The 288358-nt window shown below is 43.9% G+C and overlaps 6 protein-coding genes across 7 annotated transcripts; 2 read left to right on the top strand and 4 right to left on the bottom strand.

Annotated features, from left to right (window-relative positions):
- Positions 1-27354: 27354 nt before the first annotated feature.
- On the bottom strand, positions 27355-72284 carry IFT43 (intraflagellar transport 43). The gene is made up of 9 exons (XM_066552728.1): positions 72188-72284; positions 71725-71814; positions 54904-54971; positions 42478-42510; positions 41932-41978; positions 30399-30471; positions 28896-28971; positions 28493-28555; positions 27355-27705 (listed from the first exon to the last, which is right to left on the bottom strand). The coding sequence occupies exons 1-9, from the start codon at positions 72239-72241 to the stop codon at positions 27595-27597; spliced, it is 615 nt and encodes a 204-aa protein (XP_066408825.1). The 5' UTR covers positions 72242-72284; the 3' UTR covers positions 27355-27594.
- Positions 72285-78117: 5833 nt separating this feature from the next.
- Positions 78118-94901, top strand: TGFB3 (transforming growth factor beta 3). The gene is made up of 7 exons (XM_066551495.1): positions 78118-78832; positions 84190-84353; positions 85632-85761; positions 87257-87364; positions 88144-88315; positions 88778-88931; positions 91263-94901. Exons 1-7 carry the CDS (start codon positions 78118-78120, stop codon positions 91419-91421), a joined length of 1602 nt encoding a protein of 533 aa, XP_066407592.1. The 3' UTR covers positions 91422-94901.
- A 6226-nt stretch (positions 94902-101127) lies between these two features.
- Positions 101128-228169, bottom strand: TTLL5 (tubulin tyrosine ligase like 5). The gene is made up of 34 exons (XM_066551927.1): positions 228075-228169; positions 227429-227558; positions 223656-223765; positions 221771-221853; positions 220876-220982; positions 220172-220302; positions 219682-219764; positions 217278-217347; positions 216892-216976; positions 206216-206317; positions 206012-206103; positions 203882-203989; positions 195907-195988; positions 194960-195021; positions 194159-194250; positions 191283-191324; positions 188356-188469; positions 187893-187984; positions 187218-187280; positions 186218-186256; positions 185141-185286; positions 183878-184169; positions 179757-179877; positions 178036-178182; positions 175770-175861; positions 172818-172951; positions 172089-172202; positions 171315-171722; positions 169702-169886; positions 154677-154831; positions 129477-129651; positions 121559-121779; positions 114459-114544; positions 101128-104837 (listed from the first exon to the last, which is right to left on the bottom strand). The coding sequence occupies exons 2-34, from the start codon at positions 227506-227508 to the stop codon at positions 104797-104799; spliced, it is 3954 nt and encodes a 1317-aa protein (XP_066408024.1). The 5' UTR covers positions 227509-227558; positions 228075-228169; the 3' UTR covers positions 101128-104796.
- A 225-nt stretch (positions 228170-228394) lies between these two features.
- On the top strand, positions 228395-230908 carry ERG28 (ergosterol biosynthesis 28 homolog). The gene is made up of 4 exons (XM_066552587.1): positions 228395-228598; positions 228781-228871; positions 230117-230235; positions 230383-230908. Exons 1-4 carry the CDS (start codon positions 228466-228468, stop codon positions 230460-230462), a joined length of 423 nt encoding a protein of 140 aa, XP_066408684.1. The 5' UTR covers positions 228395-228465; the 3' UTR covers positions 230463-230908.
- A 455-nt stretch (positions 230909-231363) lies between these two features.
- Positions 231364-266014, bottom strand: FLVCR2 (FLVCR choline and putative heme transporter 2). Of its 2 annotated transcripts, XM_066552585.1 has the most exons (11): positions 265502-266014; positions 254673-254814; positions 253351-253491; positions 248354-248421; positions 247537-247640; positions 240794-240904; positions 240297-240402; positions 239721-239832; positions 238719-238774; positions 237065-237161; positions 231364-232957 (listed from the first exon to the last, which is right to left on the bottom strand). In XM_066552585.1, the coding sequence occupies exons 1-11, from the start codon at positions 266012-266014 to the stop codon at positions 232932-232934; spliced, it is 1476 nt and encodes a 491-aa protein (XP_066408682.1). In that variant the 3' UTR covers positions 231364-232931. The 2 variants fall into 2 exon arrangements, with proteins under 2 accessions (XP_066408682.1, XP_066408683.1); XM_066552586.1 differs by lacking the exon at positions 237065-237161.
- Positions 266015-275784: 9770 nt separating this feature from the next.
- On the bottom strand, positions 275785-281014 carry BATF (basic leucine zipper ATF-like transcription factor). The gene is made up of 3 exons (XM_066552612.1): positions 280750-281014; positions 278849-278953; positions 275785-276434 (listed from the first exon to the last, which is right to left on the bottom strand). The coding sequence occupies exons 1-3, from the start codon at positions 280813-280815 to the stop codon at positions 276228-276230; spliced, it is 378 nt and encodes a 125-aa protein (XP_066408709.1). The 5' UTR covers positions 280816-281014; the 3' UTR covers positions 275785-276227.
- Between the last annotated feature and the right edge of the window lie 7344 nt (positions 281015-288358).

Raw genomic sequence — 288358 nt, 5'->3', positions numbered from 1 at the left:
AACCCAAGTAACCTTCTACTCTTTCACTTTTGGTATCATATTTCCCAAGCCCATTCATTTTCAGTCCCTGCTACTACTTTAAGTGACAAGATTTCTTTAAGCCACACTAAAAAAAGCATCTGTTCCAGCATCACCAAATAGGAGGTGACTCAGTGGACACCATATTGGTTAGGTTCATCCTTTTTAATTCCCAGTTCCCACCCTTCAAATTTTCAATATCTTCTGAGCTGATTTCCAGTAAAGTATAATATTTTTCTCTAATCCTTATGCGCTCCTTAGTGTTACTAAGGTCTCTGTTGGACTTCTTGGCCCTTCCTTGTTCTTCACTCTTCACTGAAGTTCAAATAGAAAAGCAAACAATCCATAAGGCCACAGGGAAGTTAAGAAATAATGGTTGGAGATCTAGAAAACCTGGCCTGCAGGAAAAAGGCTGTAAACAGGTTTGTTTAGTCTAGAGAAAAAGAGTGGAGGAGGCATGATGGCAATCTTCAAATCCATAGCAGGCTGAAGAGGCTGGGTCTTTGGAAGGTAGGAAAAAATTGTAGCCTTAAACTGCATCAAGGGAGATTCAGAAAGCTCAAATACCTTTTTAGTTGTACATGTAGTAAAGTTTAGAAATAATTTGGTTAGAAAGTGTATAATTTTTCTTAAAGACAAAGGTAAGGAAGAATTTGGAAAGAATCATGTAAGTATACTTTGGCTGGATTAGATTAATTTTTAGCATTTCTTCCTTCTATATTTTCTCTGAATCTGTAAATACATCGACAACATTCTGTTAATGTGACAGAGGCTACCCATAACCATAGTCCCTTCCAGAAATGAACACCTATCTGAAAACCTATAGTGGAGCCACATTAGCACTGAATGATGATGATAATAATATGAGGCATTAACAAAGCCCTGTCTATGCCTCCCAGCATGGCTATGATGAAACAAAGCAGATAGAAGAGACACTATACATGTACCATGATACTGCTGAGAATCTGAGGAAATGTGTCTGAAGGAAATGTTAATTTCTCTGAATGAAAGGCAAAGATGCCTGGCAACTTGGAGACTGAAGATTACCTACTGCAAATATTGCTGAGTTTCTTTCTAAGTTTAGGTCATTTAATGATAAATTAAGTTCTGAGCTTCAATGAGGTGTGACAGGAATTCTGTCCAGAGCTAGTAAGAAAGACAATGTTTAGAATACACTTATCTTTTAATTTAGACTGCATGAATAATATTTACCCTAGCTGACTCAGTGATATTTTTCCTCTAAACATAAATTATTTCTGGCTAATGAATTTCCCCAAAAAGTTCCATCTCTGCCTCTGAGAGACAACTAGAGCAGTGCTGATGTACATACTCACCCCTGAGTATAAAGAGATGTCATTCCCTGTACCATCAAAAACAGTAACCAAAGGCTCAAAATGGCACCAGGTACAGCTGTCCACGTCACCATCATCCAACTACAGATGTTTAGGGGAACACCTTAGTGATGGGGCACATCTGCCTGTCTCATGAATCTTGCTGTGGCTCACAGATGACAGCTCCTGTTAGAAGATGGCTGTGGGCCTACCTGAGCCATACTTGCCTATCCTACGGGGCATTCCTGCCTCTCGCAATTCTGAGGGCATGACAGCACTGTATGTTCTTCACCACCTTCCCAGGCACAGTCCAAGAGCCTAATGCTAAACTTCAGGCTTATAATGAGACATACCTGTGCTAATCTCACCATGACAGTTTGAGTCACTGAAAGCATGGGAAGTGGAGGTGGTCTCATATACACTCTTGGAGGCTAAGAGTATCTAAGTCCTAGCTTAGGAAACACCTTGATGAAGTGGTTCCCCATTACAAGACCAAACTAGAAACTCAAGCTTAAGCAATGGAACCTTCAAAAGCACAAATAGAATCCATAGCAAAATTTTAGTACCCTGGAATTACCTAAGTCAGACTAGAGACAGAAACAGTGAACTCTCTTCTCACTCTTGCCCCAAAGCTCAGCAGTGCTGGAATCTAACCATATTCAAAACTTTGCTCACTGCTAAGACAATCCTCAACACCATTTTAGACTCTCCAGCCCATATCTGCCAGTCAGCGTTCTTAATCTTCCCATTGTCAGAATCTCAATTATTTCTCTCATTTATATGGCTTTATGATCATTTTCTCCTGTTCCATCTAAACTCCTCTTTTCCAGGACAGAGATATTTACCTTTCAGTTTGTATTCAACCACTTTTTCCTCATTATTTGCTCTGCTGAAGATCCCATCTCTACCTTGGGGCTCCAAGGGGACATCCAAAGACTGCATGGTGTATCTGGGAGACGGTTTACCCAAAAAGTCTCATCTTGTCCATAAAAGGCTCCAGACAAGGGAGTTGCAGAAGGAAATGAGCAGTGCCAGCACAAGGCACTGGGTTACTGAGACTGCCAGTTTCTCCATTAAATCATACCAGGAAAAGCACACATCTCTGAAGGCACTTTTGTCTATGGTCTGTTGTCAGGGTTGAGATGCAGCGATGGAGGGAACTTAAAACATTATTAAGTGGTCAAAAGCCTCTCCAAACAGAGGGCTGACACTTTCTGGTTTCTCTGGTTGCACAAAGTCCCTGCCTCCCATAACCCTACTGCCCACTCTTGCCTTGTGTCCATCCACTCCCCCTCCCTTCTCCAGCACCGCCCTCCCCACCTCCAGCCCGGGTGACGATCCATGAAAGCCCTCAGCAGTATGTCACAGGAGTGATAATTACATCCCCCCGCTCGCATCATGCTGCCTGCTGCTGACCTCTCACCCCTCCTCTCTTTTAATCACCCCCTGGCATCAGTCACTGTGACAGGGCAGCAGCACTGGACACGTGACCTGTCAGCCCAGGAACATGACTTATAGGGCCCGGCTGGTGGACAAAGGGAAGGGAGATAGGCAGCATAAATCTCCAGTAGGAATAAAAGAGAGTGATGGGGCATTCTGCCTGGGCCTGCGTTAGCAGATTCTCGGCCTCTTGTTATTCAGCCCAGAGTTATGGTGATGAGGAAGTGGCCGAGAGTGACACGCACTGGTCCCAATCAACCTTGCAAAACCTGCCGAGACCTAGAGGAGCCTTAATGTCACACATGGCTGGAGAGCCTCAATGAGGTGGGTGAGGGCCAGGGGAGCAGCCAGAGCTGTCCCCAGCCACCAGAGGCATCTGACCAGCAAAAGCTTCTGCAGTCAGCAAGGCACTAAGTCACACAGAACAAGGACCCTTCTTCATCTCTACTGAGCACAGTTGCAGCAGGACTTGCACATAAGAGCACACACCATTGGCTCAGGATGCAGGCTTCTCCCTAGCTGGAACATTCCTCCAAGCTTCCCACCAGCCTTCTGCTCACCTGCAGACTGTCCTGCCATATATCTCTTTTCCATCTACTCCCTCACACTCACCATCGTTTGGTGGGATAAAATCATGGGTACACCAGTGGGATAAAATCATGGGTACACATAATGCTTCCATTATGAAGTTACAGGACATCTGGAGTTTCCACCAAGGATTAGTCCCTCATCACACCTTTGCTGGGACAGAATTGCTCCTCTTGGGGCTGCAGAGACCTTTAACTTCTATAGGGAGCACAGGAGGGAGTGCGTTTTTCCACTAACACCTATGACAGGTGCTGCAGCAGAAAAAGGGCACCAGGAAGATCCATACGGATCATCAACTCCATCCTATGACAGTCACTACCGAGGTCATCTTGTCCCCCTCATCCCTCAGGAGGGAAAGTGGCATGGGAGAGCTGATGTCCCCAGTAGTGCTGTAACTCTTCTAGTACTTAACCTAGAAGTCAGGAATTCTAACCCAGAAGGAGTCGAAATGAGAAGGAAGCCCAGAGAGAAGGACTTGGGGGAGTTTTGAATATAGTGGAGAATAAATTAGGGAGAGGTAACATGTGGGAGGAATACAGGGAAATTTTAAGTACATTTTCTTTCTTTTGTTTAAAAACTGAAAGTAGTATCTGAAATTACAGCTCGTCAGCTGAAAGCCAAAAGCTTTGATGACTTTTCTTTGTGCATCATGGAACAGAGTAATGAAGCCCCTTTCCAGCTTTGGGTGAAGTTGTTTCTGACTGAACATAAGAAAGGTGAGTCCCAGTAACTAGGTGGGATTTGGCTCCATAAACATCTGTATCTGAGAACAACCATGTCTTGGGTGCTCAGAAATGTGAAAGCATTGGGGGCAGAGTGGGAACGTAGTGTGTAGATCTTTTTCATTGGTGCCACGTGTCCTGTCCTGCACTGGCAGCGGCTCCTCTAAACTTCAGGTTTCATTTGCATAGTGAAAACATCAACAAAGCCATCTACTAATGTTGGCCGTTCACTCTGTGCGTAAGCACCACCTCTTCACCAACTCCTCCTACTCTTTCCTGAAACCTACAAACTCCAGCATTATGCCAAATATCTCATCTATAAGACAATTGCTAAAATGAAAGGTGTGTCCAGACAGCGATGGGTGAAGGTCTGCTTGTGCCATTCCCTGAGTCAGAGCCTGCTTTTGTACACTGAGACATCCTCACACATGTCACAGGTAAGGGGCCACTGACAGGGCTGTACAAACCATACAGCTCAGTGCTGGTGCCACCACTAAATAAGAGAGCCAAGAAAGGTGCTGAGACTTCTCTCCTGGACCAAGCAGCCACATCAGCATCCTACACCCTCCTCTCCCAGCAAGTACCAGTGCTGCTGCTCTCCTCAGTTTCCCTACCTGCAGCCTCCCAGACCCTGCACAACATGAGGCAGGTAAGGCTCTCTCCCACACAGAACCGACTTTATTTAGCCTGGAACCTGAGGATTAGACTGAACAGGGCCCCACAGCTTCCCTCTCCATCCTCCCTGAAGGCGTCTTCTCCACTGGCAACTTCCTTTTGGGCAGAGGGGAAAGCCCTGAAGCCCTCAGCCTCCTCACCAGCTGGGTCCTACCCTCTGAGACAGGAGCACATCTCTTCCTACCCTCCTCCCCCACATCTGCCTTTTAACGATGATGGAAGCTGCTGTCAGCGTGCTGCGACAGTAATAAACACTCTTCTTAATAACTCAGGGTGTCCCTCTTATTAAAATGAATAGACTTCAGTGGTAAAGCCAGGCTGCCTGCCTTGCAGTCTGGTGTGGACAGCAACCCTCAAGCAGAGCAGTTTATCTGCTGTAATTACTACAGCAGCTTTGGCTCCAGGACATTCCTAGTTACAGCACTGTACTGTACCCCCAGGCAGAGACTTGGGCGCATGGAGATGCCACTAACACATGAGCACACAGTGAAATGCAGGCCGATAATTGCCTGTGTGCCTGCAAACATGTACAGCAATCTCTGAGATGCAAGGACACAGCAGAGTAGGGTTAAACATATCTACAGCCAGGCTTTTAGGCCTCCTAAATCCCACTGAAATCAGCAGCAGCAGCGGGTGTCACTCTTTCTGCTTCTCTCATACACAACAGGTATATTAATACACCTGTGCATAAACCACACTGCACTGAAAGCAGGTAAAGAAAGGCAAGTGCCTGCTCTGTGGGTGACAATCCTCTCCCCATCTCACAATATATCTGGTAATTTTTCCAGTTCCCTGGTGGATGAGAGATCACAGGATAAATATATCCAGGTTTTATGTACCAGTGCACCATGTTAAAAAGGATTGATGTGACACATCCCTTGTGTCCACCCTTTCTGGGTCTTGGATCTCAGTTAATGTACTGGTTTCTCCCTCTTTGGGAAGCTGTCCATTTCCCAAGCCACAAATTCAGATGATCTTTGTATTTCAAGCACTGACTCTTTCACCATGCATACTGTAGGAAAAACCACCAAATTTGGAATCCACAGGACAGTGAAGGATACCATCTGACAATGTTTTGCCAGAGGTTCTTTTTGAGGTATGTTTGGACTGGCTATTACACAGTGGCCTCTCTGAATTCTTGCCCAGGAAACCAAAGCACCCCACTCCTCTGCAGATCTAGTTTATGTTCTTAGCCTTTACTAAGCTGACTGATTCTGCAAATGTGCCCAATGCTGACCTGAGTGAGGCTACATGTATGCAGAAGAAACGCTGCCCTAGGAATCATTTTTCTCCTTTTGAGCTCTCTCAAACAAAGATTATCCAAGAGAAAAATCTATCAGAAAGACAAATGACAGTAGCACATCTCAACATCCACTCTGCTCCTAATTCAGAGCAGTTCTCTGAGCTGCAGAGACCCAGCAAGACCAAATCTGGTCCACTGCATCTCAACCTTCCAGGAACAAGCACAGAGGAGCAGTGCACAGCTATTGCATCATTTCTCTCCTCTTCAGTGCATTAAGGCAGGCTTCTGTGTCACTGTCACCATCAGGCCTCACACACTTACAGGATTCCAGCATTCAGAACACCTCACTCCATCTCACCTTGCAGTGCTCCTCACAGAAGAACCCACAGCAGGATGCAAAGGTAGCAGTGAACAATTTTGCAAATTTGCCAGAGGGATAGTATAAAATAATCAATTCACATGCAGCTAGGAGAAGCAGATGGTAGGACCTCACCATGAGGAACAGGATTCCAGTATGTCTACCTTTATTATCTATGAGAGACAGGCATTTGCTAGCTCCTCTTAGAAAATATTCCTGGCATGGAATATTACATTCTCACTGGTTTTGCTGGCATTTAGCACAGCACGAGAGCAAAGGAGAAGATAGTAAAAAAATGAATCAATTGATGAATGACCAGTCATTTCAACCATTGTCTTGCTGGGCTCTGAAGTTAAATTGCATCACAAGAAAGCTGCAGACATTCTATTTCTTCATGTTTCCCAAGTCTCTCATATGCCATGTCATGAATTGTCCATCTTTCTGCCCAGTGGAAGTTTAGCAAGGATAGATCAGGAGGAGCAGTTGATGAATACAAAACAAGACAAAGATCTAATCTAAAAGACTTCCAAAGGGCCAGTAGTATATCAAAATCAGTATCTTTAGCTACATGCAAGCAGACTGCACCACCTGTGTCTACAGTACTTTCACCTTTCTAGGCCATGGCAGGGATTCTCTAAGTTCACTTCCCACCACCAGGCCTAGATTTCCAGATCCACATGGCTTGTCTTGCTGAATCACTGCCACCAAGGGCTACAGGTCATGTTGGGGGCTGCTAGTCTGGGCTTCCAGAGCAGCAAGCCTCTGTCAGTGAAGAGGGCTAAACCAGCAGTAAAAGAGTCTCAGAAGAGACTGTGGGAGCACTGACAGAGCCCTGAGAAGCAGTCTGGCTTTGCAGTCTACCTCAAGCTTATATGTCTTACTTAAGCCCAAACAGTTCATCCATTTCTCACTTTAAAAAATAAAAAGAAAAATAGAAGGAAGAAAATAAAGGAGAACCTTGCATAACAAGCTGAGCCCAAGAGCTGGGCAGAACTAGGAAAAGTTGCAGCACATCCTTCACCCCTGCTACTAGTGATTTTATTTAGGGGACACATGCTCAACATGCAGCAGGGTAGAGGTGGAAGCCACATGAAGTCTACTTGCACACTCCAAAGGCTGCTTTTGGTATGTCCAGTGCCTGCGAGGCCAGGCTAGCTACTGCCTGCTAGGAGTCTGGTTACTGGCTGGGTAACTCTTGCCCTTGACAAAATCACCCTGCAGAACTGCTGCAGGGGTCCTGATGCTGTGGCATTGCCTGCACCATAGTGATGGCTGCTCCATATCTCTCCATATGGAAAAGAAAACAATATAGAAGCAAACTTCCCTCCTATGTTGAAAAAGCAGTTGATGCTTCATTCATCACAGTGCTGGGCCCAGGCCTTCACATCAAAGGGAAGGGCTTGTGCCTGAAGTCACCATGCTGTGGCTCATTGCCTGCCACTGAACAGTTCATGGAAGACAAGCCACAGTGTTCAGACCAAAGTGCTTCTCATAAAAGTGGATACTCTAGCTCCTTGAGAAGGCCTTGTGCTCCAAGTAGCCTGCAAAGCAAATTTTTGTTTGAGAATGTGGTTCACCAGTGTTGCAATGAAGCGAGACATTGGAAAGCAGACAACAATGATCCAAAAATCTTAGCAGCAGTCACAGAGTTTCCCTCCTTCCACTGCTGTCAACTCCAAACAACATCAATATTTTGCTGCTGGTGCTTTTTGCTGGGATGCTGGAGGACTTTGCAGCACCCATCAAGCACACAGAGGAGTTACAGAGGCATGAGAACAGCAGGGCAAGCTGAGACACTGCTGACAGCTGGTCCAGAGGGTGAGGAGTCAGGAGAGGACCAGCTCTTCACTAGATCCTAGAAAGCTCAGACCATGGTTTTGGCAAATCATTTCTGGAGCCTGGGATGGGCTGACTAAGGGTAAAGGGCTATTGATGCCATCCAGCTGAAGAGCCCTGAAGAGCTGAGAAGGGCTTGGGAGAGAAGAGTGCAGAAGACTGATGACAGACAGAAACACTCTCCACAGAAACTGAGCCAAGGAGAACTCAGCCCTATAACTTCCTGGGCTTGCATGCTCTACAGGGCTGTGACATGTCAAGAAGCAGATAAAGAAATTATTCTGAGCAAGTGTATTTTTCTCCCATTGGCCTGCAGACAAGCACATACAGATAAAGAGAGACCTCTAGTGATGCTGGAGGGATTCTGCCTGTCCTCCCTCTCTGAGCATCCCTCACAGCCAGAAACAAATATCTTGGTTGCTCTGACTAGTGCAGTAATAGCCTTCCTCCAGAGTATGAGAAAAACACAGGCTTATCACAATAATATCTGCTCATCCATGGAGGAGGTGGAGGAGTGGTATTCAGATTCAGGGGAATGATTATGCCAGACTTATGGAGTTCAGGAAAACTGACAAAGGCATGGGCTCAGGTCTGGTCTTGCCCACACCTTGCCTCTCCAGTTGCAGCTATCTGAGCTCCAGCATGGTCCTGGGATCAGAGATATGATTCAGCATGGGGGGAATGGATTATTACCAGGGCTGGGAAATGATGTTCACCTCAGTGGCAATGTGGAACTTGTGCCTGGAAATTCACATTCAGGCAGGAACTTCAGTGGCTGCCAGCTCAGTGTGGACAGAGGCAGGAGCAAGGAACACCAGGTCCCTGTCTGAGCCCAGTCATACCAGGAGATGTCATATCCCCCTTGCACAACCCTGGCAACTGCAGCATCTTGCACTCAGCTGCAGGAAGGAGTGATTTTAGTTTTTGCTGAATTCAGCCTCAAAAACCCCAGTGTCCAGATGTGAACAGAAAAGATGGTGGAGTGTGCATAAGGGCATGCTCATGATGAGCATCCCATGTCCAGCACAGGGAGAAGGCAAGCTATTCAACTTCCCAACTCTTTGCACCAAGGGCTGGACACAGAGCCAAGAAAAGGGTTTGTTTATTCAGATATACAACTAGTGCATAAAAGTTTCCAGGTATGAGAAAGGCTTTAAAGGAAGCATGAGGAAAAGAGGCAAATGCAGGGGCAGACTTGGCTATAGCAGAGGCATAGCAACTGTGCTATGCAATGTCACAAACCAGATACATAGACCTGTCCTGTTGCTCTCAAACCCATGGTAAGAAGAGAAATCAAGGGCTCCTGCCAGGCAGGAGAGAAGGTCCCTCTGGCTGCTCCTGACACCTTCTCCACAGCTCTGAGCTGTGATTACTCAATTAGCAGCTGCTGTAGTACCTTCCTTGCACTCAGCAGTCTCTCCTTTTGCCCAGCCAGCACGTAAATCAAAAAGCAGCAGCTCTTTCCCTGGGCTTTCTTTTTCTTGTGCTAGCCCAAGCCTTGGTGACCTCCCATTGAGAGGGGCAGTCATATTTTGCTGGAATGCTTTATTTTCTGTGCTGCATGAAGAATAATTGTGGAGGGGAGGGAGAGTGCAAGCACAAGAAAGCATGTACACTGCCAGCCAGGCCGGTGTCCTTGTCCCACAAGGTCATGGATCCATTTTAGCTCAAAGAATAATAATAAAGCCTCATAGAAGCAAGGGATTCATAAAACAAAACATGAGCTGGGCATTTGGCAGCAGCTGCCCATAGAGTGGGAAGCACACATTTAAGTTCTGAGGTACAAAAGCACTCAGGATTCCAGGAGCTGGCAGGGTTTGGGATAAGGTGTGCACGTGTGTATGCAGAGAGAGCTGGCACAACCTCACTTTCTCTTTCCCTGCATACTTCATTGGTGGTAATTCAGACAGTGCAGTGGAGTGCAGAGGTACATTCAGACTGAGGAGCACATCTGACCCAAACAAGAACAAGTGGCAGGTGAGAACAGCCTGTGTGGTGAGCCCCTTTTCTGCCCTGCTGCATCCCACCACACTTCCCCACACAGCACAAATGCAGCTTTCTGATGGTTGCATGGGACCCTTGCACTGAACACTTCTCTTCCCTCTTTAGAGGGCAAACATGAGGCACAGAACAACAGAATAACTTACACCTAAGACAGAAGAGCCTCCTCTGCGAGAATTCAGAAATCTTGGGGGATTTGCAAATGTTCTGATGAAATCCCAACAGGCATGTGAATATTTCCAAGTGATAAATAAGGCCCTGAAGACCAAATTCAAGACTTTTTGAGAAAAACAATGGCAGTACATTTCCTTTTGCTTCATATATAGTGAGCTCTAATAACAATTACTATTTCTATCTTGTAACAGGCATGCATGACACTTTCCTGACTGCAAAGGACATCTCTCTTGCTCATTCCCAGTGTATCAGAACAAGACGTCTAGATCAAATGCAAAGGGAGCTGAAGTGAGTTAAGATGACCTGGTACTTCAGTGGAGTCAATTATTTAAGAAACTATGGGTTAAAAAAAGTACTGAATAGGTTAGAAATTCAGGCAGTGTTGAAAGAAAAGATCCATTTCTTCCAGATAGGTGTTCTTACATTAAAAAGCTCTACAGTTAACTGGAGAAGTTGAAGGCAGGATTTGAGCAGTTGGGGAATGTCTGTGTTTACTGCTCAGAGTGCAGAGAATTATACCATTGACCAATGCCCACAACAGTCTAGATTGTTCTAGGGGCATCTGCCCATCAGTATCTCCAGGCTAAACGGAAAAAACCAAACTGGAAGATCAAAAAGGAATGGAAACTGAGGAAAAGTCAGAAATGCTTTTCTAAAAGAAAATCAGCCATCCTTAGCCTGCTAGAAATCTCTGAATATAATTGTGAGAAAAGAGATTACTTACCATTATTTGGACTTCCAAAAAAAACCCGTCACCATAAAGAGGCTGCTGATGAAGCTAAGCCAGGACAAGGTAAAAGTGACAAGGAAATTCTGGCATGAGATCATAGCCAAGGATGATCCCAGCACAGACAGTGTCCTCACCGATCAAGGCATGGTCCTGCAGAACTGGAGCAGGTCTTGGAGGCAAAGCTGAGTGCTGGTTACAGGGCCCACCCATGGCCCTAGCATGGCAAAGTGAGGAACCAGGCCCAGGCTTCATGCAGGGAGTCCCATCAGGAGCAGCAAGAGTTAGGGCTGAAGACACTGCTGCAGCCTAGGGCTGAGGTCAGGAAATGAGGCCAAGCTAGAGAGAGGCAGAACTACAGCACAGCTCAGGAGGGTGATGAGTGGCCCAAGCTGAGCTTAAATGAAGCTCCTGGGTGTGGGTCCCAGGTGAGACCAGGTCAATTAAGGCTTATTGGTGCCATCAGAGCCTAGTCAATTTTGCTTAACATGAAGACCCACTTTACATGGGATGGGATCATACACAGAAGGAGTTTATGTGCAATTTCCCTGCTCTAGCTGGCCTGAGTGACAGACTTCCTTACACATTCCTGTAACATCTGTCTGCTTGGGGAACATGTGTAACATGTGTTTGCATCCCTCAGGAGAGGATTTAGCACCATCTAGGCAACAGCATTAGGGAAAAAAAAGTAAAAGTCAAAGTGCATTAAAAATTACATAAATGCATTGCATTTCCATTTCTCCTAAAGAATTAAAAAAACCCAAAAAACGGGGTATGTAATGGGAATACCTCATAATACAGCACATAACTAGCCTCTAGCAGTTACCAGTGGTACATGGAGGATATAAGCCCAGGATTTTAAAGAGAACAAGTAATTTTTGAACCTTTCTGGTCAAGGACATGTGGCAACTGCTAAACACCTTGGAAGGAGGAAAACAGCAATCCCTGGGCAGCTTAGCCCCTAACTGTCCATTATAGCGTTTCCTGGCCTTTTTATCCTGAAGTATTCAATTGTGGCCACTCTAAGCACTGGGGACAAAAGCCAGTTCTCTCTGCCTGAGTAATTCCCATGCTAAGGGAGCGCTTTTTTCTCCAGTGCTCCAAAAGGTGCTGTGGGATGAAAAAATAAAGTGTATTTTCTGTCCTGAGGAATGGGCTGTGCAGAGGGAAAAGAGCATGAAAGCAGGCAGGCAGCCGGGAACAGTGATCAGCAGAGAGGGCAAAGGCAGCACAGGGGCTCATAAATATGTTTTGCTGTTATTTTGGAATGGCAAAGACATGTCCTTGTAGGAGCAAAACCATACAGATTGCTTTATTATTTTCAGTCCAATGAAATTAGCTGGAGTAGGGAGGGGAAGTGAGGCAAAGAGCAGGCAGGAACAACAGCGATGGGGGGATCTGTACGATGCGGGTACCTTGTGCTTGGGACTGTGTGCAAATGCAAGTCCCAAACCTGCCCAGCTGGGTGATGCTTTGTGAGCTCAGTGTGGCCTGACAAGCTGGGGGTCAGTCCTCACAGTCATGCAGGCCTGCTGGTGCCTGGATGGGGCTTGGGCCCCTTTGGCTCACTGCAGGAGGCTGCATGGAGCCTCCAGCTCCTGCTTCACAGCATTGGGACCCCATAGGGGCCCATGCCTCTCCCTGCCCATTCCCTGCTCCATGGCCCACCCTGTTCCCCTTCCTTGCACAAAGAGCAATGAGAGCCTGTGCTCACCTGATACATCCACCCCATGGGATTGGAAGGAAGCAGCATGGTGACTGCCATGCCCATAGGCAGATTGGTCACTTACACTGCATTTAGTGACTAACATATTTGATGTAGGAGCCTTTGCATGCTGCCCCCACCCCTCATCTCCTTTCACCATCTGTCTGTTTGTTGAGAAATCTGTTCCAGCTGACCTCGAGCTGACCAGCGCTTCCCTCTTCCCTCCATCCTGCCACGGGCTCCTCCAGACATTCCCAGCTCAGCTCATGGGCTTTTAGCTGACTATGCAAATGTCACCCAGCCAGCTGGTGTCTGCCTCCCAGAAACACATGTTCAAAGGCCCCCTGGACAGCCAGGCAGGAGAGGGGGGCAAGTCCCTGTGCCCCAGCCCAGGGGTTGCCCAGAGAAAGTTATTTAGCCAGGAATTATTCAACAAACAGATGGGAAGAGGAAAGGAAGGTCAGGGAACACAGAAAATAAGACTCTGGTGCATTTGTGTCAGTGTGCATAGGTGTGGGTGTATGGGGTCCCCAGGTGAGTGTGTGGGAAGTGCAGATGTAATCCCTGTGTGGGGATGGATAGTGATGGAAGGGGCGTGTGAGAAAGATGTGCAGGAAAGATGTTTTCAACAGTTTTGTGGCCTCCTCCTCCTAACGGCATCTTCTACAAGACACTAAAGGAGCTCTAACAAACAGCATAAAGGAGACACAGCTGTCAGAGGGCCAAACAGCAGGTCCACAAAAACTGCCTCCCAAAAGCATTACTAAAGCAGGTAAGGCCTGAAGGGCCCATTTCTTCTTCAAGATCTGTTTTCTCTCTATCACCCAAGTGTGACCACCTACCTCAGATCCCTAGTTCTCCATTGAGGAAGAGTGTGGAGGTGCCAAAACCTGAGGATTTGAGTCGGAACCAAGGAGAAAAGAGAGTAGTAGGGCAGTATTGCCACAGCACCTCACCATGGCTGATGACACTGTAGGACATACATGCCCAGCCAGAAGGCCATGCATATGCAGCAGTGCAGCTCACCTTTGTATCTTTGCAGGGCTGGGACACTGTCATTTCCTGAAATGCTGGCAAGGAGCAGGATTAATGTGGAGATGCTTGCTAAATCCTTGCCATGCATGAAGTGAGAGGAAGGCTTGGAGAGAAAAGGCCAAAGCATCCACAGTTCCATGTATGGATTGCCTCAGCCAATTAGGGACATCCCCAGCAGTTCCGCTCTGTGCCCAAGGCTAATTCAGCCTTAGTTTCTCAGGCAGAAGGAAAGGTTGGGTGTCTGTATGTAGTTACACAGAGCTTGGACACTCTCTCCACCACTCTTTTCCTTTACCTCTTTCAGATACTCTCCCTCATCTGATTCCAGGTGTCTGGGTATTTACTTCTGAGTACTTACTAACAACATTTGAGCAGGAAGACACCAAGTCTTGTTTAGCCTTCTGCAGGCTAAACAAAAGTCAGGATATTGGCTCAAAATTTAACAAGATTCTTCCTTGCAATTACAACTAGCAGAAGTCAAGGTACCTCTCCCCAACCTAAATTTATCCTGTCACAACTGCTGTTCTGGCCCTCTGGAAAGAACCCCTTGGGCTCCCTGGGAGAAGGCAGGATGGCAGCTCCAGATGTAGCTGACAGATGATGCTCTTCCTGGCCATAGGCAAGAACTGTGAAATGGTGAGCTGCCAGAAGCAGCTTAAGGAAGAAACGCAGAGTTTGTGTACAAAGGAAACCATGAGGTTACAGCACCAATACAGAGCACAGGGGAGTTGCTGGACATTGGAAATGTCTCCTTTGTATCCTCAAAAGTGACAATGAAGCCTGTCCATGAGCCAAGCCTAATGGTAGAGAAAACGTACACCGCATGAAATAAGCCCAGGCAGTAGTTTGTTCCCCATAATGGACTAGAAATCTCTGGTAAAGAGATCAACTATTCAAGGGTGGAATGGACTGTTTCTGCTTGCATCTGTGTTCATCTCATCTGGATTTAGAGTAGCTCCCAGGGTTTGTCACTGGGTTTTAAAATGACCAAAATGGAATATATGTGAATGGAAACTGCCATTTCTTATGTATGCGTTTCCTGTGGTTGGATTTGGCACAAGAAATAAAAGTGTTGCTGGGTTTTTTTACTGAAGAAGAAATATGGGTTATATTTGCACTACAGCAAGGCTCAACAGAGCCAAAGCTAAGGGAAATCACAGGCAGATCAGTAGACTATATGATCATAGAACCAGATCATCTTGGTTCTCATATTCTAGATGACACATCATAGGTCTCGACCACCCCAGAGATTATGGTGGAGGTATCTGACAGGTTTAGCTCCTTCAGGAACAGGGCCTTAGGTTAAGGAGAACCCTGTATTGAATGATGAAGATGCTTCTTCAGAGCAGAAACGTATGAGTGCATACTTTGGGCACTGTCAGAACAGCTGAACATCCCTGATCAGTATGGGGCTAAAAGAGAAGGTCCGTACCATCACCCTGCTACGGCTTCTTTGGGGCCTTCAGCCCAGCCTGCATGGTAAGCACAGCAGAAGCACACCATGACAAGCTGCCAGGAGCATGAGAGAAATAGGCTGTACCTGCTTAGTCCAAAGGGCCATCCAACCCACTATCCTGCTCTAAAAGGCAGACAGGGAACAGCACTGGCCACAGCAGAAACACTGATGTGCACTTTGATATGAAGGAAAGAGAGACTGCATCTGTCTTCTTTTAGGGCAAAACAAGCACTAAGCACTGCATGAAGCCAAAAAGAACAGAAGTTACCTACACTCAGCATGCACCTACATTTTCCTCACAATCTTTGACAGGATCTTTGTGTCTACCACCACAGTCCTCTCCTGAGCACCTCTGCAATATTTTTATTACTACATGGCTTTTCCCTGGTAACTCAAATTTCCTGAGATCAAAAGTCATGCACCAAACAGGTCAAGAAGGAAACCAGAAGGCTGCATCCACACAAATGCATTTTCGAGGGCACAGGATCTAGTACTAGGGCTTTTTCAGCATAGGCAGGCTCCTGGCACAGTGCTGGTGCCCACCAGCCTTGTGCCTTCTCAGGCACAGCCTGGCTGAAATTTGTGGGGAGCACAGGCAATATTCCATTTCTCAGAAGCAGAAGAACAGAGAAGGCCTTGCTGTGCTGTGGTGGGGGAAATTTGTGACATTTCAGCATGAGCCACATCCTACAGCTTGCATTTTCTTGAATATACTTGTTTAGGCATAACTGCAGAAGCCCATCAAAGGATACCAAAAGGATCCCATTGCAATGGGAAACTCAGAAACTGCAAACCAGTGGAGTGCCCTCTGATGCTCAGAGCTGAACCAGACCCACTGGGCTAGAGCCAGCACCTGGGCCCATAAATCCTCAGCCTAACCATAAGACCAGAACTTGAGCGTCCAGTTTAACAGGAACCCAAGGAGCCGTTCTCTCCTTCTGGCTTGGCCTCCGCAAGCGGCCCCGAGCCGCGGTGGGAGGGAGCCGGCAGCCCTCCCACCACCCAGCCCAGACGGGGGGAGCGCGGGGTTCCCACCAGGCTCCTCCATTCCGTGGGAAGGCTGCAAGGCAGAGCGAGGAGGGGGAGTGCGCTGTGTCTTATCTCTCCTCTCCCTTTGTATGTACCTCCTGGTACGATTATTAAACGCAAATTACAAAAGATGTGACCCAAACGATCTTTATTTCTTCTTTCACCGAGCGGTGCCTGCAGGGTCCTGATTCTGAATTCCGTTTCAATTACCGATGCCACTTTAACACAAAGCAGCTTCTGTCTGCAATTACCGGCACTGACGGCGGCGCAGAGGCAGCTCCGGTGGCAGAACACAAAGCCTGGCACCTTCCGCTGTTTAGAAACTTTCATTTGCCATGATTAAAGGCAGCAGACGCGAGAGTTGTCGGTCTGCAGACGCGCACTGAGCGGCACGCTCCTTCCCGGCGCATTCCCCGGGACACCAGCCCTCAGCACTCACCTCCACGAATCACTCAGGAGAACCTGAACTGATATTCCAGCCGGTATTATGTAGACAAACTGACGGAGTTAACTCATCACGCTCTAGCTCAGCAAGGCAACTCTGCTTTTACTGCTGGTAAAACTGAGCAGCCTGAGCTGCAGGGCAGAGACACCAGTACAGGCTGAGGCACAGGGTGATACAAAGATGAGTATTTTCCTTTTACACTGATAAGCTAAAGCACTAGTAAAAAGACTACAAAATACACTCCTCACTCACAGCTGAAATGCAGCCTCCTGCAAGTAGAAGGCTAGATGTCCTACATATATTACTGCCACAAATTAACTCAGGGAGAGATGGTGAGGCATCCCAAAGCCAAATGAAACCAGTAGCAGGAAACATGCACACCTGTCTGAGTTGGCAACTATTTAAGACAAGAGGGGTTGGCACCTGAAATCCATTGGGCGTGGACCCCACTCTGCATCTTGTGAAACAACTTGGCACCACCTGAACAGCATCTTCTGATTCTCAAGTAAAATTCACAGCAACTGTAGTTTCACAGCTAAAGTCAGACACAATGGAATTCAAAGAGTAAATTTCTGTGCAGTAGCTGCACATCACTCTCTGCTGCTGGACCTTAAAGCCCCTGCTTTGCCTCAAGCTGGGCACTGCATGCATGCTGAACCACAGACAGCCGCACACACACTCAGATCACCTGGGTCGTGGAAAGGCAAGCAGACACCACCTCTCCTTTGCCCCATCATGCAGGTTAATTTTTGCTGCTGCTTCAGTATATGCAGCTGTGCCTCTTTGTCCTTCAGCTTTCTTCAGAAGCTCACCTGGCCTGTGTGTGAGGGTCAAGTTTCTTATCTTCTAGATCCTTTCCTTTCTTTCTGTCCAGCCTCTCCCAGTGACATCCTTAGTGTCCTCTCGCTCCCTTTCTCCACACCATCCATAATGTACCAAGCATATGGGGCTTTCAAAGACACAGGAAGAACCAATTGCAGGTGCTGATGGCTTCTGAGAGGTGCTGTTCACATTTATTTTCTTACCCTTTGTTTGCCCTTGCCTGTTCCTTGACAGGTGGTCTCTTTTTCTCAGGTGGTGGTTTACTTCTCTCTCCTGTAAGTTTGTTTGAACACAAGTGCACAGGTCCAAGCTGTGAGCACTGCAGCAGCACAGTGTGCAAGGTGAGTGTGCAGCCAGGGCAGTGCTGTTTCCCAGGGAAGGCCAGGCTAGGGCTCAAAAGTAGGGAGTGGGTGTCTGAGGTACTTAAGCTGGGTTAGTGCAGACACAGGGAATGCCAGCCATGGAGGCCCTGCTCTCAGAGGTGAAAGTGTTCAGTCAGAGCTGCCAGCTCAGGAACAGAGACCCTCAGGAATCATCCTTGCCTTTAAAACCCTCCCAAAGCTTGTATGGATGGAACAAATCTTGAAATTCTTGGCCACAAAATATGACTTAAAGAGGTGGTGTGTAGGCCAGGCAGGTCATTCACACCCCTTAGTGGCACAACCCCCATTTTCCAGCAAGTGCCTGGAGCTGCATGGCCCCATGGGGAGTGAATAAAAGACACTAAATCCCACTAAACCCCAAAAGACAGCACTGGAAAAGTCTCTGCCATGGTGGTGGCAGTGTCTAATTCCCACTGGGCTTCCCAATCCCACGCTGTATCAGGACAGCCCATTTTGCAAGGGCCCAGCCAAGCTGCTGTCCCCAGAAGGCGGCAGAGGATGAAGAGAGGGCAATTTACAGCCCTGGTTATTGAGTGGTGTGTGAGTCGTTTGTCACACTGAGCCCTGGCACCTTGTTCTACCTGTGTTGTGTGTGTTTTATTGGTGTTGAGCAGAGGGAGGCTGGAGCAGAGGGAAGTCTGGGAGGAAAGGCACTCAAGTGAAAAATGAACTGAGCCAAACAGGATTGAGAGAGAGAGAGGGAGAGAGAGAGAGAGAGAGAGATGCAGGGGAAGGGGGTGAAAGGGGCCATATTATAAAACACAAGACAAATGTGCCCACTGGTAGCAGGGTTAGGGAGAGAGGAAGAGGGAAGAAATGAGGGGGAGCAGGGCAGGAAAAAGAGAGAATAAAGACACTGATGTGTAGCCAGTACTGTCCTAGTGGGATCAGGGATGCACATGTAGTCAGAAAAATAATTCTCAGTTTAACAAAGCAAGAAGAGGGGGTGGGAATGGAGGAAAGCTACAGATCCAAACAGAAAGTGCCCCAGGGTATCCAATCTGCTGGGTTAAAAAAAAAAAAAAATTAAAAAATTGCCTCTTCCCCCTCCTTTCTCCACTGGGGAGCTGGCTCCTTCCCTGTTCTCCCAGCCACCACCACCAAAAGGAATGGGACCAGAGAGAGAGCAGAAGGTCTGTTTAGAATTTCACATCTTTTCTATCCTGCTCCCTCAGTGCTAAACTTTCAAGACAAAAATCATAAAACGAGGTGCTTTGTTGGTGAGGGAGATTTAGAGATCTTCCTGTTAGGAACAAGAAAGGGAAGAGAGAGACAGAGAGTGAGACAGAGCGATAGCTAGATGGAGGGCTGGCTTTGTGCTTGCAACAACCCACTAAAGGTGCATTTTAATTAAATTTATACAAAATGTGTCAGTTTTATCTCTATGTTTCAAACCTGACTCTTTTCTATCAAAGTAAAGTATTGATCTTCACTGCCCCGAAGCTACCTGACTGAATTAAACAGAATAAATAGAAGAAGGACTGAAAGGGCTTAGAAACAACTGCAGAGAGGCGAATGTTTAATGGCTCCACAGTCATTTGCTGCAATTAAAAAACAAAACCGTTTAGTGGGGCTGTTAACACCTTGAAGTCTGAAAATCCTCACTTCAAAAAAGCCCCAAAACAGCTTCCAGGCAAAACATTTTAATTGCCATAAATACTTCCAACCCCAGCCATCACTGCTGCATATGCACCTTATACTGATAGACAAACAGATCCCTGGGCCCAACAAAACAGAACCTGCTTAGCTGGTGAGATATAGGTATGCTCTATACAGGCACATGGACACACTCCACCCAAGGAAAGGCCTGTATGCAGTATGACACAGATATAAGTCCACTTTATTAAAAAAAAAACCTGTTTATCTGACAAGTTAAGGATGGATGTTTTAGACCCCCACAACTATTCCAGGTACATTTGAGTAATGTGACATTGCCTTTAGTGAACAAATATCCTCCAAACTCCATACTCAATTGCATGTCATGCATAGACATCTTACAGAGCTCTCTCTTTGCCTTTTTTATGTCACAAGAAGCAGTCACAGACAGTGCCACAACCAGTCTCACTTGATTAAGAACTATGCTGGGGCTGGGATACCCTCTGACAAGAGCATACAGGCCCTGGAACAGGCAGGGCCCATAGTTTTGTTAAAGGCTCTTGACCACCATGTGACTTAAGAAACCAACCAAACAACCAAAGAAAAACCCCACTGCATTTCCTTGGTTAACCTTAAGGCAGTGTGCCACTGTATGACTTACCAAAGCCTTACTGATGGCCTATGCATCTTTCAGCGTGGAGATTTTCCATAGCTACTTTATGGTCATCTTCTGCTGAACTTAGCAGAAGAACTCTCTCTGTAGAGAGAGACATCAGGAGGCTGAAGAGCCCTAATGGCTTCAGACTTCCAGAGTTTGCCCTGGAAAATAGTCGGGCTCATTCACAACTCATCCCTTTCCCTGGCTATTTCTGGGATAAGCAGAGCAGCCTTAAGGTAGAAAGCAGTTTTTGCAGGACATGATTACAGTTTCCTATCTTAGTGGGCATACTACCAGGTGGGCAGTGTTCTGGTGCTGTTCCTGGGGAAGACGTTTTGTACAGAGACTATATTGATTTACTTTGTGTTTATGAACATCTGGAAGGAGATCCGTAGCCTGAAACCAGCTCTTGGCTGAAAATCAAAATAAACAAATATATTGGCCTTGTGCGTAATTTCAGTTAGCAAAGAAATGTGGCTGTGAAACCGGATGGGTGCTCAGAGGTCCTTGATTTGGTTCTTAGCTGTGTCACAGTCTCACTGTGGGACGCTGGAGAACTTGAATTATCAGCCTACAGTTCTGGTCCCTCTGTATGAATTGAAGAGCATCCAATCCCCTATGCACAGGGACACGCAGGATCCTAAGTCTTGGGGACTATGGTTTGAAAGCCATGGAAGTGAGTAAGAGTATCTCTGTGGGGCATAGAGCAATACAGAGGCCAATACTAGAGAGGCTTTAAAGGAACTAGCTCAGGTCCTAGAGAAGAGAACTTACAGCACTCAGCAGGGCAAGTCCAGGCTGTTTCTTGTCCCTCTGGGTTAGATGGGGTTTGCTATGTGGACTAGCTGAGCATGAGCTCAGGTACAGCTTCCATAGCCTGAACTATTATTGCCCATTTATTGCCCATGAGGTTGATTCACCAAGCCTACAGCCATCCTCACATACAACCTCACAGGCCACAGGGAGCCATGGGCTTAGCTCCAATTTGGCTTTGGAATTCCAGGCACTCAGAAGGTTGCTTGAACTGGATCAAATTCTTTGGCAATTTCCCAAGGCATTTTCCTGGCTTTGTGAGTAGTTTTGCTGATCAGGATAATGACCAGAGTAAGACTTCAGTCTATCACATGGACAGCAAGTCCATCTCTTTTGGCTGATTGAAAGTGTTCCACAACACCAAATACAGTGTCCCTCATCATTTCAGGGCCAAAAAACCATCCTGAGAATTTTCCTTACTTGGGTCCAAAATATGAGTGATTTTTGCTGAAGGAGCAGGGTTAGATAATAAAAGCTGATCAATTAACAGTATATCAGTTTAGGCAAGTGAATCCTGTATGTTCTCATCTTCCAAACATTTTGTTCAACATTAAGTAATGATGAAGAGATTTTCTGTAAGCAGCAGGACATTTCACATAGAAGCAACAGCATAAATATCACCATACACAATTCTTGCTTGTGACTGCTAGAGAATCACATATTTTTAAATTATCTGCAAAGCCACGTACATGGGTTTGTACTGGGGCAGCTCCATCACCAACACCTGAACTGCAGGTTAACATTCATCCCAGTCAGCTGCAATACTCACAAGCAACAGAAGCACAAGGACAGAAGCCAGCATGGCTCTGCTTGACAGGATTTCAAAGCTACACTCTCACTTGAGCATCAGGAAGTTCTGCCCTATGCCCTTCCTGGGCCCACAGCCTCTCGGGTGAAACAGCCCCACAAATCTGAGCCAGGTGCCATATTCTGTACAGAGGGTACATACGCATTCAGTCAGCCTGCAACGTGAGCATCTGAAATGAAGCGTTTGAGAGCCAAGGAATTGGCCTGTTTAGCACTAAGGTTGAATACTCCTGCTGCTTATGGCCAAGCTCCTGCTGCTGCACTTCAGAGCGTTTTGCTTTGTTACGGACCCCTGATTAACACTTTCTAAGCATTTCAGCCCACACTCCAGTCACTTTGCAGATTGCAATGAATGCAGATTTGAGTTTATGGGTTCATAAAAGTGTGAATTAGCACAACAATTTTCTCCCAGCCTATTTGCACAGCCCTTCCTTGAGTGACCTGTCTCTACAGACATCACAAATATTTCAACTCAAGCAAACTGCCCAGTGAGGCATTTTTAAGAGACTAGAATGAGATTGGTGGCCCCAGGAAGCAATGCCTGTGGGAGCACAAAGCAGGAGCATCACTGTGAAGACCAGCACTTGCATCTTCTGGCAGCACTATAAAGCACTGAAAAACAAATTCCTCTACCCCTGTAGGAACTGCAGTGATCCCAGCAGCCCTGGCTACTCACACTGGCTCTGAGCCTGGCATTGCTATTGCCACCCACGCTAAAGAGAGAGAGGTGAACAGACCTCCCTTGTTTGTGTTGCACTAGTGCAGTGTAGTCACACAGCTCTGCATCAATACATTGGATCAGACACAGAGACCCCAAAATAAGTACCTCACAATGACCCAGTGCTGTGTTTCTTCTCACAGCACATGTGCCTCAATCTCTTCCAGCCTCTATTCTGACATCCCATATCTTTGGGCTGTGGAAAACACTGTCACCCAGTAATCTGCCCCTTTTCCTGCTCCCTCTGTATCACTGGTGTGATCAGTCCTATCTCTGTATGGAGGAGGGGCTGGCTCACCAAATTTCTTTAATTAAAAGAAAAAGGATCAGGTTTATTTCAGATAAGCAGGCAGGATTAAAATAGACAGAAAGAATAGACAAGGGGCAGCTGTCAGCACTCCAGCTGATCCAGTGTGATTATTAATAATGATAAGCAGGAGAAGAGGGCTAATAAAAGGATAATGAAGTGGTCCTGAAAGTGACAGGAGATGGAGTGTGATAAGAGAGCCCATGGCATGGAGCTGTTGTGGCCCCAGTGAGGTCTGTGCAGAGCAGCCTTCTGGGGCAGATGCAAGTAACAGGGCACTAGGAGGAAATCTCCCCAGGGATCATGGCAGAGGGATTAGTGGGCTCAGGAATTCTGGCCATCCATGCCACACAGCATTCATGACTGAATCAATCAGGGTCCTTCCTTGGCTGCGACTTCCAGGAGTGCAGGTCCCCCCCTGGATAAAGCACAGCCCAGAGAAGACTGGTCTCACCAGGGCACTCAGTTGTGGATCCCCTATGCTGCCCTGCCTTGGCCCTCACTCAGCACAGACCCCATCCCTGCACAGCCCAGGACTGGGGCACCACATTTTAAAAGGGAGCACAAGTGGGGAAACTGCAAGGAGCAGTTGCTGGAAGAGCACGTAGGCAGCATGGGCCATCTCTGCCTTGCCTGGGGATCACCCACCACTCCAGTTCCTCCTGGCTCTGTCAGCTCTCCAGGCCATGAAAGGGTCCCATATCTCAGGCAGCTGTCCAAAAAGGTGGAAGGATGTGGCTGCAGAAAGAGCAGCCTGGAGAGCTGGCTCTGGATGCCCTTTCCTGAGGGAAAGCTCATGGGCAGATCATGAAGCACAGGCAAAGATTACCACAGCACTCTGTACTAGTGGTTTGGGTCAGTCAAGGGGAAATAAGGTGTGAAAAGTTATTTCCCAGAAGCCATTAAACAGAGAATGAAATCCCATCTAACACCAAATATGTCTGCTCTCTCTCTCAAGGAGAGGATGAAATCATCTGTAAAGATATGGTGGAAAAGAAGGAAGAGGAAAACTCATGGCAAGACCGAACAAGTCATATGGCTGGAGAAGGGAGGTCTTGGACAGGGAATGCTGTTGGAGGAATTTAGGCTGTTTCAGACAAACTGGGTTAGCTTTCATTCAAACTGGTCTCTTTTATATCCAAACATCCCCTTCTCCCTCCCCAAGCCTAGAGCATCTCTCCTTCTCCAGAGGCAGAAATACTGTGGCCCGGGCTGTGACAGTCACAGGCCAGCCAGCAGGCTGGCAGCTGGGTGAGCTCCACTGGAGCAGCCACAGGCAGCAGCAGCAGCAGCCCTGCACAAGGCCCAGCAGAGCAGCAGGGGATACAGGCCCTGGCTCGCACTGCCTGGCACTCAGCTCCCGCCACTCCGGGTCACCGCGGCAGATGCTGGGAGCATATGTCATGAATTAATTCCACTTTCCCTGAGATGCTTTGGAGAGAAGAACAGCAGTGCCTTTCCAGCTTATTAACATAGGAGCTCCCCCCACCTCCACTCACTTCATCACACTTAATAAAACAGCCGGCCAGAGTCCCTCTAAGAGGTTCTTTAATGGAAAGTTGCTGGGTCTGCCATTTTTTCAGCTTTTATTTCCTCCATTTTTTCCAGTGTTTCCTAGGCTCTCAGCCCCAATATTCCCCCGTCAAACTGTGTTCTAGTAAGGCATCTCCACCAAGAAAGCCTATAAATATCATATGTATTATTACAAGCAAAACCAGAGATTTCTAAAACCAATAGAACCTAGATTTAATTTTTCATTTATGCACTTCTTTTACTTTATCTGTGATGAGGCTCACCATTTGCCCAGTATTGCTCTATTGAACTCTGAGTCTGCCAGAAGCTATCTGCAGGTAGATATTTACAGCCACCCAGAATCCCAGTGAGTCCCTGGGCAGACACCTCATGCCAGCTCACTGAGCCAAATATGCTGTTGACACACACACCTTGATGCGTTTGCAGCTCATCCTCAGCAATGTAAGTACACAGCAGAACCAAGACTAAGCAAGACTGCTCTACATTGAATTGTCATGTTTGAACTAAAGATGGGAAATGATTGCCAGGTATACGAAAGCCATGTTTGAATTGGGAACTTGAAGTTCTTAATTTCTAACCCTGATTCTGCCAAAGATTTGTTGTGTGGCCCTAAGCAGACCATTGTACCTTGCATTACCCCTCTGCAATACAAGGTCTGTGGAGACCAGCAAGGGAATACTACTCTATGCCTTGGGCAGGCACAGCCCAGAGGGCTGATCTGAGTTCCTAGGAACTGGGGACACTGTTTCAACAATGGCTCCCTCTTCTTACCTCACCTGAGGGTCAACCAGAGCAACTGCTTTGCAGTCTACAAGAAGAAGTTACACCTGCCATTTCCTCTCCTGTATGCTCTTTCCACAGGACTTGTCAGAAATGTGGGTTCCTGAGGCAGCTTTGTCACAGCCAATACACACTGGTGCATGAAACCCTGGGCATGAAAGAGCAGCTCACTGCTCCTCTTCAGTAAGGACAGTAACGTGTGCGACAGCACCAGGACCTGAGAAAGAAGAAGCAACAGGTCTTACTCATCTTCCCATCACTGCAACTAAAACACAACTGTGGAAGGAAGGTGGGTGGGAACAGCTTACTGGAGAAGGGCCAAGAGCCTGACACCCACCTCCCCTCCTCCAGCTGTGCAAGGAATGGAAGAGACATGGAAACAAATCTCAGTCTATTAAGTTTATTTAAGAAAATTAAAGCGACAACTTGATCCCAGTGCGCATAAATACTGAAGCAAGGAGAAAAGACCTGACAGCATGGCTGTGGAAAGGTGAAATCAAGCAGGCTCAAGAAACAAAAGATGAAACTCAAAAACTGAGTCTAGAAATAAAGCAGATTTTAAACCATAAGGGAAATCATCTATTAAAAAGTAACAAGGAAAGAGTTTGAAGTATGTTGTCTGCCTTTCTAAGAGACAGGCAAAGCTCAGCCCCCACTCACAAGGTTCTGCCATGGCCTATATTATAACAGGTCAGACCAAATAATCAAAGATAGCAAAGATACCTCTTCCTGACATAAAACAGATGAGGCTGGCTTTTTTTTTTTCAAGCCCTTCTCTTCAGCTCTACTCAGGTGTTTGCTGGGTTACCAAGGTCCCAGACTGGGCACAAGCCTGGCCCACACACACCTGCTTCCCACTCCAGAGTATCCCTGCCCAGGGTCCCCAGCTGCCCAAAGCACCCCTTTTTTTTTCCTCTCAGACTAGTTTGTTGTCTGATTTACTAACCTATTTTGGTTTCCTGATTAATTTTTTTTTCCTGGATGTACAAAGCATTCTAAATTCTCTGTGGCCAGGAATCATAAATGTCACAGCAAAGTAGATGCTAGTGCAGCTGTGAAGTTTCTGCTCCTACCAAAACAGGTTTTTCTGCTCAGAGAAAGACTTTCAGATTATCTTCTGTACAATGGCCTCCCAAGCTAATGCCTCACTTAGTTTTCTTAGTTACAGGAGAGATGTCTTGGTTGTAAAAAGCTGAGTTTCCTTAAGACAGATAAGCCTCCCATTATTTTTGGGGCCCCAGAGTGGGACCCAACTCCTTCTTTTTTGTTGGTAAAGTTGTTTGGCATGTCAGCTCTCACCTGAAATTCTGCAGAGTAGTGAATTCACAGAGAGCTATTTGATCTGTTCTGCTGTCACAAAAGTGGGAATGCAGTGCTCTGTTAGACCAACCGAACAAGCAAAGAAAAGCAGCACAGCAAGCTTCCTCCCAGCACCTGCACTCCCCAGAAGTATATAGCAAGACTCTCCAACAGGGCAAGGCTTTGAAGGACTTTGGTTTAGAAGTAATGTTACTGTTTCCTGCAAATAATGACCATGGTTCTACAGGGACAAGGAATTAACAGCAAAATGAGTTTTTCTTTAGCTAGATAAGTAACTCACAATAAGAGTGAGTTACTTGGTTCCAAGGAGACACCCACCAGGGAGTTATCTTATTTGAGAGCATCAGGCTCCATTCTTTCACATACATGGAATAATGTATGTGAAAGAATTTTCCTTGCAAAGTACCTATGCCTGAAGCGATCTCCATTCAGGCTGTGGTTTCATGTGATTGCAAAAGCTAAGTGAGGTTAAGCCTGGTCAGAATTTAGCTGGGAAACCTCAAGGTATAAAGAGGGGCTGTAAGAAGTGGCAGTTTAATAGGTGGTGCTGCATCCTGAGTCAATACAGAGGTAATGTTCCAAGAGAGAGGTTAAACTAACAAGGAAAGGCTGAAGGCTGCTGGATGAAATATAAATCAGATATCCTGACAGCTTGAGGTGTCTGTTGTGAGGAAGATGGTAACCTGGATGTCCTATGAAAACAAGTCATATCAGCCCAAGCTTCTCTGATAGCCGTGATTGCAAACCACACTCCATTGTATGATGGTCCACTCCAGAGAGGCAGCGTTTCCAAAGAGAAAAGATCAACCATTGCAGTCATCTGCAGAGGTGCTATTGAGGTGGAATGACTCTTTATAAGTAAATATTTTATTGTGTTAAAATTCTTAATTTCTTTTGAGAACAAAAATTCTTATTAAAAAATAACCCAAGCTTCTCCCAAGACAATTTTTCTATGAAGCAAGGTCCTATTTTTTTCATGTCTGAAATAAATTCTCAAATACAAGTGAATAGAAAATTTAGGTGCTTAACTATTTACAGGAGATGGATGTATGAGACATCTGGTGAGTCAGAGCTCTATGGGAGACTGAGGTGGTCCTCCCTCTCCGACTGTCCCAGGTCCCACTCAGTCACTAGTTCTGATGACACCTCTGTGAAGAGATGGTCCCAATCCCAGCTGACATCATCCTACCAAGAAGAAAAAAGACAAACATGCTGAAATGTTACTGTGCCACCAAAGTTCTCTGAACCAATGCCAGAATAGCAAAGAGAGAAACCAAAAGGTAACTGCCCTGACCAGGGAAGTCTCAGATTCAGCTGTCTAGAGCAGGAATACTAGCCAGAATGAAATGTGAATATCTGCTACAATTTTAAAATGTAGACAAAATTATTCATGTTCTAAAATTCCAAAAAGGACATATTTGATGATAATGTTAATATTAGATACTCCCAGGCAGGGCATAGAAAGAAGCCCTTTCACTACTCTTCTGCACTTCTGCTGAAGCATGTGCAGTTCAAAGCTGCAGAAATCCTTTGCTACAAGTCTTGAGCTCCTGCCCACCCTGTTGTATTGAGGTTGTTCTGTCCTGCTTTAAAAACCCCCTGCCCAAACCCAAGATGCTTTCTGCCTTTGTCCCTCTGTACTTTTCTGTGGAACCACCTGTTGCTCATGGTGGCCACCAAAGGACAAAGCACTGTTTCTGCAGGGATCTCTGACCATACTAGGCCTTGCACATTCTCCTGACCAGCTCCTTCATACTTTATACTGGCCAATCATAGTGATGCCATCAATTCATACCAAGAAAGCACTATCTATCTTAAAAATCACCTGCTGGGGAAATCAAACCTCCAATAACTTGGACAAGCTCCTCCTCACATCTCCTCCCCCCCACTGACAAGACTTCCTTTCCTAGTACAGTCTGAGACACACAAGAAGCTTTTACCTTGTTGGTGTTTCCACAAAACAAAGACTTACCTCTCGTAGCTCATGCTCTGGAGCCAAAACTTTGGTGAGGAGCTTCAGGTCTACCTCCCCATCCTATGAACATACAGAGTCACAGTCTTACAGACACTAGGAAAATGAACACTATCATTTCACCAGATACATTTGTTAGACATTGCCACATTTGCCTCATAAGGGTCACTTTGTCCAGGACAACAGCAAGAACCTCATCTGAGAAACAGATACCATATCCACATCATTCACAGACAGAAGTACAAAAGCCATGTTGCAGAAAGGAACAGACTTACAGGGAGACTGCAAGTTCTCTGGATGATAAGGCTGTATATTTTGTGCAGCTAAGTATCACTGTGAAGGATGACATGAGCCTAGAAGAAGAGGGATTCACATTGGCCAGCCCATAGCAAAATCCACTTACCAGAGTCTGGAAGGCAGCAAATTTCATTAGATCTTTGTCCAGGTCATGGTAGGTCAGCACTCGGTTTACCTGCACGCTGCAGCCAGAAAGGGTCAGAGAACAAGCCTGTATCAGTGTGGAAGCACATGTGAGGAGAAGGGGGGCATGAACAGGTCATCTGGTGACATCTCGAGTGTCCACATCCCCCCTGCAGACTCTTAGCATGGATGTACCCAGACAGAAGCACAGCTCAGTCAGCAAATGAACAGTCATTGACAAATCTATGTACCAGGGTGTGCACATGCATAAAAATAGGATGTGGAACAATCATGGACTCCCTCAGAGAAACCAGCATGCCAAAAGAAGATCCACACACTAGTTGCAAGGGCTAGAAAGAAAAGACCATAGTGAGCATTCAAACAGCCCCAGTGCCTTAGCAAAGAGCCTCTGAGAGCAACACCATACAAGCTAGAGAATAGTAGGGATTTTAGGCTTTTTATGTCTGAGCTGCATCAGAGCTATTAAATATGACTTCCTAAAATGTAGCCTTCCAAGAAAAACATGGTGTAGGGGGGTGATACACTGTTGTACCACCTGCCTTCACAAGTGATCCAACACTGTAGAAAGGCTTCTATTTATTGAATTTTATTGTGTTTGTCCATGAAAGTCCCTTGTCTTTTCTACTGCAAGAAAACTATGAACATAGGAGGATCAGATCATTTTATTAAAAAAAATAAAGAGAGAGAAAAATAAATTCATTCCAGTGAGAGACACAGTAATTTTAAATTTACTACATAAACTGTCAATTATTTTTGTTAACAGCAATATAATTACAATATAATTATAGTAATTACAATAACTACTCCTCACCTGTGAGAGAAGCATCTGTGGCCAGGATTAAGATATCCCACCCCTCCAAATAAGAATCAACAGAAATCCCAGTCTGTGACTTTGGCAATAGGCCCATTAGAGGACAGGAGACTTTCCTGGTACGTTTAAGACAAAACTCCAAAACCTTTCATTTCTTAAAACTTTCTGGTCTCCCTTGAGCTGACTCCAAGGCTACTGCAACAGCCCCTTCAAACAACAGGACTGTACTTTGCAAATTAACTACACACTTGAGTAAGAAGGATAGCACGTGGAGGGCAAAGCAGCCTACAACCATCAAAATTAAAGTGTGTGGAATAATGCATGTGCATTGCAGACATTTGGGATTATGCAGGCAACCTTAAATCAAGAAATTCCCTGCTTTTGAGAGTTTGATTTTGCAACATCAAATATATTATTGTAATGTAGGGATTTTTATATAGAGAGAGAATATGCAGCAATTGCTTTCTCTGTGTAATAGGAAACAAGAATTTTTCACTGTTCAGCTTGCAGCACTACTGTCACAAAAGACCACACCAAATCCTGCTGAACAGCACTGCTGCTGACATCCAAAGAGCATGAGTAAGATGGGTTTAATTTCACTAGCCAGTTTGCACTGCTGATGAGAGCCTCAAGAGCACCTGGCAGTGCTCTTACCTGGGGGGAGCTGCCACTTGCATGGCCAGATCTTCCTCCTGGACTTCCTCCAAGTCAGGGATCACAGGAATGTCTGCAACGAGAGAAAGCAGCAGCAGTAAGTGGGGAGTGTTGTGCTCTCCTCTCACTGAAGACAAAGGTTCCCTTGCTTCACAGATATGAAGCACCTTGTTTCTTATTAGAGGGAAACACAAAATGGTTATTTAGCAATAATTAAAAATATATTGTTTAATATTTAAACAAGGCAATAAAACTTTGAAGTCTGAAGTCACAAGAAATCTTGCAAGAGGAACAGATTAATCCAGGTATGGCTCTAAAGGCCATGGACTATGCATCTGAACACAACCTTAAAGCTGAAAGAAGCCACCTGTACTAAACCTTGCTGCCTATGTTGCCATCATGTACTTACAAGAATTTGCTTGTTATGTGTTATCATTTATTCAGACACCAGTCTCCTAGACTCTGTTAAAAATGAAACATGGGGCAGAAACTAAGAGAATCCACATAAAACTGCATATTGAAGGATCTGCTCTTGGGGTCTCAGGCTGTGCAGAGGCCTGTGACCTTCCTCAGGAAGGAAGTGCTGGTGGTCCAGTAGATACAAACACTAGGGAACACAGGTCTTGTTGTAGTGTCACAAAACTTTTCCATGACTTCCAGTGTCATACTGGAATGGCTGAAGGTCACTGGGTATCCCCAGCACAAGGACAATGGCTACTCCAACTAAAAAGGATGCTAGAAACAAAAGAATTGAGGACAGGAGGAAGAACTGAGTGTGCTTTGCGTCCTACTAAAGAAGCAAGGCCCTGAAAGCTTTGCACAGTCTGTCATTTGATAAAGCACTGCAAAAAGTTAGTGCAAAAAAAAAAGAAGAGAAGGCAAAGTAACTGGAGGCACAAAGCAAGAACAGAGTACACCAATGCAGAGCTCCTTTAAAGACTCAAAACCACAAAGGCTCTCCAGAGACCCCGAGCCCTCACACCATGGAGAAGCTGATTTGGCTCAGGGAAAAGGTTTCACTTGCCCAGTTAGCAGGCAGAGCTGGCCGCTTCCGCACTGGAATGAGCAGCCTGCTCCCAGCTCTGCCGGCAGTACAGTAACACTACTGCTGGATGGCAGCAGGCAGCTGAGCCTGGCTTCGCCCCGTTTTTCAGCCCAGGCTGAGATGAATATTCAGGAGCCGGAGAGACATTCCCACCCATGGTGCCGAGGCTGTGGGCAGGCTCTTCCCGAGAAGCCCCTAGTCCGGCGGCCCGTCAGACTGCAGGGTCCCAGCTGCCCTCCGTGCCGCAGGGCCGCCGTGGGCCCCCGCCCGCTGGCCGGGAGGCGGCCCCGGCCCAGCTGCGGCAGGGCACGGGTCAGCCGGGCCCCGGCGCAGCGGCCCTCCGGAGCTGGCACACAGTGGGATTTCTCGCTAATTGGTTGCCTGGAGGAAGGCTGAGCGGGACAGGGGCTGTCACGAGCATGGCCGCGGCGAGAGGGGTGACAGCTTGGCCGGCCTCAGCAGAGCTGTGCCTTCTAGCTCCTAAGGAGCAGGTGCCTGTGAAGAGGTTCTCCGACTGCAGGAAACTTCCCCAAGACATTTAAAGGGAAACTGCAGCAAGAGCCCCTAGGCTGGCCCTAAGGCAGAGGAGGCAAGTGCAAGGAATGTCTCACCTGTGCATGGCTGGGCATTTGGGGGAGATCTCCCCACCTCTGCTTGTGAGGACAATACCTGGTAGAAGCTGCTATCCTGCTGGCTCTCCCCTGCAGAGGCTCCCAGCTCTTGGTAAAACTTAGGTAAGAAAGTAGCAAAACGCACTTATGGGACAAAAGCATCTCCAGGGACAGAGAGACCAACATGTGGAGGCAGCTGGTAAAATTTGCTCAGGGATAATGAGAGAAAGTCCATGTATATAAGCAACAAGGACCAAGGAGGGAACAGACTGGTCCAAGGTGGGGAATGAAGCTCTGTGCAGAGGTGCCCTGTTAAGTCCAGGAAAATGAGCATGGGAATGAGAAACTGTTTAACTTCTCCTGAATTAATTTATCCTTTTATGACGAGACTGTGAACATTTCTCAGCAAGCACAAGTAAATTAAAAACTACCTGGGAACAGAGCTGTCTTCATCCACAGAGCCGGAGAAGGTCAGATCCTTATCCACTTTTGACAGCAGAAATGTAAAAGGTGTTTGCAGGAAACTGAATTTCTTCACTCAGTGCTCATTTTGGCAGCTATTTCAGGAGTCTACTCTTCCCAGTTCTCTTTTGTTTTTGTTGATCTCTTTTTACACTAGAAAAAGCTGTAAACTTAGGGCCCTGCTCAGTGATGTTCCTTCCATTTTGCAGGTTCACAAAGACTCCTGGTGCTGATTTTATCTCACTGCCAGTGAATTCCATTGAGAGATTTCTAAACCCCTCACAGAGCGCAACCTTCACTCTGTATTAGCAAAATTCAGGCGATTGCTTAGGAATTCTTTCCAAAAGAAATTCAAGGCTCCAAGATTTTATAGATACTTTGAAAATATTTCAGACAGAAGAGCTGGAAAAGCTCTGGAGGCCCCTGCCAGTCCCTCCAACAAGGTCAGTGCACGCTTGTTCCTACTGCAAAGTGCAGATGCCTTGCCCATTTCTAGGCAGAAGCAATGCCCTTTAGGACTGTGAGACTGACAGGAAACAGTACAGAAATGTCTCAGATTTTAAGAAAATATCGGGTCCCTGGGCTAACGGCTATCAGGGACAAATAATTCCTGAAATATTTGGGTCTTTATTTCATTTGTTACTCATAACTGCCTCTTCCCTCTGCCAATTCCCATGGTGCCACTTCAGCACAATCCCTCTCCCTTCTCTCTGTACAGTTTGCAAAGTGTCTCAGCTCTCACTTATCACCAAGAACCCAACCTTACCCCCACTGATTCTCCAGCCTCTTAATTGTTTTTGTTGCTCTTCTTGAGACTCACATCTTTTTCTCCTATAAGCTCTGGTAACACAGCTAAGTTATGGCACAGTGTCAGCTGCAGGGGGAATAGCACAGCACGGGCTGTTGTGCTGCAGGAGAGTAGGCATATGCTCTACTTTTAATACTCCCACTAGCTGCAGGGAGGCTTTACATATAACATTAGTACATGCAGAAATGTTCACAGGACCATGTCCTCCCAATCTCGCACTGCATCTTTTTCCAACAACACAGTTGTATGACAAACCCCCATTCTGTGTGCTTTGCTCTGTGACTCACATTTTTCCTCTCCTGTTCAGTGCGGGGGTTTCAGATAATTTGCCATAAACCTGTGCTTCTGGTGCAGAACTTTGACACATACTTTACTGGCCAGGGTCTCATGCCCATGTAGGCAAACCTCAGAAATTACTACAAAAAAGGACACACCTTCACAGATAGCAGCTCAATGTAGTAAACAATGACGTGAACAAATGGCTTGTGCAAAGATGAGGGAGCACCACATGCTAGATGACAAATGCAAACTCTCCTCCACCTCCCAGATTGTTATGAACAAGTGAACAAAGAATGAAATCAAAATGAGCTTACTCATATGGAAGTTATGGTGGGGCAGGAGATACCAGTACCAAATGTTGGCTGACTGGGGAGTTAAGTCACTGCACAAAACTGATCGTCCCAGAACATCTAAGTCCCAGAATATAATTAAGAATAATATTTTATTTGAACAGCTGAACTTAGCTAGCTCTTACCCAAAAAGAGCTTCATGACTTAAGTTATGGCAAGGCACCAATGGCATAAGACAGAAGTGTGTGAGTGGGAGGAGGAGAAGATGGAGAAGGAGTGAAGGCAACCCATGCTACATGCAGACAGTCAAACAACAAGCAAGGAACAGCGGCTTTTCAAGTAATACAGAAAGGAGGGCTTTATGTGTTCATATTAAAGTACATGTACTAAACATGACCTTTTTTACCTCTTAGCAAATAACTTACTGACAGGCAAAGAAGACAACCACAGAAAGCAACAAGCAGGAGATGGGAGAATCTGTACCAATCCAATACCCAGCTGCTCCTGAAAGTTGGTAAATTGCACCTCCCCTCCCAAGTAGGGCTGATTTTTGGTTTAGTAGCAACACCTGCAGGCTGGGTCTCTTAAAATGCTGTAAACTCCCAGTAAGATCTTGTTCTTGTCCCAAAGAACTAAGTTGTCTGCTAGATACAAGATGGCACATAAATAGGGACAGACAGAACCTCTTCCAGGTCAGGCAATAAATTACTGGCAAAGCTGCATCTAGAAACCATGCTCCAGTTCAGGCTGCAGTTAGTCAGAGTGTGCTGCTTACTCCCTAAGCTGCTCTAAGAGTACCCTCAGCCCCCACCCTGGCACCCAGTAACAAAGACTCCATCTCACACAGTCTGATCCACTTCCCCAGCTGGGTCAGTGTTTCAAAGGCCATTCAGAATGGACACTCTTGTGGTGGGTACTGTGCTGCCCTCCCCACGCACACACCACCATATCCAGAGAACACAAAGAGGGCAGTGGCTTCTGGAGCTGGCAGTCTCCTACCACCAAGCAGGTATAAAAATGAAACTATTTTACGTAGCTTGCTCATAAAATGTAAAACTGAAATAATTACAATATCTCTGCTGCTGCAAAACTTTTACTGAATGCTGTTACCTTCTGCATCACGTTTGGGGAATTTTAAACAGGCAAATGGAAGGTCTGATTGAAGATGAAGTTAAGTGAAAGAAATTGGTCTCATTTAGCACATGACAGGATTCATCTGTGTTCCCAAGTCCACTGAGGTAGCATCATGGGCGTTTCATATTCATGAGCTGCTGCGACACTGTGTCCCCTCATTTACAAAGCACCGTGTTCAGCAAATTCTGTCCCTGTGGACACACTGTGCATTTCATGGTCTTGTCAGAGAGACATCAAACACTTCAGTAACCAAATACCAGAAAATGGCTTTAATTAGTGCATCTCAATGCAATAAATAATTTTTCTAAGTGGAAAATGGAGAATTAAAAAGAAAAAAAAGTAAAAAGTGGAAAGCAACAGGCAAAAAAAATCGTCAAAAAAACATAAAGAACAAGGGACACAGCTTCTGCTGAACACACAAACAAGCTTGAAGCCTCTTGGAAGCTTTCTCAGGAGAGCAGCAAGCAAATGGAGAGAATGAAGAATGCTTCTTTGGATGCTGGGACATTAATTTCATAGGGATGTCTTTCCCTGACTGAAATTGCCCTACTAGTGGGCCAACATGGAGCAGCATACCTGCCTGATCAACCAGCAGGGAGATGAAAACAGTAGAGTGAAAAGCAGATAGTACCACAGCTACCAGGGCACTGTCTCAAAAGCTGAGATAAGCAGAAGATAACCTGAGAGTCCCATGTCCCAAAGCCTCCTTCTGAGAAGAGGATGGTAATAGCACAACGTGGCCAAGCTGATGGGAAAAGTCACCCTGCGTGCAGGTGCCAGAGGAGTCACAGGATGCAGGGAAGGTCATACAGCAGATTCAGTACTGACCCTACAGCCTTGTGTTAAAAGGTTATACATTTGCTTTGCATAATATTGCATCTCAGCTAGATGCATGACTGCCTGGGGGGTGACATTCTACTTGCCTCAACAGTGTGGTGTGTTCATATTGCAGGGGACAGGCATCAGGCATTTCTGCTGCTGACACAAAGGTTCTGCCCAGTTTCAGTCATTTGAAGTGTGAGGAGAAGCACAGAACAGCCCTGTCAGATGAGTCGCTGGGCTCAGTGCAGGGCTTCACAAGCAGTAGAGCATGGCTTGTACTTATGCAAGAAGTAGAAGCAGACCCTGACAGCTTTAAAGGTGAGGAATCTCTTAATGCTTAGGTTTCTTCAGCAGCAGCAGAAGACAGGAGAGACTGGAGGCCAGGCCCAGGACTTGGAGTCCACCATGCTCCTGAGGTTATCAGCATTTAGTGTGGTAACACAGCTCCTAGTCTTACCAGCAGCCCCCTGACAGAGCACTACGCCTGCCCTCCTTCCCAGTAACATGTGTTTTCCTCTTTTCAAAGGCTGTTCCCTGTTCCTTTGCACGATTCCCCTGCTAAAACATACTCAGAAGGTAGTGGGGCATCAGATGAGAAGGTATGAGGTGTCCTGAGAGGGTCTAGTGAACTCAGAAACACAAAACCCTCTTCAACAACGCTGGAGATAAGGGACTTTGCATTAGAGCATTAGTGGGGCAGGGAGAGCAGCTTCTCAGGATGCTCCTGTGGAAGTATGTTCAGGAGCAGGCATGCCTGATTCTATTTCATCCTCTTCATGTTACACTGGAAAAACAAGACAAACTACATTTCTTTTATGCTTAATTCTTAGGTTTTTTATTTTTCTTATATATATTTATTAAAAAATGCCTCTTTGATCGGCAGCACCCATGACACCTCCACATCCAGTGATTCCTCAGAAGCCTCCCTCCCTCCACACAAGGCCACCACTGCTGACAGCCAGCTGGGTTTGATCAGAGCCACTCAGAATCGGATTTTCATAAGACAGATGAGGAATCTTACTGCTGCTTTCTCTCATATCAGATGAGAAACTGAGGAGGAGGGGGGACGGGTCCTGAGGGAACGACACTACAATCAAGGGCTACGCAGTTCTCTCTCTGTCCCTCCACTGCTGCAATTTTCAAAGGAGTTTGCCTCAGGCAGTTTTAAATGATGGTGTCTCAATTCTGTAATCATCTTTCAAGAGCTTTTTCTTAAAGGGTATTTTAGGTAAACCTAGTCCGTCAAATACATTTATGGACTCACCAATCACAGACCCAATATGATTGTGTATCCACCATATCACAGAATTTAGCAACAGAAGATGCTTCCCCAGACTGTCATTTTCAGCCCTCAACAAGCTGTGTGTGCTCCTTGTAATTAAGGAGCCCACTGACCCTTGGCAAGTGGTCTGCTGCTTCAAATAGAACCTCAGACAGTCTCTCAGGACATACTCTCTGCTCTCCTCTGTCCACTGTGGCTCTCAAGAGAAAGCTTTCCTCCAGCACCACAGGCTCTAGATCACTATGCCAGCAATTATTGGAGGAGTTCAAACTGGCCTGGACCAACAGCTCAGTGGAAACCATCAGGCTGGGCCGACTCTGCCCTTCAGTGACCTTGCACGGAGACTCAGAGTAGTGCATTGGGTGGGGGAGCAGCAAAGGGGAGAGCTCTGGTGTGCTGACAGAGCCATACGTGAAGTCAAAATGCAGAGTCACAGAGACCCAATAACCACTGACACCGTCTGCCCCAAAACCTATTCAGCCCATCATTCCACTTCCAAAACAGCATGTCTTTAACTCTGTCTCCATTTCACTGACGCTCAGAACTTTTTATCCATTTAGCTCTCCCCAAATCATTCCAACACTGCCTTCTGAGCCTATGAAGGCTTGCCATATCCCTGACTGTTCCTGCAGATTCTGCCCTCTGTTACCCTCATGCTCAGCCACTGCAGCTGTCCGTGCAGCTCATGGCCTCTGGAATCCACCAGCACTGGGTGTGCTCTGTAGAAACAGCAGCTCACCGGGGAAGCAACTGGCAAAACTGATCAGGAATGACAGAGCCAACAATAACCCTCATTGTGCACTATTCTCAGCTCTTTGAAGCAATATCATCATTGGTGTATATTTGCATGCAGCTCAAGAAGTGTTGGATATTTTATGGCTGTGAATTCCAGATCTCCCACCTGACAGATATCACTACCCAGAAGGATTGGGGACCATGGCATCTGCCCACTTCCCCTCTGTTATTCAAAGCCTGGACTCATCCTGTTCAAATGCAAAGGAGCTGCTGGCACATGCCAGAAAGGTAAGTCCTTCTAGAGGTTTGACATTGCATAGAAAGGTCTAATCATCAGCTCTGCTTCCTTGAGGAGGCTTCTCAGCAGGCAGGAAAGGGTTTTGCCTTGAGGGCACAGATCTAGTGACTGTCTCCTGGCAGCTTTCCTCACCTGCAGGTCAGGTTCCAGTTGTCTGTGTAGCATAGTCAGGCTTTCATTTCAATCAGCTGTCTCATTCACACACACTATCTGCTTTAAAATAACAAGCTGTTGTTCCTGCAGACAGAAAATCACACATCACATCCCAGTCTTCCAAGAAAAGCCATTTTCTAGGAGCTATGCATCCCAAGAGTAACAGAGAGAAAGCAGACAGGGACTTCTGATGGTGGGGCAATAGTCTGTGTGGGAATACCTGGGAGAGGAATAACAACCTTAGCTAATAAGTTCCCATAAAGTGCTGAGGAGAAAAAATCCAAGGGCAAAGTAGTAAGGAGAAAGACATCAGAGGGAATACAACACAGCAGTGCCGAACTGGTGGACAAGAAAGGAAAAACAAAGAAACTTCTAACCAAAGGACAAATCAGATTGCTGAGGTGGGGGAGGAATGTTAGCATTTCTCTCCCTGACAGGAAACAGCCCTATCTAGCTCTGTGCCAGAAAGACACACATGAACAGAGAAAAGCCCTCTATGCCCTGCTGGAGAAAAGGAGCAAAGGGAGGATAAAGCCCTTCAACTTTAGCTTGGTTGTCCCATCTTCCCTCCCACCTCATGACAAAGGATAGTCTGCACGTGGCAGAAGCTCTTAGCTGCTACAGAAAAGGAAGCATTGTGCTGCAGATAGCACCTTTTAAATTCCACAGAGGGTCTCACATCTCCCATCTCAAGCAGTTTCCCTGCCATACAGAGCTCAGTCACTGCTGCTCATTTTCCCTGTTGACATGGACAGAAAATTGAGCAATTACCCTCAAACTCCTCTCTCTCAGATTGCACAGATTGCTACATACAAAGCATTAAGCCCCCAATTGCCCCTGGCCAAAAGTGACTTAACTAGGCCTGTCCTTTAGGAATTAAACACTTTTGTGTTGCTTGTGAAGGTTTATTATTCCTCAAGTGTGATGCATTAAATCCTGCTAAAGCAGGTTTCTCACCATGCAGAGGACCTGGTCCCCCATGACAAGGTCCAGTGGGCACACACCCACAAACAGAGGCATTATCCATTTGCTGTGCCCGAGTTCTCATGAGTACCAGCATGTGCTCAGGAGGGTTGGCACTAAGAGTGCAGTGGCTGCTGTAGGAAATCAACCTAGCTATCAACTAGATAATCCAGAGCTACTTTTGGAGAGACACTGCACTTTTTCACAACTGTCTTCCACCTTCTGGGTTTCCCTGTGCAACCATAATGAATGGCTGAAACTGCAGATCATTTCATGCGTGTCCCCGTCTGGTCCACCCACTTACCACCTCCCATATGCTTTCACTCATTCTACACAGCCTGAGAAGTGTCCATCCTTCTCCCCCTAACTCCCACTCCCTGAGATAAGGAATCAGATGCTATTTCATACACAGGCCAGGAGCAGTGAAAGAATTCTACTTTTATTTCTGAAACTACAAGGCCTGTCAAGCCCAGAAGTCTCCACTTGGCTGTACAAACTTCCCTCCACCTTCCACCTGCCAAAATGGTTCTCTACAGCCCCTGTACTTTTTTAACACATTCTCAAATGGACTCCAAACTCAGAGCCCTTGGCTGTTAGTGATGTATAAACGATCACAACTGAGCACATTTCAAATTCACAAGAACACCTTTTTAAGGGCATATAGTTTTGTCCTTCATTCTTCTAATGAAAAGGTTGGATGGGGGACAAACAATGTTAATGGAATGGTACAGCTCAGCTTTTTAATAGGTTAAAGGAAGGCGATCCAAATGTATTGCTTGACAGCAGCAATCATTACGCAACCGCGCCTGTTCATATTAAGCTGTACAAGCTAAGACATTATGCAGCACAAAATAACCGTGACCCATCCTTGGGGATCCATACACCAATGTCTTGATTTTTGTTTGTTTAGAATCTGAGCTTTACTGTTCCAGTTAAGGACACAAACTCAAGTGCAGTTCTATGCAAAGGGGAGGTTGGAACAGCTTAATTTACTGCACAGCCAGAGCCACTGCATGCTACTCCCTGCCTTCTACACTAGGCAGTTATTTGTATCTCTCTGCTTATTCCAAAAAGTAATTTTATTCATGTTCTGGAGTTTGTTTATATGTCACTTTTCTTCACTCCAATTGCTGAGCCCACATGGAAAATTCCTCTCCCAGAGCAGTTTGCCTAATCTCCCTGTCAAAATAGGAACACAACAATGCAATGCACCATCCATTTAGAGATTTTTCTATGTACAAAGTAGATCCACAACCCAGTGTATTTGTACCAGAAGCTACCTGGGTAGGAACCATACTCTATCTTTCTTGTAATGCATACATTTAATCCAAAGCCAACTGCCAGTTTGCAAACAATCCAAATTCAGCTGCTAACCACAGGTTAGACACAGATAAATAAGTGAAGTCTATTAGGATTCAATATGTCCTCATACCACACTCTGCATCAATTCTATTCTATATTTATTACCCAAGGTCTTGGAGTGCTGAAAGTCACATGCTGCAAACAAACATGTGGCAAGCATTTTTATGCCTGGTTAGCAAAGATAGTCATCCTCCAAGTGCATGACCAAGGTTCAACAAAAAGGACAGCACGTATGCAAACAGAGCTGTTCAGAACAGACTACCAGCCTCAGTGACATACGCTGAAATTTAAGAAGTCCAAGGAACTTCCCAGGGGAAAAATTTAGTCTGTTCTGAAGATGCCAATGCTATAAAGGTGCCACTTCTGGCAGTCACATGTTGCAATGCTTAAACTGACTGGAAGACCCAAATAAGTCTTCCTTTAATCTCATTAACCATACTGATATCTGATCCTTTGTGACTCCAGATAATTTTTCTGACACTTGGTGGTATTTTACAGATGCAGCTTTTTATACACTGTATAAAATTCTTAGCCCTTGAAAACTGAGGTACCTCCTAGAGGCTTTAATGAATTTCTGTGCTCCCCACAGTTGTCTAGTGCTTGTCTTGAAATTAATCCTGTGGATTTTTCCTGAGATTTCTCTTGACTCATCCAGTCCTAGAAGAGCAGGCAATATACACTATAAAGAAAACTAGTGCTAAATTAGGAGTCCAATAGATTTCATAGCAGCCTGTAAAGGGATGAAATGGGATTACCCACCATTGTTTATGCTTAGTTTATGATTTATGATCTTGGATTAGGGCAAGCAGATTTTTGAAATTAAGAATTCCATCATGACAGAAACCCCAGGCAACATGGATATTGCTACAAAAGATAACAGATGCTTCTAGCAGAGCCTACTACCACCTGAACCAGAGGAGAGCAGGGACCTCTTTCTCCATTCTTAGCCCTTTATTGTGCTTTTACCTCTCATTTTGCCCACTCCACTATTCTCCATGGAGGTAATTACAGAGAAAAGTGCATCCTTGCCACTTTCCTGCTTTCCAAGGTCCTCTATAATTGTGTTCATGAAGAGCCAGAGTTAGACTACAAGTTCACTTCCTCATCCTCCCTCTCCATCTCCTTTACCCTTTCTCCCTCATTCATCTGGGGAGACCTAAGCAGCTCTTACATTTGTTTACCCCCAGAGTGGTTAATTTCCTTGCAATTTCTTACAAGACGCCTCTGCTCACTTTACTGGCGAGCCCCTAGACATGCATGAAGGCACTTCTTGTGGTCAAGTACCTTACCTCCTCCATCATCTGATGCCTCCAGGCTCTGCTGTCTGAGACGATAGCTGCAGCAAAGCACAAGAAAGAATTTCAATTGCAAGCCCAGAAAAACATCTTCTTGTGCCCCCTTCCTCCCCACAAACTTCAAAGGAGAAGAGTTTCCTAGTATGCTGTCAAAGAGAGAGTTTCCAAGTATGCTTAGCCTGCATGGAAGACTGATCTTCTATACCCTTCAATGCTGGGCTCAGCAGAAGTCTCAGCTTAAGCAAGACGTACCTAAGACAAACCCCTAGGCTGAAGACAGTAGGGCCTGGGGTGGGTCTGGGAGGAAAGCAGTGGCTTTCTCATTTTCCTTCTTTCTGTTTTATGGGAGTGACAGAGCCATCATCTACTCCATACCCAGGGAACTATAGAATGACCAGCACTGCCCCATTCTAGGACACATGATATCAATTCCTGACAGGCTCTGCATCCTTCCCAACTTTCAGATCTTGGTGTACTGGTTAGATGATCAGATCAGATGTAAAAGTTGTGGAAGAAGTCTCAGCAACAATGGGAACTTACTCTTCTACTTCTTCTGCATGCTTTCTTCCTGACCTGCAAGACAAGGATGGCTTATGTTTAGAAAAGGCTAGAAAAAATGAAAAACTTTACCTTCCCCCATATGACTGTTATTGTGCAAACAGTTCCTGCATCAGGTCTGATACAACACATCACACCTTAAAGAGTTCTGAGTGACTATGAAGCCAGTGTATCAGAAAGTCCCTGAGTGCAACAGACTGAAACAAAACCACTTGGGGCCCAAAAGACACCTATGCCCAGAAATGGCAAGAACCATACTCCCTGGTTCTTTAGTTTCTCAGATACTTTTTTATCCCCTTTGCCATCAGCTGCAGGTAAAGCTGGCCATACCTGGGTAGAGAGGTTGGCACATTAAGGAGTGAAGAAGGTGCTGTACTTTGTCTACCTACTCCTGAGAGATCAACAGTTTCCTCCTCCCCATGGCTGAGCATAGACTTTCTGGTTGCCTTTCAAGTTAGGAGTCCCACTTGAGCTGGCCAAGCTCAGGTCAGACATGCAGTTGTGGCAAAAAAACAGGGTTGATCAGGCTGAGTTAACAGGAGTTCATAACAATAACATGGCGGGGAGGGACTGGCAAATGGCAGCTCCCTTGCTCTCCACCCCAGCGAGCCCAGAAGTAATTCAGTCCCGATTAGGGACGCTTGTTCAATATTCAAAATGTAAAACATGGAGATTGCTGAACCAGCACTTTGAAAAGTTAATTAAATGCCAGGTTTCTTTTTAGCAGATACTCCATCACTCACTGATTGCTTTGGCCATTTTACAGAGTGAAGTTTCATGTCTATGTGTTGGGAATAAATATTCTCCCGTCCCCTAAGTCAGGGTGCCATGACAAAGAACACATGGGGCTCTCCCCTATCATATGCATTGTCCCAGGATGCACCAAGATGTAAGAGAAGTTGCTTCACTGCCTTGCATTGCTCTTTTCAAAGCACTTCATGACATGGCAGAGGCCTCTCCTCCTCTGCTTTCTGTTCTAGCAAGTCACAGTCCTCATCTAGCTCTTCTGTGAATAATCTACTCTTCTAAGAGCAAGGAGTAGGGCAGAGAGGATGTCTAGCTATACAGAGAAAAGGTATAAGGAGAAGAAAGCCCTCGATCTCTACTGCTTTCTCTGGAGCTTGCAGTCTGAATCAGTGATTTGAGCCCAGTAATATCAACTGCTATGATCAGAACTGCAGCTGTGTGGTGACATCTGCACCTGGGCTTTCAGCTATATCTGCACCCTCTGTTCAAAGGCAAAAATGCAACATAATTGGGGAAAGAGCTCTTCCAGTGAGGATGAACTGTCCAGCTCCATCCTTCTCCCAGTGGTAGTACAAAGCACTTTTTGTGAACCTCCTGATACTATGGAGAAAGAAATAGATGGTTTCAGAGAGCCCTCCACCAGCACCCAGTGGCGTTTAGTCTCTGAGAAGATAAAGATGATGTAAGATTTCTTCTATTTTATTCCTCCTTGATGCCTTCACTGAACTGGTTTCCATATAGCCTTGCCTTTTCCATGCTGAAACATGCCAAATGATGGCATTGCACAGCCATGCACAGATGATTTCCTGCGGGTTCAATTTACCATCTTCTTGGCATGATCCCATTACTCTTGATGATTGTCCAACCCCAAGTAACTCTCTCTTCCTCAGTACTCACACTCCTTACATCGTTGCTCCTGTCTCCAGGCAGGAATGAAACACTCCACGTGTTCATACTTCCCAGGAGAAAAGGTCACTAGTACTATCCCTGTAAGCAATTTCTGTTTCTTCTTCCTAAGCTCCCTGTCATGACTGATATGCAGGTGGCCCACAGGGAAGGCAGTCATGTTAATCTTAGAGGCAGAGACTGCTTTGCTTATGTTGCGAGACTTAGGCTTTCTCAACTTTTCTGTGTTGTTAGGAAAGGACTTACTCAGGACAAAAAGCAAATACCTCATTATGAAACAGCTGCATTATATATTGGAAAACAGTAATCTGGGGAACAAACTCATCAGCAGGGAGGGGGGGAATAGTACTGGCCCCTTTGATACCAGAGCCCAGGTGTTAGAACTCTCGCATCAAACAAGACCATTCCTTCCACTTCCCAGGGCAAGTTACAGCCCCATGGTCAGCAGCCCCAGGAGAACACCTTAGTTCCTGTGCCACCAGTGCCAACGGTGGCATTGGGTGAGGCAAGTCTGTCATGCTGACAGTACAGCCATTTATACAGAGCATTTATATACTAACAGCACTGGAGCAGGAGCTAGAAATTACTGCTTTTCTGTTTAGGAGAGATAAATCTGCTTCCAGTCGCCTGTACTGCATATGTTTGGTAATATATGATTTGGGACAGCATTATTTGATGACACTAGCATTTCAAGTCAGCCCATGAACTCACATGTAGAAACTATCCCAAAAATATAGTATGAAGCTTCTGTAGCACAGGAAGGAATTGTATGTTTTACGCTCTCCGTGGCCCTAATGATCGAGCAAAGAAGATATCACGCAACCTGCTATTTCCTCTATTTTTTTAATAAGTCTTCCTTTCATTTTGTTTGGTGCCAAATTACTTTTTGAGTTCTTATTTCAGATTGGGGGAAGAATCACAAAACATTTTTGGTTTAACTAGTCTTTTGCTTTTTTGGCATAACTGCAGTACCTAAATCTACATAACAAAGTGACTCTGAGAGGAAAGACAAACTCTGTCCTATGTCCTAAGGTTAAAAACCTCCAAGGCAGCAAGAGAAATCATTACTAGATCTTCAAAAGGTGCCCCACCTTCAATTCTGTCCATTCCATAAACTTAGCTGAGGGCTGCCTAGAGATAGTATTCCTGCAAAACCAATCAATTGCTTGTCTCTTTGCTCCCCAAGTACTATGGGCAGCGTACAGGATTCCTTAATGATGTTATCACATTGCTTTAAGGATTGTGGAGTACCCTTTCCTAAGAATAGTCTCATCTTACCAATGCTAATTGCTACACCTTGAGACCAACATTTCCTCCTTCAGGAATATCAGGTCTAGGTAAACAGCACCCTCTCCATTCATCTCATGAGCTTTCCAGTGGTGAGTGAAAGCAGACATGGAATGAACCTGACAAGCCAGCATACACAGCTTTCCTACCCTTTTTTCATGTTCTCAGCAACATGAAGTGCACTGCCCTGCTTTGTCTGCTGCAGCAGCAGGCACAGCCCAGGGAGGGCAGCAACAAGGACCTACAAAATGAGCAACTGAATGTGAACTACAGATACAGTCACTCAAGTAAAGATAAACAAAGCAATACCATCCCAGGAGCAGTGCTCAGAAATACATTCAATCTGCTGTATTATACACCAGCCACTTCCCATTTTTGTGAGACAGGGATACATCTGGTTTTTTCACTTATGTTCTCAAATCCGTTACATCTGGAGGGGCAAAGAACATGAACTCACTCCACCCGCTGGACAGTTCCCTTTAAACTCCCTTTCCCTGAGAGGCCATCAGCACTCCTAAACATAATCATAATCCCAGAATATTCCCTCTGGCTTTGGACAGCTGTTTATCCCCTCTCTATTTCAGGGTATTGAATAGCTGTGAATCTGGGTGAAAGACCCTGACAGTCCTTGTGTAACCCCATGTTATGTCACTCCCAGTACAAAATACCTATTTGTCTCCTAGCTCTGCCCTGCGGCAGAGGATGTAGATCTGATCTCTCTCTTGAGTGTTGTCTTTGCTCAGTTCTGCCCAGGAGGAATCCTTCGTCCACATCAATGAGAACGAGTTAAGCCTAAACCCGAGACCTTGCTGCCACACAATGCCCTGATGTACAGCGGAGCTGCCTGCAGTTTCTGTGCTAAAGGGTGAAAGGCAGTTCCAATGTAGACATCATCTCTGTTAAAACTGTTTCTTTCTCATTTAATGGACTACCACGGAGATCTAAATGGAGATAAAGTGGCTGGGCTCAGAGAACAGTCAGGATGCTATCTTTATGCAGCATAACAATGTGCAGTGGTTAATTAGACACCGTTAACCTATTTTAGCAGAGGACATAACTGGGATGAATGGAGAACAACGTCCTTGAAATCTTTTAATGTCCACAGCTCATGAGAGCTCCAGACACACTTGCGTCCTGCACCGCGCCACAGCCAGGCTCCGAGGAGTTCTCCGTGCAGGAGCGGAGGTTCTCTCATGCGGCCCGGGGAGGTGTGAGGGCGGGCAGCACAGCTAAGGAGAAGGGAAGGAATTACCGCAGCATGCTAAAACGCATTCGGAGGCGGCGGGACGGGAACGCCCAGTACGGCGCGGCGGAGGAGGAGAAAGGGCTGGGAGCGCGGGCAGCCTGTCCCGGCCGGCCTGGCCGCTGTGCCCGCCCCGCTCCGCCCGGGGCCGCTCCGGGCCGCGCTGCCCGCGCCGCCGCCACAGCCGCAGCATCGCCGGGCCGCGGCCGCCCCCTGCCGGGCAAGCGCGGCGCTGCGAGCCCGGGCCGGCCTGCAACGCAGCGCGGCTGGCTCGGGCCCCGCCGGCAGCGCGCACCGAGGGCTGCTCCCATCTTACAGGGCAGCGGGGAGAAACTCATCTGCGTGTGTGTGCCGGCCTGTTTCCTGGCATGCCTCAACCGCTGCTACGAATCACGTGGAACCAGAAAGCCGCTCCAAACATCCCTCTTGCTAAAAGAATGAAATGGGGGGGGGGGGGGGGGGGGGGAGGAGAAGGTTGTGATGTTCAGAGATGCATTTTGTTTGGAGACAGTAGGGCAATCAAAGGGTGGGCAGAGACAGGCTTGGTGCCCTGGAAGCAAGGCAGCAGCCGGCGTTCTGCCTTCCGTCCAAAACCATGGCCCACCTCAACACCGAAGGCTGGGCTCAGCCCACAGGGAGGCATGAAGCCATTTGCCTCTCGGGCAAAGACGCTAATTCAGGTCTAGGCCTGAGGGAGGAGGGAAAAATATTTTAAAAAGACGTTATATTTTCTTGCTCAAATGTTCCTTAAGTGTCCATCACCACAGTGAGTGGGTGGTGAGCTACGAGTTGCAGCTTGTTCAATAGCCTAAGGCACAACTAAGTTACACATCCAGCACGACACACAAGTGCTGATAGTTCTCCCTGCTCTCCAAGGGTGGGTCTCAGTCAATGCTTGTTTGCTGTGGTACAGGAAAAGACACGTTCACCAAGGCTGTCTGTAAATTAGAACTGCTACCCGTGCTGGAAAGCACCACAAGGTACCTTCTCAGCTATTCCACTGCACCTTCTCTGGAGCTCTGGTCTGTTGTTTTAAGTTTCCACCCTCTCTTCCTGGCCTGTGGCAGCCTGGAAAAGCCAGGTTTTCCTTTACAAAATTGAGGAGTTTAATCTTCACATCTCCTACAATCGAGGCAAGTTTTGCCATTGATTTCAGCATGCTTATGAGCCTTTATTTTCATCATAGGATGTCACCTCACAGCCCTCCACCTCCTAGCCCTGGAATGCACAGCTATCTGTATCACTATAACGGGGTTTTGGGCGGACACACATGTTTTAAAGCTGTCATGGCCCTACCATCCACCTCCTGGCCCCTCCCAAGCTGCCTGTGCTGGTCAGAGTGCATGCTGAACACGCTGTCCCAGAGCATGGCTCTGGAAGAGCATGGTTGCAGCAATGAGCAGGCATGCTCTGTGAGATGGGATCCAACACTGCTGCTAGTCAGCTCCAGCTGAAATGGACTTGTGAGGCACCTAAACTCCAGCTGAAATGTTTTTGTTTCTCCTCATGTCCTAATATGTGAGCTTACTTAACAGAAACAACCAAGGAGGAAAGCTCTGGCAAGCAGGACTTTAGGAACTGGCACAGAAGAACAAGCTGCCAGAGAGTGCTCCTGAGGATCCCTGAACCTCAGCCCACTGACTGCATCATCCCTGAAGCAGATGTTCCCAGGGTTCCCCCTCTCGCTCTCTGGTAGAGAACTGACCAGCAGAGCTGTTCAGAGCTCCCACTGAGCAACAGAAAAAACAACAACACTCAATACAAATTCCTGCTGTGTGGGAAAACAGAAAGCAGTGCTGCAGTTTCTAGAGGTATTCACCACATATCTTTGGTCCCTGAGAACAGGGGCTCCTATCCAAGTGATCGTGTTCTTGGCCTCCAGTAAGCATAAAGACCAACTCGCACAAAAAATTACTCTTGAGGTTACAGGAGCATTTTAGCTTCCTTTTAAAGGAAAAAAAGCACACTTCTGCATCCTCATGGTTATAGGAAAGAACTGACTGCTAAAGGAGACAGAAAATGTATTTAAGGTTGTTTGGGTTTTTTCCAAATCTCACAATAGAGAACAAACCCATGATTATGAGGTTCAAAGACCTTTCACTTATGACTGGCCTCAGTGAAAACATTTATATGAAAAACAGTAGAAAGAATTAGGTGTTTATTACTTAATGGTATCTTGTTCTGTCATCTGAGAGCAACAGCTTCTGGATGAAGATATTTTAAGAACTTGGATTAAGAACTTGAGAATAGTAGAGGGGTTTTATGGAGAAGGGGGCTGGGAGAGGGGGAAATAGGGCCAAGCAAATACATCAAGTCAATCTCAGGTCCCTTTCAACAGGTAAACTGCATTAAGCTAGACTTCACAGCCAACATACAAGTGACCTAAAATGGCCAGACAAGCTTTTAGCCTTGGCCATGACAGATACAAAAGGGTTGGAAGTTGCATGTGTTCTTCAAGAAGGTTTTGCTATTTTAAAATAGAAATATTTGGAACAGCAATAATAGCATCCCCTAAATTTGCTGGAAAATTTCTCAGATAAGAGAAATAAGGAAGGAAGGTGCTTTGTCCTCAATAATAAAAAAGTCAGAGACACTTCACCCTGAGAATACTCTGCCACTTCAGCAGCTTACATGGACCATTACCAAAAATGTCACACTTTTGTTCTGTTTTTGTCGTGCAAGTTTCATTTCTAGGGGAGCAAGAGTCTGCAATCCTACTAGACCTTCCATTCCCCAGTACCTTTCCAGAAAAAAGAAAACATCACTAATGGGGAAAAATTAAACAGAAATCTAGGTTAAAAATAAGAGAGAGAAAAAAGAAAAAAAGATAAAATGGTAAAAAAAAAAAAAAAACTTGAAAAGAAAAAAAGGGAGAAAAAAAGGAAAAAGAAGATGCAAAACTCTTTTTCCATGCTCCTCTGAGCACTGCAAAGACATAAATGGACATAAGTCTAACACTTTCCCCTTGCAGGAAATTCTTGCAAGTCACACTAAGCAGGTTTAAAAGGAATAAAAATCCCCTGTGACAGCCAGGGCACTGAGAGATTCTCAGGTGACTCTTCTGTCTTTTAGGGACTTTTCTTTTTCTGCCAGTTATCTTTACCGAGTCTAAACAGAAACACCAAGGAGAGCTCACCCCAGCAATGACATGAAGGGACAAGAGGACGGGAGCTTGTTAGCATTCCTGGAACATCCAGCCTATTAAAAAAAAAAAAAAAAAAAAAAAAAAAGAGGAGGGGGCAGGGAGAGAGAGGAAAAAACCCACCCCTGGGCCTGCACAGTGCAGCTTACCGCCATCTTGATGTCCTTGATGCGTGCCGATGGCATGGAGGTGGCTGGCACCAGATCAGCCCAAGAGAAGGAATGAGAGGCCAATGGAGATTTATGTGAGGAGAGTGAGATGGACAAGGTAAAATTGTCAGGAGGAGTTGTTAGAAAGTAAAATATATTGTGACAATTCCACTCCTGCCGTTCATCAATAAACTGACAGATCATTTAGTGTCAATTAGGAGTGATAGATGGACAAGTCCCCATGATCCTGGGCCAAAATTAATGGCTGGGAGGGAGAGGGTGATTGAAAATGACGGCTGACATTGAGAGGAAAGTCCTGAAGGTCCCCAAGGGGCCATTACTTGCCTCATTCCCTTGCAGATCAATGCAGGGACAAACCCAAAAACAGACACTTCAAGACAAAACTTAATCAGACTTCCTTTTCTTTCTTCTCCTTCTAAGTTGTGCCCCCTCACTTGGCAGCCTTGATCCTCTCTGCCTATACTCCTCACTTCACTGAGGACATCCACAGATGGCTGCAAGCTGCAGAGCAAGGCTGACATCTCCCATGCAGCCAGGAGTCTGGCTCTGCTCCTAACGTGGCACTGTCACAGAGAAGTCCAGACTGAGACTCACCACAACACTGCTGGACTGGGAGTAGAGAACAGAAGCAATGACACATCTTTCCCCCACTGTCTCAGACCAAGAAATTCATGAGCACTTTACTACTCCCATCTGCACGACAGGGATTGCTAGAGGTTCTAAAACCAGGCACTCTCAGGGGTCATTTCTTATAGAGAGAATACAGGATAGTTTAAGCCCATATTCTTGAAACAGGAGGTTTTTAACTTTACTTATCTCTAGAGACCTTGAATCATAAAACCCCTTAATCTCTTAAATAACTTTCCTCCAGCTCCAGGGTGCAATCTCACCACTGCCCACCATTCAGAGCCTTAAATGATATCCATGCTATTAGAGGGGCTGGGTTACCCTCCTCTAAAGGTCACCCCAACTGCATCCTCTTCCTTCCTACATGCACTTAAAATTCACCTTCTTGACAAATGCATTGCTGGACACTGTACCACTTCTGTTCCAAAATACTTCAGCACGGTCATTTTCCTAAACAAGCCTTGATTATTCCAACTCTGTGTGGCCTATCAGTCAGAAAGGGGAAATTTCACTTGTAGCTGAAGCACCTGTTGATAAACCACCATCATCCACGTAGAAGAAATGAGGTACATGTGCAGGCACTGGAAGGGACTTCCTACTGAAAGCAGCACTTGTGTTTGCTTGCAGGGCTACCTGAAACAAGCTGTGTTTATTTCTTTAACAGCCCTAGCTGCTGCCCGCAGAGCCGTAGGAATTTTAGGGGGCTCATTGCAAGACCAAAGGGATCAAGCACCCGAGTAAATTGAAAGAGACCAGAGAAACAAAGAAATTACAGTACTGCTAAAGAGAAATTCTATGAGGAAAGTCAGAGAGACAAGATCTTTTCAAAAGAAGTTGGAATTAAATGAATCATGGAAGCGCCCCTCCTTTATCAAATCCTCACCAGCATGCAAAACTGAGTTCCCTTTTCCTTCCCCCACTGGCAGGCACTTTGTGTTTCTTCCTTTTGATGCATGAGATAACCTGACATTAGAGCTTGCTTTGCTTGTCACAAGTGTCAGCACTGATGTCATTAGGGACATCAGCACAGCTTTCAGAATGGCACTTGGGCTCCATCCAGTGGCTGGAGAGCTGTTTCTGTAGGAAAACCCAGCTGTAATTACTGTTATTTATCTCAGCAGTTTACTAGGCCCCAAGTGGCTGCCCAGGTTCTTGGCTGGTCCCCTTTCTGCTAATACTGGGGCTAGAATATTGCTGGGGCAGCAATGAGAGCACCTCTTCTCAGAGAGAATGATTCTTCTCAGTACAGATTTAACTAGATACAGCAGATTCAGGTACAGATGGCCCTGGTAGTATGGAAGAATTAATTTTCTGACACTACTTTGAACCATTTAGTTGCTGTTTGCAAAGGACGTGGGGGTTTGCTCAGACACTTAGCAGTGGTCCTCATCATTACCCAGATTTACAAAATGGGTCTCATAGCAATGACAACTGTTCTATAAGAGTACTGGGAGTGCAAAGTAATCTTCCCACATTTGGCATTTGAAAACATGAGTAAAATAGATCATTTTGATAGTTCTCAGCAATTTAAAAATCTGACACTTGCAAATGCTATGGCAACTCATGATAAAATACTGTATCTCACACACCATCTGTGCCAATTAATTTAAAAAATAATTTAGGTGGGAAAACTTTAAGAATCCTCCTCCTCTTCCTATCTTGCAACAGTCTGGGAGAGCAGCAGTCTGATGGAAATAATCAGCAAGATGGTGAAAATATTTACAAGTCTACATAAGCATGACATAAGCTGGGTAGGTAAGGGACTAAAAAAGAGCACAAAGGTAGAAAAACAGGTTACAAACTAAATTCTACTCTAACATGTGCCAAATGGAAATAAAAAGAACAATTTCAAGTGATTGTTTCATACTGATAAGACTCTGAACTAGAAATATAGCAGAAAAGCATCCCTGCAGGAAAAGCAACACGTATACAGTCATAACTGACTGAATCTGTCAGAAAGAGAGCTAAAAGCTAAGACTTCAAATGGAGAAAAAGAATAACATAAATAGCTACAAGATCATTGCACAAGTGGCCACAGTATTCCATCTGACCCACAATATATTTACACAACACAGAAAATCTAACTGTAGCCACTCTGCTCATCCTTCCTTTCTAAGTGAAAGAAAAAAAAAATCAGATTTTAGCATTGTTAGTTCTGAAAATCAAATTACTTCTAACAGAACGATTCCCAAGTGTGGGTTCAGTTACACTGTCAAAAAAGGGCTTAAACCTAAATCAGATATAACAACAGAAGCATGTTATTCTAACTACATCTACACTAGTGAACTTGGAGCAAGTTAACTTGATGGGCTTCCAAACTGAGTCAAATTGGTAGAAAAGCTGTGGGGAGATAGAGCCTGAGAAAACAGAAACAACAAAGCTACAGCAACATTGGTATGACATCAGCCGATGACTCAGACTTTTCACATGAAGGCTTTACCCTGGGATATGTCAAAAAGCAAGCCCTACAGGCCAGCAGCTCAGACTTTTTTAAGGGAGAGAAGAAGAGAGATCAGCTCGGGGATAATACACAGGATAGGAAAGACAGGGGAATTAGTTGGACAAAACCCTTGTACCTCATATGAATGGAGACAGAACAAACTTCTTCATAAAATTTACTCAATACAAACCCTTTTTACAAATGAACACTGTCAGATATGACATTTCACATGCACAATTGAGTAAGGGACACATCTTGGTCTCACGTCCCAGTGTGCAGATTCTCAGAGAAAGAAAGGTCTGCAACCCTGTGTCCTGTTCTGCTTCTCCAGCTGACCCACATCCAGTGTCACAGAAGCCTTTACTCCAGATACCTACAATGTCTTGTAACCCACACAGCTGGAGATGCTGGGGGAGTACCACCTACAGCTACTGCTGCAAATCTATAGGGTAACGTCAAACAATGGAAAACATGGTAAAATAGCACATGGCACAGTACTGTTACATTAGGAACCTGTTCACTGTCCTTCAGGGCACATTAGGCACAGATATATTGCATATGTATTACCTCCAACCCAGTCCCTCACCTAACCAACAATTACATAACTTATTTAACTAAACAATGAAATTGAACATTTTTGTCTGCTGTCACATTTCCATAAAGCTTCTGCTTGGTCCTACAAAGATCCAGGATCTTTGATGGCACTTTTTTAATACCCTGAGGTGGATACATCTTTGCAATGGCAACTTCTAGGTGCAGCCAGCCTATGAAAATAACCATTATCAGGGTTAAACTGGAGAGCAACAGGAGTTCAGGCTGAGATCTTTATTCCCTTGCTTTATTCTAGTCTCCAGATTTCCAGACTATTTATTTTTCAAAGACAGATGGAGTGATAATTTTCCCAGAAAAGTACTGTTTTTTGGAAAGGCTACCCCAGAATACAGACCACCTTTCTCCCCTCCCAAAAAATACTGACTGTATAACAGGTTTCTGGATGTCCTCATCCATTCTCAGTTTCAGACAAGAAAATACATAACTTTTCATAACTCAGAGTGCCTCCAAAGTATATATTAAGACATAGACTTTTACTATAGGCCTTTAAGTACACAAGCAATCTCACATCACGCCCCAGCTCAGCCCTTCAGCTCTCTGAATATGAAATACAACACCAGCATAACTTCTAAGCTTGGAAAACCACAACTATTTGAAAGCAAATAATCTCCTCCCAGTCTGAACTGTCCTCTAGTTTTCATACCTATTCTAATACCATGTCCAGATACTTTGTCTTATGTGTCCTTCATGTAAGCATTGGGCTTCTCAACACACATTCTACAATTTGTATACTTTTTCCTCCCATCTCTTCTTGCTGACCATCTCCATCCATCTCCATTATACCATAACCCCATACACACATAAACATTGACAAATTTCACCTTTACTGTCGAGGCTGATCACTAAATCCTGATGTATTCATTGCACTCTTGTCAGTGTGGTGCTGTCATGTGTCACTCTCCTGGAAAGGACAGAACCCATCCCAGCTCCTGCATTTAGCATGCTTATTATGCTCTTGACTCCTTCCAGGCACTGTACCAGGTAAGGAATATGCTGCCTCTGGCAAACAGGGACATGTACACTGTTCTAAACCTCGGCAAGTCAATTAGCCAATGGAACCAAGCAAAAGCAATACTTCAAATGGCTTGAACAAGTTACATTGATTTTGGAAAGAAAGACCATCTGAAAGACCCAGGAAAATTGTTCCAATATCTGTGACAGGAAGGTCCAACTAGTGATGTTCCTTTATTCCACATCTAAATCCCTCTTAAAAAGGAAAGAGGTGAGGACTCACTTGGTAGATGCCTGCACAGGATCATCCGCCCAGCCTCCTTGCCGGCGTGGGGGTTTAGGTGGTGGAACCTTTAATAAAGAGAACAGACACGTTACAGACAGCTCTGGTCAAGACAATTGAGACACCAGGTCCACACACACTAATGTAACACTTTACCAAATAATGGAGAGGTAGTGTTTAAAATGCTCTTTAATCATAAAATAAAAGGAAGACATAAACTCCAGGACAGGTTTTTAAGCTTGTCTGTAAACAAAAGATGCATCACCCTAATCAGTATCTTGTCAAGTTTCAGGTTTATGTGCCTTTGACATTTTGAGGGCACACAATACAGTAGCTGACTGATCCACAGAGAGTGTGCTCTCCTGGCAAAATAGGGTTCATTGGGAACTTGTTCATCACTGTTGCCCACATAGCAGTGGGAGGTATCACATTATGCCTTTCCTAGGGTACAAGACAGCATGTTTTAGACATCTTACTTTAGATGAGGAATCATTCCTAAAGAGTCTGCTTTTGTCCACTGCTTAGAATAGGATGATAGATGCCAAGTTCAGACACAGTGATCCATACCCAAACTCTTCCAAAGTTAGTTGGGATGAATCCCACCACTGCCACCACTGAAATCCAAAGGGGAAGATCATCTGGAGCTTAAAGACATTCCCTACTATTTTCTTGCATTGTCTTGTGTGGCACTCTGCCACATGGCAAGAGAAAATGGGAATTCAGCTTGGGGCTTATGATGGAATTGTCAAATGGGGGCCATGAATCCCCACCATCTGGAAGCTGCCCATTGCCATTTACAGATTTGGGCTTGGTTCCCCCAGCCTGAGGCACTTTGTACAGCACTGCCTTCAGTGTTCTGCATGGCAGGCAATGATGAAAGCAGAGGCAAGGTGAGGCAATAGCTCCCAATTGATGGTGCCCAGTGAGGGAAGATGGACTACAGGGACCTGTGAATGGACCACTGTGAGAAAGAGCAATTGCATGAAAGATGTCCCAAAACAGAGAAAAACTGCTAACTGCAAAGGAATGGTGGGGGCACAGGTGGCTCCCACAGCTTTTATTAAGGAAGTGAATGAGTGGGATGACTCCCAAGGAGTTTTGACTGCAGAGAGGACCTTGCATGTGTGGTGGGGTCAACCCTGAGCCAAAGCCAAATCACCTCTTGCCACACATGAGGACAGGGTCGCGCTAACCCCTGATGGTAGGGGTCTCACATGTTTATTTCTTGAAGTAGAAGCATTGTTTGTGAGTGTGGGAAATTAAGAGACCCTGCCAGGGGCAGCCTCTGCCTGCTGCAGGGAGGGGGTATGACCCTGCATAGCTCTCTGATAGGAGCAAAAATAGTCATCCTCCAAAAATAAACAGGGAACAGGAATGAGGCAGGAGCTGCAGTCCCAAAATACCAACTTTCTTCGGCAAAGGGAGCACAGGAGGGCAGAGGGACAGGCAGGGAGCGTGAAACGCAGGAAACAGCCTCCTTATATGGGCTCATCCGTGGGGGACAGAGCTCAGTCGACTGGAATGACCATGTCACAGAATGTGAAGCCTTCAGGGGCCCAAGTGAATGGAGTTTTCTGATCTTTAAATGATTCCCCCAGATTCTTAAGATGCCAAACCAGAGAAGAGGCTACAGTGCCAAAAAAGGAGCATTTTGAATTCAGTTGATCTGGACACACCCAGAGCCCAAGAAAAAGCGGGAACACACACCACATATGGGCGTGCATGCCCACATAAACATTCTTATTCCCATTACATATACCCCTAACCCAAAACCATACTCAATCCCACACAGATGCTTCCCATGCAAATAACCCCCTTTCCCCTTACACTATCCCTCTGATAGCCAGCAAGCCTGTTTCCAACACACAGTTGTGAGGAGCCTCACAACTCCTCACAAAGGTGCATGGGGATACAAAAATGACAACAAAGAACTTGGGCCATAAGGCTGAGGGAAAATGCAGCATGTCCAGGGCATATCAATGTCCCTGCAATTTAACTTACTCATCATCAAAACTAGCCTTCAGATCAAAGATAACTCAAGTGGGGCACACCAGATCAGAGGGTGATGACAATGTCTGGCCCAGTCTTTGCACAAGGCATGACTCCGGGGCATCTAGGGGTTTGATTCCAATGTCTTGCCAATGTTATACTGTGTTCTCATTGATCATACACACCAGGCAACCCTGAATGTCTGTCAGATCCTGAAAAACACCTCACATACACCTACAGGTCTTTTATTCCTCTTGCAAAAAATCAAGTAATTCTTTCTGAATTGCCTACAGGAACACTAGCAACAGGAAAGGCAATGTTAACTGTCAGCTGAGGAGAAATAGCTCTTCTTTGTTAGCTGCCTGGAAAGTGCTGCAATAAGGTCACATGCCACATACACTTTTGTCAAGTAAATAAACTTACCTTCATATACTTTCACAGTTCCAAAATCTTAGCATAATTTACAATTGACAATGCAATGTTGTGCTTTACCATAATATGGTGACAGGTAGGGACTTTGCAGCTGCAAGCAAGAGCTTGAGACAGAAAATGGGACAAATGTCAACCCCAGAGGGATCAGAGCAGAAATAGAGTACACTGTCCTTCTGTAATGCAGCAAATGTGCTTTTTAATGTACCTTTTTGGTGAAAAAGACTGGGGGCTTTAAATGATTAGAACTTGTTGGTACCTACTGTTATACCTTAGGCAAGATTTATATGTATGTTCCCAAATGCAAAGCTATACATCCAAAGAGTCTAGTGCTCAAAACACAGATTCCACCAGCTCCTGACAACTGTGTTGTCTCTCAGCCCTTGCTGCTCAGTCTCTTTCACAGCATCAGCTAATCACTTACTTGCTGGAATTCTCCTTTCCACTTCAGTTTTGTCCATTATTTATCTCCAGAAGATCTCCTCTACTTGAGTTTCTGCAGATTGTCCCTTTCCCAAGGAAAACAGCCATGGTCCAAGTTTTTTGTTTTGTTGTTTGTGGGTTGTTTTTTTTTTCCTCAGAAATTTAGCTCAGGCATTTTTCCAGTACTTCTTAGGCCACCTTCCATACCAACACTTTGATACATCCATAAGCAGTATTTTATCTCTCCCTTGGAAAAAATGACTGGCCTGAATTCCATCTCTCCTGCATCAAAGTAGAAACTCTACCTTCTTCTTTATTGTTTTTCAGGCCCTTTCTTATCAGACAGATGCAGAATTCTAATCTGACTTTCCCATTAAAGCAGAAATTTCCAGGCTACTTGTCAGATCACGTCTACAGTTCTGAAGGCGCCAGTTGGATGCTGCTTCCCTCATGGAAGAAACTATCCTGTGTATCTCTGAATCCTGAAGGTCCAGCAAAGTTTCTTTTAGGACCAACCACAACAGAGGCAGATTATGGGCATGTTAAGTCCCTCAGATTCTCAGGTGGGTCTGGAAATATGGATTAATTTACCTTCATCAACATGACAACTCCTTTGGAACACTGAGCACTCTGTGCAGGGATGCAGGGACTCAAATGACATTGAGAGCACACAACAGAGGACACACAATTCTTCTATTATGTCATATTTCCCCTAAAATATGTAGGATCTATGTTTTTCCAATATACAAACACTGTGAGATTTTACACAGTTAGGTGTCTTGTTTTTATCCAATATTGACCAAGAAGTGGAAAGAAACAAGTACAGGCAGTATCAAGGATTCGCCTCTCCAGCAAGATGCCAGAGGCTCCCTTGACTGAAGAAAAGCAAATCTCCACAACCAGGCCTGATAAATTAGTTTTGATTGCTGCCATTTAAGGAACTGTAAGTCAAATAGCCCCACTGCTCCTAAACAGCCACATAAAATCATCTATACTGATCTCAGAGCATATATGATATCAAAAACACATCAATTCCAAGATCTATGCAAGCCTCGGCTTTTTGCAAAGAACCCATCTCTGCTGGCTCTGTTTATCATGTCCATAGACGGTTCAAATAGTGCCTCTGATTTTAATGAATACCCTCCAAGGACTTCTGCATGTCTTAAATACTGGGCAGAAAATACTGGATTTGTATTTCGTCCACAAACTGCCCCTCTTTTCACAGTCACTGGCTTTCCTTTACTAGGGAAAGTGTTATTGAAACAGAAGCTCTTGAGGGCCTTCAAATATTCTCTGCCATCTATCACAGGTAAAGGAGCAGTTCATATTGTTAACCAGCTACCAGAATTGCTTTCCCAAAACAGTGGCCAGCTATTTGTCAGCTGACATGCACCCATGAGGAAAGCTGTCACCTTTGCAGCATTTGGCACCTTAACCTGTCTGAGGAATTACTGCTCTTCCCTGCAGGAAAATAGTGAATCAGCACACAACAATTTGATTCTCTGAACAAGGGGTCACCAGGTAGAATCCTCTCACAATCCATAGTCATAGGGAAGTGCCTCTCCAGCCCTCCTAAGCATGAACATTTCTCAATTTGCTATCACTTTATGCTACTTAGGGTCAGACATTTTCCCATCCACCTTCCCACCTCCAACAGTTCTTTTGTTGCCTTGATGTAGGTCCAGAAGCACTCAAAGTATGAAATAAATGTGTGGAAAAGGAAAAGCTTTTAATAAAATTATTTTCAATGAGATTGTCCCTAATCCACTTCAAGGTAGACAAGCAGGCAGGATACTACTGGAAAGGCTGGGAAACATGGCTGACCAGAAATGCTATTTCAGAAGATGTCATCAAAAGGCAAGGAGATAAGCTCAGAAAGATGAAAATAACTGCCCTGCCGGTCAGCCAGTCGGGGTGCACGGGACAGAGGCTGCACAAGGCCTTGGGGAGCTCCAGGCCGTGCAGTGCAAGGGCTCACACTGGGGAAGTTGGCCTAATTAGGGAACAAAAGTTCAGCTGCATTTTTGAGATTCCTCCTGGAGAATCTGGCCAACTTCCAGATGAGAGGTCCCCAGGAACAGTCTGGGACTCCAGCACTTCTACACTCAACCAGAAGACCTCTGGGGGAAAAAAAAAAAAAAAAAGATGCAAATCCTGTAAAATGGAAGCAGGTAAAAAACTCAGTGCTTCCTTGGATGCTGGATCCTTTCAGTGGGGAGTATTTACTAGAATAACGCAAGAATCACAACACATGACAGAAACTCTGCAACATGGAGGGACAAATGCAGCTCAGCCCAGGACCACGTAAATGGGAGGGCATTCACAGTGTGCAATAGCTATGGGAAATTCTGCCTCAGAGAACCCTCCCAGGTTCTCAAAAAATGCCAATTGCTTCAAGAGCTATCTACTGCCAGTTCACCCTACTCCCAACTGCATGCCTAAGAAAGCAAAACCCTGGCAACATGCCATATACAAAATGCTGTTACCCCTGCTGAAGGCTCCTCTGCAAGCTGAAGATCACAGGGGAGAACAGGATGCTAGAGAAAAATATTGCAGTAAGACTGTAAGGTCTTTGGGAATAGGAAATTTTTGTTCCAGCCATACACCAACACTCTCTAGATCTTATTGCAGTGCAAATTGTAGATATAGAAATGACTATGACTGCATTACAATTATGACTTCCTAGGTCATGAACTCTCTAAACCAGAGTGGAAGGATAGTGCCCAAACCATTGTGATTATTTTTACACAAATAAGGTCCCCTGATCAACACTCAGCTGAGTACAGCTGGTGCTGGGTTCCTCACTTGGATGTTTTAGTTTCAGGGAACGTAGGGGAGAGCACCTGGGGGGTGGCTGCTGCACAGATCCAGACCAGACAATGGAATGAGAGTTTGGAGCTGGGTGCCAACCACTGTGCAAGGGTAAGAACTGGGTCAGGAAAATACCGCTCTGATTAAAGGCCCTGATCACATCAAGCCCCAGGCCATGTCTACACCACAGGTGCAGACACACCTGCAAGCATCCACAAGGATCCTCATGAGTCAGCCCAAGTCTGGAAATTGTCTTGTTTTAGGTACTTCTGGTAACAAAGCTAGTACCTCCCCAAGTAGAGTGCAGGTTGCTTCTCACCAGGGGATCTCCACATCATTCTGCACTGTATTTTAGAATGCAAATACACTCACTCAACCTCACCCAATTGGGTGACCTAGCAATTTAAGAACATAACTGGCTTTATATTTCAGGTACTTACCTTCTTTTTATAGTTGTTCTCCCAACAAACATTTAATGAAAACAATTGCTCCTGGCACGTTGACTTCATCTAAAAAGCAACAGCCTATTTTTCCACCCAAATGTTTCAGAAGCACTGGCAACTAGAACTACAAAAGGACTTTGATGCCCTCTCTGGAAAGGTCAGATCTTCAAATTCTCTTTCCATTTGTTGCCTTAAAGCATGTTGTCACTCAAACACTGAGTGATATAGAGCCACAGAGGCAGCATTCACCTGTATAAGGGTCAGAAATCAGGTGCTGTCCCTGTTTTTAGTCTGTGAAGGACCTCGAGACTACCTATGGCACATCTACCAAAGCACAACTAGAGGATGAGGTCCCCAAGGGACCCATTGGAACTGATGTCCTCCCACTCAAATGTTGTTGCCTTCAGTTAAAAAGTCCTTCCCTATAGTACCAAAATTCTTTTGGTTCCATTTGCAAAGCAGAGCAGCTTCAGGAGAAAGGACTGAGAGCCTTCTCAGACACAGAGCAGCTCATAGACTTGTCATGATATATAATATTCCCCACGGAGGTGGTAAACATTACTTGCTACATCTTTCTCAGAGACGAAAGAGGACAATAAAATCAGTGTTTTCCAGCTTCGAAAGGAGATGGCCAGTTTAACCTCTACATCTAAAGCATGAGGTTTCAACACTGAAATGAACATCTGCTTATTTAGGAATTGGAGGTCCCTGAAGGCAAGGAAAAGCCCTGCTCTACTTCCAAAGGCTAGAAAACACAGGATGGGGATCAGGGTCGCTCACTGATAGTGCAAGGACATGCACCCCCAGAGCTCACAGAATGGGGCCAGAACTCCACAGAAGGACAGGGTTTCAGACACACTGCCATTCTCAGCTACTCTTTACCATCCAAACAGATCCACCAGCCTATCCTGATATTATCTATGTACTATGAAGGCATCAAGTGCAGGATATGGATTTTGTTATGAGGATAAGGCATCTAAATCCCCCTGTGGGTCTATTCAGGGAATACCCACAGTGCTTTTGCATAAAGATCTAGCTTTGCTTTTAGATAGGGACTAAAGAAAACTAGTGGAAGGACTTCAAGGTCCCAAAGAAAATCTATGGCAAAGCCACAAAAGAACCCAGCAAAATCTTGGCTAACAACCACATTCATACTCCTGCTTATTCTGCCTCTGCAAATTAACTGAAATATTAGGATACACCCTTTATTATACCATTGATTAGCCTCACAGCCTTTGGCTAAATATCCCAGGCAGTCTTGGAAGGTGATGCCAAATGAGTGATTCAACTGGCAAAAATTCAGATGCAAGATGAGTGGTTTAACAAAGGATGCAAAACAAGTTTCAGAGCAGGCAGATGGCTGGAGGGCAGGACTTCAGCAGGTACGTTCACATCGACAACCCTGATGAGGTTGTTTGTTAGTATTCAAGCAGCTACAGAGTTATCTTCAGCACAGCAAGAGGAGAGGGACCAAATCCAGGAAGAGTTCAGATTGTAACACTCAGCAAAGCCCAAAGGGAGTTCAGAAAAAGGCTATATGAGCCATCCGGGGGACAAAGGAGCCAACTTCGGACAAATGATTCAAGAAGCCAAGTATTTCAGATTGGCCAGGCAATGACTAAGGGAGGAATATAGTGAAACAAGATTTGAATCACACTTTATAACATGAAGTTCCACTGACAGTTGATTTGGAAGAGACTTATGATACAATTAACAGAAGTCTGCAAGCATACTGTACTGTAAGTTACAAGCAGCTTACTGATCACTCAGATTTCTGAACACTCAGTTAGCCATTTTATACCATTTACAGACTTTTTCAAATGGAAAAATACTATAAAGTGTGACTGTCATACTTAAGAGCACAAGCTTGAATAAAGGACACAGGAATTAGCCAAACAAAACTGTTTTCAAAGCAGGGACCCCTCATACTAAGTAAAATCTCCTTGCCAGGCACCATTGCATAACATCCCTGAAGCAACAATTGCTCATGTGGAAGAGTCACATCAGTAAAGTTATTTTAATGAAATTTAGCAGCCAGAAGCAAGAAGGCGCCTGTGGCATGTGACCAGTCAGCACTCAACAGCAGACCTTGGGAATCAATCATTTAGGGCACTGTATGGAGGTGGAATTAGTTCCAGTGAAATGACTGTAAGGACTGGTTCCAGCGAGGCGGGGGGCAGGGAAGATTAGATCAATTATCAGTAAAAATTTCTATTAGGCAACCAGTCCCCAAAACTATACCCATCACTGGGAGGTCTCTTTGCCTGATAAATGGAAAAGTGCTCTGGGCATAGTCCTGAACCATCCATCACTGCCAAATAAACCCAGTGGATCTTTTTTACAATATCATCTCTTGCACTACCAAGAGAAAACTGAGCTAATCTGAATAGTCTTGACTCCTTGTGATGAGCATACCCTTCTGAGGCCAGAATTAATGAGATGGGTGATAGGGGTTTCTTTTCTGGGCTTTAAATTTCACAGATTAATCTACTGTCCTACCAGTACTGGAGTGGTCCTTCAGCAGAAGGAATTAAGAGCACAGGAGAGGGTGTTTTAATTATCTAACAGAGCAACTCTAGGCAGGAAAAATTGGGCAACACCAATTCCATGGTTAGGAAGAGTGCAAGGCAATTAGCCCAGAGGCTTCAACAGAAACAGGTAGAACTTCTCAGGTTGTTCTGAATGGCACTATCCTGGCTTCTAATGCTAAATTAATGCTAAGGCACATTTTAGCTTTGGTGCAGGATCAAAAAAGGATATGTGTATTCCTTCTCTGTGTGTTAACAGGAGCCTGGGAAGAAGCACTATGACATTATTATTGATTCTGGCATTCAGTGCTGGTGCAATAAAAAGAAAAGACACATAGAAAATCTAAAGGCACATGTCCTTGTTACTCCTGCCTGGCCTTCTCCTCTGGGGCACTAGCAAGACTTCATCATCCCTAAAGAGAAGTTTTCATGCTATAAGAGCAAACTAACCATACTGGACAGCAATCTAGGTTAAGTCAGGCTTTGTACTCTATTAGCTAATTGCTGTCCTGACTTTTAAATGAAAATAGAGTATCTTTTCAGTGGCCACATATACATCTGTAACCTCAAAACAAGATGCAGCAGCTGATAAGAGCAGCTATTTCAAAGATAATTAAAAATCTGTCAGCAACAGAAACAGAGGATGCAGGAAAGGCACTGCATCCAAAGCAAACTTTATATTATTCTCCAGTACTAGAGTACCCTCTTAAGGTAGTCTCCAGACACATAATAGATTAATCCTACTAGTCCCCTTCAGAGGAGCCAGCATCTACCTAGAAAGCCTCTAGTCTTACATGGTCAACCTTTTCCTGATGGTCTTCATCCTTGAAGGGTCAGGAGGGAAAAAGAGAGAAAGAAGTTAAAAGGAAGTACTATGGAAGCCTGCACAAAACAGCTTGAAGACTGACATTTATGACTGTCCTGCAGCATGTGCTTTGCAACTTTATTCACTTGAGCAAACCACAAAGTTGATCCTACATTATAACATTTTATATCCAGCCATTTATGCAGATGCCAACTGTGATACTTAAAAAAAAAAAAAACCAAAACCCAAACATGAGCAAGAAGAGAACAGACTTAGTTCATTCTCCCTATAGCATGATAAAACTCAAATTATTCAGTTGTGTAGGATCCTAGAAAGATTCATGTGGAGAGTCACTACAGCCATGCCAGGGACCAGAATTGAAGGTGGACCAGTCATACTAAGGGTTATACACTGTAGCAGGCTACAGCCCTTTTTTCAGAAGCTACTGTTTCTCAAGGCAACCTCAGATTCTCCCCTGAGAGCACAGGCTGTAGCAGTTAGTGTAAAATAGGCATAGCTGCCATCCATGTTTGTTGTCATTACAAGTGTTCCATATTGTTGTCTCCTTATTGCAAGAGTTTCATACCTCCTTGATTTTTCTCATGGGCATCTCCTCTAAGCACTGACTCTTCCTTTTTTTCACAGTAGCCAACTGACTCCAGTTCCCCTTTCAATCAACCCATTCTTTTATAGCACTCTTCCTCTCATTGGCTACAGCTGTGGCCTGTTCCTAATCTCTAATAATTGGCTCAGCTGCAACTCCTTAGGGGTAAGATTACCTTCTATACTACCTTTATTTTCTTATATTCTATTCCCCTACAATTCCCCCTTTTTCTTTTAATTACAGAGTTACAGCATTTCGAGAAGGACATGTTCAAATAAATTAACATTATGACACATTCATATATTTCATTCAGAACTAATAGTTATACAAATGTTCAGACAACATATTATAGTACAAATATATATATATTTCTGAGTGTTGGTTCAGTTTTGCAGCTTTTCTCAGTTTACAAAGTACTTATCTTCAAAATCTCTTTACTCCTGTTTAACAAACATTAACAGCTGCAATTGATATATTTCACCAATCAATAGACACATTGTACTGAATAATAGAACTACTCTTTTTCCAGTTCTTACAGTTGCTTTAGTAAATTCTCCCCTTCCTCTTTCAGTTTTGTTGCTTTTCCTCATACAGTTTTCTACCCGGATCACCATGGGATCACGCTGCGTAATGTTTAAATCTTCTTTCCTAAATCACCACGGGATCATGTTGGTTGATACTTAATTCCTTTTTCCCAAATCACGTCGGGGTCACCATTACATTATCATTATATTGCAAAGGTTCCATATTGTTGTCTCCTTATTGCAAGAGTTCCGTACCTCCTTGATGCTTCCCATAGGCATCTCCTCTAAGCACTGACTCTTCCTTCTTCTCATAGTAGCCAACTGACTCCAGTTTCCCTCTTAATCAACCAACCCACTCTTTTATAGTACTCTTTTTCTCACTGGTTACAGCTGTGGCCTGTCAAAGTCAGGCCTGTTCCTAATTGCTAATAATTGGCTCAGCTGCAACTCCTTAGGGGTAAGATTACCTTCTATACTGTCTCTGTCCCTTTGCAAGCCTCTCAGGAGCCCTGGGCCAGTCCTGAGTTCGCAGACACCAGGGGGCAGCCCCGACACGGCCGACAGCGGGGAGACACTCTCTGTGCCCCGAGGGTGCTGAGGGCACCTGGGCTGGCGCCTTTGCAGCAGAAGAGACACCAGAGACATCGGTAGAAGAGAAGGGCCTGGCTCTTAGCAGGGGTTAATCCAAGGTTTTATTCTAGGAGTCCCAAAGGAGCTCCTGCACCTCAGGGGCCTCCTGCCGAGAGCCCCGGGAGATGTGCCAAGGTTACATTTAAAGGGAGGTGGAAACCGAAAGTAGATAACATTTTACCAACCAATGAGTGACCCTAAGGGATGGATGCTGAGGGATAGACATTTAGGACAGCGTATGGGGCAAGGCTTGGGGGGCTGACCCCTGGCCTCTGGCTAATCACTCGACGACCTGGACCAAAACTTCTAGATGGAGGGGATGGGATGCTGAGTGATTGACAGAGAGCCAGGGTGGGGGTTTCGGGATGATCTCATCCCGGGAGAGGGATAACACAGGTAAAGGGAGGGGGGTACAGTCTGGGATAAACCATTTGGGAAAAAAAAGGGGATACAAAACAAAACTACGTCAAAGTATTACAACGTATAAAAATGCACTACAACACTATACTACCTTTATTTTCTTATATTCTATCCCCCTACACGTGTTAGCTTCACCAGATGATCTAAAGCTAAAACTATAAGGGAGCAGCTTGGTTATATAGATAAGGAACTCAAAAAACCAGCCTGTTAATCACTCTGAAAGTTGCAAACTGGTTGAGAACCTTTTAGATGAGCAGACTCAGCACCAGCAGTTGCAGCAACCAGAGCTATTAAGCACCAAATGCAAAGAGGTAATCAAGAATCCAATAATCTCTGTGCTATTCTAGAAATCACAGTGTTCAGAAGCACTCAGGAGGAGAATTTAGAATATCCTAGATTGATCTATGACCCTACACCAGGAGTATGCATTGGATGGCTGGAAACACTCCACTAACACACCTGACTTTTGTTCTGGATTAAATCATCTCTCCTGTGGAACATGGAATCCATGTGATTAATAAATTGCACATATCTCTCGTGGAAGTGGTTTGGTATCTGAGTTCATTTTGTGTCTTTGCTGTCATCTGGTCTTATCATCTTACTACAGTAAGAGCAGAGGGGGGCTACATGCAGGTTAGAGCAGCTGGGGTACAAAGGTGTCCTTACCAATGAGCAGCACAAATGAAATCAGGTTTGCCCAACTGGTAAAAATCTGTTGGAAGCATGTATCTGTCAGCCTGCTTCTTCCCACAACCAAAAGCAGAAAGGCTTCTGTGGGGTCCAACATGACCTAAGCTTCTCTGGATGTACAGAGCCCAAGTGGTACAAGACTTGCACTAGCATGGAAGAAAATCCAGCTGGGCAACACATGTTGGAAAAGTATTTAAATAATCACTTCTTGGAGCAATTTTTCACGTGTGTTTCACCCTCAGCAATTCTTACTTGCTTTCTAACTACCACCCAAGGACCACAATTAAATAAGCAAGCTTACAAATACCAGCTAGGACAACAAGAGAACATATTTTCAGAAGAGAAACCACAGAGCCTTTCCCCAGGCTGTGGTGAAATGTGACAGAGACAACCAGCAGAGAACTTGATTTTTGGGCAAACCCTGATATAAAGTAATTTTGTCCTACCTGTGTGGAAATATTTTGAAAATAGGGAAAACCTTCATCCTTTAGGCTGACCATTGCCTAGTAAAGCAGTCTCCATTCAAAGGATCTACAGAGTGCTGCCAGAGACATGCTGGCAAAATCATACTGAGACTGCAAGAGGCAGAAACCAGGGAACTCTTGAGCAAGGTCCCATGGGAATCACATCACTGTAGGATAAAGAGAAAATAGACCGTGGAAGTAGGATAACATTAAAATTGTTTTGCGTACAGATTTCTTACAGGACAGCAAATAGCTCACTCTTGTTGAGAGAAGAAACAGGAAAGGAAAAATCTGCTGATACATTTTTTAAAAAGGCTTTTCCACTCAGCTTTCCAAATCAATCTCATCAAGAGCTCCAAACCTGGCCAAACAACTTCTTCTGATGGATGTCATCAAGCCAGCATTCAGAAGGCTGTTGGATGCAGTGATGTTAGAGCCAGGAAAAAGGTTTGATTTTAATTCTGTAAAAGTGTCCAGAAGTCCTGTTAGGATGGGATAGAAAAGATCTTCAACAGATCTCATTGCATGATCTGTCCATCTCATTATACAAATAAAATAACTAGCTTGACTTTCTCCCATACTGTCAGAAACCTGATAGCATCAAGATGAGTAAATGTACCACATCAAGCCAGGGGATGGGAAAGGCCTCTCAATGGAAAAAGATACATTACCCCTCTGAAATGAATGTTTGAAATGTGTTGTTCTGGCGTGCAGCAAGCAGATTTATCTCTAGGAATTCCCACTTACAGCATATTCCCCTGGGTGCCCAAGAAGTGCCTGCTGAATTGCCAAGGAGTTCTGAGGGCAGGAACGCACACAGCCTTTGCTGCAGGAGGCTGCCAACTGCACCAATTACAGCAAATAATCATGTTCCATCTTGCCTGGTGAAATAACACGTAGCTGCAGTGTTGTTTGTTAGTACTTGTACTTCTGAAAAGGCAGGAATGCTCTACATGTCACATGGGCAGAGTCTGAGCTTTGTGACCTTTCATGAGCCCCTTGAGGAGGTCTACATTTGATGATAATGCAGGTACTTCCACACAGAATGGGAATTATGAAGTAGAGATTTGGGCAGAGGAATTAGAGATTTGCTGCTGAAGTTAAGAATATTCTTGTGGGAGAGATATACACACAACAGGTACTGAAAAAATACTAAGATATCATAGTGTTTTCATAGAGCTTGGGGGAAGTAGATTAGGCTACAAGGCATAAGACATTGCAACTATGCCCTGGGGAAGGAGGTTTTAACACACATTTGTTGTATACAGCAACACACAATTTGCACTGTCTTTTGGGAGAGAGAGCCCAGGCCAAGCAGAGATCAGCAGTAATCTGATAAGATCTATGCTCCAAGTCAAATGATTTGCCTGTTGACTTCAAAACAAAGATCTTTTTAATTACAATAATTGTCCACCCTCTAAGTGAATTTCCTTGTAATAAGCCCAGATGTTGAAACATGGATAGACAGGTACCTTTTGCTTCCTTCAAGCTTCCTTCAAGCTGCTCTGACTGGAAAACACTTCCTGGATGCTTCTCAGTGTCATGAAAAGACCCTAACAATAGCACAAATGGTATGTTCATACCAGAAATTTGAGATGGGTGGAAACTGGTTGGATTGGCATGGAATTTAAAAAAAATTAAAATGAGTCAAGGTGAATTAAACCAGTTTTAAAACTCTGAGGAAGCTCTGAAGGCAAAATCACTAATCTGAATGTGAAATGCATATGAGGGTGTGAATATGGCAAAGGTTTAAGACAAACCCCTTTGCCTTCAAAATCAGTAATAAGAATAAAACCTTCTATGCTAAAATTAATTACATAGTGCCTAATGAACTACTGCCAGTTCCAGAAAAAAAAAGAAAAGGACTGGGTATGTTTTTTTTTTAATCTTGCATTTCATTTAGGAATATTTCTTATAAAGGTTTCAAAATGGGCTGAATGAGACATCCATTGTAACCCCACCACTTAAAAGCAAGCCAAGGCCAAGCTTTCAGAAAAGTAAAAGTGGATTGCCAATCTAGGGTGAAGGAAAAAACAATATTAGTTCTGTTAAATACTCACTTTGGTAACAAATGTGGTCACGTATAAAAAGCCTCCAATTTCGGAGCAAAGGAAAAGGCTGAGGATTATTTACAGTGGATTTTGTCTTTCTTCCAGTACCTCCAATGTTCTTGATTAACACAAATATTTAGCAACAAAGACCTGTCTGAAGGGAGACTATTGACACAAACTATTCTTCCTGGTGGTTAAGATCCAGTGCTAACATATTTGAATGTTGTAAGACATGTAAGTCCTCCCCCTTCTGCTGCTGAAAAGCTCACTGCTCTCAAACAGAACACTGTAAATATTTCTTAGTCTTCCTCAGGACTGGCCCAAATCCTGGAGCCCCTATGATCTCTTCCCAGCTATTGAAATGGTTGTGATGTGAGCAGTAAGCCCAAGCAAACTGCAGTAAGTTACAGTCCATCAGTTGTACCTCTACATAGTGCCCTGGTCTCTTTAAAACCAGAGAATCAGACCATGAACTAGGATGGCCAGTTCCAGCAAGAGAACCACAAGAGAACAATCTGACAGTGAGCCACCCTAATGTGGAGGCCAGCTAATGATTACACCCCCTTAAACCATCAGCTGGTTCCCCTAAGACTTTCTTTATCTATGAGGTCGATGGTTACTTCTATTTCTTAAATTGCATCTTCTGCACATTCCCTCACAGAATCCATCTTGAATGCCTACAGCATATCCAAGGGGAGATTCCCTAGGTGGAAGATGATTCTCCATTATGCCTACCAAAAGAAAAGAGCATACTTTCTCCAGAAAAAAAGTCTGCTCTATGAGGTGTTATTGTAAGCTAAGCTGTAATAGTGCTATTTTCAACAGCATCACAGGGTCTCAAAGGAAAAATCCCCCCACAATCATTTTGGCACAGTTGTCTGGGACACAGCTACTCAGTGTAATAGGAAAGTTTTGTCACTGCACAGGGAATCAGGGAGTAGTCACTCCAAGACAGAAGGTCCTAAGGCTCTGAGCAGAGTAGCCTGAAGCAGAGTTGGTGCCAGGGTGGCCAGTAGAGCAAAATGATTTCCAGTTTAAAGAAGCCAGGAATATGGTATGTTGGAGACCATTGACTGGCATTGCAAAACAGTAAGCATCACCTCATTTAAACAAATATCACTGTCGACAAGGTGGAAGTCAGATGACATTTTTTCCATCTGATATGTGTCAGGGAGCAAAACTGGTATGTCATTTCTTGAGAGCTGCTCCTTCTAGCAGGAGGTGTCTGTGGAGGAGCTGTGCTAACATCCAACAGCAAGCTTCCAGGAAGAATTTCAGCATTCTGCAACACTAAGCAAAAAAATCCATTGAAACAGTTCAGATCTATTTCCGAATATTTGAGGATGTTGCCTCACTCTCCTGAGAAAGAGGGGTTCCTGACCCCCTTCTACCATTTGAAGATGTACTAATGGAACAGCCTCTGAACCAAAGTTTTCCTCCAAAGACAAGTGGGAGCTGAGTTTGCACATTATTACCCACAAGGAAAAGTCTCAGATGCTGCAAAGCTGGCTCCTAGCACGACCTTTGTAGCCGTGCACAGAGAAAATGAAAAAGAGCATTACTACACAAACTTGATAGAGACCATGTCACATGTACTCTGGCTCTAGCAAAGCAAAGCACAAAAGTAAGGCATCTATTTATCTGCCTTCTTGCTACCGTAGATGGTGGCAAAACTGGTCACAAAAGTATGTGCCTGTCCACATTTTAAATCTAGAGATTAAAATATCAGGAAGATATGTATGCACAGAATGGAGAGGCTCCAAGTCCTGTATGATACTACTCTCCATACCTGACATGTAAGAAACCATAGTCCAATAGTTTCCTGTGTGGAAACTCTTATACAAAGGGCAACACCAGGAAAGGGACAGGGCAGTGACATGAGTCCCAAATTAAGGACAAAATTCAAAGGGCAAAGCACGCCATGCAGGAAGGAATTTCAGAAGAAATTAATAATTCTCCACTGGAAACAACAGCAGGACAACAGATAAGCCCTTCTGGCAGGACACCCACCTCTCCAAGAGAAGCAGACGGGGAATTCTTCGTGCTGAGTTTTTCACCTGCAAAGAGGTCCTGGCGGGCTCGACGGCCCATCTTTAGTACCTGTAGTGCAGGGGGAAACACGAAGGAGTAGAGGACACACAGTTACTGACAAGAGCCGATTCGTGGCAGGGAGCGGAACGCCAGGCACGGCCCTGCCGCCACGCCCCGCCCCGCAGCGAGGCGCGGTGCCCTCGCAGCGCAGAGGCTTCGCCCGCCGCAGGTGTGAGCCCCGCCGCCGCTCCCGGCCCGCCCAGCCGCGCTGCTCGGCCCCACCGCCGGCCGCTCGGCCCGGCCCGGCCCGGCCCGGCCCTTCCGCTGCACGGTGCCCCACGGCAGCCGTGCCGCCGGCCCCGCGCCCCCTCCGGGCCGCGGTCCAAGGCTCCGGGGCCCCGCTCGGAGAGGCTGGGCCCGCCCCGGCCCCGGGCCCGCTCACCCCGGCGACGCCGCCCCTCCGCGGCGCCTCCGCTCGCTCCGGCTCAGCCTCCATCCGCCGCCGCGGCCGCCGGTGCTTCCGGCGGACAGCCCGCCCCGCCGCCCCGGCAACCGCGGGCACGGCCCCGCCGGCAGCCCCGCACCGCCCGGCCACCCGGCCCCGCGGGCTGGGCCGAGCACCCGGCGCCTGGCAGCCACAGAGACATCCACCCCCGCAGCACTGTTAAACCTTGGCCTGACTGAGGGGGACACCTGTGCTGCAGCATCTCATGCGGGTACTCTGTTAGCCCTTTCTAGTTCCACTTGCGGTGCGGCAGGCCAGGAACAGTCTGACGCTCTGCCTTCTCCAGCTTTTTGCCGAAGACACTTTTTAAGTTCCCACTAAGGCAAATAAATCCTAGCCTTACACATCTGTCTCATGATAGAGGCTTTAGCCAAAGTCTCCTGATGGCTCCTGATGCTCTTCCCAATTCTCCCTGGCTCTCTAACACAGCTTTCCAGATGGGGCAGCCGGTCCCCAGAGCCCACGGTGGAGGCGGTGCCAAGGATCAAATGTAAGCACAACGACCATAGCACACATGGTTCTCACAAGTGAGTTGTGCAGAGATTTCCACTGAGCTGTATAAAACGACCCCAGTCTGTTTCTTGGCTGGACAGATGTACAGATTAATTGTAAATAAATCTGGTTTTAGCTCCACATGTTTAACAAACATTCTGTTTTCCAGTACTTTGTTCCTTTGCCTATATTTTTTTTCTCCTATCTCACAATTTTCACCTATCCTCATTAGCCTAAATAATTTCTTCTGCTGCTACAATAGAGAACTGTACCACACCACAAACTACACTGCTAACACTTTGCCATGATGAAAATTGACTCTCTAAGTAAACCTTTAAGCCTCCTAGGAATACCTTTTACTAATGGCACTAGATTTCACTCTATACCTGCTTGGCTTTTGTAGAAGCTCATGTTTTGGCTGAGGAACTTTAAGTCATCTAAATAAATAGTATCAAATAATTCTCCTTTTTTCCATTCCTACTGACATGTTGAAGTACTTGTGCTGTGATGATCTAAGGATTAAGTGAAATAAGATTTGTGGGCAGAGGTTATAACTTTTTATTAGACCAACTGATATAGCTGGAAAAGAAAACATAAAATAAGGGTTTCTGTGCCTGAAAGCTTGTGTGTTTTTTCCAGCTGTATCAATTGGCCTAATAAAAGATATTATCTCCCTTTACAAATCTTGACATGTTCAAGGAATTCAGTAAGTGAGACATGATTTTCCTTTTTTGAAGCCAGGCTCACTGGGCTTTATGAAATGATGATCTTCCATATACTTCGTTCTTCTCTTTTAATTCCAGATTCAAGCATTCATGAGGTAGAGAAGGAGTTTGCACCTAGCTCCATGCTTCACCACCAAGCCCATGGGAATATGGCCCTGCATTTCTCAATTCTCCCCAGCTCCTCCAAACAGCTGCTGCAGCAGCACAGCTACACAGATGCCAGGAGACAGATGGGACTGTAGCTCTGGGGTTACAATACACTTACAGCTGACCTTCTGATCAGAAATAGAGCATCCCAAGAGGAGCATGATAGCATCCAGAGCAATGCCTGCTAAAACAGGAAGGCATCCCTGGGGCAGGAATCCTTAAATAGGAATACATTGCCAGCTGTGCTCCCACACAGGTAGCTGGCAGGTTGATCCTCCCAGAGCCAGGGTAGAGCCATACAAGGTGCCACCCTGGACAGACAGATCAGGAAGCAGCAGTGCATTTACTTGTGTAGAACTGCCCTCCCCCTCCAAGCTTCTCCTCACAATTTCCCTGGGTCCCCATCCCAGCCAGTATACCTGTACTTCCCATTTTCCCCCAAGCTACTCTGTGCTGCTTGCTGCCTACCCCAGGGAGAGAACTCTCAGGCCAGTTGAGGGAGGGTGAAGTTCATGTGCAGGAAAGAAAACATGTAAAGACTTGGGGAACTGAGCCTTGCCTCAGAATTTTGACTCCTGACTTCAGAGATTCTCAATGAGAGAGAGGAGCAGATGTGCAGAAAGAACAAAACCTAAAATCTGTCCTACCTCTAGTCCCTCTGAATTCCACTTATTGGAATGGGGTTTGTCACCTACCCCTAAAAGATTTGCCTGCTTGGGGAGGGCAACAGGAGCAAAAGAGTTTTCATCCACCATTTCATGTTGTGGCCAAAGTGGATTTTGCTTGCTTTAAGTGTTGGGGTTACATTTTCTGAACAGTTTAATTCTCCTCTGTCTTACTGGTGACTCCACAGGCAGTATTTGACCTTTGCCCTACATTGGCTCCACTTAACCAACTGAGCCAGGTACCAGGACAAATGTTTGGTGCTGCTGTGGTTGTCCAAAGCTGTTTTCAGTGCTTGCTTTCTGTCCAGTTCAGGTCTGCAGTGCCAGGGTTTCTCTTTCCCAGTGTACAGTTTCAGGTGTATTCTCAGCTCTCACTCTGCCTTACTTGTTTGGTTCTGCCCTCACTGTAAATCACACTGCTGCCACCCCCTCTAAGCTGAACAGCAAGTGAGAACCACACAAGCATTCCTTTCACGGACAAGTTCTCACATCTAAGCACAGACTCCCTCCATCTGGTTCCAACACAAACCTGATCACACAGAATAGGACTAACAGAGTCCCCTACTAGTGCTGTTTACTGTTGATTTCTTCTTGACTGGCAGACATATGAATAGAGCTTGTGTCTGGTCCTCCTATCCATGAGAAAGTCTGGGAAAGCAATCACACTTGAGCCCTCCCATATGCTTCTGGTCCTAGACCCCCTTTAAAGCAAGGGCACACACATGTAGTTAAAGCTACAGCTATGGTGGAAAGCCCACATGGCTGCACAATGTCCACCTTATTCAGAGTGGCCAAAGGTTTTCTAAAGCAGGTCTTTGACAGCAGTAGGATTTATGGGATGCAGGGCAATTCCAGTAGCAACAAGTGACACAGCACAGTGCTTTCTTCCTCACCCAATCTTCCCATCAGGCAGGCAGCCAGACTCACAATTTTGATATGGGCCAATTCATTAAAACATTAAGCTTCCACTGGGAAGTGAAGCACTCAGCAAAGACTGCTGCTGTATCCTGCTCCACACTAGCCCCATGCTGGCAGCTCCAAGCATCTCAGTTTAATTTTTCTGCAGGTTTTTTTTCCTCCACGCACCTCCCAATCTCTAAGGGGTTTTGGAGGAGGGAAACAACTGCAAATATTTTTATTTCTGTAAGCTCCAGAACAAAATCCCCTAACAATTGAAAAGCTTCAAGCAAGACATCCCTCCCTCTGGAAGGTGGAAACGGCTTTGACAGGCAGCAAAGGCCCACACATTTGCCTGTCTTGATCGCCATGAGAACAGATGCTATTCGTGTTACATCAGCTCCAGCTCAGACTGTCAAACCCCAGCCAGAGTTGCCAAGTGTGAAATATTTCCTATGATACATGTTCAGTAGCCCTGTCAGGCTCTCCCTCAGCCTAGCTGGATTACAGCATGTACAAGATGTGCAACCTGTTAATGACTGCTGCTCACAGCCACCAGCATTGCTTCCAGTGCATGTCAGACCATGGGGCTTCCTCACCTCTTTTCAACTCACAGACCAACACTTGGAGCAGAAAGTGAGTGGCCCAGTACTGGAACCAGCAGGACACCTACATCCTTCTCCTATTTTACTTCCGACAGCAAGCTCCCGCTGTCAGCTTGTAACAAAAATGTCTGATCTCAGCCATTAGCAATATAACCTTGTATTTTGTACTATTGTATTTCATCCCATTTCTCCTGTATTAGCCTTCAAAATTGCTACCCCCTTCAAAATATCCTACCCCTTGTATAGGATATCCCAGTCCTCCCCTATATTGACTATGTCTCCAGTTTTGGATAAGCAGCCAATTTGATTAGCACATCCATTTTGGCATGCCAAGATAATTAATAAAACCTGGGCCCAGGACCAGCCTCTGGGAAACTCTCGTAATTTCTTATAATTTCTCTACTTATCTCCATCTTAACTAATAACTCACCATGTGGCACTGTAGCAAATGGATTAGTGGAGTCCAAAGCAATCAATTTGACTGCATTTAGTGGGACCTCCAACCTGGCAGCAGGGTAGAGGAGATCCCAGTGTGGAAAAGCATCCAAAATACATTTCAGAAGTGTCTGGGGAGCTCTAGAAACATCCATCCCAACCTACATAATATTCCATGGATACTTAATGTCAACAGTCAGAATTTGCATCTTACTTCATGTCAAAATTTGCCTGACATCATCCTGAAGCTACTAGATCTTGTTACATCTTTGTCACTCCATCAAAGAACTCTTAATTCCTCTTGCCCAAGCAAAGCACAAGCAAACAGTGAGCAGCTCACCCTTACATCTCCTCAGAGCTGCACAAAACGGCTCACAGGGCATCCAGCACCCCCAGCTGCCTGTGGATTTCCTGTTCCACATTCCATGTCTTGGGTTAGCCACTGTCCTCTGAGCTTGCAGTGCTCTCCCAGCCCAAGGCCCGCGAACATGCAGGTAAGGGAAGGCTCCCCGCAGCTATGCCCAGTGTTTCCAGCTGCAGTGTTGCCTGCTGTTCCTGGACACCACGGCTCCAAGGGGCCACATGCCACCGGGGCCCCACCTCTCCCAGAGCATAAAGATCTTGCTTTATGCAAGAGGACTTGCTTCCACAGAGAGTTCTGCCCACATCCCACTTTGCTCACATCCCACTTTGCTCCCACCTGCTCACAGCAGGAGCTGTCCCTGCCCCACTTTTCTAACGCACCGCCAACCCAGCGGTTGTCCTTCAGCAGCGCTGCCAGTGCTGCTAGCGGCTGCCATGGGTTGGGGAGGCACAAAGCCACTGGCTCAGGGGCTGCCCCTCTGCTGGCTCCGGGAGAAGGGCTGGGTGCTGGGGGCAGGGTCCAGGTAATGCCAAGAGAAGAGACTCCTCTCTGGTCTCCCCGGCCCAGCCCGCGGCACTGAGGCGGGAGGCCGGTGTGGCCGTAGTGAGGGCACGCCCCGGGAGAGAGACCCGAATGGGCCCGGGTTGTGAATTACAACCCCATGCACGGCCGGTGCTTTGTCTCCCGCCTGTCGGATGCCCGACGCAGCCCCTTCACCGCAGCGAGGGCCGCCGTGACCGGACACCCCCCGGAGCTCCGTCTGCCACCGGCTTTCAGGGCCCAGGGGCATCGCCCTGACCCTGCCGCCACCGCGCTCGACCCGCGGGGCCGCCAGTCCCGCCGCAGCCCCCCGTCCGCAGCGCGGCGGCCGAACCCCGCCGCTCGGCCCCTCCCTCCCTCGGAAAGAAACCACATCAGGAAAGTATTCGGGGTATTTTTAGCGGCTTTTAATGCGATTTCGCAGCTGGAAGCGGGAGGGGCCTCCCCGCGCCGCCCGGACCACCGCGAAGGGCCCGCCCGCCGCCGCGCGAGTACCGCCAGCAGGGGGCGCCAGCGCGCCGCCGCCGGGGCGGTGCGGCGGCCACGTCGGAGGGCGCGCGGGGCCGCCCCGCGCCGAGGGGCCCGGGGTGCGCGGGGTGAGGCGGCCCCGGCGAGCGCGGGGGGCGGCGGAGGGTGGAGAGATGGGGGGAGCGGCGGGGGCTGCGCGGCTGCTGGAGCCATTAGCGCGGGGCTGGCGCGGCCGAAGGCCGGGCTTGGAGCTCCCTCCCCCGCCCGAGCCCCGTCCCGGGGACGTCATGGGAGGGAGGTATAAAATTTCAGCGTCGGGGCCGGGGGAGCGGCAGTGTGCGCGGGCGGGCCGGTGTGGAGCGGTGTCGGTGTACGGACCAGGGCACGACGGTCAGCGGAACCCACGGGCGCGGCGGACGGCCCGGCGGCAGCGCTCTCGGCTGGGCGAGAAGCGCGGCGGTGCCACGCTCCCGGCCGCCAAGGGCCGGGCACCGGGCGATGTAGGGCGCGGGGCCCGGCGGGGGCATGAATGGTGCAGCGAGAGGGGCGGGCGCGGCGCTCCCCCCGCGGCGGCGGGGCGGTGCGGGCCGCTGACACGTGCGGCGGCGCGGCGCGGCGGGGCGCCCCCTGCTCTGCGGGGCGCGGGGCGGCGCATGGGGAAGGAGCGCGGCGCGGCGAGGCACGGCGCCTGCCGCTTCTCCTTGCGGAGCGCTGCCAGCTCTTCCTGGAAGTCCTGAGTCGCGCACGGCGCAGTGAGTTCATGCACCTCCTCGCCAAGCCTCAGCCCGCGGGTTCTGGGGAGGTTGCCGCCAGCACACCGCCCGGTTCCCCGCGCCCTCTCGCCGCCGCTCGGGGGTCTCTCCCGGAGGCCCCCGCTGCCGCCTCCTCACACATGAAGATGTACGTGCAAAGGGCTCTGGTGCTGCTCTCCCTGCTGAGCTTCGCTACCGTGAGCCTCTCGCTGTCGTCCTGCACCACCTTGGACCTGGACCACATCAAGAAGAAGAGGGTAGAGGCCATCCGAGGGCAGATCCTGAGCAAGCTGCGGCTCACCAGCCCGCCGGAGACCGCGGGGCCGGCCCATGTGCCCTACCAGATCCTGGCCCTCTATAACAGCACTCGGGAGCTGCTGGAGGAGATGGAGGAGGAGAAGGAAGAAAGCTGCTCTCAGGACAACACCGAGTCAGAATACTATGCCAAAGAGATTCATAAATTTGACATGATCCAGGGCCTCCCCGAACACAGTAAGTGCGGGACTCCCCCCGTGCCGGCCGGGGTGCCGCGCCCGCGGGGCAGAGTGCCCGGGATGCCGGGCGCGGGGGAGGGACGGCCAGCCGGGGCCGAGGGGCGCCGGGCCCCCGCCGAAGGGGCCGCTTCCCCGGCGGGGCGGAGGGCGCGTCTCCGCCCGGCCGTGCTCGGTACGGAGGTGAGCGGGAGCCGCGGGGCGGGGGGCGCTCGGCACGGCGCGGGGCTTTGCCGGCAGTGGGGAAGGTGGGTGGCGGGGTCCCGGAGCGGCATCGGCCCAGGCCCCGGCGGCAGCGGCGAGCCGAGCCCGTGCCTAGAAGCCCGTGCCTAGAGCCCTGACATCAGGACAAGGCGGCAAGCCGTGCGGGTGGCGGGGTGAATGCTGCGCACCGGGCGGGGAGACAGCGCAGGTCTGCTGTTTGGGTGACAGCAGGTATTCGGCCTCCTCCCCGAAGCTCCAGCGCCTGCCGCAGAGATACCGGCAACTGCCCGGTCCGTGCAGCACCCGCGCCGGCAGTCAGAAGGTGGAGAGGTGCTTGCTGAAGAGACTGCTGCTTGGAGGACACTGATGAAGATGTTACTCAGATAGTGTGAGCGTTCAGAGAGCGAGCAGAAGACAACAGGGATGCAGAGCAGGTGTAAAGCAGACAGTGATGCCAAAGGGACCCCCAAGGGAACACAGGCGCTGAGAAAACATGACAGATGTTGAGCAGGTGTGAAGCAGATGATGAGCAAGCCCAGATGTGGACACTAAACAGATTCAGGTGCAGAAGCTGAGCAGATACAGAGACTAAGCAGACATGAACTCAAAGCAGATTGCAGATGCTAAGCACATGTAGACACAAGCAGTCATTTTGGTTTGTTTGGGATTCCTTAGAATTGGAAGGTGCGGTCATACCACTATCCAGGGTGTTCTCCTGTGATGTTGTGCCACCCTGGGGACAAGATTTGAACACCAGCAGTTTTGGGGAGAAGCTGTGACTTGGTGGAGGCAGCCACAGAATGCAGTTACTCTGCCAGGTTTATGTTAATCTTGACGTATGATGAGCTGGAATAAGCTACAATTTGGTAATGCAACAAATTTTACTTAATCTTTAGCAGACTGCATTCCATATGGTTATATGATTAGCTCTTAGCTCAGCAGACACTGAGATTCAAGGAACAGAAAGGGCAAAGGTTACCTGTATTTCAGCGGTTTTGATCTACTGAAGTGTCATTTGTGAAACTATAAACATATATTATGGGAAAACCAAGTGTTTGCAAAATAGTACAGCCACACTATGCATTTTGGGAGGAAGGAGGTGGGGAAAACACAAAGCACAACAGTGGCAAATGAAGTTAGGGGTGTGGATTTGGCTAAAATTGAGGGGAAAGTGGAATGAAGAAACAGTGCATGAAAAGGAGTGATGAGTAGGGATTGTGGCTTTGGGAAAATTCCTGTAGAAACGATCCTGTGCCATGTGCCCATAGGATACTAGGTTCAAAAGACCAAGTAGTGCTGAGATTAAATTTCTGGGAGTGGGTAGTGTAGATGCCACCACCCAGAGAAAGAGGGAACTTTGTAATTTGGTCCCACCGGGGGAGACTAGCTCCAGACAGTTTGTGGTGGCAAGAGACATGCTCTTTTTGAAACCTGGGGAGTTTCATTGCTTACACCATGGCTGAATTTGGCCCCGGATCTTCAGAAGTGGCTGATGTTCAACTTTCCCATGACTCTGTCACTGTGCCAGGTGGTGATCTAAGAGCATGCTCTGAGCCAAAGCCTGTCTCCTGGGGGGGGGGGGGGGGGGGAAGGGGAGGACTACTCCATTGAAGGAACTGCAGTGATGATACAGACAAGTCTGAAATGTGTGCACACTCACACAAACTGTTCTAGCTCCAGACTATTAGTCAACTGTCATATTGGCTCGGAGAACTCATCCTTTTCAAAGATGCAAAGCCCAAAAGTGAGGAGAGCTGAGGAGCAAAAATAGCAGACGAGAGAGCCAAGTTCTCCATCCCTTCTCTGAGCTGCTTGGTGACTCACAGAATGGTCTTTTCCCCTGTGCCTCTCAGGTACACTGCCTCAATTTAAAGGGATTTTCTTTCAGAGAATAACTTACTTTTGACCAGCCATTCACTTCAGGGATCTCATAAAACTCATGTGATCAGATCTGACTTGGTTATGTTCAAGCTTGGGAAGCATCTGCAACAGTCCTGAAAATAGCTTTTTGCTTACCTTCCTGAGGGAAAAACAGATGCCATTTTCCAAGGCAGCTTGAGAGACAAGGCAATTAAAGTCATGGGTCACTAGGGCCAAGCATCTATTCCCTCCAAACCTGCCACCTGCAGAGTTGCAGATGGATCAACTTTTTTCTCTAAAGTTATGCAGCTTTGGCACGAAACACCTTGGTGATTTAGAGGTAAAATACAGCATGAGGCAATACCTGCTCACAGCCAGCCTACCCTTCCTTCTCATCGAACTTGAACTGCACAGCCATCAGCCTTCCTGGGGCTTGCCAGAAACAACAGCTGTTTCTGCTGGATCCAGCAGCATGTGGTGAGCCTGCACCTCATGTAGAGCAGTGGTAGGAAGGTGGAAGGTCCCAAAAGAACCTGCTCTCTCTATTACATTATCCACACAAAGAGGCTGCTGGTCTCATCACTGGTGCAGTGAACAGCTCTGGGTGCGACTCCACAGTAATAGCTGGGTCCAGTTGTGAGGCTGTGTCATACCAGACAGTCTGGCATGGGTGCACAGGGTGTCCAGGGTCCTGGTCTCCAGGCTTGGTTACTGCCACTGAGAGCTGTGGACTGGGAGAGCTTGCAGGAATATTGCCTCCAGGCTTTGTTCTGTGCTGGTGGTGAACAGGTCTGGATTCCAGTGTGATTAACACACCTTAGCTGGGTCTGGACCAAATTCCCTGAAAAATCCCCTTGCTCCCTTTGACTGTGACCTCGTGCAAAAAAGCACTTTGCCACAAAGCTGTCAAGTTTCCTGGGAGTGAGACCTCTATCCTGAGCCCCGTGCTAAGAGAAACAGACTCTAGCCTCCCAGGGCTTGGAATGAAACACTGAACACAGCTCCATTTCTGCATCACAGAGGGCTTGTTCCCAGGGTACAAAGGGAACATGACACTTTTAGGGAAGGGAAAAGAGCTATTACTGTTTTCATTGGGAAGGTCTCCCAAGAGCAGCACCTTGATGGTGAAGTAGGTAGAAAGCAATGTGGCTCTTTCTTTTACAGCAGGTGAATTACAATAGATGTAATGTCTTATCACCATGGCTGTCTAATTTAGCCAAAAGCATTAAGGAGATGATAACACATTAGGTGTCTTTCATCAGCTCTGTGTTGTAGGACCATATTTGCAGCTTCTAAAGAGATTGTCAGAAAAAGCACTGCTGTAGGAAACATACTGAGCTGGACTGACCAGTGGTCTGATGCAAAAAGGCATTTCTAACGATAATTGGGACACCCCTTACGGCCAGGCAGTCAGGTCTGAAATGAAAGGGCAGGCTGTTAACAGCACTATTAATAGGGCTAAATGTGCAAAGCAGCTTCAGGGGCTATTGAAACACAGTATCTGCCAAGCTCTAGGATACAGAACAGTAATCAGTGTTATACTTCAGCTAGAACATGTCTTTGGGCGCTTAATGAGAACTTGGGTTTTTGCTGGGCTTTTCTGCAGCATCAAGCCTTGAATTGGTCACAGGGCTGGAGTCCCCACAGTAGGAGTATGTGTGTGGCTGGGGTACTCCTTGTGTTGCAGGGTTTTTGGGCTGGGCAGGCCAGCTCGTGCCTGCAGTGGGATCTGGTCTCCTGGGATGTGTGAACAGCCACCTCTTCAATAACGGCTAGAGACTTTCCTGTGTGGGAATGCTGATCTGTTCAGTAGTAGTAATGACAAAACCTCCTCCAATTAAAGCCCAGTGTCAGCATCTGGTCATTAGCTTACTGAGTAAAATTTCAGCACCCTAAAAACACATCCTTGAAAACTGGCAGGGTCCTGCTTGCTGAATTTGTGTGTAAGACAAGAGGAAGACCTTAATCTCCATTGATATGAGTGAACATCAGTGTTGCTGAAATCAGAATTTGGCATGGGAGGTGAACCTCTGCAGTCAGGTGCTGTTTCACACTATCCCATTTTCAGAAGCTGTTTCTCAGGGGAAATACTTACGGTGAGATCAAAAAAAGGGCCTGCAGGACGTCAGGAATGTAACTTGAAGGTTGTTCCAGCTAGGGCTTCTAGCCTATTTGTCAAAGACTGGAACCATGCCTGGGAACAGGTGATAGTTTTTCTTTCTGTTTCTTTCTGTCCATTTGTTTAGAAGCAACTTAAATATCAGCAGATATAAGAGCCTCCTGCTGCATTGGACAACAGTCAGAGGTCATCTGAAAGGCTCTGCAGGGCTGCAAACAAACCTGCATGTGGACATGGAGCAAGAACTGCTTTGTCTTGTTTGCAGGAAGCTTTCACGATGCTAGAGACTTGAAGGCTAACAAGGTCAATAGGAGAAAAATGACAGCAACAACAAAGACTTCCATGAGACCAAAATGGTCCCTTTGAAGAAAGTGTTACTTGCTATTGAGGACTCTGTTTTGGACATTAAAGATTTTACCTCCTCTCTTTTGAGGCATCTGTGAAATGGGTTTTTCTGTTCAGCAGGCACACATGGAAGCAGAAAATTGCTGTATTATTTCCTGCTCATGTGTATCTCCACAGGCCCAGTACTATTAATGAAGTCCTTCTCCAGTTCATGAGTGAGAACCAATTTTAAACCCCAGTTCTTTCAGTACACATTGGATAATCACTGCCATAAAGTCTTTGACACCTCATGCTTTGTGGTTTTTGACACTGGGTGGCTTCCATTCTAGGAGGCAATGTCAAGATTTGTAAAACTAAGATTCAGCAGCTATGGGATCACTTTGTATGTAGCTTCGTGTCTCCTCATGAGCAGAGTAACAGCATCCTAGCTGTTGGGAATAGGCCCCACTAACTGCAAGTGAGATTGTCCCATTGCCTGGACTGGGGTTGTCATTTTGGATGCAGCCAACTCATGAGTATTAGCAACGTTTGATGAGCAGAGTTGGAAGACATAATAATAAACATACTGTGGTTGATCTCTACTGATTCTTCATCTTGTAGCATTGAAGTAATGATGGCAGTAGGGGGAATGTTTGCAAAATGTTGCAATGTAGACCGAATTTGAGTGAATTCATCCTGTGTTATCTCGAGCTAGGTAGCCATGCTTCACAGGTGGCAAGACTTTTGAATGACAAGTCTCTACTGGAAAGCTCTTTCTCAAACAATACTTACTTGAGATCCTGCCCCTCAGAGATGTGATTCTCAGTGTTTCTCTATTTTTTTTCTGCTAGATGAGTTGGGCATTTGTCCAAAAGGTGTCACCTCCAATGTGTTCCGCTTTAATGTGTCGTCAGCAGAGAAGAACAGCACCAACCTATTCCGGGCTGAGTTTCGGGTGCTGCGCGTGCCCAACCCAAGCTCCAAACGCAGTGAGCAGCGCATTGAGCTCTTCCAGGTGAGTATTCTTATCACCTTCCCCAGTCTCTGAGCCCAGAATAGCTTGGCTCCTTAATGGTTGTCTCAGCTGATATGTGGAAGCCCATAGAAGAGAGAAGAAAGTGCATGCTGTAACCCAGGCCTCTTCCACCATATGCAGTGATACAGTCACCTTCCTTTCCTTTTACAATGTGGTGCTGCCCTTTTCCCACTTGGAAGGGGAGCCCCTCATCAGTGGAGCAGCTCTGACCCTTCTGTCACATCATGTGTAGGACCCTTGGCAGTCTTACTCCTTTGACTTTTGCAGACAGTTGGTGCTAATTCAATGGATGGAGCTCTCTGTCTTGTCACTGATTTACTAGAAAAATAGTGCTTGCTTTCTATGTTCCCTTCAGCAGTAGCTCCCCAGAAGCACAATTCAGGCCACCTGTACTTATCTGGAGTTTTTTTTTAACCTAGGGACTGACAGAATAAGGTATGGTTCAGGCTTGGAAGTGGTAATAGGCTGAACTGGACCACCTAATGATACAGCTTAGCATCCAGGCAGCACATTCCCACAGGCTCATGTCTGTCCACTTTTCCATAAGAGTGCAGCTAAAATTGTGTTTGGGTGGCACTTCTTGAGGACTTCCTGGAATCCAGCATCAAAGGTCAGAGCAATTCTCTACCAGATGACACAACTGACAAGGAGGTGTTCTCAGAGCTTCTCCATAGGTTCAGTGGTCTGTGGGTCTGCAGGAAGGAACACCTTGAATGTGCTGTGGTTGTTTGTCTGGAAGTGGAAAGAGATGTCAGAGCAGAGGCAGAGGTCTCCAAACCTGAACAGCCCTTTTGTGTTTTGACAAAAGTTGGAATGTAGGGCACCTGAAAATGCCAAAGGGAGAACTCAATAAATTGGCTTCCTGGGCAGGTGACTTGTGGCCAGATGCTGCATTTACCACTGGTGGTTCTACTCTGAAATCCAGATCCATATTGCACAGCTGCATACAAAAACAAACCCATCCATTAAATGAATTGCCATGTGCTTCTGCCTCTCTATGTGTCCCTAAACAATTCTCAATTGAGAGAGGTGGGCTGCTTAGGATACAGAAATAAGCACTGTGTAGATCTCTGGAGTTCAAGTTGGTTGTGAAGCATGTCCTTCTCACCTGACCCAGGGTATTCCTGGTGTCTCACTTGCCAAGACCAACTTTCTAAATTAGTTTTTAGCAAGCTAAGGGGAAAAAAAAAGACTAAAGGCCATCCCTTCCTTCTGCATGGCACTGGCTGATTTTTTCCACCACTCCTTCTGACACAGATCCTTCGGCCAGATGAGCACATAGCGAAGCAGCGGTACCTCAGCGGCAGGAATGTGCAGACACGGGGCTCCCCTGAGTGGCTGTCCTTCGATGTCACCGAGACCGTGCGTGAGTGGCTCCTGCACAGAGGTAGGGGTCTTAGCTGCACTGTGTGGCAAGGCATCCACAGAAATGGGGATCAATGCTCATGGAAGTATCTTTCTGCTCCCCTTGTTGCAGGAGCTTGGTTCACAGAGAGGACAGGTTCTTTCAGTCTGAGAACAAGCTTTCCTCCAGAGAGCTTCCTCAATGTCTGACATTTGCTATATTCCTGCCTCTTTTCCTGGAGGCCCCACCATGTAGCTCTGTGTGCTGAGTCAGAAGAAGGATTTATTCCTTGGAGGAAATTCTTTACAGCTAAGCTCAGAGGGGACCCCTCTGCTTGTCTAAATGATCATAGAAAATGAGAAATGCTTTGCTTACATTTTGATGTGAATTAGAGCAAATGTAGTATAGGAAAAAGCAGCAAGGATCCTGGTTTATTTAGCTGTGTACAGCTTGTCAGGTATAAACGTGAGGAAATACCAGAGGCTGACACACCTAGACAGCTGGAGGCTTTAACACTGCAGAGAACACACCTCTGCCAGTGCTGGACAGCCTAACAGATAGTTACAGGGCAGTTCCCAGCAAGAACACTGACCCCATTCACAGCTGGAGCACAAGGCATCACCACTCACAGCTGGACTGGCCTACACAGATAGAAGCTAGGTGCCACTGAAGACTGGAATGCAGGTACTGGCAAGCAGCTGCTCCCTGGAAGGGTAAGCTGTGAGCTTGCAGGCTCCTCCTATTTCAAGCAATCTAAGTTGTGCCCTGATGGCTGAAGCTCAGAGCTGGAACTGCAGCAAGCTCTGGGCAGGCACACTAGCTGACAAGACATCACAGAGTATATATGGTGCTAGGCACCTTGTCAATGCCCCAGGAAGCCAGATGTTTTAATTCATGGCACAACATAAAAAAGGAGCTTTCATAAGAGTCTTATGTTCCTGTAGTCAGGCCCACACAGCATGACTGGTCCAGGAAGTTATTATGAAAGTAGATTTGCCTCTGGAAAGTCTGTGTGATTGAGACTGCTAGCAGTTCAATAAAACAGGAGGTTGCAGCTGCTGAGAAGAATGCTTCCAGTAAAATTACTTGTCCATATCCAACTTGCTTATTTTCAGATTTCTCCTTCAGACACTAAGCAGAAGCCAGATAATAGGTACTGAGGATTGTGAAACTGATTTAAGATACCAAAAGCCAGCTCTTCAAAATACTTGTTTTCCCAGGGAAGCTCCTTGAAGCTCACAAATGTTTTTGGATGCTGAATAGCCTAAAAAAAGTAACAAGAAGCACCCTTCTTACCTCTCTAGAAAGTTCCCTTTAGCAAGAACAAGGCTTTTGGCAAAGCTGAAGCTACTGGATTTTTCTTTCTGCTCTTCCCAAGGCAGCATCTGTTCCTCAAATCTGATAACACTCCTGACTTTGAGACCAACTCATTGTCTAGGGGTTAGCACAGCTGTGTAAAACTTCCTTAAAACTTCTTTATGCCAGGAGCTGTCCCAGCTGAGAAAGACTGTTTCTCACGGAGTCATCTTCTTTGCAGAGTCCAACCTTGGCCTGGAAATTAGCATACACTGTCCTTGCCATACTTTTCAGTCCAACGGGGACATCTTGGAGAATTTGCATGAAGTCCTGGAGATCAAGTTCAAAGGTGATAAAGAGCTGGGTTAGGGGAGGTTGTTGGGGAAGGGAAAGCCTCAAGCATATAAAGAAAAAAATGAGGTCTTGCTTTGTGTATTCAAGCACTTCACATTGTGTAACATTTGTCTTAAAACATATCTGGGTTTGTGTGTTCATTCTATGGGTATATCCACTATATACATAGGTTACAAAAAGAAGTAAGGGCAGGCTGGGTGGGTTTGCATGAGTGTCTGCAGAAAGGAGTAATTTTATATTTCAGTGTCTCTCTGGGAAGTTCAACTTGATGCCTTCTCAGATTTCCACAGAGGCTCTACTTTGCAGTTAGAGTGACTGAAACACAAGGAAGTTAGGCATTCTGTGTGAGGTGGCTCAGAGAGTCAGTGGCTTGGCTGGCCTAAGAACTAGGAACCTCCTGGCTTGCAGCCCTGGGCAGCAGCCACTGGCCCCCACAGGCTCCATTTCTGAGGCTGTTCCGCAGAGTGCCAATTATCTGACATCTTCTTTAAACCATTCATCTTCCTGCCTATCCTGGGATTCAAGCCAGGAGTGAGTGGATGGATTAATGGCCCCACCAGCAGTTTGCAAATGGTAAAACAGGTGGCCCATAAGCCTCTATTTCAGGCCTGCAACAGTCAAATTTACCAGAAATAAAGGGGTCTCTGTGAGGCAAGAAGTAGACATGCTGCCTGAACCTGGTTCAAGAGCAAGCATGAGAGTGTTAAATTGAAAAGTCTTGTTGCATTCTTGCAACATTGCTGATTTCTTCTTTGTGGATCCTCTTTTTTGAAGGCATTGACAGTGAGGATGACTATGGCCGCGGGGACCTGGGCCGCCTGAAGAAGCAGAAAGACTTGCATAATCCCCACCTCATCTTGATGATGTTACCCCCACATCGACTGGAGAGCCCCGTGTTGGGAAGCCAAAGAAAGAAACGGGCCCTGGATACCAACTACTGTTTCCGGTAAGTGAGAAGGGATCCTGCTGGGACCCCATGCCTGGGGCAGGCAGGCCGGGTGAGACTCCATGCCACTGGAAAAGGCAGAGCCCTCCGGGGGTTGTGTCACAAGGGCCACTGGCCAGCTCAGCAGAGTTGTTCTGTGCTTCTGGCAGAGCCACTGGTTCAAAGAGATCCACAAGGCTGTGCTTCCAGGAGCACAGGCTGAGCGGGACCTGCAGCAGCCCCATGCCAGTTGCTGGAGCAGCTGGGTCCTGCCTGGCAGGGGTGGTGGGAAAGCTGCCTGGCAGCAGCAGCGCCCCTGAGCCGCCACCGCTGCCTGGCTGTGCTGCTCCTGGTGCTTGGCACACGCAGCCACCACATGCCACCAGCACTGCTGCTATGAGTCCTTCTGCTCAGGAAGCTGCAGCTCACAACTGCATGTAAGGCCCCCCTTTAGATTCACTGTGCTTCACTACTGTGTTTCAGGAACCTGGAGGAGAACTGCTGTGTGCGTCCTCTGTACATCGACTTCCGACAGGACCTCGGCTGGAAATGGGTCCACGAGCCCAAGGGCTACTTTGCTAACTTTTGTTCAGGCCCTTGTCCGTACCTCCGCAGCGCAGACACCACTCACAGCACGGTACATCCACTAGATTATCCTGCCAGGGCTTGTGGCTATGATTGCCTTCCTCCCTAAGTCTGATCAATATCCAGTCTTTCCAAAGCAGCATAAGCAGTTCAGATCAGTATTTGTGAAAAACCTTCCAAGGAAACTGCAGAAAAAAGCCTGGGTGGTTCAGCAGGGAAAATGTGCTTGCTTTGGAGTCAGTACTGAGTCTGCTTTCAGGCAAATCTTGATGAGGAAGATGCTGTTGTCTCTTAGATAAGATATGAAAGAGCAGAACTGATGGTTTTAGGGTACTTACTTGGCAGTGGCCATAGTATTAACTGAATTGTTCACATCAAAATCAGTTCTGGTAATTATCTTCTTCCTAAATTTCTCCTGCAGTTTGCACTGGACAGAGGATTTTTCTACACTCTGTGCCAGGTTGTTATGAAAAACTGTTGTGCAATGGCATATGCCTGCCATCTGCTCCTAAAGGGCAGCTATAGCTCAAAAGTGTAGGGAAATCCATGTCCATTTCCAGAAGTGAAGACAGCCACTCAGTAGGATATCCTTTTTCACAGGTATCCTTTCCAGCTGCATAAATCCTACCTGACCTACAGCAGGGAGGAGGCTACTAGGCAGTGAGATTTTTGAGTGAAAACTTGGCAGAAAGCAAATGTCTTTAGGTAACTTAAGCACAACCTCTGGTCAGCCTTTGGGAAGAATGCAGTCTGAGCCTGGCTAGAGCAGAAAAAAAATAAAAGTAATAGAATAACACAGGCATGGGAGAAGTATTGAGAGAGACAGATTAAGGATCAGACAGTCTACTGCTGAAGCAGGAAAAGTCAGAGGAAAATCCTGTGTGCTTCTGCCCACAAGAGTCAAAAGGCAGCAATCCAGATAATGCAACAGCTCACTAGCAAACTAACTTCAGATTTCACTAAAAAAGTCACTGGAAAAAACAGATTCAGCCGAAGAACAAATAACTAGGTAAGGATGATATTTCAGAAAAGATTCTAACATTTTTTTGACAGTCTGCATAGCAGTAAGGTTCAATGAAGCTCAAGGACTAATATCAGTGGGAACAGCTGATCTGTGGGAATGAAGAAGTGAACAGATGCTGGGCAGTAACCACAAGACAAAGCAAGGGAATTAACAGCTTTGAAAGGGTAATGGGCATGTAGCTTTACCATCTGGTTGTCCTGAGAAGCTCTCCAGAAGGTAACTGGACTGAATCAGTGTGAGAGAAAGGAGACTTTAGAATGACTCCTAATGATCTTAAACAACAAAGGAAATGAGCAAGCGTTAAGGTCAGTGAAGTGATCAAAGAAAACTTTACAATATAGCTGCTGACAGCTTGCAGGCAACACTTAGGAAAGACATGATGAAAAGAAAAACTCACCAGTCTAACTTGCTGTTGAGTAGTGGCTCAGAGCACATGGTACCCTGTGGTACAGCCAGGGCTACTTTGCTTAGGATCCCAGAGAGTTTCTACCACAACAGTAGTGATTCCATGGGTCCAGATGATAGAACAGGATGTATTCTTAGCACCTCTCATCTCCAAAGACTGTAAAGTACTTCAAATAGAATGTACCAGACCCTGTCATTTATACCAGATAAGCACTGAAGAGACCACACTAGTGCAGGTGAGATCATGCTCACTGCTGAGAAGTGGTCACTTCTGGCAGGAAAGGTGGCAGCTGTTCTGTAGTGGTTACATGGCTGTAGTGTAGAGTCATCTGTGGGCTGGGGCCAGCTGGGAGGAGGAATCCAGTGGGGTCCCACAGGACTGTCCTGGCTCCAGTATTACAGTGTCATGACTTGGAGGATGGAGTGGAGGGACAAAGCATCAGACAGTTCAAAGGTGGGAGGGAATTGTGGATACTTGAGAGGACTGGCATCCATCCAGTGCTATCTGGAGATGTTGGTTGAAATAAGCAGCACTGATAGTCTTTCTTCTGGTTTCTTTAATAGAATCCAAGACAGCATGGCCCCAGGCTGGTTACACCCAACCTTGTTAAAAGCAAAAATTGTGACACACTGCTGTACCAAATTAGAGATGAAAGGAGACTACTTGCACTCCTTCAACCCTCAGGCATCAGTCACAGAGAGCAAGGGTATTACCATTAGGAAAAAAAACCAAAAAACAAAAAACTCCTAAGAGTCAGGCCAGGGCAGGTGAGACCATTTAGAAGCAGGCCGTGATCAGGAAGTGACAGGGGAGTATTACTCATCTCAGGGAAATACCCTCTGATGAGTCTAGTGCAAACACCTCAAGACTTGTTGACTTGGCAGCCCCTTCCTGTCCTCAACCAATTTAAATGTATTCCTGACCTTGTCACGACACTTCCTTTGTTCCTGCAGGTGCTGGGTTTATATAACACGCTGAACCCTGAGGCATCTGCTTCGCCCTGCTGTGTTCCCCAGGACCTGGAGCCACTCACTATCTTGTACTATGTTGGGAGGACCCCCAAAGTGGAGCAGCTCTCCAACATGGTGGTGAAATCCTGCAAGTGCAGCTGAAAGAACCCCTGGCCCACCCAAAGCCAAGGAAAAAACTGTCAGCACCCACTCTCCTGCTCCCAGGCTAACACAAAGAGAACTGGGGGTCAGAGACTACGCATGCTGAGGGCCAAGTGCCAAACCTTGAGAGTCTGGCAGCCCTTGGGGATTTCTTCTGGAACACTCCTTGGTCGTCTTGGCAGTGTAATGTTCCTTCTAGGAAGTACTTTGGTGACACAAAGGCCACACTCTCCAAAATGGCTGGACAGTTGGTGCAGAAGAAAAGGATAATGTGGAAGAACTGCAGTGTATTTGAATGCTAGGTGGTTGAGATGGGAAAGCAAGAGAATGAGAAAGCAGATGAAAGGAAGAATGGAAAAGGGGAGATGTTTTCTATTCTTGCTTTAGCTATCTTAAGACCTCAGCCCTCCCCATTAGCCTGAAGTATTAAAGGTTTTCCCTGTAGGAGGAATTTTTGAAGGTTTCCTTAGAGAAGGAAAATGCACCAAGCAGGGAAGCTGCTAAGAGAAGTGCTCAGAGATAAATTTAAGACTTTTGTTCCTCAGAGCTGTGCTCCAGGAGTCCTGCAACTGAAACTGTGTCTGCAAAAACCTCTAAGTTCAGTTGACAGATCCTGGCTATTGGGTTCCAAATGCAAACTGCAAGGCTCCCAGTCAGCCTACCAAGGGTGGGCAAATACAAGGAAAGAGGGTGCTGAGTCCATTTTCAGAGTGACTGAAGTCTCCATTCAGCTCTTTTAGCTTCCTGGAGTTTCTAAGAGATGATTTCGGGGTCAGAGCAGGAGCATCTGTGGGTACCTGAATACTGGGCCTATTCATTTGTGATCTGACACACCCTGAAGACCTCTTGTCTGTTGTGGTTTCTGAGGGCTTTGGGGTGTCTGCACCTGTTCTGCATGATGACCTGAACTTGGTCTCACCTGCCAAGACTTAAAAAATAGTAATCTCAAAAACTTTGTAAAAAATAAATATTTGGGGGGTGGGGGGAGATGCTAACTTTTTCATAAGCAAGTTTTTTGTTGGAGGGTAAGATGATTTGCTGGTTTTAAACTGCTACTGCTGTGGCATACTCAGTCTAAAATTTTTACCCTTTCCAAAATGTTTCTTCAAAAGAACAGATAGAATTTAGGTCAGCAAGAAAATTCCAAAATGGAACTTTCTTATTACCCTCAAACTGTACCTGGTGTAAATGAGCCCCGTTCCAACCTAGTCCTTCAGACATGTACATCACTGCTGGCACCTGCTTTTGATAGATTCATATAAAGCTCCCCTCAAACATAAAACACTTTCAACAATACTGTTTAAATATCCAAGGCAATGCAGTTGCCACAGCTGACAAATGTTGTATGTCCATTTGAAGATATATATGGTCTGCCAGTACAGACCTGTACATCCATGTATATAACACACCCTTCCTCTCATGTACTGATTTCATGCTCATAAAAAAGATTACAGATGCTGTCCAGGCAAGAAATCAATGTAGTCCTTTACATGGGCTTTTGCAGCCATAGATAGTTCCAGAGGTAAAAATCTCTGGTGCTGAATGCCACATGAGACTCAGAGGCTGTCTCTGACTTGCCAAAACACAGCTACTCAAAAGCCCTGTTCTAGAGACCACAGAGGTTCGTCCCTGTCTCCTCCCATTTCCTGGTCCCCAGCAACTGAGTGTAAAATGACACCTAGCTGGTTAATCCCTTGTGGCCAGGGCTCTCCACAGCCAGCTCAATCCAGCTCTTCCATCAAGCCCTTCACAACAGTGGCTGCTTCCACATAGCTCATGTGAGGCTGCCAAACTGTGTAAACTCAAATGTCTTAATAAACCATAAACAGCCCTTCCTGAACCATCACCAGCTGGTAGATGTTAGCATGGGTGGGTCACTGAAGGCAGCCTGCCAACCTGTGTGCCATTTTGGCCAGGGCCCACATATCCTGATAGAGGCACTACCCAGTGCTTTATCCTTTTCATCTCTGGGACTCCCTGACATGTGTGATTGGTGTGAAAGCTCTGATCAGCCCTGCAGCACAACAGTATTGCTGTGCCCTGTGCACCTCTCCATGCCCAGGCTTCCCTGCCACCTGCCCAGGGAGGGAGCAAATAAATACAGCACCAGAAATGTACTAGCTGCAAGAGAGTGTGTGTGTGTGGGAGAAATCCAGATGCCTATTGGCATAGGAATTCTCTCTGATCTCCTTTTAGTAGCAGCCTCAAGGGAGGTTTTGGTTTACAAGCTGCAGTCTGTTCTTTGGTCATTGTTCCTCCTGAGCCCTGGGCTGGCTTCCTTGCTAATAAACAGGGAAGCAAGGAGGGGGAGCTGCAAAGGCTTGAGCTAGAACACTTGCACACTCAAAGTTCTGTGTGGCACTTGGAGCACATCAGAACCACCCAGGATTAACCCTGGCAGCCCCTTGCAATGGGACTGTCTTACTAGCCCTTGTTCACTGTTGCTCCTCAGTGACAGGAAGGGGTGGCAGAAAGACCAAGCCTTGTGCCTCTTGGCAAAGGAGACAAAATGGCAATGGAAAATCAGGAGTGAAGACTCCTGGGGTGTCCAACCAGTATAGACACAGGTATACTCATGGGAACAATAATTTTTGAAATCAAACACATTTCAGTTACTGCTTTTCTGTTCAGCCTTCCATTTCTGTAGCAACATTTGAGAATTAGATTTGTGAGACAGGCTCTGAATTCTTCTTAAAATGGAAGTAACTTTTCTAGGGGTGTTTCAGCTATAATTCAGCAACAAACTATACTAGCTACATGGGGCTTAGTAACAGATTGAACAGGAGTAACGCTCCTGGGTGCAAATGTACCAAAATGTTTCAGGACACTTGTGTGAGAAGGCAGAAGGCAGTTACTGTGTTGTTACTAGCTAGCAAATTGAAGAAGACAATGGGAAAGAAAAAGTGGGATCTTCATTGCCAACACTGAATACAGCTCTCAACAGTTCCCTTTTGTTGTTTTCAGAAACAAACAAAAGCTGATGAAAACAATCCCAGCACAGTTTGTCTCTTTAACAAAGATCAATGGTTAGAAAGAGTGAAAAAACCCTATTCTGCAGTGCCATAAGGCAGATCCTACACAGATGATCAAACAACCATCTGTGCAGCCCCTGTTTCTCTGTGGCAAACTATTACAGTTTTGCAAAAGGCCTAGACCTGAACTTGAACACCTTGTTTTTCAGGCTGTAGTGCACTGTAGAGCTCTGAGAGGAACACCACTTCAGTGAGTACAGAACGTACATTTTTACCTCAGCAAAGAATGCTCTTTGCAGACTAAATGAGTCTTTGTCCCCTGGGCTTTGAATTGGATGGGCTTTAGCAATCCCACTGCACTTACATAAAGCCCATCCCTGTTACCACTGTGTGAACTGGGATATGCTGCTTGGTGTTTCACCTTTCCATATAACCAACAGACATGAGTACCCTCAGTGAGAAAGATGGACTGTGCCCAAAAGTAATAAAAGACAAACATACCTGTCCACTCCTCTGGCAATATCATAGCTCTGTTCTGCTGGGTCCTGGGATGTCTCATATCTCTGCTGTGGCTATCAAATTTTCATTTTCTCAGTTCACAGATCCTTATCTTATCTTTCTGTGCTGCTCTGAAGCTTTCCTTATCTGTGACTAGAATGTCCTCACCAGAACAAAGATTCAGGAGGTTTGGCTCAGGTTTCTTTGTAAATGCAATCACTACAGCCATCCCATGAAGAGGATCCATTGCAATGTCTTAGGAGGCAGATGTCTTCAATATGTTCTCAAGTCCAATGCACGGCAGCTTGAGTATCACAGTGACCAGAACACAACTCTAGAGACAGCTCCACTGTGCAGAAAAGGTTTTTTCCTCATTACAAGTGTTTATAGTGGCATACAAAAGAGCATCTCTGTAGTACTGGCTTGTCTTCTCTAATAGGTGATCAAAAGACAATGAAGTCAATCATGAAAATACAGTTTTCAATGCATATGGAGTCAACAGTGTGGTATCTACACACTTGGAAAACTATACTACTTTGTGGTCTTACTGGCTGCCTATAATCTACATTAATTGTGGTTTAGAATAATAGCAGCAATTTGGATCTAGTGCAAGGATGCAAATACGCCTTCTAATTCTTTAAAAATAATATCTATTATATTTTACATTCAAAATCAGTAGAAAATATTGGTCAAAAGCTGTATAAAATTACTATGTTTAGTAAAAGAAAACCTGGACTTTCAGATCTCTGCTTTACCAGTATTTTCTTTTGCATATAGGGAATTAACTTAAATCCTGGTTAACTTCTTATGCAGTTCCAGAAGTGAAGATGGAAACAACAAACCTCAGTGTCTCTTGTCCTCTCTTGAAGAGAGGCTTCAGACACAAATGCAAGATCCTTTATCATGTAACAAGTCAACATAGAAGAGATGAGACAGTTTACTCATTATGAAATAGATTGTCTTAGAAATGAATTCTGGTGTATCAAGAAGAAATACAGCAAATGAAAACTGTTAATTAATAATTGCCATTTTCTAAATGACAGTAATGCATTTGAGATGCCACTTATGCCACTTATGCCACAGAAAGAATATGGTACGGCACTTTGGATGTCACAGTGTGTTTCCAGGAAAGAACAACTTCCAAGATTAAAGATCTCAGTAACTTGGCTGCTTTATAACACCCCTATGTAGGACTAGGTTTCTTAGACAGACACAGAGATGGTCTAAAGGCATTCAACCATGCAACTGGGCCCTTTCCACTACTGGCCTATGATTTAATGAAAGATGCACTTAGGGATAAGGCCCTTATCCCTATCTAATGGCATAATGGTTTCTTTACAGCTGTGGTTTATGGCAAACCATTCTTTCCCTCCTTCCCTCTCCCTCTACCCTCCCCATTATTGGTTTCCCACATCCTGCAAACTTAGTGACCAGCTTCCAGGCAGAAACTCTGTCCCCTAGGCTGGTTTATGCTGCTATTGTTAATTTAAACCAAGCAATACCAAGTGGTGCTTTCTGAAGACAAAGACTCATTTCTCCCTCTTTCAGGAAGCTTGTGATCTTTGTAAAGGGTGATATTCTTTGCCTCTCATTCCACTTAGTTGACTAGGAAAGATCATAGAATGGTTTGGGTTGGAAGGAACCTTAAAGATAATGTAGTTTCAACCCCCTAGCATGGATAGGGACACCTGTTAGACTATGTTGCTCAGAGCTTCATCCAGCCTGGCCTTGAACATCCCCAGGGTTCCAGCATCCATGTTTTCCCTGGGCATCCTGAGTGCCTCACAAACCTCACAGTAAAGAATTTCTTCCTAATATCTAATCTAAAGTTACTCTTTCAGTCTGAATCCATTCCTTCTGGTCCTGTCACTACATGATGTTGTAAAAAGTCTTTTTGTCGTGTAGGCTCCCTTCAGGTACTGGAAGGCCAATTAGGTCACCCTTAAGCCATCTCTTTTCCAGGTTGAACAAACCCAATTCTCTCACTCTGTCTTCACAGAAGTGCTCTGTCCCTCTGATCATCTTCGTTTCCCTCCTCTGCACTCGCTCCAACAGTTCCCTGCTCTTTCTGTTGGGGACCCCAGAGCTGATGCAGCCCTGCAGGTGGGCTCTCACCAGAGCAGAGCAGAGCAGAGCAGAGCAGAGCAGAGCAGAGGGATCCCCTCCCTGGCCCTGCTGCCCACGCTGCTCTGGATGCAGCCCAGGACACGTTTGGCTCTCTGGGCTGGCAGTGCCCAGGGCTGGCTCATGTGCAGCCTCTCAGCCAGCAGCACCCCCAAGTCCTTCTGGGCAGGGCTGCTCTGGGGCTGTTCATCCCCAGCCTGTGCTGATACCAGGGTTGGCCTGACCCAGGTACAGCACCTTGCACTTGACTCTGTTAAACCTCATGGCCCCACTTCTTGAGTTTGTGCAGCTCCCTCTGGATGGCAACCCATCCTTCAGGTGTGACAGAAGAAAAGGAAGAAGATGCCTCATTGCTGTCCACATGAGGCCAATACAGGAAGAAAAAAGCAACATGTAGGCATTAGGTGTGTTGCAGAAAGCAAAGCAGACTTCCTTTTTCTGGTCTGCCAACACACAGCCATTTCTCACTAGCTGTTTAGATATTCACTCATCAGATTCAGAAATGAGGCATTATAACAATATATCATGGCCAGTCCATATACATCACTTGATGAAAGAAACCAGCTGTGTCATCTCAAACCATATTTCCTGACGTTTTTCAGGAAGGATTTATTTTTTCTCCTAAGTTATTATCCTCTTCAGGAAGCAGACAAAACAAAGATTTGCTGTGCAGCCAGGGGCAAATCTTACAGGATTTGTGCAATGCTTGTAGTGTAATGACTGGGGAATGTCATGGTAACCATATTCTGGCCCTTTCTTGAAACAAAATTTTGGCCTTTTGAAGTGCTGAAATCCTCTTGCAGGTTGACTAGATGCTTGAGAGAAATCCACTGTTTTTAAGGATTTGTAAGAAACTCCACTGGCAGAGGAAAGCAGTAGCAGACAGTCTGACTCACAACTAGAGTCTCTGAAAGACATCCAGCTTGCAACAAGCTGCCTTGCATGACACAATTTGCCATCTGCCCCCTCAGAGGAGACTTGCTACAAAAATCTCTAAGTATGCTTCAGGATCTGAAGATCTCTCGAGATAGTACCATGCTAAGTGCTCTGTCATGCTAATCTGAAGAACTGGAAAAAAACAAACAGAACAAACAAAGAGAAACAAAAGAGATGGCAATAAAATCTCAGGAAAGCATAGTGTGGCAGCACTTACATAGTGCTGAATACACATTTTATATTGTCTCCATTTTTGTCAATTTTACCTGCCTTCATTCAAAACACCTGGGCCACAATTTGGCAGAGGGAGCCACCAATCTTTATTCCTAGATAATTTCAAAAAGAAGTTTTACTACACGTATGAAGACATGAGTTTTGTAGGTCTGTGTATAAGGAAAAAAAAATCTAGGCTGATATCACAGACAAAGTGGATTCCACATAGAATTTCTGGAATTAGAAATAGTGGAGAAAACACTTTCAGGAAGGAAGACAAGACCAGGTTGAATAGGGGAAGCATCATGCAACTGGAAGCATTAGTAATGTAAGTACTGGCACCAGTGGGATGCTAAAACTTCCCAGCAGATTCACAGCTCTCCATCTGCACCTTGAAGAATGGTGTATTAAGACATCCTAGGTGTATTAAATATATTATATTAAATATATCTGACACAGCACAACTTTTTCAGAAGATCATATAAATAAGGCAAAACCACATGAAAACCATGAGGTAAATCCTATACAATAATTACTGGAAACAGTGTGGAAAAAAATCCCTTGCCATTTTTCTTCCCTAGACTCAGAAAAAAACAGTTTTACAGTAGAATGAGGAAGTGATGACAGTCAAGCAGTTTGACTTGTCAGTAAAGAAACTTTTCAAAGATTCCCTCCTGATTTTTGACATGATAATACTCAAGATATAGGGATCAGCTCAACAACCCCAAAATATTTTTGGGGAAGATTTTATGACTTTAGAACATAACTGAGTACTGTAACTTGTCTCCCCTTTGTGTGGGGGAAGGAGACTACCATTACTGTAATTATGGTGAAATAAGATTTTATAAAATATTCTTGCAGGGGCACCAAATTGAATTAATATTCAGGAGTTGTCTTCTGTTGCCCATCCCAGAACAGCAGGAGCCCAAATGTCAAAATACAGTGTTGAAATTGCTTTTAGAGATAACAGCACCTCTTTCACCTGCCCTGAACAAATGATAAAAATTTTGTTAATAAAAGACGTATCTTTAACAGTCCCTAAGTCCTTAACAACTGCATCCAATTTCGTCTTTTGAAGGCAAATTTGATTTGTCTGATAGGTCAGATAAAGAAGCCACTTCTTTTCAAAGAATAGAAGATTTCTCAAGCTCACTGTCTGTGCTGTAGGCGTGGACTTGTAGAGAAGAGGCCTTGGTAAGTACAGTCTTTTCCCTTGGGAACCACGATGATTCACTGAATACCACTGGCAAAGGCTTCATACCAGGGTCTCCACAGTGATCAGTGATTCTTTCCTTTTAATTCAAAACAGCAGTGAAAACTCCTTTTCAGTGAGGGCCAATAAAATCCTTTTTTGGTAAGTTAATAGAGCAGACTCCTCAGGGCAGACATGGTGTTACTTGTCACCTTCAGTTCAGTGGAGTTGTCCTCTAGCATTACAACTGCAGAGGAAGACTCAGAATCCAACAATTTTGGGATCAGTCTGCATTTCCTAACTACTCATCTCTAAGTCAGCAGGGAATCTTAATTCTTTGGAAAAGGACAGCAGTGTTCTAAAGTGGGAATGAACAAGTAACCAGGTTCCTAAAGACATGCTGTGGTTGTGCACATTCACCTTGAAGGTGCTCTGCACTCGAGCTCTTTGGAAAACAAAGACAGCAAGAAGCAAAATGTGTATGAATAAGATAACTTAAAAGCTTCAGTTAGTGGAAAAGTTTTTTTCCATATTTACATGATTAACCATTTACAAGGATTTTATTATGGATGACTTTCATATAGCCACCTACTTTCCTCCAAAATCTCTGTTTGTCTAGAGGTGGATCTCGGTGTCCCTTATGTGCTTTTAAAAGTTTCTGAAAGCCTCTGCAATATATAGTGCCCAGCCAGATGAAAGCATACATAAGTTGCATGTGACAACTTGGCATATGTCAGCAACAGACACTTTACTTGAGAAAACTCAAGGACCACAGGATGAATGCTGGTGGAACAAGCCATTGTCAGGAAAGAAGCTTTGTCCTGGCCATTCTAGTAGTCTGTACTGCAACTGTCAAGATAAAAAACCCATACAAAGTAAGACTGCAAGACCACCTAGCTTAGCCCTTTTTGGACAGAAGTCAACAGCCCATGCCTGATGCACAGGTTAAAAACTGGAACAGCCCATTGTAAGACTTCCCCAGAATAGTAATTTGAAAAATCTTAGAAACTTCCTATTTTTCAATTTTAATATTTCATATGCCCTAATAGATTACTTTTTCATGGATTTGTCTACTTGTCTTTTCAAACCACATAATCTTTTCTATATTCACATCTTGTAACAAGAAATTCCATAGGTCAAGTACATACTGTGCAAAAAAAGTTGCTATCTCCCTCCACTTTCTTAATTTTTTTTCTTTGAAACTTGTATCTGTTAGTTTCATTTGATGCTCCTACTTGTAGTGGGCATGATAGTGAACTATTGCTCCTTTTTCAACTTCTCCCTTACATACCTCTTCCTCATCTCTTTTCCAATTAATCACTTTCTGCATGAAGAAAACTTTGAATGTTAAGCTGTTGGTATAAGCAATCTCAGTTCTGCAAAGTAAAATTAAGGTTCTCCTGATGTTTGGTGTAAACAAGGATGTCTCAGTTCTAGAAACATGAGGTTCTAGAAGAAAAAAAGAAGTCCAGCCCCAGATTTAAGTACAGCTCAGAAGCTTCTTTTGGAAGAAACTTATGACAGAACCATGAGAACAATGTGTTCAGAAAGGAAATAATTTGAAGAGGATCAATCAGCCACTTACTGCAACCAAAAAAATCCAACTATTTATACACCAGCAAATAACCCATTCAGATTCAAACAGTGAGCCCAGGATTATCAGCAAATATAGAACTGACTGAGGTAAAAAGTCTTTGGCAGTTTTATCAAGTAAATCTTAAAAAATAAAATGGGAGACAGACTACTTTTGTTTCCAGCAAATAATCCAAAATTACAGGAAGTGTTTTATTAGTACAAGGTACAGGTCTTAGAGAGTGCATGCTGAGAATCCAAGTCTGTTCTGTTAAGCCATCTGCACATCAATGAGCTCCTCAAGTAAAGAGGAATGGTCTAGCACTCCCAGCCATTCACCTCCATGCAAATGGAGAGTGTCTGTTATGAGGAAAAGGCACAGGACTGAGATTCCTACTAGTAAACAAAGGTCATGACACCAAAACTTCCATCCACAATGTGGAACAGCATCAGAGATATATCTGTTGACCTTGCAGGCATCATAGTAAGGAGCATGTCCAAGAAATCACGATTGTGCAAAAAAATACCTAGTTTTGAGAATAGAAATTTCAGTATATCTTGTTGGCATCCAAGACTAAGTGGTTTGTTTAGGGTCACAACATGATCTTCCCATTGATGGCACTCACATGCCTTGTAAGGCTGTTTTAAAGGTCAAGATAAAACATGTGAAAAGGAAACTTGATATTTCATGAATTGAGCACAAGTCAGTTCTTCCAGAAAGGAAGAGAATTTTATAACCCTGCCCTTAATTTTTTTGTCATGGTATGCTCATCACCTAAACACAGCACAAATGCTGTATGAACTCTTCATTAGCTCAGCCTCCAGGACTGTGATGTGCACATTACTGCTTTCAAGCCTGATTCTCTGTCACTAGAACAGGCTCTGTAAGTCAGAAGTGATACAACCATCACAGAAGAGAGGGATCCTTTGATAACATTTTTCACTGTCACCACGGAGATAGATGCTGAATGATTGTTGGGGTTTTGTATTAGTAATTGTCTTGCAGTGAAGAAGGACACTTCTGATAGAACCATTGATGAATACAGAGAAAAAATAAACCAGACTTGAGGAACACATACCTGTACTCTCCTTGTGCAACTATTATATATCCAAAATGGTTTGCTATTCTACTTCCCCCCCTTGTAGAAGAAAACACTTCCTGTAAAATGCCTTCTCTCCCAAGATGAGCGGGAAACAGTCCTAAGCTTCCCCACTGAATCTCTTAACTGCAGCACTAAGAGGCTTATGGACAGGGACAGACATGGAGGTAGCAGAGCTGCAAAGAGACAAAATATGTGTTGTTACTCTTCAGTACACAGTACCCACCAGGCACAGACATATGGACTCCAGGCTGAAGAATACAGGGAGGTGGAAAAAATATGCGGCTGGAATCGCACAATTTGTTCTCTATTGCACGTGTTCCCAGGGTATCAGCATTTGTGTTCAGAGATGGGATCAGCAGATGCTCAAGACAAAGGAATACTGCTATGTCATTTGATGCTCTGGCTGAGCACATCCTGAGAATAAACAAGAATTCATGGTCTAGGTGTTTGGCTTCAGGTAAAGGACCAGTCTTAATACTCCTGGGTTGTTTTATTTTCATTTGTCTGAAGCAGGAGAAAAATCTTCTCAGGGAAAAGGATGCAAGTCCTCACTGCTCCTGACAAAATTCATCCCTTCAAAATAAGGGTCTTAGACTGCACTGTGCATTTTCCTGAATATTTAAAAAATCTCAGAGACAGGATATTTAATATGCTGCTACTAAGTCATCACAGTTACAAATGTGGGGGTTGGCTACATCTAAAATGCAATACAAAGAAGTTGAGGAAAAATGTCTGTAACCAAGTACAAATCATTATCCCAAAATGAGTGGGTGTGAGACTGGCAAAACTGACAAAACAATTCACCCATGTTCATAATAAGCCAGCACTAATTGGTAATTTTCTTGACAAAGATGTAAGAATGTTGCTTCTGATGAAGATTCCTATAAGACAATCACCTTTCCTGAGCTAACTAAGTCTTTATCCTACAAACCTCTCTGCAATTTTCAGTAGTGGCTGTGATAACCTGAAAACAAAAGCAGAGATGAGAGGTCCGTAAGGATGTATATCCTACAGCTACTGAATCCTGTACATAAAACCCAGTAGAATAAAGATAACTCAGATCCTTTGGGAGGAAGAAAGGAATGGAATTGTTATTTACTGAAGCTCAATCTTACATGGAAATAGCCCCTCCGACCGAGCTGGAGGCAATAGCCAATACCAGCATAGCAGAGCAGGCTATAAGAAGACAGACCTACGGTCCTGAAGCCCACAGCTGCTAAGAATGTGCACAAGTCTGAAATAACTTCTGCAACTAAACTTTCACTAATCATGAGCCAACAAAAATGTGAAGAAAGTGAACGTGATCATGACTGTCTAATGGAAATGAAAGATAAGCTAAGGAAGGGAACAGCTGTATCAGAGAGCTGCACTTCAGACAAGTGAAGTATTCAGTGTGTCACGTGTGAGTGTACCAGAAATAGAAAAATGCATATTCTGTCCTATTAATTCATGCCTGAAGTGAGTGATGGTGAAACTAATAAGGTACGAACATAATTATTTAACCTTCTCACAATGTGTCTGCTCAAAATATGTGGAATTCAAGAGTGAACATGAACATAATCATTTCAAGAGAAAACACCTTCCCTCTCTGACACAGTTTCTTTTGTCAGTCCTTTGGGTTGATCACTATCTACTTGTCAACATATTTGAATGATCTCTTAACGCTGACTATACAAACTACAAAAGACAGAGGAAAGTGGAGTAAGAAAAGAGATCAAACAGGATGTCAAATCCAATCTCTGAAGACTCTGATACAAGCAATAGAACATTTTTTACCTTTGAGAACTATCAATCACACCCCTTGCTGTTGGACAAGGCAGAAGTTGCAAAATACTGAGTTTTCCTTTAACTTGGCACCAACAAAGAGCCAGAGCTGAAACTGCTTCCTGTTCATTTTAAGGATGGATGGATCTTCTCTCCAATACAATTTCCAGCTGCTGACATTGTTTTCTAACATAAGCAAACTGATTTTCATAACACTAGGCAAATTTTAACTGGACTCCTCCACCAAGACACTATTGCAACTGATAAGAGCCACCTGGGCCTTAGGGTTCAAGCCTGGGTCTGAAAACATCAGCCAATTTAAAAAGTTTACAAAGTCTAAACAAACAGAAATCAAAATACAAAATAAGCCACACAGAATACAAGTATCTTACAGTGAAACAAAGACAGATTTAAAAACCTGTCCAGTACAACAACAGCAAATATTTTGGGCGTGTGAATTAGTAACTGAAATTATAACCAAAACAAACAAATGAAATTACTTTATTTAAACTGTAAATTTCTATAGCTCTCTGCCAAAATTCAAGATAGCAACCAACACAGACATCTCCAGTCACATGTTCTAATATTTTTCCTCTGCTGATGGTTGCCATGTGATGAAAGTATGGAATCTTGGCTATTACCAGACTAGAACAGATTGAAATGGCTGAGCAAGTGAGACTTTGTGTTCAAACCTGGACTTTAGGAAGAATAGCTGCAGGAAAGATCTCTTGTCTTACAGAAAGATCTCACAGTTAGTGATTTGTCCTTTGAAGAGACAAAGATTCAGCAGCAGAAGCTCCCAGAAGCATTCATTCATCTCAGCTTGCAGGTGTATCAGCACAATCTGCTTTCACAGATGTTTAGATACTCTTTTCAGTGGGTTGTTCTCTCACCAAGGCCTCCTCTTCTCTCTTTTTTGCCTGATATGGGAATGTGATGGTGTGAAGTCACTGCTGCTGCTTCTTCCGTTGTCCCATACTTGAAGCAACTCTTGGGATTCCTCACCTGGAGTTCTGTGTTAATCCTTCTCTGCGAGCAGAAGCTGGGAAAAAAAACCAAAGTTTTTTTACTCAAAGATTTTGAGTAATCATGGAGGATTGTTTAACAGGGAAAACTGATGCCCTGCTCTGCAAATCTCAGCCATCACCAGAAACCTGAGTGTCCTTACCACACAACCTCTCTGCCACAACAGATGACATCAGAGACCAGTATAAATAACAAAACCTAACTTAGTAAGCTACTGTGTGAAAAAGTACTCTTGGTATTCCTTTCAAGCACCAGAATACCTTCTTCAATCTTGCTTCTGACTCATGTGACTCATCTCTTCATATGCACCCTCCTCTAAATCTTTCTCCCATATCAGTATGCTTTATCTCTTTCTTTGGGTCTTTTACTCATTTGCTTGCATGGGAGTCTACTTCCCCACTCCAGCACATGCTGAGGACCTTGCTGCAGGAGAGCTAAGGGTGTGAAAGGTTGATCTTTAAAAAGAAACAAATTGGGAATATGGAATGTGGCCCCCTCCCCCACCCAATTATTATAAAGAAACAGTTTTGACTTCTACATACTGCAGCATTTTACTATTTAGGCATATTATGGGAAAACGTCAATGTCATCTTCACTTCTTTTACTTAAACATACTTAGACAGCCCTTGAAAAAGAAAAAACCAAAACACTTAGAAATGTACCAAGTTTATTTTGGACAGCTTGCATTTTACAGCTAATCTAGTAGGTAAAGCTTGTGTCCTGGGTATTTGGCACATCAGCTTGCTCCTAAACATAAGTGACATTTGTTGAGAGATGTTTATTAAAAATATTGCTATATTTAAAGAAAATACAGTCACTCTCCTTGAAACATACAGCATACAGCCAAACATCACAGAGCACAGAGGATCTGGAAAGATGTTTACAAAGTGGAATTGCCAGCTATGTCACCACACAGAAAGTTTGAAAACTGAAGTAGGAACCAAACTGTCAACCACGTGCATTAAGACGGGATACCAGTCCAGAAACATATCCCTTGGCAATATGCTGAAATTAAGGAAACAAAGGCCCATGAGAGAAGGCAGCCAACTTCAACCTCATTTTCCTGTTTTGAAGATGTTTGAGCCTTCCTATTTCTAGAGAAATGCATTGCACAGTTTGTCTTTTCTCACAAACTGAGTTAAAATCACTTTCCTTGAGTTCTTGGACATTCTTGTACCTTGAGGACTCAGCACAGAGAGGGGCATTCCTATGTCTACAAGTAAATATGGACATTCCTATCAAGAGTGGAGCTCATTGCCAATTCATTGATTTCATAAATATGAATGTATATAATGCTCTGAAGTTTTTCAAAGCTATTGGTGAGCACTCCACCTCCTTGCAGTTGAGTATTTGGAGGTTCTGGTTGAGTAGCGGGAACAGAAAAAGAGCTCATTGCTGACAGAAGCCAACATTAAGGTTGATTCTCTCCAGTGATAAAGAGTCATTGCCATGAATCACCACATACAACAGCATGAACCTCCTTTATTCTCTGCCTGCCATGAGGTGTCAAAGTATCTGCCCATATGTCTGTCCACATGTTTACACACTATTATGTCACCCATGACTGCACCTCAAAAACTCAGAACAGTCACAGTGGGAAGAAAAGGATTACCTCCCTTTTATGGATATGATTCTGAGTCACAAAAAAATCAAAGGAGTTGCATGAAGTCATTTAAGAGATATCTGCACACTGAAATTCATTGCCATATAGACTTTCCCAGCACAGATGTACATAGCCTTGCTCACAAACCAGCACCTAATCTAGTCTGCTTCCAAGCTGCAGGAATAATGCAGAAACAAGCACAAGGTTAGGTGACAGTACTGAGTCAGAAGCCCATGCTAATGTTTTTACAGCTAGTTTTACAGTTTCATCTTACCCACAGAAAGTTTGTGGGAGAACTGAGCACCTTTATTGAAGTCTCCTGAATCTAATGTTGAAAGCAGGAGCTTTCTTTCTCCCTGAAAAGCTAAGATTATCCTAGAAATTCAGATTTTTTTTAATCCCAGAGTGAATTTCTGATCTTAGAATGATGCCCAGCATTCTCTTGATAATACATAAGATAACTAAGAAAGGCAATAAATAAATGGGGTTTATTTATATCTATGGGTATCTGACACTAGCAGGGCCAGGACAGCTGACAACAGAAAGTCAGCCTTCCCTCCCCCATATTTTGGGCACAATTTCAACCTGACTTGTTGGACCAGGCAGGCAAGGGAAAGCAGCAGCTCCAAGTCATGAAAATTTTCTTGGGGGGTGGGGAGGTGTGGATGTCTGAGTGTGTGTGGGGAATGTGATGTGTATGCCATGAACGGTATATACAACTGTATTCCAGAGAAGTCTTCCTGCATAAAAAAGCAGCGAGCAGACTCACTGACCAGTGGAAGTCAGCATGAGCCTTCCTACTTCCCATGTTACACTCATCCCAACTGCTAATGCCCTTCTGTACTTGACAGCTTTCTTCCTGATTTCTCTTATTTCACCTCTCTACTCCCTGGTTCACTGTGGCTCCCTCTTCTTTGGCTCTTCCCCACATTTCATTTCATAACTTCAGATACACATTTTAGCCTATTCGCATACATTTTGGCTTCTATTTTTAGCCTCAATAAAACAATGCCAGATTAAAACAAAATCCAATTTGGATGGGCAAAGTCATTCCCTCTATAGGTAGCTTAATGCCAAAGGACCAGATGTGAGACAGAAGCAGCCAAAATATTATATAACCTCTCCTGTGTCTTTGCACACCTGATATTGAAGGACATTTCCAACACAGCAAGGAAACACAGGCAGTTCGCCATCACCTCACTACTGAGAACAAGCAGTGCCCAAGCCTCCCGTCAGGCAAAAATCCCAATTGCCTACAATCATCACTTATCCTGCTTCTGAGTTTGTCAGAAGCAAAGTTCTAAAATTCAAGCTGAGTTCTAGCTCTTAGATAGGGAAGCTGATGCTGAAGACTGTTCTTTCCACTTTCTCCTGCTTTCTCAGGAAGAGTCCTGAGATGTGGAATGTCCTTTCAGTGGCATGAGATCAGCAACAACAGGAAAAAAAACCCTTCCTTTCACAAAGGAAAGGCAAAAAGTTGAGTAAAGATGTGAGAGGCAGGTTGCTCTCACAAGTTAAAGAAAAAATGTCATTTCTGGTGATTAGAAGTGAACACCGACCCTCAGTTCTATCTGAGAGGCGATGGCTGAGTTGGATGTTCTCATCTGAGAAGGGCCTGGAATGCTGCTTCTGGCAGCACTTTACACTCTGCTGAGGCTTAATGAGACTTACATACACTTTTCTCAGAACTCAAGCATAGTCATGTCCTGCTGATAACTTGTATCTATTTTAAAGGTACTGATTCAAAACATCAATATTTGCTCATTGTTAGTCATAAGATAATGGTTCCCTGCCCCTCCAAAGAGTACTAAGAAATGGTGTAATAAGAAAGCCTCTTTACCATTCTCCTTTCCCTTCAGGCCCATCTGGTACTAGAGGCTTGTGTGTCACTATCTGACCTGAGACTGACTGATCAATTAAAGAAGGGAGTGAAATTATTTTTACTCCCTTCCTGTGTGCTGTCTCTATAAAACTGTGAAAGTCAGTAGGGTAAGGAGAGAAATTATTCAGGATGTTTTTGTGATGCATTAAAAAAACAATGGCTTTAGGAAGATAACTATAAGAACAAATGTGCAACTAAATATCCTCCATTGTAACTGATTCTTTGCCCTCCTGAAAAGGGAGGCACAATAGTAGGAATCAACTCAAGCCCAGCTTTCCAAAGTATGATAAAAGGGGCTAATTCTGTTTCTCAATGATCATTTCTCTGCATGGAGACAGCATTACAGAGAGATACTGACAGAGCTGCTGTTAGCAAAGACTATATGCAGGACAAGAGACTGCACCAGAAAAGTTTGATGCAAAGTGCTGGATATCACACAGGAGCTCACTCTTCACTGATTCACCCAGAGCTTCTCAGCCAGACAGGTGGTTCTGAAAGGATTTATGTGGAAGAGCTCATCATGACTCCATTCCTGGACTAGGATAAGTAATGAAGTGACATCAAGTTTCTCTTTTGTGTCATAAGATACCTTGTGCCTGGGTCTTCAAAGCACTCTGAGGTGGAGGTTACTTGAGGTGCCCATTTGAAGGTCATCTTTTGAACTGAAGACCATTTGCGCAGTCAGTCACAGCAACAACACAGAGAACCAGGAGGGTGGCAAATGAAGACTGGAATTAACAGGATTACTGAGAAGGAGGAAGTGGACCAGCAATGTGCTGTGTAGAAACCTGAGTGATTTCTATTCCCAGCTGCTCCTGATGAAGGATTTGGACAGTGTGGTGAGACCAGCTGAAATCATAGTCAAGGTTCCTCCTAGGAATGTGGTAACAACATAAAAATAAACACATTGGTGTTCAACAATCTGCTGCTTTCCAAGGCTGCAGGGAACCTGGCAGAAGCTGAGGAAGTCTGGACAAGGCTGGGCAGCTGGGAATTCCACCCCACTGTAACAAATGGCTGGAAGACTGACACAGGCCATGCACAGTGGTAACAGTGCACATTACATCTCATCCCCACCCTTTATGCTCCAAGAGAGTTGAGACATTCTCATTGATAAAAGAATCTCCAAATTCCACGTGGTTTTTTTGTTTGTTTGTTTAGATCTAGCAAAAAATATAAAGTAATTGTATGTGTCTTGTTTATATGCCTGCTGTGTATACTTGCCCTTTTTTTTCCTGGACCAGGACAATTTAGAAGCTTGTACATTTGCACACCTGTTAAATGAATCTAAAGAGGCTGCATTTCAAGAATAATGCTCAAGCTGTGGGTAGGCAACAGTCAGTCAAGACTTAGCACTTCCAATGCTAACTCTAATTTCAGGTCTCCAATAACGACATATAACAATATGACCTTGTTTTGAAGGTCCATACAATAATCTTGGATAAAAAAAACCTTCAGAAATAGACAGTCTACTTGTAGATTTTCTGTAAAATGAAAAAAATCTAGAGCATGCTAGATGGTGAGTGAGTACAAAAGTGCTCATTACTGTCACTGGTTTACAAGCAGGCTCCATTCACTGCTCCACACTGCTTACACACCCATCATTTTTGGATGGCATTCAGACACTGCTCTCCTAAGCCTAAAGAAGGGTATCACTAGAAAATTAAGAATAGCAGCCTATCTTCTACATGGATTAGATCCAAACCATTTTATTAATCCCCATATTCTTCTAGTCTCTTTGCAGTTCGGGATGCAGATGATAACACACTTTATTTCAAAGAGTTGCATACTTTGTGGACTTGGCATTCATGCAGATACAGGGGCAGGTGAATGTCTAAAATAAACAGACAACTGTTCATCACCCTGTAACTAAGCACAGCTACAGACCTGAGAACCATGGGAAATATAATCCAGTCTATACCAACTAGCTCAAGAAGTTTCATCCTAGTTTCAGACTGAGTTTTGACACTCACTTTCGGCCTCAAGTATTCTCCAGAGAACTAAAATACAAATAAATTAGTTTTGGGCTCATGTTTTCAACCAGACTAGGTAGAGATCCAAGACTTTGCATGAATTAGCAGTCTTCACTGTCAAACTTGAAATGCATATTATTAATTTTGACCTCTAATTCTTATGTTTTTTTTCTCCTCCCAGCAGACACAGTGGAAAAGTTATGTGGACACTAGTAATATAAACATCAGCACAATAAAACTGCATTACTGTTAATCAGTCTGATAAAGGAAAGATGAAGGTCTTGTCAAGTTTGGTGGAGCCATCAAGTCTTGCACAGTTTTAATGATTCATGTTTGTAATGATATAGTTTATTAGTACCTTATGTTTTTGTCATAGCAAAACAGAACCCCAGAGGTGTTCTGTCTTCTGAAGCTTTTAAAATAAAAATGTCACAAACTCTAAAGAAGCTGGCAGCAAATGAAGGATAAAAGCCTAAAGAACACAGGTGTCATTCATACAGCACTTCAACAGTTGCTGTTAACCTTTGCATATCAAACCAAACCAAATAAAATCAACTTGAGCATCTACTCTACAGCTGTACTGAGGGGTCAACTATACTTTCAGACTGTTCCTATCTCCTTCTTGCAGACAAGAATCCAATTCAGGAACAGAGAAGCTGCTTGGGACTATGCTGCTATATTTTCATAAAGTGCTCTTCATCCTCTGGTCCCCCCAAAACCTCCTCTGTGTTAGTATATTCAAAAATGAAAAATAATCAATAGAAACAATTTCAAATTTTGAGATCAACACATAACTACAAAAATTCCTTGATATTTCTTGCCAGCTTGTTCAAAAGCTAAATTCTGGTGGAAAAATGACTTTTTTTTACTAGACCTTCACTTTCTGGAGAAAACAAATTCCCACACTATTTATTTAATGCCACTAGAGAGGAAAGGAAAATAAACCAGCAAAACATAGCAAAATGTCTCCATACACCTTATATTCTTAAAATATATAGTAAAACAAAAATGACCAGCCTGATCATCATCTGAACTCAAGCACAGCCTCCATATACCAAGCACAGGCTCCTAAAGACAACCTGGACCTGAACAACCAGCTACAGTACTTATCTTAGCTGTTACTCAGCAAGCTATACTCTGAACAAGACTTTGAAAAGAGAACTGGTTCCTTAATTCAAAATCACCCTTTTTCAATAATACTAAATGAATTGCTGAATTCCACAAAACAGGAAACAATCAATGTCATGCTGAGGGATGCTCAAAGTAACACAGAATAAAAAAAGTGATGTGATAATGGCCGTATTTTCAGAAACCCACTAGCGGCTGGGTGTTCAGTGAAAACTCAGGTCACAGCAATTTAAGTGTTCCCTAGAAGTAGTAATTCTTAGTATTTCTTTATTAGAATAAATCCTGCTAAACTTCCACAAATTTTCCTAAGAACCTGTCTCTTCAGACACTACAAATAACCCCCATTTGCTATCTTTTAAATTTAGATTCCTGTCTGTATAGAGTCATGAGGCTCTCTGCCTTCTCTCTCATTACACCAGTGACAGACAGCTCCCACAACTTCTGCCTCTGTGAAATGAGGATGAGGCTACTTTCATTGTAGTGGTGGTTTGTTTCAGGATCCTGAGCTACCTTGCAGAAATGCTGACTTTCATTTTCCCTTTTATTTCAAAGGATCTGTTCGCAGGAGCCTGAGCCCACTGCACAACAGTGTCTACAGCTGCTATTTTACAGTTGCAGCACTAACCACTAATGAACTGTCTTCTGGACAGTCTAGTTAAAAGTTTCCATACTGCCTGATTCTCTCTTCCATTGAGCAACATCCTGGCTTGAGGTAAGATCACTCATGACACCTTTATGCTTCTTCACAGAGCCCCATAACTATTCTCAGATGAGCTGTTAGAGGAGAAGGCCAGTTCAAGCTTCTCAGACATTTCTGATCATCTGTGTGTATGGGTTTATACACAGGTTCTGCCTGGTTCCTCTTTTATATCTGCAGCTTTTCACAGCCTTCCATCTTTAAATGCTTGCAGTTTATTCTGTGATTTGCTTTATGACTTGTGTGTCCAACCTCTCCAGTTGGTATCTAAGATACTAAATACATGTGAAACAGTAACCCCAAGTAAACTGCTGCTGAGGGGAAATTGGGGCCCTAGTGTAAGCAATCAATGGAGAGAGTGAAGAAGAAAAACAGCTGTTCCCGCAGCAAGGACTACTGCTGCAGAGTAGTTTCTGAGACACAAACTGGGCACAACAGCCTCTGACACATACCAGTAACTTGGTGCAAAGCTGAAGAAAATATCATCGCCCAGTTTCAAAGAACAAACGTTTTGCTCGAGTTAGTTTAATCACGGCAGCATTTAGCACTGTTCTTGGAGCTATGGACCTCTTTTAGCAGCAGGAAGCTTTGAGTGACCCACCCACCATGGTTCTACTAACCTACCCCTAGCCAAACCTGGGCTTTACACCTAGGCCCTGATACTCTCAGTTAAATAGCAGGCAAAACCTTTGTTTCAGCTTTAGAAAGGGTAGTTTAGCACAATGCAGCTAGTCCAGTTCTACAGAAGGAAACATGAGCTGAAGTTCTCAATTCTCACAGGATTACAAGTATTCACAGAGGAGTGACTATTCACTGTTGTTATCTAGCCTCTATTATTCCTCCAACTCTGGCTGTTGCATACATCATTAATACTATCATCCATCTTCATGCATGCATTGTGTAGGTATTCACAGAAATGGGGAAGGATAGCAAAATGCTACCTACAGTTATCATGGACACACATAACAACAGTATCCAGAGGAGATGGAAAGATTCTCTTGGAAAGGTTAAAATTACAGAGTGGCAACTGTAACAGTACTCTTTAAAATGTGAAAAAGAAGGCAGAATCCAGCACACAAAACACCTTCATGTTAGTCCACTCAACAAACCAATTTTGCCAATATATTGAGAACTTCATTTTTACATTTACTTTTAAATTTATCTGTAACCTTGCTTTATATACTGTAATAAAAAATTAAATTGCACTATACAGTAGACCAAAACTTTTCATTTAGCTATACACATAATACAGAGCTGACATAATTCTATTTGTTTGGATAATGCCATTATATGCTAGAGTACACTGTCATGTTACAATGTACCATAAGGTGTTTAATATTGACTGTGGCCATTCACTCTATAAAATTTCTGATAGGATAACTGGAGTTTTTGGCAGGTGGTAAAGTGTGGGAAGCAGTTTGGAACTGTATGTTAAGTGCATTGGCTGAATATTTGTGCTAGAGGATCAGCAAAAAATCACTGACATAAATAAAGGAAATGTCATATTTTAATTTCAGAGATAAATATCCAAGAGATGAACCCCTCCATAAACTTTTCTTTCAGCCTCTGAAAACACAGAGATCACTGCATTAGTGACACTTAAGTCATTCACAGTTCTACTTCAAAACAGAAGATCAGAAACATAATTTTTCAAAGCATTCTGGAACATAATCTATCCACATATTCCATAACACTATCACAAATTACTGTGAGCCACAGGTAGTATGGGTTTGCAAGACTATGCTCTACCTGCCAATAGGTCTGCAAAAATGACTGGGTCTTCATTTGCTGAGAACTTATCAGCAGATAAACCTGTTTGAATTAATTAGCCACTAGGGAAGGACAAAGACTTGATTCTGTAACCCTCAGTGATTTTCTATCAGATACTTTCACGTCTACTACTTGACTTCATTATGCAGCTGATTCACAAGTCTCAGCTATGTCTTTCTGCACTAAGACCTTTTCTGCAAGACCAAAGAAAAATGTAAAGTATGTCCTGGCCTTTTATTACAGGCCAAGCTTAAACAAGAGAGCATCTTGAGCCAAAGTCTAAAGCAAAAAGGAACCACTGGAGCCAAGGTGGTTTTTTTTCCCTCCCCAGCCATATTTTAAGGGGGTCTTCCAATTCTATGAAACTCAGCCTATGCTCCCTTCTGTTTAGTCTTTTTTAATCCCAGGGGGTATAAATTCCCTGCACAGCTGAACCCAGACTGTTACCTAGGAACCGCTACATGTAGAGGAGGCAGCTGTGTTTCTTCTTGCTGATAAGCTTTTTCCCTGCCAGTTCTTGAAAAAGATTAAAGCATCCCAGCATACCCACCCCCACTTTCATGGTCTTTGGCACTGTCACTCACCTGTGGAACATGTCCCTGGCTCACAGGGTGTAGCACTGTGAAGGCTGTTCTGGAATCCATTCAGTTGCTTTTCAGTGGAGGTCAACCTAAGAGGTAAAACCATAAAATTAGACAGAGGTAAGTGATATAGCAAGGAAGAATGAAAGTCTCAAACAAAAAAAAAATGAGAATTCCCCTAGTTTACATAATCTCACTGGGACTGTAACTATGAAGCTGTGCCTGAACATGGTACTAAAAAGGCAGTGACAGCAACTGACTCCAAAAAGCAAAGCAAGACAAATGAACAGTCAAGCCACCAGGGAAACTTTGATGTGGCTAAAACACTTAATTGTCTCATATGCCCTGGAAGCTGATTCTGGAGTATAAAGAAGATAGTAAATGGTATTGGGCCACCAACATACACTGCAACTAGTGCATGCTGTGGTCATCTTAGTCCAATGATTTGAATTAAAGTGATTAAGCAACTGTTGCACAGAAATGCACACACTGTCAAAACATACTAGATTCAAGACTTAAGTCTTTGCATCTTGCCTCAGCAGAGAGAGCTCATTTAGCCAAGATTTCTCACTTATCTTGCAAACTGAGACACATGGGATGCATCTAATTTTCAGTAAATCCAGTGCCATTCCTCAAGCAGATACCTTATGCAAATCCTTCTGCATTGATCTCAGCACCTGAGTTACAGCAAAACTATACTCTGTAGACTACAACTGTATTTTGACTCAAAAATATTAATTACCAAACTGAGACCATGTACTACAGAAAAAGTGGGTCTACTCACAAGAGAAGGGCAAGCTATACAGCTGCAAGCACCTATTCTGTCCTTAAAAACCTATACAATTTATTCCTGATTTGTCTTCTCCTTCCTTATTCTTCCTTGCTGGTCTTCTTTCTGGCCCAACTCATTTCCAATCACTACAGACTTTTCTGTGAGTACACTCATCTCTGCCAGAGTCCTTCTTCACTCTTTCAGCTCTGCAGCGTTAGCGTTACTGTCAGCTCTTCCCCTGAAGAGCATCATGATCTCCATACCCATGGGATGCCCTGACAACTAACTGACTGTAACTCACTGTTTAAATTGTAATTCACTGTTCAAACACGTGCAGTTTTTATGGTTTTATCTGAAACCTTTTGCTTCCAGATTTCAAGGTCAGCAAGTTGCCAGAAACCAGGTGTTTCTGACAGCTAAGAGGTCTGTGAGGGACTCCTGCATTTTATTTCAGCTGGATTTCAGTGAAATGGAGTATACACATGAAGGGAGAGAGATGCAGATACATTTGCATACCACAACCCCTTAATTCAGTCAGTCTTAACTGGAAATGCTATTGTCAAATGAGGTGCCTGTTTCTGTGTTTATTGTCTCTTGGAGAGAATTTTGGATCTGTATTTATGGGGGTTTTTTGCTGATATTGCATGCTTCTTCTGGAAGCTGAGAATCTAAATGGATCTTTATGCTTCTTACATTGAGGTTCCATGTTCATAATTAGCATGCCCACTTTGTTAACACAGCACAACTGACAGCCAAATTCAGCTCACATTTCTGTACCTGGAATACAAAACTAGCAGTTGAAAAAGTAATCAAGAATGCCAGCAAGTACTACAACAATATAAAAGCAAAACAGGAAACAGTCACTCTTCTACCTTACTGTTCAGAGAACTTCTTTATCTCTACAGACTCACCCTTCTTCTCTGCCTACCCAAAACACTGGGTACCTTGACTCTTGCACTTTCAACAGTCACCTCATTCTGAGAGCTCATTCTCAGCTCTGCTCCTGGGATCTCCCACCAGGCTAAGATCACTCCCTCATACTCTCTGTGCTGTCCTGATGAAAGCTTCAGTGCCAGAACATATTCACTGTTTAAACTGAGGTAATCCCTTTCCACTTTCTTTTTCCTCGGGTTGGCTGAAATCCTACTGCTTTGTCTCAGTTTCCTAATGTCAATGTCTCTGTTGTTTTTGCTTCCCCTTCTCCAGTGCAATCCATTGTTATGTTCTCCATTTCTTATTCAATATTAACAAAAACAGTCCCAACTGTCCCCTCCATTTAAATATCTGTCATTGCTCTTTTCTATCTCCTATATGGCTAACTCCTCCTCAAAACTGATACCGGCTTCCTTAATTTAGGTACTAGACTAGCATTCAGCTGCCCAGCCTTGGACTGCAAATTCTGTTCCACAGGTGAAAGATATTTGACTGAATTTTGAACACCTTTGTTTTAACAACTTATTTCTGGGATGCTACAGATTCATCTAAAGGTCCACTGGAACCAGACAGATCTGACACTTAACATTCACATCACAAAAAGTCCCGATTTGACAAGAGGACAGCAGCAGATGTAAAGACCCAGAGCCAGGGAAGCTTGTTCCTCTTTGTTGTTCTTGGATGGGGTACCCTGCATGTGTATCTGTGTGTATGATCTGAGGCTAGCCAAGGGCTACGAGCTACAGGTCTAGTGAGCCCAGCTGTGTCAGGGTGTTAAATCAAGGCATGTCTCTCAAATGCACTGCTTTTACTGCCAAAAATGTCTAAGGGTCAGGCAGCCTGATTAACCCAGATATTCGGGAGCTGAAAAAACAAGTGTGCTGCAGTACAGCAGCAGCAAAACAGTCAAAGGGGTTCCAGTAACTGTCAGATGGGTATTCTGCTGCCTGTCCTCTTATCAGTGGGCACTCAGTCTCAGTGTGTGATGTACCTGGCTCATTAAAGACACTTCACACATGGGCAAGACAGGATACAAAACAGAGCCATAGTGTTTTACAGGGCCTCGCTCGCTCTGTGATCATCATCTGCTTTTGGCACATTTGCTAGGCTTGGCCAGTGGATCCTAGAAAAGCTGGCTACTTCTGTGTACAACTGCAATCAGAACTCCTCCCCACTCTGGGATGGATTTCCTGAACCCTAGAGAAATGGATCCCCCTCTACCCTATTTCTGTACTAGTTGCAATAGAGAAGAACTTTGGCTCTTCTACTGCTGGCACCATGTAAAACAAAAGAGAACACACAAAGATTTTTGTTCTGTGGTGGTGGGACTTGAAAGGAATATTTATTTTGAAAGGCTTCCTGAATAGAGTTTTTATGACATTTACAGAGATGTTCAGTACAAGAAATTATGCCATGCTGATCAATATCCCCAACAGTTTGTAATGTTCCAGTCTACTACTGGCAAACTTGGTGATCTTGGTCTCTCTGACACCACCTTGAACAATATGCTCCTTTTCCCTACCTAGCATTTCCTCTCCTAATATACAGTGGTCTAATATTGACAGATCAATTTTTCTGAGATGTTTTCTTTGACTGATGGTTCTGTTCACAGGTTGTTCAAACCTTACTCTTCTTGACACTGTCACAGAGAGAAAGTTTCTGAGAAGTTACTATGTGAATGATAGCACAGAAATGTGTATTTATTACAACTTAGCCATTCCTAAAAGCAGAAAGATTTTTCATCTATCACCAGTCCACTCTTGTGAACAGTTGAGCTAATGTATTTTTCTACTTTGCATGCTGTCATCTGTAACGTGAAGACTCTATAATACCAAATACCGCTTCCAGGGAACATCTGCTTCATTCCATTGCTTATAAATACTGTATCTGTGATCTCTATCTCAAAAGGTCTCTTCATGGCTCACAGAACCACCTCCTGTCAAAAGTAGTGGCAACATGAGTGGTGGGAAAGACCCAGTCTGACTCTGGGAAAGAAAAAAGAGTTTCTTGTATCAGCTGTTCAAAAACTATCTATTAGTGATACAAGCACATTTGATCAAAACTATCGAGCCCTGTGAGACCATTTTATGGCACTGTATTTCAGCATAGAGCTGCATACTAAATCATCTCTCCCAGTTAGTCTTTTTCCACACCTTAATATGGGCCCCAGTTTTCCACTCTGTTAGTTGAAGCAAGGAGTCTGCTTTGGACCCAGTCCATTATAAAGTCAACCTACCACCTTCTACAAAAACAAGAGAAGCCAGGAACTGAAAAGCCAAAACTGAATTGTCTGCCTGCTCCATTACTTTTTTCCTTTATGTTTCAACCAGGAAAGCGTCCAAGTTACTAGACAGTTTTTGAATTAGTCAGTAATGTTCATCTTTAGCATCTCTTTCTGTTTGTAGGTGAGTTTTCTACTTGTTTCTTCCTTTTCTGGAAGCCACGTGTGCTGGCTGGGAGAGAATTGATAATGCATGCAAGGAGGAGATAGAGCAAAGAGACAAAGTTGATTTTAGTTTTGTCATCACAGTCCTGTCTCTGGAGAAATTCTAGAAACAACTTCAAAAAGATGATCTTTATTAAGATGTGAAACAAAAGCCAGGCAGTGCAAGAGCACACAGAAATAAAGTCTGGCTTACTGAAATATATGGGGGGAGAAAGAGACATGAGAGCTTTAACAACAGAATGGGATTAGTTTCAGGGAAGTCTCATGTAAATAATACATAGCCCTGAGATCCTCTTTGAGGAAAGCTATCAGAAAAACATCCAAGAAGTATTAGGGAGTGAGAGAAGGCAGCAAATCAAAAGTGACCTGACAGACAAATGAAGCAGCCAAAAAGATGTTATGGAGAGGGATATTTGCCATGTCATAACCTAAGGACATGGTAATCTCACCGGAAAAGTACAATTTTGGGTGCCACAGCCAAAGCACTCTGACAAACTAAGTAAATTCAAGACAATTAAGGACTTGGCAAGTAGAACTACTATCTGAGGTTAACATACCTCAACAAGTCTAAGCAAAATTAGGTTACTCCAAGAAGTAAAAGAATATTCAAAAGATGGAAAGTATTTACATGAGAAAATGTTTCAGGTTCAGGAAGGAGGAACAAGGTACAACAGGATGAAACAAAGGAAAAATTCAGAAAAGAACTCAAAAGAAAAATTCAGCACATCAGGAGAAACTAGGTGATTAAAAGGTTGTCTAGATTCCTAACTAGATTTTTATAGCATGCAGTAGAGTTTCTACCACTAGATTTTTGTGAAAGCAGACTACACTGTGTCTGAAAATACTCTGTACAAATTATCAGGGATTGCAGAAAACAGGCTGAAGCATGCAAGACATCTTTTTTTCCTCTAGTCCATGTTCCTTTGAAACAGAGGCTTTTCTCCATTCACTCTCCTCTGTAGATGTGTATCTGGTCTTATCCTGACAACAATGAATGGATTAAATTAGTCTGAGACACAGCAGTTTTCAAAGGATCAGCTCTCAGTGCGCTGGAACTACAGCTAGGCACTGTTGTTGTCCATGTAAGTGAAAAAATGTTACTGCAAGATCCCATGAATGGCAAGAATGGATTTGGAGCCTTGTGCTGGAGACTGAAAGGCAACTTGGAAAATATTTCCGGAGCGGCTCCTTGCAGCCTTCAATACTTGGATTAGTTTTCTGAAATTCTGAAGGAATCTTTTGCTCTTTTCCCCCCTTCTGTGCATTTTTGGTGCTGAACTTTTTCCGGTTTTCCCACACTCCTGCCTGTCACAGAGCAGAAACCACAAAAATGCAGCAAAGTAAAGTCTGTCCAAGGAGCTGCAATTCCATCTCACAAGGATAAACATTTCCTCTGCCAAGAAGTGAGCACAGCACACCGGCATCTTCAAATACACATCCCTGCTGCCCAGCAGAGAAACCCACTGACAGCCTGTCACCTGTACTAATAAGAGCCACCCAACATGAAAGAAATCAGATAGCAAAGCCACCAGAGCATACCTTACAGACCTGGTGCTCACATCTGCATTTGCTGAGCTGACAAAATTTACTAACATCTTGTTTTCTTTTTAAATAGTTTCGGGGGATTAACTCTGTGTGCTATCTCTTAAGATAGCAAGAGTACAAGCAGCAAATACCCAAACTTTCCCAAAGCAGTTCTGTCCAAGTTCCTTAAATATGCCTTGCGATTCCAGATTTGATTCACACACAGTGACTGCATCTTCATGAGGTGTCTTTCATCAGCAACATAAAACTAAAACTTCTCTCTTTAAACAGGAAGTGAAAACAGAATCAGGAAACCTCACAGGAGCTTGCTCTGAAAGCTTTACAACTCTTCTGGCTGTAGAGTAAGTACAAGGAAGGAAGTTATGAAATCAATTTTTCAGGATGAAACAAGTCTGAGGATATATGAGGAAAAACCTGATGAAGGATTTAGACTAAAGCAGTTCTGCCATTTAAGAGGAGATAAACAGAGAGTTGAGGAGGCTGAAAACCCAGAAGTCTTGCTCACATTTTCTCATAATGCACAAAAGAGAAGACATACCAAGAAATGGAAGGGAAGGAAACTTATAATCAGTAAGCAAAATTTCACGGTGAATATTTTTGTTTGTTTCTAAAGATAGCATTTGTTTTTAAATATAACTGTCAAATACATCCACTTACCTTAGAAGAGCAAGCATTATTTAACTAAAAGCTTACTAAAAGTAAAGAGAGGGATTTCTATAGTTAATGAGAAAAGCTATCATTACATCAGGCACAAAATAAGCATTTCAAATGAAATAAACACTTATGCTTGACGGCCTAAATCCAACACGGTGCGTTAAATTTATGTGAAAACTTGGCTCAAGGGCAGATTATCTTGTTATAGGTATTGAACTGCTTTGTTGCTTTGTTTTGGTTTTTTTTGAGTTTTGGGGTTTTTTTAGCACCCTCTTCTAGATTCTAGCCCTCATCAAAGATTAGACAGAGGGAGCGACTTAAGTGGCTAAACATAGATGTACCTTAATTGGTGCTCTCAAGTTATTTGAGACATCTGCATGGGACTGACAGATACAACACAAGAACTTCAGAAGACCTGTACTCATCTGGAAGAGCAGCTGAAAGTCAGGTGGAATAGCCCTGGACATCCAAATTGCCACTAGCAGCCTGTATTTACATTACTGAATGACAGTTTCTATGTCCTTACCTTTGTACGCTGTTACAGCTACCTTCCATACCCCTATGAAACACACAACTGCAGCACAGTGCAATGCTTATTTCAGTATGTACACCTCAGATTATTCTGAGATTTATCCTGGATAGCACAGCCAAAAAGATCTGTCAGAGTCAGATGCAGACAGTTTCTTCTCCAATATTCATTTTCAGGGGAACCAGTGCCAACTCCCTATTGTGGATGGAAGAGACAAAACTTACTTGGATATCCTCTGGGCTGCAGCCTTTCTGATCACTGCCTGTCTGTGGTTTGTTGGAGGCTTTGGAACCAGCTGAGGAGCTGCACTCTGGGATGGCATCACTTTGTGCAAACTGGCTGCCTTCTGGATACTAGAAGTGGCATTTGATGTCTTGCGGGCATCAGAGCCAGCTGGCATAGATATATGACTGGTGCTGGATTGTGAGTAGTTGGCAAAAACAGCCTGGGTAAAAAAAAAGAAAAAAATCCCATAGTAATTGGTGATTACCTCTGTGAACATCGCTGAGAATGCTGATGGAGGTGGGTGACACTTTTGTGAGGGATAATATCTGCCTGGTGAAGGCAATCCCAGGGCTCCAGGGAAAGTCCCACACATAAAGAGTTAAGTTGTTAAGTCAGTGAATTTTATGCCCTTGGAAACCAGGAGTAGCTTCTAGGAAGACAGACAACTTCACTACTGCCACAGAATTCTACTATTCCAGATTAAAAAAACAAGAGGCCCAATACTCCATCTAATCTTGCAGTGGGCTTCCATCCACAAAGAAGTAAATATTTCAGTACATTGACTTTCTGTGTTATCTTGCTAAATTATTCTTTATGTGGGAGGTAGGATTGAGACACAGTTCTAGGAAAGAGAAAGGTTATGGGGAAGATGATACAATGCTACTTATTTGGTCTAACTGTGTAGGTGCTTGGAGTAATAGAAAAGCTCTAGGGTACCTTATTCTGAAAAGGGAACTTTAACTCCACCACTGACAAAAAGGAAAACCCCAGTGATATTAGGGAACAGAAAATATTTCTATTCCTATAGCATGTGGGAGGGTAAGCTTGTTGGAGATGTGACACTGGGAACAAAAGGATCTGCATGTTATGAGACACTGGAGAACAGAGCAATGGCCGGGCAAAGCAGGGAGTGGACAATATTTCCACTATGGGAGCTCTGCAGACTGCTAAATTTTCTTCAGAAAGAAGCAACCTGCTGGGAGTTCTGCTTTGTCCTTCCTCGAAGTCAGTCAGATTCCCAGAACAGAGGCAATACCATAACCTTGTAATTTGGCATCTAGAGGTCAGTGATAGGAGATAAGTGGAAGAGCTGAGCCCTCTATGTGACCCTGGGAGCAGTGCCCTTCACTGAGTTTGTCCTCAGTTTCTCCTCGGGTGGAAAATACACAAAGCCACAGCAAATGGGCTCCAGGCTCCAGAGCAAACCACAGTCTGAGAGCTGGCTGAGTCTCAGCACACAGACAGGAAAAGCCCCTCTCCCCCGCAATTCTCTGGCAAATGGCAGAGCAGTGCTGTGTGGGAAGGCGTTGCTGACAGGCAGAGCTCTAGGGAGAGAAGGAAGTGCAGGAGCCAAAACAGGCCTGTTTCCTAACTAGAGCTTACTGACAAGATGCCCTTGGGCTCCCAATCCTTCTTAACCTCTCCCTTCCCTGAAGCCCTACCTTGATTGCAGCTTCCAGATTCTCAATAAGGAAGCTAGTACAAGTGCAGTAGTCTGGAAAATAGCAGTCACACCCCACCTCTCCCCAGAAAAACAAACTACAATGGAACTTGGAACTCAGACTCTTGCATCTCAGAGCCTGACATGTCGTAGGGTTGGGATGGAGACCCTCAAGTCACTGCACCCACTTCTTATTCAGCAGTGACATTTCACTGTGAAATGATATTATCCATCTTTCCTTTAAGTTATTTTGATATTATGCATTTTTCCTGGGAGTTCTTTTTCTTGTTGCCAAAATCACTAAGATCCTGGAGTTCACAACACATATAGTCATAACCCTTTGCCTGAGTTAATATACACTGGCAAGGAGATCCATGACTCTGAAGAAACAGCAAGCATGGATGCTCTAATGAAGCCTGATCAGCAAAAACTGTGTTGAAACCTGCCTAAAGAAAGGTTTTCTTGGGGGTTACAGACTTCTGAAAATGCCTTTGTCTCCACACTGAGATTCTGTGCTGAGATTCTGGCTGTCTTCCAAGCAAGGATGGGGAGACTGGAAGCTGACAAGGACCACGGCTTCTGGATTGAGCTACAAAGTATACTGCCCTGCTGTGAACTCCATGGGGACAGGACAGGAAACCAGGAGAAGCTTCTGTGCAAATAAAGAGGACAGCTGGGGAGAACAGAGCCTGACCACACAAAGGAAGGGTTGGGAAGCTTTCAGCACATCCAAAACATAGGAGACAGACCTTATCACTCATGATTCTGAAGACTAAGGGTCTAGGGAAAGCAGAAGCCTAGACAAACCCTGACAGATGCAGTCCTGAATCATGTAGCACTCTACAACTATTGCTGCTTCAAGAGAAAAACTTTCAATTACAGTTCCCAAGCTAGCAGATTTAACTTGATGTTGAGGAGATATTTGCTACCCTAAGAAGTCTCTAGAGCTACAAATCTGAAAAATACTAAAAAAGCTGTAAGACATTTTAGCTAAAATTTCTGTAAATTATTAGTGAGTTAATTCTGGTGCATAATTTTCTGGGGAGGAGGAACAGCATTAACCCTGTCTTGCCCATGAAGAAAGAACTGACAGAAAGTATTTTTCCCTACATCACAGACTGAAGCAATATTTCCTTGTTTCAACATCTACAACATCTAAATACACAAAGTATTCCTTGTACAAAAAAAAAAAAAAAAATTTTTAATTAGAAAATCTCAATGTGTACACCTTGTCAGTAAGGACAATGAACATCTAAGAGTATTAGTAGTAGCTAAGTTGGGGCTGTTAGTGATTAAAAGCAGAGGTAGTGTAGTACTTTGAAGAAAAGCAGATATATTAATGCTCTTCAAAAACAGAAAGAATGTTCCTGGCACTTACCATCCCTGTATCTAACACCCATCCCTAGCACAGTAATGGAACAAATGTTGCAAGCAAAAACACGTTCGCTGTGTGACCAGAGGAGGTAATGAAGCTCATTTCCTGCAAATCTGTCTTACAGTATCTAATATAAAGCATACCCCAAATTATGCCTCCCTTCATGGGTCTGGGCATTCTTGCATTGGATTTTGTGCTGTCTAATTAGGAGTGGTCTCATACTGAAGCCATTGCCTTAATAGTAGTCAAACCCCCTTCCCAGATATATGGCTCTGGATTTTAATGTAATTTGTACGAAACATTGCTGTGAGATTTCTATCCCACAGTCATTCACATTCAATTGGATCAGCAAATCTGAAAAAGATGAGAGACTCAGCAGTGTATGAGAACTGACAGACAGATGCACGCACACATGTATTGCATAAAGATCTGTGCAGCTAGTCCAAATCCCTGACACTGCAAACTGAGATGTTTACAAGCAATAAACAATAAAGAGGTTCTAAGTTAAAAAAAGAAAAAGCAACCCCAACAAAACACAATCAACCACTTTTAGAAAAGCAGTTGCGTTTCAGATAACATCGCAAAAATAGAGAACTAACAGCCTTGGAAGACCTTTCCAGCCATATAAATTGTTTAGTGGAAATTATTTTGAACACATACTAATGCATTCAGTTAAATCAGTTTGGATACAACGGTTGGTTGAATTGAAAATTCACAAAGTGGCAATAAAGAACAGGCTCAAAATGTACTATTAACTACCACAGTGTTAAACTGCACTAAAAAGAGTATCTTGAGGTCTTAAAGAAGAAGCAGCATATGGTATGCACAGACTGTCCTGAACCATGTCCTCTTTGGTAAATTCTTCAGAGCAAGAAAAAAATATACTTTATTCAGTTGACTTGGTGCCTTCTGTTTTATTTCTCTTAGTACTGCTAGCTCTCTGGGGCAAGGATTGGGCTGTATCATTGTATTGGAAAGACAGTTAATATATCTGGGCGTTACCAAAATTCTAATAATAGTGACAGGATCAGAAACATGGGGACAAAATTTCAGCTGGTATAAATCAGCTCAGACTACTGCTTTTAGAATCGTTGTTCTGTTTTACTTACACTGAGACTTTGAGTCATCAGTATCACAAGACTCAAATAGGAAAAATGGCAGTTAGCACATTTAGTGGGAAAACAATCTGAGGGAGAAAGCTGCAAAACAAGAACAGGAAGGAAAGGGAGGAAAGGGAGGAAAGGGAGGAAAGGGAGGAAAGGGAGGAAAGGGAGGAAAGGGAGGAAAGGGAGGAAAGGGAGGAAAGGGAGGAAAGGGAGGAAAGGGAGGAAAGGGAGGAAAGGGAGGAAAGGGAGGAAAGGGAGGAAAGGGAGGAAAGGGAGGAAAGGGAGGAAAGGGAGGAAAGGGAGGAAAGGGAGGAAAGGGAGGAAAGGGAGGACAGGGAGGACAGGGAGGACAGGGAGGACAGGGAGGACAGGGAGGACAGGGAGGACAGGGAGGACAGGGAGGACAGGGAGGACAGGGAGGACAGGGAGGACAGGGAGGACAGGGAGGACAGGGAGGACAGGGAGGACAGGGAGGACAGGGAGGACAGGGAGGACAGGGAGGACAGGGAGGACAGGGAGGACAGGGAGGACAGGGAGGACAGGGAGGACAGGGAGGACAGGAAGGACAGGAAGGACAGGAAGGACAGGAAGGAAAGGAAGGAAAGGAAGGAAAGGAAGGAAAGGAAGGAAAGGAAGGAAAGGAAGGAAAGGAAGGAAAGGAAGGAAAGGAAGGTACTGCAAATCTGACAGCAGTTCAATATACAACAGTTTAGAAAACAGTTTAATGATGAGGCTGCATTCAAAGATGCCCTGTATCCTCAAGCAGAAATAATATAGTTCTAGGAACACTAGCAATATTATTCACTCAGCATTTCCAGTCATATCTAAATAAATGATAAGTATGTCAGGAGGGAATCAGAAATATTGAAAAGAAAAAATTTGCTGAACTTCATAAAATGAGGAATATTTCAGAGGATATACAATTTTTAAATGACTGAGAGGAGAATTATTTAATATTAACTCAGCCTAATCTTCTACAGCATAAAATCTACTTAAACTTGTGATTGAAACTGTGATCATGCAACTGCCCACACAACTCATTAACATGATTCATGTCTTACTTAACAGGAGCCTTTTTGATGTAAGCAGGACTGACAGGGATCATTCCACCATACAATTGTACTTCCCTTGCTTTAATTTAGCTTTTTTCCCATGTGAAATGTTTGGCGTAAAATTTTAAATCCAGTGGATGCTAGGCTAAGCAGACAGAACATAGCCACACAAAGAAGGAACCTCCCTAACAGCTGATGGCATCTTTCCAGTACAGGAAACAATTAGAGAATAAACAATGATGGTATATTAACTGTCTTGCCAACTGCAGCAGTGATAATAACATCTAGGTCATAACATGTCACACGAAGTCTCCTTTAAACATTAAAAATACTGCTATAAGCCTGTTTTTCTTGTCTTTTAGTTTGACTTTGTTAATTCTTGTTTAATTCTTGTTCCTTGGTTTTACTGATACCAGATTTAAGCTTCTTGTCTCTACTTTCAAACTCTTCCCCTTCCTATCTTTGTTCACTTTTCTCAAGGTCTGTACTGTGTCTGTTCCTGGTCCATATCACTCCACCTATTTGTTAGATTCTCATCCAGCCAGTTTAATCCAAGTAATCAAGTACCTATTCTGCAATCAAAGATCTGTTCCTACCATACTACACTGTGTGAACTAGCTTCTGCATACAATGAGTGAAAACTGCTTGTTAGAATTCCTCTTCCTCCACCCACACAGTATTTGATATTCCACAGACCGTTAAATGCCTGGAGAAATCATCATCATTCTTAGGTGTCTGGAAAGCGTTCAACCAAGAGTGGGTGCTGCAACAAAGCACACAACAAGCCTTCATGTTACCACACATGATAAGACAGATCTACTGCCTGGTAAATGGAGGGATTCTTATGACACAAATACTTGATTAAAAAAGCCACGCTTTCCATCTCATCTCCAATATACTGAGCAGCTTAATGTACAGGAGAAGCATTTGCTGTGTTATTAATCATGGTGCTTCTGTTACTTGATCACATATATGTAGTTACATGTGTAACTAGTCCCTTTGCTAGAGACAGAAGACTGGCACCTAGTCATGTTGCATGGTCATACCACACTCAGGGAGCAGCTCAAGATATATTCATGAATAGATGTACTTCAGCTACTGACAAATGGCTAGTCTGCTTTCTAACCATAACAAGAACCTGAACAATCAGATGAAACAGTCTCAGGGATATCCTGCACCCATTCCCTGAAGTAGAGAGATGACAACAATCTTTCAAGTGATAGGTCTTCAGTCTTGGGGGATATATTTCTTCTGCTGAGGGGAGACTGACATATTTGAATGTAACAGGCAAGACAACAAAGGATGATGTAGATCTCAATACATGGGAAGGAAGAGAACAAAACAGCAGGCAATGGGAGATAGGTAGCATAGGTGACACTGACAAGGAAATGTGGTAAAGCCATGCAGGCTAGGAAAAGCTACATGAACTCTGCCTAAAAGGGGAGGACAAATGAGGGTCAGCATGAAAGGATGGTGCAAAAGTCAAAGCAGTGTGAATGGGAAGATGTAGGTCAGAGAATGCATAAGCAGCAGAAAAGAGAAGGCAGTCCTTATAAAGGCCAAGTTAAAGGACTAAAGTCTGAGAAGCTAACTAGCAAAAAGGTCAGTGATAGAAAGCTAGAGAGGGTGCAAGGGAAGGCAAGGGTAGTGTCATGACTGGCAGGGTGGGCATCAGAGGATTGATGCAACTGTTATTGGAAGAGGAGGGTTGGCTGGCTCCATACAATGTCATGACAGGAAGTGTCTGAGAGACAATCATTTTAAGATGACATTTTATTCATGACAGAAAGTCTGAAAGCCCCCATGTTCAGCAAGTATTTTTCTTCAGTAACATCAAATTCAGTGCAGCCTGAGTCCTGCAGCATGGCAATAGCCTCAACACAGCAACTCCAAAATGCTTGGCTCAGAAGGAGAAGGGAGGGAGAGAAAGGAGGGGGGACGTTGTGGGGGTGAGAGGAGGTTTAACAAAGAATCATTTTAACAGAAACTCCTGAGTAATGGCTCTGCCCCAGGCCAAGAATAACATCAGCTCAATGTCAGCAGTTAGAAGAGGGCTCAGCCAGGCCCCATGGCCAGCTCCAGCCTCCTCACAGGCACAAGCCAGTTTATGGCTCTTTCCTGAACTTGTGAGCAGCCACATCTGCCCACCCAAAGCCCAGTGGACAGAGATGAAATAAAGTGAGTGAGAACAAGAAGACTGTAGGTGAGAGAAGTTGAGGGTGGTAACTACAAGGCTAAGTAAGGGCCTTGAAAGAAGGAGAGCAAGCAGCAAAAAGCAGGCCTCTCTTTCAAGATACTCCCAGAAAAGGATTACTCCCAATTTGCCTATAACCTATTCCCAAGGGCCCTGACTAATGACCCATCAGCATCACAGGAGGGAGGGTGGGTGTCCAGACCTCCATGTGTTAGGTCTGGTCATGGGAGTCTGGTCATGCCAGACTGCTAACAAGTAGCTCCTTGCTACTGGAGACCAAGTTGTTTTGAATGAAGGTTTGATCACCCAAAGGCTTCCTTCCTTTTAGCAGGGAAGCATTTTGGACATCACTCAGAATACATCTCTCTCTCTTCATAATAACAAAGGAGGGTAACAAGTGTATCAATTAAGTCATTATAACATTGAAAGCTTCTCCCAGCAGAATGAAAATACTGTTCCACACACAGTGGTCCACCTTTGGGACCTAGGAATCATCCAGAATATCAATAATACCAGCTCTTTTTCATATATTCTCCAGCTCTTAAGATGTCAACAAAATGGAAGAAGCTATTGGGAACCATAGTATCAAAATGCTATCAAAATCACTGCAGGTAATACTGGTTTTGTTGCAACCCACTTTAAGAGCTACTTCCTTGACAAAACCTCTGCCATACTGTCTCTGAGTTTGTTTTCACATCTAAGACTCAGCCAGCACTGCTACATCCCAGGCAGGAATTTTTCTTAGTTACCTGTTGCCGTGCTTGGTTTTGCTCCCCCAGCTGTCTTGACTGAAGTTTCTGCTGCTGAAGCTGCTGCACAGCAAACTGAAGCTGATAGCTGGGATGTGCCACAGGACCCCGTGTCACCTTGTAAACACTGCTCTCCATCTCTCCTTCCACGGCAAAATGATGATTCTCTGGAGCCCTGAGAAAAGAAGAGAGACCAAGTTTTCACTACTCTGCATCTAAGGACTCCTGCCTATAAGGCACTACTGCCTCAAAGAAATCTCTTAATATTTAGCCAGCTATGAATTTGTACTACATGGCTTTAGCAAGCACAACACCTGCTAGAGGTGTCATGTGCCAACTGCTTCCTGCTAAGCACTTTCTTGACTATAGGCTGGGACTATATTACTAGACATTCTCTTGAGGAATAAAAAGGAAAGGAAATTAAGAACGCTAAACTAGAACATTTCTGTGGCTGATTAGCATTGAAGACTGGGAGAATAACAGCAGGAAAAAAGCTGATTCCCATCCCTAATGAGATAACTATTTATTTAGATTTGTAGAGGCTTTAATACAGTAACACCAGGCTTACACTAAGCACATCCATGCTGCAGTGACAATGGAATAGAAACAGACATGCAGTACAACATCCAGAGAGGATAAAGGACTGGTTGGGTGAGGTTGGAACTAGGATACCTACTGACTCCATACAGTTACAATCCAAAGGCTTGGGGGGAGCGAGACAGGCTCGTTTCTTTCATCCTCAGAGAAATGCCAGCTTTTCTTAGAGGACAAAAGGCCTCCAACAAAGAGACAGGAGCTCTAGCAGCCCAGGCTTACATGGTAGGATTTCAGCTGTGGCTGCAACATGATAAGTACCAACAGAAGCTCACTAGCTTGCTTTGAAGTTTGTAAGCCCTGGTGAGAAGGCAGCACCAACACACATCTACACAAGGCTGAGGGGCTTTGCAGAGAGCAGGTGGCTCTCAGGACTGACAGGACCACGAGGTGTCCTGAAGAGGCTCCAGAAGCCCAGCCAATCCACACATTCTATGCTCACACCACAGATGTTGTATGACCCACTGAATCCTGACACGCTGGCTAATATAACCTTCAAGCCTCAAGGCCTGAACTTCCAAAGTGTCTGTTGATCTCAGACATTTCTCTACACCACTCCTCCCAAATATGTCCTTTGGATTCCCAGGGCAGGCCTCCCTTGCATTCCCTATCTACATCATACGTAACAGGGACGTAAAAGATAATTGGTGCCTTTCATGCCACGGTTTGGAGTGCAGGTCATGGCCTTGGCAAGGGAGTTCACTGCAATCTCTTTGCTTCAGGAACCTATCACAACTTACAACCTAGATTGTTTAAACACATCTCAGCTTGCCTTGAATGTGTTGCTCCTTCCCTCAAAAGCTTTGTCATAGCAAACCCTTAAAACATTCAGAAAGAATTCACTCAAGCAGTCTTTAAGCTATTTATTCAAGTTATGTTATTCATTCTAAAAACTAATATCTGTTCCAACTCCTCCCATATCTACCTCCAGCTCAGAACCTGCAATGCATAAAATTCATCCTTTGATCCAAAAGAATGCTTAAGAAGCTCAGGACTGAGTGATTACTTCTAAAATATAACAGTGAAAACAAAATGGAGGAGACAAAACTGATATGAACGACAACTCCACTAAAACTGGACCTGCCAATAGCCAGATTTTGTGGCACAAAGATAATGTGCAATGACTGCAGCACTATGTGGGCCACTATCTAAATGGCAACATTTTAGTAACATTTCCCTGATTCTCATTTCTTCTGTTTTGAGGTATCTAGTAAAGGATTAATTTATGGAATTACAAATACTTAAGTATGACTTATTAAAAATGCACCAAGATTGCTGCCTTTCCCCAATCTTTGTTCAATTCAATGAACTCTCAAATTCTCTCACAGGATTTCTAACTTGCTTTAATTCACTTTTTCAATTTCAACCAATACAATGGACATAGTATTGCCCAGGTAACTTGGGTTATATTACCCAGGAAAACACTGTTGCAACTCCATTATTAAACCTTTAGGAAAAACTAAATTTAAAAATAACAAACAAAACTACAAAACTTTGGCTAAGATTTTTTTGGGCAACAATCTCGTTGCACAACTCCCTGCAGTTCCAATACCTTCTCTCCACATGACACAACAAAAAACCACTTTTTTTCTAGACACTATATTGAAAACACTGTTGCTTGTCTAAGCAGATTTTATCCTCCTGGCCTGCAGAATCCTTCTTCTGTTGGCTTCTATGGGTTTTCCTTATTTACAGACAGAAATCAAAGTAAATGCATTATTCTGCATTTATGTATTATGTTGCAAAACATAACTTCAACTTTCTATAATATAAACATACAATAACTTGACAACAGCAAGCCAGTGTATTTGCCAGTCTTGGGATCACTTTCATAAAGGGATACCTCATCTGCAGCTTTGTTAAATCCCCACATAATACGTTATCAAGTGCTGATATTACATCTAAGGTGATGTTTGCCCTGGTACAGAAGAGGCTTAGGATCTGAGACTCAATACTCTGCTGCCAGAGACAGGCTCTAGCTCTCAGTCTATTTGCCATGCTCACAGGAATGCATCACGGAGCATCTCCTATCCTCAGTCTCTCCTGTTGGATGATTTATTACAGCATGACAACACTTCTGCATCCTGAAGCAGAAATTAGTTCTGCTTAAGGAAATTACAGCTGCTTCAGCACCATAATGAAGGCTGCAAAAAAGCAGTAGAGGACCTCACACCTTAATGGATATTAAAGAGTTCACTTGTTAAGAGGGCTGGATAAATACCCCAAACTGAATTAAAAGCTTTCTCAAAACTTACACTGTTTCAGGCAAAGCCAAAAATAACCAGAAAAAACCTCCACACCCCTAATGGAAATGAGAATTGTAGAGTCAGTACTCCCAGACCTGCTTGTTTTCAATTCAGGATTATTGCTTGAACACTAATGATTGAATATTCATTTCTTCACATGTAGAGACAACAGATTTAGGCAAAGATGCACACACATGCAAATGGGAAACAGAAATTCCTGACTGTGCCACCAGAAAAGATTTGGTTTCATTCTGTCAGCCAGGCTGGTTGTGAACAATCTTCTCACAGCTTGCTCAGAATTATTTATGAGTTGCTTAGTTTAGAGACCTGGCCAGGATTCAGGCCTTCACTATGCACAGGAAATCTCAGCCTTTGGCATTATGGCCCATCCTTTGTAAGCAAGATTCTGTCCTTCCAGCAGCTCTTCAGGCTACTCAGTGTTATTGGCAAGAAACCCACAGTATTCCTTTCTTTCAACTGTAGTTTTCATAAAGGCTGGGCCAGAATTCTCTCTTCCAAATTACTGACAGCATAAAACCCCTCTGCTGCAGTTTTTTGTACCACAAAAGATACAGGTTTGCTTGTGAGACCATTTTCAACAAATCACCATGTGATTATGATTGGGATCCAGTCCAAAAGTGCGAGAACACCATACATTCATCTCCAGGTTTTCTGGTTCCAAACTCCCTTTCTACTCTAGTTCCCTTTTCCAATCCATTGGCCCTTTTTCTGATGTAAGCAGCCTTTATGTAATCAACTATTTACACCTGTACTAGAATCTAATGTTAGTGTACTAAAATACTAACAAAAGGTTAATGCATTTTTTCACTGATTTCAGAAAAAGAAGAACTCTATGAAATCCAGTCTCCATACAGAAGGGATGTGAGTATCAGCTCTTACAAGAGAGGACAGAGCTGGCTTCTGTTTCCATTTCAAAAGAATTTGAAGGCAATTCCAAGGACTGAAGTTGTAGACAAGATCAGACCCTAGAACACCAGTCTCTGAGGATCTTATAGTTACAAAGAACTATAGGACAAACAGCAAGTCTGTACTAAAAGAATGACACATCAGGCTTACATTTATATTTCAGCTGAAGCTTTCTTCCAATGGCACAGTTGGGCACTTGCTTGATACCAATTCCTGTGTGGCAGGCAACAATACCAATTCATGAAGTACACTGGTGTTCTCCATATATCACTCACTAAGCAGGCACTTTTGAAATACTTTGAAATACTTGAAAAGTGTCTACATCCTATTGAAAGGCAGTGCAAACTGGCTTAAATTATTGTGTAAATGAAACTTCAGCATTCATGAAGAATATTCCTCTGTTTAAGCCTGCTTAGTTTGGGAGAACTGATAAGATCACAGCAGAAATCAGTATGTCTGGAGGTCTAGCAAATTGAGAAAAATACTACTTTCCTACTAAACAAGGAAACAAGCTGACAATGAAATTACTTTGCATCCTTTCCTGTAAAGACTGGAGCTATGGAGGAACAAGAGCCAGCGCTGGCAATAAGGGAACACAGTGCATTTATAAATCAGTGCTCCCACCTTGCCATAGAATGCAAGACAACCTTGGGCAGCAGTTTCCTTCCCACAGGGCATTCAGATGGTATGACAAGTCTATGAAGTTTTCAGTACAAATCCTTGGTGAGCACCAGCTGCTAGAAAGTAGTTGGCATAGTAACTAATGATTTTGTCTAGTGCAGCAGCTCCCAGCATCCTGCTGACTTATGTTCAGGCACTCAGAAAAACACAGAACATTTTCTTTGGCACACTATGTGCTTCTTCCATTCCTAACAATAGGTCCTAGATTGGGGCTGGCTACAGAGCAATGATAAACAGAGTGGGATGAAGCCCAGGACGCTGGGGTCCTGGCTGGGATGCAGGAGTTTTGGGCCTCTCACTTGCCTCAAGGCCTTTCTTTGTCTTTCTTCCTTTTTCCTTCCCCTCAGCTTCAAAAGCAATAAATTAAAAACTGTAAAACAGAGCACCAAGTCTTTGAGAATGGTTTGCTCCTGGCCTCTGCTGTTATCAGGAGTGTCTATGAAAGAGTGACTTTGGTGCAGTTTAGTCAGCATAGTCTACATTTTAGCAAGGACTGGAGCTCTGTTTGCTGGAACATGCAAGCCTGTAAAAACCTCCTGCTTTTTAACATAGCATGAGATGTCTTACAAAGGTAAAGAAAAACAGTTTCACAAAACACCAGGGGTGAACAAAGCATTTTGAATATTTCTGTAAGAGCTAAGCCTGGGATTTTGGAGATCTGAGGCACTGTGGGCTGTACAGAACTCCCCATGGTACAGGTACTTGGAGACAGGGAAGGGGCAGGAAGCAGTTGGCCTGTATAAAATGAGGATGCCATCACCTGACCTGCAATCTACTTTTGTACTCATCAAAAGAAGTTAAGGAAAAGCTTCTAAAGTTAATGAGAGGCTTGTTAAGGTTGCATTGGCACAAGAAACCTGCAGAACTCCATTTTGGGTTCAAATCCAGTTCAAAATGAAACGCACAGTCTCCCATGGTAGACCTGGTGCAGAGATGCAGGGGAGTTTCTGTCACAGACCATCAATCAAACTTACCTCTATTATTGACAAGGCATCATGAAATAGTTTCAGCCTTAGTTCTTCTCCCCCTTTTCCAAATAACTCAAGCTACTTTTACTTACAGAAGGGGCTCTTACCATCAGTGTATTTGTGTCATGAGAAAACAGAAGATGTATAACATTCACATGCAAAACCTTAGGACTGAGTTGGTTTAGGCAAAAAACATGAAAAGTTTTGTGCATTTAACTGCAATTTCCAAATCCATTCACAGGTTAACTCTAAGAGCTACCAGAGACACGGTTCAAGCATTCCAGAACATTTTAATATGCATAATATCTAGCAAATGCCAAGAGTCCCCCTCTGCTATTCTCACACTTCCCCCTTTCAGCTGAGAGAACTGATATTGTTGTAAGAATTTTACTCAGAAACAAATATGTGAGTAAAGGCATCCAGCTTATCTCCTTGTGATGCAGGATCAAAACGTTTCAGTGGCTGTAGGAGTCCATGTGTCACACTCAGCTGCACAACTCCACAAGCAGGTACGTATCAGCGTCAAGAATTTCCCCCAACATTCCCAATTAAACTTGCATTTTCACTGTTTTAGTATATGACGTTCCTCTTATTTCAGGACTAAGCCTTCACTACTAGAACTACGCATGCCTCTTTTGAGCTCAGCCAGCCTTGGCACACTTAGCTCTCTTCTTTTTCCTCAACTCAGTCCCTTCTGGCCTTGATTGCACATTGTTTTTCCGTGAACTTTTTCCACTTTATTATTCCAGATGTGCATGCACAATAGCTATATATGGAAAGCCCACTGCCTTCTTGCTCTTGGCTTTTTTCTACAACTACTATCAAAGTCCACAGGCTTCCTTTTTTTCTGGTATATGTTGCTGGATAATTTACTTCCTGCTCCCTGGCTTCTGAAAATTATTCTTGCTGTTTCCTTGTCATTGATAAACCTGGGTTTTGGAACATCAGTATTTTCTTATAATAAAGGCAATGGAGATTGGGAATTAAATGCCTTTTACATCCTAGGTCTCCATATACAGGAAAGATCATGAGTGTTAAGTGTCTAACCTGCTATGTTAGAAATGAGGCACATCAAAACAGCCTTCTGATAGTCTAGGAGGGAAAGGCCAGAAGGAGATTATGGAGCACTGGATAACCTCTTCAGGAAAGGCCTAACCTATCTCAGCTACTCCTGGATTTAGCTGGCATTATCAGTCAGAAGCCCTAAACATGCTAGTGTCAGCAAATTAAATCTAATCTTTACCCTTTAGTGGAGACAATTTTTGTTGGGACCCTAGTAGCATCCCTTTGTGCCTGTTACAAAATACTGTCAGTCTCTCTGGTCTGGGGAATACTTGGCAGGTAAACAAACAACACTTTTGTTTTTCTTCCTCTTTACACACGGCAGCTCTGAAATTCACTAGCAGAAAGGCTGAATCAAGAAAGGCTGAATCAGCTGACTAGAAAGTTCAGTGTCTTCATCCCATTGTGGCTCATCAGGTCACTGGAAAGGTAAGGAAGGTAACTGAGCATATCTCCTCCAAGTGAGACTAACAAAATCACAAGCCTTTCCACCCTCAATAAGTGCAAACACAGGGTTGAGCTTTACTGAGTGGAAGGCTCTTCTGGCTTCATGTTTCTTGCACACATTTCAACACCTACAAACACAGAGCCTGCAAAAATATTTTAACAGCAAGGCATATATACAGTAAGTCTAAAATAGAAACCTGGTATCATTTTGCTATCATAAGGGAGTTTTGGGGGGATTACCTGCTTAACTCTGACATGCAATGGCCTGAAGTGTGTTGCGTGGTCCCACACACCCTACTCCCAGTTTTAAAGTATTAATTAATTAAGGAAGTTCAGACAGAGCAGGGTGGACCCAATTAATTTACCTCACTGTACTGTCAGGATCTGTTTTTATTAAGGTAAGTAATTCAGACTAAAAACACGTGTTAAGTGCCATCTTGAATTTGATCACTTATTCTAATCCAGGCAGAGTTTCCTGGTGTGAATATACACACTTCACAGAATCCAAAGTACCAGAAAATTAGATGCAGTATTGCACAACTTAGAGGTGGGAAAGGTACTCCTCACTGAGGAGGTTCCACTGCAAAAGCCTAGCATGAATCAAGTGGATCAACTTGATGAAGATGAGTTGTAACGACATTCTTCTACTTTCTCTCTTTCACTGTAGACAAGTTTATTGAAAACCAAACTGAAAAAGACTTACAGACTCTATTTTTTTCTAGACAGAAAGCCTTTTTTAGTGCTTTATGCAAGCAGATTTTGCATTTTATGGGTGGATAGCAGAAGTAGCACACAAGGATGAAAACAATAAATGGGCACTGTTATCTGTCTAGAATATGCTTTTGACTGAATTAAAGTCACTAATCTCTCCTGAAAACCCATACTCCTTACCTCTCTCTAGAGAGGCAGGGGTTAAGTCAGGACCACTAAATTAGCCCTGCACCCCGTAATGCCTTTGAAAAGCCGCTCACAGAGTTTACAGGGAAAGAGTGAGACTTGCTGCTGTCCCAGCCAACATTTGGTTCCTATTACAGCAAATAAATCTCCCCCTCCTCCTTTTCTTTTCTTACCCCCTTTTTATATTAAAAGTCCATCAAACACATTTTTTTCCCTTTCATATTTTCCATTAAGCTTCCTCCTGTGTAAGCTTTCCTGGAGTGTGGTGCTCTTTGCTATATGTGCTCAAGCAGCAGCTGCAAGATCCCAATGAGTAAGAAAAGGGGGAATGAAGAAAGCAGCTCAGGCTCCTCTTTAAATCCCAAGAGGCAAGTGAAAAGTTACAATTGGGCTAAACTGGTGAAATCTAGAGCACTTGAGAAGAATAAACAAACAAACAAAAAACAGGCTGTTGAGTTTTTCAGGGTTAGGATTCATGAGATGGGGGAAGAGTACTCAAAGCCCTGCCCCTGCCCAGAGCTAAATGCCCCAGCCACATCAGTATCCCAAAAGACATAGCACAGGATGGTGTCACACTAGAGGGCCTTAAGGATTCCTAAGGGTTGTGCTGTCCAGATATCAATCCACTTGAGGCCCAAACAAATTTTTAGTGCCATGTGACCAAGCAGTAGAGACATCTCATGCACTTTACTTTGGCTATTTTGTTGTCTAAATATTAAAGACCTAGTATACTGAAACCTCGAGAGAGCACATCAAGCCCCTAGATTTCACAACATTTGCACTGGAATTAAAGTGGATGTCAACTAACTTGGCTTGACATCCAGTACAACTTCCACCTTGTTATGTGGTAGATGAAAGCTCTTATGAGAGTCTCTTAGAGAAGATTTGATAAATCTGGCAGCTTAGATGGTCTATGGGGACATGGCAGTTGAAGCATACAGTTGCCTGGCATCATGACTGTATATTTCAAGAATTATAGCCAGATAAAAAAACTTCACAAAAGAAGCAATACTTTACATTTATAATCTACATACACCTAAAGGGAAGGCTAGAATCTGTTCTGCACTTACTGAGCAAACATCTACAAATTCATCCTTATCAGGGATTGTGCAAAGTGTCACCTGGAAGCCAGCTGGCTACAGTTATCTTAATATAAATGTTCCAGGTAAAAGAGGTAGAGAAACAGCATGGCACCAGTAAGATGCATCTGCTGTGCTACCATTCAGTAACACAACTGAAGCTGTATAATATCTAGCTGCTGAAATAAAGTAAAAGAAGACAAAAGATACAAAATGAGAACTGAAGGTCACTTATCTGGGTCCTTGCTGTGAGGCTGGGGGCTTGTGGTTAAGTCTCTTGTTTCTGAATAATTCCCCAAGCACTGATACAAGGGCAAAGTAAAGGTTCTAAAGAGACTTCTACCCTTAAACAACTGAATTTTATCAACCTACATCCAATGTAATAAAACTGAGTTAGTTTGCCAATAAAAAGATAGATTGCACAGTCCCCTAAGCTTGACAATATTCACATGCTGGCCAAAGTGGTGCCTCTAGCATTCTTATCTGCCCAGTGTTAGAAACTCAATTCCATATGTATACATAGTTTCTGCTTTCCTTATCCCTCAAGGGGGTTTCTAAGGTAATAAGGTATAACACAAAATAGACTGTGTCTGAGAGTGATTCCACCTGTTACACTGAATTTTTTTCCTCCTCAGGCTCCTTTTGCAGTTCATTTATGCTGGAGCTTAGGGAGAATTCTTCTACTTCCACCTCCTGTACAAAGATTGACTCACCTGCCCTGGCTCCCTGAACATTTAACAATGGACTGGAGGAGGAAGTGACTATATCTGACAGCACACACTTCCTAAAGTCTGTTACAAAGTTAGGTAAAATATAATCAGGGGATGTTGGTGGAATATGCTCAGATACACAGAGAATCTAGCATGGGTTGTTATCTATTGACGAAGCTGGCTCAGTGACTGTATATGCTGCATAGGCAAGATCATCCTATCCCACATATTGCAGGAAACTAAAAAATATAAGAAAAAAAGGCTACTTATAGAGACACCACAGATGGATACTATCATGATATAGACATTCAGCCATCCTAAGAGCAGCACAGCACACTGACACCAAAGCAACACCAGAGGTGTGATGCTAGTTGTTTCACAGCTTTTTTTTTTTTTAATCACTGCAAGCCTCGTTGATGGCCACAAAGTATTGTAAAAAGTAAGTGCTATTTTTCCCTCACTCCACCCAACGTCCTTAGAGGAAATGGAAGATACTTTATAAAAGTGTTTATTATTTCAACCAAGATAGCACAAATTCCTAGCAATAATTTTCTCAGGCCAAAAGTGACAGCAGTTTTCCAGGTCTGTAGTGCTCCTTCTGAGAAGCCTCAAGAGACACCCTACTTGAAGGAAACTACTTTTCAGAAAAGAGCAAATATGTTGAGTTTTGTTGATAGCTAAAATGCAGCCTAAGAAAAAAATTCAGAATGGAATGGTAGGTTCCATTTTGATTTAGGTGTTATGGATTTTTAATATTGGGAAGAGAAAAAATTTAGAAATTCTATAGCCAGCACTAGAACAAAGACAAAAAACTAATAGTGACATTTCCTTCCCAAAAACTTCTGTACATCTGTCCCCCTTATTGCCTGGGTGATGACACATCAGAATTGTATTATAAAGAACTGCAAGAAAAGACTAGAAAGGCTTGTATTTATTTATACAGCCTTACCTGGAAAAACGAGTACTGCAGAGCAAGAATCTCCACATGTTTTTGGACTCTGTCCTCCAGAGATAAATACCACAGAAGTGTATTGCCTTGCCAAAAGAGACCATTCCAGTTTACCACAATTTTGGCCTCTCTGTTTTAAACTACAGAGAATACAGTCCCCCTTCCACTCTCACAATTGGAATCTATCAGCCTCTTCACCTGACAACAGAGCTCGGCCTCCAGTGTTTCCAGTAAACCAATATTTCAACAAGCAAAATCAGAGCGGAGTCCACATTACCACAAAGAAGTTCAATATTAATAGAATAAATTGAGTTACAGCATCTTATTTCTGACAGTGAAGAGTTAAGTGAGTAAAAGGGAAATTCCCAGCGAACTGCCTTCAGCAGATACAGTGGAGTGTTGTCTGTTCTTGCTTTAACTGTAGTGGCTTGTTTCAGCCACTACAGTGCTCTGTCTCCCTCAATCCTTATGGGAAAGATGATCCAGTCCCTCTAGTCTAAGCAAGGAATTCTGGTGCACCACACATGTAAATCTCCCCCTATTTTATGCGGCCGTTACAGAACAAAAGACTAAAATTACTACCATTATTTCAGAAGCAGACATAAAATAGAAGAGGTGAGGAAGAAGCAATTAGAAAGGCAGAGAAAGCTGAAGTGAAATAAATTTCTTACTCTAACAGACCCAATTAAGTCCAAGGTACTCCCTGGCATGAGACACAAGGTACTAGAACTTGAAGCGTAAAATATAACAAAGCAACACTCTTGGTAATGCCCACACTCTTGGTTTATTTTATTTTCTTCTCTCCATTCTGGCAGTGTAAAGAAGAATACCATGCCTGAAGGCTGGGGCACAAGTGCTGCACAGGGCTGAGGCACTATATCTAGCAGCTGCTAAAACAGAACATCAAAGTCTCAGCTCCCTTTGAAAACCCATCAGGCAAGAACCACTCCTCCCATTCAGCTTCTTTAGGAGCTGGTACATGTAACCACTTCAGCGTGTTTGGCAATTCTACAACCACTTCCAAAACAGGTGGTGCAGTGGAAAATCATGGGAGAGCCCCAAATCATTCAGTTATCTCCTTTGCCCCAGCAGGCAGCAACACACATGCTGACCAAGAAGAAGGCCAGCTGACAGAAAACAATTAAGCATTGAGAACAGGAGATTTGTAATTAAATCTCTGAAACTACAGAAAAGGCTCAGGCTTATCTTGGTAAACTGGGTCAACAAAATCTTTCTCCAGGAAACTGATACATCTGATGACAGACAAAGTCTGTCATTAGAGGAAGATGAGTAAAAGGATGTTAAGATAATTATATTGTAAAGTACCAAGAGATGAGACAGCACATTTTAAAATGTAGTTCCCAGACTTGTCCAGTATTCATTGAAAGATCCCTCTCTGTCAGATCCTGTCTGCAGAAGACATTCACACTGCACAAAACTTACCTGATCACCCACTGCCTAAAGCATTTTTCATGAGATTTCTGTCTCTACCTACAACTGTAAGATAGGAGGTAGAGACTGTAAGCACTAGTTTTGTTACAACACTTAGCTTAAAAGCTTTTTTCCTATCTCCATTTGACCAGGCACCTGTGTTTGTGATGTTTTCTCCTCCAGCATGGACAGAGAAGTCTATGATGCAGTTGAGCCAGTTCTGCTGGTCACCCCAACTGCATACTACACCCATCTTTTCCACCTGGGGATTGAGAATAGGCATCTAGGAATGGCGCTGTTTCCTTAGAGATGCAATTTTGCTGGATTCATTAACGACAGATTTTGGGTAAGCCTTTCAATTGATAGGTCTTTTTGGACTCTATATGGGGTTTGAATATTTCTACTGACTCTGAAAACCAAAAGCCAAGAGTAGGTATCTTCAGAAGAAGTGCAATAGCTTTCATTTTTGGAATTTGTGGTTAAACATGAAAAAAGTTACACAATCCTATATTCCATTCCAACCCAATCCCTTTTTCTAGAGCCAAAATGAAATTGTTTCCTACAAGTACAGAGAAAATGGTATAATTAGTCAGAAGCTCCCAAACCCAAGAACACAGATGGGAAACATGGAATCTCCACCCCAGGAATTCCACCAAGTGATTGAATGTAATTCTGAGCATGAACACAAAGATGCAGACGCTAATCCCTTAAAAGGGCAGGCTAAAATACCCCTGCCACTCATGGAACAATGTCCTTTCAAAACTTCCCTCCTATCAAAGACAGGACACATCAAGCAAGGAAAATAACAGTGTCCATTAAGAAATCTCCATTACATATTGCTTCTTTATCCTCAATGCCTTAATTGAGGTTTCAGCAAATGTTCTAAATAGAGCAGACTCAAAGGCCATAACTGGCACATTTCAGAGAAAATTCATCTGCAGTACAGGCAGATAGGAGTCCAAACAAGGCCTCCAGAAGGCTTGAGGTGAACACAGAAACACTTGCAACGAGGTTAACTTTCATGTTGAGAGTGTTTAAGGCTCTAGAGACCAGTTGGAATATAAGACCATAAGCAAGCCCTCACATAAAGGTAAGAGTGTTAGAAAAAACCTGAAAGTAAATGACAGGAGTAGTCAGTACCTGGTTTTGCTACCGAACAATATACACCATAAACACCAGAGTGAAATTTGGACAAACAATACACAAACAACTATGCCTTGTGTAGCAACAAGCTAACAATTCACAATTCATAGTGTTACATGATACCAGGAGTTTAGGTAATTTCAGAGAGGAACATGCAAACAGCAAAACTCCCAGCACCACAGCTCTTTTCCCTGTCATAGAAATGGTCTCATTAATGTCTACACTCATATTCAGGATTTGCAATTCTTTAGAGAACACAGAATGTTAACCTTTCTTTTTTTTCTATTTAGAAAATATCAGTAGAGAAAACCTCTGCACTACATGAACCATAGTCTGTGCCCTACACCACAAAACAACCTAGGAATTGATGTATATATTTTGTTCTCTTTATAGTGGAGGATACTTTCTTAATGTGAATTTAAATCATTCACATTATTATCAGCAGCAGCAAAGTGGGATTTCAGAAACAAATGAAAACACCACTCTGACCTTTGAAAAAAGCAAAATGAGTTATGCAAACAAGAAAACAGAACAGAAAAACAAAATATTTAAATGACTAAAGATGGACTGGATCCAAGTTTCTTTAAATATACCAGAATAATCCAACTATTAAAACTGGGTCTTCAAAATCATTTTAGTTAATACTTTTAAATGTATTATATGTGCTTACTTGTAGAAACTGAAATAAAAAATTAAGGTATTTGTGAACTTCAATAAGAGAGAAGTTATTATTCCCATTGACTTTTTGGCAAAAGTAATTCTGCATTAAAACACAGCTCCTCCTTGAGGTTTTTCAGATTTGAAGAAAGAGAAGCAAATTGTCAATATGCAAAATCAATCTCTATGAAAGACAAATTGGCAACCTTTGCTGGAATTGCTCCTAAGGGATAAGTCTAAACTTCCTTGAACTTCTGGTAAGGAATTGTGAAAACAGAAGGCTAGGGGGATCACTGATAGTAGAAATCCAAATCTCACCCTCCTGGAGAATATCCTGGAGATATTATACACACTTCCTTACTAGAAAGAAATGTGTTCATCAAAAGACTGAATCTTAAGAACAGCAAAGTCGATGAAGAATCACTTTTGGGGCTGAGTTTTTGTGCTTGTGCTTAAATCTCTCACATATACTGCTTGATTTACTGATTTCTTCACAAAAGATGAGATTCTGTTCTCTTTGCCATGTCGACTGCCTGAATCAGAAAGCCTTTAATTGTTGCTCAAATTATGATCCATCCAAAGATATTTACAGAGAAGCCAGAATCTTTAGCATTATGAGACTGTGAAAGAATCACACCCAAGTGCCTAGTGGAGCTGAGATCAGAAATTTATTGAACAGAACATTCTTTCTAACAAGTTATTTCACACTGTTTCTAACACCACAGCTTGAAAAGTTGTAGGAAACTGTAATGGGAAGCATAAGTCACTTCACTAAGGAGTACATTGTCTTTAATAGTAGTGAAAAATTCTCATTTGAAATTCAGAATTTGACTGTGAAAAGTTTTGCTGAACTACCAGTACCAAGAAATGGTAATGCCTAAACTTACTCAATCTCAAGTCTCTGCATCTTCAACTTATCAAAATGCTAAATGAAGATAAGTTGACACCTCTTTACCCACCAGCATCTTTATCTCAATATCAAAAAAGAAACAGATGGTCCAGACTTGAGATTTCCTCCTCCTTTTTAGATAGTCTACCAAGCATGAAAAATTTCTCAGCTGAATTTTGAGAAAACTCAAATTTTCAGTACTGAAGACATTCATGGCCCAACTTGGCTACATTATTCACAGGGAAGATTCTTTTTTTTTTTTTTCCCCCAGCAGAAAGCAAATAAAGAAATCTTTATGCATACAAAAGGTTTGCACCAAGAAAGTCACAGCCCTTTTGCTTTAAATGAATCTTGCCCAGGCAAAGTATCCCTGACAGACAGCTGCCAATAGCAGCACTGCCAGATCTTCCTTGACTAACTTTTCAGTTAAGTCCCATGTGCCAGAGAGCAGAAAGATAGAAAGGGGAGTGGAAGACATGTACTGAGCCAGACACAATCTGAAATTCAAGCAAAGAAGCCAAGCAACACAGAATCATAGAACAGCCTGAGTTGGAAGGAACCCACAAGGATCATTGACATCCAACTCCTGGCTGTGCACAGGACACCCCAAGCGTAACACTGTGTGCCCAAGAGGATTGTTCAAACACTCTGGCAGGCTCCCCACTTCCCTGGGGAGCCTGTTCACATGCCCAACCATCCAGCAGAGCTCTCTTAGTTTTAAATTCCTTTCACTAAAGGTTCTTGCCTAAGTGCCAGTTTTAAATAGATTTGAATCAGCCAGGCTGGCCTGGCATCTCCCCACCTGGTTTGCTGTGAACAGTTCTTGGATAAGAAATATTCATAAAAATGCCATGTGTGCAATAGGAGGGTGTCTGGAAACTGGTAACTTTTAGCACTACCTAGCTTTTTTAGCTCACTCACCTCTGCCTTTTCTTTTTTAAAGAAAATATCTTTCAACTCCTGTTAAGAATGAAATCCTAGAAATAACTGCTTGTAATAAAGGATTCTTGACATTTCCATTCTGACACTGCACAGTCCAGCCCTAACAGAGCATTTAGAAATTCTTGTAATTGGCACTGGTTCTGCACAATCCAGTAATAAGTTTTTTTGAGTGAGCTTTCTTGCTCATTACCAACCAAAGTTCTCCTATCCAGAGCATTTTGGTCAAGCTTCTCAATGGCTGATCGTATCCAGGCAGATACTAAAAAAGTACCTGTAACCAAAAATGTTACTCATTATTATAAACCACACTAATCCCTACACAAAGTTGGTGCTCCACAGTGGAGTTCTGGTTGCTGCATCTTCTTCAGATTGTAAAACACACTTACCCCAGGCCTACTGAACAGGATCACCAAGCAAAGCTGTCACCACATACATAGGGGAACTGAAATAATCCTGACTTTTACATTTCTCCCTTCCCCATTTTCAAAAGACATTCTTGTTAAATACTGGATCTCTGCATGGTTCACAAACAGCTGCTGCTTGATACCTGCAGCTCAGAGAAACCCTAGAGAATAACAGGCTGACTTAGAGTCAACAGTGTGCAATTTGCAACCTCTGGTGTCAGCCACAAAACTTTACCAGTCACAAAGCTAGGGAAAATTAGGTGAAAGCAGAATCTTCACAGGAAAGGCCAACTAACACTTTCAGGGACAGGAAAGGGGTTTCTTCATGCTTTTGCAGGGATTTCCCATTTATATCACAGTACAAAACACCAAAAAGAAGAATGTTCATCTGTTGAGGAGGCCAAGCTAAAGCATGACCTTGGGTCTGGATAGAAAATATGAATGTGCATTGCTGGTGGAAAGCTCACTATATAATGGAAGATAGCTCCAAAACAAAGCCTAGTAGGAAGGAAAACCCTTTGGCCCCTTTTGCTATCTCCTGCTCTGGCATTTGTACTTGGCCACTGAAACCCTTAACTGAGCTTGATTCCAGGCTCTTTGGCTGCTGACTTGGTAGGGTTGTCCAGGGACTGGCCCACAGGAGGGCTGCCTAATGGAAGTCTTTCTACATGGAACTCAGATCACACCCAACTCCCAGCACTGGACAGGCCTACTGAGATAGCCATATAACCCCAATTCAATTTCTCTTCCTCAGCTATGCAATACCAATGTCTTCAATACAGCTGTTCAAGACCTTTGCTGTCACAAGTAACCAAACTTCCCTTCTCACACTACCCACTACACTTCCATTTACTTGAAGTGAAAAGGTACAGGGAGACTTGGAAATCTCCAAAATATTCACAATGAGTTCAACTTCAGGGCAGTCCTGGACAGAGTGAGGCAAATGAAGGAAAAGTCACTAACCCTATCTTGTCTTTCATAAGCCTGGCTTACAAAGGGGATTTCTATTTCTACAAAGCAGCATTCTGTATGTCTGATAGGGAGGATACAGAACATGCAGCCCCAAGATTTCAGAGTGCCTCACTGTAACACACAGGAATAGCACAGTTCAAAGATGGGCCCACTCAATCCCTCTGTTCTTAGTCCAGATGGACCTGCCCTAAGATCAATGCCAGAAAGGACATTCTTCTGGGAAACTTCCCAATGCCCTTTTCAGCTGCATAACTGTGAACCAATTCCAACAGCTATGGCATGGTAGCACAGCCTTCATTTATACTTCACTACGTGCAAAGCAAATCAATGGATAAAATTTGAGATCCTTGTGTCAGGAAGAGTCACAGATGGATAAAAATATTGTTAAAAGAATTAGGAAAGGGGGAAAAACCAGACATTCGTGGGATTCCCTGACAGCTCTGTGCAGAAGGAAGGGCTGGGCTGGAAAAAACAGGGCCTCAGGTTCCTGCCAAGCTGTCTGAGGCCAGTCCTTTCCAAATAGCTCAAAGAAACAGCCAAGGCTCCCTTGTAACCCTTTCAGAACTCCTTCAGAGAGGAGGGCTGCTGGAGGCAGAGCCACTCCTACAGAGCATCAGAATATAGGGTCCCCTCATTCCCACAAGAATGTAAGGAGCAGAGTAGATCTCCCCCATGAGAACTACAGGCACATTAACCCTCTGAAAACCACTCCAGAAAACAACTATTTTAATGGTGAGTGGGAGTTAAATAAATGAAGAGGAAAGGAAGATGTGCGGGTCACTTTGCAACATGAAGTATCTAGAACTGATACGGTGTATTTCAAAGACCTCTGAGATCAGGGAAAACTGGGGGAACATTTTGAGTCTAGGGCAAAACACAAGAAGATTGCAGCTTGTTCCATATTGAATTAGGTGTTCAACAGAACAGAAAAGATCCAGCAACTTCCACCACAGCCAACAAAATCCACCAGTGCAGGAAAAGAAGAGTTGCCTAGGAATGGGGAAAGAAAAAAAATCTCTGGAAAAAATTAACTACTTATACATGTTGTTCAGTTCAACATTTACTGTAAGAATCAAAGAGAAACAACTGCATGTTAATAAAAAAATTCAGTGTTTAGCATGGTCAGAAACCAACAAGATATTCCTATATCTAATGAGATAGAAATTAAAGATACACTAGTGTTATTTACATAAAACCAATGTTTTACCCCTTCTTGAGGTACTGTTTTCATCTCTTGTCATCTCTGTAAAGATAGCCAGACAATTATTAGACGGCCAGGACAATTTCCATTTAGAATTTGAAAAGAACGGAACTGTTTAGTTTAGGAGAGACAAACAAGAAGGGAGATGATAAAAAGACAGAGAATAAATAGGACAGAAAATAAAACAAGCATTTCTGTTTGCCTTCATGTGATCTTGTTACAGGTACACAGACTTTTGGCAAAATTTGGGAAAAAATTAAAAAAGGAAACTTTTGCATAATATGCACCATCCATGGAACTCATTGCTACAACTCAATGGGACTACATTTTCTGCAGAAGGTAAAATATTATTAATGACAATATCCACACTAGACTATGCAGAAAAAGTATTGCAAGAAGTACATGCCAGCTGCTAACAGTTAGAGGGCGAAATCTATCTTCCCTTCAGAAAGGGAATTTCCCTGCTGCCCATCAGAACATTTTCTGTACTGATGATGTTGGAGATAGTTGCTCTGAAGCAGAGGATAGGAGTACTGAAGAGATTAGCAGCCCAGTCTAGGATAGCAAATCCTGTGTTTACATCAGGGTAAGGTCAGTTTGTGGAGGCAGCTGAAAAGGAAACCCAAAATCATTATGTAGTATTGGTTTGGGAGAAGGTAAGAGATCCCTGTCACTCCCCTCCACCTATCAACATGGGCTGCTTGCTCTCCACAGTGTGCTGTAGGGAATAGCAGGAAAGATCCTCTTATCTCCTCTAGAAGTCACACAGTCGAAAAGAAGCTTGCTCCCCCTCAAATTCTGAGTTATTTGCAGAAAATGTAATTGTCCAAGGCCAGCAGACAAAGGCAATGCAGTGGCTGAGCCCCCTGTGCTCAGGGGAGGCAGCAGGCTGCAGCTCCAGCAGCGCTTCTCAGAAGCAGCTGAGCAGAGAGAGAGGCTGCACTTGCACGGCTTCACCAGTGCCCTGCTCTGCCCCGCTGTGAGGCCTCAGATTTTGCCTCCAGCTCCCAGCGCTGGCTCCTACGGTCTCCCTGCACGCAGCACAAACCTCCTCTGCCTCTGGAAAGGGTCCTGTGATTAATCTCACTTATTACCTCGGCAAAGGAACAGCGCGGCGGCCGCCAGCCAAGTCCGACTCAACGGTGTCTGGGGAGCTGAGCTGCGGGGCCAGGCCTCAGACTGTCTGGGCCAGTCACGAGCTCTGCGCCTTTCCTCTCTGCAGCCTCCACACACACAGAGCCAAGGCCTAGCTGTGGGAAGCTGGGATCCTTGAGGACACTGCCAATCCATGGTGCTGAGGCCCAGAGCAATTTCCAATCAGGATGGAGAGCAATTGGCCCAGACAATTTTCCTTAGTGTGACCAATATATATATAGAAGAAAAAAATACAAGGTGAGCCATGTATTTCTGAAGTTTAAGTCAGACAACTCATTTCCACACTCAACAAGTTGTCACTGGTGACCCTGGGAGACATGCACAGGGAGAAAAAAAACCAAAAAAAAACAACTAAAGGTAAGAGGTTGTTAAGGCAGGAAATACAGGCACAAATATGCATGGATGCACAGGGAAAAGAACATGCCCAAACTGGAAACAGACTTGTAACAGAATGTACAGCTACCCAGGTAGTAGTTCTATTTTTCACCTGCCCTCCTCAAACCTCCTCTGAGCAGGAAGTAAATAAATAAACCCCAAATTCAGGGCTCTCAGAAATGCTGCCTCTCTCATGGCCCACAGGTAGAATCAGCATGACAGAGCCACTGAGGCAATGCAGAGATTACAGAAAAATCACTGAACCCACCCTGAATTACTTCTCTACCTCAAATAAAGAAATCAAATTAATTCAGGCATTAAGGTAAAGGGAAAAGAGAACAAGCACTGTGGGGAACAAGGAACAGACTTGTGGCTATGCTAGCAGAGGGCTGGAGTCAGGGCTGTTGGGCTGCTGCTGCTCTGGCACTTGTGTAGTGCTTAGCCAGGGAGGTGTTAAGGTCACTGCAGTTTGCTCAGACTGAACTGTGGACCTACTGTGTAACCCTCAGTGCTTGCTGCTTTATCCCTTCATTTCCTCCACAGGCAGCAGCATAGCAGAGCCTCCAAATCACCTTACACCTAGATGCTGTGCAAACAAATAGGCCCTGAACACTTGGCAAATGCAGCACTGGAGAGCAGTCAGGTAGTCTCCACTTTGCAAAAAACTGCAGGGAGCATGAAAAAACAATTTGGAAGAGAATAAAGTTACCATCAAGCCAGAACTACAAGGCAACACATATGTTACATAGAGAAGATATTCATTCTTATAAAAACTTGGTGCTAGCTACAAACATCCCAGGAAATTCTCTTGTCCTTACTTCTAGCTGCAAGCCCATACATAGTTAACTCTTTCCCACAGCCTCAACTGCAACACCCATGCTGCTTCTGCCATGCTAAGCCCACCCTAGTCTAGCTCAAGAATCTCGCAAAAAGCAAGACTGTCCCATCAAGTGCTCAACCCTTCTATCCTCGTAAGAATCACCCTGCACATCTTTTGTCTATTTCAGTCTCCCTTTTCTCATTGCTCTTCAGAGCCTGTCTAGTCAGGATCCAAGCACAATTTTTTATTTCACATTCCACAGCTCCAAAATTGAAAATAAAAACTAAGGAAATAACAAAGCCACTTTTACCTTCCCTGCATGTCTAACACAGCCAGCTGCCCCTCTGACACAAAGGACTGAGACCAGTGAACCACAATTAGCTGCTGATTGCTGTCTGGGGTCTTTCTGACAAAACTCAAAGATGCAGTGAAACTACAGAAGCCAAATATACCAGCTCAGAGAAAACCTTCCAAAGAGATCTGGGATTCCTCCTCATAAGTCCAAAGGATATATACTGGGTGTGATCAGAGCATCTCAAACCTAGAACACATAGTACAAGTACCCCTAGCAGTAAAAGAAACTGGCATGAAGCAACAGCAGGCACTAGGTGGGGAATCAGAATATAAAGTACCCACTACCCAGCCAGGGCTAAGGAAGGCCAGCAATTGAAAGGAGGGTCCTGATTTGGGAGACTGTTTTTGTGAACTGGAATGTGCAAGTGAGCAGAGTGTACAATCATTTTGCTGTAGAATTTTTGGGATGTAAATTGATACATATTTTCTATTAGAGCAGGCACAGGAAGCTTTTTAAGTAGTACTGGATTTCCTGCACCTACATTGTTGATCTGGACATGAGCAGTAAATATATGCAAATGCAACCCAGAAGCATCTGAGATGATAAAAGTCTAGGCAGCTTTTTCTGGTTTTCCACCTAGTCTATACTTCTAGGAAGGAAAAATAAAAACAAAAATAGCCAAAGCAGAGATTGTTTGGGAACCTGGACATACAGCAGGTACATGAACACAGCCTGTGAGGCCCTGAGAGCCGCTGCTATTACTACCACTGAGAGTGATACCAAAGTAAATGATACTTAAAACCCCCTTAGATCAGAAAATCGAAAAAGCATGTGTTTATATAAATTTAAACCAGATTAGACAAGTCTACCAACAAAACATTTCTTGATGAACCTGAGCACCTTGGCAGAAATTATGAGCTAAAAAGTATTTCAGACATGTCAAGCAAGGAAAAGAGGAGAATCCCTTTTCTCTGACTGCAATAGCCCTTCACAGGCTCTCTAACATAAATTCAACTGCCATTCTACCCTCTGACAGATGACAAGGAAGCTTGCCTGCCTGCCCTAACCAAATTAGATAAGTCTGTCAGAAAATCCAAGGAAAAAAATATGCTGAGCAGTTTGGAAGTGTCAAGTCAGTCTTCAGGTTTGGGATAGATGTTATGAATGAGCAGGAAGCTAATAAAACAGATCTGAGAACACACTGACCATTTTCACTGCTGAATTCTTGCCAATTTACTGCCCCTATGAGATGAACATGACCAAGGATGGCTGCTGCTGAATACAAGGTGCCCACTGAAAACACAGAAATCTGTACCAGCTAGAAAGAAATCTTTCTTGCTAGTTTTGGTCCAGGTCTTAAAGATTTTGTGACCTGCAGAGCCCAAGTAATTCTTGGTGACAAAATCCATTGTCTTTTTCAAATACAAGTGGAAAGCAGCTGCAAATTCCAATGCCAGAAACCTCCACTAACCTCCATCTACTGTCCTCACAAGTAGGGATTACACAGCTATTTGCTAACAGATACTTCAAAGCCAGTTTATGTTCTGAATCAACAAGTTTCATGCTGTTAAACACCTGATTTTTTACCTTTACTATGAAACCAAGAATGCTTTCAGAAGAATGCTTTTTCAAGAGCAGCTCTAGATCTGGCATAATTTCATTGATATACAGAGGGCAACAAGGAAGGTCTGCAGCAAATGTGGCAGAGGCTGACAGTCACATCACGGTAGTCAGAAGTAAGGCCACATACAATTGGGAGCATTTCACCTCTTGTGCAGCCCAGCAGGTGTCTTTGTCAGAGGTGCAGCAACAGGCTAGGCCATCATTTGAGTGGAAACAGTGCCAATTGCTTATGGAAAGTGGCAAAAAATCCCACAGCTTTGCGAGCATCTTCTAACCAACTTCAGCAGCACAGAGCCATACAAAAACTGAGTGAGCCGTACAAAAACTGCACTTCAGAGACAGATGCTTGACCTGGAGCTAAGTGCAAGCCAGATAAGAGACCCATTCACAGAACAATTCCATCCTTGCTGAATTCTGCAACCCATAGACAAGAATCTCAATCTCAAAACAGGAAGCTTTTCTTCAGTCATGCAGTGCTGAGCACAGGCTGACACCCATAGATGACCCTCTATGAATTGCTTGCTCCTATGTAACAAATCAAGCAGCAAAAAAGGCATTTACAATACAAGATAGCCATCCCCATATACCATGGCCTTGATATTCCTTTTGGAATTCTCTCATTAAACAGAAATTCACAGACCAAGTAATCCAGCACTGCCTCAAGAAATTTTTTTCCATTTCCAGATTTACACAAAACTCTTAACTCCCAGTATTTTGGCCATTCAATAAAAGCAGCCATGAAGATAATTCAATAGAGAGTCTTAAGGCATCTTTCTGACTCTTGTTCTGAGGATAGAAAACAGAGCAACTGAAGTAATGAAAGACTAAATGACTCATAAAAGGTTTGAAGATGGAATCTTCTATCAGCTGTGACTGGCAAACTCTGAAGTATTTTCAGATTGCTGTACAAAATAAAACACAAACTCTAACTAAAGGCACAATTAAACTATGCACACAATGCTAGATGAGGCACCGCCCTGGATGTCATTCAGAGTGCAGTTCTGGGCATTAGTGGTGGGGTTTGCAGCTCTGTCTGTGAGCCCATGCAAAGGTGCAAACAGCTGAAAAGGGAATGAAAGCTCTAGGACAGCCTGCATGCTGCTGTCTTCCAAGGCACGTAGGAGGGGAAGGCAATTTACACCTGTTGGATAGGTTCTGTATTTGGACTAGGTAATAGCTTGCCTGGATGGGGTCCAAGAGAAGAATCACCACCACTTCTCTCAATAACTTTAAACCCCTGAGGCAAGCATTGTGCTGGAACAGAAACAGGCCAGGAATTCATTTCTCACATTCCTCTTCTTGAGGCAGGATGAAAAGTAGTGACTGATGAAATAAGAACAATTTTACTTGAGCTTTCCAAATCCCATTACAATCTTTCTATTGAAGGACCCATTTGGGAAAGGATCACCACTCAGATCACATGCCTTCTGCACTGTGTTTCTCCCTCTCTCACTTCTCTCCATCTTGCAGTAGCATTCAGGCACCACTGATAAAAATCAGTATTTTCATGTACATAATGCTTTCCAGACCTAAATTCATGTCTTGGAGAAGCTCTGCTTTATTATCCAGTTTTAGAAGACAAAAATGAACCTAGGCAAAGGACTCAATATTATTTACTGGAATGGCAAAGGAAGAACTCAAATCTCCAGCAGTCCTGAGCCTGTATTCCTGCCTGGCTACTGCAGCAAGTTTGCCTTGTTCCTAGCTTCCAAGATTCAGACTCCTGCAAGTAAATCTTGCTGCTCTTTGAATCACAGGAAAAATAGTTTTACCATAGAATCAGTTCTCTGCCCTGATTCCCAGGAGTTTATAAGCCATAACTATAAATTCCAGTGCCCAAAATTAATATAAGGTATAAAGAAGAGATCTGAAAAAGAAACTCTGATAAACACTGTTCTATCTTTGAACAATCTACACTTGATATTCAAGGAAAAAGCATGAAGATGCCTTAAGGTCTAAGTTTGCATTCTGCATATATGTCTCAATACCAGCAAATCTAAACTTACAGGGATGGGAAATAATCAAGGAAAAACAGACATTTCCTTCAAATCCACCATGCTCATTTATGCCCTTAGTTCACCATGAACCTGACAGTTCTGGGAACACAGCTATTTTCACAGGGCTAGTTTTTAGACCTGAGAGGAACCATTACCAAGCCCTAAGAAAGAGAATTGTTTAATGCTGGAAAGGATCCTCCCTTTAAGATCCTCAAGTCCAGCTGTTAACCTTAACTCTACCAAGTCCACCATTAAAACATGTCCCTAAGTACCACATCCACACATGTATTAAAAACCCTCAGGTGACTCCACCGCCTCCCTAGGTGGCCTGTTCCAATACTTTATAATAATTTTGGTGAATAAATTTTTCCTAATATCTAATCTAAACTTCCTCAAGATGGAACTTGAGGTCATTTCCTCATGTCCTATAGTTTGTTATTTAGGAGAAGAGAACAACAGGCACCTTGCTACAACTTCCTTGGAAGGAGTTGTACAGAGCAATATTGTGCCCCCCACTCCCCAAGACTCCTTTTCTCTAGGATAAACAACCTCTCCTAAGCAGCTCCCTTAGCTGCTGCACATCAGACTTGGGCTCCCAACCCTTCACCAGCTCCATTGCCCTTCTGTGGACACACCCCTGCATCTGAGCAAGAAGCCAAACACAAATTACAAATGACCAATGAGTGCAGTGCATTGCATTCTTCTCCGAAAAGCTAGAGCAGCAATTTTAACTTACCTGACTGCTGAAGAGACAGATCTTTTGTCATCTCTATGAGTGTCTGACTGAACAGGCCACAGTGACCCTCTTTTTTTGAGTGGTGACCAGTAGCTCTGTGGGGCAGCTGCATTCCCTTTGCTTATAGCTCCACTTGCCAAGTCCAGGTTTGTTAACTAAGGAGGCAAAAAAAAAAAAAAAGAAACAAAACAAAAACAAACCCAAACTATCAGAGACAATTAAAAGCTAAGAAAAGGGAAAAAGGCATCACTAAGTAAATGGGATAGAGTATGTACTACGAGAAGTGAAATTGCTAGAATATGGAAATACTCAAATGCAAAAGCACTGTGCTAGTTGCATAAAGCAGTGAGCAATGACACCAACATCCACCGTGCCTGATATGAATTCAGGGGCCAGCATGAAAATTACAGCCCTTCCAGCCACAGAACAGAGGAGGAAAAGGACAAAGATGGGGCAAAAATCCCAAAGTAAGAAAGTTCCTGCCATGTGAAAAACCAACTCCACATGCATTGATCAAAAGCTAGAAGCTTATATTACACTGAGCAAGGAACCAGAGTACCTCTCCAGTCATGGTGAGCTGTGTCAGTAAGCCAACCATACACACCTGTCATGTCTCTACCCCTCTTCATACAAACATACAGGCATAACCCAAAGCATAAGTACCTTGGATATAAAATTCAAACCAAAACTCAACCAAACATTAAAGAAACTGCTCACACAACCACCTACAAATACCATGTTCACACAAGTAAATGCACAAAAATAATGTTAGGTGTATATTTGCAATATCAAGCTCTAAAACCTGTAAGTTTTTAAGCATATAACATGTATTCCATTGTTTCTTTCTACAAGCACTCCTCCTGTGCTGCTTATACTCTTGAAAGATCAAACTCTGCATGTAGACACTATCTGTTGATGTACTGAAGAAATACATAATGCAATGGATCTACTATAGCAGCATAACAGTTTACATTTCAAAAAAAAAAGTAACAAAACAATAGAAAAGTTGGAAAACCAGCTTTGCAAAGGCCTCCTAGTCAGGCTCTGACATGCAACTACTTCAAATTACATGATCATATGCTATTTTTTAGGAACAACAGAAACATCAGGGCCTGCACAATGCCTAGGATCATAGTCAGGGGAACCTGTACTGGCCGCCCTCACTTCTGTAGCAATTGGAAGGCATGTGTCCAATGAAACATGGGACACAAAGAAGAGTCTTACAACTAGCCCTGCATCTGCTCCAGATATCAAAGGGGATGCTTATTAAGACACTTCAAGTGTGACTTAAGTATAGTTTAACAATGTTCTCCTAACAGAATTGGTGTGCAATTACTCAAACAAGTACATACCACCTTCACTGCAATACAATATACTCATACTTAAAATGGGCTTGTTCAGCACTACAGACAGTCCTCTCACTGAACTCTGGACCATAAATATTGCCATGGACTACACAGTAGGTAGTCCCTCCATGTGTTTTAGTAGTACAAGGCACCTAAGCATGTTGTAGGTTCAGAACTCCTGCTTCAAGTTCTGGACAGGATTAAATTCTAGTGGCTATACCCTAGGATTCTGCCCACTTCTCCAAAAGCAGCCACTTTTACCTCATCCCTTCTCAGGTTTATCTTTCCCATCCTTGCTCCTCACCTGTGTGTCATTTTTCTCACACAGCAGTCTCAGCTTCTACATTTCAGATGTCATTCTCCTTTGTTTTCCTCAGTACAGTTTCATTCCTACAGACCTCCAGCACTAGCTTCCTCACTACATCTGGAACCTGACCCACATTATTTCAGGTCTGGAACTTTCCACAGGAGTGGAAATCCACTTGATCTGTCTTTCCACACTTCCATTCTTGGTTTCTCACACATCCTCTATGCTAGTAGTTCTGGTTTTATTCCCCTCCCCAGTCCACTCCTTTTGCCAACCTCTTTGTTCATCCAGTCCTTGAATGTGGGCTGCTCACTGGGCCACATTTACCACACTACCACTCCATCCATTTCTGTTCTTCTGTCTGAATGGCTCTCAGTGTCCTCTCCTAAATTATGTCCAGATACAAATTTCACAGCCTCCATATCCTAGCTGTTCTCCATACCTGGCAGAACTCCTACTAATTCTGCAGTCAAGTCAGACCTGTCTGCATAACCTGGTCCCAGTCCAGCATGGACCAGGTTACTGAAAACACAGGAGAACAGAAGCTTGAGCCAAAGTACATTTTAGAGGTGCAAATACAGAGAAATTCAATTCAGCATCTTCAGTGTGGAGGGAACCTTCAGGAAGCTGAGAAGGTCTAGCAGGTCTTGCTGAGTACATTACACCTGAAGATTTTTCAATAGTTACTCTGCAATCAAGCTTCAACAAAATTCTGAATTCCAAATTGCTATTTCAAAGCATGGGAGATGAAGAGATTTGAAAGAAAAGTTCCACAGATATTAAAATGCACAAAATATTTGTTTAATCTAGCCTTGGTTTTGGCTAGAATACCTCACCTTGCCTGAAGTGTTCTGAAAATTGAACAATAAGCACAGAAAAAATTAATTCAAATAAGTAAAGTTCCAGAACACCATAAGCAATTTAAGACAAGATCTTCCAGTGGGGCATTATCAGGCAAGCTTAGCAATGGGTAGTGTTATCCACCTTATACAAAAAACAATATTAGGTGACATTTTGGTGCCCCTACCTCACCCTTTAACATTGCTGTGTTCCGTAGAATTTAATTAAAATTTAAAGCATCTTCATTGCAGTAACAGAAAGCTTCAAATTAGATTTAGTTCTGATTGTGCCAGGCGCTATACAAATACCTAACAATGACAGCTGCTGGTCACAAAGAATTTATTGTTTGAAAAGAAGGAAGAATGGTAAATGATGCAAACACAGAAGGCAACATGGTAAATAAAACAGGTTATATACAATTCGTAGCTTGTCAGCAACAGCGATCACAACATTGCTAACACATCCAATGTGTGAAATGAAAATGACTTCATCCAATTTTCTCTCCTCATTATCTTGATGCCAAGAACCACTTAGTCTGATGAATTACGACCTCAATCCTACTCTATTACTGTGACATGCTTTCCTCTTTAATTATCATTGTATCAATGTATCATCGCTTATTTAAAAGCTGTCTTTTTAAGCAGATGAGCAAATAGCTTAGCATGGATAATAGTGACATTTCACACATTCCAGACAGACAGGTGTTTAAACTACAGAAGGATTAAAAACAGGCAAGGGATTCAGAAAGAGAGAGAGAACACCAGCAAGAATACAAGGTTTATCTGCAGCCAGCCCACCCAGACAGGTGTTACTGCTTGTTACTATGCCATGCTTTGAGACATCTCAGCTGCTATAATTAGCTGGCCAGGATGTTTGGGAGGATTACTGAGGCACCCCCAACACATCTGTGCTCAGCAGTGGCTTCATTTTCTAGTCTTCCTGTGCACCTGATGGAACTGCATTCTTCTTCCCTTTACAGAGGCAAACACTTAGCAGCAAATCAGTTGGTACTTTGGTGTAAAAGGTCATGTAGAGCACCTGGACCAAAATACCCATATAGAAAAGCCTGTAGCTTCAGAAATAGTACTAATGGAGCAAAACCAAAAAAAAAATCTCTCCAAAACCAATAAAGGCTACTGGAGCTCAACAGAGAAGGTGGTTATTGGTGTGGATCTATAAGAATTAAGATGGTTTTCAATATGAGTTGCAACAAGATGGGCTCAAACTCTCCTGCTTGGTAAGACTCCTGGTTCTCATTAGCAGTGATGGACTTGAGAATATTTTTCCTGACACTGACAGTATGACAGGAAACCTGTGTGGCCTACCCTGCACACTTCAAACATCCCAATTTTCAAACTTCTCTTGTCACATCTACACATTCTTTGTGGACCTTGCAAAAGGCAAGACAATAGGCACCAAATCTCTCATGACAGAAGGATTCATAAAGTTTTGTTGCAATTTTTAAACTGATTGTTTAAAGACGTCAGAAGTTGAAAGGAACATGCTGACTGAAGAACACCATGATACAGCAAATCCCTAAAAGCTTTCACAGAAGGAAAAGAGCCCACTTGATATACTTCTATTTATGATACAACATGAAAAAATGGGGGGAGGAGAGAAGAACATATGGGTTGTCACAGCCATATTAATAGAGACCCCTGTTAAAAACAGTACTTATATGTACTGTTACATTTACTTCAATATAATGCTAATAAGCCAAAAGACAAATTATTGCATAATGCCAAAGTACCTTTCTACATTTATTTTTATTTTAAAATGTTACAAGGAAGGTTTATGACTGCAATACACTTGCTTTGCCAGCAGAGCGACATAAGCTTAAAAGAACTGATTTCTATGGTCATGCCTTATTCAGAGAAATTTATTTCTGAAAAAAAATAAGACTGAAAGCAGGGCCACAACACAGAATGATATCCCCAAGTGCTGAATATAGGGAGTTGAGGGGTTTGTTTTTGTTAATCTGCTTTTAAAATTCAATATGAAATATGAACTGTCCAAGTACAGATAGGAATAAAACCTTCAGGATAGAATTTGCTTCCAATTAATAGCAGCCTACAGACAAAGATCCATTGTATAGTACTTCTAAGAAATCACAAGCAAGAGTCAGAAAAAGAGTTTAATATCTTTCACTTTTCTGATCCACATTATACTAGTTCTTCAGGACTTGCCCATTATCATACTCAATAATCTTTTTTCTACAATAAATTTAGTATTTTCTTTATGATCTTCTCTAATGGCTGAAATAAGCTAAAGCCATCAATTATAACAATCAGGAAAAAACCCAATAATAATGAGTGTTGCAGATCAGCCTCCATGGTTTAAGGAACAGCCTCCGGAAGCCCTGAATGCTTCTCTTACTAGTTTCTAGGAGTCAACCAGGGTGAACAGGGACACATCACCACTAGAAGCTATTACTCTGCCCCTCTTGGCAGGCAGTGAAAAAGTGACTTAAATTTTCATTACCAACATCCTGAACAGCAGATCCAAAGTTTCACTGGTCAACATGTTACAACAAGCAATACACTATAAATTACCTACTTGATCCTCTCCAGTTGGCCGTTTTAGTACTTTTCTGGCAGAAGTCAGTCATGTTGCCTAAAAAGTGGTGGAGCTTGGGGATCTACAAAGTCTAAAGATCATTTCTCTTACTTGGAGCCACACTGCATCCTCTGCAGTATATACATCTCACATTTCCATTTGGATCTTTCTGACTGGTGAGGAGGAAAAGGGGTCCAGAGCTCAAGCTATATTTCACATGTCACATATAAAAGATATGCCAAAAGAATGCAGTAGCCATACGCCTACTCCGTCTCTTCAAAAAACCCCTTCAAAATGATACAATTTTCACAGTCAGAAACAAGAGGAGACAGTTTTCAGCACAATAAACCTTATCAACAAAGGCATACATGAATAAACTGTTTAATGAGAAACCTTTTTGTTTAAAGAAGGATTGGACAAGATCATGATAAGAAACACATAAGATTACTACTCCTCTGCCTTAGGATCAGACCAGAATCCTTAAATTTTGATGAGTCAGGCAGGACAAGATGACACTGTATCATGAGCCCAAAGAGGGAATCATTCCATTTGAAGACTGAAAATGTGCAAAATATTTCATCATTTGTAGTGTGTTCTCCTTTGCCTTTCAATCTATTTATACCATATGCTCTGTAAGTATATGTATCCATAAGTTTATCCAGTTTGACTCCTTCATGACCCTTCAGTCAATCCCTAATCCTCCATTTTATTGCTTATTATTCATCCAGCAATGCCAATGTTATCCAGCAGCTTGCAAATGAAATGTGCTTTTTCTTTCATTACCTGGCTTTCATAGTCACAAGTATTTTCACTTGCCAAGCCTTCCTCAAACAGAGATACCCCTAAGGCTTTCAAGATCCATGAAATCTTTAACAGAAGGGAAGAGCTAAGAACTTGCCATGAGAGAAGAGAAAAAAAAAAAGGAAAGAAATTTTGCTGTATTCTTTCAGTTATTTTTCTTCCTTCAGCCTTCAGAGATGACTGACTACTACAACAATATAAATACTCACTGTTAACCTGTCCTCTCCCTAGAGTGTGTTGCTTTTTTCCTAGCTTTACCACAGAGCTCCCAGGTACATCTGGGATCCAGGACAGGCTACCATGACTTGGTCTAACAGCTTACTGGCAGGTCTGCCAGTACTACTGGAAGTAGTCCAGCTGCCTTGCCTTCCTTAATGCATCAAGATACTGGAATCCAACAGGCTATCCCAGCATAGAGGGGAAAGAAAAAAAAAAAAAAAGAAAAAAAAAATCACACTATCTTAACGTGCCTCTTCAGACAAAGGAAACCCCAAATCACAAATAAGACATACACACACACAACCACTGTGTGAACAGCGTAACAAAATGTACCACTCCAAATTCCATGAGGAAATCATGCAATACAAACAGATTTTTCTAAAACCACCTTTCTGTTACCCAGAGGCCATCTTGCTGACCACACTCCATACTAAAGCACCTTCATTTAATGTAAGGATTTGAATTTGCAGTAACAACTGGCCCGGAGGGAAGAACTGGGGCTAACAGGCTAGGAAGTGTGAAATCTGTGTGTGCACCAAGGCTGATCTGGCCAAAGAAAGGCCTGTGACATTCCTTCTTTGCTCTCTGAGCTTACCAGCTTACAGGATATACATATGCATACAGAGCACAAGTGTTCCAGTCTCCAGAAAATGTTCCAGACAAAGACCTGCCAAAGACATTCCTGGGAAACCTGACAAATTCGCAAATTCCTTTGTAGTGTCTCCAGCATATGCATCCATTTAACAATGAAAAAAGAAAACTCAAGTTAGTGCTGCTGCTGTGGATGGTTGAACTCACCCCTCTTCCTTCTCCTGAAAAAGTCAGGCTTTCATTTAGACACTCTCTGCCTCAAAACTTCCAGTGGGAGTGATTTTTACAAGGCACAATCCTGCCAAAAGTTTGATGATCAGGGTGTAATCTTTCCCATAACATGAGACCTAGCTGCTCAGCCTGGCCTGTTTGGTGACTATCTGCAGATGTTGCTGCATCATAACAAAACCCTCTGCTTCTATTCCCTGTGGAGCCTCAGAGCAGAAGGAGTTCAACATAAGCACTGCAGAAACTACAGTGATATTTTCACTTCCTACAACCTCTGCTGAGACAACTGGTTACATTACTGATGCTGCTAAACCAGTAGTAATAAAAGTAATTCCAGCTCCTCTGTGAACAGCTTGAGTGAGGAGAAGATGGGACCCTGCAGCAGTGCAGAAGTGTGTGAGAGAGGAAAGAAAAATACCCCTCAGAGGTGATTGCCTGCTTCTTGCTTCTCTTACTAGTTACAGTAAGATGCCTTTTTTCTTTACACTTCCCTTTCTCTCCATCAGTGGGAGTGTAAAAACCAAAGAAACAGTCACATAAGGAAACTGAAACTAAGACTCAGATAAAGTGGGTTGAGTCGAACCAAGGGAACATCACTGGAAAAAACCCAAAGCTCTTCAGTGGGGAAAACACCCTCACTGAATTTCTGTAAATATTTGCTGCACCCTAAATTTAATGCTCTTGTGCTGTTCAGGTCTAGACAGGAAAGAGCTGATGCCCACTGGGACCTGTACAAGGTGTTTTGGCAGACTGGCAGTTTTGCTGTGTCGAGGACAAAGCAGGTGAGGGTACCACACTGTGTAACTAAAACAGTTAAATGAGGAGTGGTGTGGCTTCCAATATTGCTGTAGCTCATGTCAAGATGAAGCTCACTATTTTGGGATTCCCGTAGCATATGCAGGGTTCCTCTGGGACACTGTAAAATGCTCCATTCAATTCTTCCTCACTCCCTCTCCCTGGTCCTAAGGTTCAGTAAACTCACCTGCTTCTTTCTCATTTCTACCTTCTGTCTAAATGAAAAACGTAGAATAAGACAAGTGCCCCATCCTCCACTGGATCTGTCAGCATGTTTGCAGGAATCCTGGCTGCTTGGTCTTGGGCACTGACTGGCTGCATAGCACAGAAGGAGGCAGCTCTGTATAGCCCTTGCCTGGGTGGTCTGATGTTATCCCTGTGATTAAACTCCCCGGCTGCAAGATTTGGAGCTATTCCTGATGATAGCTGGGACCTGAAATCGCTCACTCTCCCACACACACACAGAGTCAGAGCTCCCATCAGGTTTCCCCTCCTTCTCTTCCTCCTCCTCTTGGTCAAGCTGGCCAATTCAACACATTCTTCAGCTCCCTAGCATTAATAACCACAAAGTACTACAGCCTGCTAGATATCAACTCCAGCTCCCTTCCATCACCAGGCACTGATAGGGACCTCACACAGATACAGCCTTGCAGAAGAATTTTTACCTTACAGCATGCTTCAGAAAGAAGTAGCATGCTATTTACAAAGAAAAACACTCACATGCATCCAGGATCCAGCCACCTGGCTCTGGATGTACACACATGCTGTGTATTTTCATGTCCTCCCTGCAGAAAGTCTTGCAATGCAAACACATGGAAATATTTTATGCTAAACACACATGAAATAAAGACTTCAGATTAAAGCCTGGTATAAAAGGAAAAGTAGATAAGCCTGGATAAGCCTTCATCCATCTGTCCATCAAGAAAGGCCCATGGGTTACACTAGTTACAGGTAAAAAACCCCTCTTAGTTCAGCTGTGCAGAAGCCACAAAGTAGTCAGTAAGATCTCTACATCATAAAATCAAGGCAATAAAGTTCCTCTCCAATGAAATGGGCTTGCTGAACTGTATCCCTCAGGTCTCCTTCCCCAACTCACTACCAACATACCTGCCTTGTTTCCCCAATAGTACTGTCACCATCCTAGGCTCATGCAAGCCAATGTGTAAACTGAACAAGAACATTTCAGGAAACTGAAAAACTGTTTTACCATGCACCATTAACCACTACACTGCACACATTGACAAAGACATAATCACTCTGTAAAAATAATTAGCAAGCATCCAATTGACATAACTAGGGAAATCGCCAATTTCAGATACTTGGTTCCTCACAAGTGTCTCAGAAACCCCCTTATCATAACGAAAAGGCTGACTACAGTAAAGAAATGGAACAAAGAAAATCCCATAAGCATGGAAGCAGCAGCACAGCACATGCTCTTCAGCATAAAAGGTCAGTTCAGATCAATGGCCCAGCACACACTCACTATCCTGTCTGACATATTTCAGAAGATGAAAACAATTTTGGTTTCCATGCACATAACAAACATCTTATTGATAAGGCAAATAATTTTTTATTTCTGTAAAACCTAGGGATCTATCATTTGCAAAACGCTCATTATTCTGTCTGATGAAACTATGGCCTATTAATTTCTCAGCCTTAACGGTATCCCATTTTGGGAAGTTTCAGAAGGTAAATAAATTCTGTGACAATAACTATTCACTTTTACTATAACTTTTTACTCCAGTATGTTCCTGCTAAACTGAATATCCTCCTCGTATTACGAGAAACATGGATAAAATAAACCTTATTTACCTTGTCTTTCATTGCTCTATGTAATTCCTTCACACTTCTCTCCTCCCTCAAAAAACTTTGTTTTCACCATCTCATTAAAAGAGCATTTGCAGTCAATAATTTTAAACACAGTTATTTTTCCTAAATTCACTTCAGAAATGTCACCCAGAAGTGAAAACAGTTTTGAGGGAGGTTGTAATTGGTGCTTACACGAAACATAATATATTCTATCTTGTTCCTTAAACACACTAATCATTTTTCTTTGCTGACTTTACTGCTTAACTCAAAACAGGTATCTGCACTGAGTTTTCAATGAAATATTTTTTTTTCCTTCCCTAAAGAAATAAAGTTTAGATTAATCATTCAAGAGGTCCAAATTATTGCTTATCGTATAGTCAGTTAATTATAAACACTGAACTTCATCTGCCAGTGTCTCACCTAATTAAGGCAGCTCTTAAATTTCTACTAGTTTTACTCATAATAATTAAAAAAAGAATGGAAACAGTGACAAATTACCAGGAGGTAGGCTCAAGTTTAAGTTTACAGCACACACCTGACTTCATTATAACTGAACATGAGACTCTTGCAGCCCACATTACACTGAAGGTAACAAGAAATTACCCCATGTAGTAAAAATGAGCTGCACAAACACGGATGAACACTACAGAGTAGTTAATCTACTGTAAATTCACACCTATATTACCTGGCAATAACTTGCTTTTAAATTCATTCTTTAAGTAATAAAATGCTTTATTAATACCTTTATGAACCTCCTTCTTTCAAACCTTGAATTTTACACTGGATCATGTACATTCTGTATTATGCATCTTCAGTTATCCCCTTGCTATGGCAAACTGACTATTTTTTTGTTTGTTTGCTTTTTATCCTTTTTTTGATCTGTAATAAAACTTCCTTTATCATCCTACAGACACCTGTCCATCTTAACAGTACTTGATGAAAGCTTGTCAAAAACCTTTTTGGAAGTTTGAATATGAACAAGCTAAACTGAGTACTGTTTTTCTCAGTTCAAAGAACTCTAATAGATAGGACATAATAGATTACTCACTTTCTTATGGCCATTGGAGATCAGATACCTCCTTATTAGCCTACTCAGCCCCTGCCTTACCAGGTTAATGCTGGACCCTCAAAGGCACATTTACCATAGAGATATCTGTTGCTTGCTCCCAGACACATTGGGTAGCTAATGAGAGGCACATCCTTCTATTTTTGGATGCTGTAGAGTAACTATAGTTAGACTGCACATACTGCAAAAATCAGGCAGTGTCTGAAATGTACAGTATGGATAGAGGTACCTAACTCCCACTGCTGTCATGATCTCAAAATGAGCTTTTTTATTAGACAAAAAATAGAAATAGTATAAATACACAACTTAATGAAAGGCAAAGTGTTCCTACACACTTTGTGTGACTGTCTGTGAGGACTAAAAACTGAGTACAACAGAAAAAAACTGCACATCAGTAAGGCTTTACCTTCCTACATCTCCATCTCTCATATGCTATATGCTAAGAATTGTATATGTTATGAGTATCAGTATGAAGTTCCTTTCTGATCTTGCAGAAGAGAATGAAAAGGTCCGACAAAAGAGAAAGCTGATGTAAACACAAAAATCTTGTCTTCTTCAGAGAACAGATCTTAAACATCTTTTTCAAAGTTCATCAGATACTTAAAATTTTCCCTTTGGACATTAGTATTTTAGTAATAAATAATAAAGTAGTATCAATAATATCAATAAAATTATATCAATAAAAAAAACCTCAACAATAAACTAATTTAAAACAGAGGCTAGAAAACAAGAGTTTAAAAGAGGAAACACAAAACAGGTGCTTTGGGCATGGGTAGAAAACAGTGAAGAACAACAGGGACTGGAGAGGGACAGAGGTGGATTCCCAACCAGAATGACACCATTCCAAGCACAGCTGCTGAGGCTACATTCTTGGGAACCCCAGAGACCCACACTACTGTATGGATACCAGAAGCAATTCTCACAAAAACAGGAATGGAAAACAAGCTTCTCAGCTGCTCTTGGAAGGAGGTATGTATTCAGAGCACCCCAGCCGACAAGACACAGCTTGGTACAACACAGGGAACCAATGCATTCAACTCTCACATAGAAGTTCTTGCCCTTGGGGGAAAAAAACCCAAAACACACCAACCAAAAACCCCGCAAAAATACAGTCCACAGCAACACCAGTATTTTCAAGTCACTCTTTCATATACCTCCTCCAAATCAATGGTCCTAATCTTATCATGAAACATAATTAAATCCATATATCAAGTCCTTTTCATACCAGCCAGGTACTTTCCAGCAAGGTAGACTAACTCCAAGTTTCTGGAATGGCTTTAAACAAATGTACTATTTTTATTATTAGATAAGTAATGTTCTAATCTTCATGCCAATTTATTTAAGACTGCTTTTTAAAAAATACTATCATATTTCAAGTGTTTTAAAGTGGTTTTACAGAAGTGAAAAGGGGGAAAATAATTCAGAGTTTCCTGTCTAGAAATGGATAGGAAAGTAGTGCTCTGTTTAATTAAGTGATCCTGATATGAGCCCTTTCTCTACTCTCCTCTCAGTTTTCCATCCCTTAATTTTCCTGTCCTAAAGCAATCAGTTTCATAACCCAGAACCCACAAACACTCCCATCTCAAGCCTTTCCCTCTTTCATCTCATACCAATAGTCTTTGACTTCCCAGTTCTCTCCAGGTGTTTACTAAATCCTCTCCCACCTGTTTTTCTGTCTCATCTGTCCTTGCCTTCCCCCTCCCTGGTTCAGGCCAAATCCTGGTCTGCCCAAATCTAAAACCATGTAGCACACCCAGGTAGCTTCAACAGTACCTGTTGTTCTGCAAATCACTTTCCAAATTGCCAGCCTACTCTGCAATTCCTGCACTTCTATTTACTCAATGCCCCTGCTTCCAACCTACATCCATGCCTAGCAGTTCAAAGTCAGATATCCTGGTTCCAGGTCCCTCAACAAAAGCCCAAGCCTTGCTGCCCTACTATTGTGTTTTATTGTATGCTGATACCTCTTACTGCCCTTGTTGTCTTGGCAGCCCTGTCTTCTCACAAAACCCCTGGGCCCTTCTTGCAAGATAGGATTTAAAATCCAGGCTGGATCAAAAAATAATCAGAATGACTCTTTAACGACTGACAGAAGAGCAAAATATGTCCATGTGAACAAAAAAAAAAGCATAAGTAGTAACTGCATGCTTTAGTTATTGTACACTGGGCCTCGCAGCTACCTCTGAACCTTCCAAAACATCACTGTTTCAAGTGTGCTTAAAAATAATGGTCTCAGTTTAGAAATTGCTATGTGCCATAAATTCAGTACTGAAGAAACAGATTGCCTTAAAAACTATTCTCAACTAAATCCAAATTTTCATACTAAGCAAACTTCAGATTCAGATTTCATCTTTCCAAAGGCATTATTTAAAAAAACATGGCCAGGAAAATCACAGAACAGAGCAGATGTCTAAAACTGAATGGACACAGGCTCAGGAAGGAAACTCTTTGTCAGATAGAACTCCAGCTCTAAACTTCTCACTGGCTTAAGAATTCCTTTCTACACTGATCTTTTTCATGATGACAGAAAATGACAAAGACATAACCCAACACATGTTTCTATATTTCACTACTGAAACAAAGTCTGTGCAAACACTGCATAGTTGAATACAAAATACAGCAGAGTGAGAAAATCAGGAGTGTGTAGGAGCTGAGTGTCTGTTGTTTGCTTGTTGCAAAGCAAATTAGCACCATCATTTTCCTACTATCCAATTCCCACCTCTTCTGTGGGCAAGTATCTTGGAAGAACCCAGAAGCAAAAGCAATGCAGACACATTTACTGCAGCCAGTACATTTCCAGGCTACCCATGCACTTCACAGCCACTTTCACTCCTGAGTATATCCACAGAGACTGACTGCTGGCTAAACAGGTTTCAGCTGCCACCAGCTCCTTTGCCACCCAACACAGCTGTGCTCAGGAAACTGCACTGGCCTTCCCATGCAGATCTTTCTGAATTCCCCTCTTAACTCCCCCTTTTATACTTTCTAATTTATCTAGGAGTAACTAGCCATGGTAGGAATACAGGAGTTTAAAAATAATTTCATTTTTGCAGCTACACAAATGGCTACAAGCAGACACATTGGGTTCTCTAGACAGAGCTAACAAACAACAAAGTTGAAGTAGAATGGCTAATGAATGATTTTAGGGAAGAAAGTCTATGAACTTATTTTTCAAAATTCTATTCTGGAAAGATTGAAATTAAATAGATACAATTCAATTTTTTTCCCCCAAGTAGTTGTTTAGATAGTAACTTTTATCCAAGAAGGTAGTTTCCATCATACATTTAGCTTTCAACAAATCAGCATTTCCTAAATGAAAATGTTTCACCATCAAAGTTTTTGAATAGTTTTACTGACAATATTTCACTTAAAACCACCTGAGAACCAGACTGATAGCTCTAAGTATTACTAGACAAGAACAAATTGTCTAAATAGGATCTGGCCTTATGCTAGAGGAGGCCTCAGCATCACCAGTACAGCCGGTGCTCACAGCCTCTCCTGAGTCCATCAACAAGAAGGGACTTTATTATTTGACATATCCTTTAAAAATTAAAAGCCTATCTGCAAAGAAAAATCTATTCAGCTTTCTAAAGTTATAAATGTAGCCCACATTTTGAAATATATTTCCAATAGCATAACTAGTTATTCAAAATCTAAACATAATAATAAAATTGAAAAAAGCAAAGAGAAGCAAATACCAGCAGCTGTTGCAACTATTAAACACGCCTCAGAAAACTCAGCAAAATATAACCATTAAAACAGTAATTCCAAAATACAAGAATCTAAGACATTCAAATCCTCTGTCTCCAGCAAGTTACAGAAAAAAAATTACTGTCCAAGGCAAAGTGCCTATGCTAGAAAATCTGCAGTTGGCATCTTAATTAACTGAGAAATGCTCAACTTGAACACCTTTGATGAGTTCAACTATAGCATATTATAAAGCAAAAAAAATATTTCTGTGTAGCCATTTAGGACATAATTCAACATGAAACAAGAAACCAAGGGGAATGCTACCAGAACTCAATCATGTAATCACCATGTTTGACAAAAGGATTATCATGCTAGTAAGTATTTCATTCTGTCTTTACGGTGTTATTGAAATATAGAATTTACACCAGAACCCATTCTGCAGACTTTCATTGCCAACACTGTGATGACACACTGGAGGAACAAACTGCATGGAAGCACAGATCTGAGAAGACTTTGGTTTATTATCTAGTAAGAAAGCACGGATTCCATTTTTTGTAACATATTTTGTAATCCTCTGCCTTTTCTCCTATGAAATGACTTTAAGACATTCTTGTCAACTTACAGAAAAATCAAAATTTTGGTGGCTGTAAACACTTTGAAACAACAGGACAGAGATGAATTTTCATGAGATTTACTGCATGCAGCCTATCTCAGCCAGCCTAGTGCTCACACAGAACTTCTCCCTTGCACAGGGACTCTACTTCAGTGCTTACATACCTGCTGTGTAATGAGACTGACGTGGCTTGGTGGGGAATGCTGGCAGGCTGCTTGTTTTTCTGCCAGCTGCTGCAGTTCTGCTGCTGCCACAGTGGGCCCCTGACGTTTGGCCTGGGCAGGGTGTTCTGCATCCTTCTGCATCCTGGCTGAGCCCACGCACGGCCCACTGGAGCTGCGATGGAGACCTACCAAACAAACATTGCAATGTGCTCCATGAGCAAGGTGTCAGACCCTCAGCCTGCTGATCACAGACACACAAAAGCAGATAAGACACCAAGAAGAATACAGAATAGACATATTCTGCATGGGTATTGCCCAAATGAACAATTAGCAATTCCAAACCCGTATTCTCTTTATTACAATGCATCTAATAGCACCCAATTCCAGAGGTGTTGGCAGCTGTTACCCAAGTTAAAACTGTAGTTTTTCCTTAAAAACAAATGGATCTCTTTAAGTAAGCTACTCAGTTGGGAAGTAAGATGTATTTTAATGCTTGAGGGGTTGTCAATATATATATACAGCAACCCTAGCAAACATGTGCTGACCCTGACACACAACCTAGAACAAATACATACCATCAAAATACAAAATTAGTATTATCAGGAATCACAGCTGTTAGCCTCTGTGTGGTTCCCAATAGTTTCCCAATAGACTACAGTCTGCATGCAAATTCCTACTGTTTCTACTGTGCTTCAGGTTCTTTACACTCTAAAGCTGCATTGCTTAAGTGAGTACTATGACAGCATGATAGATCTCTAAATTTTGGTTTTGGGATACCCTTGGATATGGCAGTGCTAAAACACCCTAGAGAATGAGATATTGTAATGATTCATTCAGATCCTTCTTTTCTGGAGGTCTTGACACACCTTTAAGTATTCAACACTTATGCAGTTTCATTACAATATTTCTCTGTTTGATAGACAACCAGAGTACTAAGAACAGCACATAGACTGAGACAGGACTTCTGCTAATGAAAACAACATTAAACCCACTAAAGATAGATGAGCTCAGTAACATAATAAAGAAAATATACAATACTTAATTTCACAGCTCTTTTTGAACAAGTTCAAAGGCTGAGTTCAAAGCACAAGGCTGAGGGGAGACTTTATCACTACAACTACCAGAAAAGAGGTTTTTATGAGGTAGGGGTCAGCCTCCTCTCCCAAATAACAAACAACAGGACAAGAGGAAATGACCTCAAGTTGTACCAGGGAAGATTTAGACTGAATTTTAGGAAAAAGGGTTATCAAGCACTGGAACAGGCTGCTAGGTAGTGGCTGAGTCACAAACCACAAAGATACTTAAAAGACATGGAGTAAATGGAGCTCTTAGGGATCTGGTTAATGCTGGACTTGGAAGCATCAATTGTTTGACCTGGTGATCTGAAAGGTCTTTTTGAACCCAAATGAATGTATGATTGCCTGTTCATTTGGTCAATAAAAGGGCATCTGCCTATCAAGTGCTGCATCCTGTACTCCTGCTTTCTGTAAGAAATTTAGCACCATCCAACAAGACTCAATTCTGGAAATGTAAAATTTCTACCTACTCCACAACAGAAATTACACAGTCTCTGTACTGAACTAGCAGGTTATTATGAATCCCAGAGCACTCACCTATTTTTGCAGAGGGTATTTGGGACAATCTTTGGCTGTAGATTTGAACAGCTCTCTGAAAAGATGAGAATGGGCCAATGGTGTAGTTACCAGAACGACGATGTAACCCTGCAAGGCTACAAGTCTCAGTGGACACTGAGTTTGTGAGGACAGAAGAGCTGTCAGGAGCTGTGCTCTGCAAGGAGTGCAGTGGGGGTGGGGACTGAATCAGTCTGGGACCAGCTGGAGGGGCCGGCAATGAAGGCTGACCAGACACCTTTGGATTTTCAGAGGCTGCAGGCTGAGATGGCATCAAAGAACTGGTACTTCTCTGCAGCGTGGCACCAGGAACAGAGGAAGAAGCACCAGGAGGGCTGCACTGAGGTAATTTCACTTCGGCATTTAAGGAGAAGGTGAGTCCTTCTGGAACTATACAAAGATAATAAACATACTATATGAGGAAAATCTGCTTTTTAGGTCCTTTGATAATAACAACACATCAAATGCCTGCACTCAGACCCACTGAAGCCAAAATGACCTCATCTACTAGCAGAGACAAGAAGAGGCTCTACATGATAAATATCTTCTTTCAAAGCCTGCCATATCTAGATCATCCCCCCCAGGGAGGGGCAGCTAACTCTTTCCCACTACCCACTCTACAGTATCTTCTCTTGTGTTTAAAAGTACAAACTGGGCATTTGTATCTCTGTTTGAACCCAAAGGTTCCAACCTTTCTTTAAAAGAGTATATGAAGTCAATTTTTTTTTTTATGATTATTTAAGTCAGTTCACTTACAGCTTGATTTAGCTTCTTTGGGTTTACAGCCTTTTAGTGCTCCTTCTGCAGACAAATCTGCAACTGAACTTTTGGAGTGATCGCCTTTTATGTTTTTCACCATCTCAGGATGCTCTATAACAAAATCAAGGAGTTAGGAAGTAGAACATTGCAAATCACTTGAACAATGCTGCAGAATTTACCCTTGTTGTGATTGACTTTATTGCTAATACTTCCTGTAGACCACAGAACTTCATTGATGACAATTATGCTGTCATGTATAGTAGTATGGACTACTAGATACATATGGCTAGCACACTCTTCCTACCATAGAATGCCTAATTAGGCTCAAATATACACTCTCTGCCCTCCAATGGATACACTCACTGCAGGCAGTAAAATTTAAGATCTTGATTTCATTAATCCCTTACTTTGATTTCAGGATTCTCTGTTCATTTCAATTCTTATTGCCTTCGTTTGCACATTCTCATTTCAGTCATGAACTACCATATCTAGCTCCTTATAAATACCAGTCTAAGTTCAACCTATTTCACTTCAGGAAAAGAAGGCAGGAGTGAAGCTACTCTAGTCTTCACATAAGACTGAGCTAAAAAGAAGAAAAAAACCAAAAATATACGTAACCTCAGAAAACTTGAGTAATATTGTGGAGAGATTGTTCTCTTTTCATAGACGTAAGTTAAACTAGATTTGTCTGGACAACATCATCTCAGAACTGCCTCCAAAACTTACCACCTTGGGGCTGCTTCTCTAACTGGTGACTGCTGTTGCTGTGTTTTGTGGTTGTGGATTTTGTTCCTAGGAAGACACTTGCTGATTTGTTTTTCTGTGTGTAAAAAGTCAGTACTTCCTCCAGGTCACTTTCACTGCAATAAGGAGAGAAGAATGGATGTAGAGTGAGGACACAGCTTTTCTGCATTCATGTAACAATCAAAGGCAATAAACGATAAGGAAACTGAAGAGTGGAGTGGGGGAAAAAAAAGGTGACACTAGACAAGCTAATGATTTGCTCAGTTCTACAGGGTAAGAGCAAAAGGAAGGCAACATGTCCTGGTTAAACCTGAGATTCCCACTAAAATATTGTTTTCTTATGCAGTAGGAAATTCAGGAGCCTTCCCAGGATAAATAAAGAGCAAGTGAATACTTTGAACACATCTGGGGAGATTAGCTCAACATGAGAGATTCCATTCACAGCTAAATTTGTCAATCTTCTGCAGGTGCTCTTTAGAATGAGCAACTATTTTCTCATGAGAGAATTCAGCTCAGTCTCTGTTTTATAGTCACCATTAGTAGTTTCTGTTCAGCAGTAGGGGGAGAAGGGGAAAGAAGGCAAAAGCTTGTTAATTAGCCAAAACTGCAGGACAACTAGAACAGTCAATATTTTTGGGAAACTCACAAAACTTGCCTATGTTTCTTATTTTCTTTACAAGAACAAAGTGGGACAGCCCCAATATCCTAAACATCTATTGGTCCCAAACCAGTATCAGTTACTTGGCCATTCTTATTAGAGCTTGTGCAAGCTGTAGTTCTGGTTGTTTGGTATCTAAAATGCTTTCCTTTTGCTTTGTACTGTTGCCTCAGCAAGTAGCTGTGTGGCATGGCAAACACCAAAGCAAGTAGTGTAGTGCCATCAACACTATAAGAAAACGTAACACAGGAGTATAAAGTAGCAGAGCAGCAGTTAGAATCTTTCAAAATATCCTCTGAATATCACAATTGTAACTAGCATTAGCTAGCTTAAGCTTTGGTAAAAACCACGTCTAAAGCTGATACACTGAAGTTTGCAGCATGCCCTGAAGATCCAAACTTCACTTCTATTCTGGGAGGAAAAGTGAAAAGGAAATACAAGAATGAGCAGTTGTATGTGGAAAGGTGCTTTAAGCTTTTAAATGAATTTACCAGTATGTATGTGTTTTTACAATGCATTGAGGATGTTTAGAATCACTGGTCATAGCATGCATACAACTAAACACAATGACATCCACATGATATCAAAGTTAGAGAGTCAATAAGACCATTTCAATTAAGAAGCAACATTTATCACCCATTTTCTCCACTGTTGCATTCACTGTGCTGCAGAATGAACACTTGAAGTGGAAATCTATCCCCTTTACTTGGGTCCAAATGACTTGCTCACTGATTTAAGTCTGAAGCACCATGCCAAGTAGTGTCAGATATCAGAGTTTTCAAACACACCTCATACTTCATAAGAAGCAGAAAGATCATCCCTATAAATTGTCTGATCATTGGCAAACTATTCTATATCACTCACTCACACAACCCAGCAAAAAACTGCAGCCCCAGCCTAGACTGTGCATCAGGCCATGATGGCATGGTAGCCAATAATATCAAAACAGAAGAATTTGCAGATCTGTTCCATGCAGCTATCTCTTCTCATTTCTGTTGCAAAAAGGAAAATTACCTGCCTGGGACACAGAAGATATTTCATGGCCAGAATGTTCAGAGACCCAAAAGCCTGGGCCCACATAATATGCATTTCTAGCAAGAGCAGTAGATCCTATGGTGTATGGCAGTCAGGCATCTTTATCTGAAGATTTTTCTGCAATCCTGTAAATCTGTTGCACTAATGACTCAATCAATTATATTAGCAAAAGGTAAAATACTTGTTTTCATAAGAATGTATCAAGACAGACTGTGAAACCACCTGAACTTAGGATGCCTCAGCTACCACCCACTTCTAATCATTCACTATTACTGCTATCCAAAGAGAAAAAGAAAGAACACTTTAAAAAGCAGTCACACAAAAGAAGTGACCATAATCTTCACAGAAAAAAGAAGATGGACATTGAAAAGGCAGGTAAACTCTGTCCAGATATTGACAGGGGTTCTTGCCTATATAGGCATGTCATATATTGACCAAATAATGGAGTCAAGAGGAATTGCTTTTTGTCCTCAAGAACTGGAGAGTTTGAGAACATAATTGTGGTTCACTGAATAATTTCAGACCTCTCCACAGTTAGATAGTTATAATACCATTGTTCTTCATACAATGCTACAGGCCCTAAGGAATACTCAACTATTTTCAAAATATGCTTCTTAGCAGACTTTTTAAAGTTTAAAGCAGATAGAGTGCACTGATAGAAAATGCTGCTTTTCCATTGTGAAAGTAACTGCTTGAACTGAACTGCCTTAGCAGGCCAAATGAGAGGCCTAACTCCCTTCCTTGCTCATCTCAGAAAATCCAGACCTGGAAAATTCCTGAAGAGAGGCAGCAAGCATGAGATTTGTTTCTGAGGGCAGAAACTTGAGTCAGAGCTGTAACAACTGTTCAACCACAGCAGCTCCAGATCATCTGAGCAGCAGTTCTAGTTTCACTCTCCTTCTGAAGTACGGCCTTATTTGGTCCAGCATCACAGGAGAGGAAACCATTAAGCAGCAGCAGTTGGAAATTTACACAGGCCAGGGCAACCACTGCTGTCCTTTGGGAAGTTAACTTAATGGTCAAAACATCTATTGTATGTTCTTCCCTATGCACCACATGCTGATGTTACAAGTGTTTGGTTGCTGGAAGAGACAAGAGAAGACAAGCTCTCTGTCCCTCAGCAGGAATAGGTCTTACAGTTAATAAAGGTATGTAGAGGCTTTAGATCAATCAAATCATCTTTAGAACAATGCTTCAAGGCTAAAAGATCATTTATTAAGGGGAATAAAATCTATTCCTACCTTGCTCTGGCAATGAAGTTCTGAAAATCTTGAGGATTCACTCCCTCCTCCTCTTCCTTTTTTGATTGTTTCTGAACCATCAGCTCTGTTTCCTGTTAAGAAGCAGTATCAGTAAGTGTCTCTATGTTCCATGGCATAGCTACAGCTCCCGGAATACAAAACCCCATTCCATAGGAGCTAAGAAAAAAAGAACATTGCTACATGCAACAACATGAATAAATATAGAGAGCCCCAGAGACAGCATCCTAAGCATACACTAAAGTCCATTCCTCCACCTGACACAAATAATTTGCTGAGAAAAGATCAAGTCTTCAAAAATGCGTGCTGTTCCTTCAACTACGCTCTTTGCTAGAACATAAGGAAGTATGGAAGGGAAAAAAAAAATTAAATCATTCATTACAGATATTGGGGCCCCTCTCCATTTTGTTGTTCCTGCCACAGAGCTCCTCCAAACAGCTTTTATCAATGCATTTGTCCCAGAAGTAGACAGATAGAAGAAGGAACAAAGTATAAAATTAATCTTAAAGAAACTGAAGGATGTCTGTAGAAAAATCAACAGATTTTCTACTATAAACTAGTAGTTCTCTTGAGTTAATTTCTTCTGTCAAGCAGCAAATTGAGGGCTTATACACATACCAAAACCCCACTGCTTTAGCAAAGACTAAGAAAGTAAAACAATACAGCCTATGGCAAATGTGCTTATACATTGAAATCTACTGGAATAAATGATAAGCCTTTGTGGGTGAAAACAGGAGCAAATTTTCAGATACAAACGGTCTATTTTACACCAGTAGAACAGGCTGGCACTAGAGGTTGGATTGATCCAAATATATCTGTTCATTAGAAAAACCTTCAGACCTGTCTGAAACACCAGTACCAGTTTAAAAACTTTGTCTGACCAGACTTGACCTCCACTTCATTTCTTCCCGCTGTTACCCTAAGCATTCCCAGGAAAAAAGGGTCAGGTACATATTTTAAAACATAATTCAAGACAGGGAAGTTAAAGCCAGTTTGGGACATCTTTACCATTTACTGCTTAAGTAAATGTCTGGATAATATGTGATGGGTTTGACTTAATTTGCTGGAGCTGTATTATTCTGTGTCATTATAGCTGATATACAACAGCAAGTATTAAATTTGCCGTTTAATATATTAAATCTACTCATATTAAATCTGAAGTTACAAGCCAATGAAAGAAGTCTGTATGCTGGAATCCAAAATCAAAAAGCCTCACAACAGCCTAACAGTTTCTCAAGGGATTAAACACATATGCCCTGAAACCTCAAGTGATATGTTCTCACTTTTTATGACTGAGAAAATATGTTTATGGACTGATTTATTACCAGCTACACAGCTTTATTTTGTGAATTTACTCAAGAGTTAGCAGAAAATCCTAATGTTTGAATACAATTTGACTGGAAATTATATCCAAAGCAGCTGCATTCTTCACTCACCACAGAGCCACTCAAGTGCTTTGTGGCTCCTCCTAACAGAGTACTTCAGTGACCATTAGGCATACAAGGCACTCCCTGGAACAGACCTGGTTCAATACCAACCCTGATTAGACAGATCAAGTTACCAGATGTCAGTTCTGACAAGGCAATGTAAGTGAACATCCTCTCCTAACGAGTAGAAGCTTGAAGGCCTCTGCACAGCTGGCCCTGAAAGCTGAATTTCAATTACCCTTGTTCTAACACTGAAGAAATGCTAGGGGGCAAAGGAAAGGGGAAGCTGTCCTTGCAGGAGGAAGATTAGGTTGAAACCACTATGCTAAGAACAACACCACCTACATCTAAAGATGTGAAAATTATTTAAATTAGGACCCACAACTCCTTTACACTGAGCATGCAGAGTACATTACTATAGATATGTAGCAGTCCCTCAGTATAGCAAGTAAATCGTAAAATACATATTTCATGCCGTTCTGTATAAAACAAAATATATTTAAAGAAGCCCCATAAAAATAAGAAGTGGGAAGAGGCATTACAAAGCATTAGAATCAAAGACAAGGCAAAGAAAAAGCACACTGCCAGTTAAATTCCACTTCATTTCACCACTTCTTTTTATGCACATAACTACTGGCCTGCATATATTATGTAATAATACCGTTGTCTATCTGACAATTTCAAGAAAGTACCATTGTTGGATGTACAGCTGCAAGCAGATCATGTAAATAACAGAAAAGTGCCTTTGAAACAGCCTGCACAAAACAGTTTGTAAGAAGAAAAGAGGAACCAGAAAACCCATTTCAAAAAGTGTAAGTCACCTTGTTGTAGCAGATGATGAACTCGCCCAGCTGGCGAGCCAGGATGCGCCGCCTGTCCGTCAGTCCGACGTGACGGCTGGGGAGCAGCAGCCTCAGAGACGGACGCAGGTTGCTGGCAGCTCGCTTCAGAAAGCGGATTATGAGGTCCTGCAAGCAAGAGATGGAGCTAACAACGTGCTGTCTGCAAGGTGTGGGGAGAAGAGAATAGAAATACTACAGCAGCTAAGGACTGGCAGGAACTATACACATTGTCCTGAGAAAATGAGCTGAAACTGGCAGGCAAAGGCATTCTGCAATATGCACTTTTAATACGGCCCTATAAATCCAATGTGGGGGAGAAAAACAGTGGTGTATCTTGCCTGAAGTGGGTCAGAATTTTGAACACTTAGGAAGTGTTTGTCTCAAAAGCATAGCAGATAAAGGAAAAAATAACCAATCAGCAAAATGCAGTGACACACCTGTAAAGTCCAGATCTTAGGAGAATGTTTCCAAAAACCCACATGCAATGTGTTAAAGGCAGCCTGTGGAAAGTGCACTGACATAAAACTCTCTCAGCAGTACCACAGGAAAGGGGATCTTGGTCAGATATCTCCACTACAGTGGGTAGCCCAATTTCATCATTTTTCAACTATATGCTATTGCCACATCCTCTCCATAGCACTAGACGTCTACATCTACAGCCATGTAATTCCAGTCCCTCACCATGTCTGTTTGACCTCTGGTGGGGGAAACATATGGCAAGGCAGATCCTAAGGCAAGATGCATCCTGTGGGTGTTTTGAACCCTTTCTGTCTCGCCTCTGGATTTGCTTTTGCTTAGGAGCTCTGCTAATGCATAAATGAGCAGCCTCACAGCCAAACTATTGGATTTCACAGCTCGCCTCTCACTGCCATTACTCCAGGCTGGTTTGATCTGTTATTTTAAACATTATTCTTTACAGTACAGCAGACAAAGTGACTCTCAAAAAGCCCGTTTTAATTTCCACTTGGAAAGAGCAGAGGTAACATTTTCCACTGAGTTGAATGATTATTCTTGACACACAATTTTATCTCTGAACTACATTTTCCCTGCAACACACACTCAGTGAGAATATATGCAGAAAGCTCTAGAGCCTACTGTACAAAGCTCTTTTAGGAAGGTTTGTGAAAGGATCCGGGATAGCTGTGCTTTTTAAAATGCATACATATCAAACACAGGACTTCAAAATACTGCCTTGAAAAGTCTATCACTTTTGCCTTCTCTTCTCAGTGGCTTTTACTTTAATTTCCTCTATCTAGAATGCAAGTAAGATTCATAAACACAGATGTCTGGATATATTATAACAGTACATAAGAGAAAAAGCTTAACTGGGTACCTGCTCTATTTGAATAGACAAAGGCTTTGCTTAATGCAGCAGCACAAACCAGATCCTAACAAGTACTCTCAAAGAATCTTCTAGAGAAGAATTCAAGAGCAGGTAAGCTCAGAAATCTCAACATGAGATCTGAGGAACCTGAATGTCAACAGAGTCTAGTCATTAAGAGCTGTCTCTCATTGCTCTGAGGTCTGTTAGCAGTCCTACCACATTGGTATATTAAAAATACAGCGCTGGCAGCTATACAAAGATGAACAACCATCATCTCAGTTGGACTTCTGTACTTGCAAGAATAGGAACTGACTTCAAAACTCTCAAGGTAGATTCCAACTTGGCTTCTCAGTCTGGCCAACACAAAGCTTCTTACCATTTGCTCATCCTCTTTGGCAGCCCAGGCAGGATTCTGGATCTGTTCGCCAGCCTCCTTCACCAGTCGGAGCTGAACGTGCCGTAGATAGGCAGAGAAAGCTGCACGAGCTTGAACTTTGCTGGGGACAAAAAGAATCAACAGTTGTCTTCAGAACAGGAATGGGAAGAGTTACAGCAGTCAGGCACAGCTTAGGAACCAAAGTACAGTCAGCAAGGTCCTCCTAAGTGCACTAATGCTGAAGCTCAAAGAAAGGAGAACCCCTTCACCCCATCAGCATTTTCAAGCAGACCTTCAGTTCACCAAGATGGGGTGGTAGGTATTGCAGGAGGTACAAAAGATAATACACACTCTCTCAGATAAATTCTAAAAATGGAATGTTCTTCCTGCCTTTTACAGCCTTGGTTACTCTCCTCTAAAAGCCAGTAACATGGACATCAGCAAAACCATATTTTTAAAACAAATTCAAGGCTCTACTGGGCCTCTGTTTTCACAAACATTTTGAACACCACAACAACAGACCACAAAATAAACAAAGGGCTTGGTACTGGTGCCAGAGCTATAACAAAGGCCCTGCAATTCCCATTAGAAATGAAAGAATTAAATCTGTGAAAGTGAGCTCTTCCCCTGCTAGCTCAGGGATACAAGCCAAATTTCATTGAGCAAGGCACCACTGAGGAATGAGGGAACATCAGCAAAATCTGCTGTGCAGCTGGCTGAACATGTTGGGAAGCTGTAAGCATGAACTGAGGAGAAGACTGGGAGGGACACAGCTTCTCATTCCCTCACAATAGTAGGCACTTTAGTATATGCATCTGTTGTGAGAAAAACTGCTGAAAGCTCTGCCTAATTCTGTTCATTGTCCTCTTGGTCCAAACCTTATCCTCAGACTTTCTGCTCTCCCAGCCTCTGCTCTTCCTCATTGTTCTCCCCACAGTTGCTAGAACCTTTTCATAAGGATATAGCAGCAGATTGGCCTTAGTGTCAGCAACAGATTTCCCTTTCTATCACAGGAAGTGTCCTAATATGCTCTGTAGAATTTTAAGTTTCATCTTAAATAAACTAGAGTTTTGAACCCATTACTTTCCTGAAATATTATTCCAGAACTTACTGTTCTAATAAATAGGAATCTCCTCTGTCTGCCCAGCGCAGCTTCACTTATGAGCAGATTATAATTGCTTTTTCTTTCTCCAAAATTGTCCTGTACCTTAAATATAATCCCTGACAGATCTCCCACCTTGAATGTTTTTGTTAACTGAGTTACATCCTTTCATAGTTTTCCTTTTATTAATGTGAACTATCCACATTTGCCAGTGTCCTCTAACAAAGCACCCACAATGGTGACATGATGAGACCAGCAGCTCACCTCCACCTGTGCTCCACTCACAATTTGCCTTCCATGAGTATGGGTGATACAATACTCCACATCAAGTCTCAGAAGTATGTCAAGTGATAAGCCCAGGAACACATTTGGTGTTTTCATGCATGCATGAGCTAGGACTTCAGAAACTTCCTCTGATCAACCAGCATGCAAGATATTTTTCCTTATAATTAATTTCTAGTTGATGAACACCCAGCTGACAGAACTTCTGGTGTAAATTATTACTTCTTATACGCATCCCGTTGTACTTCGTGCTACCGAATTTCATCCTAGTTATATTATTTATATCCTCAAGGTCATCCAGTTTCTCATATGTAGTCCACTACTTTTTTCTCATGGTAATAACTCCCAAATATTTTCTATCAGCAAATTTCATTAGCACATTTGTACATTTTGTGTCATTATTGAATTGGTTATATAATCAGCCTCAGACCAATTCCTGAGGAACCTCACCATATTTTTTTCTACTTGTATTCTGCTTCTTACAAATATTCTCACATACTTATATAGTCCTTATGACTCCAGGTACACAAGTCCTTGAAATGCTATTAAAAACTCTGTGCAGCAATTAAGTCTTTTTGGTTTACAGGTCTAAAAATTTCAGGAACATTATGTTAGTGTTACACAGAAATCATACCATAGCAACACTTAGAGAGATCAATGCATCCATTTAGGTAAGAATTGAAGCTAAAATAAAATACATTGGAAGTATCCATGTATCAGCTTAATCATCAACTTTTGATGCTTTTGGAAGGTCACACAGGGCCAGAGAAGGGCTAAGCCAATGACAAGTGCACATCCTGTTAATAGCTATACTGCAGCAACTATACATGGTTACAATTTCTGTCTTTGAGGAACTTCAGTGAACTCCAGAATGCACAGCAGGCCTTGTAACACCTCTGAGCTCTGCATGCTACTAATCACTACATCTACCTTTTCTTTCTACATGTGTGGAACATTGGGAGAACTCTCTGAATCCCTGCTGAGAACTGATATGCTCTACATCAGGCCACCATGTATCAGAAAAAGCTCTCACCTTGGCTTTCTAGAGCTGCCAGTTTTGGTGTAGGTACAACTCAAACATCTCATGACCAGTTCAAGATTTGTGCTTGATAAGAAGCCCCCATTATCAACATCAGCACAATAATACAAGTCTTGGCCTGCACCTGAAATTTCTATGACTAAAAACTACAGAAGGCTTTTGTTTAACACTGCCTCTCCTTTTGTGGGGGTGATATTGAAACCTGAGGCCTTAAATTCAGAAACAAGTAACTTCCTTTTCATTTTACTTCCTTGGGAATGGCAGAGTTGGGGGAACATGTTTTCTTTGACTATCATTTCTTTACCAGTAACGCCCAAAGTGTGGAAGGCAGATATTTCCTCATCAGGCTGACTAAAGGAGAGAAAAGTCCTACCACTTACAAAAACTGACTAGAATGGGCCTGGTTTCTCTTGGATGAAAATTTTATTCAGCTCCTCTGCCTGTTCAGCCCATAAGCAAAGCTTACATCAATGACACCCCAGATGGGGCCAAGCCCAACACAATCTCAGAATAAGAGCTCACCACAAGCCTTATACCCTTCTGTGGGGAATTCCAACAGTGCTGGGTACTGAGCAAGATTCTGCCAGGAACATCAGACAGAGATTATGTTCTTGGCAGGAGCCAGTTTTATATATATATATATAGATATAGATATAGACACAGCATTGCTATGTTTATCCTCAAAAGAGGTTTCAGAATCTTCCCTGTCACAGCAGCAAATGTCCTTGCCACAATTAGACATCAGAACAATCCCCAAAGCTATTTAAAAATTCATAGTTTCTCCCAGAAACTAAACTAAGAAAGCAACAACAAGAAACATTTTCTCTACCTCTATTTTTCACAGAGAACATAATGCTGCTTCTTGTCTAGAAGATATAAAGTCTTCCTACTCAGGTATATATGATCATCCTTTCTTTTTGTACTTTCTGTCCATCTGCAATTAGACAGTTTTGCTACCCACATTCAAGGGGAGGATCATATTTCAAAACATCTGGTTAAAACCTTGCTTGGTGTTTTTCTATAGAATCTCCTCCAGTACCTCTCTTTTTCCAAGAAAGAGTCATGCATCAGAACATAACTCTATTCCACACCGTCCTACTCAACAACATGCAATGAGATGTTTCAGTAATTTGTCATTCTCAACTTACTTCCTAATTTTGCTCTCAGAAGGCAATGACCTTGAGCAAAGATTACTACCAGAGGCAAAAATTCTATCATCAAAAATAAAAGCACAAAATGAGAAAATTAATTTTACAGAGAGACAGCACTGAGATACTCCTATCCAACCCTTCCTGGAGAATTTAACATATGTTTATAACCACTTCTTGGCAAATGCAAAGAATGAGAAGAAAAATATTAGAATTCAGTAGCAGACATCCTGCATTAAGGCAAAGAGGCATTTTAGAAGCCTGAGCTGACAAAGAACAGCTTACATCATCAGATTAAAGAACAGCAATGGAAACTATAGGGTCATGCTTTACACTGATCCAACGGGTCAGGCACTCAGGTAAACTGTCAGACTTTGCAATGGTCTCCCTTCTCTGCCAACAAGATGTTAAGGCAGCCCACAGTTAGACAAAAATCTATGCCCTTCTCTAGGGCCTTCTTATCCCTTCACATTCATAATGTGCATCCTCCATATTTTAACTCGTATTAGCTTCAAGTCAAAACTAGAGGCAATATGCAGAAAACTCTCACCTCAAATTTCCTTGATTTTGAAGAATCTGAAGCAAGTTAAACTGAGATTTTGAGTCTGGTTTTTGCAGAAACAGCTTTTCTCCATTTCCAGTTTTTTTGTTATGTTTTTTTGGTAACCTCTCCTTACAAGCAGTTTTCACTGAGTCAGAGAGCTTTGGCTTGTTTTTCACCTGGGTGTCCGAAAGAGAGCAAACACTTCTATCTACATCTTCATCTTCATCCTCATCCATCTCCTCTTCCTCCTCACCTTCCGTGTCTGACTTGAGGGACAGCTTTGTTGGTTCTGATGTGCCTGTAGCAGAGGAGAAATCACTTATGCTGATTAAGAAAAAAAGGAAGTGGAGAGGACTGTCTACTGCTTATACCCTTTGGTTTACCCCTAAACTCTTTTCTTTGAGAAAAGAGGAGGACCTCTAGGAGGACAGAACACTGCCATCTCAGAACACAATCTTAAGTATGACTGTTCTATATTATTCTGTCTTTCATCTTGTACATCAGTTGAGAAGCCCATTTTCCCAGTAATACAGAATATAGAAGAACACCAAGATTCTTGTTTTAGCCTTACAAATTAAAAAAGAATGCCCACACAAAATCAAAGAGGCAAAGACATTTTCCTCTATTTTTATCCTGATTCTTACATACATACTGACATACCTACACCCATACTTGATATATATATATACAAACAAATTTTTGTATGTTGTGTGTCAAATAAAACAAAGCTACAAAAATCTAAACTTCCACATGAGCCAATAAAGATCACAGAGCTTAACACGGCAGCAAAAACCATCTTATAACATCCAATCTCTCCTACTGCAGTCAGTATCACACAGCTATTAGAAAGAGTTTAGATAAAGGCAGGAAGAGTCACTTGTGGGGATCAGTCACCTCTGTACCCCTGTTCCCAACAGCTTAAGAGTCACAGCTGTCTAGGAGAATCAGTCTGAAAGATCCCATCGTTCTCTGAAAAGCTGAAGAATTACAGAGGCACACATACTGTTGAATTCTTTACCCAAAATGCAACAAACAAGCTCATCTCTAAATAAGCACTGATTACCTTTAATCATACACATGGGAGTGTGGGAAGGTGGGAATGAAATTCAAGGCACTAAACAAACAAGAAGCTCAGAACTAGAATGAAATTAAAACTATTAACATTTGAAACAGAACAACCCCATTCACACACATTTCAAATGAAAAAGTCCTTTGCTTGCCTTTTTTTCTTTTTACCAGCTGCTCATTTAAATCTCTAGCCATGCATACCTAATGCTCTTGCCTGTGCTGCTCCAACCTTGCCATGGTACCGCCGCCGCTTCCGTAACTCCAGTGAAACGAGCTTCCTCTCATAAAAGAGAGCATGAGAGCCCACAACTTCCATCCTCCTATCCAGCCTTCCATGGAGACCTGCTCTGGGAAGCACAGTACACAGATATCCCTCAGTCTCCCTTTATCTTTCTCTCCCTGATAACACAAGAGACCAAACTTGAAGAAACATTCTTGCCGATACATGGAAAAAATATTTACCATCAGTCTAACTCTACTCTACTTAAGCCTGTAAATGTTTGAAGAGAGTCTTGTATGTACCCCACAGAACATCACCTCTCAAAGCTCCAAGACACACTCACCTAGTGTCAACACTTTCATGACTGAGCAGCCTCTGCCCACCATGCAACATCTCAGGGCACAATTAACAGAGGACATTGAAACAGTACAAAATAGAGAAGGGGAATGGCAAGAGAGCATATTGACATCAATCTGGTTGTCTGAACCATTTATGTAGACAGCTTGTTCTTCACTGATCAGATATAAGCATTTTAACATAATAAAAGTGGAAAATGCCAAACTTTCTACAAGTTCGACCTAAGACAAGGGATAAGGAGCCCTGCCAGATTCCAGAAGGGAAACATCAAAAGTAACAATTTTCTGCCAGTGCACAAAAATCCAGAAAAGTGCTCCCCATTATATAAGTGTAAACAAGCATAGAAAATGCTTATTGTTTCATTTATCTTTTCAGTTCTAACAAAGTGAATATATGAGTATATGAAGTCCAAATCCTTGTGCATTACAAGATCTTTCAAGAGAGCTCAATGATGAGGCTTATCTATATGGTAGGAATACCAAAATGAGAAGTGTATGAGGAGAAATTTTAAGATCCAATGAAAACATGAGCTGTCACATCTGGGTATATTCTTTTTGCACTGTATTTATGTTTCTGAAGTTATTTTCATGGATTTCAGGTAGGAAAGGTGTTGACTCACAACTTGGAAGACGAAGCTAAGGAAATCTAAATTTATAATAAATCCTACAGAGCACAAATTATTGAATTAAGAAGCTATTTACCGGGATCTTCCAGTGATGAACTCTCTTTTCGTCTTGCTCCTACATAGAGAAAAAGGTCAAAAATTACTCTCCGTACCAGATCAGCCTTGATTAAAAAGCCTTCCTAGTCTTTCACATATACAATGTCAAGACCATATTTACAGAATTACCTGTGAGTTCTATCTCAAAGAAGAAAAAAAAAACACAGTGCTCCAAAATAGGAGCCCTGAGCAGCTGTACTACAATTGATGCTTGCATTTGTCTGGCTTAAGCTGGAGAAGGCATAATTTAGAAGAACTCTTAATACACGTCCCTGAACATACACAGAGAAAAAAATTGCACAGCACTGATGCTGGAAGAACTTCTGTAAATACTGTCTCCTTTCTCAGTCATCTTGTCTTTACTTGGTAGTTACTTCATAGTGGATTTCAAATTTGCACAAGAAGAAATGTTGATAAGGAAGGGCATTAAACACACAGTGAAAGACACTGCATACGACTCTCAGTGGAAGCTCAGCTAGTGGCATGAACTGTTCCAACCACCACCCAGAAAAAGAATCATCAAATCATGACTGCACAGATCAAGACACAGGGATACTAAACCACTGGAGAAGTCAATTTCAGGGCTTACTGTACATGAAGACAAACTTTAATGTGATTTGAAATTTGAAACAAAAGGTAAGCCAGGACCACCTATAATCCTTTCATAGAGAAAAAAATCATCTATGTGCTTGAAGTTTTTTCATGTCTATAGTAATATTAGTACTCCAATGATTCCCATGCCTTTTCAGTATTGTCCTTTTTGCCCTTGGTTTCAGAAAACACATAAACCAACATATAAATATCTGACCAACACATGAATATATGACCAACAATCATTTGCACACTAGAGAAGAGATGCACAATTATCAGCACTCCTATAAATCCCACACTTGTGTTTATAACATTGGATAAGTGAGGAATCAATCCTTTTTGTACTGTTTGTGCCCTTTACCTCTCTCCCAAACAGAGAAGCTTTCTACCTGTCCTTAAACAGACGTGTAGCCAGCATGTAGTTCATTGATGTCTTATGCTCTAGAAAAGATCTAGGAAAAGGAAAAAGAAAAAATAGGATTATCAAGACAGAGCTCAATTCAATGAAAGGCAGTACAGTGCAGAAATAAATGGCCTCTAAAACATATCCCAGAAGGGGATTGAGACAACATACTGGACCACAACAGAAAAGACAAAAGGAGGAGGGCTATCATTTCTCAGCTGAAGTTCCTGGTGATGCAAGAGAGAGAGAAAACATTACAGACTGGAAAAATAAACTTAGAAAACTCTAATATAGTATAACTTTCAGAAGGAGTGAGTCCTATATGGCATTTATGGCCTAATGACAAGAGTACACATGCACAGCTTGAGGATGTAAAAGTAGATGGCAAAAATCTGAAAGGAAGACATTTTTATTATAACAGAAAAGCAGTACCAGAAATAATGTCCAACAGCTTTTCATGGGGTGCAGTTATGCAAAGCAGCAGCTGATCCCTTTTTCTGAACAAGGGATCAGAAAAAACAATATTCAAGACTAAAATAAACTTTGCCAAAACTTTTAATACCTCTTTTTAAATGCCAAGATAGCTGATCTACACATTTCTAACACAGAATATTCCTCAACATGGAGCATCAGTGCCATCCTATCAGATTTTTATTCTTACCCATAAAGGTCCCATGTTAATGGGGTAGGGAATATCCGGATGAAGCCTCCTCTCCGTTCATTTTCCTCCCTCACTCGTCGAAGAACTTTGATCTGATTAAAAAGAAAAACAGAGAACAGTCAGCAAAATAGATAACAATGAAAAATAAACCTTCCAAAAATCTCCAAATTTCAGAAAACAAGACCATTCAGTCCTGCAAATGGACTGAGTAGATAATGATATCCTTAAGGAATTCTGTCTTGCATTTAAATTTGGAAGGAATCTATCACTGCTTCAAGCACATCTCTGCTTGGCATGATTGAAGGCAAGGGCAATACGAGCAGTAAAACTCAAATGCTGTTTCAAAAATTACTCTTCTTCTGTCACATTTTTCATTTACATTCACTTGCCATTTGTTGAGCAAATAGCCCCACATACTGCATGAAAGCCAAGGTAAATAAAAGCTATTTAATAGCCTCCTTACCTCCTCCATGGAGAGGCCTAGCATAGAGCTGCTGTGCCTTCCTGCTGCCTTTTCCCTGCCTAAGGGCATCGAGCTTTTCACTTCAGCATCGCCGGCAGACAGAGGACGGGTATGCTGTAGAGACAGTGTGAATCCAGATTTTTTTTTTCCTCTCTCAATTTTCATATTAAAAAAAATTACATTCAACTTCCAGGACCCCATTCCTAGCAGGATCTACAATTCAGAGCACTACAGCCAGAATTCACAATTCCACACCCCAGCTGTTGAAGAGTCCACAGCCTAAATGTCACTACATGCGAGTATTCAGATTCTTAGATTTTAGCACAGCAGCCACAATTCAGGCATCACTGCCAGTATTTACACCTCTGGCCCCTTCTGGAAAAACAGGAGGCATACCAAAAACCAGCAAAGTCAGAATGTCATACAGGAAAATCCTCACCCAAGGGGCACTGGAGTCAGCATTCACAAGAACCAAATACATTGGATTCACACATCAATGGTAACAGAACCATGATTCTCTGTTCTAGCTGTGTTGCTATACTAGAACAGCAGAACTGTGATTCCCCGGTGAGATAAAAGCTGCAGGGAAAAGTTCACCGCCTGTTATTCTTTTGTTGCTATACTGCTGAATTTCAACTTGCTACTTCTCACACTTAACAGACACATTCTGCAGATGTACACAGATACATCATGCAAATTTGCATACATATGCAAATTTTTAAAAATAAGCAATAATTTGCAGACAGTGTCACTAAGCTTATTTTCAACCTGATGGGTAGTCCTGGCCAATTCTAACAAAAGAATAGGAATTCAAAATGTCTTCAAATCATCAGGATTATAAAATTTTAAAATCCAAGCAAGAAAAATCTTTTAACTTGCTCTCAAGTACATTTAAGATGGTCTTCGGCTCAGTTTAGATAAACTACCTCTGCAAAAACAGCACTAAAAGAGTCTACTGAGAAGGTCTCAAGCATTTTTACTAAATTCAAAAGTTTATTTTAGCTCTATACTGAGCAAAGAATACACAGAAAGCCTTAATCTAGAAAGAAGAGAAAAACATGACAGAAACCTTAAGATGGGTAAGTCCAGGGAAATATCCCATACTGCTCAGACACACAAAAAAAATTCCATGGCAAGATCAGGAAGCATCTTTATTTGTAAAGACTATGGGAATTTAATTCCATTCTCTCCATTTCAATAGAAATGAGAAGCGGCTACTCAGAATCTGTAGATGAAGCAACAGCAAAAGCAACAAGCATTGCACTAGAATAGGTAATACTGCAGTGATTGGCACAGAAAAATACAAAGAAAAAACAGACATAGCAGATACCAGCTGTAACATTTTGTTAAGTCTAACTGATTAAAAAGATAAGAGAAAACAAGACAAGCTGGATGAGAAGGCAGGAGACACAAACATCTGTAGAAGAAATAAAAATGCCAGAAATCAAACAGGTTTGCCTGATGATTTGGATGGCACTAAGTTTTAGAAAGAAAGACTTTTAGTCTTTCTTTCTAAGCTTCCTTCCATTTCTAATCCACAGCTCAAAAATGCTGCTTAACAACTTTCTCTAAAACCTGAGAGGTAACCTTCTCTTAAAAACCATTTCTCATTTCCTGGCACTACCATAACAATCCATCATCATGTGAGAACTGCTGTTCCAAGAGAATATTACAGGAAATTCTTCAATCTATTAAATTACCTGCTTTACTAAAGGAAACACTTCAATGAAATCATTTCCATTGTCTCAACACAACAGAGATGATTGCATTAAATACAAAAGTAAACGTATGTCTACGTATCGGGAAGCTCTGACTCCTCCCTGAGAGCAAAACTACATGGCTGTCAAAATTCTAGAGAAAACTCTCTTTGCTGGACTTCCTGCACAGTTTTTTCCATGTTTCACTACAGAATACCCTCTGGCTGTAGCACAGAAATGTCTCCAATTTCAGAGATCTTGTTTCCTCTTTGACCCAGCTTATCTATACAAGTATAGATAAATCCAACCACTCTGGTATATCTCCAATTCTGCAAGTATCCTTGGTTCCCAAATCATGATTCTAATTTAATAAGCACTGACAGCAGTTGGCACAAAGATCATTCCTGTTCTCTACAATACCTTGTAATTCAGTAATACTCTTTCCTCTGAGCCTCAGCTAAACTTACTCAGAATGACAAACAGCAGGGAATAGACTGAATTAGGTTCTCAAGATGATTCCATCTACTTTTTCTTCCTGATGGGGAAACCCCATTAAAAAAATAATAATAACTCCTACTACATTTGTGCAGGAAGCCCAGCAGCAAAATAATGCCTAACATGTGTCCACGTGGCCAATAGCTTAGAATTGTAAACTAATTTTGATTTGTCTATATGGTTTGCAAGAAGGGTTAGAAACATAATACTTAGAAAGGTAGATCAGTCTCACTAAGGCTAAAAATAGTCCCATATTTTTCCATTAACTTTAAGAAATCCTTCTTTTCTCTGCATCTATTTTGACCCAGTTCACTCTCAAACTTTTGCAGTGTCCTTCAGAGGACTGTCTCAAAGAAAATGATTACTTCTCCTGTAGGGCCACCTGAATTTTGTCAGCACAGATTCTCCTGTGCTTACCTTATCATTCAGACTTATAGTCTTAAAAACTTTGAGGGATTTGATCCAGCTGATCTTGACTCTCAGCAAGCTTCACCTACTTTTTTTTAAGCTACTAGAAGCAATGTAAATATTTTTTCAACATTTGTTTTTGCTGCATGGAAACATGCTGGTGCCATGTCCTCTTCTCATGTTGACTTCCCTCTCACCCCCATCCCCCTGCCCCAGGCTACTCAAACTGTAAAATATATTTGGGGATTAACAATGCCAAAAGCATTGCACACAATAACATTTGAAAGTGTAGCCCTTACATGGGTGATGGAGCTGAAGGGTACTTACTGATCTGCTGTTTGCTCTTTGTGACTGTGCAGACACAGGACGCTGCAAGAGACACACAAAGAGAATAAAAATCTTGTGTTCTCCAAGACACTATGATCCCTGCCTGACTTGTTGAGGACTGGCAAGTACCCTAAACAAAACAGTATAAGCAAAGGGTGGTGAGGCACTGGAACAAGTTGATCAGAGAAGCTGTGCCAGCCCTGGAACTGTTCAAAGGCAGGTGGATGAGGCTTGGAACAACCTGGTCGAGTGGAAGGTGTCCCTGTCCAAGCAGTGGGGTTGGAACTTGATAATCTTTAAAGTACTTTGCAATCCAAAGCACTCTATGATTCTATGATAACTGAAGTCCAGAGATAAAGCTAACCATCTCTTATATCTCCCTCATATCCTGCACAAATGTATCCTGTCCCCATTCCAAACACAGCATTCATTCTAAGCTCAGATGTGCTCAACTGTGAAGAATGCACCTGGCCATAAGGTTTCCAAAAGCAAACTGAACTCAACTATGATAAGCAAAATTCGTATTTTTGTAAAGTAAGAGTCACCCATATAAAAATATTTAACAGCTATGCATCAAGGAGAAAGAGATGCTGTCAAGTAAGATTGTTCACAGAACAGAGGGAGGAAAAAAGTAAAAATGCCGTAGTTTTGCAAGTACTTTCATTTAAATATATCAACAATATTTCAGTTCTCATGGAGAAAAAAGATACTACTTAACATTCTAACACAGGTGTAGAAACATCAGAATGTCAAGAAGTACCCTGTATTACTTACCTGGTATCAGGCCTACAAGTAAAACCAGTTTAAGAACAGGTTCAAAAGAAAACAATCATCAGAGCTGAGATTTTTCTTGCCTTCAGTGGTATTCAGAGTGTCTTCCTCTTTTCCAACACCCAAGAGGAGAAAATGGTGGAAGAAAGGATTCTCAGGAGACCTATCTATCATTTCTAGCTGTACTAATGACAAGTTCCTCTCTACAGTTGGCCTACTCAAAACAGATCAAGGTCCCTCCATTGCTTACAATTAACTGAAAGAGCTCCAACCCAAATCCACAAGAAGTTACAAAGGAAGCAGCAAAATTGTTGATTTCCCTAGAGGGAGAAATGCTCAAAGAGCCAAACCAAAGAAATTGCACAAGAAACTTGCAGTCCAGTCTGGTGAAACTCAGAAAAGAGAGTAACCATCTCAAGATAGTTATTCAAGAGCACTCTCAAGAGTACAGGCACCAACAGTTCTTTTTCAAGCAGCAACTTTTACAATGATTAAAAATGGCCTATGTGAATGATCAAAACTTAAGACATCATGAAGGTGGTATGAAAAACCAAAAGATTACATATAGCCTTTGCAATAGAAAATTGGAACAGGTATTGAAAATCCAAAAATCTGAGATAGAACGTATTCAGCAAAGAACAAGCTAAAACATTCTGGGACCATGGAAAGATCTAAACACCTATCTAGCCATGGGATTTCCACTTAGGTACTTAAGAAAAAAAATGCTGTACAACTATCACTGCATTACAAACCTGCTCCTATTAAGCATAGGATAAGTTAGGGGAACCACCTAATCCTGTCTCATAATCAATGCACTGTCATATGAATCTTTGCAATTTTCAACTGGCCAGCCTTACATCTCTTTGTGGGTATTTGTTAAGCAAAGCAAAGTTGAAAGCCTCATTCAAATTCAATTCTTTACACCAGCATAATTTTCTGAGACTGTCTTGTATAATTTTGTCAAATCATCAGGATCCCATTACTCTAAGAAGGGTAATTCTTTTGAATGGTTTCTAACTTATCTCACGTACCCTTTGTCTGCTACAAAGAGCACCTATACAGTCAGAGTGATCTGTATTCAAGGCACTATTATATTTGTCTTAGAAGTTTCAGACTCAGACATGCATCCTAAAGACACTCAAATATCATCATACCAGCTATTCACCTCTCTCAGTGACTAAAGACTCTTGAGTTTTACAAGAGACAAAACATTGCAATTTCTGTGAGCTTTCCCTATACCAAAATGGAGAGTGTCTTGGTACACTGTCACTGAACAAAAATGCCTTGTCATTTCCTAACTGAACTTGAGCTACACAGCCATGTTGCATGTCCATCACAGCACCATCAGCTGCAGAGATGTCAAAGAACACCATCTGCCTATTTGCCTGAGGAGAAATGAGTTGAAAGTCCAATGATGTAACAGATCTCCCTGCCCTTTGTGAATGCTCTATTTCCACAGATATTTATGGAATCCATTTCATAGACAAAAAGAGATGGAGAACAACTGTCCTTTCGCATTACAGTGCTGAGAAAGCACTACCTCAACAGAAAAGACATGGGGCAGTCACAGCAAGATACATGAGGCCTCAGTCCAATGATCCATGGGAAAGAGAGATTCCAAAAGAGAATGGGAAAGAAGCCTTAAACTTCAAATGCAACAAGTTTTTTACCTAGGAGAAGGTCTTGGAGAGACATTCATAAAGCTCCAGGGTCCTGTAAGCTTGTTGTCCACAACAAAATCAAAGTGGTTGAACAGCCCAGAACACAGGTGTGTCCCCTGAGAACCACAGAATGGTTTGGGTTGGAAAGACCTTAAGGGTTATCTAGATCCAACTCCCCTGCCACGGGGAGGGAAGCTTCCAGTAGAACAAGGTGCTCAAAGCCCCATACAGCCTGGTCTTGAACACCTCCAGGGATAGAGTCCACAAACTCTTTGGGCAACGCGTTTCAGTGCCCCACCACCCCCACAGTTAAAGATTTCATCTTCCATAGTTATGCTAGAAATCCAGATAATCTCACTCACTGCCTCTCTCACTCATGAGTCAAATTCTATGAGAATGACTTCCTCCCATGCTCCTCAGCCAGGGCCTGTAAAATTCACTTACCTGCAGCTTCTGGTATGGATTTCTTCTGACAGATTCAGACGAATGATAAATGCTCCGGCTTGACCGCTGGCCTGGGTCCTGGCATACAAAGCCTATGGGCACCAAGAGCTGCATGAGAACTTGAAGACAGACAAACCCTGAAAGATGAATCTAGCATTTCTGTTCACAATCTCAGTCTATACATGACCTTCTTGTCCCTGCCCAAGGACCAATAAGGATCCTTTTCTTTTTTATACCTTGCTTTGTTTAATCCTAAACTGTAATTGCATTACATTTTTTGAACAAAAACTTGCTTCAAGACCAAGTACTTAAATCAATAAATGGGTTACTGAATAGCAGCACTGAATCAGTTACTAATAGCAGAGATAGACTTGGTTTTTTAAACAGCTGAGCAGAATACCTGATAACAATTTTACTTCTTTCACTACTAACGCAAATTGCATCAAGCAACTTAATCAAGATGCAAGGGACACTGTGCTCTAGACAGTACTCCAAGTCTAGTCACCCAACCAAAACCGACACATTCAACTTAAAAAATGCATGAATACTAACTCTGAAAGCTAAAGAGAGCAGTGTCTTCAAATACCAAATTAGGGACTCTTAAAACCACCTAAGCATCACAAACAGATGATTATTCTGAAGTTGAAATGTCCATATATCACTTCTCAGTGCTAAATACAGCTGCTCTCCTTAACTAGAGGTCACATCTATTATACTCATCTAGTAACATGCAACTCATAAACCTACCTTTAACTGGTTTTAAATGAGGGAAAGACTGAAAGATTTTTTCGTTTCACTCACCTACAAGAGTGAACATATCTGAAAGCATGCTAGCTTTGATCTTCAGGTCCAAAGGAGCATCACTGTCCCCACATGCAACAGAGGATAATAGGAATTATTTGTCTGGCATTAAATGAGAGGAATGCATCAGCATTTAGTATATCTTTCAATATAGTTTCCTTGCCTTCTTAAAACAGGTAAAAACAAGAAGAAAATTAGGTGATTTTCACATACATAGGTAAAGATCAGAGAGCAATGGCTTAATCTGTTTATCCTTTTTCCACAACTTGTAGTGTCCTAATGCAGACACATACAGCTTTGTTTAACCTCTTAGGGCTAGAAACTTTTTCTTTGAATGTATGTATGTTACATTTCATGAAGTAGATAAAAATTACTGTTGTAGAAGTCTTAAAAACCACACTTAACTATGCCTCTTCTACATAAAGTTATAGCTGAGAGACCTACCAAAATAAATCCTCAATTTCCATTAGAGCATGAGGGTCAGCATAAGGGCCAAGTCAACACTCACTCTTTAGAATTTATCTGATTAGAGTACTAGACTGAGCCCAAGAACTCCTCTACATACTCAAGTAAAGTGTAACTGATTGAACTCTGCTTGGACTCCAAAATCTAAAAGCTTCTATCAGCCAAGAAGATTGAAATCCAACACAATCGTCTGACAGAGCTCCAAATTTATCTATAATGAGAGATTATGAACCATTAACAGTGACAACGGAAGAGAAATAATTAAAAAGTAAATGGAAACCCAACTGGGCTCTTTCAAAACCTATTGCTGCAGTAAGTTTGTTTATCCAAAGGAAAAAAGCAAAGGAGTATCCTCTCTGCCAATCAGCTGTGGAACAAGATCTGCAGGCATCAGGAAACCATGCCCTCCTTGGACCACATGTTTCCAAGACAACCATCTCCAGCAACAGTCCCTGCCTGATATTAAATTGGGAATCACTCACCAGGCCAATGATGGGGACAGGTTCACTTCCAACAGCCAGGGTTTCAGAGTGTCATCAATAAGGACATCAAAACCATAGAGCTCTGAGAACACAGCAGACACTAAGTTTACCTCACTGCATCTTTAAACATTCACATAAGGTCCAACATTAGTTTCTACCAGATCATTTCTATCTAAATTATATATGTTAAATCCAGTAAACTCTCTAGGGATGAACAAATAATAACATTCCTCAAGTGGCAATTTCACATCCTCAGAATTAAACTTAAATATATTCTGCCCTGGCAGCAGGGGGGAACAGGGGAACAAAAATATTAGGAAAGTATTATGTAGAAAAATAAAAATCTCTTTACTGCTCACAAGCTGTAGTTCATACAGAACTCTACTACTTGCTTTCACATAGAATTGACACAAGAATAGCAGGTTAAATCTACTTCTTCCACCGGATCCTGGAAACAACAATATTTCATTCTCCTGTCCACTTTTTAATCCCTTTATTCATTGTTCCAGTCAGCTAGAGAAAATCTTGCTTCTTTCAAGCATCAGCTTCTTTTTAATTATTCTTGTATGTTTTCTGCAACATCCCATGGGGTTACAGCAGACTTCTCCTCAGCAACTCCATCTACATGGACAACCTCCCATAACTTTTTAGCTTATTGATAGCTTGCCACTTTGAAGCAAACCACAACAGAAATATTTTTTCCTTAGTTTCTAAAACGGTCATAACATATTACATCTGCTATATGTGTTCTGCTCTACACAGGTCAGATGGGAGCCAGCTTCCCATTCCAAATCTGATTTTACTATTTCACTCTCTATACAGGTTTTCTCTAGTTTGGAAAGAGTTGCAAGAAGAATGCACAAAGATGAGTGTAAATCAGAAGCTGGCATTAATGCAATTCCTTCCTTCAGCATTAAGAAATAGACTTTGTAATCATCAGGGAACTTAAACTTTTTTTTTTTAAACACCACAAAACAAGGTAATGGCAGAGAAGGATTTTCATGGAATTAACCAGTTCCCTAGTGCCTGAAATAAAAGCAGGAGAACTTCTTTGCTATGTTTCTTTCCTTTAATTCTGGCCCTGGCCTTTTGTCGCCTGCCTGACGTTGATGCTGGCTCTGGGGAGCTGGACTGCTTGACAAGATCTTCCTATGCAGGCAGCTGTGCAAAAGCTCATGCAGCTTAAAATGGGAAGTCAATGAGCTAGGGTCAGGGGGGAGGCTTGGAAGGGGGGAAATGGCAGAACAGTGAGCATTGCCTGCTCACTCTTCTAGAGTCTGTAGCCAGACATTGAATGGGAAACAAAAACAGCAGAGAGTTAAAGAACTGGTTCACTCCAAAGAAATGAGGCTGAATCTACATTTTGCTCTCTTGCTCCCCAGACAGGGATGGCTGCGGTAGAGGGAAAAGGAGAAGGTGGGGATAGTAAGTGTAAATATTAGCAAAGCATTTTGACCAGGAGAAACTTCCGAATGACTTTAATACATTTCAAAATACAGTCTCAGGTTTGGTGAAGACCCATGACTATTAACAGCACAGAAAACTCAGCAGCTCGTGCCCAAGGCAGAGAAGCAATGAGTGGGCCTGCAGCAGCTGCTGGTCTGCAGCCTCCCAGCCCCAGGCAGGAAGAAGTGCATTTTGTTTTGACTAGCTCCTGCTTCTTTTGCTGCTGGCCATTCCCTTCCTTGGCCCCTTGGAGGCCCTTTCCTAGTGTTTTGGCTTCTCTGACTTTGTGCTCCTCTCCCACACAATTCTCTTGCAAATTGCTGGCTCTTTAAAGCTCCATCTTTCCCACCCAGTTAGTCATTCTGTCCATTTTTTCAAATACACATGGGAAACCTTTTGACCTCAGCTAGCTTTAACCATGCTGCTGGAGCTTCGCATTCCTTTCCCTTGTGTCTGCCTTATTTATTAGGACAATAAGTTCTTCAGGGTATCCCTGTTGACTCAATTCCATTGTTAAACACAGATTCTAAAGCCACTCGCAAAGACTTAGGGTCTCCTAGGAAGTCTCCATTGTTGCTCTGTAATGCCCCAAGTTTCACATATTCTGAGACATGTCTACAAGCCCTAGACAGATGTCTCTGCTTGCCTCACGGCATCAGGAGCTACATAATATCCATGTTCTGGCAATTGAATCAAGCCTCACAGATTCCATGCAAGGCTTAGCACAAAGATCTCCTCAGAACAGTCAGAAGTTTACTCAAATATCTTGTTGCCCTCTACCACATCTGGAAAATGTACTTCCTAGATAAAACACAGTAGTCACAGTACCCCTTCCACTGTGAAACTCCACTACCACTTGAAAAAATAAATACACAGGCAGGACAAAGATGTGGAGTCACATGATAGGATATTAATAGGATAATTAAAAGTATATCCTCTGCAATTACCAAATTCAGCAAGGCTGCCATTTCCCTCTGCAGAGAGGGTAAAGAGAACGACTGAAAGAGCAAAGCATATCTCATACTGTGGCAATGCTAGGTTCATGACAAGCCACCTAGTGCCACTACTGTTATAAGGGAAGAACAGAAGAAACTAAGATACCAAGTTTCCATAGTGCCTTCTCTTGCTACTAGAATCCACAATAGCATGTTTCACCCCTAAGGTTTGCTAAAGACTGGAATTATATCAGGAGGTACCAACTGTTTCCAAGACTCAGCAGGAACAGCCTGCCTGCTCCTTCTCTAATGCCCAAAGAGAATTCACTGCTGACTGAGCTTCCCACTCCCAAAAGAAGGCCTAGCTTCAGTGTGCAGTCTAACAGCAACAGATCAGCCAGAGATTTTTTTGCCAATGACATTATCTAAGACTAAGACAAAGGCTAGAGAGATAGTCTCAAGCTTTTCGGTTCTGGTAAACTCCCATGTATTCCAAGTTTATCTTACAATCCTCTCCGAGACTGCACCAGCACTCTCTTTTACAAAATATCCCCAAAGAATTTGTTTATTCTCTCTAAGTACAGAAACTAAGTCACAAGTGATAGCACAGTAGCATAAAGAAATTTTTCATGTTTTTCCACAGCGTGAATAAGCTCAGTTCCTAAAGGGTCACTGTAATTCTCGTCTTTCTTTGCAGCTTGTTCCCTAGAGAAAAAAAAAAGCTTTACTGCAAAGTACATACTCTACAATTAAATAGAGATAACCTGATGTTATGAAGGGACACAAACAGTGGGAAAAAAATTGCACAGCACGTAACTCTTTCTTGATATTGCAATAAAAACCTATCTCCTCATTTTATGTAGGAGCATAGTTACAGACATTTCTAATGCAAGGAAATTTTGCCACTGAAATTCAAGTCTTCCATTTTTCTTTCCTATTCATTCTGGTTTTATATTAAGGATTAATTCTCTTTTTAAGAGAACTTTATTTTAACAGAAAAAGGTTTTATCTCTATCTTATTACAGAAAAGGACCCAATAAGAGAGGACAAGTAGCTTCAAGGCTAACATCAAAGAATGGGAGTCTTGGTGCAGATTCAGCTGCCTTTGCAATCCTAATCTTACTGAGTAAATAAATTATCACTCACAAGGTATAAAACACACTGTTCAACCCAGTGTGTGATACCAGAGCGAGCAAAGACGTTCATATTCCAGTAACCACTTGAGGACACCACTTAACTTCCCTTCCAGCACTGAGGAACTTAAGAGTAGATATGTGGCTACTTGGTCCTCAACAAACTCAAGTGCGCAAATTAACAAAATATAATACCAGGTAGACTACAATAAATGCCATCTGACTCTCTAGATGAATACATGAAGTGAAGGATAAAGAGAGCAAGCTTCCCAACCTCATTAGTTCCGATTTCAAGCTCTTACACTCCGAGAAAGCCATGAGGCAAGAATAAACTGGTGTTCCTCACTTTGATGTCATCTATCTGGTGAAGACCCTAATGCCACCAGGGGAACCAGCGGCGGTAGAAGACAGAACGAGAAGCCAGGGTTGATTCTGACTTTGGTAACACAAGTCCATTGATGATAAATTGACAGTGCTGGTCATTTCCTAAGTGACCCAAAAACAGCCATAAAAGCTTTTTAGGTCTGCTCTAGCCTTCTGAGGAAGAAAACTGGTGCTACTAAGCTGAGAACAACTTCCTAAAGAAACAGAAAGTTTCTGCAGCAACGGGGATCTTGAGTCTTTCAACCAAGCTCTGGGTACTAAATCATCAATATCAGACGGGTACCACTTAAAGCCATGAAGTGACAAGTAAGAAAAACAGTGCAGGGACAGACCCCCCGTTCCTATAGAAGCTATGACTAGAAGACCTATCCCTTGAACTCATTTTACCCTTCACACTCAGCTGACAGTTTAGTCAAATTTGAAGATATAGTTACATTATAAAATCTACCTTGCCAATCAGATCATCAAAACACCTGTCATGAAGGGTACAGGCCTCCTGAATCTACTTGTAGCCAGAGGAGTCTACAACCTTTTTCAGATTCCAATGGCATCTTTACATACTGGCTTCAAAGCAAAGACTGATGCTAATGCTGTAAAAATAGAATGGATTAAGCTTTGTAAAAAAAAAAAAGGTAATGGTAGGAAATAAGGAAATCCCTGTTCAGCTTTTCTGTCACATGTCATGTAAGAAACTAGAAAAACATAGGAAATATGTGTGGTACATGTATGGTTGACTTAAGTCACTAAGCATAGGCTCACCTCAAATCAAATAAGTGTGTACAGAAACTCCTTAAGAATCTCAAGTTTTTAGTGCCCTGGAAAACTCATGATGGAGCAGGTCAGCACTGTTCAAAACCACAAAAGGCTTCCCCTAAATAGGTCAACTGCCACCACTAAGAAAGCTAAATGTTCATGAAGAACAGCAACACAGGCAGTTGAGAAAATGGTGATTTGGCACAAATGAAGACTTTTTAAAGCATTTAGCTTCAGCTCACCACCACTCAAGTCATACAATAGCATATTGTTTGCTTTTATCTCAATATAGATGTGATTAGAAGCAAAAGCCTGACCAATTCAGCCTTAAGACTCAGAAGCAGCTAAATAAGAAACTCATTGCTTTGGTGGGATCAATATGCCCATTACCCTATCCTGGCCTGCCTTCTTAACTGCAGACAAGCTCAACAGTGTCACAGCTGGGCTTCCTAGAATGTAAATGAAACAAGAGGACTTCAATCTGTTGCTTCTTTAGGCTCACATTTCAGTGAGTGCAGAAAATGCTGCTACCTGGCTGCTGGCAAAAATACGTGCTGCACCCAGCCACCTTCATTTCCTACCCGACTAAACCAATCCCACAGGGAGATTTTTCATTCTGCCTGAAAGCAGGCCTTACTGCCTATTCTAGCCTACCCAGACATGCTTACTTCAGGAGGGAGAAAAATGCAGTCTGTAATCATCTTGGGCACGTGTACCTCCCGTTCGCACACTGAGATGTCACATCCCTTAAATAAGTGCAAAATCTATCTATCTTTCTCTTAAAGAAGGCTCCAGAGGTGACCATTGACCAGCTTCAGGACAGGGCAGTGATCTGAAGAGTTGCAGCATGCCCTCCTCTGGAATTACTTACTGGTTGAAACAATTATTACTAGGAGCTTAATTTTACATAAGGAATTACTAGCTAATTACAAAGAAGAAAATAGATGACTGGGATCACTTTGTTAATAACAGTGCACGAACAAGGCAACAAAATCATGTAGTACTTGCAGTGCTTCTGTGATGCACTTCAGAGGAACAAAACTGAGCATCCCAAGTCCTTTGAAAACTGATTATTACTAGAATGCAGTAAATAGCTCACATTACATGGCCAAAATGGAACTCACTCTTTACACAAACTGTCACCAGCACTCTGTTTTGACATGAGAAAAAGGACCCTCCTGACCTAGCACTCTCTTTCTAGGCATGCATTGGTAGCAGGAATCAGCCTGTCTCACCAGTCCCAGAAAATGAAGAAGCCATGAATAAACTCTCTTCCTTTAAATCCAGGAATCAAGTACACTACATATAAAAACACTTACTTGTGAAAGAAACTTACTACAGTTGTGCAGTACTAAACAATTAGAGAAATAAAGTGGGCAACCTCATCTAGACAAATAAGTACTTGTGATTTAATTTTTTAGGCAGAAAATGGCAATTGTACAAGAGTTCTATTCCCTATAACAGCATTACAAGCACTAGAGTAGAATACAACTTAGTTATATTTTTTAGGAGTTTTCCAAACAAGACCCATCTCTGCATCTGAATTTCAGATAAAGGTTTCTGAAGTCTGAGATACTTTTCACATGATCAGCCCTCCTCAGGACACACACTCAGTTTCATTGTTCAGAGCTCAGAATGAAAAAAAAATTTAAAAAAAGCTCTTGTCTGAGACGCAACACGCTGCCTTGAAGTCTTCGTTTGCAGCTTTCTCCTTCATGCTAACAACTATGAACTGAACCATTATGAACACTTCCAGCTAGAAAAACTGAATATTTACAAGGTTAGAAGTCATACAACCCAAAAGTGTCAGAACAAGACACACAGATGACAAATGAAACATACAGCATGATGGAAGTTCAAATCCTTGAGACAAGGACCACCACTTAATTGTGGGGGGGAAGGTGGCAGAAAGTACTGAGCTCTGGAAATGCCTAAGTCTCCCTAGGGAAGCAGTATGGCTCCTACTTAAGCTCTCTTTCCTGGGAAGCTCTTAATTTATGTTTACACTGAAATAAATGGAACAAAACAGTTTATTTGTGGGGGAGCATCTGAGAGGGTGGTTAGTGCAGCCCTGGGGAGGCAGCAGGAAGTGGGATAACCTCAGAGCCAGGCCCAGCAGAAAGTACATTAGGAACATTAGTTTCCATATACACAGCTCTGGAGACACAACTGAGGAAGGAAAAGAGAGAAGCCAAAAAAAGGGGCAGCTAAAGTGGTTTTGACATGTCTTTTTTTCAACTAGCCAATAAAGTGCCATTTCACTGAGACTATTATCTAACTCATAAATCCCCATGTATGACCAGGTCGTTCAACTTACAACAAAGGCATCAGAGTCAGGAGAAACTATGGTCAGAGAGGTAGCTAGTTTTGGGAGGTAACTAAACAACCTATCAGTCATGGCTCCTTGATTCCTGACTGTCTTATCAATCTCAAATATCCAAAGATGCATTTATGCTGGAGTGTTGAAAGCTGCAGAATTGTCAGTATCTAAGTGCAACTCAAGGACCACATAAAGGGATTTGATCTGTCACACCTAGTTTAAATATAAGTCCCAATACCTAAACACAGGCTAGCCTAAGCCAAGCTTGGCCTTTGGTTTAAGCACTGACTGAGACTTCATCTTCGTGCATGCATCCACATGAGTGAAGGACGGCTAGGAGCAGGAGGAGGCCTCTTTAGGGAAGGTTGGGAAGCAGCCACTGGAAAGTGGGAGAAGGCACACTGTGGTACCAGCCGCTGCTTTCTGGAGCTGCTCCCAGCCTGTGCTGGCAGGGAGCTCTGCAGAGCCGCTGCCAGCGCCCAGCGCAGCTCCGGCCTCGGCCGCCCCCGCGCGGCACTCGCTCCATCCCCGCCAGCGGCGCTGCAGGCACTGCCTGCCACACACGGCTTCTCCCATCCTCACACACACCAGGAAAAGGCAAAACTACACTGCTAGGCGGCTCAAGAGAAAATAGCAAATGCTCTAAAAACATGTTTAATCACTCACAGCCATTCTTTGCAAGGGCACTGGTAAATCACCAACTTTCCAGCACTTCCCCAAGTTCCCTTTCAAGTCCTTTTTCATCATCCTATTTTCATTTTCTTGCACGAGACTCTGATCAATGGTGCTGACACAGGGTCAACTGAGATTTGATGCACCTTGCCCTCATTGAGGCTTATACCAAAAAAAAAAAAAAAAAAAAAACCAAAAAAAACCACCAAAACAACCAAAATAGCATTCAGCTTTCTTGCACTAGGGAATGCACTTTCTCTCTAGCATGACAAAGCTGGAGGTTCCAAACAGTACTCAACAGGCAATCAACAAAGATGTCCCCAGTGTCTTACCGAAGCAGCTGCCACGATGTGAAAGAAAACTTTTACAAGCTGATGCAATGGACAGCTCAGCAGAAACTAGAGTCTTGATAATCAGGTCCTCCACGCTGGCCATCAGTGCTGCAAGGAGGGGAGGGAGGGAGGAGGAAAAAGGAAAAAAGTAGATTGTGAAGTAACACATAATATCCAGGAAGGCATGAGAATATGCAAATGGAGGTACACCTTTGTGAATCAAAGCACATGAGACCCTATGGATGACAAAGCAATGATGCTTGGAAATCCATGCAAGCCTAAGTAAATAGACATGCATACATATCTTAGTGCAAAAATATTCACAAATGAGAATGTGAGAATGATGTGCAGGTAAACAAACGTATGGCAAACACACCAGCACAAGTCAGCTGGAGTCTGACCACTGCCCACTCAGAGTATAGGAAGGATTAAACAAAAGTTAGACAGGAGTGGGTTAGTGAGATAAGCCCTCAAACTACAGAGAATAAGCCATAGCACTAAGATATAAAAATGTTTCTTGTGAACTTTTATGAGATAACTGTTCTGTGACACTGCACCTTCCTCTAAAGCAGCTGTTCCCATACCAAAGTTCATAAATCTTTTCAAAATTTTATGACTGGTGACAGCTCCCAGTCCTGCTGACCTATAGTAAGAAAGCTCTCCAGCTCCTGCATGAGCCTGTCAAGAGCTCAGGAACAGGAGTCTAAGCAGACAGAGGAAGCAAAAGGCAAGAAAAGATGTTAGACATAGACCTGGATTCTACACTGGACTTGGGATGAGTCACGTGATAGAAAGAACACCACACTGGTTTTGTTTTCAAGGACAAGCAATAGAGAAGTGAGAGAAGGGAGAAGTGAACAAATACTGGATTCATAGTCTCAAAAGTTAATAAAGATGAAAGGACAGCCTTCCCCACCCCTCAAAGGGAGCAAAAGCAAATCCACACAGACATCTGGCAATCACTACTTCAAAGAGTATCTTCTAGAAACCACTTGACTAGAGAGTTTACTTTAGTTCTACAATTACTATTTCTCATGCTCACATGATGACATGCAGGGACCTGAACAATTACAGAAAGATCATGCAAGCAAATTCAGATGTGAACTTCTGTACCAGAAAACAACTAAGTGGAACCAACACAGCATGGAAACATCCCAGCACACATAAACAACCCAGAGCACAAAAACCCTGCCAGCCCAGACAAGGCCAGCACTTTTCAGCCAGCATTCTGCCTCTCTATGGCCAGAACCAGATGCATCAGAGAAAGGTGCATGTCCTGTAATGTATAGTTAAAGAAATCTGCTTGCATTGCTCAGTAGTTTGCTTAATTATTAAGAGAGTATATTTTATACTTGAGGTTAGGGTGAGGTGTGGAGATGTATTAATATTATTAACTGCACATTCACAGCTGGCTGAACACATATGGTGCAAGCGATTGGACTGCCATGCACACACATGATGGAAAAAAAAGTCTACTTCCATCTGAAAGCCAGATTCAAACCCCTTTCTCCAGCATTGAGTGTTCCTTGGCAACATTAGCAATATGGGCCATAGCTGCTATCAGTAATTTTACTGATGCCTCAGTATCACAGGTAAATTATCCCTTAAAGGATATACCTGGATTCTACTCTGCAGATGCAGTTACTACCAGCAGACCTGGCAAAGGTGTGGAAGAGGGAGCTATTTTATATGAAACACAGACTAAATGAAAACACCCAGCAAAAACCTGAGCCATGGAAAGATGACACCACATCCAAGAGTCATTCAAACTGGCACAGCTGTCCAGAGGTTGGTCACTCATCAGACCGAACAGGCCATGGGAGCAGTAGAGGGAGGGAAGCTTTTAGAAGGAATGGAATGACCTTAAGAAAGGGGAAATGTAGGTAAAATATTAAGAAACATACCCTGAGAAAGTCTCAGAACACTAGTTGCAAAAAGGAAGGGGTTAAGCCTTATCTCTGGGGATAGGGAATAAATGCACAGCTCTCATGAGTAAGGAACAATGCTTCCCTCCACCCTGCTCTGGTGCTAAATGGGACTCACTGGGGCTCTTCCTTGACTGCTTAGAATTCACACTACTGAGATGATCAAGATCCAACAAAGAAATAACAGAACAAGATTTTTACTGACCTGCAGTGTCTCTCCCCTCTTGTTTTAAGTACCTCAGCATTGCACTCATGCTCCATTTGTTTCCATAATCCTCTACTTCAGGATCATCACAGCTAAAAATAAATGAAAGGAGGAGATTGGCCTACCTCTATGGATCAGCATTAGACCAACTCAGGTAAACTAACCCAACCTCTGAAGAATGGGTTCTATTTTCCAGCCAAGTACCTGACATAATCTCCACTCTTCTTGTTGACACTGTAGTTGGTCAGATGCATGAACTGGTTTTTAATGTTCTTGGATGCCTGGTCATACCTCACTGTTGCAAATCTGTAAAGAGAAATAAAAATTCACAGTATTTCTTGAGCAAGTGGCATTCTTGCTAAATACAGCAAGCATGTCATTACAAATCACAGACCACCATACAGACCACTCAACAGCAACACCCAGGGAGAGAATGCATGTAATGAGACTTCATCAAATGCAAAATACCATTTTATCCCCAAAGGACACATCAAGAAAAAATAATATCATAGAATGTGAATATAATGCAATAGAATAGCTGCAGCTGGAAAGGAACTACAACAGTAATCTAGCCCAACTGCAATAATTTTCTTACATCACATGTAATCCTAATTCAATACATATTTTAGGTCTCAGACTGTGGAGAAAAATCAATTTTAAAAAATTGAGGGCAGAAACCAGAGCATCTGGTAGGTAGAATGACCAGTATGAGCCACTGATAATCACCACCACTCATAACAGCAAGCATGCTCCAGTTCAAAAAACCAACAAGAGAAAAAACACCTTCACTCTGACAATCCTCCTGTACCACAAGAGCTTAAGATGCCAACGTCTCAAAAGAGATAAGGGGAGTAAGAAAGGCTGAGGGGAGAGTCAAACACATGCTACCCAAACAAGCCCCAGCAAGAGGAAAAGTATGTACCAAGCACAGCAGGGTTAGCTGTACAAAAAGGGGAGTAGATATGGGGGAAGCCTCAACGCAGGAAAAAGGAGACAGGATTCTGGAAAAATGGAGAGTGAGAGAAAGTTGGATCATCTGGTTATGCAATGAAATAATGTTCAGAAAAGAATGCACCTCCAATTTTTTTTCATTAATAGTCATCTCTCTTCATCCTTCCCCAATTATTGCCCATAGCTCAGAAGAAGCTGAACTACACAAAGACAGCTAACACGTTACAAAAACAAACAAACAAACAAAAACCAAAGACAAAAATCCCCATAATCCTTCCTTTAGAAAGAACTGCCAAAAAAACAAAGACCTTATTTCTCAGTTAAAACTATGCCATTACTGCCCTCACTTGGTAGCCATTTTGAGAAATACCTATTGCCATAAGAACTATACCAGCAAATCCACAAAAATGCTTAAACTTATCCTTAAATACATGTGTGGAAGCAGGGGAGGGGAAAACAAACCCCCCATGATATAACTAATTTTGAGTGGCAAGGTTAAAAGAGGGAAAAATATTTTTCTCAGCTTAAACTACGTACAAACTCAGAGCAGCTGGCAACAAAAGCATTTGGAAGTTGGATCCCCTTTCCACATATTTCCACAGCTTAAAGTATTTGAATTTCTTTTCAGTTTAACTGTAAGTTTCCTGGATTTAGCACTTCTGTTTTGAAAACAGTGACAAAAGCCCTGTCATATATTTGGTTCTTATTTATGATTTCATAATCTCCATTTTAACAATCATTTACTGGCAGCATACCAGAAGTATTAGTTGAAATATACTTTCAGCCAGATCCTGGAAGATACTGAGCACAATCAGAGAGCCATTTCAAGTCTCCCTTGGTACTTCCAAGCAGAGGGCAATTAGGTTCACCATGTTTTTCAGCTTATGCTTTTAATTTTTCATCCTCAAATAAAAGAATAGGAACCCCTGGCAGACAGACAGTACTCTAAACAAAAGTGTTTCTGTACCTTCATGTATGCTTGCATTAACTTCCTTCTACAGAGACCATCCTGAATTATTAGGTGGTCTGAGCTCCATGCTCAGAATTTTACATTTCCATGGGGATTGTCTATTCAGAAGATATCTCACTGTGTTCTAGAGCTCCCAGTAGCTAAGCTTTCTCTTTTGCTAGGATGCTATCATCTTGAAGGACATCATAAGCAACTTCAGCAATGCACCAAAAACCTCCAAAACATGAAATTACTCATATCTACTATCTAAAAAGCCCAAGCTTTAAACAACATAATCCAATGTTTAATACATTCACCCAGAGCTGGTTTGACCAGCTTCATGCTAAGTGCAAGTCTGCAAATGGAAAATCCAAGCTATTTCTAGAGCTTCTATCAATAGCTTCTGGATGCCAAAGTAGTAACAGATCACAAGTACAGTGCAAGCAAATAGCCCACACTCCCTACACTTCTGTGTTCTGCACTCACATGAGATGGAAGAGTGTTACTACCTCTGAAATACCAGTCACAATTACCTTCAGTTCTGCTTCTTTTCAGAGTATACTTTATTGTATCTTTCTGCCCCTGTAGTAACTATGCTGCTCATCCACCACACTTTTTCTCTCCAGGAAGGAGAAGAGACATGCAGGCTACAGATTGTCTTGCTTCAGCAGAAATTTACTTTTACTTTAGAGAAACCAAGGTCATAGGAAAAAGCCTTACAGTAATAGTGAAAAATAGAAAAACAGTGCTTGTAAAATTTTTCTAGGTGTTAACCTGAAATTAGAATAAACTCCTGAGGAATCTTACAATATTTTAGAAGATTACTTCATTTAAGGGCAACATTCTTTTCCAATTTCATTCTGGGCCACTACTAAGAATAGAATATATGTTACTCAAAAGATAAGGGCCAAGATCCTAAAAGCAATTCAAAAACTATATGCTAAGCAGGGACAGAAAATAAAGGGCAAGCCTCATGTTTTCCTAGTAACAGAACTTACCACAAGCATATGCTGCAATATTCTGCATGAACTATTTTTCTAAACACTAAAGGCTTCATGCCCAGGTGTCTCATATTGCTATAATCCAGCCAAAGAGTGATGAAGGCACAAGTACATGAGTCCAGATCCCCATCTGCCAGGACAGGACTGCTTCTGAGCCAAAGCATTACTCGTGGATGCTGCTATGTGGGAGCCTGCAACCACACAGGAATCCAGGAGTACTCCTAAATCAGAGGCTGGACTGTCCACACGTGGGGGCCCCTCTTCAGCCAAAAAAGACTATTTTATCAAGGCAAACTCATCTAAACACTATCTTGTGCTTACTAATACCATCTCTTCTTACTCTGCTTCAAGCAACTGTCATTTCCCCCCTCTGTGGTCTGTTCCTGTCCAAGTTCTGGACTACCTCATAGGCCTTGCAATGCAGAGACCCAACATACTTAACAGGTATTGCTGATAAAGTGTGCGTGGACTGAGTCATTCAACAATGAGAGTCACACTGCTTTTAATTCTTAAGTCTTTTAAATTCTTCTATATGACTTGTCAAGTGGAAAAAAACCTAGGAAAAGGTAAAATTTTCCACTACTAGTCAGACAGGAAGGTTTTCTGCCACTTCAGTGCATTCTTCTGTCCCCACTTCATCTAAACCAGCAGTTCTTCTTATTGTTAACAATGTGAAATATTATACAGGTAGCCAAGAAAGGAATGAGTGTCTGTTCTGTATCCACCATCAGAAGAATATCAACTCTGTTTTGGCCTGAATACAGATTTGCTTTCTCTGTTACATAAGTTCTAACCACCAGTTTTCAAAGTTGAATGACTGAACCTTCTTTCACCTGCCAATGTACTTGGAGAGGGTGCAGGAGAAGATGATGCAGGAGGAAAGGTCCTCTCTGACAGCATTGACTTGGGTCATCTCTGAGATATGTATTAAACAGAGGTAACACAGTTCACAGCAGCAAGAATACAGAAAGTACCTTCCCATGTCCTGATGTTATGTATTGCTTGTATTCACTGTTGAAAATTAACTCCAAGTGATACTAAAGATACTCACTTTCATTAACTTGTTTACCTGGCCTTACTACAGTCCCATCCTCCCAAAGATCCTCCCCTTCTAATGAATCTTGTCTTTTTAATGTCTGAGGAAAGGGCTAAGTTAAGAAAATTAAGGATACATTCTAACATAGTCTACAAGAGATTAGATTCCAAAAGCCTCTAAGCAGAAATATTATAGGACAGTTTCAACCTCAAAACTACAGCTGGAAAGAGGAAAGGTTAAACTGAGGTTGGCTGTGCATTGTTCAGCTTCCACATGAACTGCTGCCTGTAATACAGCCTCCCAGGCAGAAGTAGCTGCAGTCATATTGGAAACAGCCCTGGCAGCCTCCCTCCCTTTCACTGCAGCTTCTCCTTCTCCAGCAGGACAGAGGAGATGCCCTTCATTTCTGAATTCAAAGCTTAGAACTGAGAAGTGATAATCATGCATTCCACTGTTCTGATACCTCTGCTCGTGTCTCAGCTGGTCACAGCCATGTGACACAGGCACATTGCAACTTGGATGAAGGCAACAACCCATTCTCTTACCAGCAACTATGCACTGCTACACTGCTCACCTTCCCCAACAGCACATTTCCCTTCCCTCTGGCTGTACTTTGTCTTGGATCAGAGAGGATGAAAGAACAATCAAAAGCAAGCAGAAGGGTGACAATAGCAGCAGCAGGTAGCCTGGGCAGTACAAAAAGAAAATTAAGGGAAAAATCCTCCAGACTCATAGTATAACATCCAGAGACATCCCAGCTCCCTGCCTCTCTGTCATGCCTCAGGTTCACCTTTGGTATTCAGACACTGACAGATTCCAATCTTCCTTCCCTTTCTTGTGAGAGTTCATTAAAAGCCTAATAATCACACTTAAGCTCTACCTGCTATAGGTCACCTTCTCTACAAGTGCCATGCAAGCTTATTCCCTGCTCAGCTAGCAGTCTACAAAACATGCCAGAGCTCACACTGAAAAGTCCCCAAATCCACCACACCAAACTTTGGCCCCTAACCCACATCCCCACACTGCCTTAACCTAAGCAACTAGCCCTTTACTGTCACAATTTTAGGCAGGACATTACCCAAGGGATTGTACAACGCTCTTTGCCTTATCTCCAGCATTACTTCAGGAAATGAATTAACCACAAGGTAAAGTTTGCAAGTCATTTCAGAAACATGTAAACTGGATCCTTAAATATTTACAGAAGATGTTACATGGTTTTGCATGAAACCTGACAGTTCTGGAATGCTTATTTGAGGCATCTAGTTGGAGCCTGGGAAAAGAGGAGAAGGGAAAAGACTCGAGTGGGAAGAATGAAAGAATAGTTAATCCCTCTTCTCTCAAATGAGTTCTACAAAAAAAGCACACATTATGATCGACTTTTCCATGACTGCACACAGAGTTCCTGCATAAATGTCCTGGAAATAATCAGTGTAGTGCTTTTACAAGCATGCTCCTCACGTTTTATGCTTGGAGTCACTTTCCCAGTCCCTCACTCCTCCCCCATGCATTAAACTTTAGCTTCCCTGTCAGTCTATTAGCTGCCACATTGTTTAGGGAACATAGTTCCTCCTTACAGTACAGGACAGAAAACAGAAGTCTAAAGACCAGCACAATCCCCCTACATCCAACATTAATATGTTTCACATCATTCACCTGATATGTCAGTTAGCAATCGAATATGAACAGGAGCTAAAGTTTGTAAGAGAATTACTAAACATAAAAAGCAGTTTTGGTGACACCTCTATGATGGCAATTTCTCTAATCAAAGCCGAATAAAATTACTCCAACAGTTCTGTGTTAAAGAACAAGATCCAGAAGCAGTGTTACCAGTTGTCTGCAGGAACAGGAGAAAAACTAAAGACTTTTTTAATATTTTCACAACAAATTTGCATATTTTCAATTTATGCATTGACATTAATGGGATTTTGAACCTTCAGAGCACAAGAAAACACCATGAGGATAACAAAGCACTGGCACAGGCCTCCCAGGGAGGTTGTGAAGTCTCCATCCTTGGAGATACTCAAAAGCCATCTGGACATGGTCCTGGGCAACCAGACCTATATGGTCCCACTTGAGCAGGGGGTTGGACCAGATCCCTTCAACCTCAGCTACTCTGTGATTTGGCGAACCTCTCATGTTCTCTTTCTCACATTCTCTGGTTTCTCATTGTTTAGACTGTCAGCAGCATTAGCAACTGAGCTGACCAAATTTAACAACTGCTTAGTAGCCTGTCTGTTAAGCACAACAGTAGGGTCATGTAGTTATACACCTCAGTGATCTGAATCTGATTATCTTCATTAAAAAGTAAGGAAGCAACATAAAGCTGTGTGGCTTGATAGTCTATCCACTGGCCTGAAGCCCAGCAGGTACATCTAGTGAATAACACTGCTCCACAGCTTCTGCATGGGGCAATGTCTGCTGAAGTGGCTGCAGCCCACCCCCAGGTGCCCATGCAGAAACAAATGAGCTGCACTCCCTCAGCAGCAGAGCTGCTGGGCAGGGGTTACTGCAAGAGGGATGGGGCTGCTGCAGCTGCCTCAGCCAGCTCTGGCCTAAGTACAGCCTGTGAGCTAATGTGAATTCCTTGGCTCAAAACAAATACCTGAATTCTTTGGAAACCACAGGAATCCAGCACAGAAATGGTGAATATCCCAGAGGAGCTAGTGTCAATTAGGAAGCCAGGCTACTGAAGGAAGGGTGTCACAAGGCTGAGTGGTCTGAGATCAGGTGGCTCATGGCAGCTAGTGGCAGGTGCTGCAAAGCCCAGAGCAAACCCTTGTGTCTCACTGGAAAGTCCCCCCAAGCTGCTGCTTTCCTTGGGCCTTTTGCAAGAATGTTTGGGTTTCAGATCAGTTTTGATTCTTTTTCTCTAATCTATTTCTCAAATTCAGTGTAAAACTGAATGGCAAGTCCCTGATGGTCTATGAACCTTCCAGCTATTCAAGCTCAGAAATAGGGCTGTCTAAACATGGTTCAGGAGAAAAAGCAGTCAATCAAGAGGTCTCCCCAAAACAAGGAGCCATTTCACTATGAATTCCCCATACTATGTGTCAAGCCCTCATCATGCCTGCAGGCACCAAGCAAGAAAGGTCCACCAGGCTCCTTTCTGTCACACAGAAGAGGAGGAAGTTCAACAGGAGAGAGAAGCAGCACAACAGGGAAGGCTCAAAAACAGCACAAGCTATTCCTGGCCCTAAGCTCTCTTCAGCTGTACTTCAGGTACAAGTCAGGCTTGTTATTCCCCACTTACATGACTGCCCCTCCAAAATCCAGCATAATGCACCAATTCAGCAGCTGGCTCTAAGTGAAGCCTTGGGACTCCCACACAACTGGGCTTGGTGAGTCACTGTGAAAAGTTTTTAATTAAGATTGTAGTTTATTAACAATGTACCTCTTATTCAAACTAAGATACAAAAAGTATGTCAATAAATATATTACACTGCCTGTTTTGGAAATCTCAGATAAATAAAAACTACCAAGATTTTTAATATATGATCAGATGACAGAGTTACACCCTCAGGCAAACCTGGACCAAGCTTGCCATGACCATCTCATTTTCCAAACCTATACCTTCAATGCAAGGGTCCCAGCTACAATCCTCCAGGCTCTGATCACAGACAACAGATCTAGATTATAATTGTCTTTTCCAGTATGAAGTTACTAAATATCTGCCAATTTACCAGATGTATGGCAGCACACTGTGTCTACTTTTTTTTAATATGTACTAGAAAAGTGTTCAACACACTTTCCAATCCAACAGGAGGATCTTAAGTCACCCAGTGCTGCTTTGTCTTATGCACAGCTTCAGCCTTGTTTCAAGCCTCAAGTAAGAAAAGAAAATCCCCACCCCACTCCACTCCCTCCAAACAGATCATTGAATATCTCCAAATTAATCTATTAGCAGCATTCCTTCTAAAGGTCCACCAGGCACAAAACACGCAAGGAATTTTGACAGAGTTTGAAGAAGGCATGACTAGAAAAGCTGAATTGTAACAAAAGATAAAGCCACAGCATGTTCACTGATACCACTCTTAAAAACTCTCCAGAAGTCTGATAGTTGACTCTGCTCACTTGAGGCTCTGTCCCTTTATACAGCTTATTCCACATGAGCAGGGTGGAAATAGCTAGAAAAAGAACCTACTCAACATCAGTGCTTCCTACGTTCTACTCAGTATTCTTTCAGAGGATAAACAAAAAAAACCTAAACAAAAAACCCAAATAAAACAAAACAAAAAGCCACACACAAAAAAAACCAAACAAACAAAACCCCCCCGACACAAACATTGAGGTCATCATCTTCCTGAAAAACTGCATTTAAAAAAATTAATAAAAAAGAGAGAGAGAACTTTGGCATAGGCAAACCAAATAGTTATTTAGTACTTCCAGCACAACAGCTGAAGGCCTTGTTATACACACTTGGGTACATACCCTTCCTATCTCCTTTAGAGGAAAATTGGAAAGTGAAAAAGATACAAAAATGTTGGATCCACAATCTCTTACTTCTTCTCAGCTCTAAAGCTTCAAATTCCACTCTAGATCATGTCATGACAAGTCTAGCTGTGCCAGAAGAAACAAGGCCTAAGGAACTATCTAGTCAAACATCACAAATGTTTGGTATACCAAGTTTGTTCCTTGTAAAGATCATTACATCTTATGGTTTCCTCATAGCACTCCTTTTCTGGTAGAGGCCACCAAATTTACCAAAGCAGTCAGGTTCCTCTTGGAATATGCAAAGCATAACACTAGAGAGGAACATGACCTTTCAGACAGACTAAGAAAATAGAAACAAAAAATTAAAACACTAACCTACGTCATCCTTACTACACTTCACAGACTATCTGCCTTCAGAAAGCAAATTCAAAACATGCAAGTCACCACAGCACACCACAGGCACTAGCTGAGGTTCCAAAACTAGATTGCTTTGTTCTGCTGGTATTTTTCACCTTGGATTGCTTCTATATCACCTTTGATTCCAGGCCCTAACATTACCTCCCGGTTCTCTGCTAGAAATTGTTTCTCCCCTTAAGCAGCATGGGATTTTTTTATTCCTTAAGCAAAGTATTAAAAGCAGCTTCTACACACCAAGGTTAAAACATTTCCCTCCCCCTGCAGAGCTAAACTTTTGTCCTAGCTTTAAACCAAAGCATTTTGCTATGTGAGGAAATACAATGGTGTCTCCCGGCACATAACTCCCACGAAAATGAATGGCAAAACAGCTAAACAGGAAGCCATAATTCAGTAACTCCAGGTTCTTTACCTCTCACCAACTGAATCTGTAAATGCAGAGTATAGGGAAAACACGAATCGCTCCAACTGAAGTCCACTAGTGCCATCTGGAGGCCACCCAGAACAGCCCACCTAAAGTTTTATCAGCCTCTGCTCACCTTCAGCCTTGTCCTCCAAGGAGAGCTTGCCAGCACTTGCGGCATGAACATACCAGCTGAACAGCCACAGTAGATGGGAAAAGCTTAAGGATAATTAAAGATACTGTCTGCAATAAACGTACAGTTATCATGTGAAAGCATTCAACTACAAGTGTTTAGCCACAGCTGACACTTCAGCTGAAACTGCTCAGTGGGCTGTTGATGTTTACTAACAGAACCAGAGCTACTCCCCATAGCTCAGAAATCTCTCTTGAAACTCCTTTATTACAAGATCAGCAGAACCATCTTTAAGATATTAATGATGGTGCAAATCCTATTTTTGAAGGCCTGCTATGTACTGCCCATTCTGAGAACATGCTGGAATTCTACACTATCTTGTTTCCCTCTTCACTTTCCAAAAACAAGCAGTTATTAGCAGCTAGCATTAAGCTGCCAGTTCCCAAGAGAAAAGTCTTGCATGACTGGCATGTTTAAGACTCCCTTTCTAAAGTGAAAATAGTTGTTAAGCTTTACACTCACAAAGATGAGCTTCCCCTTTCTACCTCCTTTTAGGGAAAAAACACATTCACATTATCTTTGCAGGCAGAGGCACATCACAACACACCTGAAGAGTGTTCATCAATTTAATGGATATTTCTTGTGGGATCATTATTTCTGTATTCTTTGGGATTCACTATGTTCTTGAGACAAAGAATTTGGATTCAGTATCTACCCAAGTCAGAGCTATGTCAGGTCTGAACCCTAGAGATATTCTGAATAAATCAAATATGCTTGTAAGAAAGACACGGCATTACTTGAAACTGTTGCTGAAACAGTTGTGTGGTGCTCTTTTCTCAAACAGCAGTACAGTTAAAATTCTGATCCATAGGGAATTCAGAGGGGTGATTGCTTCAAATCCATTAGTTACTACAGACAAATATTTTGCTAAACTTCTGGGATGAAGAAAAACAGGTATTTTTGGCAGAAGAGTACTGATTCTAGGTGGCTTTCATGACTTACATGCAAAGGAAAATTGTTATCTTGCAGAGTAAAAACAGTGAACTAGCCTAAAACCATTTAGTAGATATTGCAGAAAATAAAATGCTGACCTAAAATTTAGAAGAGTCATTGAAGTGAATGAGTCACTGAGCTCATTCATTCAAAGCAGGTCTGCAACTGCTTTTTTTTTAAGACAAATTTAAGAAAGCTTAGATTCCCTTCCCCTCAGAGGATGGATAAGAGGCTCTACAGTATCAACAATCCCAAGTTTCAAGAAGTACTCAGCCTTGAGAATAAACATGCCAGTGACAATCTGTTTGGCCATTTCACCCTTGAGAGTTGAAAACTTGCTTTATTAATTATATATAAAAACAATAAAATCCCTCACTCAAGGTCTTATAATCTATATGAAGAAACCTGATGGGACACAGCACAGTTAAGTATCATCTATTTAAACTCTGCAGAATTCCCTAACTGGCACTTTCCTCATTTTACTATTGTTTCAAGAGTAGAGAGGCAAGCCAAGAAATGTCTGGATCACCAAATGCAGGTACACCAAAAAACAAAGACTTCTTCCATACCTGGCCAATCCTTCCTCGTAGAGATAGACAACAAGGGGATCATAGGATGTAACCAGAACATAGAGACGCACATCGAACTTGAAATCTGAAATAGAGTTGTCCAGAGTCAGCGACTGCAAATATCTTTCAGACATCATAACTAGTTGAGGAATTTCAACAGACTCTAAGAGCAATAAACCATTACCTGCTGCTGACATAGGTTCCTGAATCTATCCCAGTTGTAAAGCTGCCAGGTTTTAATGAATTCTCTAGTTACATTCAGTTACAGTCTGATGCTAGACCAAGCTAGACCACTCAATTATTCAACTAAACTCCTCCAAAGGTTACAGAGATCCTCAGATGCAGGGTCAGGAGAAGGGAGAAAAGCAATTCCTAAGCACACTCACCATCTATGAGCAAGGGATTGCTGATGTAACGAGACACCAAGATATTGTCTTCCACTACAATTTGGTTTGGCTGCAAAAGAACAGAAATTTAAGAGTGAAAAAAAACAGCAGATGTAAGAAATAAGAAGAAATTAGATTAAATCCACCGTTTTTTTCTTGCCTTTCCCTCCTAAAGGAGGTTGGTACAGCCACCTTGTACCAATAACTATGTCTGGGGAAGGAAGAAATAAAATCAAAATGAAAAAACATAACTATCAGAGCATATGCCACAGTTGAGACAGCCACCATACACAGAGTATCACCATACAATATCAGAAGGCTTCAACCCATACAGAGCAACACCTTACCACATCAGAAGGCTCCAGACATCTGCCCTTCTTGTTCGCTAGTCCAACCTTTTATGCTCCTCATGTTGATGCATTGCACCTGTGTGCCCTCTGTTTCCTTTGGTGGCTGGTTAGTGCCCCTGGGCACTCCATGTCCCTTTGCTGTCAATGCTGCTCACCTGCTTCTCACAGCTGTAGCCCATTGGAGATGAGGCTTGGCCTCAGCCCCACTCCCAATTACCACAAACTCTGTACCTACACAGAACTGTCAGTCACAACATATTTACGGTATTTAGATCCTAAAGAGAATGATTACATTGCCAAAAAACCTGCTCATTGAATTTTCCAGTAAAATACTCAGAGTAGCATACAGATTTAACAGCCACATGGGCAATGATGTAAAATAGGCAGAGAAAAAAAAAAAAACACATCTAAGGAGTAATTGTTACTCTGTTTGCTTCTCAATGGTTTAACCAAACACATGGAGAAGAGGCTTACAAGACCCAGGATGGAGTATGTAACTACAGATGGTGAAGAAGCCACAAGTGAGGAAAATCACTCAACTTGTGATCTTTATAACTACATCCTGGGCTGGTATCCAACATTTTTGCCCACCTTATACTGAGTCTCAGTTCACAGCAGGAGCTCCTGTACCCAAAAGAAGCTACACATGTAGGTAAGAACAGAAAGCTCAAACTCTGACAAATACATGTCACAAAGTTATGGGATCTGTTGAAAAAGCTTTTACTTTTCGCTGTATGCAAGGCTCTCTTGTAACCAGTTTCTTGCACAACACTTTCTTGCCCTCAGTTTGCAGAAGAGGCAAGAGAATCACAGGATTCTGCCTTTATTCAATTTTGTATCCATTCAGCCACAACACCAGCACGATGAGCAGAAAACCTAAGCATATAAAATGTTTATATAGAACGTGAGAGAACAAGTTCAACTTCCCTCAGAATATCACACAAAAGCAACACACTGTTCTATATGGATCAGGGAAATGCAAAGGTTTGTTATTTGTTTGGAGGGGTTATTGTTGTTTAAAAACTTTTGTGATGAGATTCTAAAAGACACTCTTTTAATGGCATCACACTGAAGGAAAAAGGCCTGTGGGCCAAACTAGCTGCAGTGTTTCTTAAACAGAAATACACAAAGGGATATTGGTCCCAGAAGGGTATTTTCCCCAGGTCATGGCCAACTGCCATGTGAGCCTTAGCTCATTCCTCCCTTTCAAGCAAAGAAAAAACTGAGTGTAGCTCTGGAAATACTTACCTCATACACTTGGCAAATTGCTCCCTCATTTTATGGGAAATGATCCAAGTAGAGAACAGATGAGGCAGCATGACCCCTTCAGTGCAGGGAAGGCTAAAGGGGTTTGAATGAGTGAAAACAAAATGACTCAACAGTCATTTTGCTGTTGAGCAAATTTATTGGAATCCCCTCATGTGTTTGGCTCCAGTTCAGATGTATTTGTTACCTATGACAACCTAACTCCCTGCAAAGCTCACAAACAGCAAAAGACACTACAACCTGCACATTGATTTCAAAGAACTATCCCCATTACACCTCAGGAAGGACACACTGGCTTTTAGATAACATAGCTTTAAGACTGATATACTTGCTACTCTATCAAGGTTCATTTAAACTAGTCTTTTCCATGGGGCTGTGTGAGACAAGGGGTCTGTTTGAGAACTGTTTAGGTCACACAGGGAAACAACTAAGGAGAGTTCTGGAAATCTCCACAAGGTCAGCTTACTGTCAGCCACAAAGAGAGCATGAAGCAGCACAGCTTCCCAAACTGTCTCAGGGAGTATAAACTTGCTCCTCATAAGCTCAGACTTGCAGGTAGATTGCAAGATGAACACAGCATACAAAGAGATAGACTGCTTTTGGTTACACAGCACAGGCCCAGGCAGGCCTTCCAAGCTGCTCGGGGCTGTTGAATTGCTCACCAATATATGGCTGAAATTGAGAGTAAGGCCAGTGTCCAGTTAGATGCCTCCATGCCTCTTGCCTGGAAGCCAACATAGTTTTGAAGGCACTGTTACTGAAGAGCAGTCCTTTCTGTGAACACTTACATTATTTATCAGGTAGACACCCCGACCTCTGGAAGAAGCCACAGGCTTCACTATCCATGGGCCTCTGTCCTTAGAATAGGTATCTGTTTAAAAGAACACAGCACAAGTCTGCAACATTTTCCATTTTGCTTATTAACAGGGGAGTAAGAGTCAAGAATGCTGCTATGGTAAACACTTTAGAGAACTCCACAGGGACATCAAAGTCTGCTTTTCGAATATGCTATTTCACTGTGCACATAAAAACTCCTCCATTTTGGAATCTTAACTCCACATCAGCTTTTTGGAAACTTACACAGGCATGGAGTAAACAGAACAGTAGAAATTACATAAAGAAGTCATGTGGACCTTTTCTACTGTTTTCCTAGCTTCCTCTAATTTTGTTACTTTAACCACTGGCATGATCTAAAGGTTAGTATATTAAAAATAATTCCTTTCCCCCCGCATCCCATTATTTTGTTTTATGTCTGGGTGTCATCATCCATTCACTTACTGCAGAACTCCTGGTACTCTGTTGGGAGGATAAAGGTCTGAGGTAAGATATGGAATGTCTTGAACCCATGGGTGAGCTGCATTCGGCAGACATTCTTGTACAGTCTGTCCTTTCGTGTCAGTTCATACGACCTGGAGTCCCAAAACAAGAGACTGTATCTATTTATTCCCCAACATTACAGCAACCCTTTGTCCTAGTTACTGAAGTATCTGTAGCTTTGTTAGATGTCTAAGCCCTAACCTGTCAGATGTCTAAACCCTAACTGATTCTCAAGCTTTACTGCCTCTACCTTATGGCTGTATTAATATCCTTTGTGGCATTTTTTGCAATTCCCAAGACAGACTGAAGCACAGCAACCTGTTATAATGGTGGCTATAAACTAACTGGTTATAACAGTGGTATATAAACTAGCAGGGGACATAGGACCATCCCTCTAACTAAAAACTGAAGCCACAAATAATTTATCATCAAATAAAGAAAATAAAATTAAAAATCCAATATTTTAGCTACAAACAGCATTTTCATTGATATACTATTCCCTGAAAGCCCCCAAGACCATTAAGAATGAGACAGCAGGTGGAACTGGCCCAATCTGTTGAGATTTTACAGTACCATGCATGCTCTATTTTTTGGGGGGTATCTATGTTCCGATTTTTGCAAATCACCACAATGATGTTCGACAAAACGTGGTATCAAGGCCTTACCTAGGGAAATGGTTGACTTTCTGAACATCAGTAAGGGAACGCAGCAAGCAGGGCTTCAAGTGTGATCCTGTCCACATGAGATTATAATCATTGCTATTAGGGTGAACCTGAAAAGCAGCATAAAAAACACCACATACAAAAACATTGAACTAATGAAAAGCAATACCACCTTGTCCCTAGATCTACAAGGCCAAAGCAACTCTAATCTAAGACAATCTCCTCTACTATCTCCAATATAAGGGCAACTCCAGCCAAACTGCTACCCTAAGGTATTCCCATGCTGGGAAATAACCACGTCAGATTTTTAAAAAAAAGTTGTAAGACTGTTATTTTCATAGATGGTTTAAACACAGTTTGTAAAACAGCTTTAATCTCTGCCAGAAACTTGTCAGATCAATTCCTTAAGTTGCTGTTATTCTGAAAAAAAAAAAAAATAAAATAAAAATCAACCCTACACATCTCTCAAATTGTCATTAGCTGCATACAGGACACTCTTCAGAGTAAGACGGGTGCTAGAAGAGAAGTGTGAAATACTACATCAATACTTCTAAAAGCTTGTAAAGGCTGAGAAATTAAATCCTTCACATTTTCCCAAGGGAGTGATGCTTTAAAAGCATCACATAACCAAACTCCAGCATTTCTTTTCTCCTATTTTTGAAGGCTTAAGACTAATGGGCTCTCCTTTGAGGGAGCAAAATGACCTATTTTCAGTCTGACTAGCAGAGTACATTAAAAGACAAAACAAAAAATCTCGAGGGAGGCCACTTCCACAGCAACTTCCTGGTTCTAACCCTGAAGAATAAAAAAAAAAAAAACACACACACAAAAAAATCCAGAAACATTACCATCACCTCTCAGCCCAGCACAAAAACAGACAGAAGTTTGTTGCACTCACCTCATGGAATCCATGGGCAGTCAGAATGCTCCGAACCAGCCGGCTGTCTGTCCGCACAATCTTATAGGACATGTGGAAGCGCTCTGTGAGGAGGCAAAGAGACACAGGATTAGAGTCTGCACCTGGGAGAATAAACCAAAGTCATGCTACCAAAGAAAAGGACTCAGACAGTACAGCTGCACTTAATTCACAGAGAGTAGCAGCACATAACAGGCAAAGGGAGATAGGAAATGCCAACATCAGCATCACTGAACTGACATCAATCCTTAGCTATAATATAGTAGCATCACAGAACCCCATCATATAAAAATAAAGCACAGGACAGCCTGAAAAATACCCAGATTATTTTTTTTAAATGTTCCATTATATAGACTGCTTGATAACATTCCAAACATTATTTCAGCTTTCTTCTCTAGTCAATATTGGTATTTCTATCTAAAAGTAATTATGTCTAATACCCCTCATTGATATGGCTTGCTTATGTGATCACTTCTTAGATCCTGAAAACCCAAAATAAAGCACTGAATTTTTGTTTACATCTCATTCACCTGTACCAATCTTCCAACAAATAACTGAAATATAGTAAGAAATGAAGTAAATAGTACAAGGAAATAAAAACTCACTATGGAAGTAGAAGGTCATAAAAACAAAGGCAATCAGCAGCCCCAGAGGTATAAGATAAAATAAACGCAAGTAGGAAGACTAGAGGTCAGTTGTAATATAAAAGGATGTGGCAATCCAAAAAAAAAAAGTTCAAAGACAGTACAGAAAGAAATTGCAACGCTAGAATACAGAATTGCCTAGAAAAGGCAGTTTACAAATGTATTCAAACTGAGTATAAAAGGGTGAAGATTAATTTAAACTTCCAGAAATATGTTCTACTAACAAAAGTAAATCAAAAAAGCAAGAAGTATCATAATCAGGAACAAGACAAAGCTGGAGGAAATTTAACAAGTTTCACTATTCAGCAATAAACTTGTTAAATTGTGTGAGAAAAAGCAGAAGAGACCTCACGCTGCAGTAAAAATGTGAGTAACAATTACCATCAGCTTCTGGCACCGTCCAAGTATGTTTGTAACTCACATGAAAAGGATCAGGAGTTTCCACATATAAACCACCTTCTCCACCCCTTACCCCAACGAGCCAGAAGCATTTCTGCTTAGATAGGATATTAGAAACGAAAGCACCAATTACCTAAGAAAGGAAAAGCAAGAGAAGAAAGAAGTGTCAGCACCTTCACAAAAGGAAGCTGAATACACTTTAGCTTTTCTCCAACTCAGCACATCCAGAACAAGCTCCCAGCTGTACACACCCACAAGTACCAACTTTTTAAATCCAAAGTGACTGTTTATAACAACCCAGCCTCTTCAGAGGCTCTCTTGTATTAGACACTAGACAGGTTTGGTCTCCCAACTCAAGTACTGCCATGAACCATTTTGTTTATGGCCTTCTAGGGGTTGTGAGGCTGTAGACTCAGATTTGTTACGACAGCTTATTATTGTTCAACTGTGGGGCTGGCTGCTTTATTTCCCAGTCAAATGCTCTCAAAACTCACCACAATGATTGATTTTAAGGTCTTAGCAATGGTGAATTTGTATTCTGGTTTTAAGTTCTAGCATGGCCTCCAAGTTCAATTTGCAAGCAGACAGTTCCATTTTAAAACACATCAGGACCCAGTGGAGGGACAGACACTATCACAGTCCAAAGACATTATAAGCATTCACCAACAGATTAAGCACTTCTGAATGTCTCAGTGGTCAGAGACTAGAGAGGATTCCAATTTCCTATGTTTCTCTTCCCACCACAAAGCGAAGGGACCATCAGGTAAGAGACTTTTACCTCAAGCCTTCAAGCCTTTTAAAAGCTGGCATGTAGTAGCACCCACCTCCAATGAGACGGAGGTAGCTGTCCTTGGCCAGAATGGCTTCAGCATGAAACACCAAGACAGGGACCCGCCTGCAGCCACCACCTGTCCACTTGATACATGGATGACCCCTGCAACGACAAGACAGTCAGTATAAACAACTGCTGAGCCTCATACATGCAGCAGTTAGTTACAACAATGACACAGCATTTCTCCATACTTACCCACCTAGCCAGTGGGCAGGACATAAGCAAACATGCTGGGGAAAACAGTGGAAGATGGTGAGGAGGACTGTAAACATGCCTGAGTGACTTACAGCTTGGGTGTAGAATAACACAGGTGACATACTAACTGTTGTCTTTGTGTGTTTCACAAGCAGAACCTCTGAAGTCAGATAGCACAGCACTGCAACAGACTTCAAGGCACTCTATCAAACATGCTTGAGACTCCTGCCCTACGGTGGGCAAGGTCAAAGCACAGTGGTAAAATACACCTGCAAGAATCCCTGAAAAATGAGCAGCAGCTTCCGTGATTCTCTAGCAAGGACCAAGCTCCACAGTGACTGCCTCTGCTTGCTGCTTTGGGGATCCCCCAGTGAGCAAGGAAACAAAAAGAAATTTACTCTTTGCATTTCAGACACAGTCTTGTGTGCTTGTCCCTGAGCCCTGCCTGTGCTGACTCAACACACACACATGCTAGACATCTGTGGTGGTTCCAGGTTGCACCCCGGCGAGATGCCAGGCACCCACCAAAGCTGGACAGGTGAGAAAAAATTTACCAAAAGACTCACGAGTTACAGGCAGGGAGGGATCACTCACCAATTACAGTCACAGGAAAAAGAGACTCAACTTGTGGAAACTAACTGAACTTACTACCAATCAAAATCAGAGCAGGATAATGAGAAGTAGATAAAATCTTAAAAACAGCTTCCCCCCACCCCTCCCTCCTTCCCAAGCTTAACTTTACTCCTGAATCTCTACCTCCTTCCCCTGAGCAGAGCAGGGAAATGTGGAATGGGGGTACAGCCAGTTCATCACATGCTGTTTCTGCCATTGCTTCCTCCTCAGGGACAGCCCATACCCTGCTCCAGCATGGGGTCCCTCCCACAGCAGACAGTCCATCACAAACTTCTCCAGTGTGAATCCTGTCCATGGGCTACAGTTCTTCATGAACTGCTTCAGCATGCATCCCTTTCCACAGGGCACAGTACTTAAAGAAAAGGCTGCTCCAGCATGGGTCCCCCACAGGGCTACAAGTCCTGTCAGCAAATCTGCTCCAGGGTAGGCTCCTCTCTCCATGGGTCTGGAGGTCCCTCCCAGGAGCCTGTTCCAGGGCAGGCTTTCCATGGGATCCCAACCTTCTTTTGAGCATACACCTGCTTCAGTGTGGGGCTCCTCCACAAGCTGTAAGTGGATCTCTGCACCCCCACAGATATTCATGGACTGCAGGGGCACAACTACCTCACCACGGCCTTCACCACAGACTGCAGAGAATCCCGTCTCTGGCACCTGGAGCACCTCCTTGCCCTCTGATCTTAGTGGCTGCTGTCACATATTCTCACTCCTCTCTTTTCTGAGCACTATTACCCCCATACAATATCTTTTTTTTTTCTCTTCATAGATATGTTATCACAGTGGTGTTTCTACCACCATTGCTGGACTCCATCTTGACCAGTGGCAGGTCCATATTGGAGCACTGGCTCTGTCAGACACAGAGGAAGCTTCTAGCAACTTCTCACAGAACCCACCACCACAGCCCTCCCACTACCAAAACCTGGCCACACAAAGGCAATACAGCACCCTTGGTACTCAGCTATAAAGGGAATCTTCCAGATCACCCTCTTTTAGAGCTGGTCTTGCCAGTCTGAGTTCTGTTTAATTCTGTATTTATTTTAGTGGGTACAATTTAGGAGAGGCCTCGTGAGCCTTCACAGCTACAGTTCTCTGAATTTATAGCCTGAAAACAAGATCTATAATTCATGATAAACCACAATTGCTGGTATCCACACAACCAGACCTTGCAATGCAGGTTCCAGCCTCCAATTTTAGAACTGCAGATCAGTGCAGTCAGCCTGGATGTAATATTGGAGTCTGAAGTACACAGAAAAAGCAATAATGCAGAGTTTGAGAGACTAGAACAGACTTGGCTTAACAGAATGGATAAAGCTGTGTACTCTTCCCTTTTAATTCCTGTGGATATTAAAGATACAGTGGAATGCAAGACCAGAATTCAAGAACAATGCCCCCCAGTGCACGACTTAAGCTACAGGCTCTGAGATGCAGTGATCAGTTCTGTACCAAACAACAAGAGGACACTGGAAAATATCATCTCCTCAGAGGAATTAAGGACATACAAAAAAAAAAAAAATCAAGACCTGTTATATCAAATTCTAGGATCACACAAAGAAAAACTGTCAACTTCCCTAGGCAAATAAAACTTGGGCTGTTTATAAACACTGCACAAGGAAATAAAAAACATTAAAAAGTTAACTTTTTTTTAAAACATGAGAAAACAGAGACTGAGGGGTTGGAGAGACATGTCTACACTAACAAGAAGAAATACAAAGACTGACAGCAATATACAAAAGCCTTTTTCTATAGAATATGGAAGATCATTGTCTGCCAAAGGTTTGGAGAAGGTACACAAGACAAAACACCTCCAACACTCAGAACAAAGGAACAGAGATAGAAGGGCAACTTTCTGATGCTAGGACAAGGGTTCTTAAGGGTAGCCTTGGTCTTCTTAACGAAGCTACTACCATTATCACCCAGACAAACTAACTTCACAGCACTCCTACCTGCTTCTGCTACCTTTACAAAATATTTTTTAAAAAAATCTACAACTGGGGTGTAATTAGCTATTCAGATTGGGAGGGACCCAAGAAGCCTCCAGAATTTACACTACAGGCCAGAGCCTTATGTAAGTGGAAAATGAGCTGAGGCAACAAGACAGGAGTTTATACTAAGCCTGTCCTGAGGATTTGCAGCAAGGCTCAATCCTCCAGGTGACAGTCATTCATTCCTAGCATGACCCCTGGTCACTTGATGCAGACATACTGTTACAGCTACGTTCCAGGTGAAGCTAGTTCAGGATCTTTCCAGCCATGAGGATCTAGCAAACCCAAGCCAACCACTTGCTATGAAGCAACACTCCTCTAAACGTCTTAAGTCACTCTAGTCTGCAGCTGAGCACTCAGTCACAATGTGCATCCAAAAAAACCCTAACAGGACACAGTGAAGTAGGTCCAGGTGAAACTAAAGTGATTCTGCTATGGGAATGAATAAGGGAGCAAGTCCTTCACAAGCAAAGCTAAAAGAAGTTACCAAGCAAAGATAGAACAAACATTAGGACTTGCTACTAAGAAGAAATAAGAAGAAGTAAGAAATATGAAGTCTAGTAGATGAGTTACCACAAGACAGGGTATAAAACATTGTATATCAATCTACTGTATAGCAGATTTCTAATCTCTGCAGCAGTAAAAACTAAAAAAATAAAAGTTACAAAAACCACAATATCCTCAAAAACATTCCCCTTTTAGGAACATGACAAAAAGCAATCCATGAAAATATCAACTTCAGAGCAGCCAAAGAAAAGCTGCACATCCAACCCTGATGAATGTGGGGGTCTTTTAGGTTGCAGATGTAGATAGCCTCCCCATAGGCTTAAGGCCCAAACAGATCATCTTCTACTTCATAGGTAGGAAGGAAAGGAATGCATCTGTCTTTTCAAACTACTACAGATCCACCAGAAAGCACAGAGACATAGACACAGTTCAGAGGTTTTTTCCTACTTACTCCAGTGCATCAATAGGATCTTCTTCCTCCTCTGAGGATGAGCCAGTTTCCTCCAGATCTTTAGCCATCCCAACTGGCATTTCCTTTGGGAGTTTTCATACAGCCCAGTCCTAGTTGCAAGAGCAGTTACCTGCAATAAGGATTAAAAGCAGGAATGAACAGATGAGCAGGACAGCGAGAGCTATCAGGTAACTACTACCTCCTGCCAGTACGTATTTCTCACAATACTATCAACAAGTCTGTTAAACATCTGCGATTTGTTAAACATCACCTCCGAGCCACGCGAGTGCAGAAAGCAGCATCACCTTCCAGCAGATCATTCCGCACCTGCCCGTGAGAACCACTCGGGCACTTACCGGTAACGCGCGTCTCTGCCCCGCCCTGCCCTGCCCTGCCTCGCCTCGGGCCGCAGACCTACGCCAGGCCGGCCCAGCCCAACGGGAACCGCCCGCCAAGCCCGGCCCGCCGCCCGGGGACAGCGGGACACCGTAACGCCTCCACCGGCGCAGGAGCGGCCCTCGGCCCGGGGGGGCGGCTGCGGCCCGGCCTACCCGCGCCAGGCTAAGCACGGCGACCTCCAGCGGCCCCAGAAGAAGCAAGAGCGGCGGGGAGCGCCCAAGGCAGCGGGTCCCCGTGCGAGCCGTACCTGCCCCCGCACGCTGGGCCGCGCCGGGCCGGGCGCACAAGGCAGCCCCGACCCCTCCCGCCGCTTCCCCGTTACTACAACAACCGACGGGCGGCGGCCCCGCCCCGGCGCGCAGCCACCCCCGCCGCCTCACTGCGCAGGCGCGCTCGACACCGCCCCCTGCCGGCTCTCCCACCTACTCCAGCGAGGTGGGCGGAGACGGGGCGGGCACGCCTCCCGCGCGGGGAAGGATCCGATTGGCGGGAGGCGGTGTTACGTGCCGTGGCGCGCGCATGGAGCGGCGCGCAGCGGCCAATCGGAGCGCTGGGCGGTGGCGCGGGCGGGAGCGCCGCCGGTAGCGGGCGGGGACTCGGCCTGGGCCCGGCGGGCGCGCTTGGAGCCGGCCGGGAGGATGAGCCGGTTCCTGAACGTGCTGCGCAGCTGGCTGGTGATGGTGTCGGTCATCGCCGCCGGGAACACCCTCCAGAGCTTCCGCGATCACGGCTTCCTCTCAGAGAAGCTGTACACCGCCAGCCCCGGCCTCGGTAAGGGCCGCGCTGGCCGCCCTGGCGCCTGGAGGCCGCCTTCCAGCCTTGGACTGTCCTCGGGGTCCCACCTCTGGGGCCCGGGAACTGCCCGCTGCCCCGGAGTGCGCCTCCACGGTGGGACGGGGGGTGGCAGGCAGGGCCATGCGTGGTCTCCATGTGCTCCCTCCTTCTTTACGCAGTGAATGGGCTCCAGGCTCGGACCTTCGGCGTCTGGACCCTCCTGTCATCCGTGATCCGCTGCCTCTGCGCAATCGACATCCGTAACAGGACGTATGTAAAGCAGCGCCCGAGAAATCCATTGGTTTGCTTGCTAGGTACAGCCTGAGCTTAGGGGGCGGCACAGAGAAGGTGGGGAATCAAAAGCTATTCCTGAACTTTCGATAGTGTTGAGAGCATTCCCTTGAAGAAGCTCAAATAGCAGTGTGGGATTTGTGCGGTAGCTGCTGCCCCCTTCTTCCTCTGTGGGGACAGGCTGCGCGTTTGAATTCTGTTCTTAGCTCAGTCAGAAACGGGTAGATCTGAGAACCTCTTCGTTCTCTTACTGTCACCAATCTCTGAGCTCCAGCTTGGAAAGCATTTTCCGAATGCCGTTGCTGCTCTGTTAATTAAGCAATTGCCAATGCTGTGGTGTGACTGATTTTTTTTTTTTTTTTTTACTATGACAGCTCAGCTAAAGACTGGGACAGTTTTAAGTGCCCCATTGCAGTGGTCTGAACTGGTTGCTTTCTTTCCTACACTTACCTGGGGCTGACAACAAGGCCTGAGGGGCAGCCTCATGCTGACTGGGAGACACACCATTTCTCCCTGTGCTAACAGAAGGGAGGGGTTTCTGAGAGGGGTTTCCAAGCAAGATGACTTGAGGCCTGTGCTAGACAAAGCCTTTATTGGAGATTGCTAAAATGCTTTTGTCAGTGCTTCCCTCAGCCCTGCAGCAGAAGTCACTGTTCACCTGGCGGTAGGTGCTTGGGTTACCCAGGGTTATCTGAGGTAGGGAGGTGCAGGGACTAAACGATATGTTTTTAGGGGGTGGAGGCAATGCCATTTATAAAGGATCAGTTGTTTCTTTGAGGAATTTTATCTTGCATCTCTTGAACCTGCTCCCTTTTCACCAGCCGTGGCCCATAGAGGGTAGCAGAGCACAGGTGGGAAGACACTGGGTGATGAAGCCTGAAGTCAGCCAAGTCCTGCCAACCTAGTTCTCTGCTCGTCCAGTTCTCACCTTCTTTTTGTGTGTGCACATACTTCTCATTTCACTGGTGCCCTACTCATGCTCTTCACCTTCCTTCAGGCCAGATAATGCCTGTGACTTTCAATGCACCATTGAACATGCTGCCCCATTCTCCTCTCAGCCATTGCCCAGGGAGATTTTGCACCTCACTAGGCAAGGGACAAAGTCCCCTCTGTGCTGCCAGTGAGATCAGATACGGCAGCATGCAGCTTTGCGTTTTTTCCCACTCAGCCATATTCATGCCCATAGTATGATATGATAACCTGCTTTTTTCTGCTCTTCGACAGCCTCTATCACATCACACTCTTTACCTTCTTCTTGGCCCTTGCTCACTTCCTCTCTGAGGTCTTCGTATACCACACTGCAGCCCTGACAATTGGAGTCATGGCACCCCTCATGGTAGCAAGTAAGTAGAGCTCTGCATCCTCCCCCTGCATACTCTCCTTGGAGCTATGACAGCCCAGAAAAACTCCCTGTGCAGCTATGGGCTGAGGGGATGCCTCATCTCTTGTCCAGCATTTTCTACACAATTCATCCTCTATCTCTATCATAGGTTTCTCTATTATGGGGATGTTGATTGGACTGCAGTACCTGGAGGTAGAAGCACTATCACAAAACAAGAAGAAAAACTGAAGTTGAGGGCTTTTAGTGGGTCAGTGTCATCTTCTACCTTCACTGCCAGACTTCCACGAAAGCTCAGCTGAACTTCTCCAGGATACCAGTCCCGCTGGTGGGTCAATGTTGGACTCTGTCAATCACTGTCATTATCAAGTTGTTTTTGTCTTGTCCAGGCAACATTCCAACTGACTGATGTCAAAGACCAAGTCCCAGAGGAGTTTGTGTCAAAGCTTATGGGAGGCAGTTGGTAACTGAGTCCCTGGGTAGCAGGCCTCTGGCATGCCCAGAGCACTAAGGACTTCTCTCCCAGTGTACCTGTGGGGACAAGGTGCAGAACTATCCAGGATGTGCTGAACACTTTCAACCAGAAAGAGAGAATGGGTGCTACCCCTGGCATTGCTGTCTAACTTGCATGTGTGTGTTCCCCAGGGGCCATTTCTAATAAATGACAAAAAACTGCAGTGGGCTATGTTTGTCTTTCTGCTACACAGCAGTGGGTAGAAGAACAGAGCCAACAGCACCTTCTTCCACTGTATGCTGCAGAATACATCATCTCTCTTTACACAAACCTACCTTTCCCCGAGTCCTTGCCACGGAGTTCCAGGTCTGACTGCTCATATAACCACATGTTATTGATGCTCTCTTTCTGCAGCATGCTGGTGACAGCAAACTCAAACTATGAATCTGTGAGCGAGGACTGAGCTTCCCTTTGTAGCAAGTTGTAACTACAGAAGATGGAGAAAACAGGAACGGGTTCCTTAGATCTAGAGAAAATAATGCCCAAAACAGTGGGCAGCACACAGAATGCAGAAAAAAACCAGCAGGAACTCCTAGCTGGTAAGACAATTCACATGCAGAAGAAAGACGAAACAAAGGAAAAGAACACAGCAGTAGCACTGGGCAGAAAGATGTTTCTTCCATTCTGCGGAACATTTAATGAGCCACATGTAGACTGTTTCCAGTCATTTAATATGAATATGTCAGATTTCATTGTATACTTCAAATGTTTATATTTTACATTAAAATTTCTATTGAAAATCATTCTAAACCCCCATCCTCAATCCCAAACTAGCAAAGATAGGACTTCAATCATAGAATATGCTGAATTGGAAGGAATTTATCAGGATTACAGTCCAACTCCTGGCCCTGCACAGGACCCCTAAGAATCACACCATGTGCTTGAGAGTGTTGTCTAAGCACTTACTGAACTCGGGCTGTATCAAAATGTAGTGTATCAAAAAATGTTAAAATTTCACCAAAAAAAAATGTTTTGTCAAAAATAGTTTGTCAGAGAGGAATATTTTTAACCATTTCACCTCAGTGCAGCTTTTGTCCCCTGCCTCAAATAATACAGAAGTAACAGCATGATTTAAGGCATATTAGGACACTTGATGTCTCCAGCAGGGGTGGGATGCTGGAAAGGATGGAGAAGTGATAAAAGGCTCTACAGCTGTGTTTAGAAGATAAACAGCATTCAGATGGGCTGTGTCTATAAGACACAAATGCTGGTAAGTAGGCACCTTCTCCTCTATTATGAAGTGAGAAGCTTCCATACTGGAGCAAAGCTGGATTCCTGTCATACCCCTCTCTGTGGCTGTGAAGAGCAACACAGCCTTGGCTGGTTTTCTCAATATAATACTTCACAAAAGTTTGCATGTAATGTTGAAACATGCAAAAGGCACCTTATTGTTAAGGATGAAGACATGGTCCTCAGCCCAGGGAAATAGTGGTTTGACTCACTTTTGTTCTTAATGTAGTGATGAGCTAGATTTAGGCTGCAGAACTAGTCCTTTCCTCGAGCTAGAAGGAGGCATATTGGTATCTCTTAATTACTCCTAATACGTAGGAACATCAGGGCAACCGCGGTGAATTCTGAGTAGAAGTTTATCCAGACTAAAGTGCTTCATCTGGGAAAGCCAAATAATAAAAGAAGAGCTGGCAGCAGCTGGTGCACTGCTTTGCACTTGCTGGTAATGTACTGAGGCCTCTACTACTACCTGTGCAACACAGAGCACCATGGGAACCAGAGCAGAGCAATCCCTTTTCCCTAGAGCCAGCTCTTCCAGGGCTGCTCACAGAGTTAAGTGTGATCCAGCTTCTGCCTTCCACCTCACAGCCACATGCAGGGTGCCACCATCATGCTCAGGGTTAGGCTGGTACTGTGGCTTTTCTCTCAGCACATATGCTTTTTCCAAGCATACATGGTGGGACTGGGGAGACACAGATTTTCCCAACTTTTCCTCCCAAACACCAAAACAGCATGATGCAAGGCTAAAACTGATGAAAGCAACCCCCCTCTTGTTTTGTTCTTTCACACTTTCCACAAGCAGTTCGCAGGGCTCCTGTCCTGAGGCTGCTCCCCTCCCGTGGCATGCACGTGACAGGAGGATGGTGCAGGTAGAAAAGACGGGAATGAGGGGGGCTGTATCTCCCAGCTTTGCCACCCCTTCATTTCACAGCCGTGATTCTTCAAGGACTATGGGATTAGTGTAGGCTTCTGGCAACACTTTCTGCAAGTCAGAGAAAAACAGTATGGTTAGGATCCTGGCTGGCCAGAGCCTGGGTAGTTCATAGCTCCCTACTACTGCAGAAATCCCCCAAGAAGAATCACCATCCTCAGAGAGTGCTGCTGGTTCCCTCTTCCTTCTCTTGCCACTTTCACTGCCCAGGCAAGAGGCACTGGGGCAGTGCAACATCCAACTGTTTAAGCTACTTGCTGTAGTCCTCAGACCACTACTGTGGTCTGATAATTCACTGTGGGGCTGATACCATCAGAGGGATCAGACCCACAGCCAGCTCACCAACAAAATTTCACTGTGACCCAAGCTCAGCTTCAAGCATGAAGTTGCAGGGCCAGTTCCCTGGGCAATGGAAAGTGCACTCCGTGCCATCAGGCAGCACAGTGTCTGTGCAACCAGAGAGAACTTGCTTTCTTTACCTCCTCAGGAGGCTCAGCACAACCACTAGTTCCCCTGTGTTCTTACTCCAGCGTGTTTGAAGCCTCTTCAACTCCCAGACACATTGCTTATCTTGCTCTTCTTCCAAGTCTTTTCATCCCCACCCCCACTGCCCATTGAAGTGCTGGCCCCCTCTGTCCTGCTTCTTCCCTTTCCCCAGCTTGGATTTATGGCTGAGATAATTCCACAAAGCAGTGTCTTCTTCAAAGTTCACTACTCGTATCTTAAAGACATGTAAGAAATAAGAGGCAAACATACAAAAGATTTTTTTTCTCCATAAATCCTGTAAAATAACTAACCTAACTTTTTGGAGCCTTAAGATGGAGGGGGCTTTTCCCAGAGGAAAAGCAAGGAAAATGGAGACTGCTGCCCAATTACCACCCCATCCTCAGTTTCATGGAATAGCCAAACTGTTGTAATTCCAGTTCAGCTTTCCTGGGTGGAGTTTGACAAGCTCAGCTTCTGAGCCTTTCTGGGGTGTGTTAGGATTAAACTTGAGACTTTTTCTTCCCCTAGTGGATTTTGGAAAGCATACTTCTCAAGTTCTAATTCTGCTTACAGTGAGACTGCCCAGCTGTCACCAATTCACAAGACAACACACATGTAAGGGTTAATATAGAGTCTCCTGCAGCCTGGGCACTGAGTTTACTCACTGTAAGGCAAGACTGATATCTGAGGCAGAAATCAGAGGTGCACAGGAAAGAGGTTCACATCCCCAGTGCAGTTCAAGAGAAATCCAGGCAGCATGGAAGGAAGAGATACGAAACAGTCTCATTTTGAGTAGGCTCTTACACAATCTGTAGGTGAAAAGGTTTTACAGAAGTCAGCAGCAATATCCCAAAGCAGAGAGTGAGATAAGGCAAGTGCCAAAGACATGTCTGAAAGCAAAAGGCAGGAAGTGCAAAGAGGGAACTTCAACAAGCCAGAAGGGTAGGGGGGGTGCATGAAGTGGTGCAAGAGGTAGGAATAAGGGGAAATCTGCACTTAGACTTCAGAAACTCCACCAGAATGCACCATGGAAGCACTCAAGCAACTCAGACCAGGTTCCCCAAGCACCTCTGGGGTCTCAGCACCAGTCATCTGCTGTGGAGCTATAGGAGCAGAGATTTAGATCAGACAGTCTGCAGGGCTCCACCACCTTGGGGAAGGAAAGCTTCTCTCACAGCTGTGAGTCACAGTACTGGAAAAGGGCATACAGATGGCCTACCTATGGCTTTGGGACAGGAGGAGGCTGCTTGCCACACAGTAAACAGGAAATGGAGTAGGAAAGTTTGGGAAGTAGAGAATGGGTACACATTGTTTGTGCCTACTACACAAAATTCCAGCATTTTTTTATTGGCAGTATTTCACTAGAGGCTAAGCATGGTGCAGCTTCCAGTATCCAGAAAGCTACTGAGAATCCAGTAAGCTAGTGAGGGTGTACACTTGTCCTAACAAACTATGGAAGATCAGCAAAGATACTTTTTCTTAATGCAAAGGAACAGTACAAAAAGGTTTGCATGGATGCCCCAAATCACAAGCAAATGAGCACAATCAGTACACAGCATATTCACGAGTAAAATGTGCGTGCTGAATCAACTGACACTACTATGAAATCTTAAGGCACAACTCTGGAATGGCTTCAGATGCATTTACAACAAAGGCAGCACACAAAGAGCTTCGCTGTCACATAAAACAGGCATTTGATCCAAGTATCCAGAGATACAGAAAGCTAACCCAGATGGAGCTCTGGGAACTGAGGCAGAGACAAAAGTGGGGAGGATTGTTGGGACCACATTACAGCTTAATTAATAGAGGACAAGGTGTACACAAGGCCGTTAGGTTAATTTAATCTACTAACTGCAACACTTGTTTAATTATAACCACAGCAGATGAGGACACCAATAGAAGACAAACTGCTACACAGCCAATGGTACAGTGCTTCAATGGAAAGTGAGATCTGCCCAACTCCACAGCTCTGCATGCTCTGGAAGCTCACAACTGACTCTGACTGAGTCTTCTCCTTGCAACAACCACAGAATTGTTTAGGCTGAAGAAGACTCTTAAGATCACCAAGTCCAACCATTTACCCAGCACTGCCAAGTCCACCACTAAACCGTGTCCCTAAAAACTGCATCTACATGTCTTATAAATACCTCCAGGGATGGTGACTCTAACATTTCCCTAAGCAGCCTGTTCCAATGCTTGACAACCTTTTCAGTGAAGAAATTTTCCTAATATCCAATCTAAATCTCCCATGGTGTAACTTGAGGTTGTTTCCTCTTGTCCTGTCGCTGGTTACTTGGGAGAGGAGACTGATCCCCAGCTCACTATGACCTCCCTTCAGGTTGTTGTAGAGAGTAAAAAGGTCTCCCTTGAGCCTCCTTTTCTCCAGGCTAAACAACCCCAGCTCCTTCAGGTGCTCCTCACAGGACTTGTGCTCCAGACCCTTCACTAGTTCCATTGCCATTCTCTGGATATGCCCCAGCACCTCAATGTCCTTCTTGTAGTGAGGAGCCCAAAATTGGACACAGGACTTGAGGTGCAGCCTCACCAAGTACAGGTGGACAAACCCTTCCCTAGTCCTGCTGGCCACACTATTTCTGACATAAGCCAGGATGCCACTGGCCCTCTTGGCTACCTGGGCACACACTGGCTCGTGTTCAGTGGCTGCTGACCAGCACCTCCAGATCTTTTTCAAATGGGCAATTTTCCAGCTGCTCTTCTCCAAGCCTGTAGCACTGCTTGAGGCTGTTGTGACCCAGCTGCAGGACCCAGCACTCACCTTGTTGAACCTCATAAATGATCTCAACCCATGGATCCAGCCTGTCCAGGTCCCTCTGCAGAGCCTTCCAACCATCCAACAATACTCCTGCCCAACTTGGTGTTTGGTCTGCAAACTGACTAAGGGTGGACTTGATCCCCTCATACAGGTCATCAACAAAGGCATTAAACAGGACTGCCCCCAATATTGAGCCTAGGGGCACAGCACTGGTGACCTGATGCCAGCTGGATATAACTCCATTTACCAACACTCTCCCTGCCCATGGGACCCTTCCTCACACTTCCATCAAAGTATAGCAGCTTCATGGTCCCTGCAGAACATGCCCTAATCTTAGCAGGGTTAAGGCTGGTTTTCCCAATCAACTCACTCTGTTTTTTGCCTGTTAGTCCTGTTGGCTGTGGCACTGTATGATACACACACAGTCTATCACACCTTGAAAAGCAAAGGGTAGCATGGATAACTTAGTAGACCAGCCTGTGACACAGAGGACAGTGAGTAGTAAAGCATACCACCCCAAACCCAATTCTTTAAAGGGTTCCTGGTATCACCTCCAGCCAAGAATCTGGACTGTAAAAATGACAGAGAAGTGACTCCAAATGTCTGCACCTCCTCTCCCTAACAAATGACTGACAGTTCAGTTCTTAATCTGCTCCAGCACCAGGCTTTTCTTTGCTGCACCTAGCTGAATCCCTACATCTCTGTCTGACATGAATCTAGGGGGATCTCCACTCTGTTCTTGGAGGCTGTCTTGTCTTTCCTCTCAGCTGAGTACCTGAGAAGACCAGAAAGATTCTTGATACTCTACAGCCATTGCAGTCACCCCAGAAATGCCATTGGCTTCATGCCTGTGCCACCCTGTGAGCATTCAGAGAAGTAGATTAGTGCAATTCTCCTACCTTGGTATGCATAAGCTAGTGAGCAGGAGTGGCAATTGATGGGGTTAGATTTACAAGCTACAGTCCCATAATCCATGATCTGATTGCCTTGGAGTCTCTGTAATGACAGTCACAAGTCAGAAAATATGGAGGCAAGTAGGAAAAGAAATTAAAGCAGAGCAAAATAAGGAAGGGAAGCAGATAATGGAAGAAACCAGTAAAATCACCCAAGCATGTGTAAGGCAGCTGTGCCACATAGAAAAGCCCCAGTACCTGACTTTGCCAGAGCTCTCCACAAAAGCAGCACACAGCACCCAAGCCCAGCTGGCTGATCCCCTGGCCGAGGCTTCCATGTTAATGCAGAATACCAGATTCAGCCTACCATCAGTCAGTTGAGCACCTGCAGTTGGTTGTTAAGTTTGAGAATACTCAGGTGAGCTCAGCCATGTGGAGGACACATTTGGGGGTGTTGGTGGGGCATGCAACATGACTTCTTTCGAGCATGTCTCCTCAGGGGGAAGGAGCTGCCAGTGAAATTTTTGACTGACTGAGACCTGTTATCTCACACACATCCCTCTGGTTCTTACTACTGTCAGTTCTGGAGACTTTGAAGATTCTAAAATTGACATTGCACCACCTTTGCTCTGGTTGCAACGCTCTTCCCCATGCAGCAGCAAGCTCTTACAATAGTACTCAGACTGAAAAGGATTTACACTAAAAAGGGCTTAGGCAAAAATGTACAGTTCATCTGATGAGAGAAATGTCTGACAAAAGGAAAGGACCTACTACTCGAAGGCATCACACCTTCACTGCGAAAGGACCTCAGGCCCTTTCCTGGGCCTTCCACATCCATGTTATGAATTCAGCTCACAGTGCCACCAGCACTGGAGAAGGGCAGCACTGTCTTCTGAATAGAGCTGACTCAAGACAGCAGAGAACTGAGATTTTCACACTTTGCTAGTCATGGTTGCTGATGGTTGCCTGAGCATTGAGTGGATATCTCTGCTAACATCCTAGAAGAGGAGGCCAGAGTAATATGGAAAATAGCCTCAAGCAACCAGTCCCCTCCCTTTCCCTGCATTTTCTGACAGTATCCACTGCAATTAGTTCACCCACGTTCAAACAACTGCATTTATTGCACAGTACATTACACCCCAAGCTCTGGTGTGCAAGTATGAACTAGCAGCCTTGTCAGCAGCACTATGCAAAGTGTGAGCAGCCAGGTTGCTCAAGTCCTCACTTAGGCACCTTAGCTTCCTCCAGTCACATACACTGAACCCCACTTGGCAGCTAAGGGCAAGGAGTAAGAGGAATAACCTGACAGCCTAGGGGCCTAGAACAATAGTTACTCAGCTCTACAAAAGAGCAAAGCACTGAAGGCCTCAACACATTGTCAAGGGAGAGAAGCAAGCACAGCACTGCCCCACATCTGGCCCTAGCTGGTATGAAGATGTGTGAAACCCTGCAGAACCCCAGAGCCTACAGATTCTGCATGACATTAACACTGAGCAAATAGAGGCCCCAGCAGCTGGCAGAGCTGGGATTACATCCAGTTTGAAAATGCCAACAAAGAGCTTCCCCACAAGCCACCCCTTTTCCTAGAAAGGAGAGAGGTTGGGTGTTGTCCTGAGCTAATAGCAGGGGCACAGCAGGGATTGAAGGGGGGTTTACTCACTGTCTGTTCATTTTCCAAATTGGCCTGTTGTCTTCGGAGATCAGCCTTAATGAATGCTGGAACAGAGGGAGGAAGAGAGATGTGAAGGCAGTCAAGTCACCATGCAGGGCCCAAGTCAATTTCCCCAGGACTCAAAGGAGCAGCAGAAGCCCCAGAAGAGACAGAAACATATTGAAACATTACAATGAGCAAGAGAAATCACTCTCCTGGACAAGGCTGAGAACACTTCTGAAACAGGCAGGATAGAGATTCTTTATTGCAGTGTGTAGAAGATGCAACTTTGAGACCCCAGCCAGAGCCAGGGAAAAAAGCCTTGGCTCTTCCTTGTAAGCAGAGCAGATGCTTAAAGAGGAACAGCACTGCTATGGGACTGCTGTGTGGGTTCTGCCCTTTCCTGCAGGCACTGTGAAGCACAGACAGATGACTCTTCAATGAATTAAGTTGAAAAGAGGGTAAGTTATTACAGCACTGGACACGTGCAGAATCATTTCCAAAGGCATGTGCAAAAAAGTCACAAGCTCCTGCTCTGTATTTATCCAAAAAGGTTTTACATACTCAAATGGTTTCCAGGACGGTTGCCTGGTATTATAATTAGCTGAACATCCATTACAGCTGCGCAATTGTTCTCTTTAATTGGGTCAGTGGCCCTCTGGGGAGGAAGTAAGATGTCTTCCTCATGGTAAACTCTTAATCTGTGTCTAGTGGGCAGGGCTCCTTGACTTGCTGGTCACAGTCCAAACCTCCTCTCTTTCTTAGAATCCAATGGTATTTATGGTTCCTGCACTCTTACAATACTTCATTTATCACCTGTCATTCCCAACCTTGTTTCAGTTATCCGCACCCGGTATCAGTTAGTTTCCTTGTTAAGCTCTAATCACAGCATATGATCTTTGCTAACTACATTTCTAACTTAACCTCTTGACTCAACTGCACACAAAAGCCTCCAACAAATGTGTCAAGCCCAAGGCAAAGTCAGAGCAGAAGACTGAAAATTTTAATTACCTGTCATAATGGTCCCCAGGAACAGGACAGAACAAAGCAAGAGGTTTCCTGCCTTTGTCCCAAAGCGATCCATGATTTGCCCTTGGCTAATGGTCAAGGCAATACCAAAAATCTACAAACAAACAGAGGTAATGTCAAGCTATACTGCTATTATAAAGCAGCCCAAACTCTTTCCAATTTTACCAAAGTATCAGAGCATACAGGCCAGTCAAACAGTTGGCCTAGTCAGGCTGAAGTTTGATTATAAACACATCCAGGGCATCTCCTTGCAACTAATGGAATGACAGATGACCATCATGGGTGGAATCTCACCTCTCACTGGAGACAAACCAGAACTGTTAAGAGCTATGTTGGAAAAGGCAAGGATGACTGGCACCCTGAAGTATTTTCTTAAACAGAATGAATGCCACTACAGAAGTGCCATGAGGAACATCATTCAAAAAAACAGGTCCCAGGCTGCTTAGATCTGCAGTACATTACACCAATAATGGACAAGAAATAGGACTCAAGGCTTGGAACTACAATTGAATCTCTTTGCCTAAAAGGAGGCAAGCAAAGGAAAAACAGCACACCTACCTGTGCTGAGACATTAAGGAGCCCTGATGATGTTCCTTCTGATTCTGGATATGTCAACTCTGCAGCAAACTCAAAGCCCAGGGGAAGGTATCCTGTCATGAAAAACCTGTAACGAAGTACACAGAAAGGAAGACTCAGCAACTGCCAAAGGAAGACTGAAGAGGTACAATATAGACTGTAACTCTAAGCAGCATCACCCCCAGCACAAACAGCCATGCCAGACCACAAGCTTTTCACTCTTGTCCACTGTCATCTATGGGGCTGTGGGTACCACGTGCTTCCCAAAAGCTTCCACTTACCTGGAACAATTAAGCTGAGCAGGGTCACCATAATATCCTGACTCAAATGAGACACATACAAGTGAGAGATGGGAAGGGCAAATAGGAGCCATTCAGATGCTATGGCTCTTCCCAGTCCCTCCCACAGCAGGAGTTCTTCCTCCCTGCTTATCCCCTCCCATCACATGCTGAGGAAAGTAGCCTGCACCATGGACTTACCCCAGCAACCCAGCAGTCACAAAGACCACCCAGAGGTGGCCCAGGCTCAGAGTGAAGGTATAGACTATCATTCCCACCAGAGACATGATATAGACAACTAGCGTTGTTTGCCTGCAAGAAAAAGCAAACAGGGTTTTATTTAATCCAGTCCTCCTTTTTGCCCACAGATCTTAGTATAGCTTGTAGCACATGGGTAAAAAAAAAAGCATTTAAAAGTTGCACTCTGGGCACTCACACCCAGACAGAGGAACTGGACTGACAGACAGCATGGAAAGGCCTGCACACAGAGCAGCACAGCAGAAGAAGAAAGATCCTACCACAGGTTGACAGGTGCCTGGTCATATATGGTACATGGCACTTGAGGGAGAGAACAAGAGCCAATTAAGGAGATCATTAATCTTTCTTGAGCATCCTCTATACTATAGTGAGTTGAATATACTTACTTATAAGCAGGAGCCAAGGAGATCAAGCACTCTCAAGCAGGAAAGTAAAGAGATGTCAACACTGCTAGTCTTATGGGCCTATATTTTTCAGTGCTGTCTGAAACAGCTTTCGTTGCTGCTCCTTTCTGTTGTTTAAACTACCTGCTGTATTTGGAGAGGTGACATGCAAGCCAGGTTGCCCTCACAGTCTCACCCTCAAGCCACATGAGCATTTAGCATCCAGCCAACAGCAGCTGAGCCACAAGCTCTTGTCTGGGTGCAGAGGAGACAGACACCCTGTGCTCAGAAAGTATGCCAGTCACACCCTGGGAACAGCCAAACCTGCAGCCAGGCCGTGCAAGGATCATCAGTGAGATCAGCACTGCGAAACACGGGCAGCAGCCCAGGCCAGCTTTCACCACATTTAGCAATTGTCATCCTTGACTACACACCAAGAAAACCCTTCCCACATTAAAAAAAAACCAAGGCTCTTTTTAGTACAAGAGGCAGCAGTAAGTCTTCCCAGTACATAGTTTTGATGAGGAAAAGGAGGGAAAGGAGGAAAAGGTAAATACTTTACCTGACTGAAATTCCACCACAATTTTGAAAGCAAAACAGTTACCAGAGTTGATAAAACCTTTTGATCACTATCTTTTAGGAAGAAGTTACATGTATTACCACAAGCTACTTGTGTACTTTCTCCCAAACTTAAGTCTTAATCCATTAAGGAATGTGTTTGATATCAGTTCCTAGAATTCCACTGAAGAAACTAAATCTCAAACTATTTTCACTTTTCCTTTTTAATGTAAATGATCACTGTCAAAAATCTAACCTAAGTAGGCAGTAAGTATTACAATGTGTAAGAAAATGTTTCCAGTACACTGAATTACTACAGATAAATCCAGACTGTTCCAGCTAAGGTTCTGTCCTCCTTCACTGCTGCAATGACTGCAGTCAGTGGGGCTCATGCCCATATGTCAATTCTTGCCCAAACACAGGCCTGAGAAGCTAATTTCAGCCTTCAGCTATTGATCCATACTTACAAGGTTCACCAAGCTCATTTAATATATTGAAAGACTAAACAACATGCTGTGGCGAGCATGTTGTGTATTTTGTTTTGTAATTTTGTTGTGTACCAAAGGAGTAGTTAAATCTCTTAATCTCCAATGCTGTATCATTTCTAGAGTATGTTCTTTCCAAAGTTTTCACTGAAGGAAAAATTCAGCTGTGAAGGCAGCATAAAGGGACTGCTTACTTCTGTTATAATCCATTGCAGAGAGCTGCTACATGGTTGGCACAGTGCCTGGAGGCTGCAGAAGGAGAAGAGCTGAAAGACTGACTGAACAGACAAAGAGCAGCCCCAGAGAGTGAAAGAGATGGAAGTAAAAGCTTCTTTCTGCTCAATACAGGCTCCTCAGGTATGTCCCATGAGTTCTTATGCCTCTCATGCCCTGAGCAGCCATGGAGATAAGAGATGATTAGGAAAGGAGCTCAAAGCTAGAACTACAGTTCTGTACTTGGGCTACATGAACCAAGTTTGAACTGCGTGCTCCTTCCATAAACAGGAATCTCCAAACTACATAGCAGTTAGTGCTAAAATACTGTGCAGGCCTCCAAGAGGTGGCTGCAGCCTTTGGTTGAAGTTTAGTCACTGCCAGCAGGGACACTCAGCCCATGGAGTTTTATAAGTTTTTTCTCACCACAGCCAGTTTGGGCTCAGTGCAGAGGTGTCAGGATAGTCACACAAAATCTCACTCGGTTTTCTAGGCTTATGGTTCAAGTATTCCAAGGGATTTGTATGTTATTCAGTGTCATGACAGCTGCCAAGTGTTGCACTTCGCCCTTCATCTCCAGGCAAAGCTGAAGAATGAGACAGTGACCAGATGTGGTCAAGACTTTGTTTCACATTGATGCTATGTCATTAGTCAAGCTGCAAGAGAGGAGTTCAGTTCCCAGAACGTGCTGTGCCCCACAGAGAGCTAGAGCAGGCAGACTCATAGCTGCAGGCAAACTCTTGAAGGTGTTCTTCACTGAAAGTGCAGAACTGTGTAGAGGACAAAATGGAGAAAACTGATCCTACCAGGGGTACCTCATCTATCAAGTTTTCCTCACTGACCTCCCTGAATCATTAGGCTGCAGAAGGACAAAATTAATCAACAGACCTTTGTAAAAGAACAAGACCACAGGCTTGAATGTTGTGGGAAATACAGACCAGGAAGCACCCTGAAGCCATGAACTGTTGCCTGCTCACCACACACCCTCACAGGATCTGAACAGAGAGCAGTGAATGCAAATCCTGCTGCAGGAAACAGCCTTAATCACACAAGCAGACTTCTCCTAAACCCGAAAGGCTTAAGACTTAGACTTCAGCAAAACCCTGCTCTCCCGAGCATACCACTGATGACAAGGAGATTTAGAGCTCAGCAGTCCAAGAAAGATACAAAATTTTGAATAGGTTTTAACTGAGATACTGGTAGACACTGGTGCACAGGGAAACAAAATCCCCTGGGGAAAGACACAGAGGCAGAGTGTTCTCATGAAGTGGCCTTTGACACCCTGTTCACTAGAGAACAAGAATACTCTGTGGCCCTAGGGGCACTGGGGCATGGAAAAATGCCCAGGTTTACCTTAATAAGCCTCTTATCATAGCCATAAATCTCATGGGAATGAGAAAAGCATAAAGGAGGAGAAGCAGATTCACTGAGCACATCAGCACCGCATTCTGGTGTTTTTAGCAACCTACTCCCATGATGGCTCTACAGGGACTGACAATTTTCATTGCCTGGAACAGGGAACAGAGACTGTGTACTTAACAGGCTGATTAGTGCAGTGAGTACAGGCTGGAAGTTAGGCATCCTGCCACATTACCTTAGAGAAACTGAGATTAACCCAACCCTGTGCTCTGGGAAGGAAGCATTGCTACAAAGGCACCAGTACCAAGTCTCCGTGGCAGAGCCAGGGGGAGATCTGTGAAGGACCTGACACACTTGTCACTTAAATGAACCTAACCAGCCCTGACATTCATCTGCCTTCCCAGTCACACTCCCAAACCTTCTGAAGAGGCAGATTAAAGAGCCCGCACAAGGGACTGTGAGAAAAAAAGAGACCTTGGGGGGAAAAAGCCAGGCAGGGCCAGCACCAGCAGGGAACAGGGTTGAAATGAAGAACACATCTCCTGCTGTTCAGTCAGCTCCAGAAGAAGCCTCAGAGTAAGGAATGGGTATGGCCCAGCCCAGCCTTGTTTCACAAGGTCACTTGGACAAAGAAAGCAAGTGACACGAAGGGATTGCAGCTGCAAAAACAATAAAGTCAAGCAACATCTGAGGCAACAAATGAACAAGCTGGGAGCAGGAGGTGGGATGAGGGGCACAGGCACATACAACAGTTTTAGCTGCTCACAGGGATGTTGCGTGCAGCTCCAGCATGCTCTCCTGTATGGAAAAGGATGACAGATGGCCTCCACAGCTTTGCCATAAGGACAGCACATTCCAGGCTGCACACAAACCCAAACAAAGCCCTTGATCCTATGCTCCCAGGAGATCTCATTGCTGAAGAGAGAGAGGTGTCAGATGCTGGAGAACGGGATGAATTGGAGAAGACTGCTTTGGTTTTCACCACACCCTTATCCTTTGGCATTCAGTTTTATGCCACTTTCTTCCTGTATGAAGGTCAGAAGAAAGGACAGTCTTGGTAAATTATTTATATAAGACATATGGCAGGACAGAGTGAAGACATATCCACTACACAAGGACTAACCTTGCGTAAAACAGGCTATGATAAGAAGGCTCAAATTGCTGGTCAGGCTAAGCTGAGAGAGCACTCACCTTCTCACTTGGAAGTGAGCCAAGTGCCCCATCCTCCACCATCTTTTCTCCCTCCCCCAAATTTTTGTACTTTGCATCTGTACAGACCTAAAACACCTCTTGGGGTCTTCTGCCTAGTCAATGGAGAGAGAGATGGATATTTCTGACATCTTGCCTGATAGAGATGCAGCAATGAAAGCAGAGAGTGCAGACTGCAACCAGCTTGATCTGAGGCCATGTGAACACTGCACTTTAGAGAAAAGCATAACCAAAGAGAAGTGCTGATTAATTCAGTTCCCAAACACCTCATTCTGAGCCAGACTACCCTGCCAACACCAATGCACCCAGTAGTCTCCAGGTGTCACAACCTCATCTGTCCTCTGAGCCAGGAACTTGATGTCAAAACTATAAGGGTCTTCTCCTGATTCTATGATTCAAAGAGATGGGCTGCTCTCAACAAGCCATACCACCAAAGACAACCTCAATTCCTGCACTGCTCGCTCATCACTACATAACCCATGTTTTTATTTTAATGGACCAAATTTGCACCTGCTATTCCAAAAACAAGAACAGCGCAGGGACTTGCCTGCCAAATAAAAGCAAGAGTGCAAGGCCATTTGGTGCCCAAGCATGACAGATGGGGAAAGCCTGACTTAGCAGAGCCTCACCCTTTCAAGGAACTGCTGATGGTACAGTAAAGATCAAACATGCATGTAGAGCTCTGCAATTCCTTCTGTTATTAACCTTCCCCTGCTCCCCTCAATCACAGCTGGATCCCATTCATTTGCTTCCCTCTCTCTCCAAGCTGACTAAAAAAAGGACTTAATATCTTTCCTTCCTGATTTTCATGTGCTTACCATTTCATTCTTGACACTATCTCAGCAACAGAGGGAAGGGGGAGGGTACCCACCTAGAACATCTGGCATCTTGACAGTTTTTTTTAAATAGACTTTTAAATGGGGCTAAATAAAGACTATGTAGCACTCAGAAAAAAAAAATGTGCTAGTTTCACAGAAATCCATTTTGTAGGCTGTAATGGAGAACAAATTCTTAGCAGGGTTTTTCCTCACCTAAGGCTAAAACTATCTCCCAATAGGTCCTGGGGGTCTGTAGAATAAACTCCATGGATGACATTGTCCTATTCTTCTGCACTGTTAGCCAGCTTTGCCTACCTATGTAATCCCTCCAAGGAAGGAGTGGACACAGAACAAATACAGAATTTGTGGATTTTTGTCTCTCTCCCATTCTCCCAAATTTCAAGTCCCAGTTCTGCATGGTGAGTCACAAAGCTCTTCAAGCCTTCATGCTGCAACCTAACCTCACTTATGGAGAACCAGGAAGATCATCCAGTCTAGCAGTGCCAGCTGAGGCTACCTTAATACTAGACCTGGGCTGGAAAGAGACAAGTGACATTGCATGGTAAGCAGTGCAGTTCTAACAGTTGTATTTCTATTTCCCAGGACTCCCATATGAGTACTACTCAGTGCCACAACCATCTAGACACAGCAACAAACAACCTTCCAATCCCAGAAGTCCTCACCTACTGTTCTTTCTTATTAGAGAAGCCAGTTTTCTATTTCTGACCCCTGTACTTCACAGGGAGCTAGGGCCAGAGGCCACTTCAGAAGTTGCAAGCTCACAGCCAGCCAGATTAATCTAAGCTGTCTACAATGAGAATGTGCATTTCTGGCCCAAGATATGAGGTAGGATAATGGCAGTAAGACTCCCCCAGATGAAAAGCTGCTGCAAGGAATAAAACTCTGAAATTGCTTTCAAGTCATTACCAGCACATCACCAGTAAAGCCCCCTCTCACCCAACCTGCTCAGAACAAGAGATTGTAGCACAGTTCTCAAAGCCAGCAGAGAAATCAAAAAGCCGGATGGACCCCAGTATAATACACAAGAGTCTCTCTGTATCACCTGGGATATTCTACAGAGGTGTTTCTGAGGACCAGGAACTGTAGGACAAGCAAAAATTCTTAACTGTCCCTTTGCAGATGGCAAGGCATGCTGGCCAGATCTGCCTTCCCAACTCACAGGGCAACACAGACTCATCCACCCGTAACCCCAATAACCTTATGCCTGCCCTAAATACAGCAGCACGCCACCAACACAATGCCTCTGGGTACTGGATTCAATGTGCCTTTCATTAACTGGACAAAAATTCACAGAGGCTGGTTTGTAAGGGCTGACAAATGGTCTGGTACAGTCTTGATTCTGCTTGTGCCAAGAATTCTCTCATCCCTGACAAAGCAGTTATTGGGCCATCTCATCTTCTCTGTGAGCCTCCCTAGGGACTGCCAACACCAGATCTTGTATGGGCCCAGTGCTGGCTAATGTGCAGCTCCAAACTTCACCTTACACTAACTGGGTTTTGAAGAGCCCTATTTTTTTCCCTACAAATCCTCCCAATGATTCAGTCTCTACAGTGGCAACTTGCAACTGCACAGAGTTCCTCCTTGCACAGTATGGAGGAAGAGCACAGTCACCAGGGCACAGGGGCAAACAAGGGACTTACTTGTAGGTTTTGGTTTTGTCCAGCCAGATGCCGGAGATCAGAGCCCCAGTCATCCCCGACAGTATAATGGTGAGTCCAATCCTGCCAGCATTCACCTCCTCCCCCTGTGGTGAGACACATACACACTCACACAAGTGCAGGAGCTAACTCATAGCCAACAAAAAGCAAAGTGCACAAAACCCAGAGAGGAAGAGACAGCAAAGTTAGTCTTCTCACATGCTTTCTGCTGGTAACACACTAACCAGAACTAGCCTTTGCAGGAACACTTTTGGGCCCATTATGAGCCAGTGCTTTCTGGTCCATGAAAAAAAAAGTGGTGTGGCAATTATGTCTGAGCCAACTCTGAGAAAAATGTGTGTACTGACCAGCGTGAGCAGATAGTCTCAAAGGAGTTAGCATAAACTCTATGAAGTTTGCTGTTAGGATTTGGACCAGATTGACTAGGAAATACTGGGACTCACTATAAGGCAGAACAGAAAGGAGCTCTGTGGCATGCAGCACCAGCAGTGAGCTGTACAATAGCTCAGGTACAGAAGCACCCCACCCTTCTGCCACCAGAGCATGAGCATGGGCAACCTCCTGGAACAGATGTCCCAGCAGAAATCACAGTTAGAAACAAGGAGAAGAAATTACTGGAAGATTTTCTCACAAGTAAATTATTTCAATTAAGGTGCAAAGGAGCTGTCTTTTCTAGAACTCATCAGCTTTTGCATGGGGTGGTGCAAAGGCAAAAAGGAACAGCCAACTTGTGCTGGACCCAACTTGTGTTGGACAGCAGCAAGCATCAGAGAGGGCCATGAGGGTTGGATGCACTTACTGGGTAGTGATGGATCACCATCCGGTTCAGCAGAGTAGACAAGGCGTAGAAACAACCTACATTCAGACCTGAGAAGGGGATAAAAATGCAGCACATTCAGAGCCTGCTCCTCTCCTGCTGGGCTGCAAAATGGTAGAAACGCAGAGGGAGAAATCTTTGGGACCATCAACCCAGAACAAGGCTGCAGTGTCTCAGGAGAGTGAGCCAGAATGGCAGATAGAGGATACTGAAAGAAATGCAGACCAACATCCAGGCCTTAGCATGCAGAAGGAAGAACCCTGCAGTTTCAGGATGGTTCCTACCTAAGCAGCTAGAGGAAGAGCTGTGCACATTTCTGGTACTGAAAGGTCTTGCAACTCCTTCACAGAGTTTCAACCCTCTGAGCAACTCTGTGAGCAGCCAGATTTATCTTTTAGCACTGCAATTTTCTCCTCTGCTCCCAGCCAAGTCAGAAAACTAGAAAAGCATCTGCCTCAGCATCATACCTTGAACAAGGACCTGAGATTCAATTAACAACAGTGTCATTGACCTGTGTATTTTCCTCCCAGAGAAGAGCCTGTCAGCATTCTCCCTGCTGACAGCCAGTAAGTAACATCCTCTCCAAGGCAAGAAATGCCAGAAGACCACTAGGAGCAAAGCTGATTGGTGAAGCACAGACAGCACTACCCTCAGGCACCTGGGGTTTGTGTCTGCATGGGAAAAGTCTTGCATTTTAAAAGCTATCACTGAGGCCTGAAAAAAAAAGTAATTGTGTTTCTGAAAGAGAACTTAACTTACATTAACTGTTACAAGGATCAACCACCTGGTGAAGGTTTCTCAGTATCACCCAAGGTGAGAATGAAACTGTCGGGGTGATACTGGTCAAGCCCTATTCAGACACTCAGCTGCATCTTACATGCAATTCTCGTTGGTTAAATGCCTTCCCCAAAGGGCAGAAAACCCAACAGCTTTGTTCAGCAGGCAGCAACATACACATGTGCACTGGACCAGCAGTACTGCAACGGCTCCACTCTCACCTTGGGTGATACTGAGAAACCTTCCCCAGACTGATGAGGTCTGTAACAGTCAGTATCTAACTTTCTTCTCAGAAAGTCATTTACATTTGCAGTTGGTTTCTCTTCAAGGCTTCAGTGATTCTGATGGGTGGAGGGAAGGGGACAGATTTTACCACTGCAGCTCACATATCTATAGGCTCCAAAAGGAGACATGGTTTTAAAGTCTGGCACAGATGCCTGAAATCCTGACAAAACAGATACATGTCAAGTTCCCCCTTCCTACTTTTCCTCTCTAAGCCTCAGCTAAAAGTAGAAACTAACAAAACTAACAACACAGGATACAGAAGTGCAGTCTAGCAGGCAGAGCTCTGACAGAGTGAACAAAGCTCTGAGCTCTGCTAACCCTGAAGTTCCCTATCTCCCCTTAAGTACTCAGCAATCCTGCACCTAGCCCAGTCTTCCACTGAGCACTGGATGTCTGTTGCAGTACACAGCACTATGAACAGCCACAAGATTGGAAGCTGGAGGGTGCTGCCTTCACACACCATCTCTGACAACATTACAATTTACTGTGAGGGTGGTGAGGCACTGGAACAGGCTGCTCAAAGACAGATGGAAATGTTTAAGGCCAGGCTGGACTGGACTGTGAGTGATCAGGTCTAGAGGAACGTGTCCTGGCACATGGCATGGCGGTTAGAACTAGATGATCTTTAAGAGCCCTCTTCTCATGATTCTAAACCATTCCACGATTAAGCAAAGCTCACTCCACAGCTGTATGGCACAGACAACAGGCAAAGACTCTTATGCAAGTGATCCCAAATATTGCCTGTGACAATGTTTCCCACTTCAGAATCCTCTGTCAGAAAATTACAGGAGAGGCTAGTAAATTGAGTGACATGCTCATTAGGCAGGAGAATCGACCCAATCCTTACTAAGAGTTACCCAAAAGACTGGAAACTTGAGCAGGGCCAGCAGCCAAGGACGGGGGAGAACAACTGGAGATCTCACAGCAAGGAGGCGCCCTCCAGCCTTAAAAGCTGTCTCTTTGCAACACTTGGCTATGGCAAACAGCTAACACACCCTAAATCAGCTTCATCCTACCTCCACCTCTGGAGCACCCCGCCCACTAGGTGACACCACAAGCTGCAGTGCAAAGACACGGGAGTATGGCAGATCAGCACAGTCCTTCCGTTTCTTCACTTCAAAGCTGGGCATAAGCATTAACCACTCATTTGTGCACCTCTATTTCTCACCCAGGCAAGAGGACAGCAGCCTTGTGAAGACAGCCAGATGCTGCTCTGGTAACTACCACTGTCAGTAAACCAGCTTTACAGCAGCTCTGTGATCCTTGTGATTTCCAAGACAGGGAAGAGCCTCTGCTCCCAAGCTGGGCAAAAAGTAAGAGTTGGCAGCAACACTTGGCACCAGAATCAGGTAAAACATTCTAGGAATCAAGACAATGTGTCAAATTTGCATATGTGAGGGCTGAGAAAAGTTGTAGGCACTTCATATGTCACAGCTGCTCAGTGAAGCTTCTCTGAGAATTACAGCTGTTTGAATGACCATAAAACAGGTAATGGTTGCTTCCAACGGGAAAGTGGCCATTTGCCCAACCCAGATGAGGGAAACCAGAACTAGTAGCTGGGAGCAGGACATCTGAAGGTCCAGCACCACCTGATTCTTTAGCTAGTTATCATGGTTTGCTTGTAATGTAGAATAATGTTTTTGATACCCCAGTGTCTCCTCTATTTTATAGAGGCCAGAAAAGGGAAGTTTATTGCCTACAGCTCCAAACAGAGCCCTTATTAAGCCTGAGACTAGAACCCAGGTCTCCCACAGGTAAGCAGCCTATTACCTACTTGCCAGACTCTCTCTTGTTCACCCATGTAATACTCCCCAACAATGGCTCCTTATGCAGGTCCCACTGCCCTGCCTCCTCCTCACTGCCCCATCACCATTCCAAATGCTGATTCTTTAACACTGTCTCATGACTCCCATTCTATTACCCTTTCCCAGAATTTCTCACCCTTTTCCTGCCTACTGCCTCTGACTAGCAGCATGCTCTCCAATGCAAAGCCCAACCCCATAGACTTAGAATTCCTTAATGCCCATTCCATGTTATACCTCAGTTTTACAGAGCAAGGTCAGCAGCCTTGGGGAAAAGGTTCTCTGAGGGTTTCCTGAAAATCAGTTCACGAGCACCTGACACAGCAGCAGTGACACCACTGTCTCCAGCACTGCAAGTCTTGCCACAAGAAAGGAATCATTGGCTGCTGGTAATGCCAAGACCTTAGAGGTCTGCAGATGTATTCTGACCTGTCATTGTGGAAGGATCCTCATTCTTTCTACAGCCAGGCGAGATGGACAAGCAGCAGGTTAGCCCCTCTCTCCCCTGATACATACTATGCTAGCACAAAAGCCAACACGCTGCAGATATCTTTGTGTTAGGTAGGCAGGATGACTCAGTTGCACTCATGTGGCTGCAGATGTCTTAAATCTCGGCCAACGTAACTTTTGACTTGAGTAGGAAAAACTGTCACCATTTTAAACCCAGACAGGCTATAAAAAAAAAAAAAGTTTCACAGCATAGTTCCCTCTCTGAGTAACAGTCACCATCTCAAGTCAAGCTGGAGATTGGCAGGAGGCTGACACAAGAGAGGAACAGAAAAAATGCACAGACCAGCAGCAAGAGAAAATGTATTATGAGCCACTGAACAGATTTTCCACACTCTTTGTGACTGCCAGAAAAGAATTATCCCAGGAAGGTCAGATTCTAAACATGTTCTTTGTACTGAGAGCCCTCCTCTCTCCTCTAGGACTTGTTTATACCTATTAGAGCAAATGCTTTCTCCTTTCTTTTTCCTGAAGGGTAAATGTGAACTGAGCAGATGATACAATCCAACTTTAGACACAGTCTGCCTGACAGATTTTTCTGTCTTCACTTTCTGAGAGGGTATTATGTAGTATGGGGAAAAAAAGCCAAACCCAGCAGCTGCAATGCAAACCAGGAGAGTTTAAGAGCAATCTGAGAGGGGCATTTCTACTGCACTGAGAAGGAAGGGAGCAGAGATTCCAGCAACTCCAAAGACCATTAGCATCCTCAGCAAGGACAAAGCCACCATCTGACTCTCTCCAACCTGCCCACTCATCCACAAGGTCTTTCAGATACAATTGTTGGCAGAATGTGCAGAACTTTCAGCAATATTTAACTGTCCCCCTGAGAAGCTTCCATAGCAAGCTGGTAGGAAGACTGAGGACAAAACTAACCACAGACTAACTGGCTACAGTATACCCTATTATGCAGCCCAGCAGAGACCACAATGGCCTTTCTGCTAGTAAGAAAAACATTTCTCCATATTCCAATTCAGCATCAGGGAATAGATTCAACACATCACACTGCCCTCAAACAAACAGACTGAGAATACTGAAGAGAAGCAAGCAGCAAATTCAGCATGCAAGGACAGATGGCATAAGATATTCTCTAGTCCTTCCTCCCAATTGCTTCACCAGGACCGCCTAGAAAGCTGACAGTCTGCACATCTGCATACTCCATATGACCTCTACAGAGATGCCTGGCAGTCATATTCATGTCCTTGCCTTCAGAAATGACTTTCACTCAGTTCTATGACTTGCACTCAGACACTTCCATATATTTCTTATGTAAGCATTTCGATTGGTTTGCTGCAATTAGCTAAATTACTAGAAAAAAAAAAAACAGATAAGGAAATCCCCTAAACAGCAAACAGTCAAAGACTGGGAGAACAGTTATAGGGGCATATCATCCTCTGAGTGCTTGCCTTCCTTTTGTTCTTCCCTGCTGCATTCACTGATATCCACTGCTGAAGAGTACTGGGCTATAAGGATTCCTGGTCTGTGGCAGCACAGGGGAGCTATCTTTATGTTCCCCTAGAACAACTCAAGCCAGTTACTGCCTCAGCAGAGCATAGAGAGGAAGGAAAAAGCTGTGATAACTGCACAAGAAGAAAGGAGACCAGACCTTACCATAAGTGACCATAAGCAGCAAAAAGTTGGCATTGCGGAGCAGACGGAGGATTGACTGCACGTAGGAATACTCTGCAGCTGGTCTTGACTGGATCAAGGCCTGAGCTCGGCTTGGAGGGTTCGGGGGTTTCTCTTTGAAGACTGAAAGCAGACACAAAGTACACCTGTTTGTAATGGTGCAGTTGAGGGGCCTGAGCACACACTGTGCCATTTGAGGAATGGCAGAGGGGCTCCTAGAACCAAGTGTACAAAACACACCATTTTCCTTAAGCTTTGATCTCCATGCATGAACTTATCCAGGAAAAGGAAAGAACAACTCTCTTCCAGCAGTAGCTCCTGTCACCTTCCCAAGGGAAACATCTTGCCTTCAATTAGATTTTTGTGTAGGCAGTGTCCAACAGCACCAAAAGAGTTCTCAAGACTATTATCAGTCTTTGTCTCTAGAAGGATGACCATCCAGGTGCAAAAGTGTTATGTCAAAGCAGAACTGGACAAGTCAGTTGACAAAGGTGGCCTAGCGTTGTGCAGTGGCCCGTGCCCAAGGAACAATAACCTTTGGCAGGTTTTATTTCAGGCCAAGCCATCTGCTGCCCCTTACTGTCATTCAGGTAGCATCCAGAAATCCCAGTCACAGGCCATACTGCTGTGCCAGGTGCTAGGCAGGCATTTTTGTACCTTGTCTATTCCCTGCCCCACACTATTTGAAGCTACATCTGATTCAGCCATCAGCAACATGAACAAACTGGCAAGAGGAGCCTATCAAAAAAATTGCATGGAATTCAGCAACTAAACTCAGGTCTCCAGTGAGCCTGCCAGTCTCTCATGCTAAAGATCTGGCTTCGACTTCATGTGTTAAGCAAGGAATTGCACCTCTTGTGTCCTGCTACTGTCCTTCATGCTTTTTTCTCTCCACTCATAACTGGGAGCAGCTTGTTCCTGTGATGCCATATAATCTGCATCTTTCTGCTCTTAAGGGGAAGGCAGGCAGGCCCCAGACATAACCCAAGAACCCTGTTTGTAGGGAAGATGACTATGAAAGATTTCTGTTGGTTTTTAAAGGACTTACTCATGCCTGGAATTTATTATGCAAGCAATGGACAAAACTAACAATTTGGCAGGCTTGCTGACAACCTCCCTTCAACATGTGCTGTTCATCAAGGGTTTGAAGCAGCAAGATACAGTATTGCATGAGCGTGTCAGCTGCATAGTAGGACACCTCCCCAGATGGCCTGCCCAGCCCATCTTCTGGCACACAGGCCCCCGTCACACATCGACTGATCTCAGTCCCATCTGGTTTCATGTGCACACTCCCACGTCCTTACCTATAACGACCAGGATGAACAGGGCTGATGCCACACCTGCAGTCATGAAGAACATGATGCTGATGTGGTAGGCCAGTTTCTCCACATCCTCCACATTAGGGATCAGAACTGGAGGGACCAGAAAGCCTGCAGCAATGCCAAGCTGAGGAGAGAGAGGGGATAAACAGAGGGATGACATGAAACCACAACAGTGCCACTACCCTACAGCTCAGTGCAGGCTCAACTGAGCCTAATCCAATTTCACAATCAAGATGAAAATCTTCTTTACCACCCAACAATTAAAAGTCAGATACCCATTTCAATTAGGCCATAAGAGAGGTTTCCCCACTGCAATTACAACTGTCAGGATATTCAAGGCAAGATTTTACAACACAATTGAGAAGAATGAATACTTGGCTTCATCAAAGAGGAGGTCTTGCCTGCCCTGACCTCCACCACAAATATATGTTCCTGTTCACATACACATCCCATTCCTTACCTTGCCCCTGCTCTAGAACTGGCCTGATCACCTGGTAATCCAATTTTGCTCATTAAAAATAGCAGAAAACAAGACCATCAAAACCAACCAAAATATTTGCTGGGTTAATGAGTTGAACCAATTTGTTTTCCAACAACATAACTGCAAGGGCCGAGACACCTGACCACTCTACATAACTGAGATATTAATCTGTTTCAGCCAACTTTGATACAGTTTCGAATGAGCAGCCTCCCAGGACAAGGCTCATCCTATGACCACCAAGAGAACCTAGAAGAGCATCAGGGTTGAAAGCAAAGGAAGTGTTGACAATGTCGAGGTTGTTTTAGTAATGGAGCTTGGCAACTGGCCCTGCATAAACTGCTCTGAAGTGTACAGAAAGCAAGGACTAAGGAAGATAAGTTCTGTGCAGCCCATAAACCTCACTGAAGCATGTCAGCACAGAGCAGAAGACCCAAGAGCCCTGTAACCCAGGCATGAGCTTGGACAACTTTCCCAGGCTGTCTTCTAGCAAAACCTCCTTGTGCTTTCTCAGACATATCTCCGTGTTTCTGGGATGCTGACAGACTCATTCTGGAAGACTTGACTTACTGGTCAAGACAAAGATCTCAGAACAAATATATTTCAGTTGCCATATCGCATATTTTGGCTAAAAATCAGCTTGTGCCCCCCAGCCCCAAAAAACTCTCCACAAAATCCCTACTCCTCCATCCAGGTGGTGTATCTTTCAGATAGGAAGAAAGCTCTGTTTGAATCCTAAGCAATCTGCTGCCCTCAGGCACCATATTTAGCTTACAAAAAAGTGACTTTCAACCACATCTGGCCAAACTTCTGTGTCAAACAGTACCCTCCACTGGGACCCGGAATATCCTGGGTCAGAATGAGCAACAGATACCTACACTACATTCATTCTCTCAGACATTGCAGGGAGCTAGTGAGAAGAGCCACTGAGAGATTTCAGATGTGCCCCACCAGTTCAAGGCACTGTCAAGAATAAGAACATTTGAGGTTTGGTTACGTAGACTGAAGACAAACCCAAGCTGTGCCATCGCAGAGAGCAAGTCAAAGACTGAGTTGAGGAGGAAACTTAAAAGATCATTAGGAAGGATAAACCTTCCTAAATCCCACATGGTACAGACAGACTCTGACACAGGACTAAACTTGCCAGAGCCCAGTTTTGCTCAGATATGACCTATGCCCAGCCTCTCATCACAGCGACTCAGGCTGACTCTCCTCCTCTGCACTGCCCACTGACTACAGTGAGCACAACTATCATGGTTTAGAGGCTTCAAGCTCTAATCTCCATCAAACTGCATGCCTCCCCTTCCCTACACAAGCCTGTAGCTGCACAGAAAAGGTAATGCCATCAAGCACAGAAGCTCTCAGAGATGGCTGGTACAGGGCAGAGGCCTGCTTGCCTCTGCAGCACATTTATTTTGCCCTCCTTGTGGCCAAGTGCAGGCCTGTGCCTCTGGTGTGCCTGGTCAGCCCAGGACACAGCCAGCCTGGGCTTCACTCCTATCTCCAGAGCGTTTCTAAAGATTTAACCTTTGAGGAAGATACTCTCAATATTGCTCCTCTCCATCTGAGGGAAGAGTCCTATTGAGTCTCATAGATCAGGTTTTCCATGTGCCCCCCACCCTTTCCCAAGTAAAGTTTACAAACACCTTACTGGAAACTGACCTTTTGTCTTCCTACTGTTTCATTCTTGGAAGAACTAATCTGGATTCCCGTGCTAGGTACTTCTTGGCTTCCTTCTCTCTGCAGTCACATGCATTCACATGAGCTGCTGAACAGGAGCAAACCAACAGGAGATGAGAGACCCAAACTTTATTCTGACCTCTGACACAAGTTTCTCCAGGACCACAGTTGAGAATCAATCTTTTCCAGTCTCCCTCCAGCTGTTCAGTCCTGAAAAAGGATCTATCTGATCTACCTAGCAGAGAAGGTATTGATAGTCTGTGTTGCAAATTGTTTAGAAATCTTTTTCTGGGAGGTCCTACAGTCATCACTTACCCAATGGGCCACAGACTTGCCCAGCTTTCTTGAACTACTTGTTGGCCTTTTCAGAAGGATTTTCCTGAACAACTTTTCTAACCACAAACAGATGTTTTGTGCTTTCTCTTCTCCTCCCCCAAAAAGAAGCAACTTTTATCCATTAGAAGTTCATTATACCTTTCATAAGAATCAGGTAGCAGAATGGACAAAAAATCATAGCAACAGGAGCTATATTTTATATTTCAGAGCAACTCATGCTCTTAATTCTGTGAAGATAAGGCCCTTTGACTAAAACTGAAGATTTCCTGAACACTCACAGACCCTGGATTATTCATATCATTTTTAGCAAAGAAGACGAGCTGCCAACAACAACATGATGACTATTACACTGCATATACTTTACCTTTCACAAGGAGATTTTTAGCCTGGTTTTCAGCAGATTAGTGTGCACATTACCATCAGCCCACAGAAACACTGTAACCAATTAACCAGAAAATTTAGAAGATGCCTTAGAAAGGGAAAAATCACCTCTCCCTTCTCCACACCTTGCACATCAGGGAAAGTAAAGCAATGTAAAAATAAGGTTAGTTCTGTAAAAGTCCATGCTACCCTCCTCACAGACACCATCAATCATAAGGGATCATAATAAGGGATCATAAGGGACCCTCTTACTTAATTTGCATCTCCAACCTCTGTACAGGCAGATAGGTCTCCAATACCTATACAGGTAAGCTTGTTCTCAAAATTTGGTACATCACTCAGAATCCTCTCACCCAAAATACCCAGCACTGTCCTGATCTCTGAGGATCCCTCCAGGAGATCAGGCTGCTGGCACTTTATTTTAATAAGTCTTTGGGGTAATTTTTAAACACACTACCAGGAAAGTCAACAACTACAACAGAGAGCACTGTTCAGATGACTTACTCTTTAGAGACTAGTAAAAGATAGAAGGAATGTATTTCCTACCTGAAATTTGTGAAGGATCAGTCACAACAACATTATATTCAATATTTAAGTGTGGATAAGAACAGGCAACAAAACCAAGAGCAACTAGCTAAGAAGGTGGTATAAATGTGCCCAAAGTCTTGAAACAGAAAATGACATGTCTAAGGTTAGCTGCCAAGAGTCTCCTGATGGAAGATAACCAGTGGTGTATCAGCATAAAAACTGTAAACGAGTGATCAATGGAGGAGTGCAGGAGTGGACCTCCACCTCAAAGAAAGCTACAAGTCCGCAACAGGAACACAGAAGCCCTGTAAAATTCCATATATACCATTTATACCTACCTATAGGTAGGTATAAATGTTGACAGAGGGGACCACCAAATACAGAAGGTCAATTAAAATGTTAAAAGACAGAGAGATGCTGCAAAAGCAAAAATACACAACAGTTAGAAATTTTGACAATGCCCTTGCAAGCTAAATAAGTGTCATGACAGGGATGATGCAGAGACTGCATTTTTGGATTCCATAAATACCCTCTTCTGAGGAAAACTTAAAAGAGGCAGCACAATTTGTGATTTCAACCCAGAACAGCACAGTGTGACTATGATCAGTATTACAGAATGGTTCTGTACTGGACTAAAATTCAGTTGCCTTGCAACAGTGACGAAAAAAAGGAAACACCCTCCAAAACACTACAGCAATATATAACTCAAAAGAGGAAGCTGCCTAAAAGGAAAAAAGTATATTCAATGGAAATGAAGAAGAAAATCCTAAGAAATTAAATGCTTTTAAGTGTTACTAGGATTGTGAAAAAACACTGAGTCAGAGGCTCACTGTAAGCCTAGAGAATATTAGCAAAATATTTTAGAATAAAGGAACCACAATTAAGCACAAAATAAAGACAAAAAACCCAACAAACAAACCTCCCCCCCAAAAAAAAACACAAAAAAAAACCCAAACCACCAACAAGAACATAAACCACCAGCTCTAAAACTGGACATTATTCCTTCAAGCAAAAAAAAATGACAGGAAGCTGGACCAAGCTAAAGCAAAACCATAATTAGGCCAAAAGAGGCACCAGAACAGCTTTACAAACTAAGTCAAAACTCTTCTGTCAGGTTTCCTGATTATGTTGTGTTTGAAGGGTCAAAAGATGATCAGTGTGGAAGGAGAACATTCAAGAAAGAGGCCTTGGACCATCATTCATGACATGATGCCTTATGAGTGGAAGATATTACTCAATTTTTTAAAACTAATTTCTTCTATGAGCCATCAGGACCAGTTGGTATTCATTTACAAGTTCAAAAGAACAACTCAACAGAAAATCCACACTACTTGCACATAAATATACCAAATAGTCTGTTACCAAATATTCAAATTGGGAAGTGAAAAGTAATGCTAATTTTTAGGAGGCTCAGCATTAACAGAAGTCCCAGGAAACCCCGAAACCAGCAGCCAGCTGGTTTGGCCAAGTGGACAGAAAGTGTAGCAATCAAAAGATCTATGCTTTGATAAACACCAATATAACAGGCTTTTCAGAAACCATGATTTCAGTATGGTCTTAGCAAGTTCCCAAGCCAGGACTTTGGAGAGTGAGTAGGATACACCCCAGATTCCCTCTGGATTCACCCAGTCAAACTCCTTTGAGATGCTTGTTCCAGAGCTCTGTGTTCCTGGGCAACACAGGATCCTCTTATATTCTTGTCTGGGTATCAAAGCTCTGTCCTAGGCCCTCCCTCCTTTTCTAACTACAGGTGCCCCTCAAACTGTAACCATGACATCTCACCAGAGCAGCTGAACCTTCTGACCCTATAATTCATATACCATGACTTGCAGAGCACAGACAGCTATCCCCTTCTCACACCCTGTGCCTCCCAACTGCACATTGGCTCCCCAACACTTTGCTATCAGCACAGGTCCCAGCCATATAAAAGGCTACAGGAGAATTGAAAATGCCCAACTGAGGTGCTGTTTAAGCAGAAGCTGCCAGTTCCTACACAGTAAACTTCTGTATGAATTGGTGCTCAGAATATGCTTCTTCCATACCACTGACAGCAAAATTAGAAGAGCCTATTGAAATCCAGATAGTCGGGAAGCCAATGTACATTTTTGCACAGTTTGCATAACTTTCTTGCAGTGTTTTAAGAAAAAGTAAAGAAGAACACAAGTTCTGGAAGGAAAAATTGTACTTGAGCCTTGTGATGAGAAAAGACAGGGCTTAAGCTCGATTTACTTTCCCACTAATGTGGGAGACACTTTGCTTCTTCAAACCACACTTGCACAATCAAAGCTCATGTGCAAACACAGCAAACTCCCTTCCACATCACACTTCTGCTTCTGTGGCATCATCTCATAATGCTTCATATGGTGCAATGCTGTACAGTGAAGACTGGTCAGAATTCCCCTGTGCAAGTCATTCAGGGGCTGGCAGCCTTGAATGCACCTTCCCCCAGTCTGCTGGGAAAGAAATGCAACACAGCAAATAAAACAGCAGTAGATAGGAGGGAGAACAAAACAGAGGGGTTCCAGCTCTGACAGCTATCTCAGCTGCTACCTGAATCCTCAGTGGGGATATGCTTTGGTCAAGGACCTACTCCAGTCACCTAACACAGACAATCCTGGATATCCTGCAGGGCAAGTGCTGAGGGTGCTTGCTGGGCCTCCCATCAGAAACACTGCAGACATTCATTTAAACTCCCACGCAGAACTTAACCCAAAAGCCAAATTCTGTGAGAGAGAAAAGACAGCTGCCTTAGGTGTATGTCTGGGAAGGGAGCACCAGATGAAATGGGTAGAAAAAGTTCATTTCAGGCTCTCATGTCCATTTATAGAAATGGAGGCATTCCTGCAAAAGCCACATTGCTATTTGGTCAGCACACCCTCCCACACTGAGCCACATGCAGGATCTTGGAGAGTTAGCCATAGAGCACTCCTTGAGATCCAAGTGCTCTGATCCACCCTGCTCTTTTTTTGTCAGGGAGGGAAAGGAGACAGGGCTGGAGAATATCAACCATTAATACTATCACTACAAGCAACTATGCCAACATTAGCTACTGCCACTAAAATCTTCTCTATTCTGATAGCTAAAACTGAGAGATAAAGGGCCAAGCTAGAGAGCTGTGAGACAGATCCTGTCCATATTTCTAACAAGGAATCATTTGAAGGGATGGGAAACCTCCAGCAGAGACACAGCAGCCAAAGAAGATCTAGAAGTCCACTCAAAGACTGGAAGACAGGGACTCCACAGGACATGATACATTTCCAAAATGCTTCTTAGACTTTAAGATGCTGCCTTCACTGCAGGGCAAAAGATACAGAACAAAGTTATCAGTGAGGCATCAAACAATGGCACATGCCCAGCACAAACAGCACTGTAGGATCACCAGCTCAAAAGCAATGGCTATTCAGATGTTGCAGACCCAACTACATGGCAAAACCCACCTCAGCCACTACCCCAGGCAGACTCTTTCCCCCAATTCAAAACAGATGAGAGGACCCTCCAGGAGTGACAGAGAGAACATTTCCACGAATTTAATTCACAGCTTATCACCAGGTTTGTCCATTTCAAAAGCCATCACCTAAACACTTCAAGACTGACACTCCCAGCAGGCTGCAGATAGCACCTAAAACCACTGCCTCAGGCTGTTTCTGTTATGAAAGCCCTAAATATCTAAAGTCACATTGCAACTATATCAGAATAGGGACAGATCCTAAGATCAGTAAGGTGCTGCATGATTTTTTTCTCTAAAGCAGAGCTTAATATAAGGCTGAAGTTTTCTTTCCTCCCAAATCACATCACTTTTATTCAAGTCATGCTTAAAAAAATAGAAAAAAAGGCAAAATTACTGCAAAAAGATAATTTAACAGGCCCGCATCCTTACTCCCAAGCCTATCAGTGGCTTGTTTCTTTGTCAAAACAGCAAGAAACAGGAACAAGGTCTCTCTCAACCAACAAAAAACCCAATACTGGCAGCAAAGCAATACAAATCAAATCCACAAATGTTCTTTGTGTGTGTGCAACACAGTTACATACTTTTCTGAATGCTGTCCATGCCCCTTGCCCATCAAGTGACAAACTGCTGTGCTTGGGTTTTATGTATATCTCACACAAAATAAACTAGTAAGAGTGAGATATGCATAAAACTCAGGCACAGCAGTTCAGCATGCACCATGGCAGCTGAAGGACGGAGCTGGTACCTGGCCATCAGACTCCCACTTATCAATTTCAAAATGCCATGAAAACTTACCTCGCTACCTAAACATCCCCACCAGCATGTTAGTTCTGTCATGCCAAAGGACCACGTGCTTCCTCATCCCCACATTCCAGAAGAGCAAGTGTGCTCAATGAAGGGGCAAGACCTGCTGCTCCGGCAAGCACACACTCCTGCAAATGCCACTATCTCAGGCTCCTTCCCACAGCAGTCCTGTCACCAGTGAGAGTGATGGACAGTCTGCCATCAGCACAGAAGGTCAGAAGCCTGTTTGCTGCTGCCTGCCAGGTGTGAACCACGGTCCCAAACAGGGACACAGATGATGAATCAATACAACTAAATGGTAACAGCATGGCCTTACTCAGACTGCTCTCTCCTACCCACCTCGTGTGTGGGACTTCAGATATCCAGCACCAAGGTGCTCCACAGGGAGCATTGCTGATGTAGCAGGAACACTATTTACTGACAGCTATATATTAAGCATGTCAGACAAATCCCTGACAGTATTAAAATAGGTCTGAAGAACATTAGTGAACTCTCCTTAACACTTCTGCTTCTTTGCCCCAGATCTTCAGCATGAGGAAGAGTCCTCATATAGATTTTTCCTAGTCTTTCAAGCAATGAGAAGCCAGTAGTATTTCAATAACACTAATATATTAATGCCAAGGCATCTTATAGGCAAACTTTATCCTATACCTCCCCACATATGAGCTTCCACGACAAGGAAAAAGAATGGAAAAACACCTAGGTATCTTCCTGTTAAAATGTGGAAAAGTAAAATGTCATGAAAACCAGCAGGGGGTAAACAAGAGAATGTGATCATGTCCACAGGTGTTCACACTCTTCTAGAAGCTCTCGGCACTGATTCAAGAGTCCTCAATCTAATCTTTTTTGCACTTCAGATACCACAGCCAACATATGGCCAGAAACAAGTGAGGTGATTCTAATACCTTACTAGGGATTGTTTGTTTTTTTAAGGGCATTTAACACCTGGTCTGATTGATTCAATCATTTACTCTTCAGGGCTAACTTTGAACTTGAAGGTTACCATCAGTCAGCAAGCAGAGGCAGTATCCTGAGCAAACACAGCCCTGGCAGACCCGACAGAGCTTCCAGAGCTTCCCTCAGGACAGCACTGCTGAAGTGCAGCCTGAGGCCAAGACAGCAAGAGCAGAAAGAGGGCAGGTATACCAACTAAAGAAGCAGTGACACTTCCCTACTTCTTCATGCAGTTGCTTGCAATTCTTAATGGAGAGCGACAACAGTGCTTGGTATTCAATAATAATAATAATTAAACTAAGTGACATGGCAAGGAAAGGAAGACCATGCAGTTGTAGAGAAACGAGCAGAGGGAATAATTTACCATACTGCAATTACAAAACCACTGTACTATACCCTTTGCTAACACTCTCTACTACAGTCTTTAACTACAGTCAGGAAAAAATGTATGCCTCTATTTCTTCTCCCTGCCCAACCTCACCAATAAACAAAATAGCTAGTTTTCATTCACGGGGATTATGCCTGACTATGGGAATACATAGGTCTTCCCTATGGAGTATGCTCTGTCTTTAGTCACTACCATTTCTGACTTCTCTGATTCTCTAAAAGGAAAGTCTGGGCGTACAAAGCAAAGTCTATGTACTGAACTGAGGTCTTATTGTCATGTCAGTGCAACCACCAGAGCAGTGTGGAGCACCAAAAGGGCAGCTAAAGTTTGCTTTTCACAACCATTACACTAAGCCACTCCTTTTGGGATGCTCATGACTCCACACAGCCATATAGCACAGGCAGACAGCCTCATTGTTTGGATTTCTAATCCACACTGTTGTTTATCTCCACCTGAATAATTTTTTAGAAGTCTGACAGCAAAATGCTCAGTTACAAGTTAGATGCCTTCCACTCTAAAGATTCATTTAAAAATGCATAAAAACCAGCCCACTAGAAGGGATGATAAGAGCAAAAAGGATAGCTTAGGTGCACTCAAGTAAAGAGAAGTATGTTTTCTCTCTCCTGAAGATGTAAAGCAGTCCCCTTAATTCCCTAGTGCTGTTCTGCAAACTTCTGTTCCTCAAATACCATCTCCAAGCATTCACCTCTTTTTACTGCAGCAGTATCTAGATAAATACAGAAGCACAGGAAGAAGCAGTCTGCACGAGAAGCTACCTGAATTAAAAACCATTCAAATCAGAATGGCACTCACAGGCTGAACGGTCCAGGGTGGAGCACAGTGTCACATGCAGAGGAGTACACTGCATCTCAAAGTAAGGGGCACAGGCCCAGCAGCCAATGCCACATTTCACTTTCCTCTTCTTTGGGTCAGGGCTGCAGAGGCAGGCTCACTTCACTTACGCCTCATTGCATCAGTATTGGCTTATTTACTTCATTCAGCTGAATGAGCAGGTGTTCCGGTGCAAGGGTCAAGAAGATTTTTCCCTGATCCTTTCAAAGCTGTGTAAAAAATTATCTCCTCTGCCTACAAGAAGAGACTCACAGCTTGAGCAAGTGTGGATCGCTGGCCTCAGACACCTGTATTGATAAAAGAGTGTTCAGGGAGCTCACCTCACACTGGCCTGATGGAACTTTTCTTTTTCTCAGAGCAACTGCTTGTGTAAACACTGTACCTACTTTTAAGAGGTATGAAAGTGCTAAAGTCCTTTTCCTCCAGAGCCCAATGACAATGCTTTCAGCAGAGAGCTAATCTCCTTTGTCCCATCTAGTTGTCGGCAGAAAGAGGACATCGCAGTGTCAAGTCCAGATGCAACTGCAGGTTTGAAAGGCACTCTGCCTGAAGCAGTTTTTCAGCACGGCGCCTTCCCCCGCAGGCTACTGAATCAGAGCCCTGGACTTGGGGACTCACACACACAGGAAGTGGAGGGCACTGGAGAAGAGCCTCAGCCAAAGACCTCTCAAAGCCAGAATCATACCTAACCCGCATGCTGCCCTGAACTTTGTAGATGGAGGTCCCATTTGCCTCTGCCCACTATCAGCCCTCAGGCTAACACCAGTGGCATCCTTCCAAATACGAGATGCATTTTCCAGAGGGAACTTCATGTAAGTTCGTGTTATCCCTGCGGCTGCCCTCCAGGCCCTGCGCATCCCTCACCCCTCCCTGGTTTGCTCCCTCAGCACTTCCAGAGTCCGGCCAGGCAGCTGACAGCCCGCCCCAAAAGCGCAGCCAGCCGGGGTGCAGCTGCCCATTACCTGGTTCCCAAAGACCGCAATGGAGCAGGCAGTGGAGACCTCCTGGGAGCCAAACCAGACCGAGGCGATGCGTGAGGGCATGCCCAGGATGAAGACCTGGGCCAGGCCACAGATGACCTGTCCCAGGACAGTGACGGGGAAGAGGTGCGGCTTCAGGCTGCCCAGCTTCACCCAGGCACCCATGGCATTGAGGGCCGAGCCGGCCAGGGCGATGAGGCGCAGGCCCCTCTTGTCCAGCAGCCAGGCGACGGGGAAGAGCAGGGGGATGTAGATGAGCATGTAGCTCATGGAAAGCCAGTCGATGGCGAAGGCGTTCACGCCGTAGAAGCGCACGAAGACGTTGTTGATGCTGCCGTACTGGATCCACTGGAAGGCGTTGCACAGGGAGTAGCTGCTGAAGAGCAGCAGCACGGCCCAGCGAAGCCGGGACAGCTGCACCTCGGCGGCGGCATCACCCACCCCTCCCGCCGCAGTCAAGGGACTCGGCGTCCCGGCGGGCTCCTGCAACACCATGCCGGCACCGCGGGCCGCACCCGGCCCGGCCAGGCTCGGCTCCCTGCCGGCACCACCTGCCCAAAACACCCGGCCGCCCGCCCGCCCCCGCCGCGCTCACTGGCGGCCGCCACGCGGGGAGGTGCCCCCGGCCCGGCCCTCCCCGCCCTCCGCCCCGCCCCGCCGCCAGGCCGGGGAGGGCTCGGGCCGCCCGGGGGGCGCAGCGCGACCCACAGGGCCGAAGCACTGACGGGGCCGCTGCCCTGCCCGGGTCCTGCCGCTGACCTGCCCGCCCCGCAGCAGAGCGGCCGCCACCCCTCCCCACGGCCGCCCCCCGCCCCTGCCCGGCCCCGCCGAGAGGCCCCCCCGGCGTTCCGGGGGCAGGAGAGGCTTCGGACGCCAGAGATGAACGGGACGTGGGCTGAGCAGAACCTGGAGGAGTCTGTGAGCCTGTGGGCAATGCCCGACGCCGCCAGAGGTGCCAAGGTGGAGTCCTGGAGGAGGAACGGGTTTGGGTTTCGTTTGGGTTGGCCTCTGACGGTTTTTCTCACAACATGGCACACTAGAGAGTGAAAATATCCAGTGAAGTGAAAATTTAAAACATCTCGGCGTCACTGAAGTAAAAGAGCCAAAAGTGGTGTTTGTTTCCATTCTCATGAGGAATTCGCAGTTAATGAGTCAGCGCTTGTTTTCCCATTACTTGAGCAACACACCACTGGGAGATGCCTGCCTGGAGATCATTTATGACCTACAATTCATTTAATTAGCATCATGTTACCTAAATTGCATAAAGATTTCTCAGCACAAGGATACAAATTTGCTGGTGTTCAGATTTCTTCCAGCATTTAATACAGAGGTCAAAATTAATTTGGAAAAATGGGAGCCGTGTCTTTTGGATGTTGTGCTCCTGAAACAAAGGAATACAGAGTATGAAAAAGTGAAGTTTTTCTGGCTTCTATTTACTTGATAGCTGCATCATAACATAGCCCTTTTACACATTTGGTGGAGCACTGTCAGAGGTTGTTGCTGCTGTCCTCTGAGTTATCTACCTACTGTCAGGAGCAAAAACAGACAGCTTTGATGCCTTTATGTTCTTATTTACCATGAAAGAAAACAAACAAAACCCCAAAACAAAAAAGCTTTGCACAAATTATTGCAAGGAGCACAAATATCAGTTTAAGTGGTTCTTGCTGTGTATCCTCACAGAGTTTGTTTCTTGTCACTTGCTTGGGTTTCCTACTCCCAGCGGTGGCCAGAAGCAGAGCTGGAGATGAGCAGAGCCAGTGCAGTCTTCCCTATGTACTCTGCCGAAAGTTCCACAGGGCAGAGCTGCAAACCATCCTACTCTCTCCCTCCACAGCCCACAGCTTTGCCAATGAACCTCAACTGGGATGCTTCTCACAACAGTACAGCATAGTCATAATGCAGCCCTTTTACATAATAAGAGAGGCAAATTCAGAAGCAAAAGCCAGAAAAGAGGTTTTTAATCCCATTTGTTTCTAAATTAGGCAACCAAAGTTAACTCGAAGCTCTGCACTGAAACAACAGAACGAACAGAGGAATTTGGTATAACAAATTTGTAATCTAAATGTTATTAGGAATGCAATGAGTGACAGCAGTGCAGGTAGGGCAGAGGTGAAATGGAGCAGGAATAAGATTATTATGGTTCAACAATTGCACAGTCTGAGAACTCTAACAATAAAACAGTGAGATAGTACAGAAGATTAACTTCTGGGCTGATAAGACTTGAAAATATCTTTATAAAATTCTCCACAGTATTATACAGAAATCAAAGTTACACAGAGGCAATCACTATCATTGATCAAAGAGCAGTTGAAAAATAAAGTGAAGAAAATAAATGTACAGGCAACTTTTAGGATGGCAATCTGGGTTTGTTCAGAGGACCATCATTTATTATCCTTTTAGCACTGTAAGGAATAAAATTTGCAGATGGTTAAGACATTATTGAGTTAGTCAAGCCTAACTTAAATATGTCACCTACATGTTGTATTAAGGCTGGAATGACTTTAGGAATATAGCTTTAGCTGTCTGTAACTGAAACTATTATCATAGTCCATGGCATCTTTAATTTGTAAACTCAGATAAATGCAGGATAATGGAATTAGGTACTGTATGGCAAACTGCTGTCATAAGGTCTCTGGGCAGGAAAGAGGAAGATATCAGTGACTGAATGTGGTTTTTAGAAAAAGAATAAGCAGAAAAAGTATAAAGAAAACAAATTAGGAATTGAGAAGATACTGTCACACACCAGAAGGACACAGAGAACAGTTAAATTTTTTAATATAGTACTTAGAAAAGAACACACACACAATAGACAAATTATCAGATATATGGGAGATGACTGAGACACACATTGGGTCCTTTGCCTCCTGCCAGCTGTACTCCACACTGGGGTCTAAAACAGTCTGTCATCCTGAGTTTTGTTTTTGTCCCACCTGCAGCTCCTAAATTTCTCTCAAAAATCCTTGGATTTACTCAGCACCAACATAAGATCTGTAAGAAGGCAGAGCCTGCCAAGCAAGGAGCCATTTGTTCCCATGTCTTAGTCCTGTCAGAAAAGTCAAATGGGAAGTCAAGAATGACTAAAACACAGATTCTGCTGAAAATAACATGAGGACTTCTGCTGAAATGAGTTGCATGAAAGCAGTGCCCAGCCGCTGGTGACTACAGCCTGTCAAGTGAACAAGAGCCAGGCAGAGAAGCAACACTGGCTCCTCAAAGCCAACTCAGACAAGGGTTTTTCATACCCATAGGCCCACACTTCCTTGAACTCCTGTCCTTGGATTTCAGGGCTGTTTTGTTACTAACTCTGTGAACTACTCAATCACCCCTTTATATAATTTGCCAATTTCTAATTATAAAATACTAAAATAAAACCCCTGTGCTTTGCATTTCCTCCTCTATTGCTGCATCTGTTTCTACTCACATGCCTCTTTCCCTTCTTGAAGCAACAGAGCAGCTGCTTTTGGATTTCCCTCATCACAGCATATTTATATAAAAATTTCTTAGCCATGAAAAATTATTTATATTTCAGGACAACCCCTTGAAGTGGATTTTAAAGCTAGAGGGAAATCTCCTTTACATGGAGATTAACAGAAGTGCTAAAAAGCTTATAGGATCCTAGAGTCAAAAGTATCTGTGAAGATTGGAATGCACTAAATCAGAGGAAGAAGCAGGACTTAAATTAAGTGTTAGAATACAGGCCATCAGGTAGAACCTAACCTCTGTAATCTTCCCTACTGATCTCAAGAAATCCAACACTGACAGTCTTGGAATATATGCTGCCTTTATGACCAATTAGTACATACTAAATTAGTTCCTTTATGTTATGTAAAGCCTTGCAACAAGCTTACTATTCTCAAAGTCCACCCAATAAATACAAATGCTAGGAATGGTGACAGCAATGATAATCCAGATGGCAACAGGCCTCAATAACAAGCAAAGTGATATGAATGGATGAGGAAAATTAGCTTGGAGGGTGTGCAAAGGTATTGTAGAAAATTATTCTGGAAAGTATAATTCCTTGGTGTCTTTTCTCTCCACATTGGTTCAGAGATTCAAGGAGTAGGTGAACAAAAGAAGAAAACTGCTAAGGAAAAGCAAGTATTCAAGGATCTGCCAAATCTTACATCCATGCAGTTCTTTAGGTTCCCTTTAAATGGGAGCTATCTAACCTGAAAGGATCACAGGATGTCCCTTGCTTTCAAACTGTCGGCCTTGTCATTTGTGCCTCTAAATTTCATCATTGCACTTACACAGCCTAACTAGCTTACCTCTTAGGTGGCCCTATCACATTTTGACTGATAGCATTTAGGTCTAGAAGAACTGTCAGCAGATATCACACACAACTTTTCACAACAGACATTGCAGGAAAGAATACAAGATCTTTGTTAGTGGAGAGAGAAGGTTTTCTTTTGGGTTCAGCACCTAAACTGCTTTAGTGAAGTTCTTTGGAGGTTAGGTAGTTGTAGCATAAGACCAAATGACAAGACTCGAGTAGCTGGCAGAGCCCTCATTTGGGGGTCACACCTGGATGCAGTGCTCAGCTGGAGACACACGGTGAAGCATGGGCTGGCAGGGCTGCTGCTCTGGACAAAGCCAGTGGTTCCCCGATGGAGCAGAGAACCCTGCAAGCCCTCTGCTGGCATCCAGAGCTTTCTGCATCCCAAGAGCCACCCAGAATACATCTTATAAAGGCAGTGGATTAGTTTATTACTAAAGGCAATGGATTCGTTTATTACTGTAGTTTAGATACACAGTTATTTTGATACCCTAAACCCTTAAGAATCTTTCCTGTTACATTTTCAGTATGAAAATCTGAGTACATGAACAGTCATGGACAACTCCATTCATAACAGTGCAGAAGACAACCTCTGCAGCACTCAAGATTACCTTCCTCTACACAAAACACAATGGCTTAGTTGCACAGTCTAAAATCTCATCTGAAGAAGACTGCAGACCTCAGAACAACCAAAGTTGTGCAGGGGCTAACTTTGAGCACCAAACCTGTACTGTCCAAAGCTTTAAGCCTTTCAAAAGTACAACTCAGGGGAAGGAAATAATGTTTTGCTCCCCTTCAGCATATTTCATGTGTAGCTCTCACTCTCTGGGAGCTTTGGCGAGGATGCATCATTTGTGTCTATTTTACAGGGCCACAAAGAGTTATGGTGGTTTTTGTGGCCTTGCCAGGGGCAGGATTTTTTTCCAGTTTGACACCCTCCAGCCTGGGCTGCAAGGGCTTGCCCAAGAGCAGCTTGAATTTATCACTTCTTTGCAAATCCAATCTCCCTATTCAAAGCCTGGCTTTAACAGAGCAATGGCTTTAATTTAACCCTGTCCAGTTCAGATGTGATGTTTGTGTGGGTGAATCGTGTAAGTCTGAACTGTAAAGAGTAGATGGGAGGGCATGGCTGAAGTGCTAATATTCACAGCTGCCTCATTGCAGCAAGAACAAGATGTAGAAGGAGTGCACAGGATGGAAGAGCACTTGGGCACAAGGCGCCTCAAAGGTGCCTTTTTCTGGTTAGTGCACACCCCCTCTGGGCACAGGGTGCTTGTGCTACCTCTGCATGACCTTCTGCAAGCATACCAACCTGCTCTGCCCCATCCTCTGATCAGGCCGGATGAGAACTGGCTCTAATCTAAAAACCGTGTAGCTGTGGTTAGCCTGCTGTGCTGCTTGAGTATCTAAGCCCAGCTCTCAATCTTTGCTTGTGAAAAGCTGTGGAGATATAGACAGCTGTGAGGAAAGCTGTGCATGAGCTCTGTTATTGGAGCAAACACACCTCACTCCTCTACTGTGCACCAGGCATGCACATGAGATACGATTCTCTTTGTTCAGCTCAGAATAAAAGACGTGAAAAAAGATTGAGTTTGCCAAAAAACTCAACCGTAGTCTAGATTTCCACACCCAGTCCAGATCAGGGTCACAGATTAACCCCAAATGTCAAAGCTTGAAGTATATAAGCCCTTCTTACTCAGCATCCTCCAGCCTCCATCTCAGTGGGTCATACTAGTTCATGGCATGAAAAATGACATGAGAAAAAGATTTTAATCTTCTATTGCTTGCAGCTGACATTAATTAATAACAAAAGAGTGCTGGAAATGTGCGTAGCCTCACTGCTGAACTCAGGCATGTCCCTCATCTTCCTCCCACTCACACTGCAGCAATAAAACCAAACCTGGGAAAAGTTCTGAGGACCACAGCACCAAACCACCACTGTTGTGAGGGGAGAAAAGTTGCTTGTGTCTTAGCAAAAAGCACAGAAGTGGTACAAGAGTTGGGGGGAAGGTGTGTTGTCACTGTGTGGATGTTTCTGAGGCAGGAGAACTCTCAGGAGCTGATGTCTGCTGAAAAATTATAGTCTCATATTCTAACCTTAACACACTGATTGTAACCCTGCCCTGGCAGGCAATGAATATGTACTGCCTAACATTTAGTTGGGTAGGGTTTTTGAGTAACCTAAAAAAACTTCATGGATACATATAACTCTGCCTCACTGCTCAAATCTCTTCCAGATCAATAATCAATAAGGTGGCAAAAACAGCAGAACACAGACAAAGTGAGCGCAGGGTTATTCACTCAGAGAAACTCTTGCAATTTCATGACCTGCCTTGGTTTTTATCTTCTTGACATCTTGTGACTTATAAAAATACTTTGTCTCTTAGCAGTGATTCCTGATCTTCTTGGATCTCTGTGTGCTGAAGTATTAGCATCCAGGCAGCATTTTGGTATGACTAGTGCTGCTTTGTACACTATGATCATCGCAGGAAGCAGAGAGAGGGTCCCTTCTGTGGGCTGCTGCTTTGGTTCAGCATGCAGGAGGTTATCCTCTTGCTGATGCAGGCTGGCAGCTCTAACAGAAGTGAATTCTGGGACGGGGTTTGTGAAACAAGTGCATAACTACTTTGGAGCCACAGCGAAATGGGCAAGAGAGCTGCCCATCGGTCCCTTGCCGAAGCGGCTGTGCCGAGAGGAGCGCAGGAGCGGGCTGGGAGCGCTCAGCTTCGCCCAGCAGAGGCCAGCACACACGCGGTGTTCGCAGGCTGCGCTTGCAGGGCAGAGCTGTCTCTCCTGTCCGCCCTTCCCCGGCTGGGGAAGTCTCTCAGGCTCCTGTGAGCCCTCGTTTATGTACTGCTTTGAGAGAGGTTTCCAGTGAGGAGCTCTGTAGCACAGCAGAAAGGCGCTGACATTCTGCTGGGGCAGGGACAGGCTTCCACAGGCCCGGACATCAGGTTTATCCAGCTGTGTGCCCAGAAGCATCCCCTTCCCTTGGAGCAGCCAGCAACTCCGTGCCCCTGAAGGCTGGGCATGGCCAGATAACGCACACAACACTTGAGAAATGCCAGATGCCAAGGAAATGAAAATTACAGGAATTGCGTTGCTGGGAGAAGCAGACAATCGAAAGCAATCGGCAATGATTGCCCTGGCCACCTCCCTGCACCTTGCTCCTCGTTTAGGATCGTTTGCAGTTCATTTGCGGACAGCAGTGAGGGCCACACCAGAGGACAGGCACGTCGCTACTCAGGAATGAAAAGGAGATGAATTAAATGAAAAGTGTGAGGAGCCTTGAGGAGGGGCCGGGAGCCCGGGAAGGAGAAACAAGAGACAGCACCAGTACGGAAGTGAAGGAATCGCCTCACACAGCTGGAGCAAGCAGTTCGTACAGCTCTGGAAATAGCCTTAGGAAAAGATATTTTTTTTTCCCTACACTGTTTAAAAGGGCAGAATGGATATGTTGTCCCCTACTGCTTGGCTGATAAGGGTATTCTCCCAGGATAACCATTCTTTCTAATTGAGAGACTTGCCCCCCAGAGACCTCACAATTATAGAAAAAAACAGAGGTTAAAACTGGCTTGAACCATGCAGATCATGTTCTGTGATCAGGTTTTTGTGGGAAAAACTAGGGCAAAGCCAGGTCAGATTGGAAGATGTGTCTCCTAGGACCAGCAAACACCAGAATGGCTTGGTTTGGCCAGAATGGCTGAGCACAACACAGGTAGGAGGCCTTCCAGCTCACAGTCAGCCGTGCAGAGGGAGGACACATTGACTGATGATGCCAAGAGTATTGTTTAGGTTTTGGAGAGGATGTTGTTGCAAACTCGTCTCCTGGTGTCACCACTGGCTGTTTATTTTCGTTCTGAGTTGCAGTAATATGTCTGAGACATTACCAGTGACTGGGTCTAGCAACTCTGCGGGCATTACACAGAAACCCCACCCAGCCTGAAGGATCTAGACCTCAGCAGCTTTGCAGCAGAAATATTGGCTTATTGGCTCTGTATCTATGTGGGCATAGGTCACATATACCTCACAGTAGGACCTTCTCCATCTGCAGCTAAAACAAAGCTTAGCATTTTATAGCCAGGAGAAAATACAAAGGTCACAGCAAGGATGGGGATCTCTCATGTATGCAACTCTGCAAGCTTCAATGGGACTCTCTTGCATCCTCCAGTGAAGAGCATGAGCCTGCAGTGACCTCCACAGCAAACCCAATCAAGGTAGCAGTAGCTTTTTTCTCTGACTGTAAACCAGGAAGCATGGGAGCATCAGAACCCTAAGGAACAGCAAAAGTGAAAGTGAAAAATCTGGGAGAAAATCCACCAGAAGCTCAAGGAGCAGAAGCAGAGCCTATAAAGACAAGCTCATCTAGAGCTGGAGTCAGTTGTCTCTCTCAGGCTTAAAAGGACAAATTCCAGAGAAAAGCACCTTGGGCAGAGCCTGTGTAGCCTGACTGGCTCAAAGCATAGGCTGTGCAAGGAATCAGGAGGTGTTTGTTGAACTGATGGTTAGAGTGAAGCCTATTGGTGTGAGATCTAGCAGAGAGGGGTGGTGTAAGACACAATGAAATTGTTCCTGTAGATGTATTCTGCATGTCATATATGCAGAAACCTAGCTACCTGGCTGGAATAACCACCATCATTCCCTATGTCCTTCCCTGAATGTGCTCATCCCTCATCCCAGAGCTACACAGACAGGCCAGTGCAATCACCCATTGCCTCTGCACTGCTTTTGTAGGTGGTGGCACCCAGGCCAGTGTGCTGGCACCAGGCATCTCTGACCACAGTGCCTCCCATGCTGGCACAGACACTGGAGGTAGGAAGCTCACAAACCTCTGAGCAGATCATGGCAGGAGAAAGCACAGTGCTACCTGCACCTATGCTGAGGACAGCTTGCTGAGACAAGACAGTATTTGGTTATCATCTTGCTATTGCAAACCAGAGAGAGAAAATATGCACAGCACGGCACATTACAGACTTCACTTCTTGAGGGATATGATAATGGGCCAAAACCTATCTGGAAATAGGCTGCTTCTCTGTGCCTGCAAGAAGGATATCTACAAATTTGGTCTATTTCCCTCATTTAAAAGCCTTCCTAAGCAGCACTACTCGTGGTACTCTATGCTGAAAAGATTGCAGCTGGTGCTCCTTGAAGATGGCAGCAGTCCTGAGCCACTGTTAGCAACAGAACCACTGGTAGGTGGGCTTCAGCCTTGTGTACAGAGTGGGGCTGATAAGTGAGCTGCTGGCTGGTGTGGGCTAAGGTGCAGAGACTGCCTGTATGGACTGGCTTGTGTTTCCAATAAATCACACTCAGGAGTACTAATCTACTCCTCTGTGACCTTTCAGGTTTCATCTGTTTCAATGCATGAGATAGTGCAGCAGCCTTTTGTGGAGCTGTAACTGATGGGCAAGGGGAAAGAATGTAAGCTGCAGCTACATTCCTTAGCAGAGTACCTTGGAGCAAGAGTCCTGCTAGGTCCTGTGTTCTCCTATGCACTCCAGAAAAACACCACCAGCTCCCTTCATACCATGATGCTTCTTCCCAGCTGTGCTGCTGGCCTAACTGAAGGCTCCACCAGCCCACCAAGACCTGAAAGCTGACATGGCATGGCAGTGCACCTCAACTCATGCAAGGGAGCATGTGGAGGCATAGCCACCAGCAGCAGGGAGCTGAGAGGGTCAGCAGGGAAGAGACCTGTGGTACTACATGGCATGGCACACTCTTTAGCCAGGTTGAGCCCTGCAGCAAAGAGGGACCCATCCTCCCCAGGGACCTCATCACCCCACAAACCATTGCTCCTCAGCCTGCCCAGCCTATGTGCATGGGCCCCCCTTCTAAAAGTGGGGCTCTGATTGCTGGCGCTGGGTTAGACTCCTGTGCATACAGGGCTGCTTTCTGGGCCCCAAGTTATCCCATCCTGCTGCCTGTGTTTTCACTGTATCACACCAGGCCTTAGGAGTAACTCAAATCCTATTTTAGAAACAAAGAGTTAAGCATTTTCAATCTTTATTTTACAAAAATAAACCAGTTTTGCCCTGACACTCTGTGGCCCCCAACCTTCCCCTCCACCCCTGCTCCCTTTCCTCTTCCTGGAGGTCTGGCTGTTGCGTGACACAGCCAGCTGCTCTTATGGAGGCTGCCAGAGCTGCACACTCCTGTGAGTCTCCCCAGACAAGGAGCAGAGAAGGGGGATGGTGCCCTTTTGTGACTGCCTCTTCCTCCCAGAATCCAAGCTGGAAACTGTCCAAACATGCCTCATGGTGGCTCTGCCATTTCTGCACAGGAAGCAAGTCTTAGGCAAATCACTCAGAATACATACTTTAAGAAGGAAGGTCTGTCTGTCCAATTCCTTCCCTTGGATGGGAAAGCAAGCCCCACAAAGTTACTTCTTGCCATCAGTGGAGCTGGCAGGCTGCTGTCCTCCTGGCTGGCTCAGTGCTGGAAGCGTGGGGAGCTGATGTGGGGCTGGTGAAAAGAGTGTGTGGCATAAAGCACTTCTGGAGGTGGTGGAGGGGATGTCAGGATGGAGCAGAACGGTTCATGGGAGCTCAGCATTGAGGTGAAGTGCTTCATTTCCTCTGTCAGCTGCTTGATCTCCCGGCGCAGGGCAGCATTCTGTCTCTCTAAGTCTTCACTCTCCTGAGGAGACAAAACCACAGGGGCTTCCTCAGTATGCGGACCCACAGGGATGAGCTAGGGACATGAGAGTTGTGGTCCTTTGCCTCTCTGCCCCACAGAATTTCCAGAACGATATATTTCTGGTAAATTCATCACAGAGCCACGCCTGGGCAAACCCTCCTCCCCCAGCTGGCCAGGCCGGGTGTGGGTGCGATGCCGGCAGCCCCAGCCACGCTCCCCAGGCCCGGCTTACGAGAAGTGCCTGTGGCTTGCTCCCGCCCAGGCTTTCTCGCTCCCGCTCATGCACACACACATCTCCGGGCACTTCCCGGGCAGCCCAGCCCCCGGGGAGAGCACGTTGAATAACTGCCGTCTTTAACCAGAAAACCACCTGCCACAGGAAACCTGTCATGGCCCTGGAAAGAAGAGACTCACTGCTTCCTGCTAGCCTCAAGGAAAGCAGCGGCCTTTGGGGAGGAAGAGGAGACGTTTGAGTCAGAAGAAAAGAGAAACTAAGGCCTCAGAAGAACTGAATTAATACTGGTATGAATGAGAATAACAACAAAGGGGTTAATAATGATGCTCAGCCTTGTCTCAACAATACTGAGAGCATCAAAGCCTTTGATACCTCTGCTTCTGCTGAAGTGCAGCTAGCTCCAGGCTGAAGCATTGCAGGCATCAACAGACCATGAAGCCAGCAGCCTGGGCAGGAGCAGAGGATTGGAAACTCAGTTGAGAGTGCTAAAGCAAGACCCAGCACTTGGAGGCTCTGGAAAGCTGCACCACCACCTTTGCAAAGCAAACTTTCTGCTTGCCCCTCTGCTGCCATGCTGATTCCAGACGGTGCCCACTCTGTGCACAGGTTGAAATGCACCCAGCAATTACAGCTGCTCCCACAGCAGGAACTCACACAGCAAACAGCATCTCTCAGGGGAGACCATCTGGTTTGGAAATCATGACTGTTGTTGAACTCAGGAACTGATGGGAATCACCCAGGGGCCAGGAGTCCCAGCTTTCCTATGACTCATTCCCCTCAAAACACAAGCTAGAAAACCCTGGGGCAGATGGAGCTGGTGGCTCCTTTCATACCACCATAGCTCAAAAGGAGCCATGCTTTTCTGTGAAAAACCACATCAGAGAAACGAAGTCCCTGATGCAGAAACATCCAAAGGCAAAGGGTGCTCAGGGAATGAACCCAGGAGCAACAGGGGGTCACTGTCCACTGGAACTGAAAAGAACCTAGCAGAAATTTACCATCCATCATCTACTTGCCTCCCTGCATTTTTCATCTGCCTGTTGGGATCTAAAATGGACTTAGCCCCACTGCCCCATCCCAATGGGAAGGCAGGGACTGTGTGCTATCAGTGGTAGCTGAGCAACAGTAATCTCATAAGCAAGTGCTCTAAGAAAAGCAGCCCAATTCTGCTTGGTGCACAGCTAGGCAGGATTTTCCTGAAGGAAGCTCAGAGCCCATACCTACCTCTAGGATTACTGTAGAGAGAGCACTGACCCCAAGGAAAGGGTATTTTCTCACCTCTCTCAGACACAGCTGCCCAGAGCCACTGCTGCAGGCTGATGTAATGCAATCAGCCTAGAACCATGTCAGCTCGAGAAGGCTCATCAGCTACTGAGAAAAGAGTGAAATCTCTCCCTTAAACCTAGCTCCAACCGTGGACTAAGGGCACTATGTAAGGAGGAAGGTTCAGAAATGGATTCTCAATAATTATTTCCAATTATGGGAACATGGAGACTGCTAAATCAAAGGATGTTTTTTTGAACATGAGCTCAGCTACCACTTTTCAAAAGACAGCCAGGTCCAGCACAGGGATAAAGATGGTTTCTGCCCCTGCAAGCTGCATGTTCTTCACCCTTTCCATGAGTGGCCCAAAATACATGGGACACATTTATCCATGTGCAAAATGCAGAGCATCCCAGCCCTTATACTTGAGCACTGACCCCATACACCTGCCCAAACACACACAGCCAGAAGTGACCATCCCTCCTGAAAGGCAGATATCTAATCCCTCACACTGGGAAGAGTTGTTAGGGGTGCCCACAGTGGCACAGAAAAGTATCTTTGTATGCTGTTGCATCTCTGCATAAGTGGTGGCATGAATCTCAAACCTGGGGAGAGCTAAGCCAGGTGAGACTATGCTTTCAAAGAGCTCAGTCAGAAGAGGTTGGGAAAGGAAATTACTAATGAAAGACTGAGAGATAAAGATGGATTCAAAACTAGTTGCAAAACTAAACGCTTCAGTGGCAGTCATCCTGGGCTATGTGCTCTCACTGCAAGCACTGACTCCTACATCCTGCCCTGGCCTCACTTCTCCTGTCCTGACTCCACTGAGCATCTCTGCTCCGAGTCCCAGGGGAAAAGCACAGGTGTCTCCTATGAGTCCTAAGCACCAGGGAGGAGAAAGGGTGGGAGTGCTCACCAAGTGCAGTGTGTCTGCTTTCTGGGTCTGCCTCAGGCGGCTCTTCTGGGCAGCAATGCGATTCTTTTCCCTCCTTTGGACTTTCCTCATGTCATCAGAAGAGTCCTAGGAAAACAAGGCATGGAAATGACTGGGTATTCTCTCCCTTACCCTCCTCCTGCAGGGCAGTAGTTGGGAGAGGGACACAGCAGATAACATCATTGAAGCACAGGACACACCCTCTACAACAGTACAAAGCTGTGGGCCAGGGATGTGATGCCTTTAGTACCCCTGTTGCCAGGAGGGGCACATCTGACATCCTTGGGGATCCCAGCACAGCTGGGAAATGACCACTCTTTCTTGACCAACACACTGGCCTGGGATATAGTTTGATGGACCAGAGAAAGGACCTCCCTCTGGAAAAAAGACAATTTGAATTTTTCTACAGAAAACCATTTCCTTTCCTGTCTCTCTGCAGGGCAATGACACTGCAGACATTCCAGCTCCTTGGCTATACCATTTTCCCAGATATTCAGCCTGTGTTTTCCTCTTTTCACCCCTGTTGGTCCCTCCCTTCTCCATCACCCTTCTGTCTCAGGCTTTATTTGTTGCAGACCCTCACAACACAATATGGCCCCTGCTTTGTTTAACTGGACAGACTCAGAGCTTTTGTTTTTAACACAGATCTTATTTGCTCCACCTCTCTTATCTCTGTCCTTACTCTTTTCTGGAGTCCCCTGTTAGCAATGCCTGCAGTGCTGACTGCAACACTCCCAAGCCCCTTAGGCAGGGGAGGACAGAGGTCTCCAGGCTTCATGCACCAGCCATTCTCTGCTGAGATCTGGTCCTAATGCTGCCTTCTGACAGTTGAAACTGTCACACAGACTTTCATCTTCTATTTTCATATTGCACTGCCCCTCTTGTGGACTCTTTAACATTCACACCACCACTTCTCCACAAGACTACAAAACTCAGCCACAAAAGTTATCTTCCCAGCCCATTTATCTGTCCACATCCTCTCCCCCCTCCCCCAAACCCAAGATATTTTTCTTTGAACTTAACCGTTTTATCCTTGCCTTCAATACCCTGAAAACGTCTCAGATATAGCACCTCCCATATCCTGCATCAAGTGCAGTCCCTATCCTTTAGAGATCCTTGTGCTTTATCCCTGTCTTTACTAGGATGCAAGCCAGGATGAATTCCCATCCTTGTTTGGAAGCCAAAAATCATCTGCTTTGATGAACCCCAATATTTCTGAGCAACGTCTCAGGCACTTGCTCTTGTTGCCAGCCCTAGAGAAATGGCAAATGACTGATAAAATAAAGGTTAGCCAGAAAAGGCAGTGAGAATACCTCAGATTCGTGTCTGTATCTGCCAGCAAAAGACCTACCATTAAGGTATGCCATGCAACAAAACAAAATCCCTCTGTGAAGCATCACTGACATGAAAAACTGCTGAGGCTGAACAGTAAAGAAAGTAGATCCAAAGTAGCAAGGCTTTTCTGGGTCCCAAGTGCTGTCCAGAGAAGCAGGAAGCAGGCAGGTTGCCCCTGAGCTGCCCTGCTCCACAGCCAGGAGGTGCCTGCTCAGGCTGCTCACCAGAGCACCAAATCACACTAAAACTTCCTGCCTGTCTGGCATGTATCACAGGATCCACCATGCCAGGGGGTCCTGGGCCCCCAGCTGCCCCTGGTGTAGCCCCAGGGAACCAGGTCATCTCTCTCTGCCCATACCCAGCTCAGTGGCTGGAGTTCTGCCAGGGCCCCTGGCTGAGCCCTGCATCTCTCTCCCTACAGCCATTCTTAGAAAGCTCTGCCACATTGCACGGTGAAAACACAGACAGTGGGTGCCACCCTACTTCCTGCCCACCCGTGGCCCACCCTGAAGTAGCTGGGCAGAGCTGGGGAAGGGCCCCTGCTTTACCTGCTTGCTGGGAGGGGGAGACTGGCTGAAGCTGCTGGAATCACTGCTGTCAGAGCTGTGGGGCATAGCTGCAGCTTCTGGCTCCCAGGGTCTCTTCAGCTTCCTTTATGCTCTTGGTGTGCTTGCTCTCTGTCTTGCTTCTCTGCCTCTCTGTCCTCCTGTGTCACCTCTGATGTGGCCCTTGGCTTCCTACTCTCCCCAGTCCCAGAAGCTCTCTGTCCTCCTGCCCAGCACTCCGACACTTTCGCTGCCTCTCCTCTCACAGCCTCTGCACCTCCCTTTAGATCTTTAGGTCTCCTGTGGTTTCACAGAACCTCAGGGATGTAAGCTGAAAGTCACGTGGCCGGAAACTTTAAGGCAAAGAAGTAAAGTTACAGAAGAAGAAATTTTTTTTTTTAAACCAATTAAGAAAAAAAAAAAAGAAGAAGAAAAAAAAGCACATCTGGGAAAAACGAACTTCAAAATAGCCTGAAAAACCCCCGAAAAACACCTTCAGGCAGTTGAAAAACAGCACGATGGGTTTTCTCTGAGACAAACAGCAGAGATGGAAAGGAAGAAAAGCCCCAGCTCTGGCTGTGAAACTTGGACCCTCAGAGGAGGGCTGTGCGGAGGAGGTGACACTGGGAGCCCCAGAAATTCCAGGGCTACTGTGTCCCATACTAACCCTACGCAGGCAGGAGGTCAGTCCAGCTCCAGGCAACCTCAGTGCCCCAGCACAGCTGAGGAAATTCCCAAGCAGGCACACATGTCCCCACAAGCCGCCCACCCCCTCCTGCCGCCCCCGACAGCACTGACGCGGGTCCCGGGGAGGGGACGGGCACCCTCGGCAGCTGCCACATCAACACTGCTCGTGCAGGTGGCTCATGTGGGCACGATGTAGCACCAGTCCCAGTTAAGAAGAAAGGCTCAGGATCATAGAACATTTGGATTGGGTTGAGTAGGACTAGTATTTTCTGTAAAGCAAAGCTATTTAGCACTTTAAAACATTCATTAGTATGTCACCACTGGCCAGAAGGAAATAGCAGCCCTGGGAGACAAAGTGCTGGAAATCTATGGATCAGCCCATGCAGACAGGAGCAAGGAGAAGCTGCTTTGGATCCCCTTCTTTGTCCCCCAGTCTGTGTTCCCTGGGACTACTTCTACCCTTAGTATGAGTCTCAGAAGACTAAAGATGTGCAATCAGCTCCCAGGACAGCAGTGCTTCAGGGGTACCCTCAGAGTACTTCGTGCTAGTGGCTCTAGAGGTGACAATGCAGGAGTAGGAAGTGCCAAAGCAGGGACCATTCGCTTTCTGCTCTGCTCATGTCACCAGATCCAGCAGGGTGAGCAACATGCCAACAGGCTCTCCATCCACAGACAGAAGCACATGACTTCAGAACTGCATGTGCAGCATTAAGTTCTCTTGCATGTGCAATAAGGAGCAGACCTAGAAACAGGCATGAACCCATGTACAGTAACTCACTCCCATGGAAAACAGCAATTCCCAGTTCCCAACTTACTGTTTTTTGTTGTCTGTGGGTCTTTTGGTTGAGTTTCTCCTGCCTCAGGCAGGAACAGCTGGCAAGTCTCAGCAGCAGGACATAGGTAAGGGCACTTGAGATGCAGTCATCATTTGGGAAAGAGTATTGGAAATAATTTCTATATTGCAGCACAGAAAACACACTTGCAGAGAAGCATGAGCTTGGAAGACAGTGCAGACTTGCATGGGCACTGCCAGCATTTCTTCCCATCCTTGCCACTCATGGAGCCAACAAAGGAGCAAATATGGCCAAAACCAAGAACTGCTGCAGGCTGGGTGGCTCAGGGAAATCTCCTGATTTAGCTCCAATAGCAAAACTACTCCATTTGACCCATTTCCCTTTTTAGAAACATCCTGTGCCACTGGTGTTCTACTCTTAGCCCTTTTATCTGAACATTTCACAGCACTGAGTGTATTTTTCCTCCTGATGTGCTGTATGGATATGCTAGGATCCACCACTTTTTAACACGGCTTCAAGGGTTTGCTTGGCATGACCCACACTGAGGGACCCAATTTCCTGGAAGTGCAGCCCCCCTGTAGCACGCAGGGCTCTTCTGGTGCAGCTGGCTCCAGAAATGGAGTAGCCAAAGGGATCAGTGAGGTGAGAGGTGTTGAGTTCAGGCCTCCCAAGGCACTGGCTAGCAGCACAACCCTTGAAGGATCCATTAGCTCACTGCATCACTACACTTCCTCTGAACTCTGCAACCCTGTGCGGCACCTCCTTTCCAGGAAGCACACTGCTGGATTCCCACTCTCCCTAGGAAACCACACTCCTCTGCTGGTGAGCAGCTCTCAGAGACTGCCTGGCCTGTCCTGCTCTGCAGGCTGCTGGATGGAGGGAGCTCCTTCCTCAGAGAAAAAGATCCTTGTTCCATTATTTGACAGATTAGCTGAACTCATTCCTTTTGTACCCAGCAGGGCCAGCGTCTGGGAGGCAGTTGGGAAGGTGGTGGGGCTGTTGGCAGAAGGTAGAGAGGGAAGCTGAGTGTCCTGGCAGGAGCTGGACAGTCAGTGCAAAACTGTCCAGAATGTGGCTATGGCAAAGGCTGTGCTTTGAGGAGGAGGAAGGTTTTGAGTGCAACCTGATTTGCCCAGAGCTGGGCTTTTATGAACAGCTGATGAAGACATCTCAGGAGAGAGCAACAGCATGGGAGAGGGTCTGACGCTTGGTCTTTCTGAGCAGCAATAAGAGAGCATCCCTTTCCTTGCCTTGTCCAAACACACTCTTTTCTCTTGAACTGGCTATGATGTCAATGAATTCCTGCCACTTATGAACATCTGTAAGAGAGACAAGTGTCTCCTGGTGGGAGGATGGGCAGAACCTTCACAATTCTTCTCTGGGCTGGTCTGGACCCATGTTTTCTCCTCATAGGCAGAGAGAGCCCCCTGCCATTTCTCTGGTCAGAGATGTGATTCCCCCAACCCAGAGCAGCAGAAACCACCAGTATGGCTTCACCAGCATCTGCTCACAGCTTTGTGGGAACTGACCTGGGCACCTGCTGCAGGCACAGCATGGGGAGCTGATTTCCTGCCCAGGCTCCCCCCCTCTATGAGGGAGAGCTTCAGGAGTCAGTCTCCTAATCTCTGTACATGACTTAGGTGTCTAAATTTACACTGTCAATAACATTCCCTGACTTCCTCTCTGGAATCATTTAGTTTTCTTTTATCTTAATCACAGGAGCTGTGAAATCACTGTCAGTGGCACTGGGAAAACTCACCAGTGTTAGGCTACTGCCATACCAGCAGCTTGATGGAGAAAGGATGGTTCCAGAGGTTTTTAGGCGAAGGACAGGACCAACCTTGTACTTGTCCCTTGTAAATTACAGCAGGCAATGCTGAAGGAAGTCTTGTTCTCCCAGGACAGAGTGGCTGCAGGGACTTGGGGCCTGGGCTCAGCGTGATCTGCAGAGAAATGGTTTGATAGCAGCAAGATGCACGTCAGCAAGAACAAATGCAAATGTAAAGTGAAGCGAGCTGTAGGTAGAAGATCTGGGGAATAACCCATGGGGCAGCAGAATAGGAGGCAAAAATCCAGGGGTTGCAGAGCACTGAAAACTGAAGTTTTGCTAGCAGCAAATGGGTCAGGTATTGACTTGGGGTTCTGGGCAGGGAGGAGGAGATGATTGCCTTGTGCTGCCTGTGCAGGACACTTTCAGAGTCCCAGGCCAAGGAGTGGAGTAGTCTGGAAGAAAATACAAAGGATAAACACACAAAAATATTGCCCTAAGAGAAGGAGTGAAGAAATTGTGCCCATTTAGCCTAGAAAAGAGAAGTCTTGGGGGTGGGAAGTGGGTGGTAAGGAAGGAACAGTCTTTCATATGTTGTAATGGAAAGGGTGGCCAGCTGGTTTCTGTGCAGCCAAAGCAGGGTAAGAACCAACAGGCTCCAACTGCAGCAGGAAAGGTGGAGGTCTGATATTCGAAGCAAGATGAGGTCAGGAAGACCTTGGGATGGGCAATTCAGGAAAGTTATTCAAGTCCCTTTATATGAAGTGGCTGGGAAGAAACCTCTCTCAAAAGAAATCCAAGTTGAATCCTGCCTCTGTGGGATGGATTATGTTATGAATTATGTTCCCAGGGTTTTAAATAAGGAAAAAGGAAAAAAAAAAAAAAAAGGGGGGGGTGTAGAAAAACAGTGCGCTGCTAGGATGGGTTCTTCAGAACCAAGAGATCACATGGGGTATTTTTCAATGAGCTTTGCTTCAAAGCCTCTCTCCCTATGTCCCACCTATGCAACCAGCTTCCTCAGCACAGGTGAGTGCTGGAGTTTCCTTATAAACCTGCTGCTCCAGAGCTCTTGCCTGCAGCAGGCTTATGACAGCAACATTCAAAACAGCATCTCAGCCTCACTCATCTCGTTTGCAAGGCCATTCAGTGCAGAGCGCTATTTAAAAATCCAACCTAGAGCAGTTACCAACTTCAGCCTCCTGTAAACCACCAAGGTTGTTTCTGCTTCAAATGTAGCATTTTATGCAAATAATTTCTTACAATATTTGGACAATTGCACTGACTTGTTTATAATTCCTCATGAGTTTGAAGACTTTTGCAAAAATCAGTGCTGAGAATGGCTGTGTTGAACAAAAGTCCCTGCTCTCTACCAGGTGCTTCTGCTATGTCCAGCTCTATTGGCCAGCACCTATTGTCCTGTCTGCAACGTGTGCAGCTTCCCCAGTCTCTGTCACCAGGGCTATTTCATCTTGACTGAGCTGAGTGTGAGAGTGAGGTTGTGCCAGGAGAGCTGAAGCATAGTCCCACCAGATTCATCCCACTTGGCACAGCAAACACCAACACTTTCAGTCCTTACTGGGTGCAACCAGCCAAAGTACAGGAAAACAGGTACTTTACACCCAGAATGTCAGATAAATGACAAGGGCTGTAAGTCAAGCACTTAAAAGTATGGAAATCCCACAATTAAATCCCTAAAGCACACAGCATTTATGCCCTCATGCTGTGTAACATGCTGTGCTCTGTAGCTGTATGATCCACTAGGGTTTATTCCCTGGGATGGCCATGTTACCTTCATCTTGTCCTGCAGTCAGCATGCTCCAACATCCTGCTTTTCCATTTCTTCATAGACTCTTTCTAATGCTCGGCACTTCAGCACTGAGTGACTGCTTCAGGGTTATTAATGAAGCTGTTTTCTCAGGAACCTTTTCAGGTCCAGAGGTGAGGATGAAGAAATGGAGTTATACCTATTTAACAGGTGCAAAATAAGAGACAAAGGAGATTTAAGTCATAAGTACTCATTCATTTTGGATACACATTTTGAACCAACTAGGATCTAAATTTTTGATGGTTTTGGCACTCTACAGCACTTAGTTTAGTCAAACCCCAGATCCTGATGTCTGTGACTGCATCTGCAAATCTTTAGCACTTCTGTAAAGCAGCTTGGGAAATGAGGAAGACGTGGCTGCTCCTGTGAAAGCTCTTGCTCATGTGGCTCACCAACTCACAGAATAACTTCAAGGCAGGGTAGACACAGACCAAGCTCTCCAGGGAGGCATCAGCTGTCTACCCAGGAGAACCACCTTTCTTTCTGCAGTCCCTTGCTTCACCAACTTGATAGGAGTTTCCCAGCCCTGCTAAGAAAGGAAGCAGCCTAGCTGTCCAGCTTATTGCTCCCTCCAGCTAAGGTCCAGCCTGGGTGCTGAAGAGGTGACAATCCAGGGCAAAATGCAGGAAGTGATCATATGCACAAGACAGCTGAAGCTAGGCTGCCTAGGCAAACCCATTTCTGGCAATTTCTAGGTCTTTGGTATTTGGCTTTGTCACTTTTATGTGGGGTTTTTTGAATGACATTACGAATGCTTTTATTTTTTTGTCCATATTTTAAAAGAAGGAAACTGTAGAAAGAAAATGCCGAATGTGCTAGCTTTCCAGACATGGACACCAAGCTCCAGGTAGATGGGTCCATCTGACCCCACTGGAGAGGAAGAGCAAGTTTGACTAGAGCTGAGGGATTGACAGGAGGTTGGCAGGGTCAGACCTCCTGCACATCGGTGAGTTTCAGTCTCAAGACACCAATCATTAGAGTTCACCCCAGGCTATTTTGAAGGGATGAACCACATTCTCCTTCTCCTGTCCTGTACAGATCAACTGGTTGTGTATTTAGTTGAGCAACCTCTAATCTGTTCCTGGCAAGGACTTAGCAGCTCATAAGCAAGTACTCAGATGTACACTTACAAGAGTCTCCAGGCCAGCAGATCTCAAACCCTGGTAGAGTACATCCATTCAAGGCCAAACTTCCTCTCACTGCTGTCTTCACAGGCCTTGCCTACCTTCTGGGATCAGTCAGAAATGAACCAGATCACCCAGCTGCGCCTGGGACACTGAAAAGGTTCAGCTACCAGACACCCCCCAGTCAGCCAGGGTTTCTGTGCTTCCGCTGCCCGGGCTGAGCCCTCCAGGTGAGCTATCCATGGACGTGCTGTGTGCAGGGTACAGATGGTGTCTGACGGTTTGACTCATCTCGCTGGCAGTCTCGTTCAGTGATGATGGGGAAGGCCCGAAGAGGAAGGGCAGTGACCCGTTTAACCAGAAGGGCTGATCCACCCAGGGGTAGACTTACTGGTGATGGCAAGGGGCTGTGGCCCCAGCTTCCTTTGTGCTTCCCAGTGTGTGCATTTCCAGGCGATGCACGAGAAGGAGATGCACACGTGGCTATTCAGCCACAGGACTCAACCTTGGGACTCTGCTGCTGCTGCAGTGAATCCAACTGCAGCAACCAAGCAGCAAATATTGTGCTCCCAGGGGATGAACAATGCCTGATGGAGGATTTGATGTTCACAGGGCTCTGGTTGAAGCCACGATCCATGGCATGAGGTGGATGGTGTTTCTTAAATTAATATATGACTCGAGTGTATTACATTGCTGCTTCATGACTCCATTCTGAGGAAAATGTCCTTCAACACCACCCATCACCACAAAACATATTCAAGACTCCCAAGGATTGAGTACAGCTTATTTAGGGCATGTTCTTGCAGATAGACTCTGAGACTCCCACCTCAGCAGGAGATGGCTGTCAACAACACTCATGCTAGCACTGTACGTTCACCCCACTGGGATCTGCTTCACTTTTGGATTACGGGGGTGTGTACACCAGTTTTCCCTTTTCTCCACCCCATTTGGTAGGAACAAGAGCTTCCCAAATCCGTCAGCTCACGCAGCATGACTGGAGGAGGTGTGCAGCACAAGCAGCTGTGCTGATGGGCTCACATGCAGTGAGCCTGTGCCCAGGCACGCGTGGTGCTTGTACAGGCAGTGCTGGAGCCCAGCACATTGTTGGAGGCAGTGTGGGGCAGAGTGGCTGTGCAGGAGGGGACAGGGGAGCTGTGCAGAAGGCACACTTGGTGCCTGTGCAAGTAGCACTGAATGGCAGAACCACGCTGGCAGAGTTACCAAAATACACAAATGGGTATAAGCTCCATCAGCCTGGACAGCACTGGCACATGCTGTCACACCCTGGCACACACAGCTCTTGCCTACTGCCAGCTCTCTGGGAGACAACCCACAGTCTCAGAGCAGGCTGCTGAGGGAGGCAGTGGCAGGGCTGAGCCCCTGACCCAAACCTGGTCCATCCCCCAGAGCCCCC

Source organism: Molothrus aeneus, chromosome 6 (assembly GCF_037042795.1).
Source record: "Molothrus aeneus isolate 106 chromosome 6, BPBGC_Maene_1.0, whole genome shotgun sequence".
NCBI classification, from domain to species: Eukaryota; Metazoa; Chordata; class Aves; order Passeriformes; family Icteridae; genus Molothrus; species Molothrus aeneus.
The sequence above is the reverse complement of the archived record's forward strand: the minus strand, read 5'-3'. Positions and strand labels throughout refer to the sequence as shown.

What these genes read in the sequence shown, in the direction of transcription:
- TTLL5 (XM_066551927.1), bottom strand. Translation starts at nt 227,508, where the DNA reads ATGCCAGTTGGGATGGCTAAAGATCTGGAGGAAACTGGCTCATCCTCA. An exon ending in TTAACATGGGACCTTTATGG is followed by an intron (nt 187,281 to 187,892) that starts GTAAGAATAAAA and finishes TCCTTTTCCTAG; the next exon opens with ATCTTTTCTAGAGCATAAGA. An exon ending in CAAAGAAGCTAAATCAAGCT is followed by an intron (nt 171,723 to 172,088) that starts GTAAGTGAACTG and finishes ATCTTTGTATAG; the next exon opens with TTCCAGAAGGACTCACCTTC.
- ERG28 (XM_066552587.1), top strand. Translation starts at nt 228,466, where the DNA reads ATGAGCCGGTTCCTGAACGTGCTGCGCAGCTGGCTGGTGATGGTGTCG. An exon ending in CACCGCCAGCCCCGGCCTCG is followed by an intron (nt 228,599 to 228,780) that starts GTAAGGGCCGCG and finishes TTCTTTACGCAG; the next exon opens with TGAATGGGCTCCAGGCTCGG. An exon ending in GGCACCCCTCATGGTAGCAA is followed by an intron (nt 230,236 to 230,382) that starts GTAAGTAGAGCT and finishes TCTCTATCATAG; the next exon opens with GTTTCTCTATTATGGGGATG.
- IFT43 (XM_066552728.1), bottom strand. Translation starts at nt 72,241, where the DNA reads ATGGAGGCTGAGCCGGAGCGAGCGGAGGCGCCGCGGAGGGGCGGCGTC. An exon ending in CGTCTGCTTCTCTTGGAGAG is followed by an intron (nt 54,972 to 71,724) that starts GTGGGTGTCCTG and finishes TCTTTATTAAAG; the next exon opens with GTTCCACCACCTAAACCCCC. An exon ending in GGCATCAGATGATGGAGGAG is followed by an intron (nt 30,472 to 41,931) that starts GTAAGGTACTTG and finishes CTCTCGTTGCAG; the next exon opens with ACATTCCTGTGATCCCTGAC.
- FLVCR2 (XM_066552585.1), bottom strand. Translation starts at nt 266,014, where the DNA reads ATGGTGTTGCAGGAGCCCGCCGGGACGCCGAGTCCCTTGACTGCGGCG. An exon ending in TCCTTAATGTCTCAGCACAG is followed by an intron (nt 239,833 to 240,296) that starts GTAGGTGTGCTG and finishes GTTTGTTTGTAG; the next exon opens with ATTTTTGGTATTGCCTTGAC. An exon ending in ATTTGGAAAATGAACAGACA is followed by an intron (nt 237,162 to 238,718) that starts GTGAGTAAACCC and finishes CTGTCATTACAG; the next exon opens with AGACTCCAAGGCAATCAGAT.
- BATF (XM_066552612.1), bottom strand. Translation starts at nt 280,815, where the DNA reads ATGCCCCACAGCTCTGACAGCAGTGATTCCAGCAGCTTCAGCCAGTCT. An exon ending in CTCCCCCTCCCAGCAAGCAG is followed by an intron (nt 278,954 to 280,749) that starts GTAAAGCAGGGG and finishes TTGTTTTCCTAG; the next exon opens with GACTCTTCTGATGACATGAG. An exon ending in AAGCAGACACACTGCACTTG is followed by an intron (nt 276,435 to 278,848) that starts GTGAGCACTCCC and finishes TTGTCTCCTCAG; the next exon opens with GAGAGTGAAGACTTAGAGAG.
- TGFB3 (XM_066551495.1), top strand. Translation starts at nt 78,118, where the DNA reads ATGGTGCAGCGAGAGGGGCGGGCGCGGCGCTCCCCCCGCGGCGGCGGG. An exon ending in CCAGGGCCTCCCCGAACACA is followed by an intron (nt 78,833 to 84,189) that starts GTAAGTGCGGGA and finishes TTTTTCTGCTAG; the next exon opens with ATGAGTTGGGCATTTGTCCA. An exon ending in CAGACACCACTCACAGCACG is followed by an intron (nt 88,932 to 91,262) that starts GTACATCCACTA and finishes TTGTTCCTGCAG; the next exon opens with GTGCTGGGTTTATATAACAC.